At 42.6% G+C, this 288,358-nt stretch overlaps 9 protein-coding genes and 2 long non-coding RNA genes across 21 annotated transcripts; 1 reads left to right on the plus strand and 10 right to left on the minus strand.

Moving 5' to 3' along the window:
- Window positions 1–16,157: 16,157 nt before the first annotated feature.
- LOC122736158 lies at window positions 16,158–73,615 on the minus strand. 3 transcript variants are annotated; one of them, XR_006354171.1, is made up of 4 exons: window positions 73,402–73,615; window positions 65,880–65,918; window positions 62,422–62,541; window positions 16,158–16,932 (listed from the first exon to the last, which is right to left on the minus strand). It is a non-coding gene; the product is annotated as an uncharacterized LOC122736158 (long non-coding RNA). The 3 variants fall into 3 exon arrangements; XR_006354169.1 differs by lacking the exon at window positions 73,402–73,615 and adding an exon at window positions 73,307–73,362; XR_006354170.1 differs by lacking the exons at window positions 16,158–16,932; window positions 73,402–73,615 and adding exons at window positions 60,954–61,288; window positions 73,307–73,362.
- Window positions 39,878–148,368, plus strand: SRRM2 (serine/arginine repetitive matrix 2). Of its 7 annotated transcripts, none has more exons than XM_043978206.1 (15): window positions 39,878–39,905; window positions 133,833–134,103; window positions 134,846–134,953; window positions 135,314–135,478; window positions 135,689–135,766; window positions 136,252–136,314; window positions 136,406–136,438; window positions 136,959–137,009; window positions 137,218–137,310; window positions 138,007–138,229; window positions 138,621–145,567; window positions 146,477–146,770; window positions 147,025–147,138; window positions 147,289–147,399; window positions 147,765–148,368. In XM_043978206.1, the coding sequence occupies exons 1-15, from the start codon at window positions 39,893–39,895 to the stop codon at window positions 147,772–147,774; spliced, it is 8,574 nt and encodes a 2,857-aa protein (XP_043834141.1). In that variant the 5' UTR covers window positions 39,878–39,892; the 3' UTR covers window positions 147,775–148,368. The 7 variants fall into 7 exon arrangements, with proteins under 7 accessions (XP_043834141.1, XP_043834142.1, XP_043834143.1 ...); XM_043978207.1 differs by having other exon boundaries at window positions 147,292–147,399; XM_043978208.1 differs by having other exon boundaries at window positions 136,255–136,314.
- On the minus strand, window positions 96,117–99,821 carry LOC122736157. The gene is made up of 4 exons (XR_006354168.1): window positions 99,686–99,821; window positions 99,300–99,367; window positions 97,066–97,157; window positions 96,117–96,287 (listed from the first exon to the last, which is right to left on the minus strand). It is a non-coding gene; the product is annotated as an uncharacterized LOC122736157 (long non-coding RNA).
- Window positions 148,369–150,496: 2,128 nt separating the features above from the next.
- Window positions 150,497–154,031, minus strand: ELOB (elongin B). Its single transcript, XM_043978218.1, has 4 exons — window positions 153,912–154,031; window positions 153,515–153,649; window positions 152,126–152,231; window positions 150,497–150,680 (listed from the first exon to the last, which is right to left on the minus strand). Exons 1-4 carry the CDS (start codon window positions 153,912–153,914, stop codon window positions 150,568–150,570), a joined length of 357 nt encoding a protein of 118 aa, XP_043834153.1. The 5' UTR covers window positions 153,915–154,031; the 3' UTR covers window positions 150,497–150,567.
- A 1,363-nt stretch (window positions 154,032–155,394) lies between these two features.
- LOC122736154 (serine protease 33-like) lies at window positions 155,395–162,404 on the minus strand. Of its 3 annotated transcripts, none has more exons than XM_043978216.1 (6): window positions 162,155–162,404; window positions 161,291–161,317; window positions 160,943–161,117; window positions 159,470–159,744; window positions 157,247–157,398; window positions 155,395–156,300 (listed from the first exon to the last, which is right to left on the minus strand). In XM_043978216.1, the coding sequence occupies exons 1-6, from the start codon at window positions 162,219–162,221 to the stop codon at window positions 156,172–156,174; spliced, it is 825 nt and encodes a 274-aa protein (XP_043834151.1). In that variant the 5' UTR covers window positions 162,222–162,404; the 3' UTR covers window positions 155,395–156,171. The 3 variants fall into 3 exon arrangements, with proteins under 3 accessions (XP_043834151.1, XP_043834148.1, XP_043834149.1); XM_043978213.1 differs by having other exon boundaries at window positions 155,395–156,441; XM_043978214.1 differs by lacking the exon at window positions 161,291–161,317 and having other exon boundaries at window positions 155,395–156,441.
- A 15,087-nt stretch (window positions 162,405–177,491) lies between these two features.
- On the minus strand, window positions 177,492–181,600 carry LOC122752866 (serine protease 33-like). The gene is made up of 5 exons (XM_043999812.1): window positions 181,549–181,600; window positions 179,967–180,129; window positions 178,767–179,038; window positions 178,277–178,446; window positions 177,492–177,728 (listed from the first exon to the last, which is right to left on the minus strand). The coding sequence occupies exons 1-5, from the start codon at window positions 181,598–181,600 to the stop codon at window positions 177,492–177,494; spliced, it is 894 nt and encodes a 297-aa protein (XP_043855747.1).
- A 23,084-nt stretch (window positions 181,601–204,684) lies between these two features.
- On the minus strand, window positions 204,685–212,061 carry LOC122752873 (serine protease 27-like). Its single transcript, XM_043999821.1, is given in 10 exon segments — window positions 204,685–204,726; window positions 205,154–205,420; window positions 205,784–205,950; window positions 207,027–207,048; window positions 207,050–207,332; window positions 207,821–207,983; window positions 208,160–208,186; window positions 208,432–208,548; window positions 209,550–209,607; window positions 212,002–212,061. Coding segments are annotated over 10 exon segments (1,206 nt in total).
- A 5,981-nt stretch (window positions 212,062–218,042) lies between these two features.
- On the minus strand, window positions 218,043–225,036 carry LOC122736155 (testisin-like). Its single transcript, XM_043978217.1, has 5 exons — window positions 224,789–225,036; window positions 224,238–224,400; window positions 222,478–222,758; window positions 220,085–220,248; window positions 218,043–219,917 (listed from the first exon to the last, which is right to left on the minus strand). Exons 1-5 carry the CDS (start codon window positions 224,847–224,849, stop codon window positions 219,696–219,698), a joined length of 891 nt encoding a protein of 296 aa, XP_043834152.1. The 5' UTR covers window positions 224,850–225,036; the 3' UTR covers window positions 218,043–219,695.
- Window positions 225,037–229,945: 4,909 nt separating this feature from the next.
- Window positions 229,946–233,990, minus strand: LOC122752881 (testisin-like). Its single transcript, XM_043999836.1, is given in 7 exon segments — window positions 229,946–230,007; window positions 230,010–230,229; window positions 230,403–230,569; window positions 232,146–232,429; window positions 233,376–233,538; window positions 233,734–233,760; window positions 233,867–233,990. Coding segments are annotated over 7 exon segments (1,047 nt in total).
- An 8,102-nt stretch (window positions 233,991–242,092) lies between these two features.
- Window positions 242,093–246,427, minus strand: LOC122752886 (serine protease 41-like). The gene is given in 9 exon segments (XM_043999849.1): window positions 242,093–242,323; window positions 242,510–242,673; window positions 242,971–243,064; window positions 244,658–244,757; window positions 244,759–244,781; window positions 245,165–245,270; window positions 245,396–245,555; window positions 245,823–245,849; window positions 246,358–246,427. Coding segments are annotated over 9 exon segments (975 nt in total).
- A 16,827-nt stretch (window positions 246,428–263,254) lies between these two features.
- Window positions 263,255–273,338, minus strand: LOC122752895 (serine protease 33-like). The gene is made up of 5 exons (XM_043999861.1): window positions 273,209–273,338; window positions 272,832–272,994; window positions 269,768–270,045; window positions 263,807–263,973; window positions 263,255–263,518 (listed from the first exon to the last, which is right to left on the minus strand). The coding sequence occupies exons 1-5, from the start codon at window positions 273,336–273,338 to the stop codon at window positions 263,255–263,257; spliced, it is 1,002 nt and encodes a 333-aa protein (XP_043855796.1).
- Between the last annotated feature and the right edge of the window lie 15,020 nt (window positions 273,339–288,358).

A 288,358-nucleotide genomic window follows, 5' to 3' on the forward strand; every position in this document is an offset into this window, starting at 1 on the left:
CTCCCTCCCTCCCTGGGTGGGTCTCTCCCTCGCCCTGGGGTGGGGGTGGGGGAGGGAGGCTGGGAAGCCCCGCCTGAGAGGGTGAGGTACAGGCCCAGACACCTCCCCCTCTCCTCCACTCCTTTGCCTGCTCCTTCCCTCCCCCTTGATGTGAGTTACAACCTCCCCTTCTCTCCCCCCCTCCCCTCCCCATGAACCCAGGCATCCTCTTCTCAGTCTTAGCCGCCTGCTCTGAGATCCGTGAGTCCTGTCCCCTCCCAGCATTTCAGGGGCTGGGGGAGGGGGAATGGTACTGAGGCATCTGGAGCTGTCTGAGCAGGTCCCAGCCCCGGGGGGATTGGGGGGATTGAGGAGAGAGAACAGAGACTCAGAGACTAACAGAGACCCAGAGATATAAACACCAAGGCATGCGAAGGCATAGACGTGGTATAGAGTGGGAACATTCACAGACAGGCTGATACTCCCACAGGCATGATCACAGGCTTAGGAGCTCATAGACCGGCTCCCGTGCCAGCTTACAAACAGGGTCACACTTCAGCTCACACTCTCAGATGGCCTCTCATGCTTACATGGATTCACTGATTGAGAGTCGGAGCTCAGATCTAAGCATAAGGATTTAGGGTTAGGGGTGTTCTCAGAGGTTTTCCTCCCTGAGTCTCAGTTCCCCATGCCCTGTTTCCTCTGCACATGGATCATAAGGAGTGAAACCCACCTGATGTCTGACAGAATGAAGCAGTTATGCCCCCAGTGTCAAGCCCAGACCCTCTCCAGGGATCAAGTTTTCTTGACTCCCAGCCTCCCTTTCTTCCTAGGATCCAGGCAGGCTGACCCCTAGTCCTTGCATTTTCATACCCAGCCCTCACCCTTCGAAGGGGACCCTGGCATCTGGCCCCCTGACCCATTCTAGGCCCCAGATATGGAATTCCCCAATGCCCCCCACCTGGCTCTGGAGGGGGAGGGGGAGTTCAGGCCCAGACAGGTGTGGGGGGAAATTCCCAGCCCCCTCCCCAAGGGGCCCCTACTCCTCTGATCTCTGAGGCCCTCCTCACAACTCCTCCCTGCTCAGCTCAGCTGCCCTTGGGGCTTGGGACAAGGCCAGCACAGGTGTGTGGAGATGGGAGGAGAGTTGGATGTGGTGAAGGCTGGGGTCAAGACACCTGGGTCCTTGGAGGGAGTAAGATTTGGGGGTTAGGATACCTGGATCACTGGAAAGAGTGGAGTTGGGAAATTAGGACACCTAGATTCTGGGACAGAGTGGGGACTGGGCAGGGAGTCAATATGCCCAGGTGGAATAGGAACTGGAGGTCAGGATGCCTAAAAACTGGAAGACAGATTTCAAGTTGAGACTATTTGAGGGGTGGGGGAGGGACAAAGTCTCAGACTTTTGTCTTGTTTTGGTTTTTTTGTTTGTTTTGTGGAGCAATGAGGGTTAAGTGACTTGCCTAGGGTCACACAGCCAGTGTCAAGTGTCTGAGTCTGGATTTGAACTCAGGTCCTCCTGAATCCAAGGCCAGTGCTTTATCCACTGCGCCACCTAGCTGCCCCCAAGTCTCAGACTTTTAAGTCTCCTCTTTTTCCTTCTTAAATTTGAACTTCCCCCAAGGTCCACAGCCTGAGGCCCAAACTCAATTTGTCCTGAATGTCAAGCCTTTCCCTAGTCCTATGCCAAGGCCAACCTAAACCTGCTATCACCTTAGGTTATTCCTCCTGCCCCTATCTTGCCCCATCTTAAAAATGAGAACCCTAAATCTACAGTCTGGGCTCCCAAGGCATTCCAGGGAGGAACATGGGAGGTCATCTCCTGTACTTGGTTTCCTATGTCCTAGCAAACTCCTCTCCCCTTTTATCTTCCTTCTATCTTATCTCCTATCTTCCACCCAAAGCCTCATTTGCTCATTTTTGACCATTAACCCAACTCCCTATCCCCCAACTCTCTCACTAATGCCAACTCAAAATCATAGATCCTGGGACTCTCCAAATGTCAGAGTAGGAAAGGATTTCAGTGGTGATCTAGTTTATATCTTAACCCAAACAGAAATCTCTACTTATATCTATGACAGGTGAGAGTCATCTAGCCTCTGCCAGAAGCCCCCTAGTAATGGACAGCTTTCTTTTGGACAGCTCCCACTAGTAGGAAGATAAGGAACTAGGTGGAAGTCGATCTACTGGCCATTAGCTTTGGGCTTCTACCCACTGCAACTCAACCAATATTCCTGAAGTTCCTGTGTAGGGAAACTGTGGCCAGGGTGAGTTACCACGACATAGGAAACCAAGTACAGGAGAAGGCCTTTGTCTCCCTTTCTGCAACCCTTTGGGAGCCCAAACTGTAGATTTAGGGTCCTCATTTCTGAGGATAGGCAAAATGGGCTAGAGAGGGCTAGGAGGAGCAATCCAAGGCTATCACCAGTCTGCATTGGTGAAGAAAGATTAGTACTCAATACAAAGTGAGTTTGTGTCTCAGACTATGGTCCCTGGGGGAAATTCAAGTTTAGGGAGGAAAGTAAGGGGCTTAAGAGTCAGACCAGGGCATCATGCAATGGAATTATCACTTCCCCTCAATTTGGACATTACAATTTTATTAATGCAGATAGATTAGCTGTTTTCAGCTGCCATGTCACACTGTTGACTTAACTTAGACCCTTAAAACTGCAGACCCCTAAAACTCCCAGATTTTTTTCATAGGAATTATGGCCTAACCACACTTCCACCACCCTGAACTGGTACAACTGATTTCTTGAACCCAAGTGTAGGACTTGAAACTGAATAGGGATAAATGTAATCTTCTTTCTTTCTTCTTCTTTCTTTCTTTCTTTCTTTCTTTCTTTCTTTCTTTCTTTCTTTCTTTCTTCTTCTTTCTTTCTTTCTTTCTTTCTTTCTTCTTTCTTTCTTTCTTTCTTTCTTTCTTTCTTTCTTTCTTTCTTTCTTCCTTTCTTCCTTTCTTCCTTTCCTTCCTTTCTTCCTTTCCTTCCTTCCTTCCTTCCTTCCTTCCTTCCTTCCTTCCTTCCTTCCTTTCTTTTTTTGCTTTTGGGGCAATGAGGGTTAAGTGACTTTCACACAACTAGTGTCAAGTGTCTGAGGTCAGATTTGAACTCAGGTCCTCCTGAATCCAGAGCTGGTGCATTATCCACTGTGCCACCTAGCTGCCCCAATAAATGTAATCTTATTATATTTAGCCCATAGTTTTAATGTTCTCCTAGCACAGTGCACTGGAGAAAGCATTGGACCTGGAATCTAGAAGATCTGAGTTCTCAATTCACATCAGACACTTATTAGCCATCTGACCTTGGGCAAGTCACTTGTCTTTAGCTTCTCTGTGCTTGTTTTCTCACAAATAAAATCAAAATAATCATACTGGTAGTACCTACCTCACAGGATTCCTGTGAAGCTAAAATGAGATAATGTATACAAAATTTAAAGCAGCACATAAATGTCAGCTATTCTTATTAGCCCATCAAAATAATTTTGGATTCTCATTCTCTTGTTCTAACATGTTAGCTATCTCTCCTAGCTTCACACCATCAGCAGATTTGACAAGCATCAAGGCTTTCAGTCTAGTAACTGATTTAAAAAAATCCTGAACAGGACCAAGGACAGATCCTTGGGACCTTCCACTGGTGACCCCCATCCAGTTAACATTGATCTGTTAATGACTTCCCTTTGGTTTGGGATATTCAACCTTTTCTGCATCTACCTGACTGTACTATTGTCTAGCCCACATCTTTCCATCTTGTCAGTAAGGATATCATGAGAAATTTTGTTAAATATCTTCCTGAAATCCAGGCATGCTATGGGTTTTTTTTGGTGAGGCAATTGGAGTTAAGTGACTTGCACAGGGTCACACAGCTAGTAAGTGTCAAGTGTCTGAGGGCCAGATTTGAATTCAGGTACTCCTGAATTCAGGGCCGGTGCTCTATCCCTGAGCCATCTAGCTGCCCGGTATGCTATGTTGATAACATTATCCTACCAGTCTAGTATAAGTCCTGTTTATATTTTAATTATTTTTTTCTTTAAAAGGAGCAAGTTGTGTATAGGGGAGTTAAATAATTTATAGACAAGGAAAAAACTGCTCTAGAACCAACTTATTCATCATCATCATCATCATCTTTACCCTTCTCATCTTCATCTTCCTCATCTTCTCCATATTCCTTTTTCGACCACCACCCCCCTTGCTCTCCTCAGCTTTGAGAATCAGATTTGCCCTTAGTCCAGTATACAGAAAGACCAGGATGCTCCCTTTTGATTTTTGGACAATACTCAGAACAGAATAAGAAAAAAGCTTAAGGTGGTTTCTTATGTGCACTGGAATCATCATTTTTTTTCTTCTTCTCCTTCTTTTCTTTTTCTTTTTTCTTTTTTTTGTGAGGCAATTGGGGTTAAGTGACTTGCCCAGGGTCACACAGCTAGTAAGTGTTAAGTGTCCGAGGCCGGACCTGAACTCAGGTCCTCCTGAATCCAGGGCCCGTGCTCTATCCACTGCACCACCTAGCTGCCCCTCCTTCTCCTTTTCTTTCTCCTCCTCCTCTTCCTCCTTTTAGTGGCATGTAGAATTTAATTTCTTTTTCATGATAAACCTTATCGGCTTTTGCCATGTTCTCAAATTTTCCTTTTTCTTTAGCAGACATTATCTTCTACTTTTATGAGGTCTTTCTTCTTTCTTTTTTTTTTTTTTTGTGAGGCAATTGCGGTTAAGTGACTTGCCCAGCTAGTAAGTGTTAAGTGTCCGAGGCCGGACCTGAACTCAGGTACTCCTGACTCCAGGGCCGGTGCTCTATCCACTGTGCCACCTAGCTGCCCCTGAGTTTTTCTTTTAAAGAAAATTCTTAGGTCACAGAAGCATTTGGATGCTTCTTCTTGTATTCCTCTCAGCAGGTTTGTGGTTATTGTATGTCCTTCATTCTCATGACATCAAGTGTTATCATGACTTGCAGTGAATTGAATTTAAGTGAGGGAGGGCTGTACAAAGTCAGCAACCTCCCTCTGTCCTCCAGAGCCATCTGGGTCCATGGCAAGATATATATCAGGACAACTGGAGATGGCCCCAGATGTTTAAGGTAATTGGGGGTTAGTGACTTGCCTAGGGTCACACAGCTATTAAGTGTGTGAGGTGAGATTTGAACACTCAGGTCCTCTGGACTCCATTACGTCACCTAGCTGCCCCTGCAAGTTTGCACAAAGAAGGCATATGAAGACAGTTTACCTTTCAGCTTCTTGGGATCACTTTTACCCACTTTTAATTTTCTTTTCTTTCTACTTTTTGTGGGGCAATGAGGGCTAAGTGACTTGCCTAAGGTCACACAGCTAGTAAGTGCCAAGTGTCTGAGGTCGGATTTGAACTCAGGTCCTCCTGAATCCAGAGCTGGTGCTTTATCCACTGTGCCACCTAGCTACCCCACACTTTTACCCACTTTACTTCCCTCCAAGCCACACAGAGTAGCCTAGTACCTGTCTAGTTCTTATTTGCCCCTGTATGGTCTTTATGGAGTTCAATGTACTTCAGTGGCCATGAAAACATAAGCCAGACCTAAAAGTACTGTTGAAAAGGGAAATACAGTTAGTTCTTAATGAATCCATGCCAACAAGTGATCACCATTTCCTTTCAAAGTGCTTATAAACCATCATTTAAATAATACGTTCTTGAATTTTGCCAGGGATAAAAATCAGGCACATTGGTTTATAGTTTGAAGAATTCACTCTTTTCCCTTTCTGGGACTCAACATTTTGGGATACAACATCTGCCCCTTCTTACTAGCTGTGTGACCCTGGACAAGTCACTTAACCCCAATTGCCTCACCAAAACAAAACAAAACAAAATATCTGCCCCTCCCCAGTCCTGAAGAAACTCTCCAGTTCCCCATTTGTCTTTAAAATTATATCCACTGGCTCAGTAATCACAAAGATCCTTCCATACCAAGGGATATAGTTTATTCAGGCCTGGTGCCTTGAACTCATTGAAAGCAGTTAGGTGTTCTCTTTTTTTTGGGGGGGGGGCAGGGCAATGAGGATTAAGTGACTTGCCCAAGGTCACACAGCTAGTAAGTGTCAAGTGTCTGAGGCCAAATTTGAACTCAGGTCCTCCTGAATCCAGGGCCAGTGCTTTATCCACTGCACCACCTAGCTACCCCTGCAGTAGGTATTCTTGCACCATCTTTTCATTTATCTTGGGTTTGAACTCTCTTTTTATTATAAAAGTATTTTATTATTTTCCAGTTACATGTAAAGATAGTTTTCAACATTTGTTTTTATAAGATTTCTAGTTTCAAATTTTTTTCCCTCCCTCCCCTCCCCGGGTTTGAACTCTTAACCATTTTTTTAAAACTCTTAACCATTTTAATTCTTCTTGGTAGAAAAGCAGAATCAAAATAAGAGTCAAATGTTTTGGCCTTTTCTGTTTTCTGTCATTGTCATTCCATCTACCTGAGGAGCAGCAGTCCTATACATTCTTGGATTTTTCATTTGTTTCCAACAAAGATTGGCAAATGTCCTTTTTGGTGGTCCTTGCCATTTGTCACTGGCTTCCATTCATTTTGAAGTTTAGTGCTCCACACCATATATTACAGGACTATGCCATTTCTTTGTATTTATTTTCAGTTACTCCCCTTATTTCTATCCTGTATACATATACCTTAAAGATCTAAGTTTGTCCATATGTTCCCTGTGCATCCATATTGGTCTCTTTTAACAGCCTTCCCTTTCTTCCTCAGTAGAATCTTTTGTGGTTGTATAATCAAAATTTCATCTCCTTTTTTATGTCAACATCCTCTGTAAAACTTCAGAGCACAGGCTCTTTTCTCTCCTTTCTCTGAACTCTTTCAAATTTGCTCTTACTTTATCTAGGTTTCACATCAAACAAAAATCCATAATTTCCCCCATTTTCACAAACTGTAAGATGAGAGGGTCACTTAACTTCTTGGTTTCCCATCATTTTCAGCAACTGGATCCCTCCCAGAATCAGGTTCAGGTTCCTTTTCTGAAGAATTAATTTATCATGAAGGCCACTCAAGAATTTATCAGCTGCTCTGCTTTTATCAGAGAGAAAGCTCCAACAGACATCCTGGACAGTTGATGTTCCTCATTTTTATTGTCCTGACATTGGCCCTACTCGCTCATCCCTCTATCCTTCACACTGACTCCACTTCTCTCTGTTCAAATCCCAGACACTGAACCCAATTGTCCTGGTATCCCTAAACCAGAAACAGATTCCCTTCCCCATCTATTGACCTCCATCCTTGAATACCCTCTAACCTTAAAAATTTCTGTCAATTCCAACAGGAAGACTTTCCTAATGCTTTTAGTTGATAATTACCTCCCCCCCCTTCAGACCTAACATAATACGTTGCAGGTTTTCTAATGCACACATCAAATATTGTTTTACATTATCGTTAATTGTAATTGTATGTGTGTCGTATCTCTCTACTAGGCTGCAAAGCTTTTTCTTTTTTTAAAGTTTTTTCTTGGGGCAGCTAGGTAGCGCAATGGATAAGGCACTGGCCTTGGATTCAGGAGGACCTGAGGTTCAAACCCAGCCTTAGACACTTACTAGCTGTGTGACCCTGGGCAAGTCACTTAAACCCCATTGCCCTGCAAAAACAAAACAAAAACAACAAAAAAAAGTTTTTTCTCAGAGCAGCTAGGTGGCGCAGTGGATAGAGCACCGGCCCTGGATTCAGGAGGACCTGAGTTCAAATCTGACCTCAGACACTTAACACTTACTAGCTGTGTGATTCTGGGCAAGTCACTTAGCCCCAACTGCTTCACCCCCCCCCCCCCAAAAAAAAAGGTTTTTCTTTTTTTCCTTCCTTCCTGCTTTTTTTTTTTTTTTTTGAGGCAATGGGGATTAAGTAACTTGCCCAGGGTCACACAGCTAGTAAGTATCTGAGGACCGATTTGATCTCAGGTCCTTCTAACTCTATTCACTGCACCACCATGCTGCCCCTGTGAAACTTCTTGAAGTCAGGAACTGTATCTTTCCTCAATTTCTAATGCAGAGTAGATGAATGATAAATGCACTGAATTGCCGTAGAGTTGAAGATGTCCTCAGACTGGTAGTAGATAGCTCTCTGCTTTCACCTGGTGGACAAGATCAGAAGTGCAGCATTACTTCTGAAGAAGCTTGATGTGGCTATACTTAGCAACCTCCTATTCCCATCACCCCTGACTCCAATTCTCCCTGTCCTAGTCCCTGACATTCACCCCCAACTGCCTTGTTCTCCCGTAGCCAGACACAGACCCCTCCTTTCTCCATCTATTCTGGCGGGAATGTCGGCATGATGTGTATGCTCTGCCACTACTGTTCCCTCTCTTGCCAGTCCTCTGCTGACCAAGCAGTCATTGCAAATTGTAGCTCTCTCATCTTATGAACTGTTACCAGCTTCTGGCTTTGGCAAGAGTCCTCAGCAGAGGTATCACTTTTTCTTCATAAGAGGAAGAGGAGTGGGCTTTACCATATTTTCTTTGACCTAGAGCCAAGAGGCTTAAGTATCAGCTATTTTAGAAAGGCAGGGGTCTCCTACACCTAGTATTAGATTAGAGAAAAACCCTTAGCTGCTTCCCTTGCCATAGAAGAGTTTGTTGGTCCAAAGAGCTTTGGCTAGGCTGGGCTTTTCCTTTCTAATAAGAGAGCCTTGCTCCCAGGGGCCTAGCACAGAATAATCATTCTTCTATGAAGTGCCCAGAGGCAATAAGTCTATTTTTTAACCTCAAACAGTCTCTACCTGACTTAAACTTGTTAACTCCTTGTTAACTCATGCCAAACTGCACCCATTTAGAATAATTTTTAGAATTGCCTTTTCTTTTTAAAAATTGATTTGCTTCACTTTTGCTTAATTTAATTTTTTATAAGCATTTATTTTCTCTCCCTCCAGTTCCCTCCTCTCAGCCTAAACAAAATTTTTAAAAAGAATAAAAAAAACCCACCTTTATAACAAAGATGCATAGTCTAGCAAAACAAAATCCCACATTGGCCATGTCCAAAAACGTCTGCCTCATGCTGTATTTTAAATCCATCACCTCTTTGGCAGGAGACAAATAGCACGCTTCATCTTCAGTCTCCTGGAATTGTGGTTTGTTATTGCATTGATCAGCATTAGAAAGTCTTTCAAAGCTGTTTTCCCCTATAATGTTGCTGGCATCGTATATACATTGTTTTCCTGATTCTGCTGACTTCACTCTGTATCAGTTCATAGAGGTCTTCTCAGGTTCCTCTGAAACTAGGCCTGCCTTTTTAACAAAGTACCAGGAGTTATCCTGGCCTGAGGTCCCCCATTTTTCCAATCCCCCAATTTTTGGGGGGGGGTGGGGCAATGAGGGCTAAGTAACTTGCCCAGGGTCACACAGCTAGTGAGTGTCAAGTGTCTGAGGCTGGATTTGAACTCAGGTCCTCCTGAATCCAGGACAGGTGCTTTATCCACTGTGCCACCTAGCTGCCCTCCCCAAATTCCTTTTGATTCCACATGTAGATGAAGGCATCTAGGGGCAATAAAGCAAAAAGAACAAAAATCCCAACACATCTCTGCTTCAAGGAATTGCCTTCCTTCTCAATTCTTTGCTTCAAATCCTGGTATCTGTTATGTTTATGTGGCCAACATCAAGCTTCTTCAGGCTTTGAAATATGCCATAGGTGGTGGTATACGTTGTATTTGGCAGAATCTCTCTCTAACTCCTACCTTCACCTTCAACTATCAGCTCTTTGAAGGGAGAATCTGTCTTTTTAATCTTTGACTTCCAATCCCCTAGGATACTGCCTTGCATACAGTATGTATATACTTATCAATGCTGGTTGAATTTAATTTTGGTGGTAAGCAGACAGCAAATCCTCATATATCCTTTTTCTCTAGTGCAGTCACAATATTCTATGAAGATGGATAATGCCAGCATTATTACCTTAATTCTTTTTTTTTTTTGGTGAGGCAATTGGGGTTAAGTGACTTGCCCAGGATCACACAGCCAGTAAGTGTTAACTGTCTGAGGCCAGATTTGAACTCAGGTCCTTCTGACTCCAGGGCTGGTGCTCTATCCACTGCGACACCTAGCTGCCCTCATTACCCTAATTCTACGGGTGGAGAAATCAAGGCCTAGAGAATAGGAATGATTTACTTAAGGTCATATAGTTAATAAGTGGTAATCATGTGTTGGACCCAAGTGAGTAGAAAAAGAAATAGATTTGAAAACAAAAGCTCTAGGTCTGAAGCCTGGCTCTGCTCCCAGCTGTCTGGCTTTAGGAAAATCAACTCCTCACTTTGGGGGTTCAGTTTTCTTATCTGTAAAATGATTTAAGTTGCAAGAATCCTTTTATGCACAAGATTACCTGCCTTGCATGAGCACTAAGAAGTGAAAAGGCAGGTTGGTGGGCAGGATGAAACTACTCATTATGTAATCTCTACAAAAGCTGCCCTGAGACTCTCCAAGCTCTAGCTGCTCTAACCCCCAGTTCCCCTTCCCTAATCCTAATCTTTGTAGTGCAGGACCCTTCCTGGGTCCTCTCTGCCTGTCCCTATGGTTCCCAGTTTTCTGGTGCTTCAGAAATCACCTCAGGTTCTCTCTCTCTCTTTTTTTAAAATGTGAGGCAATTGGGGTTAAGTGACTTGCCCAGGGTCACACAACTAGTAAGTGTTAAGTGTCTGAGACCGAATTTGAACTCAGGTCCTCCTGCCTCCAGGGCTGGTGCTCTATCTACTGTGCCACCTAGCTGCCCCCGAGGTTCTATCTCATCTTGTTTAATCAAGGGTTGAAAATGTTAAGATTATTGTGATTGTGATACAGACTGGATGAACTTGATGGGTGACCCAGGGAACAATGGAGATCCTGCAGTAGCAAGAGCAGCCTATACCCGATTCTTGAATTCTATTTGTTTTTCTGCAAGTCTAGAGAAAGGAAGGCACTGGATAAATAAATTAACCAGTAAGATAGTCTAATATGTGAAATACATATTTATATATGTAATTGGGAGGGTATTTGGTTTTCACTTCTCCATTCCCCACCAACCAGCTGGTTGATGTAATCACAAAAGTAAGGGCCAGATAACCAAGATAATCAGGTATTGATATGCTAATGAAATGCAAAGACCTGTCAATTCTTGGCTATACCTTTAAAGAAATTCTCTGATTGAGATGGAAGGGCAAGTAGGCATTTATTGGGTGAAGTTTGGCCATGTCTTGGAAGACTTAAAAAAGCTAGGCCTGGGGGCTAGGTGGCGCAGTGGATAAAGCACCGGCCCTGGATTCAGGAGTACCTGAGTTCAAATCCGGTCTCAGACACTTGACACTTACTAGCTGTGTGACCCCTGGGCAAGTCACTTAACCCCCATTGCCCTGCAAAAAAAAAAAAAAAAAGCTAGGCCTGCTTGAGGCAGTCTAAACAGTTCAAGAGTTCATCAGTTTAAGGCAGTTACAATGCACCTACCAGGGAGATTAAGATGTTTATTCCCATGCATGCACGTGCATATATACGTATGTGTATATACATATCCTTGGCTACATATAGGTATATATCTGTGTAAGTATATATGTTATACTACCCAAGTATAATATAATATGAGTGGATTATATATGTTTATTATGTAATTAAATTGTTATTATTGTACATTTAGTTTCTAGCCAGACTTGGAGCATTTTGTATGAGACTCTCATAATTGGTGGAGAGAATGCTAACCTCAATACTCTGTGCCTATTTGAGTAGTGGACTATGTACAAGGAGCTTTGGAGAAGAGAAACTTTTCTTCTTCAAGAGAGGACATCTGAGGCAGCTAGATGGCGCAGTGGATAAAGCCGTGGTTTCAGGATTACCTGAGTTCAAATCCGGCCTCAGACACTTGATACTTGCTAGCTGTGTGACCCTGGGCAAGTCACTTACCCCAATTGCCTCACAAAAAAAAAAAAAAAAAGAGAGAGAGGACATCTGTTCCAGAATCTCTCTGAGGAGAGATATATGGAGAGGGGAATTTTGGACACGATAGACATGTAGGGGAAGCTGGCTCTTCAGCATGTCTCTGATTTCTAGCTGGCTTCCTAGAGATTTTTGAGAATATCTCCTTTAGTGAGATCTCATGGTTAAGGTGAGATCCCAAATCACTCCATCTGTATAACTTCTCCAATTTCTGTTTGCGGTTTTCTTGGAGAAATGGGTTTAATCCCTATTCACTATTTGTGATGGTATTTTGTGTAAGTAGCATTTAGTGGGAAGGAGTTAAGCCTGTGGGTGTAACAGGAGTTAAGCCTGTGGGTATAATTCATAGGAGTTAAGTCTGTGGCTCTACCTTGGGGTACCAATCAGGAAAGTGACTTTTTATTTGGGCCTATTAGACCCTTAGCCAACTATAGTTGGAGGGGGAAGTGCTATAGATATAATTTATAATCCTAGTCCAGTTTTCCTTGGAAAATGGAGAAAAGAGTGAACAACTTTTAGACTCATGGGGCTCAAGGGGCCCTTCCCTGTCTGCTATTATATTGGCTCTCTTCTTCCCATCAGAGGCAGCAGATCTTCAACTATATTTATCTATGCCTTCTTGCAAGCTAGGCATCTATACCTTTTAGACAAGTCACATAAACATTTGTATCTTACATAGAAATACATATCATACACATACACACAAAATTCATACATATACACATGCACACACAAAAATATATACACATATAATACTATAATTTATTTATGTCAAATATGTACACACACACATATACACACCCTCCATTTTTTAAACAAGGTTTCTCTAATTTTTACCAAAAAGATCCTTTCCCTTTCCAATACTACTCCATGGATATATGGGTTTATTTGCTCTTGGTTAGCCAGATTAAAATTTTCATCTAGAGAAAAAAGAAAATGGAATATCACTCTGAATTATGAAAATCACCAAAATCTCCATATGACTCACCCTTATACCATGCCTGTGGAAATTTTCATTGATCTGACCAACCCTCTATATTGACATTATACAGGTAATCCACATTATAGTTGCACATCTTTTATTGTACAAAAAAGAATGAAAAAATGTCTCTATCTCTGTTTCTTTCTGTTTCTTTCTCCTTTGGTGCCCAAACTGAATGAATGATTGACCAGAAGTTTCTTCAAGGACAAAAGAAGAATGTTGGGATCTTACACCTTATACTAAAATAAGGTCAAAATGGATACACGATTTAGACATAAGAGGTGATACCATAGGTAAATTAGGAGAGAAAGGAAGAGTCTACCTATCAGATCTTTGGAAAGGAAAACAGTTTTTGACCAAACAAGAGATAGAGTATATTATAAAATGCAAAATGGATGATTTTGATTATATTAAATTAAAAAATTTCTGTACAAACAGAAGCAATGCATCCAAAATTAGAAGGGAGGCAGAAAGCTGGGAAACAATTTTTGAGGCCAGTACTTCTAATAAAGGCCTCATCTCTAAAATATATAGGGAACAAAATCAAATTTATAAGAATCCAAGTCATTCCCCAATTGAGAAATGGTCAAAGGATATGAACAGGCAGTTTTCTGATGAAGAAACCAAAGCTATCTATTCCCATATGAAAAAATGCTCTAAATCTCTAATGATTAGAGAGATGCAAATTAAAACAACTCTGAGGTACCACCTGACACCTATCAGATTGGCTAAAATGACAAAAAAAGAAGATAATAAATGTTGGAGAAGCTGTGGGAAAATTGGAACACTAATTCATTGTTGGTGGAGCTGTGAACTGATCCAACCATTCTGGAGAGCAATTTGGAATTATGTCCAAAGGGCGATAAAGCTGTGCATACCCTTTGACCCAGCAGTTCCACTTTTAGGTCTTTTTCCCAAAGAAATCATGGAAGGGGGAAAGGGACCCACATGTACAAAAATATTTATGGCTGCTCTTTATGTGGTAGCAAGGAATTGGAAGTTGAGGGGGTGCCCATCAATTGGGGAATGGCTGGACAAGTTGTGGTATATGAATACAATGGAATACTATTGTGCTGTAAGAAATGATGAGGCAGGAGGAGTTCAGAGAAACCTGGAGGGTCTTGCGTGAGCTGATGATGAGTGAGATGAGCAGAACCAGAAGAACACTGTACACAGTATCGTCAACATTGAGTGTTGACCTACTGTGATGGACTATATTCTTCTCACCAATGCAATGGTACAGAAGAGTTCCAGGGAACTCATGATAGAAGAGGATCTCCAAATCCAAGGGAAAAAAAAAAAAGAACTGTGGAGTATAGATGCTGATTGAACCATACTCTTTCTTTTGTTTTGGGTGCTGTTGTTTTTTTTTTCTATTTTGAGGTTTTGCATCACTGCTCTGATTTCTTCTCTTATAACAGGATTAATGCAGAAATAGGATTAATGTTATTATGGGTATATATATGTGTGTGTGTGTATATATATATATATACATACACATCTATATGTATATGTATATATATATACATCTATATGTATATGTATATAGATATATAGATATAACCTATATCAGATTACCTGCTGTCTAGGGAAGGGGGGAGGGAGGGGGAGGGAGGGAGAAAAATCTGAAATTGTAAAGCTTGTATAAACAAAAGTTGAGAACTATCTTTACATGTAACGGAAAAAATAAAATACCTTATATGTAAAAAAAAAAAAAAGAAGAATGTTGGGGATTTAGGGATCTGAACACCTAAAGACATTTTCCTGCCTTCTTTAGGGGTTCATGGATTTGTTTACCTCCAGTGCACTTTGGGGAAAGGGAAGGAGTAGCATGCCATTTGTCTTTTTGCATTGGTATTTAGAATTTTATTTCCCAAATTACATGTAAAATACAAATTTTGACATCCATTTAAAAAAAAAAAACTTTGTGTTCAAATTCTCTTCTTCCCTCCCCTCCCCCCGCAAGAACTCAAGCAATTCAATATAAGCTATACATGAGCAGTCATGCAAAACATTTCCACATTAGCCAGGTTGTGAAAGAAAACAGAAAAAAAACAAAACTTCAGATAAAGGAACTAACAAAAAAAATTATGCTTCAATCTGTATTCAGATACCATCATTCTCTCTCTGTAGATGGACTGCATTTTTCATAAGACCTTCAGAGTTATCTTGGATCATTGCATTGCATTGCAGTAGCATGCCATTTGTGGTGATTAAAAATATGAGAGACATAGTTTGTCGGTATTTAATCTTTTTATTAATAGACTGGCAGGTTATTAATAAAAGGATGGTTGGGGCAGCTAGGTGGCACAGTGGATAAAGTACTGGCCCTGGATTCAGAAGGACCTGAGTTCAAATCCGACTTCAGACACTTGACACTAGCTGTGTGACCCTGGGCAAGTCACTTAACCCCAACTGCCTCACAAAAAAAAAAAAAAGAGATAAAATAAAATAAAAAGGATGATCTGCGGATATCTCTCTCAGACCAAAGACCTCTAAATGGTGGTGGGGGTCACAGTTTATATACCCTTCTAACTATAGGGAGGTCCATTACATAGCAATCAAATCTAATTGGTTGACATGATTTGGTGAAGTATGTTAAAATGAAGTGGGGTGGGCGTGGTGCAGCTAGGTAGCACAGTGGATAGAGCACTGGACCTGAATTCAGGAGGACCTGAGTTCAAATCCAGCCTCAGACACTTGACACTTACTAGTTGTATGACCCTGGGCAAGTCACTTAACCCTCACTGCCCAGCCAAAAAAAAAAAAGAAGGTCTGGGGATGAGTGACTTAGGACACTCAAATCTTGGTTAAAAAGAAGACCTCAAAGAAAGAATGAAAATCCCACCCAAGCTGAAGGGAGTGCAATGGTTTCCACTTGGGTGTGGTTTGGTACAGGCTAAATTTCATCAGTAAAGTCCTTTGGCCTTCTAGATAAATATTTCTGTCTCCACCCAAGACTCTTTAACCCAGATGAATCTAACTTTCAAGAAGAACTGGACCTTGGGGTGGGGAGGAGAAAAAGAAGGGGAGAGCACTAAGTCCCCAAGATATCAATTGTTGTTCTCTAGGAAGACCATGTCATGACTTGCAATGAATTAGATTTAAGTGAGGGGGGGCAACTAGGTGGTGCAGTGGATAGAGCACTGGCCCTGGAGTCAGGAGTACCTGAGTTCAAATCCGGCCTCAGACACTTAACACTTAACTAGCTGTGTGACCCTGGGCAAGTCACTTAACCCCAATTGCCTCACTAAAAAAAAAAAAAAAAAAGATTTAAGTGAGGGAGGACCTGATTATTAATAATTATCTCTCACACATTTACATGATCACAACTTTATTGGAGTGGTTCAGCCCCATTCCTATCAGATTCTTATTACCTTCCCAACCTTCTGTGATCTTAAGGGCCGTACATGATACATCAGAATACATTACTGAATGAAATTGAAAATAAAAGATACGTCATTAAAACTCCCGAGTGGATGTAAACCTGACACTGTCGGCAAGGTCTGAAATCCCAGCTCCCCAGTGGTTGCTGCCAGTTCCTGTTAAGATCAAAGTTTCATTTCACTTCTGCAGAGGAACAAGCCTACCAAAGGCCTTTTGCTGACAAGCACCTGCAGTAACCCAATAAGGAAACAGTCTTCCCATTTGCTGGGTGGTCATCACTTTCTTGACCCCCGGAGAGACAATGTTCATCTAGTTTCTTCTCATCGGGTGACATAAAGTCCTCGGGTCACGGACGGGTCTCTCTGATGGCTCAGACATCCACCCTGTGCAGATCCTGGTCCTGAGGCCCCATGACACAGCAATCCCACTACCCCTGTTGCCTCAGGAGGGCCTATTCCCAGGCCTCTTCTAGAGTGTTTGCTGTAAAGCAGACTCACATGTGTCTGTTTAAAATCTCTGTAATTACACAAAATTACATGACCTTTTTGGCAAATCCATGATTGTGGCTACACATGCCACACAGTCCTGTTTCCCTTGGTGCCTTCAGGGCAGAAGTACTGCAGGAGAATGCTAAGAAAATGTCAGGAGAAGAGCTACTCACAGTTGGTGTAGTCACAGAAGAGCTGCAATGTAATTACAAAGTGTAAAGTAGGTGTTATGGAGTTTTCCTACCAACCCTCCACTCCCCAAAAAGTGAAGCAGTTATTCAACTTGAGAGGATAATGGAGGCTTGGCTGTTGGAAAAATGCCAAGAAACATTTGTGATTGGCTGAAAGAATCAGTCATAGCCCTTAGGCCTGTATATTAAAGAAGCAGACATTTAGCTCTTAGAAGAATTTAAGTTCAAGTTTGAAAGTTGGAGGAAGTTGTAGGAGGCTCCTGGGCTTGTACCAGAGGGCAGTAAGGTGGGGGAGGGAATTGTCTCCCCTTTATTCCCCTTTCCCCTCTACTCCTGTTGGTTAGGTCACTGGGGGCTCCTGGACTGGTGGGAGATAATTGCATCCAGCAGGGAAAAGAAACACCCCTCCCCCCCCCCAAACACAAATTCAGAGATTGTCACCCAAGGGAAGAAGCAACTTCAAAATGTGGGACCTCTGGCAATCAAGAGTTAAGCTGAGGAGACCAACTGCAGAGATACTGTACTGTACTTAAGGATTCTATAAAGAGAAAAATAACTTCTACTAGGGCCTTGTGATACCAGGAAGTGTGAGTAGATGTATATCCTTCCTGCCTCCACACTCGTAGGTTGAGTCCTCATGGGGAGCCTGCTACTCCAGGTAACCCTATGATTGGTTACTATAGCTCATGAAACCCCCACAGATGTGCTTCTCATTACAATCAGCTAGTAGATTTAATTAGCTCTTAGCAAAGGCATTTTATTAAATGGTATAGTAAGAACTGTTGGTTTAAAACATTCTCCCCATAAACCTGGGGTGTACTCTTTCACAAATAGAGAGTGTCCATGGGAAGAATGGCTGAAATATATCATACATACATGTATCATGCTAGTGAGGCATATATGTAGGAGCCCAGAAAGCATAAGAGAAAGCCTAGTCTATCTGTCTTGGGATCAGACCTGTTTACCTGTATGAATTCACATTCATGCGTATTTGTTTTTTGTGGGTCATTGAGGGGTTGAGTGATTTGTCCAGGATCACACAGCTAGTAAGTGTCAAGTGTCTGAGGTCGGATTTGAAAATCAGGTCCTCCTGAATCCAGGGATGGTGCTTTATCCACTGTGCCACCTAGCTGTCCCACACATAAATGTGTATTAAGAAAAAAAGCTTCCTTATGACAGAATGTCCCCTGGACCACATGTCACATAAATATCACATAGAAAGCAATGAGAGGTACATAGTGGTCATGGTCAATGCTACAACATATAAAAAATATGGAACTTTGAGGAACTAGAATAAAGAAAAACAAGTGTCTGCTTGGGGGGAAAATGGACTGGTCACACAGCAAGAATGAGAGATAAAAAATTGACATCCCTAATATTTTACTAGTATCCTCTTGCCTCCTGATGTCAGGAGAAAGCAAGGAAGAGTTCAAGCATGTTGAGTAAATCTTCTGTGGTGACTTTATGGAAGCACATAAACAAGAATCACATAGGAAGAGCAGACGGGTTGCAATCTGCATTGTTGGAAAGATCTTCATATTGAAGAGATCGAATAGCCATTTGAGAATTTGAACATGCTCAGTATTACCCAACAATGTGTCACTGAAGCAAAAACAACAAAAAAAAAAAACTGAAGGGGTCACAGACTGCATTAAGAGAGGCATAACATTCAGTGTGAGGGAGGTGATGGTCATACTGTACTCTACCTTGGTCAGACAAACATCTGGATTATTATGTTCAGATCTTGTGGCACATTTTAGGAAATAACATAGATAAACATTAAGGATGTATGACCAGGATGATGGGAACTACCTCAGGAAGACTCTCATTGAACATCTTTAAGTAGAAATGAACAACTATTTGTTTCAGATGTTGAAGAGCAAAGAAAACTATTTAGATACATGTTGGATTAGATGGCTCATATTCTAGTGGCAAGATTTGGAATTCTGTGATCCTGTAGTTCATACAAGTGAGTAGCACTCAAAGTAAATGGGGATATTAAAAAATCCCAATTTGATGCCTCATTTTAGGGTTTCATGACACTGGGTTCTCAAAGCCTATGCTTACAGAACATAAGCTCTAGAAGGTTCTATCATTCCAGCAAAGCTTCTTTTCCCTTCCGCTTTGTGTGTGTGTGTGTGTGTGTGTGAGGCAATTGGGGTTAAGTGACTTGCCCAGGGTCACACTGCCAGTAAGTGTCTGAGGCTGGATTTGAACTCAGGTCCTCCTGACTCCAGGGCTGGTGTTCTATCCACTGTACCACCTAGCTGTCCCTAATTTTCTTTCTTTCTTTCTTTCTTTCTTTCTTTTTTTTCCATGGGGCCATGAGAGTTAAGTGACTTGCCCAGGGTCACACAGCTAGTAAGTGTCAAGTGTCTGAGGCTAGATTTGAACTCTGGTCCTCCTGAATCCAGGGCCAGTGCTTTATCCACTGTACCACCTAGGCGGCCCCTCCCCTTCCTCTTAACTCACCAGACTGGAAGTGTGGCAGCCACTCTTGGATCTCATCCCAAGTACTGATTAGTATGGAATCTTTAAACCTCCATTTTTCCATCCTTGGGCCAATTTGTTCCCCCACCTACCCCACCCCCAAAGATAGCCTGGTGGTCCTTTGCTCCCAGGGGCTAATACTGAGGGTGGATTTGTTGCGGACACCCAGTCAAAAACTCCTGAACTCAAGTGATCCATCAACCTTAGCCTCCACAGGGATCAGGGACTACAGGTATCCATCACTATGCCCATTTTTTTTTTAAAGTCACTTTTCTAGTGACATATATGAAGTCTAATATGTAAGAACCAAATCAAGCCTCATCAGCAATAGTAAGAGGTGATAAATAATTTGGACATGGCATCCACGAAAAAAAGAAAAATTAAAAATCCTGCCCTTAGTCCCGTGAGCCCTGTTTCACTTTCACAAATGCCTACTGGGGAGGAGTAACAGGAAAGAGGGAGAAGATGGTGCAAAGAATAGCTTTTAGGTGGTACATAAATAGTAATTTAGCTGAAAATGCTCTAAACATGATATTGTTGGCTAGTGCTTAGAAGTGTCTGGCACATAATAGGCACTAAATAAAAATTGATTGATTGATTGTTTATTGACTCATTGGTAGTGGTGAACAAATTGACATACCACTGGAACAACTGAATCATATGAATATTGAATATATTTTTTTGTGTGTGGGGGGGGGCAATTGGGGTTAAGTGACTTGCCCAGGATTACACAGCTAGTAAGTGTCAAGTGTCTCAGACCAGATTTGAACTGCCCCAAATATATTCTTGTGATAAGTGAAACCAGAATGCAAAGAAAGCTGGAAGTAATGGAAATTTGGTTAATAAGTTTTCCCTGGGGTGGGGGGGCAGCTAGGTAGGCAGTGGATAAAGCACCAGCCCTGGATTCAGGATGACCTGAGTTCAAATCTGGCCTCAGATACTTGACACTTACTAGCTGTGTGACCCTGGGCAAGTTACTTAACCCTCATTGCCCCATTAAAAAAAAAAACTGCAAGATCATCAATAAATTTTTTTTTTAAGTTTTCCCTGTGGAGAAGTAATTGGTGGGCCTGATCCAAGCTGATCTAAACTGCAAAGTTTAGATTGGAACAAAATGAGACACTATTAGGTCACTCAGCAGTTAACCAAAGGAGCTTTACTTAGCCCTAACAGTATATTCAGCTAGGATACTGCAGCACTTAGATTGGGGAGATGCAGTCCCCTCACTTGAAAATGGAAATATGGATTTGGTAGCAGGGCAGGGTATGGTGACTCTTAGGTCCTAGCATATTTGCCTAGTCTAAAGATCCTGACTCCATATGGATAGATCTTTTTATGCACTTAAACAACTAGGAAGCCATGTCCACATGCTCAGAGACTACAAGGAAGCTGCCCCAGGACAGTTTTGGTGCCTTTTTATTTTATTTTATTTTATTTTGTTTTGTTTTTTGCAGGGCAATGAGGGTTAAGTGACTTGCCAGGGTCACACAGCTAGTGAGTGTCAAGTGTCTGAGGCCGGATTTGAACTCAGGTACTCCTGAATCCAGGGCCGGTGCTTTACCACTGCGCCATCTAGCTGCCCGTTTTGGTGCCTTTTAATGGGGAAAAAAAACAAAACAAAACTAGCCTCACTCACGTGGTATGGAATGAGGAACCCTGGTACTTAGTGATGCTATCACAAGAAGGAAATGAAAGAGTTGGCTTCATCTAGTACCCAAAGGCAACAAGAAATAGAATTTTGTGGTTTGTTTAAGCATCTAATCTTACAATATTTTCACAAAAAGATCCAAATGAAGGTAATTGCAACATACATACCAACATATGCTGAAAAAGTTGAATAAGTAGAGAAATTCTATAAAGAACTTGACAAAAATGTCTAAGTGCAAAAAGGAGTTCTTAACCTATTTGTTATGGGCTACACAGGATAATGCTTTTAATTCATAAAAATAAGATATATAGGATTACAAAGGAAATAAATTATATTTAAACACAGTTATTATTTAAAAAAACCAAGTCTATGGTCCCTTGGTTAAGAACTGTTACTCTAAGCCAAGTCAATACACAATTACTTTAATGAGCATTATAGGTATGGGGCCCACAATTCTGGAAAATTCATGCCTATAGGCTTATTTATTAATGCCAGTTAGCTAACAGAAGATGAAGATTGAAGATTTTAGATAAACACTTTCAATTATAATTATAAACTAGAATTAGGATTGATGTGGGATTAGGAAATCTGAATACTCCCAATGCATGAATGCATTATGAGAAATGAACAGAAGACCTGAGCATTTGTACATATCCTGATATTTGGGTGGATTAAAAAATTCAAAAAATAATTGATCTTTTGCACCATATTCATCACAGAATCATTGTGTTGGCAGCATCACATTTTATGTCATGGTGCCACTGTCTTTTAATATATTCCAGTCTTTGTGTATTACATTTATTGCCAAAGGTGTGAAAAATGGTTTTCAGGGATAGTTACAATAACGAGTGCCATTGGAGGATAGGTATGCTGTATCTCCAAAAGGCATAGTATGAACAGAAAATAATGAAGAATTTATATTTATATCAGGTTTGGGTTATCTCTATTGCCCAAATATACATTCCTGCCAAAGAGCACCATTTTGTGACACTGGTATATAGGCTACATGTGACACTAAATGTGTTAATAACACCATCAGTCCATGACGTCTTCCTCAACCCTAGAGGACGGCAGGGATCTCACTATGTAATTATATATTGTTTTATTTTTCCCTTGTATCAAATATTCAGTCAAATAAAACAAATTCTCACAATGGCTATGTCTGAAAACATATCTGCTATTCTGCATCTGGGGGTCCATTACCTTTCTGTCAGAGGTAGACACATGCTTCTCACCAGTCCGTGGTGGTTGGTCATTGCCACTGATCAGAATTCTTAAGTTCTTCAAGTGTTTGTCTCTATTGTGTATTTGTATTTTATAACTGTTCTGGTTCTGCTCCCTTCACGCTGCATCAGTTCATACTAGTCTTCTTAGGTATCGCTCTCTTTTTCTTTATCATAAAGTATTTTATTATTATCTAGTTACTGTAGAGTTTTCAACATTTGTTTTTTATAAGATTTCTAGTTCCAAATTTTTCTCCCTCCCCCCTTCCTCCTCCCCAAGACCAGCAAGCAATCTGATATAGGTATATATGTACAATCACCAAATATTTTCTGCATTACTCCTGTTGTGAAGTTCTGAGGATCTCTAAAACCATCCTTTCCGTAATTTCTTATGGCACAACAGTATTCCATTACATGAATATCCCATAATTTCTCAACAAATGTTTTCTAGCTCTTTGTGATTACAGAAAAAAAGTTGCTATAAATATTTTGGTACATATGAGTCCTTTTCTTCTTTCTCTGATCTCTGGGGTTTAGGACTAATCAGTAGAGGTTCTCCAACTTTTTTGGTGTCTTGGACCCCCTCTGCAGTCCGGTAAAGCCTATGAATCCCTTCTCAGAATAATTGTTTAAAATGCATAAAATAGAATACATAGAATTACAAAAGAAGCCAACTATACTGAAGTACAGTTATCAAAATATTTTAAAAACCAAGTTCATGAACTTCAGGTTAAGAACTCCAGGATAAGTATCTCCTTAGTAACCAATGAGCAAGTGTAATATCTATTTTGCCCACCAGATGCTGCCCTACTCCAGCTCCCCCAAGTAATCTCAGCAGGAGGCCAACAAATGACAAAATAGAACACTGGTTTCTATAACAGTCTATTTTCATCCTCAGTGACCAGTGAGCCCCAACAGCTCAAGGCCCTAGTATGTCACACAAGGAAACTAAAATGGCACTTTGAAAAGAGGAAGCAGTCATGAAAATCGGCTGAACCAGACCTGATGTGTACTGAGGAAATCTGTACTGGAGGCAATCCAAAGAAGGCATCAGTGAATCATTTCGTAAGGCATCTCACCGAGAGAAGGATATCAAAAGATGGGGAGAAAACAATGGACAAGATCATTACTCTATCCTCACCCCAGAGAAATTAACAATAACTATGGACACGTGTCTAATTTCTCATCCTTAAAAGTTGGTCTCCGGGGCAGCTAGGTGGCGCAGTGGATAGAGCACCGCCCTAGAGTCAGGAGTACCAGAAGTTCAAATCCGTCCTCAGACACTTAATACTAGCTGTGTGACTCTGGCAAGTCACTTAACCCCAATTGCCTCACTAAAAAAATAAATAAATAAAATAAAATAAAAAAATAAAAGTTGGTCTGCTCATGTATCCCAGGATATCTTTGATAAAAACATGAGAAGGGAACAGAAGTCTTTTGAAAATAATTTTCCACAGAAGAATATCTTTTCTTATTAAATACTTTTTATAGATGTCTTGCTTTTTTTCTAAATCTAGATTGCACCCACATTCCTCCCCTCCCCCTCCACAAAGAACCATCTCCTACAACAAGAATTTTTTTTAAATGTAGCAATACAAGAGAACATTGCACCCAGTGACAGCAATATTGCAACAGTGATCAACTGTGAATGATTTAGCTATTCTTAGTAAAGAAATGATCTAAGAATTCCAAAGGCCTAATAATGAAAAAATGCTATTCACCTCCAGAGAAAGAACTGATGGAGTCTCAATGCAGATTGAAGCATAGTTTTGTTTTTAAATTTTTCTTTATTTTTCTTTCTTTTGGGGAGGTTGTCTATATTTTCTTTCACAATATGACTAATATGGAGATATGTTTGGGGTTGTTTTTTTTTTTGGTGAGGCATTGGGTTGTGACTTGCCCAGGGTCACACAGCTAGTAATGTGTAAGTTTCTGAGGCCAGATTTGACCCAGATCTCCTGATTCCAGGGTCAGTGCTCTATCCACTGCGCCACCTAGCTGCCCCGGAAATATGTTTTTAATGAGCGCATATGTATAACCTATATCAATTGATTGCTTTCTCGATGAGGGAGGAGGGGAGGCAGGGAGAGAATTTAGAATTCAGAATTTTAGAAAACAAATGGTAAAAAAATTACATGTAATTGGAAAAAGCAAACTGTTTGAAAAAAACGACCAAAAAAAATGTAGCAATAACTCAGAACTCACTCTCCTAGAGCAAAGCTGCCTATGTGTTTCCCTTCCTTGGGGGTCTTAGGGTACCCCTGAGAGATTGATATGTTTCTTCTCTAATACTATTTGCTTAAGTCCCCACTCTGGGATGTTTCCTCCATTGCTAGTTGCCAGTGATTAATAACCCAGCCAAATTTAATTTATTAACATTAATTAGTATTTATAAAGGGACATTTACTGCTAAAATAAAGTAAAAACAGAAGTTACAAACATTTCCCCACAATATCTGGGGATATAATCTCAGTCCCTGGAGAGAGTGGGCTCAGACCTAACTAACACTGTTTCTAGATAATAATCGGTTCCACCAAGTTCACTTTCAAATGCAAAATAACCACTGTATAAGTGTCAAACTCCATCACTCACTACCTCACTCTTCACCACCTAGCTTGCAGCAATATGGACTTTAGTTTCTGGACTTCTGGTGGCTTGCTCTCCTGACTTTTCAAAGCTCACAAGGTTGTAGCCATCTCTAATCTCCTTTTCCTAAATGCAGGAAAGAACAAACACAACAGAGATAGAAGCAATGGCAGGGCTGTAAGCTCATGGGCAACATTGTGGCCATTGATAGAGAAAAAAGAGAAAGAAGATACAAATTCAACAAAAGTAATCACTATGTTGAAAAAAAGCTGACAGTATCTACCAGAGAGGTGGTTACTGACAGTAAGGAAAGCTTCCATGTTGGAGAGAATTAATGGCCACCAACAAGAGAAGTAGCCACAGTCAAGAATCCAGAGTTGTTTGAATAGGACCTAACAGGTAAAATGTTAAATTGCCTACTTGATAAGACAACTGATAAGTTTCCCAACAGATGGTAATAGTAGTTGTAAATTAAGTTACTAAATCCTATTTTGTTAATATGTGCCTATGAGTCTTTTAAGTTTGGAATTTTTTTTGAGTGTAGGAATAAATTACCTGATTTATAAAGTTTATATATATATGTATATACAGAGTGAATCTTTTAATAAAAGAATGAAAGATTCATATATAAAATAATTATGAATATATTTCACATATAGGAATTTTTATTCCTCCTTTCGAGGGATACCTTAGACATGAACCACAAATAAACTCACTCCTGAAGGTACTTGAGTGGGGGCAGGAGTGTGTCGATTAATTTTTAATAACTAGCTTTCCATGGGAAAAAATATGTACACAGGACCTATTTAAAAAGTTTAATCTACATTACTAGCATATTTTCTATCATGTTTTAAGCCTAGATAATTAACACAACAATAAATCAAGTTATGATTTATAGTATTTGCTAATTTCTGAGGTATAAATGCTTACGCTGAAAATTTAATAATCAGTGCAAGCTAAACTGTTCAAACAGGCTCCAGCATACCACTAGAGTTGGGAGGGAAGGATTAACAAAGGAGCCCTTTAACCCCTCTCATCAGAGGCAGGACTGAACCTGTTCCAACCACATGCTTGGGGTGTAGGACAGGGAGAGTGAGCATAGTAGCTCCCAGCCCATGGTGGCCGATCAGTGGTTCCTTAATGATACTCATGTAACTTGTGGCTCAGAATTCCAGGGTTTAGAAGCATTGGATTAAATTGTTGGGATATACAAATCAAGTCTTTCTAAGAACCCCACCTAATGTTTTCACTGGTAACATCAGAATTTGGCTTATTCCTAGTTTCTAGAATAGGTGAAAAGGACCTAAGATTTCAATGAAAGTTCTCAAACTAACACACATAAAGTTTTATTTACTGGTAAAAGTTAAAAATCAAGACAAACACCAGATTCCATAAATGGTTCCCTTTCTGTTGAGCCCCATACTCTCCAAGGGACTGAGATAATCCTCTCTACTTGCATTTCTTACTACCTTGTGGTTGAAATCACCTTGACAGTGGAAAGCACTTGGGAACACTAGAGTTAACTTTTCCCCAGACCTGTGTAGGGCCACAGAACTCTCAGTAATAAGAAAGGGCAAAATCTGATTTTGTTTCTTCACATAGAAGCTCTGACTCTTTGCTGCTCTTTGTCTCTGATTCTTGCTTGGTCCTAGAATTCCTCTAGTTAGTTCAGAACTTAAGAATTATCCATGAAATTCTTTCATGGTCCTGAGAGTTTGATTCAGGAATTCTACAGCATTTGGAAGTCCTCTTATGTCCATGAGCCCAGGTCCAGAAATACTTCCATTGTTCCTTTGTCATCTATGGTTCCTCCTCTCCTGGGACCAGATGGTTTCCTGAATAGGCTACGGGGCCACACAGAGTTCCCTCTAGGTAACCTGTCTGTGTGTCTCTGTTCCCCTCTGTGTCCCTTTCAGCTCTGTGTTTCCCTTCCCTTCCCTTCCCTTTTCCCCCCTTGCCTTCTTCTACTGATGACTTTTGTTTTTACATCACATTCATTTCTGGATACCAATTCCTCCTGACCCCTGTTCTCCCCCAACTCCAGTGATCCTTCCCTTATAACAACAATAACAAAAACCACTTAACCAAGACCAGTTGACATATCAAGTTGTTAAAAGAAATCTATTTTCTGTCCCTCCCACCCCATCCCATAAAAAAAGAAAAACAATTTCTTTTAATAAATATGTATAGTCAAGCAAAACAAATTTCTGCTGGCATATGCAAAAGTATAGGTCTCATTCTATACCTTAAATAAATCACCTCTCTGTAATCAACAGTGTGTGGTTTCACCCATTTGTCCTCTGAAATCACAAGTGGTCATTATATCAATCACAGTTCTTACAGCTTTCGAAGTTGTTTATTTTTATAGTGGCTGACATTCTATACATTATTCTCCTGGATTTGTTTTGTACGACTTCATATTTGTGATGAGTTTTGTATTTCTTGCCTTCCTAATGGGTAGGAGAAGAGGTGGGGGAGAGAGACAATCTGGAACTGAAAATAAAATAGAATTGGATCTTAAAAATAAATTGTTATCCTGATTTTGCTCACTTCACTCTGCATCAGTTCATATAAGCCTTTCTCTGGCTTTTGGAAATCATCCATTTCCTCATTTCTCACTTGCACATGAGTACTCATTATATTATATACCACAACTGATTCAGACATTCCTTGACTGTTGGATACAAGAAGGGTAGGTGAGCTTTCATTGTGTGACTCAGGTGTATGACTAATCATTACTCAATAAATCATCCTCTACGATTTGGATTTCATGGACCAGTGAATAGCCCGGGAAATAGTGCCATCCTATCAAGGAAAAGTTATCAGGGCCACAACTGTCTCAAATGTGCTGTCAATGGGTGTATTTATACTTCTTTAGGGAAACATTTTCTTTTTTTTGTTTGTTTTTAGTGGGGCAATGAGGGTTAAGTCACTTGCCCAGGGTCACACAGCTAGTAAGTGTCAAGTGTCTGAGGCTGGATTGAACTCAGGTCCTCCTGAATCCAGGGCTGATGCTTTATCCACTGTGCTACCTAGCTGCCCTGGAAAACATTTTCAATGCAAGACAAAAGCTTCCTCCTTCAACATTGTCAACCCTGACCAGGCCTCCCCGGTTAAATACATTATTTACACATATTAAAATCATACAAAACTCCTTTGATATGCCCACTACAGAAATAATTCCATTCAACAATCCTCTGATTTTAACATCAGATTGATGTATACTTTCCAAAGGTGTTTGCCAGTGTCATGGAAAGATGTCTTGTGCCCCCCCCAAAAAAAAAAAGAAAAGAAAAAAGAAAGATGTTTTGTGTAAAGTCCAAATGGAGAAGGGGTCTTCTAGATGTTTAGGATTGTAGATGAAAATGAACAGAGTATTTCAAGCCCTGAATATTACAGGGCCTTCTCAATGAACCCCTGATTCTTTTTTTCTTTTCCTTTCTTTTTCTTCCTTCCTTCCTCTTTTTCTCTCTTTCTTTCTTTCTTTCTTTTTTGAGGCAATCTGGGGTTAAGTGACTTGTTGGGGGTCCACAGCTAATAAGTATCTGAGGCCAGATTTACACTAAGGTCCTCCTGATTCCAAGGTCAGTGGTCTATCCATGCACCACCTAGCTGCCCCAAACCCTGATTTTTTTAAATTTTTTTTTTTTTTGGTGAGGCAATGAGGATTAAGTGACTTGCACAGGGTCACACAGCTAATAAGTGTCAAGTGTTTGAGGTCACATTTGAATTCAGGTCCTCCTGAATCCAGGGCCGGTGCTTTATCCATGGCACCACTTAGCTGACCCAAGCCAAATTTTCTTAAAATAAATTGGGCTGGGGGCAGCTAGGTGGGCTGTGAATAAAGCACTGGCCCTGGATTCAGGAGGACCTGAGTTCAATCTGGCCTCAAACACTTGACACTTATTAGCTGTGTGGCCCTGGGCAAGTCACTCAACCCTCATTGCCCCACCCTACCCCCCCCAAAATAAACAAACAAATAAATAAATAAATAAATAGGGCTAACAGTCCATAGAAGGAAAAACAAATTGGTGAAAAACACTCATTGTTCAGGCATATTGTTTTATGGCCAGACCATTGATTTAATGCAGCAGTACATATATTGGGAAAAGAAACTATAGGCACACAATGAACTGGCCCAGAATTGAGTAGGAGGAACAGAGGAGGTTGGATCACATTTGAGAAAATGTGTGCTTTCAACAATTCTAATCTGCTCCCTAGTGCAGACTCGTCTTTTTAAAGGCAAATGTTCTCCAAGGGCTATTCTATTCTGAATATTAGAAAAAACACGATCTCAGAGGAATCAAAATTGTCAGTGACCCAAAGGACAAAGGAAATAGCCATGTTGGGCTGATGAACATCCTATTACATATTTCCAGCGATGACTCACAAGCAAGAAGTAGCATTACGGAAATCCTTGAGGAAACAGATGACCAGAAAGGAGGTGAGATGGTCATATGGTAAGAGAGAGGGATAACAGATGGCCAGTCATAGTGCTCCACTGGTACAGATGAAATATAAGAAGGACTTACAGGTTCTTGTCCCTTTTGTGTGTCATAGGACAATCGCTCTGGCAGTTTGAGAAGCTTGTGGACCCATTCTTGAAATCATGTTCTTAAATGCATAAAGAAAAATCCATCGGATTACAAAGGAAACCAGGTTATATTGAAATAGAATTATCAAAAAAATTTTTTTAAACCAAGTTCACAGATGTCATGTTAAGAATCCCTGACCTAAGGGCAGCTAGGTGGCGCAGTGGATAAAGCACCAGCCTTTGGATTCAGAAGGACCTGAGTTCAAATCCAGCCTCAGACACTTGACATTCACTAGCTGTGTGACCCTGGGCAAGTCACTTAACCCCCACTGCCTCACCAAAAAAAAAGAAAGAAAGAAATACTCTAGAACAGGGATTATTAACTCTTTTCCACTTGCAATCCTTTTCTCCTGAGAAATTTTTACACAACCCCAGGTATATATAATAGGTATACATGACATTTTACAGTTGCTAAATTTTTCTTGACCCCCACATTCACTTACAGGTCATGACCCACAGTTAAGAAGCTCTGCTCTAGAATATTCAGTGTTCCTTCTCTGGAGGGTAAGAACCAGGACAGGAATTGTACTAGATGAGAAAGCTTGGGGGCAGGGGGATTGGAATCTGCACCCATGGAGGGTGCAGTACTCACATCACTGAGACAGTTCTATGAAAGAAGCTAAGGAAAGGAACAGTTCTGGACACTCATCTTAATGTTCTTTCAACTATCCCAGGCCCCATGTACTTGCAAAAGGAAAATCTCTTAATCTGAGTATATGCTATGCCACCTTCAAATTGCGTCTGTGGGTTAAGAGGTGTTACCAAATTGGAGGGAAGGACAAAGGTAGATAAAGCATTATAAGGGTGTGGGTTGGGACAGGGGTGGAAGGTTGGGTTGAGGGGTTCTCATGTATTGCAAGGACCTTGGAATGTAAAGAATGTGCTGTGCTAGGAATTGCCTCGTTCCATGGAAGGCTAAATGCCCAGCAACAATGCCAAAGGTGTGCGTGGATGCAACTATGGCACGCTAACAATGTTCCATTATAGTCTTGTATCCTTGTTAAGTCTCTCTCTGGGTTCAAAAAGGCAGCCAGGGAAATGCCCTGGAAAATTATTAAAATTCCTGAAAACTCTCTTTCTAATCTGTTCATCACCCAGCCTAAACTGGGAAAATCTCTTCTCTCTTTAGGTTATCTTCTGCATCTCATATTTAATATATTAGTTAGATTTGCAGGAACTGTTTTTTCTTCCTTTTCTTTCTTAGTTGTAAGGGAGAGTTTTGTGGTAGGAATATAATGAAATCATGAAAAAAGGTGACATAAAAATAAAAACTATCAATACAAATGCATTTTCTAAAAGAATCAATGAACTAAATGTGAACTATATTATTACCTAGCACCTAGGGGAATATGAGTGTTCAGAGAAGACTAGCACCTCTAGTATGAGGGCTTGCTGACTCCTTTTTAGAGCTGCTCACCCACATTTTTTGTTTGGCTGTCACTAAACTCTCACTATGGCTCCAAGAAACTATAGCATGGTAGCAACCACACCCTGGTAAAACTGTCTCAATAGATGGGCTACACCAGGTTGAAGGTAACTGACAGGCCTCAAATCCATCAACGAGAGGAGGGCGTCTAGCCTAAGTATGTGTCTATCCCATGGGTGGGTGAGAGCAATTTGTTTTAATGGCCATGAAATCAACTGAAGCAGGTGCTGTGGAGTGCTTAGAGTTTGGTCAGACATCAAAGACGACAGGGTCATTCACTGCATCCTGGGCCATCACCGGTCATCTTGCCTTTTGTCTTGCCACTGGACTTTGATGACTCTGGAAGAGAGACTGAGGCTGATGACTTTGTGCAACTGCCTCACTTAAATCCAACTCATGCATGACTTAAGACATCATTCTGTGATGTCATTGGTCCTCTTCAGAACAAAGGACAAACAATAACAATACCAAGCACCTTCGGCAACCTGCTCTCACAAGTGGAGGTCTCTACAATAGCTGTTTCAACTTCAAGGTACTCTGTGTTCCACAAACCCTAAAGCTTATTAGCCCTCACTGATATGTTTACCCTTGCCTAGTCACCCAGAGAACACAATTAGTACAAAGCAAAAGGCATTGATGAAATAGGAGATTTCATAAAATAAGAAGATATGCAACAGAACATTCCCTTATAAGTGCAGGGCACACTGTTACCCAAATATATGTGCCATTAATAGAAAGGAGAATATATAAGGAATATGTGGAAATATGCATGGAAGGATAACTCACACCTCTGAAGCTGTAGACCCCTGATGTTTTTGTGGTAATTTTATTGCACTGTTTTCACTAGGCACCAGCATCTCTCTCGTCATGCTCATCTCTTCGAGGCCAGTTCAGACATAGCAGTTTCAGTTCTATAGGGCACAGCGATTAAAACTGTTAGCCCCCACTACCCAGCTAACAAAAGGCCAACTGTGGCTCCTACACTAAGGTCAGGTCTTTCCTTTATGATCCCTATGGATGAGCCAGAGATCAAATCTTCAATTACAGATAATTATCTAGTGTAGGGCTCATAAAATCTGATAGCAATCCTCAGATCCTCTCTGGCTTGGCTGTAATAAATCTGAGCCAGAAGAAAAGGTTGGTTAAGGAGGAAAGGTTAGTATTCACCCAGCTAGGCCAAATTCCTGTTTTTATTAAGTGTGTCTTTCAGCAGCAAAACCTGAGTACTCTGGTATTATTGGCTAGCAACAACTGTTTACTTATTATTGTTTACTGGCAGGGCCAGGCTAAAAACTTAAGTATCCTGATACACAGCTCAAGGCTCTATCAAACTTCCTTAACATTACATTTTCATTACACTTAAACATTATTCTTTCAAATATGTACTTTATAGAATTTATTCATATTTATAATTTTTCCTTATCTTTAAATTTATAATTTAAACTTTATTTATATTTACAGATTTTATATAAAATTTTATATAATTTATAAATTTATATGTAATCTCATACAAATTATAATATAAATATATTCTAATATAAATTTACACATAATTTATATTTTAAACTTGATGTTGAAAATTGATGTTTGAGGGGCAGCTAGATGGCGCAGTAGTTAAAGCACCGGCCCTGGATTCAGGAGTACCTGAGTTCCAATCTGGCCTCAGACACTTGACACTTACTAGCTGTGTGACCCTGGACAAGTCACTATACCCCCATTGCCTGCAAAAAACAAAAACAAACAACAAAAAAATTGAAGTTTGGCACCCATATTTATACTTTCTTTTTCTTTCTTATTTTTGCATGGCAATGAGAGTTAAAATGACTTGCCCAGGGTCACACAGCTAGTAAGTGTTTAAATGTCTGAGGTCGTGATTTGAACTCAGGTCTCCTGAATTCCAGGGCTGGTGGGTGCTCTATCCACTGCGCCACCTAGCTGCCCCTACCTCTGTCATCTTGTCTGCTCTAAGCTTACACTGACTTTTCCCTGACCTCTGTACATGCTTATGGGAGTGTGTCAAAGACTTTGGGGAGAGGAGATAATGTATTACAATTGTTCTTATTATCACTTTAGCGAACACCCCTTTCTAAAAGTGATTTAAATCTGATTGACTAAATTTAAATATCAACTAATAGTCAGGGATAAGCACCACTGTGTCTACAGCAATAGAAAAACACTCTCGCCATAGCTCTCACCCCCACCCCACCACTCCTTAGGGCTCTACCTAGAAACCCTAGGAAGACATTGCCATGGATTCATCTTGTCAATATGATTGGAAGTTGGATAAGAACCGCCAGAGTCTACATGACTACCTACATATGTGATGTCAGGCATAACACTTTCCCTTTCCAGGACGCACTTTTCTTCTCAGTAATAGAAAGGGGGGGGCAGCTAGGTGGCGCAGTGGATAGAGCACCAGCCATGGATTCAGGAGGACCTGAGTTCAAATATAGGGCCTCAGACACATTGACACTTACTAGCTGTGTGACCTGGGCAAGTCACTTAACCCCAATTGCCTCACACACAAAAAAATATTCCCAAATTATCAGTAATAGAAAGAGGTTGGACTAGATGACTTCCAATGTCCTTTTCAACTGAGATGTTCTGTGAGAGGTGCAGTAGAATTTCAGGCACTAGGAGTAAGAGGGCCAGAGATGCAGTTCAGACTCTCATGGTTTGAGCCAAAAATGTTAATGTTACCCTTTTGTTTCCATTGTGGTAAGGCATTTAAACATATGCCCAGTGAGTTCTTTGGTGGAGATACTGAGGAGAAATCTGGAAGATAAGGAATCTAAGAGGGTGAGAGTTATGAGTTTAAAAAAAATAACCCATTCCCCTAAATTTAATACATAGAGTCTAGGGGCACCAAGGAAGGACAGTCTCTTTCTGCACATGTGCAGTTGACATATGTACAATAAGATGGTAGCTCATGCTTCAAGTGCCACCTGTGGCAACATCCCACAGAGCTACTGAAGCCATAGCCCTGGTTCCTGCAATCCTGTCCCTGCATTTGTATGGAGGTAATGCATTTCAAGTAAAATGAAGGGGTTGGATAGCTTCTAAGGTCTCCTCCAGCTCTGATTCCAATCCAAATATAAACTCCTTGGAGGTAGGGACCAGGTCCTAGCTAACTATTGTATCTCTTGCAGTACTTGTTGAATTAATCTTGTGCAGAGGGATCTCCTTCAGTGACTTTCTGGGTGTTCCACACCCCCTCTTCCTATTGTAGGAATATCAGAGACAAGAAGGATCTTAGAAATCTACTTTATTGTTTATAGATGAAAAAAAACAAGGCCCAGTTCATCTTGGTGAAGTGATGAGAATTATATAGCAAGTTAGTCCTTGTCAGAGTCAGGATTCAAAGTCAGGTCTCCTGACTCAGGGTCCCTTCTGATTATAGACAAACTTCTTCTGTGGATAAATCCTATCCCTTCAAAGACACTGTGAATCCTTTGGGGTGAAGACTATATGTCCTCTGCTATCCCAGTCTAGTGTTAAGGATACAGTAATAACTCAATAAACTGAGAGGACCATAAGGCCAAACCTTGGCTAGCCCAGGAAGGGCAGGTTAGGGTGGTGGTGGGAGGTCCTGGGCAGACAAGAAGAATGCATCAGGGCACTGGAAGATGTGAGGGAGACATAATATGGAGAGGTAACAGTGACAGCAATGGAGTTACAGTTTTATGATATCATGTTTTGCCTTGGACCCTTCTTGTCTAAAGTCAAGAGCTGGCCAGAAGCTAAACACAGAGTCTAGGTCCAGGAAAACAGATATGGAACCAGGTCCAGATCTATTAGGTTAAGACACAGTGTTGTAGGTGAGAGACCCAGTTAGGTTCTTCAGGTTCAAAATTGGAATAAAATGAGACCCTTCTAGGCCATGCAAAGTTGACCAAAGGAAATTTTTTTTTTTTTTTAGTGAGGCAATTGAGGTTAAGTGACTGCCCAGGGTCACATAGCTAGTAAGTATTAAGTGTCTGAGGCCGGATTGAACTCAGGTACTCCTGACTCCAGGGCCAGTGCTCTATCCTCTGCGCCACCTAGCTGCCCCGACCAAAGGAGTTTACTTAGCCATGGCAAGACACAGCATTGATTCATTTGAGCACAATGTTCCCTGCCTTTGGGCTGGCCACGTTGCATTGGTCAAGCCTGAGAGAAAATAACTCCTGCCCTTCTTCATAGGCCATCTTTTGTGTCATGTATGGCCATGGCCCAAACCTTAGTCCCACTTAGCCAAATAACTCTCAAGGATGATTTCAATACTTCTTCTTCTTCTTTTTTTTTTTTTTGGCAGGGCAATGAGGGTTAAATGACTTGCCATGGTCACACAGCTAGTAAGTGTCAAGTGTCTGAGACCAGATTTGAACTCAGGTCCTCCTGAATCGAGAGCCAGTGCCTTATCCACTGCACCACCAAGCTGCCCCCAATACTCCTTTTTTTTTTTTAAATACTTCTTAATAAACCTAGCCTACATGGCAAATATTGCCCCTACCATACACAGAGACTATGGCTGGAACATAGACACTGATTTGAGGTTAAGTATTCCCCAACTGGAATACTGACAGAATGTTCAGGGTTTAGCACAGTGACTGGTACCTAGTAAGCGCATAATACACACTTGCTGACTGACTGACAGACAAGAACCCCAGCCCAGGGGTCATACATGGAGCCCAGGCCCGGTTACAAGATACAGGAACAGAGGTACAGACATAGGGCCCTCGCCCAGGGAAGCAGATACAGAACTCAGCTCCAGGGGGACAGACATAGATAGAGTCCAAGCTAATATAATGGAATTAGCATTTAAACACCTACTATGCATAGGGCACTGGTACCTGGGCCTAGGACATGAACATGGAGCCCAGGCCTGAGACAGACGTTGAACCCAGGTAGACCAACATGGGCCTAAAGCCTGGACCTAGACCTGGAGCCCAGACCCAGACCTAGACCTAGACACAGCTGAGGCCTGAGAGGGGACAGAGGGTAGCTGGGGCTGACTGATACAAGAAACACTCACTCCTGTCACCAGTATAGACGGAAGGAGGTCAATGACAAGAGAATGATGGGCAAGAGATGAAACCAGGGACAAGGAATCAGAAGGCAAAAATAGGTAGACAAAAGGCAAGGTGCAGACATCGCCTGTAGAATAGGGCACCGTCCAGGAAGGGCCACCACAGTAGAAGAGGCTTGACTGGAGGGGTGATAGATGAGAGTAGGAAAGACAAAACCCTATTCAAAGCTGACCTCATGCAGCATTGGTCTGGCATTTATCATTCATTTCCCCATTACTGCTTTTTAAGTTATTTCAGTGGATGAGTTTTCCCCCTTGCTAGATGGTGAACTTCCTCCCCAAGAACTGGAAGGGACTGGGCTTCCTGTTGCCTGGCATATAGTAAGTAGATGCTATAGACATGCTTATTCCCTTCTCCCTTCCCCTCTTTATCTTGGCAGACCACTGGTATATTGTATACAGTTCTGGATGATACAGTTTAGAAGCAATATTAAACAATCTGAACTGTGCCCAAGAGGAGATGAATCAAGACAGTAGGGGGATGAAGAGTACATCATACAAAGAATGAACTGACCATGTTTAAGACTTGGGGGAGGGCAGCTAGGTGGTGAAGTGGATAAAGCACCAGCCCTGGATTCAGGACGACTTGAGTTCAAATCCGGTCTCAGACACTTGACACGTTCTAGCTGTGTGACCCTGGGCAAGTCACTTAACCCTCATTGCCACACACACACACACACACACACACACACACAAGACTTGAGGGAAGGGAGAACTAAGAGAAGCAAAATGGTAAAAAGAATGCTGGATTTGGAACAAAAGGATGTGACTTGAAATTCTAGCTCCACTATTTATTACCTCACAGGGTTGCTGAGAATGAAATGAGATCATATTTGTAAAGCACTTAGCACAGTGCCTGACACATAGGTGTTGTTTAATAAATGCTTGTTCCCCACCCCACCCCAACCCCATCCTAGAACTAGGCTACATCTTCCCCCTTCAGGGTTCTTTCTAGGAGGAATTTTCAAAGGGTTAGGGTATCTTTCTCTACAGACATCAGCTCAGGCCTCCATTCTGGGTTAGCTGTCAATGATTAGCACCCCAGTTCTGGTTAACCTTTTTTTGATGTGATTGGGATTCTTTTGTTTTGTTTTGGTGAGGCAATTGGGGTTAAATGACTTGCCCAGGGTCACACAGCCAGTAAGTGTTAAGTGTCTGAGGTCAGATTTGAACTCAGGTCTTCCTGACTCCAGGGCCGGTGCTCTATCCACTGCACCATCTAGCTGCCCCTGGTTAGCCCTTTTTTTTTTTAGTGAGGCAATTGGGGTTAAGTGACTTGCCCGGGGTCACACAGCTAGTAAGTGTCAAGTGTCTGAGGCCGGATTTGAACTCAGGTACTCCTGACTCCAGGGCCGGTGCTCTTATCCACTGTGCCACCTAGCTGCCCCCTGGTTAGCCTTTTTTAAAAAGAAATTTTTATTATTTCAATCAACAAAAATCCACCTCTCCCTCCTAAACCCCTCTTTTCTCCAATTGAGGGAAAAAAAAGCAAAATCTGTTACAAATCTGTAGTCAAACAAAACAAATTCATTGGCATGTCCAAAAAAAAATTATGTCTCAATTTGTATCCTAAATCTATCACCTTTCCATCAGGAGGTAGATAGCATATCTCATCAGAAGTCCTCTAGAGGGGCAGCTAGATGGCGCAGTGGATAAGAGCACCGGCCCTGGAGTCAGGAGTACCTGAGTTCAAATCCGGCCTCAGACACTTGACACTTACTAGCTGTGTGACCCCGGGCAAGTCACTTAACCCCAATTGCCTCACTAAAAAAAAAAAGGGCTAACCAGGGGCAGCTAGATGGTGCAGTGGACATGTGAAGCACCGGCCCTGGAGTCAGGAAGACCTGAGTTTCAAATCTGACCTCAGACACTTAACACTTACTGGCTGTGTGACCCTGGGCAAGTCCTTAACCCCAATTGCCTTACTTTAAAAAAAAAAGAAAAAGAAGGCCTCTAGAACTGTGGTTGTCATGGCATTAATCAGTTTCTAAGTCTGTCAAGTTGTTTGTCTTTGCCATATTGTTGCTTACTGTGTACATCATTCTCCTGGTTCCGCTCACTCTGTATCAGTTCATACAAGTCTTCCTGAGTTTCTCCAAAAACCATCCCTTTCATCCTTTCTTTTTTGGGGGGGGCGGGCAATGGGGGGTTAAGTGACTTGCCCAGGGTCACACAGTAAGTGTTAAGATTGTCCTGAGGCCAGATTTTGAACTCAGGTCCACCTGAATCCAGGGCCGGGCTTCCTTTTATCCTTTCTTTCTGGGACAATGGTATTCCATCACATTTATATACCATAGCTGTCCAAACTACGATCCAATTGAAGGGCACCCCCTCATTTACATAAAAAAGAACTGCTACAAATATTTTTGCACATCTTATTGTTTTATTTTGCTTAAATGCGGAGGCAGGAGAGAACAGACCACAACAGGGTCAGAAGCAACAGCAGGGCCATGTGCCCGTGGTGTCAGGTCGCCCAGGTGGGGAGTAGGCCACTGGAGCCCTTTCATTCAGAGGTTCACAACAAGTAAATGATTCCTCCCTAGAAGGCAGATAGGCAAGGAATGAGAATAAGGTCAAGCCTTGAGGTCATTTGTATGGCTGCTTGGGTAAATGAAAACCATTCTTCATGTGGTAAGTTGACTGGAATAAAGCCACAGGATAAAATATACCATTGCTCTGAAATCTATGTCACGGATTGCCTCAGTTCCTGCATGCTGCATATGCTGGGCTTCCACTGATTAGTCCCTGTCTCAGTAGTGAGTTCCCTGTACATCCTCAAGTAGAGGCAAGATCATTGTATGTTGGGTATGTTTAGAGGTGATTCCTCTTCAGATGCAGATTGGGTTAGATGATCTTTTAGGTTCCTTTCCAACTATGAGATTTGTGTGATGCTATGAATTGAATTGGGGGACATTCCTGAGGACAATACCCAACTTTTTGAAACCCAGCCCACAAGCCTGTCTGTGGAATTGGCTTGAAGTCTCACACACCCCTCCTGCCTGCTCCATCTCTACCCAGCTCCCCTTCACCCCTTCTACCCCCCTCCCTGGATAACATCCACTTAGCCTCTCCCTCCCATCACAGGCCCTCCTTCACACTCCCTCATTAACATCCACCCTATTCACCCCGGGACCACCCCTCCCTCGGGCTGCTACCCTCCTCCTTGCCTAGAAGGAGATGTACCCTGCTCCCCAGACCACAGCCCTCCTTTCCCCTCTCCCTTGCAGGCTGGCCAGCTCCCCAGAGGAACGGGGGGGACCCAGGGCAGGTTGCAGAGAGAAGGGAAACAGCTGCGGGTGATTTTTTATGCCACAAGGTGGCAGCAGAGAGAAGAGGCTCCGTCACCAGTAGGGGGACCGGAAGTGGCCGAAGGTGGTGATGGGAGATTGGGGGGGGGGGTTGATTCGAGAAATCGGAGGGACCAAGAAGGCGACGGGGTCTTAAAGGGCAGAGCCCAGAAGGGCGTGCCAGGCATGCCTATGCCTGACGCTGGAGGGATTTCAGTAGAGATTTAATCTAATCCCCCTGCCCCGTGCATGAATCCCCTCTTCATCCACCCCAACACGTGACCATGTTCTCCTATCCCAACCCCCAAGCTTCATCGACGAGAGCCCCGGGAGTCATCCCCAGTTCCCGCCCCAGGGTTTTAGGACCAGAGAACAGTGTGTAACTGGGGGGGGAAGAACCTGATTGAGTGACCGACCTCTAGCCCCCTCCTCCCTGGTTCTCTCCCGCCCCTACCTCTAACTAGGTGAAATCCATTTGAAATGAGCACCCGGGGGCGCGCGCGCGCGCACAGACACAGACACACATACCGCCCCCCACCCCTCCCCCACTATACAAAAAAGGTGGGGCAGGGGGAAGGGAGATGCAGCCCCTAGCCAGAAAAGACACCTGGAGCCATCGCCTACCTATTGGCTATTTCGGACATGGGAGGACCTGGTGAGCGGCCTGAGGCTATCGCCTCATTTTGTTGGTCATTCTCGGGAATGGCGCTAACAGGTGGTCAGGAAACCTGGGTCCTAGTCTTGTTTTGTCCCTGTCTGTCTCTGTGTGACCTTGGGGCCTCTCGAGGGATTCCTCTGTCTCATTCCTCATTTGTAAAACAGGGATTAGAATGCCTGTTTTGCCTAGACTCAAATGATGACAGAAGAGACTCAATTTAATTCAGCTGCGTTGATTAACCCCTGCCAGGCGCAGATCACTGTGCTAGATTGGCGAGGGGGACCCAGTCTAGGGGACGGGGTGCTGGGTTTGGGAGTCACAAAGACCTGGGCTTCAATCCTGCCTCTGTTCTTACTGTCTAGTAACGACTCTGGAGAAATCATATAAACAGAGCCTTAGTTTTCTCATTATCCACCTCACAAGAGTCTTGATGATCAAATGAGATAAGGCATGTAAAGGACTTCGAGGTCTGCAATGTACCATATCAATGTCCATGATGTTTACTATAATTCTTGTGGAATGTCAATGTGTGGTGAGGCACCTTTTGGATGAACTGGGGACAAACATAACAAACCCTGCTGTGCTCCACTACTGGCTCATCTCTTATGAATTCTCTGACTCCCAACAGATCACAGAAAGAGGCAAAGTACCCATATATACAAAAATACCTAGACAAGCTCTTTTTGTGGTGACAAAGAACTGGAAAATAATTAAGGGGGTCTCCATCAAATGGAGAAGGGTTGGACAAATTATAGTATATGAATAGTGAATAACAGTAGAATACTATTGAGCTATAAGAAATGACAAAAAGGTTGGTTTCAGAGAAACATGGAAAGATTTGTATGAACCCATATGGAGGGAAGTGAATAGAAGCAGGAGAAAAATTTATACAATAATGTTATTAAATGTTCACTCTGAAAGACTTAACTCTGATCAATATAATAACCAGTCAAGATTCTAGGAGGCCAATAATGAAGCATGTGACCCAACTCCTGAAAGAGAGGGGACTGACTCAATATACAGAATGATACACATTTTAGACATGGCCAGTGTCAGAATTTGTTTTGTTTGACTACATGTTTGTGACAAGGATTTTGTTTGAATTTTCTTCCAGTGTGTGTGAGAAAATAAATGCTTGTAAACTGAAAAATATTAATAAAATAATTCTCACTTTGAGTGCAAAGATAGGTTAGTGGGTATGCACTGAGATGTTTTCAGAAATTACCAAATTTGCAAACTCTCTCTTTTCTTTTTGGCAGGACAATGAGGGTTAAGTGACTTGCCCAGGGTCACACAGCTAGTAAGTGTCAAGTGTCTGTGGCCAGGTTTGAACTCAGGTCCTCCTGAATCCAGGGTGGGTGCTTTATCCACTCTGCCACCCAGCTGCTCCCAAATTCTCTCTCTCTCTCAATCTCTACTCTGGAGTAAAACCAGGGAAATTTTCATCTCCTGTGGGATGGTTTTCTCTTTCAAGCTTGAACCACAAATTTATAGGCTCAGACAAAACAACCATTAATGGCTATATAATTCATTAGCACTATCAAGTAAAAGAAAAGCAGACAACAGTCCAACAAGGTAAATAAGATTGTGATGGGGCCCACAGTTCAGGTCACTTCTCCCCTCTCACAAGCAGTCTGAATGATGATGGTTAAGAACTGCACTGAGATTTAGATTCTGGGTAGGAATATGAGCTCTGAAAAATCCATGGAAAGTAAGAAGCTGTTGGCTGGATTTCACCCCCACCAAGTTGCCACAAATGCCAATTCAGTCTGGTCTCGGCGCCAGCATGTTTCTGCCCCAATATGTGCCTTCTCTCTTCTTGATCTCCTTTCCACAAACTGGTTTTTACTCAGGCCTCTCCATTTCCCCTACCTGGCACACCAAAACTTGGCTAAAAGTCCCTTCCTCAAGAACCCCAAACAGGGGCAGCTAGGTGGCGCAGTGGATAAAGCACCGGCCCTGGGGTCAGGAGCACCTGAGTTCAAATCCGGCCTCCAACACTTAACACTTACTAGCTGTGTGAACCTGGGCAAGTCACTTAACCCCAATTGCCTCTCCAAAAAAAAACAAAAAAAAATGAACCCAAACACCTGAACCTCCTCAAAACCTGTTAGGGGGGTCCCTGAAAAGGTCTTCTTGGCAACATAGGGCTATTTATTACCTGTACTCTGAAGGGGGATGTGGAACTTTGCAAAGTCAATTCTTATCACCCTTATTATCACAACTGGGCGGGGGACATAACCTCTCTTAGTGGGGCTAGTTTTCCAGCTAAGCATAGCTCTATTATGCTACAAGTCTCTACCCCACCTAAAGCTTGGACCTTATCCTATTGCCAGCAGGAAGCCACTGAGTATATTCAGGTAGGAAATGATCAGAATTGCACATTAGATCATCCTGGCTTCTTGTGCAGGATGCACTGAAGTAGAGAAAGTAAAAGTTTAAGAAGCCATTGCAATAGTCCAAGTGAAAGCTAGTGGGACCCTGAATTGGAATGGTGGCTACTAAATGCAGCTACTAAATCCCACTTCCTGCATGATATATGTTCTGACTGGCTCTAGGAGAACTGATATCCTGGGGATGAAGCAGCTAAGTGGCCCTTAAATCAGAAAGAACTGGGTTCAAATCCAAGCTCAGACATTTAGCTATAGGACAATGGGCAAGTCATGTAATCTCTGTCTGCCTCAGTTTCCTCAACTGTAAAATGAGAATAATAATAGCACTTACCTCTCAAGGTTGTTCTGAGGATCAGATAATATTTGTAAAGTCCTTAGTGTAGTGTTTGTTTCCTTTGGACCCTTAAAGGAAGCATGATTTAGTATAGGGATTCTTAACCATTTTTTGGCAGTCTGGTAAAGCCTTCTCAGAGTAATGTTTTAGGGGCAGCTAGGTGGCACAGTGGATAAAGCACCAGCCCTGGATGCAGGAGGACTTGAGTTCAAATTCGGCCTCAGACACTTGACACTTACTAGCTGTGTGACCCTGGGAAAGTCACATTGTCCCACGCAAAAAAAAAAAAAAAGAAAAGAATGGTTTATATTACCTATCTATATAGATATCGGTGTTTATGTGTATATATGTGTGTGTGTGTGACAATCCTGATAATCCTGATGTCCAGGATTGGGGGATACACACACACACACACACACACACACACACACACATACATACATGTGCATTTATTTATAATACATTACAATTGCATATAATTATTATAAATATATAAAATATTATAAATATAATTCTATTTAGATAACATAGAAATATTTATATATAGAGATATGTGTGTATAGGGACAGGTAGATGGCTCATTAGATAAGAGTGCTAGGCCTGGAGTGAGGAAGACCTGAGTTAAAAAATCTAGCCTTACATACACTTACTAGCTAGCTGTGTGACTTGGGCAAGTCATTTAACCTCTGTTTGCCTTAATCCACAGAAGAAGGAAATAGCAAACCACTACAGTGTCTTTGCCAAGAAAACCCCACAGACAGTATGGTCAGACAAGTCTAAACTATTGAACAACAACATACATATTATGTATGAATAGATAATATGTATATTATATTTCTACATATATTTATGCAACATGTTTCTACATAAAACATGTATTTATATATTTTACTATAATATAATTATTTTATATTACTAATATAATATATTGGCATATAACTGATATTTACATATGCAGTGTATTTATTTTTATATATGTGTATATAACAGGATTACAGAGGAAACCAATTATATTCAAATTAGAGATGTGATTTTTTTCCTATTCCAGTTCATAGACCCCCCCCCAAATATGTTCATGGACACTTTGGGGGGGGAGGGGGTCTGTGGACCCCTGGTCTAGTAGAACAAGCGCCAGACTAGGAGTCAGGACACACCTGGGGTCAAATCCTACTTCTGCTACTTAGTATTTATTTATGTGACTGTAGGCAAGTCAGTTAACTTCCCTGCCTCAGTTTCCTCATTTGTAAAATGGAATAGTAATAGCATCCACCTCAAACAGCTGTCGAAGAGATCAGACGAGACACTGCATGTAAAGTACTTTATAAATATCATTATTGCCCTCTCCTCACCACTGAAGTCCCTCCCCTGTGCACCATTCGACAATGACAGTTTCCTAAGCATCTATCCTAGGGAGGCCCCTGTGATCACTGCAGTGGGAAGACAAAGATGTTGAACTTTAGACCTCGGTTACCCTATCCATACAATGGGAGGGTTTTAGTTAGCAAGCTAGCCAGAGCTCTTGGGAAGCCCTTGCTATGAGCCAGGCAGTGTGCTAAGTGCTGGGGGCTTCACACACGAGCAAGCAAGCCAAGCCAAGCTCTCCAGGACACTACATTTGAGTCGGGGAAACCAGCCGTACATGGGACTAGAAAGGAGGGAGGGAGGGTCAAGCAAACAGTGGCCTGTGGAAATGGCCAAGAAGTGGTGTGGAAGTCTAGCTCTAGGCAACATAAAGGGAAAGTTCACCTATCAGAGTCCAGGGTCCCAGGGGACAGAGTCCAAGGTTCCAGTGAGGGGGCATGAAGATGATGGCCCAGTCTGGCAGCACAGTGTAGAGAAAAGGTTTCTCTTGTTTCCAAATCCTGTAACTAATATCTGCTTTCAAGGGGCTTATATTCTATGGAGGTTGAATGTGTGGGAAGAGGAGAAGGGGAACAATAAAGGGACCTTTTGGATCATCCAAACCCCCCATTTTACATGTCAATACATCGAGGCCCAGAGAGGAAGTTATTTGTTCAAGGTCACACAGCTAGCAAGTAGTGGAACTAGGATCTGAACTCCAAAAGATACAGAGGAATGTAACACAAAGCAGGATGTGGTATAAACTTAAAAGAGACAAGAACAATTATTTCAAAGACAGAGGGAGAGAGGCTGGGGGAAGGGTTAGATATTGTATTGACACTGGTGGCAGCTGCCTATTTGCTTGGGGGTCCTGCTGGTGCAGTCTCCATTGTCTTTCGAGCTTACCTTTTCAAGCCTACAGAAAGGCAGTGTATCCACTGTGAGTATCCAGTGAGGAAGTATCATTTCTGAATTGTCCACCATGTGGCACTATACCTACAATACCCACCAAGTGGTCTTATCACTCTGGTATGCAAATGTAATGGCAAAAGCTGGCCTCCTTCATGGCTAACCTGTGCAAGGGAGGGGGGGGGGGAGTCGCTAGGCTGGATGGGTTCTGAATTTAGACTAGGAGATGATGAAATGTCACTCAAAAAACAAAAATAGGAACTCCACAGTTTACACACAGCTGAGATCCTCACCCTGTATCTGGACCTTCCTTTCTCAGTTTGAATATCGTCCTCCCACCACCCACCTGCACTTTACAAAGACACAAGCATCAGACTAGCCTCACAGTTTATCTAACTAACATGTTGAAGATACAAGGAAAAAAAGGTTTTTGGCTCTCCTACTTGGAGCACCCTACCTTCTAAATGCCTCCTTGTTTTTGTCATCCCAGCTTTTCCTTTTGGGGTGCCAGGAGGAGGAATTCTGAAGCACTCCCAGAATCCCCCGATGCTGTGAAGATTCAAAGGGAAAGGGATGACTGAGGGTCTAATGACCCCAGGCTTTCTTGCTTGCTAATGAGGTTTACATATGCTGCTTTCCCTGGGCTTCAGTTCAGTTTCACCTCTAAGTGGTTTGCTTTGCCCACTGGATTCAGCACTCGGCCCTATTGCTGCTGGTAGAGACTTGGTGGGACAACTAACTAGGTGTTGAGGTGGACAGAGCACTAGCCTTGGAGTCAGGAGGCCCTGAGTTAAAACCCAGCCTCAGACACTAGCTGTGTGACCCTGGACAAATCACTTAACCCTGTTTGCCTCAGTTCCTAATCTCTAAAATGAGCTGCAGAAGAAAAAAAGAATGGCAAACCACTCCAGTATCTTTATTAAGGAAACCTCAGATGGGGTCACAGAGAGTCAGACACAACTGAAATGACATAATAACAGAGGCTTGGGACATGGCTGCAGGTAACAGAGGGGTCTGACCCCCAAGGTCTGTTGACTCCTGGAGGTGGTGAGCCTCAATTTCCCTGCAAGGGCTCCTTGCACCTCCAAAGGCTAACTGAAAGCCTGTCTTAAGGGCAAAGGGAAAAAAATGGAAGAAAACCAATCCTGGACACCAGCGTCCAGACCTTCTTTTCTTTCCTCCTATGGGGTGGCTTCCTGAGTGTGTCTGAGGCAGTATCACCTCCTCTCAAGTGGTTTCTTGCTTGTTGTTAAGTATTCCTTTCCTGAACTCAGTGAGGGGGAAGGGTATGGCAGTGGTCAACAACATTGCCTGCACTCTCTCTCAGTCCTCAGATTATCATCACCCAGGGCCCTGAGGTACATAATAATTCAGACAGAGAGACATTGCAGACGTGAATTTCTCCCTGTATACATGCCGAATACTGCCCCCTTAACATACTCTTTAAGGCCAGTGCAAGATCTGTCCTTGGCCACAGTTACCAAGGTTAACAATCATCCAAGCAGGTAAAGTGGGTCCCAGCACTGCCTTTTCCTCCTCCCTCCTCCCCTCTCAGAACAGTCTGGTGCCTCATTATTTATGCAGATAACTACCCATTTTCTCCTCCTAGCTCTGCATCTCCACACAAATGTTTCACCAGCATTTCAAACTCAAAACTTATTACATGCATTCAGCCCTTCCCCCACAAACAACAGCAGCAGCTGCAGCAGCAAAACCTGGCTTTGATCACAACTCTCCCAGACACTCAGGCTCTCAACCACAGTCACCTTTGCCTCGGACATGTCCTCTCATTTCTTCCTCTCCCCAGGCCCAGCCCTCATTCAGTCTTCAGCAATATCTTCCAGTTCAATCTTCTCTCCATTCAGAGGCCTATCACTCCAGTTCAGGCTCTTATTACCTCTTGGCCAGGCTTAACAGTTATAGCTTCCTAAACTAGTTCCACAGCCTCCGGTCTCTCTACCATTCTCCATTCCCTTCTTAAAATCCATGTCAAAGTAACCTTCTGTCAGATTGCTCTGATCACACCCTTCCTGTTCTCAAAAACCTTCTGTGGCTCCCCATTGTTGCTAAAGGGTCAAAATCTAAACCCCTTACACTGGCATTTATGGCTCCCCATAACCTCCAGTTCTAGTCTGCTCTCCTCTCTGAGTAACTTATACTGTAGTCGGAATGGATTGATCTTTCTGGTCTTCGATGAATTCATACAGTCTGCCGCCATACTTAAAATACTATCTTCAACTCCCCACTTCTTTCAACATCCTGCCCAGGTAGCTACCATGTCTTCCACAAAGTTTCCCAACCTCAGGTAATCCTTCTTTTCTCCCATCTCTTACCACTTTCTGTTTTGACCTCTCCTAAAGCACTTAAAACATCTTTGGCATACACTGTGTACACATCTTAACTTCCTACTAGATTGTCAATTTCTTTAGAACAGAGAGGCAATGTCTTTTCTTTCTTTTTTTTCTTTTTTTGTGGTGGGGCAATAAGGGTTGTAACTTGCCCAGGGTCACACAGCTAATAAGTGTCAAGTGTCTGAGGCCGAATTTGAACTCAGGTCCTCCTGAATCCAGGGCCAGTGCTTTATCCACTGTGCCACCTAGCTACCTCCGACAATGTCATTTTTCATCTCTGTATGTCCCCAAATGCCTAGAGGTCATTAATAAATATTCACTGAATTGAGCTTCATTATTCTCAATAGGTGGTCAACCAATTCTCACATGGGTATTAGCCAAAAATGGCTTAAGGTATTACCATCATCTGATATATGTGCATTGAAACTGCAAAGGAAAGCTTTCTTCCACAAGAAATGGATCGGGGCAGCTAGGTGGCGCAGTGGATAGAGCACCGGCCCTGGAGTCAGGAGTACCTGGGTTCAAAGCCAGCCTCAGACACTTAACACTTACTAGCTGTGTGACCCTGGGCAAGTCACTTAACCCCAATTGCCTCACTTAAAAAAAAAAAAGAAAAAATGGATCTACAATGGCTGGATTTCAGGCACTGTGAAGGTGAGCACATGGGTAGCAGGAAAGAGGGTCTCCCCATTTACTCCTGCTTCATTCTACCTCTTACTATGGGATAGTGGAAAAAAAAGTGAACTTGGGGTCAGAGGTCCAGATCTAAATAGGATAACCCAATGATTTCACCTCTGTGGGCCTCTGTTTCCTCGTCTATAAAGGATAAATCATTCTTGCACTTTGTTGTTAGAAAAGCACATTGTAAGCTACACACATTACATTTAATATGTGAGCCATTATCATTATTGTTATTTTTGTTACCCTGAGGTGATCCTGAGCAATATAAGGAGGTTACAAAAGCAGAGATCAAAGTTAAATAATGGCAGTGCCAGTCCCATAGACCAGATGCACAGAGGTGTAGGTTTTCATGCCCCATCATCACCAGGGAGATCAGCCCCAAACATTTGCCCAGGTATAGGCAGAGACTCAAGGGACTTCGTGGAACCTCCACTCCCTCCCTGACAAAGAACCAACACCAGTCCACTGGGGCAAGCAAGCCCTGTCCAGACTGAGATAAGAAAGTGGAATTTGGTAACATCAGTGATCAGACTAGAGGAAACCCTGTTGCTGTGCAATATCAACATGTCATCGAGTGAGTGTTAATAATAGAGGAACCCTGGCAACTTGGAGAGATTGGAGGTCTGTGAGGGAGTCTGAAACAGATCCTTCTTTGGCTTGAATCAGAGAGGGCAGGACCAGTTTGTGGTATCTGTGTCTCCTGCCTGGGGAGTGAAAGGACTAAGTCATCCTCTAGGACAGGACTTCTTAAACTTTTTCCATTCTCGACACCTTTTTGCCATGTTAAAATTTCTTGGGCAAAAAGGGGTCATGAGTGGAAAGTTTAAGAAGCCCTGCGCTAGGAAGAGGAATTAGGGAGCAGGTAAATCTTGCTAAATCTCTGGGAAATTCTCCCTCAAGGCCCAGCTCAAATACTGCCTCCTCCTCCAAGAAGCCTTCCTTGACCATCCCACACTGAGCTCTCCTTCCTCATAAGTCATTTTGGCATTTGTTTGTGTCACTCACGTGAAACACTTGTCTTTCATCAATAGTTGTTATTCAGTTGTTTTCAGTCTTGTCCAATTCTCTGTAACCCCATTTGGGGTTTTCTTGACAGAGATTAGAATGGTTTGCCATTTCCTGCTCCAGCTCATTTTACAGATAAGAAACTGAAGCAGACAGGGTTAGGTGACTTGCCCAGGGTCACACAGCCAGTCAGTGTCTGAGACCAGATCTGAACTCAGGAAGATGAGTCTTCCTTTTTTTTTTTTTTTTTAGTGAGGCAACTGGGGTTAAGTGACTTGCCCAGGGTCACACAGCTAGTAAGTGTTAAGTGTCTGAGGCCGGATTTGAATTCAGGTACTCCTGACTCCAGGGCCAGTGCTCTATCCACTGCGCCACCTAGCTGCCCCAAGATGAGTCTTCCTGACTCCAGGGCTGGCACTCTATCTATACCACCTAGCTGCCCCTTTCATCAATAATAGCTGACACATATAGCTCTAAGCTTAATTGAGCCCTTTACCTCATTTGATCTTCACAATACCTCAGTGAGACTAATGTGAACATTATTATTCCCATTTTATGGAAACTATGGTTCTTAGAGATTCAATAGTTTGCTTACAGCCACTTTTTGAGTTGGTTGACTGACTCCAGCTCAGGTTTTCTGATTGTCAATTGGGCCTCTTTTCACTGTGTTCTGTGTTCTAGCGTGCCTTTTCTTGTCTGTACATCTTGTCTTCCCAAAGCAGCTGGGGTAAAGCACATTTTGGATGGGGATTGAGATAAGCATTGAGTGAATAGCTTTTGTTCATAGCTCCCCTTAGTTAATGAAAATCCTTCCAAGCAATGATGGGAATAGTTTTTCAAAAGGAAACCCCATGTGCCTGGTAAATCAATCGCTTTTTCTCTCCTCCATTACTCTTCTTTTTTTGGACCAAAAAATCTTTTATCCTTTGTCAAGCCACTTGCTGCTCTTTATTAATACTTCAAATCTGGGCTTTCCTAAATAAAGTTTAACCAGTTCTTAATTTATTCTGGTGCTTTATGTTTAGTACAAAGAGAATTGTAAGTGGTTGGGGAAAATGACGTAACTATCTGAATACACAGATTTTTATAGGTTAAGGATTCTCATCTTTGGCTGAGATGATTAAAGGTCACTCTAGCCTGTGCCTCTGAGATTTTATGATCTTATTAATAATATATATTAATAAAGTCCTATGACATAGAAGGAAAATAGCAGTGGAAAAAAATGATCCCGAATGAATCCTGACAATAATCAGCAAGCATGGCTGGACGAAATTGACTGGCTCACTCTCACTCTTTTCTATCATCATCTCCTCTCTTCTGGAAAGGAGCAGGCTTAGTTCTTCCCACACTACACCTGTCTTCACCTACAGGGATTGGCTTAGAGTGCAGCCTCCCATTTTGCTACCACCTTCTCCTCCCTTTCATTCTTCCCCCACTTCCTAGGGTCAAGGAAAGGGGGAAGGCTTCAGCCTTAAACACCCAAGTTCAAAACAATCCTTTGCTTTGATAAAAAGATAAACTCACAGTTTCAGCCTGGGGCATTTTTTTTCTTTTGCCCACAGTCGGTGTGAGTTCTTTTCTCTGACATTTTCAGGAACTTATTAATGCAGACTGTTAACAAAATAATAGAAGGTCAGAGGCCCCAAACTAGAGTCACCAGGGCAGAGATAAGAATCTCTGTAAAAAACTACATATTGAAATGTTTTTTGCTATCCCCATTTACATTCTTTTTTTTGGGGGGGGGGAGGGCAATGAGGGTTAAGTGACTTGCCCAGGGTCACATAGCTAGTAAGTGCCAAGTGTCTGAGGCTGAATTTGAACTTTGTTCCTCCTGAATCCAGGGCCAGTGCTTTATCCACTGTGCAACCTAGCTCCCCCCACCCCCATTTACATTCTTTCTGTACAGAAGCTGACCAAAAAATAAATTAAGAATGGTTATAACTCCTTTATCAAGTAAACCCAGATCTGAAGTACTAATAAAACAAGGAATGATTTAACAAAGGAAACAGAGACTTATAATTTAAACCTCTACCCTTTGGGACAGAAAAGAGAAAGGAGATGATTCACTAGGTGCTTGGGTTTTCCTTGGGAAAAATCAGCCCTCTCCTTTTTTGGGGGGGGGCAGGGCAATAGGGGTTAAGTGACTTGCCCAGGGTCACACAGCTGGTAAGTGTCAAGTGTCTGAGACCAGATTTGAACTCAGGTACTCCTGAATCCTGGGCTGGTGCTTTATCCACTGCACCACCTAGCCACCCCTAGCCCTCTCCTTCTTTAGAAGGATTTTCATTAAATAAATAGAGCTGTGAGAATCAGCTTCTAGCTGCTCAAAGTCAGATCCCACTAAAAGTGTCTTTAACCTGGTAGCTACTTCTCTTTATTCCCACCCTAATCCTATTCCAAATTCCTGGGACAGAATGACTTCACCCAGTCTAGCCCCAAACTGCATGATAGATTTCATCTCTTGGGGGGTAGGGGTGGGAAAGGAAAGAGTGCCATTTCTTTGAAATGTTGAATTAAATTTCCCAGGGGCCACTCTCAATGGTTTATTATGCATTCCTTCAATATGCATGAGTCAGTGGTATATTAGGTGCCTGATATAAAAAACACAGCTAAACCCCCCTTGCTCTCAAGTAGTTTACTTATTTTCCTTTAGCTATGTAGGAGCAGCTGGGTGGCACAGTGGATAGAATCCCAGCCCTGAAGCCAGGAAGACCTGAGTTCAAATGTGACCTCAGATACTTTCTAGCTGTGTGACCCTGGGCAAGTCACTTAACTCTGCCTCAGTTCCTCATCTGTAAAATGAACTGGGAAAGGAAATGGCAAACTACTCCGGCATCTCTGCCAAGAAAACCCCAAATGGGGTCATAAGGATTTGGACATGACTGAAAATAACAGAACACCATTAGCAATATGGACTGAAGATTACATTCAAAAGTGCCTTTTATTTTTTACTTATTTATTTATGGGGCAATGAGGGCTAAATGATTTGCCCAGGGTCACACAACTAGTAAGTGTCAAGTGTCTGAGGTCAAATTTGAACTCAGATCCTTCTGAATCCAGGGCTGGTGCTTTATCCACTATACCACCTAGCTGCCCCCCAAAAGTGCATTCTTTTTTTTTTTTTTGGTGAGGCAATTGGGGTTAAGTGACTTGCCCAGAGTCACACAGCTAGTAAGTATTAAGTGTCTGAGGTCGGATTTGAACTCAGGTCCTCCTGAATCCAGGGCCGGTGCTTTATCCACTGCGCCACCTAGCTGCCCCAAGTGCATTCTTCTTAGCAGAATAGCCAGTCAGAGAAAAGATTCAGGTTTACTGAAGGCAGTGAAAGAAAATGGATATGAAGTGAATAGTGAAGAAAATTAGTGCAAGTGTTGGTTGGTTCACTTTAAAAATCAAGTTTAATCAAATAATGTTTTTGGTTTTTTGGTGAGGCAATTGGGGTTAAGTGACTTGCCCAGGGTCACACAGCTAGTAAGTGTCACATGTCTGATGTGGATTTGAACTCAGGTTCTCTTGACTCCAGGGCTGGTGCTCTATCCACTGTGTCACCTAGCTGTCCCCACTTACATTTCTTTTCTTTTCTTTTTTTTTGGGGGGGGAGGCTATTGGGGTTAAGTGACTTGCCCGGGGCCACACAACTAGTAAGTGTTAAGTGTCTGAGGCCAGATTTGAATTCAGGTCCTCCTGACTCTAGGGCCAGTGCTCTATCCACTGTGCCACCTAGCTGTCCCCCCCACTTACATTTCTAAGAAGGAAAAAACTCAACCTGGTTTTAAAGGGGTCCGCTCACACTTTTATTGGGAGGTAAAGGTGATGTGAGATGGAATTAGGGTCAAATTGATCGCAAGTAGTCCCAAAAGAATTACAAGACTCAGTGACTCAGTTTCCTAAGTTTTATTGCAATACTGTGAGTGACCACAGGGAGAGAACCAGAATAGTGGAAAGGTATCTCTCAAATAGTGAAAGGAAAGACAGTTATATTTATAGTATAGATAAATTGATTTATCAGTCTCATTATAATAATCTCCACCTTGGGGGAGGTACAGGGGAGGGCTTATCCTAATTTGGAGTTCCTGGGGTCCTAAGCCAACCCCAGAGGCGGGTACCCTTTTCAGTAGAGTTGTGTTTTGGGGGTTTACAGAGTCATAAGGTGAATCTGGGGACAAATTTGGCCTTTTCTGCGCATGTCTCTTTCTGGTTCCCATGGCTAGTTTCAAAATATATTCATTTTTCATTTATTTCTAGTCAAAGTTTCTATAGTCTTGTCAATTCCTTTATTGTTATATGACGTGACCCTTTATGGTCCCGTTATGCGTACTGATTTCTGTGGGTAAGAGAACCTAGCATCCTAACTTGTAAGTTATCCATTAACTGGGATCTGAATCCCTTTTGGAGTTAATATCTGAATTAAAGCTTGGGTTTTAGGTTTTTCTATTAACCCTTTTTTCACCTCCTATGTCAAAGGGATTTTAAATGAAAACCAATGCTTGTTTATTGGCTTAGAAATCCTTTCACCCTGAGAAACTACAAACCACTGATTGCTTCTAGTTTTTTGGTAGTCAAATAAAGCATGGGGAATTAAAGTTTTGGTTTTTTTCCTCCCAAAGCCTGATTCTCAAGTTATCTTAGCCTAGTTATGGGAAAATATCTGATTTTAGATAATGTGCCAGGTCATCCAGTTATACTTGATTCATGGTATGAGTATGAGCATAAAAATCTGTCTAAATGTAGATAAAGTTCTATGCATCTAACAATGCCTATATGTAAGATTTAAAGAAAAAGTAGAAAGTTCAATCTAAGCTCAAATATCTTAAAAGACAACAACAATGTTTTTGTCACTTTGTCATCTTAGGCTTATCTTTAGGTATATAATATTAAGTAATTTTTAAAGTTTTTGCTTTCCATAACTACTGTATTAATTCATAGTAAACTTGAATCAGAATTATAATTTTCTTATCCTTTGTTATATTACATTAACAAGTAAAAATTTTGTTTAAAAAATTTCACTGCATATTTCCATTGAGCTGTAACCTATTTCCAAATTTTACATATGAACTATAACTTCTTCCCCTCTCCACCCCCAGGTGGAGGTAATCAATTTATTAATTAGGCATGGAAATAATAAGTTGATTGTCAGCAGTCCCTTGGGAACCAAAGACAAAACCCTGGAGATCATCAGTGCTTAAATACTTTTGGAAAAGGACATACTCCAGAAAGGCAGAGATCAATCCTGATTAGTAAACAATTAGTGAGGGGGAAGAAACATATTAATGAGAAGGTGGGACAAAAGTCTTCAACTCCTCCTCCTTGAGAATGTGAGCTGATCATGAGACTGTTCCACCTCCAACAATCTGGACAAAAGGATCCACCTCTATCCAGATGGCTTTAGTTAGACAATGTGTGTGTGTAGTTCTAGGGCTTGAGCCTAATGCTTTTTGGGCTGGAATTCACATAGATTAGATTCTATTTACACTTGGATCAGAAATAAGCAATCTTAGTTAGGTAGGGTCCTGCCCAAGATGAGGATAATATTCCTAGAGAATTAGGGCAATCTCATCATCAACCCTGTCCTATATAAAATATAATTTCAAATAGTGTGAATTAAAATATTGCTACCACTTCAAAGGAGAATTATTCACACTAATACTTTAGGGGTATTTCACTCTAGAAAGTACATTTATAGATTCAGACATTTAGTATGTTGTTATCAAATATTTTTTAATAACAGAATTAAAATTCCCATGTCATTCATTCCTCTCTCTGGTTCAGACTCATAAACTGAAGGCATTCAAAGGAGTTGAGGTTTTCTTGTTGATAACCATTTAGCAAGATTTGAAGTTGTCCACAGTTCTCATCAGACTCTGCTGGTAAAAGTATGTTCTTCTGCTGCTTGGTGTTCAGTCCTGTACTGACTTGGATTTGAGCCAAGTTCTGCACACATTCCATGTGGGCTATCTATACAGTATATGTATATTTTGGCAGGGTCCAAACACAAAATGTGCATATATTTGTTAAAATTTTATCTAAGCCCTTTTTCATTCTTTCCCTTTATTATTGAGAGAGAACACAAATTCCCATTAATGTTATTGAGTTATGCTATGCCCTCTATCTCCCTCAAATTCTCATTCTGCCCCAGTGCCCTGGGTACATGGGATAGAGAAGAAAGAATAAGAGTACTGATGACAATCATCATACCCTCCTCCTCTCCCTCATCAGGAAAAATCAGTACAACACTGAACATATGCTCCGAACAGAACAAAGCCACCCAATAGGAGAACAGGCTCTCCCCTTCCTCCCTTTGTGCTTCGGAGGCTTATCAGTCATTCTTTTCAGAAACAAGGAACAGGGAGGTGGACAACTCCTATTGGCAGCAGTCTCTATTTGCTAATGTTATGACCTACACTGAAAGTGGAGATGGGAAAACGGAAACTGATCCCAGAGATCAGTGCTGCAGAGGCTGAGACCCTGGGGGTGTCGATGAGACTAAAGAAATGCCGAGGTGAGAACCTGGCTGGAAACCAGATCAACAGTCAAAGTGGAAACTAGAATGTGAGGTATCCCAAGCCCAGGAAGCAGCTTCTGAAAATCTCAGCACCGAGAGAGGCCAAAAGACCCATCCATCTCCCAGAACCCCTCTGTCTTTCCCTGGCTTCTCCTCTCTAAGACCTCGAGCTGGGTCCCAGAGAGCAGTGCCACCCCACAAGTTGTATTCCCTTTCCATGGAGGAGGGTTAGTGATACGGCCATGAAGAATATTTATATGGGCGTGCTGAAGTTGTTTTCCTTACGCTTTTGATAATGTTAAACTGGGCAGCTAGGTGGTGCAGTGGATAGAGCACCGGCTCTGGATTCAGGAGGACCTGAGTTCAAATTTGACCTCAGACAGCTGACACTTATTAGCTGTGAGACCCTGGACAAGTCACTTAACCCCCATTGCCTTACAAAATAAAATACAGATAATGTTAAACTACATGGCTACAGAAAGTTAAAGTACTATGTAATGAACACAGACTAAGGTAGAAGATTTCTAGTATGCAGCATGAGGGAAGAACCAAAGAGATCTTCTCATTTCTGTAGTTTTGAACAATGTTTTATATCAACCCCGAGGCTAAAATTCAGAACCTGCTCAGCTAGAATTTTTGGCCAATCATAAGGAGCTAAATGCTAGGAATTTTCCTAACTCTTGAGGGATTGGAATTGAACTCATAACTTTGTGTCTTATTTTAATTTCCTAAAGTGGAAGAAGACAAAAGCCACATAGACTTTCAGGATCATACTCCTCTTCAGGTTAAAATGAGCTACTTATGTTTGGATATAAGTTCTTTTATTCCTTCTAGTAGTTATCACTCAGTTCCCCAGGAGTATGTGTAGCCCTCTCCTGGGCCCTTGTAGAGTCATGAAGCTGCACATCTCTCTACCCCTAGAGAGGTCACTCCTGCTCCCTGCTCTAAAATATATATAGGCACAGAAGTGAGTCTAATTCTTTCAACTAGTCCTAATTTATATATGCATATATATATATATATATACATATACATATATATACATATACATACATACATATATATATATATATATATATATATATATAAATCAGGGGTTGTATATCACAAATTTCTCATAAGCCCCATGATTTCTGGGAAGATCCTCCTTCTGAGCTCTAGAAGATACATTCTTGAAGGAGGTGAGGAATGTCTGTCTGTCTGAACTTAGCTATGTTTCTGGATCTGGCAAATGAAATGAGGCAAGGCTCAAAAAAAAGAGGGAAATCCCAAGGGCAGGGGAAAGGTGGAAATTGGAAACTTCTCAATCAAGTGATCCTGTGATTTATTTAGGTCTTCTGGAAAGTTTGGACTGGGTTGCTCTGGGCAGGGGCTGAGGGCTGGGAGACTCAATTCATATTCATTCTCAAAGTCCTTGACTCAAATTGGGGAAGGACTCCACTACCTGAACTCCCTCTTCCCTCCATGCTTTCCCTGCTTCTTGCTTAGGGCTCCAGCCACTTCTTGGAGTGCAATGAGATTGTTGTGACAATGATAACAATTTGAAGTTAACTGATGTGCTTGTTCTTTCTCACTAAATTCTTATGAATTTAAGAGGCAGAGCAGAGCTGGAAACCAGTTTCTTTACTTTGATTTTTATCACCATCACTATGGTTCCTCACTGACAGCATTTAGCAAAACAAATAAGAAGCTTTCAGCAGGAATTTTTCAATCAATAAATACTCTTAAAGAACTGTCTTGACATTGCCCTCCAGACTTTTTTTTTTTAAATCGATTAGTTTCTTTTCTAATTTTTCTTCAAACATGGAGAAAGTTTTACTGGCTTCCTGCTTTCATTCTGACAAAATTCCTTCATAAATGACACAGTGCAATCTTGGCAAGATCTTCTGATCCAAGCTCACCAAACCAAATTTTTGAACAGTCTGTGTTATACTTCCCAACAAAAACGAATTTTTCTTTCCTAGCAATGAATTTCGCTTTATTTTTATTATCATGTACAAACTGTAAGTAATTAAATGTCCCTTAGTTTAAAATTCACCTTGTTTCAGTAGTATTTATGTAGAAACATTATGTAGAATAATGACAGAAAGGCTCCAAAATATTGTAAGGGGCTAAAATTCTAACTAGTCTAATATCTAATGAGTGGTCACCAATAAATTATAAGCTTTAGGAATAGTTTAGACTTTTAAGCATTTATTAAGGAAAATGAGAATTTTTTTTTGCTCCACTCTCAACCAGAGTCCTGACGAAAGAGAGCGAGAGAGCCAGCCTCACCCCTTCTTCCTCCCACAAGCAAATGTCACTTCCTGATGCCAAAGAAAAGCCACATGTCTTGCCCTCAGGTGCCTTCTCCTCATGGCAAAGCTTTCCTACAGTAAGTCTCCAGCAGGTGGCGTCATTCCATTCGTTACAATATTTATTAGCAGGATCTTTTGCATTAACAAAGAACTGGAAATAAAGTAGGTGACCATCAATTAGGGAATGGGCAAACACATTATGAATATAATGGAGAGAAGCATGTGGAAAGACTTAAATGAATGATGCCTTTTGTCTTTACATCATAGTCATTTCCCATCCCAACCTCTCAGATTAAATCCTCCCATGTGACAAAGAAAAACAATATAGTGTCTGATAATATATAAAATATTCTGTCCTAGAAGTTTCTCTGCCATGAAGAAGGAAGTTTATTCCATTCTCCTTTCCCCACAACCTTCACTGGTTTTTCCATTATTCAGGATTCAACTTCTTTTGGTGATCTCTTCATTTACAGTGTGGTAGCTACTGCAACTATTATTCTTTTGGTTTGGTTCTATTTCTCTCTGCATCTATTCATATAAACTATCCCATACTTCTCTGAATTCTTCATATCTGTCATTTGTTAATGCACAATTATACTCACATACCAGATTCTTTGCATCCACTCCACAATTGATGGACACCATTTTATTTCCAGTTCTTTGCTAACACAAGCAGTGCTATTAATATTTTGGTATATAGTGGACCTTTATTTCTGTCTTGCTTGACTTCCTTCCATCTAACCCCTCCCATATTTGTTTACTCTCTCAATTAGTAAAAGAGCCCTTTGAAAACAAGGACTGTCTTGCTTTTCTATTTGTATACTCAGTTCTTAATATAGTGCTTGGCACATGCTTAGGACTTAATAAATACTTTTTCATTAATTCATTAAGATATTTGGCCAGTAGTGGGATTGCTGGGTCAAAGGGGACAGACAAGTTGTCACTGTTTTTGCATAATTCCCAAATGAAATCCAGAACAGTCAGACTACTTTATAGCTCCACCAACAAGGCACCAATATGCCTGTTTTCCCTTCCAACATTTTTTGTTAACTTTGCCAATTTGAATATGAGATGGAACCTTGATCCCCATTCCTGATCCCTTTACTTGAAGCTAGGTGTCCTGTCACTGGCCTGATCTTATCATGACCCACCTCTTCCCCCAGACTGTGGACATTCTATTTCAAAGCTCCCTCCTTACATTTCTCTCCTTTACTCCACCCCCTCAATGCCCAGGTTTTGCCACTTTTTCCAAGCTGAGAATTCTGAGTCCCTGGGAGGGGGCTCACCGGAGAGTTATTTGTAGCAAACAAGAAAGAAATGAGTACCCGGATCAGCAGGAATGTGTACCAGATTAAAGAGTGGAAATGAAGTTTCATTTCTGTGCCCTGAACATAGCTTGCTATTGGTTCAGGTCCAAGAGTCTTCTTTTTATTCTTTATTTCATCAAGGTCTGTCCCTGTGTCTCTGGTACCACGGGGCTCACGATCATCTCATTAGCCCAGATTTCCAGCTCTCAGACAAGAGGAGAGAGACACCCACTCTACTCTACCCTGCCCTCTCTTCATCCAGTGGGTGGTCTCACTTCCTGTGAGGGTAAGGAACACTTTGCCTCCTCCTTCCCAGAATCCCAACAACCCTTCAACCCTTCCACCCCAAAGTGGCTTCTCATTGAACACCAGAACTACCACACTAGGGATTCGCCCCTATGTCTTACATTCCCAATCCCAGAATCTCAGAGCTGGGAGGGCCCTCAGAGGTCCTTTGTGTACCCAGACAGGAATCCCCTCTACAAAATCCCTGCCAGGTGATCACACAGCTCCTACCTGAAGACCACCAGTGACAGAGAGCTCTCTATCACCTGAGCAGGTTTTTCCACTTTGGGGCAAATCCTCTGGTTAAGACATTTTTCCTTACATCAAGCCTAAATCCTCCTTCTGCCCCTAGGGCCCAAGCAAAAGAAATCTAATGACTCTTCCACAGCTAGTCATCTCCTCCTAGGCCCGAAGCTTCTTTCATCCAGTTTAAACATTACTAGTTCCTTTGACCTAGCCTTTTTCTCTAGCACCCACCCTGTGCTAGCTGCCCTTCTCTGGATACAGCAGTTTTTCAAGTTCTTTCTAAAATATTACGGACCCCATACTGAACACAATATCCACGTATGGTCTGGCCAGGGCAGTTTGCAGTGATCATGTCCTCTACCATCCCACTGTTCTGACGGAATGAAGAGCTTCCCTCAGGACGGCTAGGAGGAACCACCCCCCACTACCTCCTCTCCCTTCCCACACCCCAAAGTGCCTCTAGTTCCTATATGTGCAGGTGTTGCCTGTCACTGCCCCAGCCCTGTATACTGCTGCCCTAGAACCAGACCTAGGGGACAACTGTGCGGCCACAGCAAGGAGAGGGCCTAGAAATTTACAAAGCATTTTCCTCACAACAGTGTTGTGATGCCTGCACTACGGGTCCATTATCTCTTCTGCAGCTGAGGAAATGAGGCCCAGAGAATCAAAAGAACTTGGCCAAGGCCCCACAGCTAGAGCTCGGAGGCCTGGGCTTTCCTACTATACTCCACGTGCCCTCTCCTGCCGTGGGTAGAGGCTCGGCTCTGGGGCCAGCAGGGAGTTTCTGTTTCTTTTGCATAGCCCTGGTCAAGTCATTTCTCTGCTCAAAGCTAATACTGGTACCCCTTTGACCCCCTGGCTGGCTCAACCTCCTCTCCTTGGTGCTCCAGGCTCCTCATCCCTTGGAACCACTCTGGCTTTCCAGCATTACATCATTTTACTTTGCTTCACCTTCAGCAAGCATTTAAGTGTCTACTCTGTTAATGGGCTGGGTTAGGAATGCAGAGCCAAGAAAAAAATCAAAACAAGCCCCACTCTCAAGAGGCATCCATTCTGTGCAGAAGAACAGAGGCAGAAGACATACCGTCTTGTACAGGCAAGTAGGCCAATCTGCCTAGAATGGAGAGTGGGTGAGGGAGCATAAAGTACATTTAATCGTATCAATTTGGAGAGACAGACTGGAGCCAGACTGTGAAGGGCTTGACATGATAAAAGAGTTTTTATTTTATCATAAAGGAGATAGGAAGGGGCATCTAGGTGGCACAGTGGATAGAGCATTGCAGTGGATAGAGCACCAGCTCTGGAGTCAGGAGGACCTGAGTTCAAATGTGACCTCAGACACTTGACACTTACTAACTGTGTGACCCCCGGGCAAGTCACTTAACCTCAATTGCCTCACCAAAAAAAAAAAAGAGAGAGATAGGGAGCCACTGAATCTTCTTGAGCAAGGGGAAGGAAATAATCCAAACTCTGCTTTAAGAAATCCAGTTTATAATATGGAAATATGCTTTGCACAACTGCACATGTATAAGCTATGGCAAATTGCTAGCCTTTTCAATGAGGAGGGAATAAAGGGAAGGAAAGAATTTGGAACTCAAAAGTTTTTTTTAAAGAATGTTAAAAAGTGGGCAGCTAGGTGGCACAGTGTATCCTGAGTTCAAATCCAGCCTCGGAAACTTGACACTTGCTAGCTGTGTGATCCTGGGCAAGTCACTTGACCCCCATTGCCCTACCAAAAAAAAAAAAAAGAATGTTAAAAATTGTCCTCCTCATCCACTGGTCCTCCAAGACCTCACCCTAGGTAGGCTGGGACTAACCCTGGGCTCCTGAAAGTTGTGCCAGTGGACCAATGATCAGACTGTCTATCTGTCATCCAAGGACCAACTTAGCTAAGGTCAGACTCCCCATCAGGTTGGCTTCAAGGTGATTAAGTTCTGGCCAAAGCATCATGAAGACGATTGTAATCTGTGCTGGTGAAGAAAGGACCCGTGTGATTCAAGTTGTATGTCTTAGAAGTACTAAAATAAACATCCTTATAACATCCCTGTTTTACAGAGGGAATAGCTTTTCCCAGAGGGGTGAAATTACTTGCGCAAGCTCATACTCAGTGTTGGCACCACTTGGCTTCCAGTTCAGTCTGCCATCCCCCAGAGCAGGCTGTGTTGACCCTTTCAGACCATGGCTTTTTTGTAAATTCACCATGACATACTTGGAGAGATGTGGTATAGTGGAGAGCTGGACTGAGAAGACAATCTTAGTCTTTGCCATTCATTTCTGTGCAAAATGAAGCAAGTCATTTCCTTTCTCTGGGCCTTGATTTCCTTATCTTTAAAATGGATGGGTTGGGTTACATAATCTGGAATATTCCTTCAAATTTGAACATTCTCTGATTGTGTAAATTGCCTTGCTTTAAAACACAAGGGAAAGAGAGGTTTCCTTTGAGTCCTAACAAAAGTCTGTTGTGAGGATGAGGAAAGCTGCATCAGGACTTAGTTCCTGTCCAAAGGGAGAGGAGACAGAGGGAAAGGAAAAAGGAATATGGAAGAGAAAAAGGAGGAAAGAGACCAAAGGGCCATGTCTACTAATCTGGGTCCCCCATTTTCAGTGCACTTGAGCTGGGGCTCCAATTCTGTGCTGTCATTAGCTAATGTAGCTTTATGGTCTTCCACAGTCCTAGAATCAGGCCCTAGGAGACAACCGTGAAACATTCCGTCACCTCTACCAGCTAAATTAACATGGAAACACTCCTGATTTCCCCAGAGAGGCATTCCTTGGGAGGCAGGGGAAGGAAGGAAAGAAAGGGGACAATCATGTTATGGCCAACAGGAACTATTTGTGTACTTTACTCAGGGAAAAAGTTACCTCACGGGTCTCCACCTTGGCATACTTGACAGGATGCTTTTCCAGGGACAGAGGCATGGCTGAGGCCCTTGTCCATTGGTCATTTCCCTCAGGGGATCTTGGTAAAGGCTTCGATGCAAGCTATTTGGGGAGACAACAAATTGTCAGTGCTCCTGAACAGATCCTCCACTCTCTCCTACAACTGTCTGGGTCTTTTTGTGGAACTGGTGATATTCTAGTGATTTTCTCCTGTTTGCTCCTGGCTGCCAAGGCCTCCGTGTCTGGAGAATGGCAATGTTCCCTCATCATACTCAGTACCTTTGGTCCTCTATGAGCCCTTGGCTCCTGCATCAACACTGGACAATTGGACATGCTTCTGAAACTTCTAGTAGTCCTAGTGCCCCACAGCTTTTTCCTTCTCATAGGAGTTGTGCCTGCCCCTCTAACAGGTCTTTGGGAATTTCTTAAATAGGGAAGTGTCTCAAGGGAATTTTAAGTAGCACACTTAGAACACAGGATGAACCCTCTGTCACACAGGAACTTTTTTTTTTTTTGGCTGGGCAACGTGGGTTAAGTGACTTGCCTAGGGTCACACAGCTAGTGTCAAGTGTCTGAGGCTGGATTTGAACTCAGGTCCTGCTGAATCCAGGGCCGGTGCTTTATCTATGGTACCACCTAGCTGCCCCCACACGGGAACTTTAAGCTAGACTGTGTATGTCAGAAGGGTCAAAACAGGGCACTCACTAACCCAGAAACCTGACCCAAATGTGGGTTGTGTCCTTGACCTTCGATTTATCCCCCATGACATTGCCATGAATCTTCATTAAGCATACATCTATTTAGGTCACTCCTCTGTTCAAACCGCCCCACACCCCCACTGGCTCTCCAGTGGGAGCCTGGTTTAAAAGTCAGCTTCTGAGGAACATTTTTCAGCTTGGCATCGAAGGTCCTACCCAATAGGATGACACCCTGCCATTTTGGCCTTGATTCATCTAACTCCCCTCAATAAACCCTATGATACGTATAAACTGTTCCCCATACACATCCTCCTTCCTTGCCTCTGGCCCTCTGTTTATATTGCTCTTTATGAATGGAATTCCCCTTCTACCTCTTCTTATCTCTTGAACTCCTATCCATATTTTAAAACCTAACTCAAATATCACTTGCGTCAGACTCTCTTCCCCACCCCCTGGTCTGTACCACCTATCCCCCAGCCACTTGGGACTTCTCTTGTATCCTTGTCTTGTATTATATTGTCTGGGCAGCCAGGTGGTGTAGTGAATAGAGCACCATGCTTAGAATCAGGAAGACTCCTCTTACTGAGTTCAAATCTGGCCTCACACATCTACGAGCTATGTGCTCCTAAGCAAGTCACTTAACCCAATGTGCCTCAATTCATCTGTAAAAATGAGCTGAAGAAGGAAATGGCAAACCACTTCAGTATCTCTGCCAAGAAATCCCCAAGTAGGGGGCAGCTAGCTAGCTAGGTGGTGCAGTGGATAAAGCACTGGCCCTGGATTCAGGAGGACCTGAGTTCAGATTGGTCTCAGACACTTGACACTTAACAGCTGTGTGACCCTGGGCAAGTCACTTAACCCTCATTGCCCCCAAAAAAAAAAAAGAAAGAAAAAAGAAAACCCCAAGTGGGGTCACAAAGAGTCAGACCCCACTGAAATGTCTGAATAACCAACAAAAAGTTATTTGTGTATGTGACCTCAATACATATATACACACTGTCCTTCTGAAGGCTGTGCCCATGTAATAGCTAAGCTTCAGATCTCATGCAACCCAGGTACAATGCACATAAGCACAGTTAGGGCTAATGAATATTCACTGAATTGAATGACTCTTTCCTTCTGAGAGCTAACCTGGCCCTGCAATAGTCCTGCTGTGAAACAGGAAGATTCTTGGTAAGAGTTTGAGGAGAGAGGCAGTCAAGTGTTTTGTAATGACCGTTACCTTTAACACACTATACAAGGGAAGGAGCTGATAACTAGAACAAGACTCAATCAACAATGACATTGAGCAGAAACAAACTCCTGCCCTCCTTCCTAACATTATAAGAGGAGGTAAAGAAAGGGACTGTGGCCCTCAGTCAGCTCACAAGCTCATGGCAGCTGGCCCTCAACAATTTCACTGCCACTCACTCCTAACTCTTTCCACCATTCCCACCAGAGTTCCCACCACTCCCACAGGCTCATGATGACCACCATCAGACCCCACAGATTCTTATTTCCATTTTAGCCCATCACAAGAACTCTGCCTTTCAGATCTCTGCTCAGGATGCTTATGTGACTGCACCGACTGTCCCCGATGGGGTACCTCCTGATTCAGGCTACTTCATCCTTTTACCCCCATCTTAAGAGTGGAAACCTTCCTGGACTTGGAGCCAAAAGGCTGGCCTAGATTATTACTTGTGTGGCCTCAGCAAAGTCCCTTTGCTTCTCCAAGCCTCAGTTTCCTCATTTGAAAAATGGAGGTATGGGGGCAGCTAGGTGGCCCAGTGGATAAAGCACCAGCCCTGGATTCAGGAGGACCCGAGTTAAAATCTGGCCTCCCTTGACACTTACTGTGTGACCCTGGGCAAGTCACTTAACCCTCACTGCTCTGTCCCCCCTCCCCCCAAAAATGGAGGTAACAAAACTTACACTACCTATATCACAAGTCATGAGGATCAAAGTTTGTAATCATAAAAGCTATAAACTATAAAAAAGGGCAGTAACAGAAAATATTACACTATTTAAAAGTACTTTCGGTCACTTTTCAATTTATATTATCATAGGAGGGCTAGAGCTGGAAGAGACCTTAGAGGTCACAGAATCCAAACCCCTCATATTACAGACAAGTAAACTGAGGCACAGAGGCAAAGTGACCTGCCTAGAGACACATAACCAGCAAAAGTATGAAGAAGGTATTTGAACTCAGGTCTTTGTGATTCTAAGGCCAGTGCTCTATTCCCATACCACCTAGCTGCCTGCATACAAGCAACTCAAGACTCCTACCTGAGCTATCTCCCAAAAAACGTCTTTGGGGAGGCAGAGTTTTACCACATGTTTTGGGGCTATACTTAAAGAGAAAGTACACTTGGCTGCCCCTACCTTGGTGTGCTTTTTCAGAGGCTGTCATTGACTTCCTTTGTCCTTGTCCTTTGACCCCCAGAAAGTCCTGCTACATGCTTCAGTCCTCATGGCCAGAGAGCTAAACATATGCTTTACATTGGTGAATGGATCCTTTGCTTTCTTCCAAGTATGCTGGTAACTGTCTCCCATTTCTAGTTGGATGCCAAGTCTTCCATGTTTGGAGGGTTGCAATGCCCCTTCATCAAAATTACCCTTATCCAGCAAAAAAAAAAAATTACCCTTGTCCTCCATGACCACTTGGCTCCTGCACCCACAGTAAGTATAGCCAGACACTTCTAGTGGACTCTGCCCCATGGATTCCTTTCTTACAGAGGACATAATCATACATGAGGAAGTTACCTTCATAAGAAGTCCTCAGGAACTCTAAACACATGGAAGCTGTAAGAGAGAAACAAATAATGTTAAGTCATGTACTGTAAACGTGTAAACTTGTGTTCAAATCCATGTCTGAGGAAGGGTGGAGTGGGTGGAGGATCCTACTACAGAAATGAATTGCTTTAAGGTGTTATGGCTACCCTGGGCACAGGCCAAAAAAGAGAGGAGGCCCAGTAAGGCTCAGTGCCCCTGATGCTATCCCAATTCACTGGGTATAAGATGTTTATAAGTACCAGGTTCACTGCTCATATGCCCCAAATCTAGATCCAAAGGTTATAGATTAGTTACACATGAATGGTCCATTAGTACTTCGATTTCCAAGGCTCTATTTCATCAGTAAAGTGTTTAAGGTTTGAAGAATTCCTTATACTATTCATTTATGCAACCAATATTTATTAGGCTATTGGATTAGTCTATTTCTGTATTTTTTGTCAGGTCAGAACCAAATCCTAGAACACAATCTCAATCTCAGTCCTTATCCTCTAAATCAAGATATAAATGGGTCCTTCCAAACTCTCATCTAACCCACATTCACAGCCGAAAAGCATACTGCCCAGAAGTTTCTGTCTTCAGACCAAATCTTCCCAGATAATTTCTACTTCTCTGAGAAGATTGATATCATACAAATGGGGCTCCCTCAACTCCCCTCCAAACTTCTTAGCACCATCACCCACTCTCCTTGCCTCTCTTCCCATCTCAGAATGAGACAGCTTTACTTCTCACTAAAGCTAATCACTCTACCCATATTCTTGATCTCACCCCTTCTCCCCCTCTTTTGTTTCAACAATCATCCCTATTGTCTCATGGGTTTTCAATTTCTTCCTTATCATTAACTTATTCCTAACTGCCTACAAACATGTGCAGGCAACTCATCCTAAAAATAAAAAAATTTTAAAAGCCTTTCCTTGACCCTCCCTCTTTCCCTTCACTGCCATACCTTTTTTTTGGGGGGGGGGGAGGGCAAGGCAATGATGGTTAAGTGACTTGCCCAGGGTCACACAGCTAGTTAAGTGTCAAGTGTCTGAGGCTGGATTTGAACTCAAGTCCTCCAGAATCTAAGGCCAATGTTTTATCCACTGCACCATTTAGCTGCCCCACTGCCATACCTTTTGACAAAGTTATCAACACCCAATGTCTACGTTGCCTAACAACTTACTCTCTCCTAAGATGCTTGCAGTTCTGTTTCATTCCTATCACTCTACTGAAACTGCTCTCTTCAAGGTCACCAATTACTTTTTCAGAACTATATATCCAATGACATTTCCCCCTTCTCCTCTTTCTCCTGGAATTCTGTACAATATATGGCACTGTTACCATCTGTGCCTCCTTTGTATTCTCTTTTCCCTTCTTCTGGGTGTCTTATCTCTAACCATTCCTGCTCTGGTTCCTTCACTATCTCCTTGACCTCTTCCAAACTTCTTAAAGGGAAGTTCCCCAAGGTTCTGCCCTTGGCACTCCTCTCTTCTCTGTCCCTTCACAATCATATCCACCCCCCAACATCAACTATCACTAACATGTGGGTGACTCCCAAGTTTCTTTCTCTGGCCTTAGTCTCTCCTTTCAAGCCCCAGAAAAGAAACTGTCAACAGGACATTTCTATCTGGGTGTTCTAGCAGCACATCAGACTTAACATATCTGAACCAAAGCTTATTACCTTTCCCCCGAACCTCTTTCCTTACTTCTGATTCTATTCACTGGCAGTACCATCCACTCAGTCTCCCATATTTTAAATTCTTGTATTATTATCTTTGGTTTGTTGGGGGGGGGTTGTTTTGTTTGTTTTTCTTTGCGGGGCAATTGGGGTTAAGTGACTTGCCCAAGGTCACACAGCTAGTAAGTGTTAAGTGTCTGAGGCCGGACTTGAACTCAGGTCCTCCTGAATCCAGGGCTGGTGCTCTATCTACTGCGCCACCTAGCTGCCCCTGTATTATTATCTTTGACTCTTCTCATTTCCAGTTGCTTATGTAGTCCTATGGATTCGACCTCAGCAATATATCTCACATCCTTTTCCTCTTCTTTGTTCCCACAGTCACCTGGTAAACTACTGCAACAGATATTACAGTCTTTACTCTTTTTCCTCTCCAATTCATTCTTTATACTGCTGTCACAATGCAAAGATTTGTTCGTATTGCTAAAGGATTCTCAATGGCTACTAAATACCAAGTATAATTCAGATTCTTCTGCCTGGTATTCTAGACATTATACAATCTTATGTCACCTGATGATTCTGGTCTTACCTCATCCTGTACTGCACTCTGCACTCCAGCCAACTGGCCCACTCTCTGTCCCCTGAACATGCCCTACACACTCATGCTCTTTCCTGGACATCAGTCCAAGATCCTGCTTAACATTTCTACCTGGCAAGAACCTACAGTTCTATGTCCAAAGGGCTATCAAATGGTGCATACCCACTGATCCAGCAATACCACTGCTAGGTTTATATCCTAAAGACATCCCCCCAAAAAGAGAAAAAAAGAGTATTTGTACAAAAATACTTATACAAGCTCTTTTTGTGGTGGCTGAAAATTGGAAATCAAAGGAATGCCCATCAATTGGGGAATGACTAAACAAGCTGTGATATATGATTGTGATATAATATTATTGTGCTATAAGAAATGACAAACAGGACGATTTCAGAAAGGCCTGGAAAGATTGATATGAACTGATATATAGTGAAGTGAGCAGAACCAGGAGAGCATTGTACACAGTGACAGTAATATTGTTTGATGAACTGTGAATGACGACTATTCTCAACAATGTAATGATCCAAGACGATCCTGAAGGGCTAATGATAAAGTATAACATCCACCTCCAAAGAAAGAACAGATATTGATTGAACACAGACTGAAGCATGCTATTTTTCACTCTTTCATTTTTTCAAGTTTTCTTATGCAAAATGACTAATATGGTAAAGTTTTGCATAATTGCACATGTATAACCTATATATCTGATTGCTTACCACCCCAGAAAGTGGGGAGGGGAGGGAGGGAAGGAGGGATAGAATTTGGAACTCAAAACTTTAAATGTTTGTTATTAAAAAAATAAAATTTTCTAAAAAGAACCTACAGTTCTGCTAACACCTGAAACTCAACATGTACTATATTCAACTCTTTACCTTGAATCCTTAGTACATCCCTTCCTTAACACTTTCCTATTTATGTGGAGGGTACCAATATTCTCCTAGGAACCTATGTTTGAACACTCAGTGATCATTGATTTTTTTTTTTTTTTTTGGTGAGGCAATTGGGGTTAAGTGACTTGCCCAGGATCACATGGCTAGTGTCAAGTGTCTGAGGCTGGATTTGAACTCAGGTCCTCCTGAATCCAGGGCCAGTGCTCTATCCACTGCGCCACCTAACTGCCTCTCATTGATTCTTTATTGTTTCTTGTCTCCCATTTCTAATCAGTTGCTGATATGTTGATATTACCTGTAAAATGTGTCTCCTTCTCTTCTCCCACAATGTTATTACCCTATTTCATATTCTCATCATCACTGACCAGGGTTATCGTAACAGCTTCTTAAGTGGTCTTCTTGCCTCCACTACCTCCCCTCTCCAATCTTTTCTTCACATAGTTGCCAAAATAATCTTCTTAAGAAATAGACCCTGGGCAAGTCACTTAACCCCAATTGCCTCACCAAAAACAAAACAAAACAAAACAAAAAAAGAAATAGATCTGACCATGTAATTCTCCTTCATCAGCTCCAAACTGGCTAAAGTACAACATTTTTAGTTTTATACTCCAAATTTTTCCAAATGTGGGTTCCAACTTACCTTCCAAGACTTATTTGCACATTCTTTACCCTCATACACTCTATGGTTGAGCAAAACCAGACCACTAGCTATTCCCTGGAATCAGCAGCCAGTTCCTTTGTTCTGTGCATGTGTGCAGGCCACCCTTCATGCCCTGAAACCCCTCCTTCCTTGTTTTCACCTTCTGGTATTCTCTTCTTTCCTCAAGGCTCAGCTCAGGTGCCACTTTCTCTGGGCAGGCTTCTCTGACCCCTTCAACTGAAAGTTCTCTCCTTCCTCAAATATTCCTAAAGGCCCTTATTTAGACTTCTCTGTATTGTCTATAATTCCCTACCTTTTATTTGTGTATATGTCCTAGAAACCCACTAGACTATATGCTCTTTGAGAACAGGACCCATTTTGTTTTTGTCTCTGTAATCCCAGTGCCCAGTTATAGTGTCTTGCACATAAATGTCTGCTGAACTGAAATGCTGAATTAGATTTTCTGAAGTGAGAAAGAAATGCATAACATCTTGGATGACTATATGAAGGCAGTAGATAGAATGTTGCATTTGGGTCCTGGCCAGCAGCTGCTAAATAAGGTTAGGCAGCAGGTTGAAGTCAAGTTACAGAGAATCTTAAATGACAAGGAGTTTTTGTATTATCCTAGTGGTATTAGGGAATCCCTTGAGGTTTTTCAACAAAGGAGTGTCGTAATCAGAAGTGTAGATTATTTTTCAGATGTACCAAGGACGAGTCAGAAAGACACAAGACCAGAGGCATGAAGACCATGACATGGGAAAAAGTTACAATAGTTAAGATGAGAGATGATGAGGTGGTAGCAGCATGAGATGAGAAGGTAACCTATACAAGAGATGTTGGAGAGTCAAATGACTGGATTTAGTGGCAATGGAGATAAAATAGGCAAAGATAATCCAGAGGTTTCAAGCCTAGGTGACTAGGAAGAAGGTGGTACTTTCAACAGAAATAGGAAATTTGGAGGGGAGGAAGATTTAGGAGGAAAAATGAGTTTCATTTTGGACACATTGAATTGGAGATTCTGCATCTAGGTAGACATATTAAACAGGCATTTGGAGATGCCGAACTGGTGATCAGGAGAAATATTAGGGCTAGAAATACAAAATTAGAATTTTTGTGTGTGGAGGTAATAATGAAACATGAGACCTAATAAGATCATTAAGTAAGAAAGAATTGAAGGACAGGAGAATATGGCCTAGGATGGAGACTTTGAGGACACTTATATCTGTCACGATAGGAGAAAATGATGATCAAGCAAAAGAGACTGAGGAGTGTGGACAGGTAGGAATATAATCAGAAGAGAATAGCGTCAGGGAAACCAAAGAAGAGGGGATAATTTTTGTGTCAAATACTACAGAAAGGTCAAGGAGGATGAACACAAGGGAAAGGTCATTAGATTTCATTTAAGACTTAGCTATTAGATCACTGGTAAACTTTGAGAGAACAATTTCAGTAGACTGAGGAGAACAGAAGCAAGACTTAAAGGGGTTGAGGAGTGAGTAGTCAGAAAAAAGAGCAAGAGTAAAGACTACTCTTAACAATTTATTGATGCAAAGGATGAATAATATGATAGTTTGAGTGAGAATTTCTTACCCTCATTCATTGATTAAAGACCAATGGGATCCATGGCTTGTGGCCAAAGTCAGGGAAAAGAAAAAGCTCACCTGTCTCCTTGATTACTTTTTCTTAACATTCCTGTAGGCCTTGGGAATTCAGCTGGACCCATTTGTACCTGCTTCTAGTCTGTATACTCTGGATGTTCCTAACCTTCAGGGCTAGGCATCTGTATGGATAAGTAATAGGTCAAAGACTATTGCAAAAAAAAAAAATCCTTCACCTCTAGCTACTAGCTGATTGTTCCCTTAGAACTCTGTTGGTGATCTTTTCCTGTTTTCTCCTGAGGTACATGGAAATGGCTCCTCATCCATCATGATAACTCTCTCTGACTTAGAGATCAGTCTGCTCCTGTAGGGATATTCTGCATGGCCTAGCATTTGCTGTATACTCCTCTCCTATGGATGTTTCATTCTTGTACAAAAAGGAATCACACACAAGAAAACTACTTCTATAACAAGTTCCAGAGGCACTATGTCTCCTGGAGGAACATGTAGATAGCAGTCAGTGAGGAAAACCTGGAACCCTAAAGATAGAATCAAAGAAATGTTGAATATTATGGCTGAAAGGCCAAGATAGGCTAGTATCTGGGGGAAGGGTAGGACTCTGAAGGAGGAAAGAACTAATATTTCCAAGGTCTTGCCCAAATGAAATGAATCTGATAGATGGGGTACATTCTGATTCCCTAGCCTATCTTGCTTATTCCATTTTCAAGACCCCCAAATACAGCCTAGGTACCAAACCTGTTAACTAGTTGCCAATTGATGAGTATCAAAGCTACTTAGTTACAGCTCCAGAAATTTGACCATGAGTTCCTCCTTGAATTTTTAGGTCTATGAAAGGAAGAAACACCATAAGCATAACTATGTCCAAGGCAGTCCCTATAGACTAAGAACCAAGGAGCCCAGGGCTTATATCATAATAATCATTGACACTACATATCCCTTTACAATTTGAAAATCGATTTTTAGCCTTGAATTCCTTTCTAGGGCTTTTCCCAATCTTTTGGTAACTGTCCCAGGATTTAAATTTTTACTGCTGGTAACAAATCTTCAACACAGTTACGTATAAACATAAAATCCCACAAACTTTTGAGTTCTGCATTTATGTTAAGTTTAAAAAGGAACTTAAACCCTGTTTCCATAAGAAAACGTAATCTATTTCATTTAAGTCGGTTTTCTGTATGCCTAAAGGTTCAGCTTCCAGTCTTAATAAATGTTTGTTTGTTGCCAGAGGCAGCAGAGGTTGGGCGGGCCGGAGTCAGGTATGTAGGCTTTAAGACTAGACAAAGGCTGCCCTGTAGGATACCAGACAGAGCTGGTTTGTGTTGCCCAGGAATAATTCCCAAGATTTCCTCCTTGTTAGAGTACCATAGGAGGGACAGAAGACCAGGGACTCTGGGCCGGGAGCCCTGGGTTGTCAGAGTCCTTGATTGGACCCTTGCCCAAGCGCCCTTGCCAGCATCTTCAGGGGCAATGACATTCAAGTTTCGAATGACTGCGCAGGCGCAATTAGGGGGAAACCGGTACCCCCGCCCCCATAGGTTTTCAGTCCCTGGGAGCTCACATGACCTTCCTCGACCCCTCCAACCCACCAAGCAAACACGTCGTGGAACACGCCTTTCTCAGATTCTGTCCTCGCATTCCCGAGGATCAAATCATTGGGAAAGGAAAAGAAAGCACAAGAGAAGTGAAACCGGCCCTCCGACGGCTAAGGCTAAGGAGAATCTGCCTAGTAACACATCACCTGACCCCCAGGGTGGCTGGGGATTGGCCGTCTCGGAAGGGAGGCGGCCTGCCTCCTGCCCCTCCTTTCTCCTCTTGCCTTCTCTCCTTCCCCCCTTCCCTAGCTCCCTACTCGGGCTTCACTGTAGGCACTCAGCAGCTCCCCGCTCATGTTGGGACACAGGATTTCCTCCGCGAGTCCTGGAGACACATTCATACTTCCCACTCCCACATCCTTACACCCCCCCCGCCCCCCCCACGACCCAGCTGCGAAGCACTCGACCTGAGCCTGAGTGGTAAGGAGCCCAAAGAGTTAAAACAGCCACGCGTCCGAGTCCCTCCTACTCTATGCTTGGCCCACTCTGGCTGGTCACTTACCACGCTGCTGATTGGTCCCTGAGGATGTCAGTAACTCGGTCACGGCCCCTTCCTGGGCTGTGCAGCTTCCCCACCCCCACCCCAATTCCATTTCACCGCCCTAAGTGTGGGTGTGTTTAAAGTGCCGCCGGCGTGTCTTGATATTCTCGGTGGCGGCGCGGCCAAGGCCCGGAGAGGGGCCTAGCTTCTACCTCCTGGGCCTGGCCATGCCTGGCTGCTCCGCTAACCTGAGCCCGAGGCGGCGCCCCTCCCTCTTCGCCCGCGTGCTGCCTGCCTCTCCTGTGCCCCTCCCCCACCCTTTCTCCTTTGCTTCCCAGGGTTAGACATTAAGTGTCGGCCAGGCTCACTCCCTTTTTTTTTTCCCTTTCCAGTTTTTAAAAAGATTATTTAAGGAGTTCATTTAGCACAATGCAGCTAAAAGAAAAATTACAATACCAGGAAGAAACATATAAGTCAAGTTCTCAGAAGTTCATGCAAACACCAAGCCTCAACATTTTCCATATTAACTTAAAAAAACCCAAAAGCTTGGATTACATGCTCCTAACGGGGCAGTAACCAAAATAAACTTAAACGCATAATATCGAACATCTTTCTTAAAACCGCAGATACACAAGGCTGCAGTATTTGTCTTTATTAAAAAAAAAACACCACCTCTCCTAAACATTAGTCTCAGGGTTTTGTGTAATGTAGTATAAGGGAAACATGGAATGTATCAAAAGTGAAACACCAAGTGCTTGAGCTCCACAGCTTTTACCCTGGCCCCTCCAACAGCTTGAATTGTGGGGTGAGTGAGCTTTGTGCCCCAAAGCCTGGTCCAAGATTCGGGGCAGTGTGCCTCTGGGCCTGTTCCAGATGCAAGGATCGAGTTTAGACACAGTTGTCAAATTAATCTCTTCCGATGCACAAAATTTCTGCTGGAGAATAACAGTACATCTTTCTTGCATTAACTGGTCCACATCTACTTCAAAAGGCCTGTGATTTCATAACTTCCTTCACTTCTATGGATTGCAAAACTTCCTATGCCCTAGTAGTCACTTAACCCCCACTGCCCTGCCAAAAAAAAAATACCCAAAACAAAAAACCAAAACAATAAAAAGGATTCCTTCTGATGTCTGGCAGGAAGGTGACCCTGGTTCATAACCTTGGCATTATCCTTGACAACTCACTCTTCCACTCCATTTAGCCAACTGCTTGCCAAATCTTGATATTTTTACTTCAACATTGCTTGAATCTGACTTTTATTTTCCTACTCAGCATCTTAAGTTCACATCCTCATGACCTCTTACTTAGATTTTTTTTTTTGCGGGGCAATAAGGGTTAAGTGACTTGCCCAGGGTCACACAGCTAGTAAGTCTCAAGTGTCTGAGGCTGGATTTGAACTCAGGTCCTCCGGAATCCAAGGCTAGTGCTTTATCCACTGCCTACCCTAGCTGTCCCTTCACCTAGATTTTTGCAATAGACCCTAATTGGTGTCCCTGACTCAATTTTCTTCTTGTTCCAGTTCATCCAACTCAAGGCTGACAAACTAAGTTTCCTTAAGTGTAGACCTGACCATGTCTCTTACCTACTAAATAAATTAAAATACAAACACCTCTCTGTAGCTTTTAAAGCCCTTCACAGCCTGGCTTCACCTTATATGTTCATTATATATTATCCCTAGATCTGTGATCCAAAAATTTAGGGTGCATATCAGATTATGCCTTGCTTTCCTCCTATCACAAACTACAAGATGTAGTGGCCACTTCCGGCCAAGATTCCTATCATTTCTACCCCAGCAACCAGTTCTTCCTTTTGATCAGTGTCCTGAGAATCGAAGTTCCCCTGGCAATTCCACCTTTTCAAAAATGAAATAATCAAAGCAAAATAAATTAACTATTCTGCTTTGGGAAGAGGGCAAGCTCCACCAGGTACCCATATAACTGAAGTCCCGCAGCACTATTCTATCCTTGCCTGTGTGCGAAGTTTGTGTTCTCCTTCCCAGATTCTTCATCTATTTCCTCTCACTGTCTAGGTAGACTATCCTGACAACATCAACCTTCTTTCTGCTTCTGGTGATCTTCCCCTAAATGCTCTTCAAAATGTTTTCTACTTCTGGTTCTTGGATTTCTTCATGTGAGCTTATCTTTTAAATATTAGTGATGGAGATCCCAGGAACAAGTAGAGAAGGAAGAGATTAGGGGGCTCTCTGGGTTGCTTGTCAAAACTCACATTGTTTGTGTCCTGATTGTCTTCCTTCCCCCTGAATTCTATGTATGTCCACATGTTTGATTAATGCAAAAAAAAAAAAAGTGGACTGCCACCTACCCCTGGTTGTGGGTTTAGAACTGGCACAGAAAAAGATTTAGGGAGGGGGTTTTAAGCTCTTTAAAGAGATGGGAGGGGGCAGCTAGGTGGTGTAGTAGATAGAGCACTGGCCCTGGAGTCAGGAGGACCTGAGTTCAAATCCAGCCTCAGACACTTAATACTTACTAGCTGTGTGACCCTGGGCAAGTCACTTAACCCCAATTGCCTCACCAAAAAAAAATTAAAAAAAAAAAGAGATAGGAGACATTATCCTCATCTGGATTTTTCTAGGCAAGAGTGATGTATTATAATCACGTCATCTAGGCAAAATCTTTTACCATATATAGAAGAGTGTATAAGCAGATACCATAATTTACATACCACTAGAACTAACATAGATAACTCCTTGAAGCAAATGGGATCCTGAGCATAGATAGCCTCATGAAGGGAGCATTCAAAGACAAACTCTCCCTTTGTCCAGCCTCATGTGGAATGACATTAGGGGCAACCTCACCTGGGGCCCCCTCCTCTTTCTTTCTTTCTTTTTTTAATTTAGTAAGGCAATGAGGGTTAAGTAACTTGCCCTCCCCACCCCGCCCAGACAAGGGATGTATATTACACAATCAAATAATAAATATTTATTAAGTGTCTTTGTATCAGAAACAATAATTGAACTCAGATCCTTTGACTCCAGAGCCTGTGTTCTTTCTGTTGTACTATGCTTTGCATGGAACACATCAGGTTTGAAAAGTGTTGTTGTTATCTGTAAATTATATGTAGGAGTAGAGTAGGGTTGAAAGCTAAGAGTACATAATACCACCCAAGAATAAAGGGTGGGGTGAGGTAGGGAAATCTTGAAGCTGATCATAAGATGAAAGAGGTTGTGGTACATGTGTGAGAGACACAGGCTGTGAAAGGAGATGATAGAAGGTGAGTGAAACAATGTAAGAAGGGAGTAAATAATGTTATATGAGTGGTGCTCTATGTATGTGTCAGTAACATGGTGTGTAGGTATGAAAATATCTGAAGATGCTTATGTGTGTAAGATCTGCATACTTTGTGTAACATACGGATGATATGTCCATGTATATCTACCTAGACTGTCTAAACATAAAGATGCAGTTCATTGGTGTACTGGCTGGATATCTCTGTAATCTGGCCCACATTCTCCAAGGGGGGGACTGTGATTTCCACCTTGAGGGGAACAGAAGGGCTGTGGCTGGGTGCTTGCTGACTTCCTCCCCTATTTCCAGAAGGGGTATTGGGCTAGAATTATATCTATCTACTCCCTCAAATATCAGTAATTTAGAGGTACAAGACTGGTTCAGAAGGAAAGCTGCTTCCTTGGTCCCTCTTAAAGGGGAAGGTAGCCCTTAGTTTAGACTTGCCATGTTAGTTGCTTCTCACCAAACACAAAAGACCTTCACAAATAATAAATCTATTTATGCAAATTAGGAAATACCAAAGAATCTGCAAGAGTGAATGAACTCTTTACTTGGAAGTGAGATGAGGTCTCAGCTCAAACCACAAGAGAAGGCCTGATCTCACCCAATGAGGGCCATTCTAACAGTTTTTAGGGACGTGCTAAGGAGCCAGATTCCCTTCCACGTCTGCAGCTTCTCTATTTGCACACATCTCTCCTGAAGAGTCTCTGCAACCACCTCTGTTTCTCTCCCAAGCAACTCCAGCACAAACTCAGTAAATCCTTTATACAGGTACATAGATTTATATCTGCATTCTCTCTGCCAGTCTGGAACCATGGTTTCTTTGTTTGTGTTTGTGTTCGTTTTGTTTTCGGAGGGCTTTTTGTAATATATAGGCACACTCAAAAATACCTTGGGTTTTGTTAGAAGCCTGGTTACATGTATGAGTCAGGCATAGGGTATGAGGAGGCATGGCAAAGGGTGAGGGGGGATGGGGATGTAGGTGATACCGGGTGTGTGTGTGTGGGTGGGGGGGGGGGACAGAGACAGATTGAGACAGAGAGGGACAGAAAAGAGACAGAGACAGAGATCTGAATGAAGACCTGGTATTTGTTTTTTGAGCAAAGGGAATAAATACTAGAGTTGTGGTGTTAAGGCTTGTGAGGAAAGAACTGTGATGAGCAGGAGTTATGCTCTCAAATCCAGGACAGAATGAGCAAAGCTCAGTGTGGCTAATTGGCCTTATTGTCTTCACACTGGTGGTCCTGGGGCCAATTGATTTGTTTGTTTTTAATTTCCAAGTCCTCCCTCCACTCCCACCCCTCGAACCACATAGTAGTATCAATATTTTCTCACAGAACACCTACTCACATTGTCCAGAGCACCATGGGCTGTCAAGAACAAAGATTTGGTATTCCTCCTGCCTTTAAGAAATTTAAAGAGCCAAGGAGACAAAAGGTCCACACTTCAAACCTCTAGAGGATGATCAGGTATTAGAACTTGAGTGTTCTTGACTAGTCACACTAGATAACTGCCGAGGTCTCTTCCAGCTCTGACATGCCATGATTTTCAGTGCAATTGAAAATCAGAGAAGGGAGCGATCCAGGAGGGCTGGAGAAATTGGAGATGGGTTCATGGAACAGGTAAAACAAGTGGGGCCTTGAGAGATGGAGGGCTTAGATAAGGGGAGAGGAAAAGGGTTATTTTAGGTTGAAAGATATAGTCTAAATGAGACTACATAAAGCAGGAATGCTAGAAGCTTAGGAAGGGACCAAAGAACAGGGACAGAGGGTAGTGTCTGACGAGTGGGGAACCGTGCCAGGCAGGGAGGATGAGGATCAATTGCAAAGGGTCTCAAAAGTTAAAGCGGGGGACAATTCCTGTAGTCTCTCTTGCTGAATAACCATAGCACATTAATGTTTCTTAAAAACCCGTTTTCATCATTATATTCTCATGCTATAAGCCTTCAGTGACTCTCTAATTACCTTGTTTAAAACCATCAATGAATGGCTCCCTAATTCCTGCCACATCAGTTCTAGATTTGGTTGACTTCCCACTTCTTCTGTAAAACCTACAGAAATCTCTGACTTTGAAATTGTTACATCTACAATATTTTGAATGTTAAAGCTGAAATGAACCTTGGAGATCATCTTATTGACTCATCCCACTTTACAGATGAAAAAACTGAGGCTCAGACAGGGGAAGGTGACTTCCCTGAGACGGCACAGCAAGTTTTTTTTTTAACAAAGCTGGGAACCAAAAGAGCCCTGGTCTTCTGCCTTCAAGCCTCTTCTCTTTGCACTCTGCTGAGTCTGTTTTATAGTTTAGCACTTAAGGTCAGAGTTTACCTGCTCTACCAAAACCCCAAACCAATTAACTCACAGAATGTCAGAGCTAATAAGACTTTAGACTACAGATCATCAAATGACAGAGTTAAAGAGAACTTACCGATTACCTCTGCCTATCTCCTCATTTTACATATGAGGAATCTGCACCGGAGACCTAGCTTCTCAACACACATAATGATGTCTGAAATTTTGCCTTTTTATAAAGTAGGTGGTGCTCCATAGGAGAAAGACAGCAAAATGGCAGTGGATAGAACACTGTGCCTGGAGTCAGGAGGACCTGAGTTCAGATCCAGCCTCACACATTTCCTAGCTGCATGACCATAGGAAGATCACTTAACTTCTGTTTGTCTCAGTTTCCTCAACTGTAAAATGGAGATAATAATCATCTACCTTCCAGGGTTGCCTCTACCTCCTCGTTTACCTCAGTTTCCTCATAGCTGTAAAATGAGCTGGACAAGGAAATGGCAAAACACTCCAGGATCTTTGCCAAGAAAACCCCAAATGGCACCACAACAATCACTAGCTCCATCACACTCATAGAAAAAATACTGTAAAGTTAGGCTGTTCATACTGTCCCTTTAAAAGCATTTGTGGGGCAGCTAGGTGGCACAGTGGATAGAACACCTGCCCTGGAGTCAGGAGGACCTGAGTTCAAATCCTACCTCAGATACATGACACTAGCTGTGTGACCCTGGGCAAGTCACTTAACCCCAATTGCCTCACCCAAAAAAAAAAAAAAAGCATTTGTAAGGGGGCAGTTAGGTGGCACAGTGGATAAAGCACCAGCCTTGGATTCAGGAGGACCTGAGTTCAAATCCTGCCTCAGATACATGACACTAGCTGTGTGACCCTGGGCAAGTCACTTAACCCTCATTGCCCCGCAAAAAAACTAATTAATTAAAAATAAATAAAAATAAAAGCATTTGTAGAAAGTAGGAGGATTTAAATCCACATTCCACATTTTAAGACAGCTTTAAATGGTCTCCACACCCCACAAGGGAGACAACTGTAGTCTAGTTCCATCCAAATGTCTTTCATTTAAACTATTTTGCTCTAGTAAATCAATGATTAAGGCTCTCCTCCTGTGGTACCACTTTCTCCCAGAGAATTTCTGTACAGTTATATTCCAGGCCAACTAAACTCACTCCTATCTGACATTTCCCCCTCCTTCACATTTCACTGACCCCAATATCCAATCAATTGGGGGAGAACAATAAGCACACATTTATTAAGCATAAAAAAACACCAAATGGGGTTACAAAGAGTCAGATATGGCTGGTATGACTGAACAACAACACCAAAAACTCCATAGGATACATGTAACTCTGTGATATGTCTTGGTTCCTTCTCAGTCGGCATTAGAGAACTGTTCTAAACACTGAGAAAAGGTTATCTGCCTCTGCACTATAGTAAGAGAACATGTGTGTTACCTTATGCCTATCTAGATACTGCTGACAGAGGGGAAACATGCCCACTGTGAGGTGTAAAGAGAGAAGGGCAGAACAAGAGGCAAGGAAGTGAGTCTTTTTTGCCTTCTCTTCCATCCACAGGACCACACATTTTTGTTTCTGTGTTCTTCCATTGCTACTTACTAGATTTCAAGTTATCTTTCCTCCCAGGCCCAATTTAAACCTTTGCTCCTCTGTAGGATTATCTGCAGTCCCCTACCCACCCCTCCCCCTAATCTGTACATACACCTACACTGTCACTCCTATTCATTCTTTCTCCTCAGAAGTATCAGTGACTTTTATATTTGCATAAAAGAAGTTCAGTTTCTCTTCCTCTCCAAGCCAGCTCCTTGACTGTCCCACTTGTTCAAGCCAGCTCCTTGACTGTCCCACATATTCTATCCTTGGAGTCTTGGGTCTGCTGAATAGTCCTCCCCATTTAGCTGTGCCAAAGACTAAATTCAGAAGGGTCAGGGAGTTGAGGGCATTATGGGATCTATAAATGTTGGCCTATATATAAATTTATATACAGGTGGAATAACTAGATATGATCTGAGGTCTGACCCACCTGTCAAAGTAGGAGGAAGTTGTGCTGGCACTCACGGTGTCCTAGCTGGAGGGAAGGGGCACATAGGATCCAGGAACACGAAGGCTGGACAGTCTCTCCTCTAGGGGAATCAGACTAGAATTATATGTATCTGCCAGTCCTCAAATATCTCTAGTTTAAGAAGAGTATGAGCCTGGGTTCAAAATGAAAGCCACTTCTCTGACTGCTCTCATAAGAGGAGGGTAGCCCTTAAAGGCTATCCAATTAAAATAGCAAACAAAAATCAAGGAAGTTACACAGATTAGAATATAACAAAGACTAGTTAAGAATAAATGAACTCGGGGCAACTAGGTGGCACAGTGGATAGAGCACTGGCCCTGGATTCAGAAGGACCTGAGTTCAAATCCGGCCTCAGACACTTAACACTTACTAGCTGTGTGACCCTGGGCAAGTCACTTAACCGCAATTGCCTCACCAAAAAAAAAAAGAATAAATAAACTCTCTCTGCAGCTAGGTGGTGCAGCGTATAGAGTACCGGACTTGAAGTCAGGAGGACCTGAATTCAAATGCGGCCTCAGACACTTGACACTTACTAGCTTTGTGACCCTGGGCAAGTCACTTACCCTGAATTGCCTCTCACACACGCACAGAGAAAATAAATGAACTCTTCATCTGGGATTGAGCTAAGATCTCAATTCTAATCAGGAGATAGAGACAAAGATCTCATCCAGGGATACAGCATTGCCAGCTCTGGAGGACAAAGGCCATGATGGAGCTGGCTTCTCATCCAGGTCCTTGGTCTGAGGCCTCCAGGCTGTTATCCAAAGCTTCATGTGAGCTCTCTCCCTCTCTCTTTGTGTCCTTCCTCTTTGGAAGCGTGTCTACAACCAACTTAAGTAAGTCATAACAAAGTTCCTTATGGCAGCTATGTAGTGTTACCCTCTGCATTCTCTCAATAAGGAATCATGTCTCCTTCCATCCAATATATTGCTTGCATAGTAAGACTGTCCTTCCTTTACCATCCCTATTTGGGAGTATTACAAGAATATGGTGACTGACTAGAATGGGGTGAATGATATTACCAACAGGGGCAGCTAGGTGGCACAGTGGATAGATCACCAGCCCTGGATTCAGGAGAACCTGAGTTCAAATCCAGCCTCAGACACTTGACACTTACTAGCTGTGTGACCGTGGGCAAATCACTTAACCCCAATTGCCTCACCAAAAAAAAAAAGAAAGATATCACCAACAACTTCATAATCTCTTTATTCAATAACCTTTTCTCGGTCCTTATCCAACTTGAATTCTTTCTGTGGCATCTGACAATTTTGTTTTTAAATAATATTTTATTTTTCCCAATTTTACACATAAAAAAATTTTTAACATTCATTTTTTAAAAATTAGAGTTCCACATTATACACAAGTAACAGCAACATTGTGCAGGGATCAACTGTGATAGACTTAGCTCTACTCAGCAATACAATGATCCAAGACAATTACAAAGGATTCATGATGGAAAATGCTCTCCACATCCAGAAAAAAAGAACCATGGGATATGAATGCAGATTGAACCATACTATTTCTACTTTTTTTTTGGTTTTCCCTTTTATTCTGATTCTTCTTTCACAACATGAGTAATGCAGAAATATGTTTAATATGTATCAAATTTTAATGTATCAAATTGCTTTCTGTCTTGGGGAGGGAGGAAGGGAGTGAGGGAGAAAAATTTGGAACTAAAAATCTTATAAAAATAATGTTGATAACTATCTTTACATGTAACTGGAAAATAATAAAATACTTTTATGATTAAAAAAAGTTTTGAGTTCCAAATTCTCTCCCTTCCTTCTTCCCCTTTTCCCTCCCTGAGACAGCAAGCAACTTGATATAGATTATATTTGTGCAATCATGCAAAAAATTTCCATATTAATCATGTTGTGAATGAAAACAGAACAACAAAATTAATAAAACAAAGTGGAAAATAGTATGTTTTGAACTACATTCAGATTCCATCACTTCTTTTTCTGGAGTTGGATAGCATTTTTCATCATGAGTCCTTTGGAATCACCTTGGATCATTGTATTGCTGAGAATAGCAAAGTCATTCACAGTTGATCATAGTATGATATTGTCATTTCTGTGTAGAATGTTCTCCTGGTTCTGCTCACTTCATTCTGCATCACTTTGTATAAGTCTTACCAAGTTTTTCTGAAATCATCCTGCTCATCATTTCCTATAGCACAATAATATTCCATAACAACCTTATACCACAATTTATTTAGCCATTTCCCAATTGATGGATATCACCTCAAATTCCAATTTTTTGCCACCATAAAAAGAGCAGCTATAAATATTTTTGTGTCAATAGGTCCTTTTCCCTTTTTTGTGATCTCTTTGGGATACAGATGTAGTGGTTGTATCGATGGGTCAAAGAGTCTGAGCGGTTTTATAGCCCTTTGGACATAGTTCTAAATTGCTCTCCAGAATGTTTAGATCCTTTCAAAACTCCACCAACAGTGCATTAATGTCCTAATTTTCTCACGTCCCTTCCAACATTTATAATTTTCCTTTTCTGTTATATTAGCCAATCTGATAGGTGGGAGGTGGTACCTCAGAGTTGTGTTCATTTTCATTTCTCTAATCCACTATTCTTATCACCATTTCCCTCAGTTTCCTTAATACTGCAGTCTCATGCTTCTCCTCTCATCCTTTTCTACCTTCTTCTGCCTCTGAACACTTCCTAAATGTAGTCCTTTCTCCAGGTTCCTCCCTTCAGCTGTATTCTCTTTTCTTCACAATTTTGTCCTTTGGCTATTTTGTGCCATGATTTCAGCTATTAGCTCTATACAGATTACTCCATGCTATGATGGAATTGTAGAATTTCAGAGTTGGAAGGGATTTCAGAGCTCGTCTTTGGGCTCTAGTCCTGGATCTTGCCATTCTGTGGCCTTTGATAAATATTTGAACTCTATGAACCTCAGTTTCCTCATATGGACTAAGTGATCCCTGACATCTTTATAATAATCCAGCACTGATTTCTGTTTTGAGCCCTAGATTCACATTGCAAACTTCATGCTGGACATACCCACCTAGATATCCCTCTAGTAGTTCATGCTAAACATATTCAAGATTGAACTCATAATTTTCTGCTCCCAAATTTCTCATTACCAGAATTGCCTTTTTATTTTAGTGGTATCACAATCTCATCTATTTTGACCCCTCCTAGGATCCTACATTCAGTCAACAAGTCATATCAATCCTACCTTTGAAACAACTTTCAAACATGTCTTCCCCTTTTCAATCCCACTGCCATTCATTTGCAAGCTCTCTCTCTCCCCCCTACACTATCCTGGTCTTGCCTTTGCTGTCTTTCCTCTTCAAACTATCCTGAATACCATGGCCACGTTAATCTTCCTAAAGTATAATTCTGATCTTGTCATTCCTCTTTTAAGAAAACTTTAAGGGGGGCAGCTAGGTGGTGCAGTGGATAAAGCACCGGCCCTGGATTCAGGAATAACTGAGTTCAAATCCGGCCTCAGACACTTGACACTTACTAGCTGTGTGACCCTGGGCAAGTCACTTAACCCCCATGGCCCCACAAAACAAAACAAACAAACAAAAAAGAAAACTTCAAGGGTCACCCTGTTGTCTATAGGATAAAGTCTTATCTTCTCAAAATCATACAATCTGAGTCCACTATAGCTTTCTGCACTATTCCCCATCATATACCCTGTGTTCTAGCCAAGTTTTCCTGATGGTTTGATTTTTCTCAGTCCTATTCTCTTATCCTGGAGTGTCTTCCCAACACACCCAGACTATTGACAACCTACCCATCCTTCAAGATACAGTTTAAATGCCTCCTCTTCCAGGTGGACTTCCTGATATGCAAAAGAAATATGCAAAAAAGTCTTTCCTTTGAAAAATCCCTGGGCAGCTAGGTGGCACAGTGGATGAAGCACCTGCCCTGGATTCAGGAGGACCTGAGTTTAAATCTAGCCTCAGACACTTGACACTTACTAGCTGTGTGACCCTGGGCAAGTCACTTAACGCTCACTGCACCCCCCCCCAAAAAAAAAGAAAGAAAGAAAAAGAAAAATCCCCTAGCACTTTATTGTTCTTCTCTCAAGGTGTCTATCTGCCTTATATTATAGTTATTTGTCTACAAGTCTATATCTCATAATAAACTATGAATTCCTTGAGGCCATGGAGCCCATCTCAGTCATTTTTGTGTCTTCCTCAGTACCCCCTAAACAAAGATTTTTTTACTTGCTTCTGGAGTTCAATAAATATTTTTTGGCTATTTTAAGTGATTAGTCTGTGAGACAGCTCTCCCCCTCACATGCTTCATTTTTAGCTTGGCCTCATCATCTCTGTTCCTTCCCATGGTACTAGTTCTTTAACAATCTCCTATTGTGATCCTTTTGTGATTTGCTTCTTTATGATTGTTAGTAGAACTTAAATGTCTTTCTCCATTTTTAAAAACCTGTCCCATTCTGGATTTGGCCAAATGTCTCATGTCTGTATATTGGTATTGTTTGGTATTGACATCAAGTGTCTTAGTTTTTTTGTTTTTTTTGTTTTTTGCGGGGGGCAATGGGGGTTAAGTGACTTGCCCAGGGTCACACAGCCAGTAAGTGTCAAGTGTCTGAGGCCAGATTTGAACTCAGGAACTCCTGAATCCAGGGCTGGTGCTTTATCTACTGCGCCACCTAGTTCCCCCCCATAGTGTCTTAGTTTTAAGAATTCACCTTAAAAATGTTTAAAAATAAAATATCTCCAAAAATACAAACTAATGAAATAAAACCATAAAATATGAATACATTTGATGGAATTTATATATATGCACACATATATATAGATATATACATACATGCACATATACATATATATATATACACAAATATATATGCATATTAAGTAGTAACATTAGATGCATTCCCAGAAGCATAGTGGGGGCATTGACAAGAGCTTGAGTAGCAATTGCTATAACAATGGCAGCAGTAATCACAGCAATGCTGCCATCATAAATCAGCAGGTGTGTGGGGGTTTTTTTTGGGGGGGGGGCGGCAGGGAGAGTGGGACAAAAAGGGAAAACTGAATTAAAACATGGAGTCCATGTCATAATACTACTTATAAAGGAAGACTTCCTTATAATGAAGAAGGTATAGACTGAAAAGTTCAATAAGAAATAAGTAGATGACTAAACTCAGTTCCCCTGTACTATCTTGAAACAGCAATAAATGTACCAAACAAAACAAAAAAGCATGCTAAAAGAGGAAAGGAAAAAGAAAGAAATGATTGCAGGAACAACCTCACAGAAAAACAAACAGAAAGAATAAAATGAATAAGCAGAAAAAAGACCCCAACACAATGAATAAAGATTATGGAATAAAAGAAAGTGGGGAAAAATCTTCAAAAAAGAAAGAACAATATTGTAACAACACTTTCACCAGTAGAAGAGAAAACAGGGCATATTGCAAGAACCTGCAGAAGTGACTGAGAAGCACAATATAAAAGAATTGTAATCTACAAGATTGTCAGCAAAAATGCTGATGGAAGAATTTAAGATGGACATGAGAACTGACAGTGCAGAAAAATGGTGGAAAATATAACTATTTTCAGGGACAATAATTAAATAAGCATAGCAATGGAAGAATAAATGACAGAACAAAAAACTGGGAGGGGGCAAAAATGGGAAAAGACTTCAGACCTCTAAAAACAAAAACAACAGAACTAGGTAACTGAACTTGATAAAGCAAAGAATTGGTGGAAACAGAAAGCCCAGTACAAATTTACAAAATTCATAGGAAAGCAACAAAGAAGGAAATTAAGTTTAATTCACTGAGAAATGTAGTAAAGTTTTAGAGTTTCAATATCAAAGAGAAAACCACACAAGCAGCCAGAAAGTGGCAAATTACATATCAAAAAGCACCTTTCTGGGGCAGCTAGATGGTACAGTGGATAGAGCACGGGCCCTGGAGTCAGGAGTACCTGAGTTCAAATCCGGCCTCAGACACTTAACACTTACTAGCTGTGTGACCCTGGGCAAGTCGCTTAACCCCAATTGCCTCACTAAAAAAAAAAACAAAACACAAAAAGCACCTTTCTTTATTCTCCAATTGACAAATGATCAAAGGATATGAACAGGCAAGTTTTTGATGAAGAAATCAAAACTATATGTCATGAAAAAATGCTCTAAATTATTATTGATTTGGAGAAATGCAAAATAAAACAACTCTGAGATATCTCACACCTCTCAGATTTGCTAAAATGATAGAAGGGGGTATGACAAATGTTGGAGGGAATATGGAAAAATGGGGACCTTAATTTACTGTTGCTGGATCTGTGAGCTGATGCAAACATTTCAGAGAGCAATCTGGATGTTTGTTTCCCAAGATGATGTAAAATATTTATAGCAGCTCTCTTTGTGGCAAAGAACTGGAAATTGAGGGGATGCCTGACAATTGGGGAACAATTTATGGTATATGATTGTGATGGGATACTACTGTGCAACAGAAGTGATGAAGTGGGGGCAGCTAGGTGGTACAGTGCATAAAGCACCAGTCCTGGATTCAGGAGGACCTGAGTTCAAATCTGACCTCAGACACTTGATGCTTACTAGCTGTGTGACCCTGGGCAAGTCACTTAATCATCACTGCCCTGCAAAAAAAAAAAAAAAAAGAAAGAAAAAAAGAAGTGATGAACCGGTTAATTTTATTGAAACATAGAAATAATGAAGAGTGAAATGAGCAGACCCAAGAGAATATTATATATAGTAACAGCAATATTGTTTGAAGGACAAATGTGAATGACTAAGTTATTTAGAGTATTAGAAATACTCAACTTGTGAAGGAAGAGTCTATCTGTCTCCACAGAAAGACCTGATAAATGGAAGTATGTATCTGTGTCAAATGGTGGCCTTCTCTATTGCAGGATGAGGGGAAAGGGGAAAAAAAAAGTGCACAGCAGAAAACGAAAGAAAACACAGATAGGAGCACAGAAAAAAGCAGGATAGTTTTGAAAAGAATAGTGTAGTATTTATCACATAGTTTTTTAAAAAAGTAAACTGAAATGGAGATTCATGGTTTCATAGTGAATTCTCTTTGTGTTGTGTTGTGTATATGGAAATGATTTTTTCTCTTTTTGTATTTCAGTTTAAAATTAAAAAAAATTAAAAAGCACTTTTCTGAATTATATAATACAACTCAGTGTGTACAAGTATTGAAAGAAGCTGAAATATGGTATCTTGTACAGTAAGGGAAATTGGCCTGTACCCCCAAAGTTATCTATTTAGAAAAACTGAGCATAATAAAGATAATGGGACAATACTGATATTAATATTAAAGTATTGAATGGTATAACAATATGACAGTAATTCTAAGGAATTTTAACATTCTTGGTCAGTTTGGCAAACCCAAGTAAAAGATAAATAAGAAAGAAATCACATGATTAAAATGTTTTTAAAAACTAAATTTGATAGACATATGGAAGTTTCTGAATGGGAACATTAAAGAATATGCATGTCTCTTCAGGTTCCTATTACATTAAAACTGATCAAGTGCTAGGGCCCAAGGAACTCCTCAGCAATTCCAGAAAAGCAAACATCTTATACATATTCATTATAGACCATAACACAGTAAAAACATGTAGTCAATAAATAAAATATGTGTAAAGTATGAAGACTTAAATGAAGACTAAGGAATGACATCCTAAATAAGATCTTAGAACTAATACAAAATTTATATTAATGACAATGATATAACATAACATTAAATAACATGAGATTAATATAAGACTAAAATAAGAGTAATGAATTCAGTATGGAATTCCTCCCCAAATCTCAAAATAAGCATAAAAAAAGATTTTTTTAAATTAAAGGCAAGATGAAAAATTAAAAATTAAAATTATACCAATAGACAAAATTATTTTTAAAAAGTAGATTAACAAAATAAATAAGCCAAAGCAAATTTGATCAAAAAAGAGAAAAACCAAATAATAAAAAAAGAGAGAATTCACAACAAATTGAGAAATCATAAGATTTATAAAAGCTACTATTTTGAGTTATCTGGGAAAATACTGAAAATTTAAATGAATGAATGTTTACAAAAATATGCAATATGAAAGTCAACAAAATAGGAAATAGGTAAGTTAAATAACATGATCTTAAACTGAAGAAGCCATAAATGAATTCCTATGGAAAAAGACTCAAGGTACTTATGAATATACAAGTAAATTATATGTAACATTTAGTGAACAAATAATCCACACTAAACAAACTGTTTTTAAAAATATGGAAGGGGCAGCTAGGTGGCTCAGTGGATAGAGCACTGGCCCTGGAGTCAGGAGTACCTGAGTTCAAATCCGACCTCAGACACTTAACACTTACTAGCTGTGTGACCCTGGGCAAGTCACTTAACCCCAATTGCCTCACTAAAAAAAAAAAAAAAACTAAAAAAAAAAATATGGAAAGAAGAAAATCTTTCTATGATACAAGCTTGGTTTTCATTCCCAAACTAGTGATAAAGAAAAAGAGCACTATGAACCAAAATCACTAATGAACATTGATGAAAAATTAAATAAAATACTGGCAAAAAGATTACAGCAATATACTCCAAAATATCTTCATTATGACCAATTTGGATCTATACCAAGACTTTAAGTGTGGTTCAACATTAGGAAAACAACTAGCATGTTAATTATTAAATTAAGCCACTCACTGCAGCAATTGGAATAAGAGCTTTCTGTGTTTGAGGAATTTAAAAATAAGAAAGGAGACTTGAATAGTTTCTTATCTATTTCAATTTCTTTATTTAGTGGCCAATGAATGCTTCTCCAGATGAATGATTATGTGATAACTAAGTGTCCATATTAAAAATTGGAAAACAAAATCTGTGCTCAATATTTAACAAATTCAAAAGAGATTTATTAGAGGATTTTAAAAAATGGCTTGATGGAGATGGGAATGGGATTCTTACAGTTTTCAAATCTGCATCCAAATTAGAATGATGTGATGGTATAGCAATTCTAAAGATGGTTTCCCAACTTCCTCTTTTTGTATAGGAAAAGTCTCATCTCTCACATGTGTTAGAGATGCACATTCCTTTTCAGGAGTTACAGGATGGTAATTGGTGGGGGGCAAGGTATTATCTGTCTCTTGACCTTTGATGGATATTCATCCAAGTTACATTTGTTAACGTTGGGTATCTCACAAGATTCTGTCCTACGCCCTCTTCCCTTCTTTGATACCATCTTATTAATTCTCATGGATTCAATTATCATCTCCATATTGATGATTCTCAGATCTGCCTATCCAGCCTAACCCTCCACTGACCTCTAATCTCACATTTCTAATTGCTTACTGGACACTTTGAACTAGATATCTTCTTTTTTTTTTTTGGGCAGAGCACTGAGGGTTAAGTGACTTGCCCAGGGTCACACAGCTAGTTAAGTGTCAAGTGTCTGAGGCTGGATTTGAACTCAGGTCCTCCTGAATCCAAGGCCAGTGCTTTATCCACTGCGCCACCTAGCTGCCCCCTAGATATCTTCTTAAAGATACCTTAAATTCAATGTGTAAAATTAAGTTATCTTTCTCCCGAAATCCTCCCTTCTTCCCTATTATTTTTATGTTATTAACATTATTATTATCATCATCATACTAGTCACCTAGGATCTCAATGTAGTTGTCACCCTTCACTCCTCACTTTTTTTTGCTTTTTTTTTTTTTTTGGCAGGGCAATGAGGGTTAAGTCACTTGCCCAGGGTCACACAGCTAGGGTCAAGTGTCTGAGACTAGATTTGAACTCAGGTCCTCCTGAATCCAGGGGTGGTACTTTATCTACTGTGCCACCTAGCTGCCCCCCCCACTCTCTTTTACTCATTGTTATCTAATCAGCTGCTAAATCCTACTAATTCTCCCTTTGTAACATCTTGGTGGGGGGGCCTCCCCATCTCAAGTCTCTTTCTCCATGCTAATCTATTCTCCATTCAGCTATCAAAGTAATCTTCCAGTGGTTCCCAGTTGCCTCAAAGATTAAGTACAAAATCCTCTGTTTGGTATTCAAAGCCCTTTGTAATCTACCCCCTTTCCTACCTTTCCACTCTTGTTATACCTTACTCCTCCCTTTCACATACTCTATGATCCAGGGACTCCAGTTCCCTTGCTATTGCTTGTACAGAGTTCCATCTCCGACTCCAAGCATTATTTTTTCTTGTTTTTGTTTTTGTTTTTTTTTGCGGAGCAGTGGGGGTGAAGTGACTTGCCCAGGGTCACACAGCTAGTAAGTGTCAAGTGTCTGAGGTCATATTTGAACTCAGGTCCTCCTGAATCCAGGTCCAGCGCTCTATCCACTGCGCCACCTAGCTGCCCCCGACTCCAAGCATTTTTACTGGTTGTGTCTTATGCCTGGAATGCTCTCCCTCCTCAGCTCTGCCTAGTAGATTCCTTGGATTCCTTCAAGTCTCAGTTAAAATCTCACCTTATGCAAGAAATCTCCTCCATTCTACCTTAATATTAAAACCTTCCCTTTGTGATCATCACCAATTTGTCCTGTATACACCTTGTTGGCACATAGTTGTTTGTATAGTGTTCCCCATTACACTGTGAGCTCCTTGATGGCTGAGACTCTCATTGCCTTTCTTTGTGTCTCTATTGCTTAGCACATGTAGTGGTCCATGGTTGGTACTCAACAAATGCTTATTGAACAATGACTAACCACATTTCCAAAGGACTCACGATGAAACATGCAATCCATCTCCAGAGGGAGAACTGAAAGACTCTGAGTGCAGATTGCAGTATGTTTTCTCTTCAGACATAGCTAATGTAGCAATTTGTTTTGCATGACTATACATGATTGGGGTGAGCTTTGTTTTTCTCACCTCTTCAATAGGCAGTAGGGGAAGAGGGCAATTTGGAACTGAAAATAAAATAAAATTCATTTAAAAAAAAATAAAGGGGCGGCTAGGTGGTGCAGTGGATAAAGCACTGGCCCTGGAGTCAGGAGTACCTGAGTTCAAATCCAGCCTCAAACACTTAACACTTACTAGCTGTGTGACCCTGGGCAAGTCACTTAACCCCAATTGCCTCACTAAAAAAAAAATAAATAAATAAAGTGTGTTGGCTTGACTGAAATTGTCCAGCCAGTGCTAGAAAAAGGCTACACCTAGCCTCTAGGGAGGAGGCTAGAGAGCTGGTACTGAGTTCTGGTTGAAACCAGTTTGGGATGGGAGTGGGAAGAGGAACTGCCATCACTTAATCAATGGACATGAGTACCCAAGTTTTTTCAGGGACTGAGAATGGAGGCAGAGATGAAGCATAACTAGAGAATATGCCATTTGCAGATCAAATACTCAGGTATTATCATAGTCCAGAAAAATCTCTGTTATTTTCAGGAGTAGTCTTTTTGGTGATAGGTTGTGTCTGATCTAAATGAACCTTTCTCCTCTTGCCTAAAACTTCATCCTGCCCCTTTTTTTGTGTGATGCAGGGATGATCCCTGATTCTAGGCCTTCAGGAAGACTCAGAGACAATCACACCACTCTCTACTCCACTTGAAAGCTTGTTCAAGTCTTAATGTTCTCTCTGGTTTCAAAGACAGTTTAACATATGATCTGAAATATATTAAATATATTAAAAATTATTCCCAAATGCAAACCTCTCTCTTTGACTTTGAGCATCTAGTTTTTTTATTTTCCCATGGGTTGGCATGCACTTTTATTCTCATACCCTAGGCTCATAGGATTAAACAAACTAATGTCAATGACCATGTAGCTTATTAGAAGTCCCAAAGATGCAGAGAGACATTCTAACAAGGCTGAGGAATGACTTGCAGTCAGAGTTCAATTTTTCCTTTCCTCCCCACCCCAGTCCTTCTTCCTACCATTCTGAGGGAGGACAGGAAGTAAAGAGATGGAGAAATGAAAGACAATTCCCTCACACTGAGGTCCAGGGAAGGAGAGGAGGACCGATAAGCTGTGGACTGGACTTTGTTCATTGCAAGAACTATATATAGGCTGCAGTTTGGGCTCAATATATTCTCCTTCCCTCTGGCTGGCCCCAATCTGCAAGTGGCAAGCTCAGTAAGGAAGTCTCAGCTCCTGCTTTCCTATATAGGGAGAGGGAAGGTGGTACATCCCCTGTTCTTTGCTGACTCAGCTGAAGTATGCCTCTAGACATTGCCACTTTTTTCTTTTTGATCACTGCCATGGGGCAGAGAAATTTCTCTTAAAACTGAAAACCCATAGGAAATCCGGGAAGTGGGTATGTGTTTACAAGCCCACATCCTAATCCACCGAAAGTCTCTTTGACCTTTGTTTGGTCCTCTACAGGCTCTGAAATTCCAAGGAGGTCCTCCTGAACTTTCCTGGGTATTTTGAAGTTTTATATAAAGAAACTGCCAGCTCCCTAGACAATTGCCACCTCCTGGCCAATTGAAAGGGGAAAACCAAATAGAATGGCCTAAGTGGGCTCCTGCTTCTCCCTGTCAAAAATACCTGGCCCTGTTCAGCTCGCTTGAGATGTACTGAGGCACAGGCTGAAGATAGATCTAGGAATGCCATCCATGGAACTCATGATAGGTGTAGAGATACCTTAAAAGCTGGGAGCTGCCTCTTGTAAAATGATCACAGACATTCTCCTTCTGTTATGTCTGGATGATTATCATGTCTAGAATTCTCTGGGAACATCCTCAATTGCCCCTGTCCCCCATCCACTTGCCTTCCCTCCTATGGAAGTGTGGGTCTGGGGCCCAGGGTTCGTTGTAGGAGGTAAGGAAGAGGTCAGTGTGCTGCCTTAATTTTGGAAATGTCAGTTTTTGTCCCAGTTTGGGGAGTGAATGCAGCCATAATCTCCTTTCTTTGTTACCCTTGCCACCCCCTCAGTGATCCATCCCTTGGATGTCTCCAGTTAAGTCACAAGGCCTTCCTTTAAATATGACATAAAAGAACCCATTCCTTTCAACACTGAATCATTGAATTACTTTTTAAAGCTCCTGTAAGTCCCAGAAACAGATCCCAACAGCCCTTTTTCTCTGCATCTCATAAGGAAAGGCAAGCTTAACCACTAGTTCATGGGGTGCTATAGAAATGGAGATTTGACTTTTTGGGTTTGGACTGAACAGAAAGCTGTCCCGAGACTCCTCAAAGACTTCCTGATTCCTCGTAGCCCAATCAGTCCTAGTGATGTGGGATAGCATTAGGGTCAAATTGATCGTGAGTCGTCCCAAAAGAGTTACAAGACTCAGTGACTCAGTTTACCAAGTTTTATTGCAATACTGTGAGTGAACACAGGGAGAGCACTATGGAGGTGTCTCTGGAATAGGGAAAGAAAAGACAGTTAATTTATAGTATGGATAAATTGATTATCAATCTCATTATAATAATCCCCACCTTAGGGACGTACAGGGGAGGACTTATCCTAATTTGGAGTTCCTGGGGGCTTAAACCAAACCCCAGGTGGGTACCTTTTCCGTGGAGGTGTGTTTTGGGGGTTTACATGTTTTAAGGTGAATCTGGGGACAAATTTGGCCTTTTCTGCACTGATCACTTTTTGATTCCCATGCCTAGTTTCAAAATATTTTCATTTATCAGTTTGAATTTCTATGCCCTGTCTTTGTATCATTGTTATAGTCAAGGTCTCTATGACCTGCCTCTTTATGTTCTTGTTATGGGTACTGATTAATGTGGATAACAAGAACTTAGGTCCTAACTTGTATTTTGTTTTTGTTTTTTGGTGAGGCAATTGGAGTTAAGTGACTTGCCCAGAGTCACACAGCTAGTAAGTGTCAAGTGTCTGAGGTCGGATTTGAACTCAGGTCCTCCTGAATCCAGGGCCAGTGCTTTATCCACTGCTACCTAGCCACCCGGCTAACTTGTATTAATGAAGACTCAAGTATTAAGTTATTCATTAACTGAGATCTGAATCCCTTTTAGAACTAATATCTAAATTAGAGTTTGAGTCTTAGGTTTTTCTGTTAACCCCTTTTTTGCCTCCTACATCACTAGGAAGGTCTCTGGGCCTTCCTGTTTCCTAGCAGGGCCCAGAATGCTCCCACAATCCCGAAATACCACCACCCCTAAAATTCCCAAGTAATCTGGCAGAAATTTTGGAGATGATGGAATTAATTTGGATTAATACAGCCTTTTTAAAAAACAGATAATTCTGGGAAGGTTAAGGGGACCCATATCTTAGTATGAATTTAGTCCAGTATTCTGTAAATCTAGGATTATAAAACATCAAAGGAAAGAAAATGAACAATTCAAGAAAATTTTTTTGGGAAAACTGGTGTTTAAAGTTCATTTTCCTGGGTGTTAATATTTAACAAAGGGCTTTTTTTTCTGTCTGAGGAAGCCACAGTGTAGGGAGACGCCCCGGAAGCCCGCATTCCGGTGCTTCAGCCTCAGTCCCGCAGCGTCGCTCAGAAGCTCTAGGCCAGGATTCGGAGCCCTCCCTAATGCGCCTGCGTGGAGGGAGAGCAGGAGGGGGAGGGGTACAAGCAATCTGGAGGGGGCGGGGCGGGAGCGGTTCAACTCCTAGTAGAGGGAGAGGGGGAGGAGGAGGAGGTGAAAGAGGCGTGGGACGGGGCAGAGTCGGGCCAAACGCGTGAAACCCCAGTCCCGCGCAGGCCTTGGGCAGGGCCCTCAGGGCACGTCAGTATCTGCTCCCTCTTTCCCCTGGTCCCGCAGCGCCAGTGTACTATAGTCTCCTGACTTCTTCCAGAACCCCAGGCTCCAGACTCCCCCTCTAGGCCCTTTTGCTGACCTGTCACCCATCTGTACAGGCCCAGAGAGGATGTGGAAAGATGCGAGTTGGCAGGGTGTAGGATCGCCAAAGGTCACAAGAGGAGGTTAAGGTTAAGCACCCCGACTTTAAAGGGAACATTCTGTCGAAAGGCGTGAAGTCCTTTTAGTGCTTCCTATTTAAGAAACACAGCTGGGGGGAGGGGCAGGGTGTAAGGTTTGAATAGAACCCTGGTATCTTCCGAGTTTATCATCCACCTGGGCAGGTGAGACAGACACATATGAAATAAATGTCTAGTCCATGTACTGTCAAATGAGTCAGAAAGACCCTGAGTGATAAAGGAGTTAAGAGATAGGAAAAATCCCTTTGAACCGACAAAGTTAGGGGAAAGCTTCCTGGGAGCTGGTGAAGAAGGAACAGAGACAGACCCCATGGGTGAGAATTAGGTGTGTGCATTAGTTTATTGGGTAAGTTAATAAGCAGAAATTAAACATTCCCACAACAAAGAGCACCCACTCTAATACTCCACACATTTTTCCCCCCTGGGTCTTTCCTTTGCTGTGATGCTGACTTTGTTATTCATAATGCATACTCTTTTTCTTTTTTTCTGAAAGAAAAAAAATGAGAACAAATGAGAAGATGGTCAGATCATTGTGGAATATAAAGATGAGAAAGCTGGAGAAGTAAGGGAGGAGTCATGTCAACAATTCAATTTTATATTAAGCACCTACTATGTACTGGAAAATGTGCTAAGCACTGGGGATACAAGAAATAGTCTTTACTCTGAAGGAGCCCACAATCTAATGGGGAAAGCAACAGGAAAACAACTAGGTACAAATAAAACAGGAAAATTGGAAATAATTAGCATCAGGAAGTCACTAGCATTAAGCAGAGTTGGGAAAAAACTTTTTGCAGAAGGGAGGGTGTTAGCTGGGACTTGAAGGAAGGCAGGAAAGGCAGGAGGCCAAAAGGAGGAGGGAAAGGATTCCAGAAGTGGAGGGACAGCCAATCCAGGAGATAGAATGTCTTGCCCAGGACTGGAGACCAGAGTCACTGGATCATATTGATCACAGGGAGAACAGAAGTACCAGATTGGGTATGGGTCTAGGACAACAAATGAGAATGGTGGGATTGGGGACAAACATTGTAACAAACCAGAAGATCAGAGCAGGATCTAAAGTTTTCATTCTAGGGCTCCAAACCCAAATGGGCAAAAGGAATCCTCAATGGAAAACACTCTCAATAGCTATCTCAAAAGCGAGTACAGATAGTATAGAAACAATGAACGTGAACTTGGACTGACATAAAAAGATAGGGTCCGATAGAAGGGCCTGGCGTGCAACAATCCCTGAGGACTACTGGGGTAGTCAACAACAACCTCTTACCTTCACACACAAAGAACAATCACAATTATTGTTATTGTTAGGAATGCTGGCCATCCAGATACCATAAAACTCCATTTTTTCTTTCCATTTCGCTAGAAAAAAAAAAAAAGATAGGAAAACCATGTACTGAGACACACAAACCCCACTACCTCCCCTCTATCTCCTCTGAGGAGGAAATCCATGGCCCAGAGTTTTGAGGTCAGAATAAGGATAAGGATCATAGAATGTTGGAACTAGAAGTTCTGGGATCTTAGAAATCACCCAGATAAGGGATTCTTACCTTGTGGTCCATAGATAGATTTCCACAGGGTGAGGGAGGGTCTATGAATTTTGATGCAGAAAATAGTTACAGCTTTATTTTTACTAATCCCTAACTGAAATTTAGCATTTCCTTCAATTATTTAGAAACATTATTCTGGGGCGGCTAGGTGGCACAGTGGATAGAGCACCGGCCCTGGAGTCAGGAGTATCTGAGTTCAAATCTGACTTCAGACACTTAACACTTACTAGCTGCATGACCCTGGGCAAGTCACTTAACCCCAATTGCCTCACTAAAAAACCAAAACAAAACAAAAAAACATTATTCTGAGGAGAGTCCTTTAGAACTAAAGGGGTCCATGACCCAAAAAGGTTAACTCTTGACCTAGTTCAACCTGCTCATTTTGCAAAGGAGGAAATCCAGGGTAGGAAGAAACCTGCTTGGCATTCCATAGTAAATAAAATGGAGACTTGGATTCTAGAATCCAGGTATCCTGTCTTCCAGACAAGGGATGTTTCCATAGCAGGGGTCCCAACCAGAAAATTTCAATCTATTAGGAGATTAAAGGCTAATATTATTAGCACAACCTCATTCACCAGGATTCCTAGGAGAAAGGAGGAATGCAACTTCTATTCTTTCCCTAGGTCCATCAGAGGACTTTACTATGATCCTTTTCTGTCTCTGCTGACCTCCAGGCCATCAAGAGAGAGACAGAGAGAGAGAGAGAGAGAGAGAGAAGTAAACTTCACACAAGGTTTGGGAAACCCTTATTATACCGTCCTAACTGAACTGAGCCCAGGTCCTGCTGCATATTCCCTTCTTTTTTTTCCTTTTTTTTTCTTTTTTCCTTTTCTTTTTTGCAGGGCAATGAGGGTTAAGTGACTTGCCCAGGTCACACAGCTAGTAAGTGTCAAGTGTCTGAGGCCAGATCATATTCCTTTCTTGTTAGAGGATAGACTTTGATAGGACATGTTTGGGGCAAACTGCCTCAGTTTACCCAAATAACTCAAGGAGACCACCAAGTCAAGCAGAGACAGATTTATTACATTCCCATGGGAATGGGCAAACTCAATAACTGAGTCGCGATAGCTAATACATGCCTTGACCTTTTATAGGAATGTTGGTCAGAGGGGAAGTCCCCACGCACACTAGGGCAAGCTCACAATCTAACATCCAATCCTGTCTCACCCAGGGTGCGTGTTTTGCTCGTGATCAATGTATGGAGACATGCATACATGTTCCAGGAACAAGGGGGAAAGGGGGGGGGGAACAAGGTCAAACCAAAGGAAGAGGGAACGGGGGAGTGACAGTCAGATGTTTCAGATCTCACAGTTCCCACTGACTCCCCTCTCCCAGCCCCTGTCTCTAAAGATATTCAACTTGAATAACGGGAAGAGTCATTCAGGTGTTTCAGCATTGTTTTGTAGTTGTGTTAATTTTAGAAGGATAAAAGGGTTAAAATTTATCTTCAGCTATGTTGGGAAATCAAAGAAATAGAATAAAGAATAAAAGAATAATCCATTGTTGGGACCCTAGGGTCAAGGGGATTCTGCTCTGAGAAAAAGAGACATGTCACTTAACATCTGGTCTCAACTTAATTGCTGCATCTTGTGCTGAGCCCTGTCCTTTCTTCTTGAGTCCCGAGTATTGAATTGGTGGGCAAACTTCCCGACCCACTCAACAGGGACTGGGGTTCTGACACATGATGGATTCCAGATAAAACTAAGATGTAGCTGACAAGTGGGGAGACTGAGCAGAAGTAAAAATACTGTTAATTGGCAATAAAACTTAAAGGAGACAGTGAGAATTTGACAAGCAATAAACTGTTAAACTAACTATACTGGGGCAGGGCTGGGTATCTTCCAGACCCCATCCTCAGAGTTTAATCTGACTCAAATCCATAATCATCTCATACAGACATAAGTCAGGCAGAGGTAGCCATATAATCTGTGGAGATAGAGGCAATCATACTCACATGTTTAAAATTTAAAAATGAATCTTGTGCTCCCATTCTTGTCTCTTGTTTCTGAGTAGGCAAATAGCCTGTAAGACAAAATAGATAATTAATTTCTCTGGTAGCCTACCCTTTGCTTCTAGAACCCACGCATCTCACTCCCTTACTGACTCTTTACTCAAATGTCCCTGTTGTCTCCTTGATCTCAGGAATCCTAACTTTTTGCCCTCCCAACCATCTTCCCCATCTAATAATCTCTTGTCCGCATTACCCTTCGAGAACACAGATTCAACTTTAAATTGCCTTTGGTGGGTCTATGTCCCTTCTCTCCTTGCATTGAGGTCTGTCTCCCCTCTTTTTTCTCTCTCCTTCCACAAACTTAATCTATTACTACTTTTTCTGAGTACCTTCTTTCAGACTTAGAACCTTTTTCTTTCTCTCCTTACTTGTGAATAAATGTCAAGGACTACAATTTGAGGGTAAAAGTTGACATTTAGAGGAAACGGAAAACAAATTCTATTTACGGAAGTTCTAACATCCTGGTCCTGCTAGGACTAGCTTGAGACTATGAGGAAGGAATGTGGTCTGAGGATAATTAACAATTTCAGAATCTTAGCCAAATTCAATTGAGCAGCTGTCATCAAATATTTCCTAATTACAGGTAAAAACATTTTAACAATCTTTTTTTTTTTTTTTAGTGAGGCAATTGGGGTTAAGTGACTTGCCCAGGGTCACACAGCTGGTAAGTGTGTGTTAAGTGTCTGAGGTCGGATTTGAACTCAGGTACTCCTGACTCCAGGGCCGGTGCTCTATCCACTGCGCCACCTAGCTGCCCCTTAACAATCATTTAAAAAAAATTTAGTTCTGAATTCTTTCCCTCCCTCTCCTTTCTCCACCTCCTTGAAAAGGCAAGCATAAATTTAATACTTTTTTTAAAATAGCATTTTATTTTATTTTTTCCAATTACATATAAAGATAGTTTTTGTGAGAAATGGGTAGTTGTCTCCTCTCAACGTGGATATAACAGTCAGTCATACTCCCCTGACCTTTTGTAGGACAAAGGTCTCAGATCCCCTCCTTCCCTCTCAGGTTAGCAAGGTCACATGGTTCAAGGAGCCCTGGTCTCAATTAGGTCCTCTCCAGAGTTCTGTCCATATAAGGAAGTATAAGGGTCCACTCCTGAGTTATGCCCATACAAAGAAGAGGGGTGGGAATACTGCGTTCCGATTAGCTAGTTTTTACAAGTAGATTGTAACCCCAACCAGTGATGAAAAAGGGGAAGGTCCATTCGAGTTAGGGACTAGGTTATAAAACAAGGCCTTCGAGCCCCCTTTCTGGGCACCCACTAGCTGCACACTAAGGTGCCTCCTTCTCATGAGAAGAAAATAAAGCTTTTGTCACCTCACTGCTGAGTTCCTGAGAATTATTGAGAAGAGGATGAATTTTTCCCTCACAGTTTTCAATATTCATTTTTGTAAGATTTTGAGTTCCAAAATTTTCTCTCTCTCTTCCTTCCTTCCTTCCTTCTCCCCTCCTCAAGATAGCAAGCAATCTGATGTAGGTTATACAATACAATCATGTTGAATATATTTCCACATTAGTCATGTTGTAAGAGAAGAAGCAGAACAAAAGGAAAAAAACACAAGAAAGAAGAAACAAAATAACAACAAAAAAGTGAAAATAGTATGTTTTGATCTTCATTCAGACTCCATGGTTCTTTTTTTTGGATGTGGAGAGAATTTTCCATCATGAGCCTTTTGGAATTGTCTTAGATTATTGTATTGCTGAGAAGAGCTTAGTCCATCACAACTGATCATCACATAATGTTGATGTTACTGTGTTCAATGTTGTCCTGGTTCTGCTCACTTCACTCAGCATCAGTTCACCTAAGTCTTTACAGGTTTTTCTGAAATCTGCCTGTTCATCATTTCTTATAGCACAATAATATTCCATTACAATCATATACCACAACTTGTTCAGCCATTCCCCAATTGATGGGCATCCCCTCAGTTTCCAATTCTTTGCCACTAATACTTTTAAAAATAAAGCAAACCCTACTTAATAGAAAATCACAGCTTCATATATAACTGTCTTTTTTCTGTTCTTTGTATATTCAATGTATATTGTCTAAACTGAGGCAGATGTTTTCTTTTTTTTTTTTTTTAAGTGAGGCAATTGGGGTTAAGTGACTTGGCCAGGTTCACACAGCTAGTAAGTGTTAAGTGTCTGAGGCCAGATTTGAACTCAGGTACTTCTGACTCCAGGGCCAGTGCTCTATCCACTGCGCCACCTAGCTGCCCCGGCAGATGTTCTCTTAATGGAATTTAGATCTCTCTTTCCCCAAAGGAAAAGACCTGAGAACACAAAGACCAGTTTTTGAGATTTAAATCCCATTCTTCCGAAAAGGGAAGGAAACCACCAGAGAAAGACAATGCCTGTGAAATTAAAGGTTTTACTAAGCAGGGAAGAATATTTAACATACTACATGGATACTATCCAGCCTATGCTGAATAGGACACCAGGTAACAGATTGAAGGAGTTTATTTACAATTTAAACAAAGGCAGGTAAGGAATATACCAGGCAACCCCCCCCCCCTTGAGCTATCAATTCAAATAATGTATATACCCTTTTCTTTTTTTGAATTTGAATAGAATTTTATTTTCTAAAATATATGTAAAAACAAAATTTTAACATCAATTTAAAAAAAACTTTGTATTCCAACTTATCTTACCCCCTCCATTCGCACCCCCCACCCACAAGAACTCAAGCAATTCAAAATAAGTTATACATGAGTAGTCATGGAAAAATTCCCATATTAGCTAGTTGTAAGAGAAAACAGTCAAAAAACCCAAAACTTCAGATTAAGGAATTTTCAAAGAAGAAAAGAAAAAAAAATTTTAAATGTGTTTCCATCTGTTTTCAGATACCATCAGTTCTTTTTCTGCAGATGGGCTGCAATCTTCATAAGTCTTTCAGGGTTATACTGGATCATTGCCCCAGTGGGTGGGCTAAGTGACCCCTGCCTGGAAAAAAGCCCTCCTATCTAGGCAACCAGATCTGTCTCTACCTAAGCTTGAGTAGAACATAATGAGTTTATCCACCCTAGGTTCCTTTCAAGTTTGGGAAGGGTTTGACCAAAGGGAGTTAATTTAATCTCATTGATGGTTATACAGATAACCTATCAATTGTAGCTAAAAGAAGTTAACAGATAACCTAAGACAAGATCAATAGTACCTAAAAGGGTTAACAGAAAAACTAAGGTTTGAGTTTTTTATCAACAGTGTAGTAACTCAGAGGTTTCAAGTCCTTATCAACCAATACTATCAACAGAAACTTAGACAGTAACCAGGGATCATTAAACATTAATAGCCATTAATATTCCTAGATGACTGGAAACAGTAACTGCAACTAGAAACCAGATCTTAAGTAAAGAAATATCATAAACATAGAGACCCTCTGGCTCTGACAAGTTTAAGCATGTCTTTATGAACATATGCAAAGAACACCAAATGTGTCCTTAGGTTCACCTTATGACGTTTAAATCCCAAAAATATACCACTAGGAAAAAAGGTACCCACCTTGGAGGACGTCTTAGGACCCCAGGAACTCCAAAATAGGATATGAACCTCCCTAAGGAGGAGATTAAAATAATGAGGAGATAACCTACTTTTCCCACTATAAATATAACCATTTTCATCCCCCTATTTCAGACACTTTTCTACTTGGTATCTCCCTGTGGTCATCACAGTCTGATAATAAAACTTGGGAAACTGAGTCACTGAGTCTTGTAATTTTGGGGGACACCTCATGATCAATTGGATCAATTAAATCCATCCCTACTACATCATCAAGGAGAAGTGGGAGAGGGAGGGGAGTCAGGACTTTCAAAGAAGGGGGGAAACTGAATCTCCCCAAGATATTAGTTATTAGATATCATTTATCACAATTGTATATTGAAATGTTCATGTTTATTAATGTCTGTTAAGTTCATAATAACTGAAATATGAGATTTAAAAAAGTCATGAACTGTAATTTTTTTCACTACTGGAGGGAATATTCAAGAAGAGAGATGGTTACAGAGAAAGGGTCTGAAAGGAGCATTGGGGAGCCCCTTCCTCCTGGTCTGTACCTCCCAGTGGATGAAAGGAGAAGCCAGCCTTTGGGAGGATAACAAGATTGTTTGCAGTTGTACAAAGTTAACTTAAGGGGCTCGATGGTTAAACCTTGCTTGACCTTTAGGTACTTGCTCATACAAGGAAGTGGTCTGGAAGTATGCTTGCTCATGTGTACTTAGAGGCAAAAACTGAATTGGCTTAAAGCCCATTTCCTTATGATATGAATACCATTGAGCACTTTTCCCCCTTATGTGGAAGTTACATGCTCCTGTCTATAAAAGCCCTGTACTGTTTGTCCCTGGGGCCTGCTGAACCCCAATTGCTCCCTCACTTGGTGTGTTTATAAACTACTTTTGCCTTATTTCCTGAGTTTGCCTTATTGACTAAGGGCAAAGCCCGAACCAAGAATTCCTTTAGACACAGTGAACACCAGAAGATAGAAGGAATCTGAGAGGAAGCAATACAGAAGCAAAGGATTGTAAATTTAGAAAGGGAAGAGGCATGGGGATGGGATTATCCAATTTAAGCCCCTCATTTTACAGGTAAAACTGAGGACCAGAGAGATTAAATGACTTGTTTCCAGTTATACAGGGAATAAGGACCAGAACCAGGCTTCTAACTCAGGTCCTTGGACTCTATTTTATTTAATTAATTTTTTTCCCCTTGGTTTTTTTGTTTGTTTGTTTTGGTGGGGCAATGGGAGTTACGTGATTTGCCCAGGGTCAGACAGCTAGTAAGTGTTAAGTGTCTGAGGCCTGATTTGAACTCAGGTCCTCCAGAATCCAGGGTTGGTGCTTTATCCATTGTACCACCTAGCTGCCCCTTTGGACTATAAATAGAGTGATCTTTGTGCCACATCATAACTGAGAAAAATTCTTAGAAGGTGTCATGGTAAAAGGGCAGTGCTGAGTTTACTAAGTCTGGGCTAAGTGCATAAAGGCAGTAGTGGGCAGGGGAGCTTTGGAGGCCCAATTGTGTGACCTCATGACCTTGGCCTTTCTGTACCTGTTTTCTCATTTGGGCAGTGGGGATGATCCTCCCTGTCCTCTTTGCCTTACAGATTTGACCAAATGAAATAGTGGATGTGAAAACATACATGTAAGAATTTTAAAATTGTACAGATTTAAAGGACTATTATAGATTATTCTTTATTACTACAAGATTAAGATTAAGTTGTTTAATATTAAGCTTACTGGAGGCAATTCCTATTATCACTTATCTCAGATATATTTAAAATATATACATATTATATGTGTATAAACACATAGTATATATACATATATATGTATGTATGTAAACACAAATGTTTTGTTTACTTATCTTTGGTATATATATCTATATTCCAGATTTCTTAATCTATCTCTACCATCTTCTTCTACAAGCAAAACTGTGACCTCCCAACCTATTCCATTCAAAGACTTCTGACTTGGAAATATAGACTCCCCTAGCCTTACTTCTCATTTTACAGAGGAAGAAACTAAGGTACATAGAGAGAAAGTGACTTGTCCAAAGTTAAACAGCAGGCTAGTTGGCAGGAACATTGCCCTCCTGGCTCCACTATTTTCTCAGAACTCAGATAATCTCTTCTCAGTTTCTAGTTCCCCCACTTTCATTCCCTTTTAATGAACGATTCAGTCATCTGGGTCCCTTAGCTAATAACCCCTCCAGCAGGTATTGTAGCCACTCTCAGACTCTTGATTCTTTCCCGACAGCTCTAGTCCAAGCCCTTCCTCTAAGGATTCTGAAGTGCCTGTCTTTGTCTCTCATTGACAACAACGGAACAAAGGAGAATGGATTGGGTTAGGACAGGGTTAAGTTTGGGGGCTGCTCCACTCTCTTCTGATGTAGCTAGCTGTCTGGGGAAAGGAGGGAACTTCTGTGAAATCATGTGACAGGAATTCTTATAAAGCCAAAGGAAGGAGGTAGTGGCAATGTTCCAGCCCCCGGGGTTACACACCCACACAAAAACAGCTAATTTGCTCTCCTTATCCCTTAATGTTCAAAACTAGGGTTAGGAATTCCTGCCCTAAAAAGCATGCTTAAATTCAGCAAGTTCTGTGCTTCCGAATCTAAACGGGGTAGGAGCAGCCAGATTTCTGAGATGTGATTCATCCTCACTGCCTCTTCCTCACTTCAGGCCTTCATTACCTCCCCCAATACATAGTACAGTTCCTGACACATAACAGGTGCTTAATAAACACCTATTGATTAGTTACTGCTAGCCTGACTTTTGTTATAACCTCTGAAATTACAGTAATACCTCCAATCCCTCCTCTGCTCCATCTTGAACGGTTTGCCAGGTTAATCTTTCTCATGTAAAGTGCCAACCTTCACTGGCTTCTCATTTTTATGGAGTATCTCTTACTGTGCTAAACAGCTCCACATCATAGGCATTAAATAAATGTTAGTTGAATGAATGAAATCTCTTATCCTGGCATTCAAAGCTCTACAGAATCAGGCATCAACCTACCTTTCCAGCTTCATCTCACATTCTACCCCTACATGCACTTTCATCATACTGGATTATTAATCAATCAAGTATTAATAAAACATCAGTTTTTGGCACTGAGTTAGGGGCTTTTGGATAACAAAGATCAGACAGTTCCTGCTCTTGAGGAGCTTCCATTCTATTCTAGAGGGAGAGGACATAAATTTGTAATAAAACTTTAGGGGTTCCATTTGTTTGTTTTAATCATAAAAGTATTTTATTATTTTCCAATTACATATAAAGATAGTTCTCAACATTTGTGCTTGTAAGATTTTTTTTTTTGGTGGGGCAATTGAGGTTAAGTGACTTGCCCAGGGTCACACAGCTAGTAAGTGTTAAGTGTCTGAGGCCAGATTTGAACTCAGGTCCTCCTGAATCCAGGGCCACTGTGCCACCTAGCTGCCCCCTGTAAGATTTTTAGTTCTGAATTTTTTTCCCTCCCTCCCTTCCCTCCCCCAAGACAAAAGCAATCTGATATAGGTTATATATGTACAATCACATTAAAATATTTCCACATTAGTCATGTTGTGAAAGAAGAATCAGAACAAAAGGGAGAAACCTCAAAAAATAAAAAAAGTAGAAACAGTATGGTTCAATCTGCATTCAGAACCCACAGTTAGTTTTTTCTGGATGTGGAGAGAATTTTCCATCATGAGTCTTTTGGAATTGTCTTGTATTATTGTATTGCTGAGAAGAGCTAAGTCCATCACAGCTGATCATCACATAATGTTGCTATTACTGTATACAGTGTTGTCTTGGTTCTGCTCACTTCACTCGGCATCAGTCCACTTAAGTCTTTCCAGGTTTTTCTTATAGCCCAATAGTATTCCATTACATTCATATACCACATGACCAATTGATGGGCATTTCCTCAATTTCCAATTCTTTGCCACCACAAAGAGAGCTGCTATAAAAAATTTTGTACATATGGGTTCTTTTCCCTTTTTTATGATCTCTTTGGGATACAGACCTAGCAGTGGTATTACTGGGTCAAAGGCTATGCACAGTCCCATAGCCCAAATTGCTCTCCAGAATCGTTAGATCAGTTCACAACTCCACCAACAATGCCTTAGTGTTCCAATTTTAGGGGTTCCATTTGGTTTTTTTTGTTTTTTGGCAGGGCAATGAGGGTTAAGTGACTTGCCCAGGGTCATACAGCTAGTAAGTGTCAAGTGTCTGAGGCCAGATTTGAACTCAGGTCCTCCTGAATCCAGGGCTGGTGCTCTATCCACTGCGCCACCTAGCTGCCCCAGGGGTTCCATTTGTAGTGAAGCTTCCATGGTTCATTTGTAGCAAAGAAGGTTGAGTTCCAGGGGCAGAAGAATCCAGGGACAGTTGGGTAGCATAATTCCTCTCCTGACTTCCTGTCTCTGTTTTTTGCTGATGGACTTTAATGTTGGGCTGGTGTTGTGTCTAGGGATGAATGCAGGTTTGATTATAAGCATTTGATCTGTCCTTTATCTCTCTTGTCTATCACTTTGGACTGGTTTAAAACTCAGTGGGGGATGCTGCTGGTGCTCTAGGCAGGAAAGCTCATTGTTCTTCCCCTACTTTAGTCCTAGGGGTTGTCTCCAACTGAGCACTGAGTAAATCTCTTATGTTAATTCTGGACCAAGTCTATCTCCTCTCAGCTCCAGTTCTACCCATAAATGATCATATAGCCAAAGCTAACATGCTAAGGGAAAAAAAAAAGTTCTATGCATCAGAGAAGATGAATTAGAACACAAAATGGCGGTGAGTTATATCAAATAGAATGCTAAATGGGAGAGTAGGAGTTAATCATAGTAGCTAATGTATAGATAGCAGCATCTGACACCAGAAGGGCTTTCTGCTTATATACTTCAGGGAGGCAGTTCATTGGTACCTTCCCCTCAGAGTGGCAGCTAAGGAGGGGATAATGTCAATGAGGAGTTATCTTACCCAACCGGAAAAAATTCATTATAACACAACTACATTGTCATCAGCGTTTCTGTCTTGGTTAGTTTTGCTGGGGACAAAACAAATTACTCCATATATTTCTCTTCCTCAAGGTAGAGAATGTATTACCTCCTCTCAAACTCTGGGCATCTCTCTTCTTCCCAAACTTCTAGACGAATCTATCCCAGTCATATACATCTATTCCTAGGCACATCTAATCCCTAGGCACCTTTCACAGCAATGCCTTGAAAGGCAAGTTATATTTAAGTATATGCAAATTCTTTAATTTAATAATTTAACAAAATAAATAAAAAGTAATTTTTGGAAGGAAGACACTAGTATGTGGGGAGGGGAAGAGGAGGATCAATAAAGTTGTCTTTAATATGCACATTCAGACCAAGCTTGACCCCAGAAAGAAATGAGATAGATGTACCTCCTTTTTTTCATTGAAGAGATGGGGAACTACAGATGCTGAATGTGGTATATGACCCTTAGATACAGTTGATGCATTAGTCTGCTTTGCTGAACTGCTTAAAAAAATTTTGTTTATAACAAGGAAATATTTGCTGAATAGGGGAGGTGGGTATATTTGGAAATGGGTGTGATGTAAAAACAAACAGGCATTAAAAAAACTTTTTTTTTTTCTGGGCAATGGGGGTTGTGACTTGCCCAGGGTCACACAGCTAGTAAGTGTGAAGTGTCTGAGACCAAATTTGAACTCAGGTCCTCCTGAATCCAGGACCGGTGCTTTATCCACTGCGCCACCTAGCTGCCCCCCATTAAAAAACTTAATAAAATAAAATGTATATATGTATTGTAAGGCCCTGAATCTTTAGGACATATGATATCTCAAGTTGGGGAATATTTGGGCTAGGTGGATGGGTAACAACTAAGGAGTGAAAGGCTATGGAGTTTTGTTTGAAAATGAAGGGACTAGGGGCAGCTAGGTGGCGCAGTGGATAGAGCACCGGCCCTGGAGTCAGGAGTACCTGGGTTCAAATCCGGCCTCAGACACTTAACACATACTAACTGTGTGACCCTGGGCAAGTCACTTAACCCCAATTGCCTCACTAAAAAAAAAAAAAGAAAGAAAGAAAATGAAGGGACTATATCAATTGGGGAAAGGCTAAACAAATAATGGCACTTGAGCATAACGTAATACTACTGTGCCATAAGAAATAATGAATAATAGGGGGCCATCTTCAGTCATCCTGCTCTATATCTTGCCACTAGACCCAGATGGCTCAGGAGGAGAGAGTGAGGTTCATTACTTTGCACAGCCCTGTCTCACTTAAATCCAATTCCCTGCAAGTCATGACATCACCTCCCAATGTCAAGAATGCAGGACAAACAAGGAACAATGTATATTATGAAAACAGAGAAAAAAGGGGAAAGAATGGCTATGTGATCATTTGGTGGTAGAATTGGGGGATATAATAATCTTAGAATAAAATTTTTTTTTTTGGGTTTTTTTTTAATTTATTTATTTTTTTTTATTTTAGTGAGGCAATTGGGGTTAAGTGACTTGCCCAGGGTCACACAGCTAGTAAGTGTTAAGTGTTTAAGGCCAGATTTGAACTCAGGTACTCCTGATTCCAGGGCCGGTGCTCTATCTACTGCGCCACCTAGCTGCCCCTTAGAATAAAATTTTTAAAGCTTCATTAGAACTATTTGAATATAGAGAAGCACTAGAAGACTTATAGGAACTGATACAATGTAAAGTAAATATAACCAGGAAAATAATAACCACAAATACTATGACAATGGAAATGGAAAGATCAACAATCAAAACTATAACTGAATGTTGAGAAATCACAATTACTAATCTTTACCCCAAAGAAGAGATATGAGAAGTCACATTCTATTACTATGTCGTACTTTCCTTCTTTTCAGAGATAGGGAAGGAGGGGAGGAACAATTTTGACTGTAGAACACTGCAGACTTTATCAATATGTTAGTTAGTTTTGCTGCAGCAACCCCCCCCCTCTTTAAAAATCTTTATGACTTTGGTATCAGGGGAGAAGAATACATTGGGAAATTCTCCTGACTTAAAAACAAAAGGTATACAAAGCTATCTATTCCCATATGAAAAAATGCTCTAAATCTCTAATAATTAGAGAGATGCAAATTAAAACAACTCTGAGGTACCACCTGACACCTATCAGATTGGATAAAATGACAAAAAAGGAAAATAATAAATGTTGGAGAAGCTGTGGGAAAATTGGAACACTAATTCATTGTTGGTGGAGCTGTGAACTGATCCAACCATTCTGGAGAGCAATTTGGAATTATGCCCAAAGGGCGATAAAGCTGTGCATACCCCTTGACCCAGCAATACCACTTTTAGGTCTTTTTCACAAAGAAATCATGGAAAGGGGAAAGGGACCCACATGTACAAAAATATTTATAGCTGCTCTTTATGTGGTAGCAAGGAATTGGAAGTTGAAGGGGTGCCCATCAATTGGGGAATGGCTGGACAAGTTGTGGTATATGAATACAATGGAATACTATTGTGCTGTAAGAAATGATGAGCAGGAAGAGTTCAGAGAAACCTGGAGGGTCTTGCGTGAGCTGATGATGAGTGAGATGAGCAGAACCAGAAGAACATTGTACACAGTATCATCAACATTGAGTGTTGATCTACTGTGGTGGACTATATTCTTCTCACCAATGCAATGGTACATAAGAGTTCCAGGGAACTCATGATAGAAGAGGATCTCCAAATCCAAAGGAAAAAAAAACACTGTGGAGTATAGATGCTGAATGAACCATACTATTTCTTTTGTTTTTGGTGCTGTTGTTTTTTTTTTCTATTTTGAGGTTTTTCATCATTGCTCTGATTTTTTCTCTTATAACAGGACTAATGCAGAAATAGGATTAATGTTATTATGTGTATATATATGTGTGTATATATATATATATATCTATATGTATATGTATATAGATATATAGATATAACCTATATCAGATTACCTGCTGTCTAGGGGAAGGGGGAGGGAGGGGAGGGAGGGAGAAAAATCTGAAATTGTAAAGCTTGTATAAACAAAAGTTGAGAACTATCTTTACATGTAACAGAAAAAATAAAATACCTTATATGTAAAAAAATAAAAGAATAAACACCCAGATTAAAAAAACAAAAACAAAACCCCAAAAGGTATAACTAAAATGTAATTTTAAAAATTAAGGGCATGATATGATAGATAGGAAAGGGGTGGAAAGGATACAGCTCACTGACAGAGAAATAGGAACAAGATGGAAAGAAGAGAATATTCTAAGTGCTTTAATACAGAGCTTGTGAACCCATTTGGTAGAGAAGAGCTATAGAACAGACAACCAAGAAACATTCTCCTCCAGACATCAGAAAGTGATAAAATGACAACTCAATTGGCCATTGAATAGTGGAATCAGGGGTGGAGTAGCCAGAAGAATTAGAATAAGTGTGGTCTGGTTGAAAGGACCCTAGGTTGGGAGTCAAGAGCCCTGGGATCTAGGCTATGCTAGTGGTATCAAACTTAAGTAGCCAGAGAGGTTGGGTGAGGTTGAAGGGGTGCTACATAAGGTGGCCTACATACATCCCTAAATAAGGATCCTTGAAGGCTGCATATTGATTTAATTTTAAACTGTAATATTATCTATTTTATGCATTTTAAAATTTATTTTGTTAAATATTTCCCAATTACATTTTAAACTAGTTTTGGCTACACTCAGAAGTATTGTGGGACACAATGACCAAATGACTTCTTTTCTCTGGGCCTTTGTTCTCCCATCTGTAAAATGAGAGGGTTAGAGTGGATAATCCTGGAGGCTACTTCTGGATATTCTATATCCTCCCAGCTCTAACATTCTAAAGTCCCTTCTAGCTTTGATTTTCTGGGTTCTGATATTTAATGTCCCTTTTCAGCTTGATCTATTAGTATGCATGGTTCAATGAATTTAAGCCCCAAGACGGGCAGCTAGGTGGCACAGTAGATAGAGCACTGGCCCTGGAGTCAGGAGTACCTGAGTTCAAATCCGGCCTCAGACACTTAACACTTACTAGCTGTGTGACCCTGGGCAAGTCACTTAACTCCAATTGCTTCACTAAAAAAAAAAAAAATTAAGCCCCAAGGGTCAGGGACAGTGTACTAAAGGTGCATGACAGTAAGGATTGTTTAGGACTTTAAACCTGTGACAATAGGATTGGATCCAGTGCTTTAATCCAGAGCCAAAGAGATTGATTGGTATATATTATCTTATAGGGAAATTCCCTCACATTGGAGTAAAGTAATAAATCCCAAACTTAGTCATCATCAATCTTTTTTTTAATACTAATTTTTTTTTGGTGAGGCAATTGGAGTTACAGCTAGTAAGTGTTAAGTGTCTAAGGCCGGATTTGAACTCAGGTCCTCCTGACTCCAGGGCCAGTGCTCTATCCACTGCGCCACCTAGATGCCTCATCATCAGCAACCTTTTAAGGGAGAATATATCCATTTGGGATAAAATCATCTTAGAATACAATTTTAAAAATTGCATTTTATATATATGTATTTTACATATACACATCTGTAAAATTTAACATATATAGATTATTTCAAATATATCTTTTAAAAACATAAAATGGACAGATTTTTGCATCAACCCCAAACCTAATGGTTTATATATTTTTATTATTTAATGCATATGCTGCTTTTCCAATAAAGTCCTATTCTGACATCTCATCCTGGTGTGGTAATGATCTTGGATTCTCAAATGCTATGCCAATAGAGTTCAAGCATTGGTAACTATTTATTTACCAAGCTGCCAAGTATTGACCTTGGAATGGACTGTGTGGTTTTTGTCTAAGAACCACCTTAGTAAGTTTAGAGAGGCTTGTTGCCACTATGTAATGGATTTTTTTGGCCATAGCCACGATGAAGGATTTATAATCTCTACCAACAGAGGGAATATTCACACAGATAAATTCACCGCTTGTTTGGAGTATTGAGATTAGGTAACACATTATAAATGATTAAAAATATTTTATTATTAACACACTTTCATTTTTCTTCTGAAGCATACTTAATGTTAGATATCTCTAACAGCAAGAAATACTTCCAAGTATTGTTTAAAGTAACTCATATTTGATTACTAAGATGAGTTTACACATGCTAAAACTAACTTGTTTATTTTACCTAAAATGAAGTCCTGAAGCCCTTGAGCCACAGGTTGTGGACTTCTCTCCTAATGCTTCTGGGTAGTAGAGAAACAAGAGAGTACAGGGAAAGTCCACAACAACAAAGAAATCACCTTCCTCCCCTTTTGACCTTGGGTAAATACAATAATGACTTTTTTTTTTTCAGTTTGCAAAGTCCTTTCCTTACAGCAATCCATTTTACCTATTTTAAGTCTGACTGTCACTTGTGTGAAAAAGGGGTGTATTGGAACCAGCTCTGAGAGTTGTGTAATTTAAAATTCTAAATGTGGGTTCTAATCTGTCCCCCCAGTTTTGGGGGGAAATTGACTAAAATAACTGATAAATGAGTTTAGGATTCTTAAGGGTTTATTGAAAGATAGTAAAAGAAAGAGAAAGATTGAGAACAGATTTCTTATAGCCTGAAATCCTTGCCTTCCTAAACTCCCCTGTGAAGTTCTCTGCCACCATGCCATGTCTCTCAGCCAAAGAGGCTGAGCTGTCTTGCCAGAATCCTCTTCCTCCTTCCTGTTTCCCTCCCAGACATGGGAGATTCTTCAAGCTGATTGGCTAGTGTCATTCAAATTCATTGGTTCACTGGGCCCAAAGGTGGTCAAAGTCCAAAGTTGTTAGCTTCTGAGAACAATTACTTTCTTAAGAACCCTTAAGTACCAGCCAGGGAAGTAAGCCAGTTATCCAGTCAGCAGTCCTTATCCAATTCAATCAGTTTAAATCAGTCTCCAGGTGGGCCCCTGAGTATCTGCTAAATCTCATCTATCACATTCCATTATTTTGACACATTTCCCCCTTTGTTTCTTCTAGGAACAGGGTATTCCTTGATGAAACACACCCTATGCTAACAAATAATATGTAAATAAGAATATAAGAAAAAAGAGAAAGAGGAAATTTTGTCCAGAGGGGCGGTCCCTTATGAACTGGTGCTTTGACACTGGCTTGCAGAGGGCGAGCCTCTGTAGACAATACATATTACAAATGTTGTATTTAATAACAGAAGGGAAAAAGAAAAACAACAAAATGAGACTGTTCATTCAAAGTCTTTGAGATCTTGTCTTCTTGGAGTGGTGGATGTCATCCGGAAAAACTGGACTCTGGTCTGGACTCCGGTTGTCTCTGGATTCACTTTTTTAGCTGCTAAACTTCTGGATTTTCACTAATTCTTACCAAAGCATTGTCAATGATCAAATTAAACAGTGAGAGTGCTTCACAATATAACTCCTACTCAAACTTTATATCTCTATCTCTATCTCTATATAATATTACATTCCTCCCTTTTGGAGGATTTATACCCATATCATACAGAGTTGAGGCAGTTATCCAATCTATAACACTTCTTACCACCATGTGTCTGGATCAAGGTCAAATTTTGTAATATGTCTATGATGACACCTGAAAATGTTATGGAAAGGTTACCATACCACATCTCATGGTTCTGAGACATCCAACAATTGTGCTAGGCCACAGGTGGATGGATTCTGACCATGCCATTGTGAGAGCAGTTCTTTGAGCAAGTAAACACATCATCTTATACATGAATTCTCTATCTAGTATGACAATAACAGATACTTAAAGTGATAATCAATTGTGTTAAGATAATGGATTTAGCAGATACTCAGGGGCCCACCTGGAGATTGATTTAAACTGATTTAATTTGACTTGACTGTTGACCGGATTAATGGTTGACTTCTAGTTAACTAAATTCTAAGCACATCTGGCTGGTACTTGAGAGTACTTAAGAAAGCATGATTCTCAGAAGCAAACAATTTTGAACTTTGACCACCTTCTGGCCCAGTCAACCAATCAGCTTGAAAAACCTCCCATTGCTGGGAGGGGACAGAAAGGAGGAAGCTGAGCCTGTGCAGGGACCTCGCTCTTTTTTGGTTCCTGACATTGTGGTGGCGGTAGGGGACTTCACAGAGGAGTTGAGGAAAGATAGGATTGCCAGGTTGTAGGAATTCTGTTCTCAATCTTTCTCTTTCTTTTACTATCTTTCAATAAACCCTTAAAAAACCCAAACTCATTTATCAGTGATTTTAGTCAGTTTCCCCCAAAGCTGGGGGGACAGATTAGAACCTACATTTAGAAATTTAAATTACACACAATTTATCAAAAAGAAATAAAACTTCAATCAGCAAGACTCAATATTCAATACGTTCATTGATAAATCAAGCAATAGGTTTCAATAACCCCCTTTTTTAAAAAAACATAATCCCATAAGCAAAACTCATTAAACCCATGGTTCTCTCAAAAAAAAGAATTGTGATAGCTTCTGAGGCCCAATGGCCTCACAACATATACTTAAAATGTCTTTGAAATTCGCTCAGTTTACAAGATTGAGTTAAAAAGAAAACAAAAGAAACAAAAGTCAAAGCAAAACAAAACCAAAACCCAAAACAAAAGCAAAAAAACAAAAGCAAAAGGTTTGCTAAGTATCCTTTTGTGCTCATGAGGAAACTTAAGTATGTGGTGAATTCCAGGCCTTCCAATGCCTTTCAAAAACAAAACAAAACAAAAAATTGTACAAAAAATATTTATAGCAACTCTTGGGAGAGGCTAAGACTTGAGAATCAAGGGAATGTCCATCAATTGAGGAATGATGGAAAAAGCTGTGCTATATGATTGTAGTGGAATGGTCTTATGCTACAGGAAATGACAAACAGGATGATCCCCGAAAAACCTGGAAAGACTAATGAACATCAATGTACAGTGAAGTGAGCAGAGCTGGGAGGACGTTGTGCATAGTGACAGCAGTATTGTTCAATGAGCAATTGTGAATGACTTAACTACTCTCAGCAATGCAATGATCCAAGACAATCCCAAGGAACTAATGAGGAAGCTTACTATGCACCTCCATAGAAAGAACTGATAAAAAGAACACTTGTGGATTATACATATATAACCTGGTTGCAATCTTGTGGAGGGGGGAGGAAAGGGAGGGAGGGAGGGAAAAAAATTTGGAACTCTAAATCTTATGAAAATGAATGTTGAAAACTACCCTTACATGTAATTGGAAAAAATAAAATAAATGTTTGCTGCTAAAAAGAAAGATAGTAAAAGAAAGAGAAAGATTGAGAACAGATTTCTTATAGCCTGAAATCCTTGCCTTCCTAAACTCCCATGTGAAGTTCTCTGCCACCATGCCATGTCTCTCAGCCAAAGAGGCTAAGCTCTCTTGCCAGAATCCTCTTCCTCCTTCCTGTTCCCCTCCCAGAAATGGGAGGTTCTTCAAACTGATTGGCTAGTGTCATTCAAATTCATTGGTTCACTGGGCCCAAAGGTGGTGAAAGTTGTTAGCTTCTGAGAACAATTACTTTCTTAAGTACCCTTAAGTACCAGCCAGGGAAGTAAACCAGTAATCCAGTCTGTAGTCTGTCACCTTATCTAATTCAATCAGTTTAAACCAGTCTCCAGCTGGGCCCCTGAGTATCTGCTAAATCTCATCTATCACATTCCATTATCTTGACACAGAGTTAATCATTAAATTTTTAATGTGAGCATTTCTGCTTAGAAATCTGTAACCTCTACAAATTAGGGCTTGATTTATTAGTTTTTTTTTTTGATCATTTAGACTTAAGAAAGTGTTACTAATGCAGATTAAATTTAATTGTGTGTTGTGAGAACTTTTTTCCCCCCAGGAGATATGTAGTTAAACTTTTACCAGTACACTCTTGTGGGAGAGAATTTTAAGTATTTTCATACTTCTTTATACTTTCATACTTTTTTGTGTATAGGAAATAAATATGTGTCATACATAATTCATATTCTACATTGAATACCTTTCAATACCCCACTTTTGGGAAAACCTTGCCCCTCTTACAGGAGGTAGGTGGTGTGTCCTCTAGAACAATGACTGGTCATTGCCTCCTTTCAAAATTGTGCCTGTTGCTATCATTGTATATATTTTTCTCCTGGTTCTTCTCACTTCACTATACTTCAGTTTATAGAAGTCTTCCCAGGTTTCTCTGAAACCATCTCCTTCATAATTTTTTTCTTTCTTTCTTTTTCTTTTTGGCAGGGTAATGAGGGTTAAGTGACTTGCCCAGGGTCACACAGCTACTAAGTGTCAAGTGTCTTAGGCAGGGTTTGAACTCAGGTCCTCCTGAATCCAGGGCCAGTGCTCTAACCACTGAGCCACCTGGCTGCCCCCATAATTTCTTTTTCTTCTTTTTTAAAAAAATTTTTATTTTTTGCAGGGCAATGAGGGTTAAGTGACTTGCCCAGGGTCACACAGCTAGTAAGTGTCAAGTGTCTGAGGCTGGATTTGAACTCAGGTACTCCTGAATCCTGGGCCGGTGCTTTAACCACTGCGCCTTCTATCTGCCCCCCCCCAATAATTTCTTAATAGTGTTCCATCATGTTCCTAAAACCTAGCTTGTTGGGCCTTGCATCATTTAATGGGTACCCCCTCAGTTTCCAATTCTTTGCCACTGTAAAAAAAAAAAGCTGCTATAAATATTTTTGCATATATTGGTCCTTTTCCTCTTTCTTTGATCTCTTTGGGATATAAACCTAGTAGTGGTGTTGCTGGGTCAAATGGTATGCATTGTATAATAACTTTTGGGACATGGCTCTAAATTGCTTTCCAGAATAGCTAGTCCACTTTATAACTCTACTGACAGTGCATTAGTGTCTGCTTTTCCATAGCCCCTCCAGCATTTGTCAGTTTCCTTTTTTTTTTTGCCTGCTTCTGAGGTTGAAACTTGTTTTTATTTGCATTTCCTAAGCCTAAACTTTAAATAATTTTTCCCCAGGTGCCAGGACAAGGAGTTTAATGAGCCAAAAAGAATGAGAAAAATGAGCCTATTCCACCTTTCATTAGAGTCCAGGCTCCTCAAGGAATGAACCTGGTACATACTGTATGCCTGAGTCCTAAGCAGATGAATTCCTTAATAAAGCAGGGAATGGTGCAATATTCCAGCCCCTTTAGGACCAGCAGAAATCCTTCAATTTTAGATGGGGGGATCTCATACAGTTTTTATGGGGCTCATTGTAAGGAATCCCAAGCATGCTTTGAACTAAACCTACTTATCCTATCATCAGATGAGTTAGGAATTCCATTTGGATTGTCTTATGCATTAACAGGGATACAGTGGGAAAATATAAGATTCTCTCTCTCTCTGTCTCTCTTTCTTTGTATATGTATAGGTATAGGTATATATATATATATATGTGTGTGTGTGTGTGTGTGTGTGTGTGTGTGTGTATACCCACACCTCCCCAACCCCCTCCCTCCCCCCACCCCCACCCCACGGATTCAGAGAAAAATTTCTGTCCAGATCTCTAGTGCTATCATCCTAGGTGTGCAGGGATCCCTGGAGAAACTTTTGTATACCTATTGTATTGAAGAGACCCTTGGAGACATTTTGTCTGCCTTTCAGTTGAATTACCCTATTGCTGAAATTAATCATGGGAGAGTTTTGACCAAGGACGGTTTGGTTTCTTATATGGGGGTAGGGGGGGTCACTTCCTGTTGACCTCAAGTCCTTAATTCCTCTAGACTGAACCCCATATGTTCTGGGAGTTCATTTGGGACTAGAGTTTCTCTCTTTGAAAAAGGAAGGTCTTTTTCCTTTTCCTTTTCTTGGTTTTTCATTGTTAGTTTTTTTATTGAAATTTTCGATTCCCCACTCACCCACCCCCAACCTTTTCTCTATTTTATTGGGTTGGGCACTTTTTAAGTACTAAGCAGGAAGTGACCTCTGATAAGCTTTGTACAATGGTTATTCCTTATTGAATTGTCATAACTCTTTATTCCATGGTGATTATGATCTCCTAGCCCATTGGCACAGTCCCTCTCAAAAGACTGATTAAAAATTATATTTCCAGGTCTGTTTGAGATTCTTTAATTCTAGACACTGGGAAGGTACTTGAAGGAACAATGGCTAAGCCTCCCTGTGCCAGGATTGGGAAAATGGACAAATATACTAAATGCACAATTAAAACAACAACTAAATGCACCTCAACAGATTTACTGAGGATAGCAAATATTTAACCATGGGAAGAATGTAGTGGAGATTGAATTGGTATAGAGGAGCCATTCCAGGCAGCATTTGCCCTGAGCCCTCATGAAAATACATGGGGACTTCTGAGACTTAGTGAGTCAGCACTTGGACCTTTTGGGGAATGATGAGTTTCTAGGCTGCATCTGGCTATGTGGTGACACAGAAATGAAAAGAATGTTGTGGGGGCAGCTAGATGGCACAGTGGATAAAGAACCGGCCCTGGATTCAGGAGGACCTGAGTTCAAATCCTGCCTCAGACATTTGACACTTACTAATTGTGTGACCCTGGGCAAGTCACTTAACCCTCATTGCCCCCCCCCCAAAAAAAAAAAAGAAAAGAAAAGAAAAAGAAAAGAGTGTTGTTTCGGTTTGATGAAGAAAATTCTGAGTCATCCTTTGGTCCTTCCCTATAGTGGTAGGAGAGTGAAATGCTGTGTTAGTTTTTTTTTGTTTTTTTTTTTTAAGTGAGGCAATTAGGGTTAAGTGACTTGCCCAGGGTCACACAGCTAGTAAGTGTTAAGTATCTGAGGCCGGATTTAACTCGGGTACTCCTGACTCCAGGGCTGGTGCTCTATCCACTGCGCCACCTAACTGTTAGTTAAACTGTTAGTTTAAAAGGAAAGAGCTCCTGGCCTGGCTCTCTTCCTTCAACACTCCATGCACCATCATGTAACTCTGAGGTTTCTACTGAGGGGTATAGAAAGGTCTGGCCCTTCTCTACCTAGCTTCACGGTGACCTTCCCCATATGGCCTCTAGGGAAGGAGGACTAGACTAAACTTGTGCTTGTGTCCCAGGTTGCCTTTTCTGCTTTTATTTGGTTTTTTTTTTTTCTGATTGTAGGTGATCAAGTATCCTTCACAAGGTGCATATGTCTAAGCTTAGAGCTGACCTTGTGAGTTTAAGAGGTCCAGAGGTTCAGACTCCAATAAATGGAGATGGCTGGAAACAGGGCTTCTTAAATTTTTTTCACTGTATACCCTTTTTTGCCTGAGAAAATTTTACATGACTCCCATAACTTTTTGTTTTTGTTTTTATGGGGAAATGAGGATTAAGTGACTTGCCCAGGGTCACACAACTAGTAAGTGTCAAGTGTCTGAGGCTGGATTTGAACTCAGGTCCTCCTGAATCCAGGTTCGGTACTTTATCCACTGCACCACCTAGCTGCCCCCTCATAATTTTTTACTGTTGCCAAATTTTCATGACCCCATATCCTTTGCAAAGGGGTGAATGAAGGTGCTCCTGAAAAGTTAAGACTGAAAACTCAATCTGGAACTTGGCATAGAAACTGTGAGGATATAGAAAGAGACTACAGACTTTCTCTGGGATTCTGAACTGGAAGTGGGCTAAACTAGTGGGTTGAGCAGGGTATTCAGAACCTAGGAATCTCTAAGAAGATCTTTGTGTAGACTTCATTCTTGTTGGTATAGAGTTCATGTCTTTAGAAATTCTCATGCCTAGAGTAGAATTATAGGGCTTAGGACTGAAAGGAACTTTGGTGGTCACCTAGTCCAACCCCTTCATTTTATTTTATTAATTTATTTAATTTCTAGGAGCAAGAGGTAGAAGTTGTTGGGAAGTGGGTATAGTCTTAAAGTAGTACTGCTGTAGAAGGTAATGAGTTACCTATCATTGAAGGTCTTAATGTGAAGGCTAAATGTTGTAGATATTGTAGAGAGAGGATTCCTCTTTAGTTATAGGTTGGCCTATGGATTGTTGACCCCACATAGATGAAGAACTAGAAGGGACCTTGAAGTTATTTAGTCCAACCCCTCAGCATATAGATATATAGGTTATAAATAAGGAAACTAAGGCCCCATATATTTACCTTGTGTATAATATAGGCACTTAATAAATTCGATTGATATGTTGAATATATATATTTGACATGTGTATAACACACATGTGTACACACACACATATGTGTGTGTGTGTGTATATATATATATATATATATATATTGCACATACAGAGGAGGTGGATCAGAGTAGTTCCTGACCCAACTGGAGAGGTTTCCTAATTAATTCTTTCATAGAACATAAAGGAATTTTCCAAACAACTTAATAGCATAATAGGGGGTTGGCCATTGGATGAGGGCAACTGACCAACAATGCTTTTGGGCCTTCAAAGAGCAAGTTGATTCATAACAGAATTGGCACAAACAAATTACATGAATCATGATTTTATAATAGGTATAGATAAGTATTTCTTGCATGCTGAATGACTGAGTTACTTAACTGAAAAGAATATTTGATAGTTTTGTGCTTGAGCAACTAAAAATCCAAATGTATTTTACAAGTATACTTAATAATTATCAAAACCCAAAAGGATGCCATTAGGTGAAAGCTTTTGTCTTTTGTTCTATGGTTCTCAGAGTTGAGAGCTAATAGCTTTTTCTTCTTGACATAAGAGGACAGCACACTTGAGCTATTGGTGCAATTTTGGTAGAATGCATTGTCTAGAACTCTGGTTCTTTATGTGTGCATAACTTATTTCAGGTTGAAATTACACATTTGGAGGCATTTATCAAGAAACCAGGTTTTTAATGTGTAAATTTTAGCTCTCACCTGACCAGGGTCGTAACTTAAGAAATAACTTTGGTCCATATTGGATCTCTTTTCCCCTCTCAATACTTTGTTCACACTGTCTTAAGATTCTGCAAGTTTCAGGTAGAATTCCTGAAATTGCTTTGAATAGACACAACTTTTTCTTCTTCTTTTTTCATCCTTTATCAATGATGAACTAGGGAAGAATTTGACTTTGAAAAGTCATACCTTATTAAAACTTAAAATTTGGGGGGAAAAAAAGAGCAAGTTGACCCCATTGAATCAGTCAACATGAATTGTGGGCTCAAGTTAGCTTGTAAAAGTTAGTTCTGGAGGAAGAAGTGAGTTCTTCAGGAAGTTCTAATTTTGAAGACTATCTCTTCACCTTTTCCCCTTGAAGCTCTTGAAGAATTGTGGTGAGGGGGATTTCTTCCTAATCATCTACCACTGGCAATGGCAGAAGTGCACAGAATGAAGCCTGAGAGGGGAATTCCAGTACAGTCTTCTGAACAGCAGCATCTTATAGAGAGGAAAGAGCATTCTGAATTCCCTGGATGGCATTTTCTTCAACTCAAGCCTTCTGGTCAGAAGAAGGGGGATAAGACAGAGGTAGCTGCTAGACTACAATATACAATATACTAAGTACATTACAGAGTTGTAGAAAAAAGTGCTATGTGAGGTCCCAGGTCCTTAACACTAGTATAACACTAACTCCCCCATCCCCTACTGCTTGAGGAAGCATTTATTGCATTTATTATTATTACAGGAGGTTATATCTCACTGATCCCCCAGGGTTTGAAGGACCCCTAAAGAGGTGTCCAGGCTCTCTATCATTGGCTTCAGCCCCTATAGATGGTGGTCCCCGAAGTGTAGGGGGTCCTCAGCCCCCCAATTTCATTTAACCACTAAAAGTATATTAACTTTTACAAAGGAACATTTACTTCCAAGCTGTGAAAACAAATATACTAACATACTCCATAACAGGAGGAAGACATAATCCTCTGCCCATACTGTCTTAGTCTATGAAGAGGGGAAGGAGATTAGATTCATAGCTTAGCTCTGTTCCAGTAGAGCTTTCAACTCCAAAATTCCCCTTGGGCTGGTGTCCCAGACACCCTGGCTTTTTGGGGCTTCCCTGCTGGGATGACTGGTTGAAACATCCTGACTGGAATCCTGGCTCCAAGATCACCACAGATCAAACTCCTGGTCCAGAGGGGATTACTTGCAGTACCTGAAACTGAGAAGGACAAAGGTAACAGAAGAAAACCAGAAACACTCTAGGCCCGTTTTTTTGGGGGGTGGGGTGGGGCTATAGGGTAAAAAGATAAAAAGGAAGAAGGTATCCCCATTCTAATTCAGTTCCCAGTGCAGGTGCTATGGGTGAACTATGTGTCATCTTTACCCTCAGGAAACAGCAGGAAAGCATTAGCCAGTAAAAAAGGAGAGATTGCCTCAATCTGGTAGTTTTAAAGACTGGCTATGCGATCAAGCAAAGGCTACTCCCACCTACATGGTATGGGAATGCAGAATAGCAGTGCTTCCGAGTTAGAAGATCTGGGCATGCACTAAGCAAGACCCCTTACTCATGTATTACAACTGGTAATACTAATGGCTCACCTTTTGGTAGCATTTTTCCTTTTCTCTGAACAACCATGAGAAATAGGTGGAACACATTTTATTATCCGTATTTTATGGATAATGAAGTTCACATCCATGGTTGTAAGGCCTATAAGTATTGAAGGAGCCAGGCCTCAATTGCATGTCTTCTGACCCCTAAGCCATCTGCTCTTTCTGCTATAAGTTCATATAGTCCTTGTTATGCCTACATGTATATATACCTTCAGTAATAATAAACTATGTTTCCCCAGGCAATTTGGCTGCTACCATTATAACAATATTGGTCCTGTGGACTATCACTTCTGGTTTTGGAATATTTGAAACCAAGAATCATGAAACTGGGAACTAGGAGGGTTTCCTGTCCCTCTTTGTATCTCCTCCCTAATGTGGAGGAACAATACAAGTTCCAGTAGAATCATATGTAAGCAGGGGGATAGAGTGCTGGACTTGGATTCGGGAAGACCTGAGTCCAAATTCTTGACTCAGTTACCATTTGTGTGACTTTGGGCAAGTTACTTAATCTCTCTCAGCCTCAGTTTTCCAATTCGTAAAATGGAATTAATAATAGGACTTACCTCACAAGGTTGTTGTGAAGATGAAACGAAACGATATGTATATTGCTTTGTAGACCATAAAGAGCTATATGAATGTTAGCAATTATTATTATTGAATCATGGATTTAGAGCTAGAAAAGATGTTAGAGACTAGCCCAACTTCCTCATTTTTCATATGAAGAAATAAATATTTGTTGATGATCTTACAGTTTGTTTGTTTTTTAATGGGGCAATGAGGGTTAAGTGACTTGTCCAGGGTCACATAGCTAGTAAGTGTCAAGTATCTGAGGTCAGATTTGAACTCAGGTCATCCTGAATCCAGGGCTGGTTCTTCTTCTTCTTTTTTTTTTTTTTTGGTGGGGCAATGGGGGTTAAGTGACTTGCCCAGGGTCACACAGCTAGTGTCAAGTATCCGAGGCCAGATTTGAACTCAGGTACTCCTGAATCCAGGGCTGGTTCTTTTTTTCTTTTTTTTTTTTTTGTGGGGCAATGGGGGTTAAGTGACTTGCCCAGGGTCACACAGCTAGTGTCAAGTGTCCGAGGCCAGATTTGAATTCAGGTACTCCTGAATCCAGGGCTGGTACTTTATCTACTGTGCTATCTAGCCGCCCCAAGAAGTGGAACTTTATTTATTTTTTTTGGATGAGGCAATGAGGGTTAAGTAACTTGCCCAGAGTCACACAGCTAGTAAGTGTCAAGTGTCTGAGGGTGGATTTGAACTCAGGTCCTCCTGAATCCAGGGCCGGTGTTTTATCCACTATGCCACCTAGCTGCCCCCAACTTTTTTTTTTTTTTTGGTGAGGCAATTGGGGTCAAGTGACTTGCCTTGGGTCACACAGCTAGTAAGTGTTAAGTATCTGAGGCCGGATTTGAACTCAGGTCCTCCTGAATCCAGGGCCAGTGCTCTATCTACTGCCCCCGATCTTACAGTTTTTAACCTATCAGGGTTAAATAGGGAGTTAACCACTTAGTAGAATCTGGTGGCAAAGGCACAGAAATATAAACATCCAAACTGACAATTATCTCTGCTTGTTTAAAAATAACAAACCACCTTCTCACTGAAAATACATATATACATACATACATACACACATTATACATATATCAGAGGAACACATCTTAAGCTTACATCACACTCACCTATCAGGTATTATAGGGTGTGTGATATCCAGGGGGTGTGATGAAATCACAAAAGTTTGGGGTTCTGTGAAACTGACAGAGAAATGGTTATTCTGGCTGATTGTAGGATGCCCAAAGGCTGATAAAAATATTTGATAACACACCTTGATGTACCCTGAGGACCTGCAGGCCTTCACATCCATCTTGCCTCCAAAACCCTTAGGATTTGCCTTTGCATGTTCCCTGTAGCTGAACCCTTCTTTGTGTGTTGTCTCCCCTAACCAGAAGTGAGTTCCTTAAGAGGGGAGGAAATGTTATTTTCTTTCTGTATCCCTAGCGCTAAGTACAGTGCTTGGCACATAGTGAATACTTAATGTTTTTCCCGTTAATTCATTAACAGGAAGCCCTTACTTCCTTTTAATAAACTCACTAATGATAACAAAAGACTCCCATTTTTGACCTCCTCCTTGTGGGATGTAACCAAATAATATAATGCCATTACATTATGTTAGGGTATTATGTGTCGTGATACAACTTTTTAGAGAGTTTCCAACGAAGTCTAGGTTTGCAGAAGTTGTTGATGTTCCACAGGGTATAAATGTCTGCTCTTCCTTACCTCTTTTTGAGGTGTAAGTTCTTCAGTTAAATATAGAATTAGAGGGCAGTTTGCCATTGGCTGGCCAAAGGATTGCCCCCTGGTGGCCCTTTAAAAAGCAAGCTATACTCTCTAGAGATTCAGTTGAGACCTAGACAGCTATCTGGAGTGTAATTTCTGGCAGTGGAGAAGAGAGGCGGGTTTAGAAGAAAAATAGCTCTTGATGGGGCAGCTAGGTGGCGCAGTGGATAGAGCACCAGCCCTGGATTCAGGACAACCTGAGTTCAAATATGGCCTCAGATACTTGACACTTACTAGCTGTGTGACCCTGGACAAGTCACTTAACCCTCATTGCCCCACCAAAACACAACGAAACAAAAAACAACAACAACAACAAAAAATAAAACAAAAACAGGCAACTAGGTGGTGCAGTGGATAGAGTGCTGGCCCTAGATTCAGGAGGACCTGAGTTCAAATCCAGCCTCAGACACTTGACACTTACTAGCTGTGTGACCCTGGGCAAGTCACTTAACCCCAATTGCCTCATCCAAAAAAAAAAAGAAAAGAAAAGAAAAAAAAGTAGCATTGGGGACAGCTAGGTGGTGCATGGATAAAGAATCGGCCCTGGAGTCAGGAGGACAGACACTTGACACTTAACCCTCATTGCCCCTCAAAAAACAAAAAAACAAAACCCCCCCCAAAAAACAGAAAAATATCTCTGGCTGAGGGGATTTCTCACATTGTCCCCCTCTACTGGCTATGGTGTCTTACATCAGAACTACATTTTTTTTTTTTTTAGTGAGGCAATTGGGGTTAAGTGACTTGCCCAGGGTCACACAGCTAGTAAGTGTTAAGTGTCTGAGGCCGGATTTGAACTCAGGTACTCCTGACTCCAGGGTCAGTGCTTTATCCACTGCACCACCTAGCTGCCCCCAGAACTATATTCTTAATAGGAAACACTAAACTCACCAGGGAGTAGGCCCAGACAGTCATGAAAGTAGACAACTTTGAGGAGTGCTATGCATTGATAAAGGAGTCACACACATACTTGTGGAAGGCTAAATCGTAGAGAGGGCCAGACCCAGAGAGCCAGATGAATGAATAACTTGCCCAGAAGAGATGCTGCATTCCAGGGGAACAGTAGGAAGACTTCAGAAGGGAAAGGTAGTATAAGTGGCCTGGGCCATGTGTGTTCCTTATGCATTTGCCTCTTTACTGAGGTACTCTATGTGAGCACACACTCTTCCCACTGACACTGTCGTTGTGGAAGACTGAGACCCTGGTTTATGGGGGAATATTTTGTTACAATTTCTCTTCAGATGCTCTTACAAGATATGCCTTTGCTTTGAGCTAAAGGAACCTATTGGCTGACCATTACAGGTAGGTGCACTGGTGGAGGATAGTGAGCTGTAGTTTTAGGAGTCCAGACTCTATTTCTCTGGAAACCCAACCTGAAAACATAGGATTTGAGGGGTAGCCCAGAGAAGGGTGATAAGCTAGTGTTAAGGATGAGGTGTAAGATGATCAATTACCCAAAGTTTAAACACCTAGAAAGTACTCCATCTACCCTTAATAGCTTGATTGCCCACTACTTCTTCTTCTTTTTTTTTTTTAAGTGAGGCAATTGGGGTTAAGTGACTTGCCCAGGGTCACACAGCTAGTAAGTGTTAAGTGTCTGAAGTCGGATTTGAACTCAGGTACTCCTGAATCCAGGGCTGGTGCTCTATCCACTGAGCCACTTAGCTGCCCGGACCACTACTTCTTAAGATTCTACAATTCAGCCAAAGCCTTTCTCACAGCTATCTGAATACATTCTGAACTTTCTCTTTCATGCAGTTCTCTTCCTCCAAAGCAAACATCTTGAGGGCAGGGATTGTTTTTCTTTTGTTTTTGAATCCTTAGCACTTGGCAGAGCAGTTGGTTAATCAATCGATTAATATTTATTAGGTACTTACTAAGTATCAGGCATTGTGCTAATAGCTGCCCCCTGAAATCACAATTCTTGAAGTATTATGAGGAAGTTATAACCTAAGTATGTGATAATACCAAGGTACAATAATGTAATAATGCTGCCTACTAAGTTTGTCTTTTGTGATAAATCCTTTGTGTGAAAAGGATTTCATGGGGTGTAATTAATTCAAGAATTAGGACCTTGGCAAGGTATTTTTGAGTGTATGGTTAGAATATATCCCTGATGACTTTCTCATTCCTGGTTGAACTTCTTTAGATTCAATAAACATTTATTAAGCCCTATCATGTAGAAGGTACAGTTATAAGTACAGGAGGTTCTACAGAGATAAATTTAAGATACAATTCTTGGTCACAAGGACACCATAGTCCAGAGAAGTTACTTTTTTCTAGTATACTCATACACAGGGTCAGAAGCCGTGGGTTTGCGTCAAGCTATTACTAGCCATGTGAATTTTGTTAGTCACTTAGGCCTTTGAGACTCAGATTCCTTATTTCTAAAATGGCGATAATCATACATGTATCAACTACCTCACAGGATTTTTTGTGAGGAAAGTGTGCTGTAAACATAAAAACACTGTGAAAATGAATTTTCAGAGGCTTTGTATTTACTATGATCAAGGTTCAAACTCATTTGCCTGAGATTCAAGGTCCTCTACAATCTGGTGACATTACCTTTTCAGTCTTATGTAGTGTGATAACATGGAAGTTGGATTTGCTGCTGGATTTGGAGTTAGGAAACTGTATAATAAAATTGTTCAAGAGAGCTTCTTTGTTCTGTTCTTTTTTAAAATTAAAAATACCCTCTAAATGTGTATAGATCAATTTCTAAAAGATTTCATAGAGATGGGAAAGTAATTTCATTTTTGTCCTTAAATCCTCAACAACTAGTGTAGGTTGTACTTTGCACATAGGCAGCTGAATAGTTGCTGATGTTTCTTTTTTTTAATGTTTTGATTCTTTTATTTTCAACATTCCTATACCCCTTAGAGAATTTTTTTTTGTGTAGGGCAATTGGGGTTAAGTGACTTGCCCAGGGTCACACAGCTAGTAAGTGTCAAGTGTCTGAGGACGGATATGAACTCAGGACCTCCTGAATCCAGGGCCAGTGTTCTATCCACTGAGCCCCCTAGCTGCCTCTGATGTTTCTTGATCATCTTTTCTGGTAATGATACCATCCCTGGTCTTTTCCATTCTTTCTCTCTTTGAGATATCTTTAAAAATTGACCCCTATGTAACTGTAATACTTACATTATGTTTTTCTTCTGTGTGAAATGATAACAATTCACATTTCTATGTCACTTTAAGATTTCTCTCCATGAGAAAAGCATGTAGTGTTTAATACTTGTTGATTAATGAATATCAAGCATTCTTAATTTTGTGTGGGGAGTAATTCTATTGAAACAAATCATAACCACTCATAAATTTAAGAAATGAATTTCCAGAATTCCTATAGACAAAAATTCCATCAACTTGCAGATGATAGGTGTTGGCAAAGGCAGCTGGGCTCGTCTGCAGACAACACATATACTTTACTGGAAGCTTTTATACCTTATTGGGACACGCCAGACTGTGCTCTTTGTGCCTTCCAGAACCCAGGGTAATGTTTGATGTGGCATAAAATAGGACTATTAGTGGAAGCCTGAAGGTATTTTCACTCTCATTTTAAATATTAGGAAATGAGGCTAACACTAGAAATGACTCTCCTAAGGTCACACAATGAATAAGAGGTAAAGTGAAGATTTTATGTACTGCTCTAGGCTGCCTGAATGATATACAAATAACTATTGGGGGTGAGCTGCTGTGTGCTGTGATTATCTCAGCTATATGGGCGAGTGGGACACTTATCTAATTATATGGATAGATGTAGAACATTATGTTTTAAGCCTGCCTGTTCTTTATTTTCATCAAGTACACCCTGCTATGTTTATAGACCATTCCCATAAACCTTTCACACAAGTGAATTATGGGTAAGGGTCGATAAGAGTCAGGCCATCGCCTCTCAAGATGGCGACAGGCAAAAATGGCAAGCCCATCCCCCCCCAGACCCCTGCTCCTGGGGTGATGCTAACACACAAGTTTCCTCTCCTCTCTGAAACTACGACTCCCAGAATTCTCCTAGGGATAGAGGAACTGTGGTTTAGTTCTTCTCAATGCCTTGTGGGCGTCCTATTGATGTGGCGTTAATACAATACTCCCTTTCCCCCCAGTGGCCAGCCTCCAGAATACATTTCCGCTGCTTTCCTTACTCTCCCCACCTCCCAATCCGTAGTGCACGACGGGAGTCGCAGTGAGTTCCTGGTGGTATTAAGTAGCCGTATATGCTCACGGGACTACACTTCCCTCAAGGCATCGCGATGCGAAAGTTTGCGGGCGTAGGGGTGTGTGGGGGTAAATAAAGAAAAGAGCCTGGAGGTTTGCGACTGCGCGGAGAACCAATATAAAGAGCGTGGGAAGAGTGCTTTCGACACTACGCTTCCCGGCGATCCCTGCGACGTGCGTGCGTGCTGACGTCCTCTGTTAGTCGTGCTGACGCGCAGCGCGGCCCAGGCGGGGTGCGAGTGGCGCAGTCGGAGCCCGCTGCGGCCCCCGAGGAAGCGAGGAGGCGGTGGCGGCGGCTGTGGCAAGGCAGAAGAGGAGGCAAGGCGAGGCGGTGACTCCAGGCCCCGAGGGACTCAGGACCCCGCAAAGCAGTCGCGGAAGAATCCCCCCCCCTCCCGACCCGGCGGGCGGAGGCGGAGGAGGAGTCGGCGGCGGCGGGTGAGCGGGTGAGAGAGAGCCGGGCGGTGGGGGGAGGGGCGGCCGCGCGGTGGCCCCGGCGCGAGGCCAGGCGCGCGGAGAACCGACCAGGCCGCACACGCGCACGCGCGTTTGCTGCCTCGCGCTCGCCCTTATTTCTTCCCTACTCTTTTTCCATACCTTTTATCTCCTTCCCACTTGCCCCTTTCCTCGTAGCTGACCCTGGCGCGCGTACTCCCCCCCCCACCCCCTCCCCTTCGGCTGCGGCGCGCGTCGCCAACCGAACGCGGTCTCGCGCGCGCGCGGGGGAGGGGATATGGGGGGGGGGTGACTGAGACTCGAGGGAAGGGTGCGCGCTTCAGTAACTACCCCCCCAACCCCCTCCCCCGTTCCACGTGCCAGTTGTGGAGAACTGTATGCTTGTGACTCGACCTGTGGCCAAACCCTTCCCTTCCAAAAGGAAAAAAAAAATTAGTTCTGCACCTTCCGGTGGGAGAGCCGGGTACTCTCTAGTAGGCCAACTCCGACGCTCCCCTCCCTGCTTATTTTTACTACTCAGCGCCATGAATGATAACACCCTTCGGCCTCCCCTTAGGCCCTTGATCCCCTCCCACTCTACGCACCGGCTTGGTGTCTTCCTTTTCCTCGTTAACTCTTAGTCTTTTTTATCTAGTTCCTCCGTTAGCTGGTTGCTTGCTCCTTTTTCTCCCCATTGTTTGTTACCGGTCCCTGATTTTATCCAATTCTAAACCCATTTTACCTCTTCATTTGTCATTTTAGGGGATTACTTCCCTTTCCCCACATGATTGCCATAAATTTGTTTAGGTAGCTTTTGGAGTCTGTCTATTGTACTGGGTACTCCAAAGATGTTTTAAAAATTTGAGCTGGAAAGCCTCTGCTTTAAACTGCCAAAAATGCAAAAAAGGAGGCAGACAAAAACAAGCAGTATAGCTTTGTGTGAAGATTATAGCTATTCCCTCCTTTTTTGCTGTTAGCTACTGTGTGCCAGGCAACGTGCTAAAGATAGGTCTACAAAGGAAGCAAGAGTCCCTGCCCTCAGGGAACTCACAATCTAATGTCTCCCTGAATCACCGTCTCCCTGAGAATAGGAATGACAAGAAAGACCACTGAGTGGGGGGAGTTGGGCAACCTGGGTTCCTGGGACCGACCAGTTCTGTGACCTTGGGCAAGTCATTTCTCTTTGCATCCGTTTTCCCCATCTGCAAAATGAGGGGGTGGATTAGATGAACTCACCTGCTCTAACATGATTTTTTGTGCATTCCCTTTCAGTACATGCTCAGTTATTCTCCCTAAGTTAATCTCCATTATAATCATTTAATGCCATTTTATAGCTCCATATTGCTGTTTTGATTAGTCAGAAATAAGAGACTTTTTCTAACTTGAACAGGTTTTCTCTAGCTTAAAGGTAATTATGTCCTTTTTCCAGGCCATCTTCATGTATTCTAGTAACATCTCATTTCCTCTGTTAGTCTTTTACTTGGAGATCCCTTTCACTTAGTCCTTATTATTTATTACCTTGTATTATTGCCTTCTAATTTTTTTCCTGTGGCTCCCTACAGTGACTCCTTCCTACCTTTTTCCATTAAAGGCCCTCCAGAATTCCTAAAGCCTTTAGATTCATAATAATGTTCTCTGTATGCCTCTCATCCCCCCCATACTCCCACTGGCCTTAACCCTTTAATTTTTTCTTAAACCCACCCTTTTCTGGGCACTGTTTTGCATGGCACCTCTCCCCCCCCCCGCCCCCCCTTTAAGGGTTTCCTTTTTTTAGTTTTCTCTTTCTCAGTGATTCTTCTCCACTATTTTCTGAAATGAATTCACTTGATTTTTCCCTCTCTGGGGAATGGAGGGGAGTTTGGGTGAAGTGGTATGGAAGTGTGGGTGAGTGAATAGGTTGAACAGTTTGAGAACAAAGCTCCAGGACTTTGGGAGGAAAGTGGAAATAAAAAAGAGAAGGTTTGGGATTTTGAGGAATGAGGAGAGACATGAGAAGATGACAGGATGGGATTCTGGACTACTGGGGAAACCCTTCACTTAAGGTTTTCCTTTTCCTTTCCCCATGTTTTCACTTGCCTTGCTTCTTGTCCCTTTTGGGGGGGGGGGGCTCTGGTTTTATCATCATCTACTTTTTGTTCTTTTCCATAAGGCCTATGGGGGCAAGAAAAACACAAGCTCTTTGTCGTTGCCCCTTTATTCAGAGCAAGTAGAGTTCCTTTGACAAGGCTTTTCCTCTTTGGATTCTCTTTTATACATACTATCCTTTACCTCTTACCTTTCCAGCTTTTCCCAGGATGCTATTCTAACATATTATCTATGGTTTTACTGGTTTAATTCCCTTGCACCTAGTTTTCTTTTCTTACTTTCTCCTCTCTACTTGGGGCTGTACCTTAGTTTCTACTTAGAATTTCTCTTTGACCCTTTCCCTCTTCAGGACATTTTGGAAAGGTGGGAGAAAGGAAAAGGGTATACAGGAAAACAATGGGGGCAGGGTATGTGACAGTTTTAGATAGGGAAATGTGGTAAGGGGAAGGTCATGCCAGGGAAAGAATAGTATGATAAATCAGAAGTTTGAGGGGAGAGTAAGTGGTAGAGGACAGTGATTTGAGTAGGTGATTATAAGATTAAAATATTCTTGGAAGTGAGGGACAGGAAAAACTGGGGATACGTTGAGGGAATGAATGTAGAGAAAAAGGACCTGCTGATTAAGAAAGATGACAGTAATAAAAGGTAGAAGAGAAATTAAGCTAATTGGTATTTTTGGGAAAATTTGTTTAACTATTTTTCTAAGTCATAGGCAGGATTTTATGTGAAGAAAGTTAAGAACATGAGTAAGAAATTGGTTTCAGAAATATGATTTTTAGGCAGGATTCTATGTGAAGAAAGTTAAGAACATAATTGCAAGTAAGAAATTGGTTTCAGAAATAAGAATCACACTGGGAGGCAATATAAAGCTAGGAATGTGAAAATGGTGGGTGGTAAGAGGGTGATCTTTCTTGAAAGAGCTGTACCTGTTCTAGTACTGTACTATGTTTCATACCAGTGTTGGCCTCTAGTTCTTGTCTGGGACTATAAAGAGTATTTCAGTTTATCCCAGCAATGGTTTAGTCTACTTGATCTTCCAGAACCATGAGCCTCTTACAAGATAACCTTACTCTGTTGTGAATCCCTGTTTAGGCCTCAGCTTACATTTTTGAAGGGCCCTTGGTGACTGGGGGTGGGAAATTTTGTGCCTCTGAAATTCATGCCTTGTGTGTGTGGTGCCCTCTTCTGGAGGCCACAGTTAGCTACCAAAGGTTTGGAGTTAATGTTGCTTGTGAGTACTGAGACCAGAGGCAGCTACAAGGACTGATAAGATTAGAAGAATGAATGAGTCCCTGTTGGCTTGTGGAGGAATAGGACAGAGCTGTGCAGTCTGAAAGGGATCAGTCAGCTCCATCAAGAACATAGGAGAATGGGGGCTGGGGGAGGCCGTCTCAGTATCATGGAACTTTGGGGAATAGTGATACAGTGCAAGAAGGGCAAAGGAAGAGCTATTTTGGAAAAGGCAAATGAGAGAAGTGGAAGTATAGAAACTTTGGAGATGGCAAAGGCCTTGTATGGATGTTATAGAGAAAGAAACAATAGGGATGAAAGAGAAACGGACTGTTTGTGGGTGGTGGTTAGTGTGGGGTCAGGGGCCTGACCCGTGTCTCCCCGCTCACCTTCAGGAGCGGTGGTGCCCCCTGGGCACGGGGCCATGTACAACGGCATCGGGCTGCCGACGCCCCGGGGCAGCGGCACCAACGGCTACGTCCAGCGCAACCTGTCCCTGGTGCGGGGTCGGAGGGGTGAGCGGCCTGACTACAAGGGCGAGGAAGAACTGCGGCGCCTGGAGGCTGCCCTGGTGAAGCGGCCTAACCCTGACATCCTGGACCACGAGCGCAAGCGGCGCGTCGAGCTGCGATGCCTCGAGCTGGAAGAGATGATGGAAGAGCAGGGGTGAGGGGAGGGCTGGGGAAGAGTTGAGGGCTGAGTGATTGAAGAGCAGGAGGGAGCTGGGAGTGAGATTGAAGTAGGATGCAGGAAAGTTTAGGATTGGTTTAAGGATGTAAAGAGGAGTTGGGGAAATAAGTAGAAAAGAGAACAAGGACTGGGAAGAGTTAAGTGACGAGTTGGGAATGTTGGGGAGATGATGGAATAGTTGGGGTATTATGGAGTATTGGGAGCAGAGGGAAGATAGAATGGGAAACTAAGTTTTTTAATTGATTAGTAGGAAGAGTGGGGGGACAAAATATAACAGGAGGAGAGGATAGGCAAGTGTTGCTTTAGATAAGGCAGTGTAGGAAGGTGGATAGGTGTAGGGGTAGGAATGGAACAAATCTTAGGATAGCTACAAAGGCAGGAGAGAGATGAGGAAAAGTAAAGTGGAGCACTGACAGGACAGGAGTGTCAAGGAAAGAGGGACAGAATAGATAGAATTTGGAACTGGGTGGTGAAAGGAAAATGTAGGCATTAAGGGTTAGAACATACAGATTGAGAAACTTAGAGGGGAGAGTATAGTTAGGTGGAAGATTGGGGAGCAGGGTCTTTTGGGTGGCAGAGTGAAAGATTTGTGTGTATGGAGAGGAAAGGTGTATGTATGAGGGGAACTCAGACCTTGTGTTGGAAGACAAAGGGAATATGGTATAGGACCCAGGGGGGGTGTCTTGTCAACCTTTAATCAGGGAAGTTTGTGCTGCAGGTACGAGGAACAACAGATCCAAGAGAAAGTGGCGACCTTCCGACTCATGTTGCTGGAAAAGGATGTGAACCCTGGGGGCAAGGAGGAGACCTCAGGGCAGAGGCCTGTGTGAGTGTTTTTGTCCCTCTTCTGGTCTCTTTAGCCATTATATTACTGTGCCTGCCTTCATCTCTATCTCCAAACTTGGCTTCTCTTGTACTCTACTCTCTCCTTCCAGAGTTTGCTTACTGGTCCTGCTTATACCTACTAAGCTCCTGCCTATGGTATTACCCATTGCATATATTATAAGAGTACCTTGCTTTTTCTTGTTTTCATTATGGTCTTTCTGTTACTGTGTTTTTTTCTAGATCCCCTTTGCTTATATTGTGGTGCTTTTTCTTTCTTTGCCCTTTGTTCCCAACCTCCGCAGGCTACCAGTCCCAGCTTTGCTTTAGTCCAACCTTTGACCCTGATTCTCTTTCTCTGCAGAGTAACTGAGACTCACCAACTGGCAGAGTTAAATGAGAAGAAGAATGAGCGGCTTCGTGCTGCCTTTGGTATCAGTGACTCCTACGTTGATGGTAGCTCCTTTGACCCTCAGCGTCGGGCTCGAGAGGCCAAGCAGCCAGCCCCAGAACCTCCTAAACCTTACAGGTACTTAACGAATACAGATGGCCATACATCAGACTCCATTTCTGTCTGTCTCTTTCTCTCTAAGTCCAGGTATTCTACCCTAGTTTTCCTTGAGAATGTTCTTTCTGAAATCCTTGCTTTTTGATCTAGGAGCCTATTTTTCTCATGGGATAGAAGTATCCCAGGCAACTGCCCTTGTTAACAATTTTATCTTCTTCCTCTATTTTCTAGTCTAGTTCGGGAGTCTAGTAGCTCACGATCTCCTACCCCAAAACAAAAGAAGAAGAAAAAGAAGAAAGACAGAGGCCGGTGAGTTATGTTGAAGAAGGTGAAGTTTTTAGGGATAGTCAGGGATAGCTGCTTCTTTTTTTCTGGAATTGGGTGTGGTTATCAGTGATCTTGAGCTCTAGAGGTATGAGATGTTTAGTGGTGCTGAGAGCATCAGTCAGTCCTGTTCTTTATAGGCTAAACTTGAAAGCAAAGTATTTGGATTTCTCCCATAAGAGACTGAAGTGTCTGTGGGGGGGTGTTTTTGTTTATGAATGGAGATCAAATTGTGGAGCTTTTTCCAGCTAGAGCTAATAGACAAGTTTTCAGGGACCTGTTTGTATTCATTGCCTGAAGAATTTATGGTTTCTTTTTTGTTTTTGTCTCTGACAATTAGAAGGTAAAAATAAAATGGGGATCATTGAAAAGGTGTCTTTTTGGGGGCAGTGTGAATGAGGAGGGTGGATCATGGCAGAATATTGAAGGTGTGACCCATCCAATGACTTTGCTTCTAAATACATCTTTAGCAGGTCAGAGAGTAGCTCTCCTCGAAGGGAGAGGAAAAAGAGTTCAAAGAAGAAGAAACACAGGTATGAGACCTTTGCATTTGACATGATTTGGGGGCCTTGAAAAATCCTTGGGAAACAAGATGTTAATTTTTATGTTTCTACTTACTTAAAGGTCAGAGTCTGAGTCCAAGAAACGGAAGCATAGGTGAGAGCTCTCCTTTTCTTGTAGGGGTAACTGGGTGGCATGGGCATGTCCAAGGCATTATTCTTTACCCTATATTCTTTAGGGTTTTTTTGGGGGGGCGGGGCAATGAGGGTTAAGTGACTTGCCCAGGGTCACACAGCTAGTACGTGTCAAGTGTCTGAGGCTGGATTTGAATTCAGGTCCTCCTGAATCCAGGTCTGGTGCTTTATCCACTGTGCCACCTAGCTTGCCCCTCTTTAGGTTTTCGGGTTTGGTTTTTTTTTGGTGGGGCAATGAGGGGTAAGTGACTTGCCCAGGATCACACAGCTTGTAAGTGTCAAGTGTCTGAGGCTGGATTTGAATTCAGGTCCTCCTGAATACAAGGCCAGTGCTTTATCCACTGCGCCACCTAGCTGCCCCCTAGGTATTTTTTAATGGAGTCCTTTAGCTCCTTTGAGTCTCCTTTCAGTAAACTGCTTCTAGATTGTATCTGTCTAGTATTTTTTCTTTCCTTTTAATTTCCTTGTTTGTGTATTCTCAGATCACCTACTCCAAAGAGCAAACGCAAATCCAAGGACAAGAAACGGAAACGGTGAGTTGAATATGATTAGAGGAAAAAGGGGAACTGTGGTTAAGATTATTTGTATGCTTGTGCTTGAAGGAAAAAAATAAGGACACCTGACTTGTGGCTAGTGGTATTGGTGAAAGGAGGAAACCTAATTTGAGAAGTCCAAAGCCAAGTTATCACATGTAGGAAACATCAGCATTTGTGGTCCTACTCATATCCCCTTCTTTTTTAGGTCTCGAAGTGCATCACCTGCTCCAAAGAGCCGCCGGGGTCATCGTTCAACCTCAGCTGACTCTGCCTCATCTTCTGACACCTCCCGCAGTCGGTAAGGGGTGGTCCAAGAGGAAGGGAGGGAATGGGTCTAATGGGTTAATTAATTTAATATTTATTGAGCGCCCACGGTGTGCTAGGCGCTGCACAGAGCATTCCGAAGACACGGTCCCTGCCCTCTAGGAGCTGACAGGCTAAAGCGACAGGATGGACAGACATATACATATCCCCTTCTCTTTTTGTTGTTTTTATTTTGTTATTTTTTTGTTTTGTTTTGTTCTGATGTATATGGACTGCCAGGCTAGGGGGGGTGGTGGTTTGTCAGCAGTTCCTTGGGGGAGGAAGGAATCCTTTCCCTGGCCTGCTTAAACAGGGAAGGCTTCCTGGAGGAGGTGGGCTCTGAGGTGAGTTATAAAATGAGTTGGGGGGTAGGGAGTGGAATGGGTGGAGGGTATGGGGAAACCATCCCCAGGTGGTGGGTATGGTCTGGGTGGGATAAAAAAAAAGGGTCCAAGGGAGGGATTTTATTGGGAAAAAAGGGAGTTAGTATAAGCCAGGGACAAATTGATTTCCAGTTTGAATATAGCTTGAATTTTTTAGTTAGAATAATGAAAAGATTAGGAGAAAGTTTTTAGAAAATAGGTTATATGGTCAAAGTATGGGTAGATAAAGAGGGAGATGGGGAGGGGGCCTTCTCTTCTCCCACTAGCTGATTCTCCATCTTCTCCCCTTCCCCAAATTCCTTACATAGGTCTAGAAGTGCTGCAGCTAAACCCCGTACAACCACCTTGACTCATCGTAGCTCCTCTCCTACCACACGTCGTCATGGAGAGGGAGATGCTCCACCCAGGGAATCTGCAGCCATCAGCACAGAGCGGACCCACAGCCCTGAGCTGCCTCCTCCTGCCCAGCGATCCAGCAGTCCTCATGAGGACAAAGATAAGGAAAAGGAAAAAGAAAAAGACAAGAGGGAGGTGAGTCCTTAAATGGAGTTACCATTGAAGTTCTAGGACTTAGGAAAAAATGGATATAGGAACAGTCACAAGAAGTGAGAGGCTTTGCATTCTTGGAGTTTGCTGTGAACATACAGGATGAAAATTATTAGAGGGCTCAGGATCTGATGGAATTGGGAGGTAGGGGTTAGTGAGTTAGGATTGAATAAAAGTAATACTTTAAAGTATAAAATTTTACGTACTTTGTTTTTTTCATATTCTATACAATTGTGAAGTTATAACTTAAAGGAAAGAAGTGACTAGTTAGGGGCACTTAGGACAGTAGGAAAAAAAGGTTTCTTCGGAAAGCATGCTTTGTTCTGAAATGGTGGTGTTTATGCATTCCCATTCCTACTTTTTCTTCCAATCCCAGAAATCTGCAACCCGAACTAGCCCCTCCCCGGAGAGGAGCAACACAGGCCTAGATCGACCTGCCCCTATCCCGCTCCTTGCTGAGCGAAATCGCAGTTCCCCGGAACCCCCTGCAGCAGCTCCCCAGAGTCAGGAGCCAGTGAAGCCCTCAGCTGAACCCTCCCCATCCCGGGGCCACTCACCCCCTAAGTCTCCTGAGAAACCTACCCGGTCCTCTTCCTCAGAAAGCTGCCCAGCATCTCCTCAACCAGCCAAAGCTCCCCGACATGGCAGTTCCTCACCTGAAAGTCCCCCCAAACCTGTACCAGCTCCTGCCCCTCGCCGGGAGCTTTCTCCTTCCCCCACAACCAAGAGCAGCCGTTCACGGGGACGTGCAAAACGGGACAAATCAAGATCTCACACCCCCACCCGTAGGGCGGGGAGGTCTCGCAGCCCTGCCACTACCCGAAGGGGACGATCACGGTCCCGGACACCTAACAAGAGGGGCCGTTCTCGATCCAGGACCCCACAATGGCGTAGGTCACGGTCTCCACAGCGATGGGGGAGATCTAGAAGTCCCCAGAGGCGTGGCCGTTCCAGGTCCCCTCAGCGACCTGGCTGGTCTAGAAGCAGAAATGCTCAGAGGAGAGGAAGATCTAGGTCAGCAGCAAGACGAGGCAGGTCACGCTCTAGATCCCCCGCTACCCGGGGAAGATCTCGATCTAGAACACCAGCCCGCAGGGGTAGATCTCGCTCCAGGACACCTGCCAGAAGGAGGTCTCGCTCCAGGACACCTGCCAGACGGAGGTCTCGCTCTAGAACTCCAGCTCGTCGTGGTAGGTCTCGTTCCAGAACACCTGCTAGACGAAGGTCTCGTACCAGATCACCAGTACGTAGGAGATCACGCACGAGGTCACCAGCCAGGCGAGGTGGAAGATCCCGTTCCAGAACACCAGCTAGACGAGGTGGAAGGTCTCGTTCGAGGACCCCAGCTAGACGGGGTGGCAGGTCCCGTTCCAGGACTCCTGCCAGGCGTGGTAGATCCCGTTCCAGGACCCCAGCAAGACGAGGGAGATCTCGTTCCAGGACCCCAGCCAGAAGAGGAAGATCTCGTACTAGAACCCCAGTCCGACGTGGAAGATCTCATTCTAGGACACCACAGAGAAGGGGCCGGTCTGGCTCATCATCAGAGCGGAAAAACAAATCAAGAGGATCCCAGAGAAGGAGCAGATCTAACTCCAGTCCAGAAATGAAAAAGTCTCGTGTTTCCTTGAGACGTAGCCGGTCTCTTTCTTCACCAAGGCCTAAAGCAAAATCTCACCTGTCTTTGAGGCGAAGCCGCTCTGGATCTTCTCCACGTCCTAAACTTAAATCTAGGACACCACCCAGAAGAAGCCGATCAGGATCATCTCCCCGCCCTAAAGCAAAGTCTAGAACTCCTCCTAGGCGAAGTAGGTCTGGTTCCTCTCCACGTCCTCAAGTTAAATCTAGAACCCCGTCTCGGCGAAGTAGATCTGGATCATCACCCCCAAAGCAGAAATCTAGAACTCCACGGCGAAGTCGTTCTGGGTCTTCTCCATGTCCAAAGAGGAAATCTAGAACGCCAAGACGAAGCCGATCAGGCTCTTCTCCACTCCCAAAAGGAAAATCTGGAACTTCACCCAAACAGAATTCTGGATCAAGCCCTGTGACAAATTCAAGATCTAGAACACCCCCAAGGCGAAGCAGATCGGGGTCTTCTCCACATGCCAAAGGGGAATCAAGAACTCCAAGACGTAGTCGCTCTGGTTCTTTTCCTGGACCTGAGGTAAAATCTAGGACTCCATCAAGACGTAGTCGTTCTGGTTCTTCTCCCCATCTGAAGGGTAAATCTAGAACGTCTCCAAGACGTAGTAGGTCTGGATCTTCCCCACGTCCCAGTGTGAAATCTAGAACTCCACCAAGGCGTAGCCATTCTGCATCTTCTTCTCCAAGCCCTAGTAGAGTGACTTCTAGAACACCACCAAGGCAAAGCAAATCAAGATCTCCCTGCTCCAAGGTGAAGTCTAGAACATCCCCAAGACAGAGCCATTCTCGGTCCTCTTCACCTGATACCAAAGTAAAATCTAAAACACCACCAAGAGAAAGTCACTCAGGGTCCACTTCACCGTGTCCCAAAGCAAAATCTAAAACACCAACAAGACAGAGCCATTCTCGGTCAAGTTCACCATGTCTACAGAGTAAATCTAAAACATCACCAAGTCTAAGTCACTCTGGATCTCACTCCCCGTGTCCCAAAGTGAAGTCTAGGACTTCACCAGGGAGGAGCAGATCAGGTTCTAACTCTCCACAACCAAAAGCAAAATCTCCAACTCCACCAGGTCATGAGTCAGATTCTTCTTCACCAAGTCCTGAAGAGATAGCTAGAACATCATTAAAGCCCAGCGGCTCTGAATCTTCTCCATCTTTGAAAAGGACATCCCAGACGCCCCCTAGAGGCAGCCGGTCTAGGTCCTCATCTCCCAGCCATGAAGTGGCATCCGTAACTCCATCAAGACAGAGAGCAGGATCTTCAAGTCCTAAGATGAAATCTGTAACACCACCTCCACAGCAGAGCAGTTCCAGGTCTGAGTTTTCGCCATGTTCCAGAATAGACTGTAAATCTCCAAGACTCAGTAGCTCTGGATCCTCTCCAGAACCAAAAGAGAAAGCTAGTTCACCCCCTAAGCAGATTCTCTCTGACACATCTCCAGGACCAAGGGATCAATCTAGACCTCCTTCAGTTCAAGATAGCCCTGAGTCCTCACCAGTGCACAAAGACATAACCAGGAGCCCTCCCATGGAAAGAAATGGCTCAGAGTCATCCCCAGAAGTCAAAGAAAGAGATATTGCACTACCCAGGCCACATCAGATGATTGAGGTATCTGCAGAAGGGGTAGAGAAATTTGAAATACAATTAAATGAAACCTTGCCTCATTTATCTCCAGAACTTAAAGACATAGCTGGAAGCATCTCTGAGTCATCTCCAGAAATAAAAGAAAACCTTGCTGTGCCTCTTGGACAAATGCTGCCACAAACTTGTTTAGATGTGGCAGACATTCCAGCAGTGACCCAAACCTGGACTGTGGTGTCACAGTCTCCAGAACTCAAAGAACTACATAATACTGCATTCAAACAGCACAGTTCTGGATCTCCTTCAGAACACAGAACAAACATTACAGAAATTAAACCTGCCTTATCCCCAGAAATCAATGAGGATTTAGCAATTGCTTCTCTAAGTCAACTTGGGTCAGGTCCATGTCTTGCCACAAATGAACAATCTAGAACACCTAGGCACAGCAGTTCTGAGTCATCTCCTGAAGTAGATAAATCCAGAATGTTTTCAATTCAGAGCATTACTCAGTCCCCTTGTGGATTTGATGGTGCACCAGATACACCCTTAAGAGGAAGAAGTTCTGGATCTTCTCCAGAACTCAAAGATATTCCTAGAACCCCATCAAGGAGGAGCAGGTCTGGGTCTTCTCCAGGACTGAAAGATGGGTCTGGGAGTCCCTCAAGACAGAGCCATTGTGGTTCTTCACCAGGAATCAAAGATATACCAAGAACACCTTCAAGGGGAAGGAGCGAATCAGATTCCTCCCCAGAATCAAAAATGCTTGATACACCAACTAGAAAAGGGAGTCATTCTGGATCATCCCCAGAACTGAACAACAAGTGTCTGACACCCCAAAGAGAAAGAAGTGGGTCAGAATCTTCAATAGAACACAAGGGTGTTCCTAGAACTCCACTTAGACAAAGCTCTGGCTCTTCTCCAGAACTTGATGTGAAACCCAGAACGCCTCCCCAGGGAAGAAGTGAGTCTGATTCTTCTCCAGAACCCAAAGGTACGACACAAACTCCAGTTAGGCAAAGGAGTCGCTCTGGATCGTCTCCAGAAGCTGACAGCAAATCTCGACTAGTTCCTAGACGCAGTAGGTCTGTTTCCTCTCCAGAAGTCAATGATAAGGCAAGAGCTTCACCCAGGGGCCAGAGTGGCTCAGAGTCCTCTCCTGAACCCAAAGCTGCTGCACCTCGGACTCTCCTTAGGCGAAGCCGATCAGGTTCATCCCCAGCAAGTAAAGGGAGAGGACCATCACCTGCAGGGAGCAGCAGTTCGGAGTCTTCTCCAGAGCATCAACCCAAATCCAGAACTCCTCGAAGAAGCTCTAGGTCCTCTCCAGAGCCTAAGGCAAAATCTCGTACACCACCTCGGCGTCGTAGTTCCCGGTCATCACCTGAGCTGACTAGGAAGGCCAGACTTTCACGTCGAAGTCGATCTGCTTCATCATCTCCAGCAGCCCGCTCTAGGACCCCTCCAAGACGCCACCGAAGCCCATCAGTTTCATCTCCAGAACCAGCTGAAAAGTCAAGGTCCTCACGTCGTCGACGGTCAGGCTCCTCCCCAAGGGCAAAGACAGTTTCAAGAAGAGGCCGTTCTCCATCACCAAAGCCTCGGGGACTCCAGCGTTCCCGTTCCCGCTCAAGAAGGGAAAAGACCAGAACAACCCGTCGTCGAGACAGATCTGGTTCATCTCAGTCAACTTCAAGGAGGAGGCAGCGGAGTCGTTCAAGGTCTCGTCTTACCCGTCGACGACGAGGAGGCTCTGGTTATCACTCCCGGTCACCCACCCGACAGGAGAGTTCTCGGACATCATCACGGCGTCGACGGGGACGTTCTCGAACACCCCCTACCAGTCGCAAGCGCTCTCGTTCTCGAACATCACCAGCTCCTTGGAATCGTTCTCGGTCACGAGCTTCTCCAGCTACTCATAGGCGGTCTAGGTCAAGGACACCCCCAGTCACCAGGAGGAGATCAAGATCTCGAACCTCTCCAGTTAGTCGTAGGAGGTCAAGGTCCAGGACATCCCCAGTTACTCGACGAAGGTCTAGGTCTAGGGCATCACCAGTCAATCGTAGAAGATCCCGTTCTAGAACGCCACCAGTAACTCGCCGCCGATCAAGATCCAGAACACCAGCAAATCGCAGGAGGTCACGATCTAGAACTCCACCAGTAACGCGTAGGAGATCCCGATCTAGAACTCCTCCTGTGACTAGAAGGCGGTCTCGAAGCAGAACTTCACCAATCACTCGCAGAAGATCAAGGTCCAGAACATCTCCAGTGGCTCGTAGAAGGTCTCGTTCACGTACTTCTCCAGTGACTCGAAGGAGGTCCCGTTCTCGAACCTCTCCAGTGACTCGAAGGAGGTCTCGATCTCGAACACCTCCAGTTATTCGACGCCGCTCTAGATCCAGGACACCTTTGTTAACCCGAAAACGTTCTCGAAGTCGTTCACCACCTGCTATCCGCCGACGTTCTAGATCCCGTACTCCACGGGGAGCTCGTGGCAAGCGTTCCCTAACCCGGTCTCCTCCAGCCATTCGGCGGCGCTCTGCATCTGGAAGTTCCTCTGATCGTTCTCGATCTGCCACTCCTCCAGCAACCCGTAATCATTCTGGCTCCAGGACTCCTCCTGTGGCTCTTAACAGCTCAAGAATGAGCTGCTTCAGTCGCCCTAGCATCTCTCCAACTCCTTTAGATCGCTGTAGGACTCCCCCTGGAATGCTTGAATGCTCTGGCATTTCTGGGGCCTTGGGGAGCTCTAGAACACCGTTATCTGTTCTGCAACAAGCTGGTGCCTCTATGCTTGATGGACCTGGTCCTAGAATTCCTGATCACCCTAGAACCCCCTCTGTGGCAGAAAACCATGCTCAATCCAGAATTGCCCTTGCCTTGACAGCCATTAGCCTTGGCACAGCTCGACCACCTCCCTCTATGTCAGCTGCAAGCCTGGCTGCCAGAATGGCTCAAGTTCCAGCCCCAGTACCCCTCATGAGCCTTAGAACGGCTCCAGCTGCAAATCTTGCTAGTAGAATACCTGCTGCTTCTGCAGCAGCCATGACCCTTGCCGGAGCTAGAACATCAGCTCTGCCACCAGCCGTGAACTTAGCTGAATCTAGAACACCTGCAGCTGCAGCAGCTATGAATCTAGCCAGCCCCAGAACACCTGTGGCACCCTCTGCTGTGAATCTTGCTGACCCCAGAACACCTGCCGCTACAGCAGCTGTGAACCTGGCTGGAGCTAGAACCCCTGCTGCTCTAGCAGCCTTGAGTCTTGCTGGCTCAGGCACTCCACCAACTGCTGCAAACTATGCAGGTTCCAGAACACCACAAGCCCCAGCATCTGCAGGCCTCGTGGGTCCTCGGACTGCTCATGCTCCAGCACCTGTGAACCTTACGAGCTCTAGAACACCGCCAGGTCTGGCACCTGCAAGCCTTGCTGGCTCTAGAATGCCACCGGCATTGTCAGGGGCAAACCTTACCCCTTCAAGGATGGCTCTCTCTGCCTATGACCGAGTCAGTGGCAGAACCTCACCACCCCATCTTGAGCGAGCCCGTTCTAGAACCCCACCTGGAATCCCAGGCTCTAGAACCCCACCCTCTGCCCCAAGCCAATCTAGAATGGCTTCTGAGCGTGCTGGCTCTCCTCCTCCTCCCCCCCTTACCTCTCGAATGGCCCTAGCTCCTTCTCAGTCTGTTCTCCCTCCACCTCAGGATCGGGCTAGGTCCCCCCTACCACCTGTTTCAGACCAACTCCATTCCTTGTCTACCCAGACCCATTCTCTAGGAGGGTCTCAGCCCCAACCCCCTACTACGGTGGCAAAGACCATGCCTCCTGCTGGTGATCATAACGGCACCCTCTCTGGTCCTGCTTCTGGGGGACCCTGCTCTGATGGTGCAGAACCAATTTCTGCAGCTGGCTCCCAGCTGCCTTCCTCCCCACTGGCCAGTTTGCAGCCTGCCAAGGAGCGGAGGAGCTCTTCTTCATCCTCATCGTCATCTAGCTCCTCATCCTCCTCCTCGTCCTCCTCATCCTCGTCATCCTCTGGATCTAGCTCCAGTGACTCAGAGGCCTCTAGCCTCCCATGTCAACCTGAGGTGGCACTGAAAAGGTGAGAAAAAGTTGGGCTTTAGGAAGGAAAGGGAAGGGGAGGGGGGTTCTTATTAAAAGCTTCATGTTCTCTTTCACGTATTGGATATGTAATGAATGGTTGAATTGAAAGTCTGGAAAAATGGGGAGGGCAAAAATCTTGGAGAGTGCTGGATTAGCCTGGGTTAAAATTTTGGGGCTCTACTATATTTACCTTTATGATTCTGGCCAAAGCAATTTATCTAGGCCTGTTTCCTCATTTAAAATTAAGTTGGACTAGATGACATTTTAAGGTCCTTTTCAGCTCTGAATTTCTGTTCTCCTTAAGTGGGGAGGGTAAGCTATGCAAGGGGAGGAGGGTCTTGGCTCTGTGGAGATGGGGGAAACTTGATCCTTAAGCCGGGGTGGTGGGGGTACACAAGTCTCCAAAGGTTTACTCTCTCGAGGGTAATGATAGTTTTCCATCTCTACAGAGGACAGAACTAGAGGAAATGGACTTAAATTTGCAGCAGGAGGGATGACAGTTAGACCTCAAGAGGAACTCCCTGGGCTGGAAGGATCTTCAGAGGTCATCCTATCCCTCTCCCTGCCTCTGGGCAGGCCAGCCCCTCCCCCAGCCCATACACACAGGGGCTTCCCTCTTTCCAAGGAAGGAGATAACCCATCCTTCCACACCTGAGCCAGGTTCTTGGATTCCTCTGTCAGGGAAATCTTGAGGTTTAACCTTTTCTCTGTTGTGCTGTGGTGCTCCAACTTTGTGCTTATGTTAGCAGAGGTTGGAGGATACCAGCTCACTATTCTTCAGAGAATAAACACTTGGGGAGACTGAAGTCCATTCAGTTACCCCTCCACTGCCATTCCTCTAGGCCAAATAAGGTAGGGTTGGGGTTGGCGCTGTTCTCCACCTGACAAAAAAATCTTTTTCTCACAGGGTCCCTAGCCCCTCCCCAGCCCCAAAGGAGGCTGTCCGAGAGGGGCGCCCCCTGGAGCCTACCCCAGCCAAGCGGAAACGGCGCTCTAGTAGCTCCAGCTCTAGCTCCTCATCTTCTTCCTCTTCCTCCTCCTCCTCTTCCTCTTCCTCCTCCTCCTCTTCCTCTTCCTCCTCCTCTTCTTCTTCTTCCTCTTCCTCTTCTTCCTCTTCTTCTCCCTCCCCTGCCAAGCCGCCTGGTCCCCAGGCATTGCCCAAACCTGCAAGTCCTAAGAAGCCGTCCCCTGGGGAGAGGAGGTGAGTACTGTTTAGGTTTTCAGGCCCCAACCTACCCTGGGATGCCAGCTCCCTGCTTAATCTGTGTTGGGGGTATGGGTGAGTGGGAACATTGGAATCAGGCTGCCCGGGTTTTTTATAAAGGCCATTAATATATTATATGAAGGATTTGGGAAATCAGATTCAGGGCTAGTGTCTGGTTGTGGTATTATAGGTGATTAGAGAAAAGAAGTGTTAGGGATGGGCCCTTGGATGATACCTCTGTTCCCCCTTAGATCCCGAAGCCCCAGGAAGCCCATAGATTCCCTTAGGGATTCCCGTTCCCTTAGCTACTCACCTGCTGAGCGCCGCCGCCCTTCACCACAACCCTCTCCGCGGGACCAGCATAGGTAGGAATTTGTGTTTTTTATTTATTGCCTCCCAACAGTGTGCCATTGCACTCCATTATTCCCCTTCCCCAGATCTCCAGGCTTGGGAGACTTAATATAATATAGGGACCAGTTGTGCCAAGCATAGCTATATCCTGTTTTGTGTTACAGTAGCAGTGAGCGGGGATCCCGACGGGGCCCACGTGGGGATAGCCGCTCCCCAGGCCACAAACGTAGGAGAGAGACACCCAGCCCTCGACCTGTCCGTCATCGCTCCTCCAGGTATGCACAAAAGGGGAATGTGGAAGGGTTCTCTTGAATCATAGATTATCAGAGTTGGAAGAAACCTTAGTCCAATTTTTTCACTTTATAGATTCAGAATGGGAAAGGAATTTGCTTAAGGGTCATAGAGTTTAGTTAGTGGTAGATTTGGGACCAGAGCCCTAATTTTTTGCCTCTTGACTCTGACCCAGCCCAGGGCTTTTTCTAATATACCTAGCTGCCTTTGTTCTTAGCCTCAGGGAATGTCTTCTCTGGTTCTAGTATATACCTATAACACTCTTTTCTTACCTTCTCCCCTGATAGTTTCATAGTAAATTTAAGTTGAAGTTAGGATTTGAACTCAGTATCTCTCATTTCTCTTACAGGTCTCCGTAGTTCCTTTTTGGGGGAATCACAGCGTACCCCAAGTCCTGGAGCCACAGGGAGCACCCTTCTCATCTCCCTAACAGAGCCGCAGGGGATGGGGACCCCCATCTGCCTCCCTCTCCTTTGAACTCTGGCAGCATCTTGGGGGGAGGTCCCCTTTCTTCCCCTCCCCCCTTTAATTTTTGTTTTTTTTTTTTCTTTGTTCCTGTGAAATGTTGATCTCTGTGAGTTTTTTCCTGGTTCACGTGTTTTGGGGGGTTTGGGGTGGGGAGGGTATGAGTAGGGAAAGGTACAGTTTTGGGGTTCCCCAACCTTGAGTTCATGATGACAGGAGGGAGCTGCCCTCTTACCCCTCTCAGACTCCTGAGTTTACCAGGGGCTGATGGTTTGGAACTTGGGTGGAGATGACTATAGGCAAGCTCCCCGGGGGGCAGGGTTAGATTGGAATGAGTTGGTTAGCTCCATGTGCCGCCCCCCCACCCAGATTGGCCATGGGCCCCTCCCCCCAACTTTTCTTCACGTTTCTTAAAGGCATTTTGGTTTTTTTTTAATCTGTACAGCGAGAGCGACTTTTTCTGTCGAATAAAAATGAGAAATGCAGGAGCTGGGTGTGGGAGTCTGTTTATTTGCTCTTGAAAAGTAAAGGTGAAAGGGTTGGATACCTGGGTTAACAGCAAGGTAGGATGATTTGGGGGAGAGAAGTCAGAATCTCTAGCCCTTGTATAGTTGACCGCCATCCCCACTATAAAGGATGTGCTGGTCTGAAGTGCTCTGGGTAGTTTGTACCCATCTGTCATCATCTCCCATCTCCCTCCTCTCCCCCAGAAAGAAATTACAAGCCTTTTGTTCATAGCTCTTGGCAGTTTCCCTTCTCTTTGCCTGCCTCTTTCCCTCTACCAGGGGCAGTTAATAACTACAAAGAAGATGCTAACAGGCCAGGCTGGATGACAGGATAAAAATTTATTGTCAGTAAATAGCTGTGAAAGACTGACATGTGGAAGAATTAAGACTGCTGTTCTAGGGTATAGAACTAAAACCCCCTAGGACCATGGCATAAAAGATTGGAGGAAGTTGGTTTGTAGTTTAAATGTAAGGACTTAGGAGCAGCTAGGTGGTGTAGTGGATAAAGCATTGGCCCTTGGATTCAGGAGGACCAGAGTTCAAATTTGATCTCAGAAACTTGACACTTAACTAGCTGTGTGACCTTGAACAAGTTGCTTAACCTTCATTGCCCCTCCCCCCCCCATGTATGGACTTCATAGGCAATTAAATAATTTAAGCTGCCTTGTTAACTTGTCACTGAAAGTCTATGGGGAGATAGCAAAAAAACCCCAAAACCTATGAGATGGTTGTGAAACATTCAAATATATTAGCTGATATTTGAATGAGAATCCAGCTGAAAGGTTACATATATGACTCCCTAGTTTATGTTAGTGCTATGATTTACTTGGCTCTCCTTTGCCCTTCCCACCACCCTTTTCAGAACTACTCTATCTAGAGCAGGGTTTCTTAAAGTTTTTCTACTTGAGACCCCTTTTCATTTGAGAAATTTTTATGTGATCCCGGGAATATAGATATATGGAATAGGTATACAAATCAAACATTTACTGCCAAATTTTTTGCAACCTGTACATCGTTATGTGATCCCACATGGGGTTACAACCCAGTTTAAAAAGCTTTGCTCCTACCCTCTAATCTTACACCCTTTGGGGTTATGCTGTACCACATCCTTCCAAAGGGTCAAATAAATGTTCTTCAGTTTGGGATTTTTGCTCTCAGAGAGGTATGAGAGGAACTAGAACTCTAAAATCTTGGTTCTAGATGAGCTTAAATAGGTTGTATTCCATCTATCCTTGCACAATGTTTTTTTGGGGGGGGGGGGCAGGCAGGGCAATGATTAAGTGACTTGCCCAGGCTCACAGCTAGTAAATGTGTCTGAGGTCACATTTAAACTCAGGTCCTCCTGAATCCAGGGACAGCACTCTATCCACTGCACCACCTAGCTGCCCTCCCTGCACAATGTTTTGGAAGCATCTTTGGTTTCCCTATTCACTGCTCAGCTCATGCATCACTTGGAACTCAATTCTAATTCACCTAGAACCAGCATGGGTGAGGCAAGCAGAGTATGTATGACCTATACTTCAGATTAGATTGCAGAGTTTCTTTTATGTCAGAGGCATTTGATTTGAGGCCAACAAAAGATCTAAGCAATAAAAAGGTGTTGATTTGTGATTTTGAGTCAATATGCAGCCCACAGGGATCCTTTCCTAGTTGTGTTTTGATACTACTGATTTAGATAGTAGCCAGATGACCAGAACCTCCTAGCCAGTTCAGTTCAGTTTCCCTAACCAAACTGTCAGTTCTGGAATCAGAAAATGATATCTTAGGGTCTTATATCCATCCTCTGCCAAGGGGTCCTCAGGTCTACTTCACTATAGCCATGGTAGCAGTATGCATTTGCCCAGATAATTATTTTAGTGACAAGTTAGAAAACAGGGCTGGGGGCACAAGTTTGGGTGTTTTTCAACTCTTGGAGCAGATGAGTACGGTATGTTTGATTATTACCAGGAAAAGGCTTGTGCTGGCAAAGAATTTAGAAAATACCTTGGGATAGAATAGGGATGGTTTGGAGACAAAATGAGAAAGAATCCAATATTCGATAAAGATATAGGGATATTGGGGAGGGAAGAGAGGCTGAAAGCAGAGTTAAGAACAGAGGCTTACAGGAAGATGGAGGCAACAGCCTGACACCAAAATTTTTTATTGTATTAGGTCACTATAAGGGGGTGGGGCCTCGGGCCCTTACTGCACAGCTTGCTCATTGGTGCCACTTCCAGAGTCTTGAGGCTTCATGACATCTGGCAGTTCTGGGGGGCTGGAGAAAGACTCAATGCGCAATGTCTCAAATACATCATCTGTGGAGTGGGAGAGAGAACCATTACCAGTTGGTCCCTTTGGTCCAGAGCAACTACCTATCTTGGTTATAGGAATTGTACCCGATTCATTTTATTCCCTTGAGGCTCCTAGAACCTTGAAGTTAAATCCTTTGCTTGGCTCCTATAGTTCAACACTTTTCTGGCTTTTTGCCAGCAAGCACCCTCAGCTTTAGCAAGGCTCACTTGGATATATGAACTACAACTAGTTTCAAATCCCACCTTTGTTAAACCTTTCCCGATTATTCCTTTCATGCCTTTCCCTCCTCTGAATGCCTATACATTATTTGCTGATTGTGCCACGATTTAGTACTTAAGTATAGGGTCTACCTATAATAATGAAATCAGATTCTAGATCCTACACCAGTACAGACAATTTATATTTGCTGTAACCAACAAATTAAATTCCTGTCAAATTCACTGATAAACCTACTAGCTAGGATAATCCTCACAATAGTCTTCAGCCCACAAACTTTGCAGTTTGACTTGTTAGAGCTCTGCTGGCACAGTTTACAAGAATTCAAAGTTATCTTCACACCACAAGGAGGCATCACTGTGGTAGGATTTTAATGGAGAAAGTTCTCAACACATATCATTTTTAGGAATAACAGTTTTGCCTTACTGACCGTCGAATCTCTGGCATTCACCCCCAGTCCAGCACAGTAGTATTGTTCAGTGTTTGTGGACTGATAACTATGGCTAAATGAACTCTGTTAGTGAGCAGATTTGGTACCTACATTCTGAACCCTTGTAGGATCCCATACTATCTCCAAAATGCATTATTGCAACCCCATCCTTCTAAGACCATGAAATGGTCTCAACCCTCAGTTGTGAGATAAGCACTTTGTAAATTTCAAATGGGTATTAATATAAACATCTCTTCAGACTACATCTCATGATCACATCACTACAGTTTGAGGTCAGGAATTGTTACCGTATTGCCTTCCCCCTGCAGGAAGGACAACCTAAAAGCTATTTTTCTGCAGCTCCTTGAAAAGACCTGATAGTAAAAATTAAAACATTAGCTTTTGGGGGGGTGGGGGTGAAGATAAGGATGAAGTCAAACCACAGAGAGGAAAGCCTTCAGACCCCTCAGGGCAATTTTATCAACACATACAAGAAAAATGCTGTTTATAGCCTCATGGCAGTATAATACAAGTCTGTCTTTTTTTTTTTTGTGGGGCAGTGGGAGTTAAGTGACTTGCCCAGGGTCACACAGCTAGTGTCAAGTATCTGAGGCCAGATTTGAACTCAGGTACTCCTGAATCCAGGGCTGGTGCTTTATCCACTGCGCCACCTAGCTGCCCCTAATACAAGTCTTAATGTTACAAAAGTGCCAATTCACATTCTACTTTCCAGGCAGAACTTTTCTAATTTAGGTTCTAATGATACTCAAACACCCATCCCCCCCCCTCCCCTTTCCTTACCAGCTCGAAAGGCCAGCCCCACAGTGGCTGGTGCTTGAGGTCTGGCTGTCTGACTTGTGAAGCCACATTCGCCCAGGGTCTTACTGTCATCCAGCAACTGGTCGTCCTGGGAAGAGAAAGGAGGTAGTGGTGAGATCTTAAGAGGAGATCAAGGACAGGGATAGGACTACTGGCAAAGACCATACAGCCCAGGAACATGTGTGGTCTTATGGCATCCCTTCCTGGAGGGAAATGGTTGGGATGACTTTAAAAAAGAACACTCCCGGCTAGAAGAGGCAGGCATTCTGGGGTGGCAGAAAAAAAGGATGCTACATATGGTTATCTTTGACAATGGATGACATTTATATAGTACTTTGATTTGCAAAGCGCTTTGCCTGCACGATCTCATTTGATCTTCATCATATGGTCCTATAATTACCCCTTTTTTATAGGCTAGGAAACAAGTTCATAGAAGTTAACTTGCCTAGGGTCTTAAGGCTAATGAGTAGCATCAATGAGATCTAATTCAGGTCTAATTATTCCAAGACTGCAATTCTTTCCAAATTACCATGCAGTCTCTTAATCAGGTGATGTCAATCAGCAGTGATGTTCAATGAGACAATGACCACGGGGTATGTATGAACATTAAGCAGACACAGCTGGCCTCAGGTTGGGGGGAGGAAGGAAGGACCAAAGTCAGTCTGGTAGAGAAGGGAAGAAAACTTAAATATAAAACAGCTGGCTCCTGGAGGGTATCCAGCATAACCTTTGGAAATTGGGCCCCTCCTTTACCTAGTGAAGGAGTGTCAGGGCTTGTGGTAGGAGTGTGGGATATTATATATATATATATATATATATATATATACATACACATATACACACATACATATATATTCAGTTGAAATAATCCTCCTGCCTTTTCTCCAAGAAAAAAGGTGTGGACATCTTGGTTCTAACGTTAGCTATATTCTCCCCTCGCCCCCCTTGTTAATAGGGATGATCCAGCCCCAAGAGGGATATTCAAATTCAGAACTGAAATTGGACCTTGGAGACCCCCTAGTCCAAGAATTCTTCAACTTTTTCCATTCGGAACCCCGGCTATATGAGTATATAAAATATGTATACATAACCTTTTATTGTTGCCAAATTTTCCGCAACCCCCCACCTTCAGTTCACTACCCACAGTTTAAGAAGCTCTGATCTAGTCAAATTCACACAGCCCCATCTTAAGATGAGGTAACTGAGTCCCAAAGAAGTTAAGTGACTGGTCCAAGATCACCTAAATAATACTCGTCAGAGGTGCAATTTGAACCTAGCTTCTCCGCTTCCAAATGGGGTGTACCACGCTGACACAAGTGTGGGTGGAGGGGGACAGAGGCGTGGGTATGGGGGCGGGGACTGACTACAAACCTTATAGAGCCGCTGCTCATCCGGGGGCCTCTTGAGGATACCTTCCACAATGCGCTTCAGCTCAAACACTGTACTCGACTCCTTAGCATCTGTGAAGATTGTTGTCTTGTGCCGCCGGATCATTAGGAACACGTCCTGGGGGCCGGGGGCAGAAGTGAGTCTTCTCCGACCCGGCGAGCTCTGGACGCGTCCGAGCCCCTCTCCCTCCAGCACTGCTCAGAGCAGGGCCTTCTCCATACATTCCTAGGCCCCCATTGCGATGCCCCATGCCCAGCCCGGGGCCTCGACTCGTCCCCAACCTCTTCGCCCCTCGCCCAGCCCGGGCCCCATAGTCTCCAAGTCCCCAGCCCGACCCCTCCCCTCCGGGCGCCCCTTGCTTCTCTTCCTCCTTACTTACCATCTCGGCGTCTAGCTTCCCTCCCCCCCAATCAACTGCCCGGCGCAGCCTCAGTCCGCCCCAGTCCCGGGATGCTTTGAGTACGCGTCGGCGGAAATTACTTGCCGGGAATTTACGTGCGCGTGCTCACACGTCCTCCCTTTTCCCCGCGTCTGTGCCGCCATCTTAGTAAAGGTTTGCAATATAAAGCGCGGTCTCTAGTTGGCCCATGCTGATGATATTGATAGATTGATTCATTTTATTGAAGAACCGAGAATCCGGGAAAGGGTAGCGGCTAGAGGAATATTGTTTCGAGAATACGAAGCGAGTGCCATCTTGGTAGAGGTAGACGTGAGGATGCCATGTTGGTAAGGTCAGGGGAAAAACAATGCGGCGACGACGCCATCTTACTGAGGTCGTAGCGGGTTGCATGTGGAGTGACCGAAATATAGCAGGACCAGTGGTAAAACCCCATTGGGGTGAAATAAACCGGTGATGTTCCCTTTTTGCTTTTGTGGGTGTGTGGGAATGTGGACACCTTATGTTGACAGATTTAAGAGGCAAAGTTAGGTTTGACATAAAGGAAAAAAAAAATCTAACAATAGACTGGGTCGTCCTGAAGTGCTGGGCCACCTCTCTTTAGAGATATTCGAACTGAGGCTGACTGACCACCTGATTAGCTGGTCGCAGAGGAAGGGATACTTTTGGTTCGGGTGTGGGTTGCACTACGTGGCTGCGGAGGGTCCTGCGGGAGCAACAGTAGGTACAAAACAAGGAAGCCTCTCAAAGGTGACCATATTGAGAAGGTCTGTCATAGGAGGGAACCTGCCCTCACAGTCGTAGTCAGAGGGTGCTTCCAGCCGCCATGTTGAGAAGGTCATTCAGGGACCTTTGCTGGCTTCCATCTTGGGATAGAGCCCCGTTGGTTAACTCATCCATCCCTTCCTTCCTGAATCGGAGAAGGCTTCCTGGAAGGGGTGTGGGGGACAGAAGAGGGAGGAGGAGGAAACCATCAAATCAGGCTTGCTTGATGGAAAGGGAAATAAATTCAATTTTAAATCTAACGGATTGAAGTCAGATAGATAAGAAGTAATTCCTGTTTGTGGGCGTGTAAGAACTAGAAATCTGAGCCAGGGCAATGACCTCAAACGTGTGACACCCCCTCCCCCCAATCTTTATCTCTGTATCTCAGTCTCTGGGCCTCTCTGACACTGATTCTTGTCCATTTCAATCATTTGGTTTTTCTGTCTCTATCCTCTTTCTGTCGATCTTTTCTGTCTCTTGAGCTAAGAAAGACCAAAAGGTCTTAATGCCTCTTGTCTCTTGTCTCTCTCAGTTCTTCTGTCTTTGTGTCTCTCTCTCTGCCCCCCACCCTCACCCCCATCCCCCTCTCAGGCATTGGATAGGGTTTTATTTCCTCAGTGTCCCTTGAAGAGCACCCCGTTCATCCTAGAGTCAATTCTAGTCCAAGACAAAGGGGCTGTGGCTCCTCCAGTGGCTCCTTTGAACTTTTCACCCTTACCTTCCCCAACAAGCCCAGGCTGCCTAATGAGGAAAGCCTCACTAATCTGCCCAGGAAGCAGAGACAGCAGTCCTCCCCTTGAGCATGAAAACAGACACTGATAACTTGAGGCATTCACTGTTTACTTTTCTCATTCAGTTCCCTGAAGGAGGCCTTAGCTTGACCCCTTGCAGACTCATAAGAGTTGGAGATGGGTGTGTCTTTGAATTTACTGGGTTACCATTTTACAGAGGAGAAAAATGAAGCCCAGGGAGGGAAAATGATTTGCCAGATGAGTCGATGGCAAAGTTAGAATTCAGACTGGGGTCTTTTGGCTCACAGTCCAGGGCTTGCATCCATGCCTCCTCCTTTTACTTAAGGGCTTCCCCTCTCCCCTTTGCTCTGCACTCTAGTGACAACTGCTCCCCCCTCTTCTGCAACACCCCTTTGGAAGAGAGACAACTGGTGGGATTTGTTCCTGGCTGGCGCCCAGTAGCCTTACTGTTAATCTTTCTCCTGGCATCTTTATTAGAGAGATGGAGGAGTTAGATACTGAAGTACTATCTCTATTCCAGCCCAGGTTGGGGAGGGAGGGTGTGTATGTGTGTGTGTCTACATAGGGGGGTACACTCAGTCTCAGAGGTGGGAGCATCAGCTGGCAAGGCTGAGTGCACTGAAGGCAGAGGAAAGGCTCTTTAGAAATGGAAAGTCCTAGAAATGGATTTGGAAAAGGAGAGATTTGGATGGGGGGGGGGGGTGCAGCAGTTGTTGACGAGGAATTCAGCAATGGTTGGCAAGGCCCCACAGGACCAGAAGGAGGCTGGTGAGATGGGGGCCATGAGTCTGTATGTCAGCAGCATTCCGGACTGTGATGTTATAGGAACCCAGCTTCACCTCTGGTGCATATCTCTGGATCCAGTTCCCATAGGCAGAGACAAGAGTGTAAACACCTGGTTTTTCGGGTTGGGCACAGCCAATGCCCCAGCTTACGATTCCCACTAGGAACCAGGAGCCCAGGTTGGGACATACCAAGGGACCCCCAGAATCACCCTGAGGTTAGGAAGAAAGGCTTATTAGCTTAATCTCGAGTAAGAGCATGGTTTTTCAGTCTTCCAACTTCCCTTCCTCCTCCCTCCCTAGATTCCAAGCCCACCTTCTCCAGGATACCCTCCCCACCCATGTCAGACAAGGGAGGTGGGAAGTAGTCTTTCAAGTCTCCCCACCACCCAGCCCACCCACCCAAAATATAGAATATGAGAACAGGAAGGGCCCTTGGTTGGAAACCACTGAGTCCTTTCACCTGAAAGGATGGAATTGAACCCCAGTTGACTTCCTGACTCAGGTTAGGGTTTTTTCTCATTCATAATCACTACCCTAAAATTATATGAATAGGATTTAGTCTGACAAAAAGAAAGAGCCCTGAACTTGGAGTTTGAAGATCTGGGTTTTAGGCCTCACTTATAACCTTCATTAGGCCTGTCTGTCGTTGTGCCTGTTTCTCTATTTGTAAAATGTGGGGGCTAGACTAGATTAGAGCTTTTTAATGTAGGCTCTGTAAACTTTAAAAAAACTGATCACTGCGGTTCAGTATGATTGGGTTTTGGATAATCCCATGTTTTATACATTTAAAGAGGGACCCATAGAGTCCTCCATATTGCAAAAGGGGTCCATGAGACAAAAAAAGTTAATAATTCCTGGACTAGAGATGATTTCCAATGTCCCTTCCAGTTCTGATACTGCATAATTTTAAAATAATTTCCTCCCAGGGTCTGTCCCTCAGTTCCTTCCTTCCCCAAAGAGGCAATAGTTGTAGGAGACCATAGTTATCCAACCCAACTGTCATCTGTGCCCTCACCTGACAGGAATCCACACCCCCTGTCCTGTAGCCGGCACAGACCATTTTATCAGTGACCTTGTGCTGATCGTTGTTCATGATCTTGTTACACTCCTTGGCATCGAGCAGTGGCAGCTTTGCTTCCTGCAGGGGGTATGGTGGGGACAGCTGGACTGGGGGATGGGAGAGAGCAGAGATATTCACTCATGGGAAGCGCTGACCCCTGGTCCCTCAGCTCTTTGTGGGAGGGCAGGAAGAGGATTCTGAACTCAGTTAGTTCTGGGGAGGGGACGGACAAACAGATCCAAACATCCTTGTGTGAACTGCTTTTCTGATGGTCAGTGAGTTCTGGGGTAAGTAAGTAAAGCTGAATTCACAGTAAACTCTCTGTGCTGGTTGTAGCATCATGTGACTAAGAAGCAAGACACCTGGATTCTAGACCTAGCTCTGCTACTTAAGCCTTTTCTTTGACCGTGGGCAAGTTACTCTCCCCGAGCCTCAGTTTCTCTATTTGTAAAATAGAGTCATATCTAGTGATTAGATTTCTTTTTTTTAGGCAATGGGGGTTAAGTGACTTGCCCAGGGTCACACAGCTAGTAAGTGTCAAGTGTCTGAGGCTGGATTTGAACTCAGGTACTCCTGAATCCAAGGCTGGTGCTTTAACCACTTTGCCATCTAGCTGCCCCGTGATTAGATTTCTAATCTAGGTTAAACTACAAATTATAAATTACTAATTAACTATGATTCCATACTCTATCCTCGAAATCATGGCCCCTTTCAATTTACCCCCCACCTAATTCTCCTACTTTATTTGTAATATAATAGATAAAATGCTAGACCTGGAGTCAGGAAGCTTGGGTTTAAATTCTACTCAGCTGTTCACCCATAGGTAAGTCACTAAACCTCTCTGAACCTCAGTCTTCTGTAAAATTGAAAAAAATAATACTTAAGATACCCAAGAGGCTTGTTGTGAGGATCAAATAAAATAACATTGGTAAAGCATCTTGCAAACCTTGAGTATTAAATGAATGTCACTATTCTTGTTCCCCAGCACAAATCCACTCTTGGGTGAGCATGCCAGGTATTTGTTCATTCTATTCCTTAACCTGGACTTCCATTTTTGGGGGGATGGTGCGGGGTGTGTGTGTGTTTTCAGGCCTTCCACTCCTGCTTCTCCCATTAGAGCCTCCCTTGAACACTCCCATCCCTTAGCCATCTCTACTTTCTTTGAATGTCTATAGATAGTATTAAAGAGGCAGCATCATTCACTTTAACATTGATTTAGATATCCTCTTCTATTGTTCAGTTTCCCTACTGGGAGTTTTGTATTCCAGATTGTGTTCTTTTTTTTTCTTTTCGTTTCTTGGTGAGGCAATTGGGGTTAAGTGACTTGCCCAGGGTCACACAGCTGGTAAGTGTTAAGTGTCTGAGCCTGGATTTGAACTCAGGTCCTCCTGATTCCAGGGCCAGTGCTTTATCTACTGCGCCACCTAGCGGCTCCCCAGATTATATTCTTTTGAGGATCAGGAGGACCGAGACTGGGACTGGGTCTCACTTTCCCCAGTAGCACCTAACACTGATCTGGGCTAAAACTTGGTGAATTGAACTGAAAATGTCCATTTTTATTTCTGGGTGATAAGACCGACCTCCTGTCCCCTAGACCCAAGGAAGAAGGCTTCAGCAGAAAGGGAGAATGTGGGGGTGTTTCTCCTTAACTTCCTGTTCTGTGCCATTCTGAGAGATGATGTTCTAGGTAAGGCCCCAACAGGGAGAAAGGGGAAAGGTGAAACAGGAGAACCGGGCTTTTCTGTTGGTTAAGGCTTTGAGGCCATTGGGCAAATCTCAGCTGACCTTCCTTGATGAAACACTGGGTAGCTAGAGGCAGGTCAGTTACCCTTTCTGAGCCTCCCTTTCCTCTCTTTACATTGGGAGAATGCCACTTGTACTACTTTTCTCACAAGGTTGTTGAAAGGAAAGTACTTTTGTACACCTTCAAAGTGTTAGTGAAACTTGACGTAAGGTACCATCATTAAATATTTGCAGCCCAGAGATTAGGGAGAAATCATTTAGGGATTATCCCCTCTGTGGAATTATCCAGGACCACCTCCACCCATTCCTTGGAGAACTGTTGGCTGCAATCCTGAACCTCCCATTGGAGGCTGGGCTGGAGAATTTCACCTGGGTCTGGGTCCCCTCTCCCACTATGAGACCCTCTCACTTTCTCCCCTCACTCCCAAGGCTCACCTCCCTCCTTCACGCTCCCCCATCCTGTCACTGAGCAGGTCGTATTAGTGTGAAAGGGGTTGTGGACTTCAGGGAGACAGGCAGGCAGAATCCAGGGGGTGAAGGAGACAGGCTGGGCCAGCTTCAAGAGGGCGATATCCCCCGTCGAGCCATCTGTCCCGGAGTAGTCTGGGTGCAGGATCACTTTACTCAGTGTCCTTGAGATAGACTGGCGTGGGATGGAAAAGAGCTGGAGTTCTCCGAGGACTACCTGGAACTGGGACATCGTGATGGGCCTGCAAAGGGGTGGGGATGGGGGCAGGGGGGAGATTGTTGGGAAAGGACTGGAAACGAGTTGGGGGAGGGCCACCTTAGGCCCCAGGATGGGGAGTAAGTTTTGCAGGAAATCCTATGGCATGAACCTGCCTGGTATTGTCTCTGAACGTTACCCCAAGTGCATTCAAGCTCCCTAGGGGCAGGGGCAGACTGTCTCAGCAAGGGGGGGAGGGTAGGAAGAACACATTGACTGTTTATATCTCGATCTGGTAGGAGGAAGTGATGACAGTGAAAGACGGTCTCAGAATGGGGTGACTGGCTCACTCCTCTGGAAATGTAGGTGGCACTGTGGGGAGACCCACCTGGTGGCAGGGAAGTTATAGTAGCTGCTGGGGCTGATGCTTTGGATGGTTGCCACCGCTACTATTGTATCTTCCCTGCAGAGCCACAACTAGAGCAGGACCACCAACGCTTGGCCCAGGGCAACGCAATTACAGGTAACACATTTCTGTGAGATTCTACCTTCCACCCCAAGCCTTGACTCAAGAAGGCTGGAGCTTTCCCAGTAGCAGCCTCACACAGATCTCTACCCATGGTGGATTTGAAAGGGCATTTAATGCCTCTTGCCCCAGGAGCTGTTTTGTGCTACTTGTCCTGGGTGCTACAGTCATTAGCTCTGCCTCCTCTTCCCCTCCAACCCCAGATCGCTGGAAGGATGGCTGAATATAACTAAACACAGCTGTAAAGACAGTATTTTCTATTTCTATAGAAACATCCAAAGCAGTCTAGATTACCCAGATGTTAAAATGTTCTCTACCTGTCACAGCCAGTGAGTTCTGGAACTGGGACCAATCACTGAGAACCTAAGCCAACATTTTACTCCTAGCCCAGGGGGCAACCAGCTTGGCCATAGAGCTATTTCTGGGGAGATGTAAACATCTCAGAGGAGGGAGGATGATAGTGAAAAGAGCAGTGGACTGGAAGTCAGGAAACCTGAGTTCTAGTTCCAGCTCTGTCAGTAATTGGCCATGAGACTATAGGTAGGACATTTTCCCCTTTTTTGGGTTTCAGTTTGGGTCACATTTGTGTCTGTGGACTGGATTAGAGGACTCTGGGAGATTAAGTTATTGGTGCAGCTGATTCTTGGATAGAGTCACAAGCCTGGGGTGGAGGGAGGAAGAGGTGATTGGTTGAACAGGAAGGGGCCTAATCACTCACGACTGAAAGCAGTGGGCAGCTGTCAGAACCCAGCTGTGGGAAATGAGAGTGGCCCCACAGATGTGGGCCTTATTCTTCCTTAGACTGGCCTGCCACGGCCAAGCCCCTTCACGAGCATTTTTGCCTCCAACGATGCGCTCCTTCAGCTGGCTCTTCAGGAATGTCTGACCACAGCCTAAACAGAGAAGGCTGACTTGGGACCAAGGACTGAATACCTTGGGGCTCTGCCTTGTCCCAGTTTGCCCAGTGCCCTGCCACAGCCTCTGCACCTTCCCCCAATTCCTCCCTAGTAACCCACATTCCTTTTTCTGTATTCCGCTTCCCCAATTCTTGCCTCCAGTGACCTACCCGAACTTATCCAATGATCTTCTTTACCTGGGAAAGGACAGGATGGTGAGCAGTGTGGAGCGAGCTCTTGAACTAGTCATGATTAATTAACTTGGCTGTCTATTAGGGGCTCTAGTCCTGCTGTTGGGCACCTCTCCTTTAAGTACTCTTTTAACCCCATTTCCTTTTCTGTCTCTCCTCTCCTCTCCTTTTCTACTTCCATCCTCACATTGCTCACTGTAAACCCCCCCCCTCAATTTAGAAGCCTCTGTATTCCCTCTAGATCCTCTGTTGTCACTCTGGACATCACTTTCACTTTCTCCCCCCTTCTCCCCTCAGCCCCATAGATCACTCAGTCCTTTTCCTTAGACTGATTTTTCAGTCATGTAGGGGACATAATTTTCAGTTACTGGTTTCTCAGATCCCTGTGCTGTGGAAATTGATCTCTGAACAGTTAGAAGTACAGGGCTCCAGGACCATGGATGGAAAGGAGCAGGGTGAGTCCCATTCTGTACACAGGAGAAGTGGGGTAGGACATATGGATATTGGGGCGATTTTAGGGTTGTCTGGTGTCAGCTAGGGCTCAGATGTACCATACCCCAGCCCTAGCTGACACCAGAGCCCTGGGGAAATGAGGTCTTGGGCAGAACCAGGACTAGAGGACAGGACATCTGGGTCCTGGTGAGAAGAGACTTGGAATATTACCCCTGAGTCCTGGGAGAAGGGTGAAGGTACCTGATCCTCTGGGGGCACTGGAGGCTAGGTTTGTTAGGAAGGACCCTGGGCTAGGCTAAAACCAAGGGCATTGAAGAGTGATCGGGAAGAGTGCTTGGGTCCTGTGGGTAGGGATACTTTGGGGCCAGGACTTCTATGTCGAGGACTTACCCGTGGTTGTGGGTGGCGGCAGCAGCAGTAGCAATGGCAAGAACCAGGCAGTCCCCAGTTGTTTCATTTCCCTTAGCGGGCCTTGGGGCAGTGGGCAGAACGCCAGGGCTCCACGGCTCCTGTCCTTTTGTCCCCAAGGCTTGGGGAAGGCAGAAGTAGGCAGGTCTGCGAATTATTGCCTCCACCCCCTTGGGGCTCATCTGTGCCAGCACCCCAGCTTGGCTGCTTCCTTGAACTTACATCTGGTGCCTCTGTGTGTGCGCGCGCACATACTCATATGTATATGTGTGTGGGCGTGTTCTCTTGTGACCTGTTCCCCTACTTGTCCAGGGGTACCAAGAACTTCCTGCTCTGCATGCCAGGAAAGTACCAGTCAAGTCAACAAATTGTGCTTTCAGTTTTTGATAGGACTGAAGTGGAGGAAGCCAGCCATCCTACTCCCAAGCCTGTTTGCCTGCCACTCAGCCCAGCCACCCCTAGGCAGAACATTTTGACCCAGGCATGTTTGCTTACCTATTTTAGACTTTATCTAGAGGGACTTCCAGGGTTAAAGTCTCAAGAGATTTATATATAGCTATATATATATATATAGTTTATAGCTATAGGGAAATAGATTATCTAAAGCTAGGAAATTTTGGCCTGTGACTCAGACATTTTTGAGGAGCAGGAAGGACAGGGAGACAACAGGGACAAGCATATTCAAATATGGTAGTGGAGTAGGAAATTGTCTCAATTGTTCATCCTGATTTTTCCCTTTCACAGTCAAACAGAATAAGTGCTCCATGTCCCTTGCCTCCCTTGTTCACCTACTCACTTCTTAGCCCCTTGACATATGGCTTCTGACCCCACTGATGGAGAAAGCCATTTCAGTCTAAGGCCACCAATCATGTCTTAATTGCCAAGCTTTCTAAGTCTTCACTCTTCTCCACCTCTTTACAGCATTTGAAACTGTTGACCATTCTCTTCTCTGTCTGTCTGCTCCTTCCCAGTATCCTTTGCAGGGTCAGTATCTATGTCCTGACCCTGGGCTATGTCCTATGTACTGTTTTCTTTCTGTAGTCTCTGTGGTTCCTAGTTATGATTCCCAAATCCAACCCTCATCTCTCTCCCGACTTGCAATGCCAATCCCTAATCAACAAGCATTTGTCAAGTGTCAAGTACCCACCACAGACCAAGATAAAAAAGGCAAAAATGAAAGTCCCTGCCTTCAAGGAGCTTGCATTCAGTCCCTAACTGCCTGCTGAGCATCTCCACCTGGATGTTCCAGATTCAATTCAATTCAATTTCACCAAGTACATCCAAAACATGGTGGGAAGGCCAGATTGGGTCCTGGGGCCTGGGTAGGGAGTTGTAGCCTCTTTTATCTTCTCCCCTAAATCTATTCCTCCTAACTTATCCTCATGCTATTGAGGGCCATAGCCAAAGTGATGTTTCTAAAGATCAGGTCTGACCCTGTTACTCCCTTGTTCAAGAAGCATCAATGGCTCCCTCTGGCTCTGGCCTAAAGATATAAAATACAAATTCCTCAAAGCTCTTCACAATCTGACTTCAACCTGTCTTCCAGATGGACTTATTTCATATTACTCCCCTTCGTGAACTTTGTGTTCCAGCCAAACTAGCTTATTTCTTGTTCCCCATTTAGGATATTTCATTTCTTGTCATTTTTCCTTTGCATCAACTATGCCTACCATACTCTTCCTTCTCACTTTTGTCTCTTCAGGCATCTGCTCAAGTACTGCCTCCTGCAAGAAGCCCTTTTCCCAACCCTGAGGTCGATAGGCCTTCCCTCGCAGGAAATTATTTCACATCTCTTTTGTACATGCCACCTGTTTGTGCTCCTGTTGTTTTCCCCCTATAGAATGTTAAGAGCCTCAAGGGCAGAGACCATTGTTTTGTCTTTGTTTCCTCAGAACCAAGAGTCTGGTAGGTCTGAGTCTGTGTCTGGTGCACAGGCTGGCTTGTTGAATTGTGTTGAATTGTAGATATAAACACAAAGACCTACACAAGTACAGGCATTTTATTGAGAATTTTACAAATTGATTTACTTTGGCATCACATTAATTTCTGAATTTATTACTTTCTTATCCCCTATAAAGTGGTCCATTCTTTGTTAGTAAATAAAAAGATAAAGAGAAAGAAGAGCAGTTCAGCATAATTAAGAAAAGCTCAGGGGTGGCTAGGTGGAGCAGTGGATAGAGCACTGGCTCTGGAGTCAGGAGTACCTGAGTTCAAATCCGGCCTCAGACACTTAACACTTATTAGCTGTGTGACCCTGGGCAAGTCACTTAACCCCAATTGCCTCACTTAAAAAAAAAAGCTCATTGTGACAGTATGCACAATATTATGTAAGTGTCCTATTCCGACATAGGTACACACTTATAGAGATACTCAGGCACACAGACGTAGACCCATGCATAGCTATACATGTTGACTCTGTAACGATTGGAATAACGCCACCTGCTGGATACTTACTGTAGAAGAGTTCTGCCCATGAAGGGAAGGTCTTTGAGGGCAAGACCAGGAGTCTTTTCTTCAGGAGTCAGGAAGTGACGCGGACTAGTGGGAGGAGGAAGGAAGAGACTGGCGCTCAGTCTCGCGCTCTTTCCTCTGGACTCTGGTGGAGAGCGGAGCTAGAAATGTGCTCTCCCTTTAATAGATAGGAATCTAGGCCTTTTTCTCTCTCTTTACCAAATTCTTATTCTCCTTAATAAATGCTTAAAAGTCTAACTCTTGCTAAAGCTTATAATTTATTGGCGACCACTCATTAGATATTTTAGACAGTTTAGCTAGAATTTTAACCCTTAACAGATGGCTGACCACGAAGAGGAAAGCTAACCCTTAGTCTTCTTCTGATCTTCTGGTTGGGTAAGAAATTTCCCCTCCCTCTCCCTTTAACTGCTAAGTACTGGTGTACTGGCTGTGTTTTTCCTTTGAATTTTTTCGAATGGACCTTTTAAACTCCCTAATTACCCTATTTTTTATTTTAGTCTGTTTAACCAGACAAATGGGAGATAAGATCATGTTAATGCTTTGTTTTTGTGGATTTTCTATTTTTCTTTTTCTTTTTGTTAAAAGAGCCAGCAACTTACTCACACAAGGAAATATCTCTCCCTCTCCCAACCATGCTTTTTCAGAGAAACCTGTAGAGATTCCCGCAGCTTTTCCCAGTTCTAACACTAATTGTTGCTCTAATTTTGCATGCCTGGAGGCAATGACCCACCCTCTAGAAGCTTTTAATCCCCTAGCACCTGGAGGCAAAGTGGGGGAAGAGGAATCCAGGCCTGAGTTCAAAATCAAGTCTGATTCAAATTGCTCTGGTCCCTCCCCTCCTCTCCAGACCCCACCCTCTACTCCTCCCATGGCCAAGCCCATTGCTTCCCCTGCCTGGGAAGTCCAGAGAACTGATGCGCATGCTCAACTTTCTCTAACTACATTTGCAGCTTCAGGCTCAGCCCTTCCCCAGCCTGGCTGTGCTTCTGAGACAACCTTAGAAAGCCCTTTAAATTCCAGATATACTCGTTTTGTTCATAATTTTGCTAACCTGCTTTTGTCTTTAATTAGTAATCTTATAAAGCATTTGTATGGTGAAAAGCCCGACAGACAATATAGAGGGGTTAAAGAAGAAAAACTTAAGCCGAATAAGAATGACAATCATCAACATAGTTCAAGACTCCGCTTCTTTTGCCATGGAAGGGTATATATTTTACAGAAATGTAGAAGTAAGCAGCAAGGTATTGATATGAGTATTGGGGATTTTAGATATCGGAATCAAAAGTGTTCTAAATTCACTCAGATTATTAATAGTATCAGTTCAGAAGTTACATAGGATTTCTATGCTATTACATATACATTTTGAAATTAATGGTATGGGTTTATTTTCATAGAGATTTTAATGCTTTTGAGATTGTGTCTTATACTTAGTTTCTAAAACAAGGAGAATATTTGTAAAAGCTTTTTATAGTCATGTGATCAAGTTTATATTTTATAATACTCTTATTGATATTAAGTTCATATTCATTTAGATTTCCTTAGTTTGAATTTCACTGTATTTTATTGTTCCATGTGTATTTTCTTCTATTCATTTGTCTATCTAATTTTGAAACATTGCAAGATGGTTTTGATTTTATTATACAATGTTAATTCTAGGAGTATTGTGCTCCCATATTCTGAGTTGTTTTTGTTATTTTTTCTCAACTGATTATTTGATCAAACTCTTTAAAGCATTTCCCTGGCAAATTGGTTGCCATGGCAAGTGTAAATTGATTCTAGAAGTATTATTTTTGATAAGCATATTCCCAAAAAAAAAAAAAAGAGGGGAACATTTGTAAAAGTTTTCTATTTTCAAAAAAAAAAGTTCTTTGAGATTCTGTTGTGCTTTAACTTGTATTTAAGTATGTTCTGATTTTTCACAAAAGTAATTGTATACTAAGTAAAAAAAAAAGGGGTATTATTTGAAATTGTTGCATAATTATATATTGTGTTCTGAGTCAAGATGTATTCACATTTTTTGCAATCATTTATTATCCTCAATTTTTAAATCCATATGAGACTTGGAATTATGGGAATTTATCATTTAAAACATTAATTGCCTTTATTCTGAGTTATCAGATGCCAGTTGGCCAAGATGCCATCCAATCACAAGAGGAATACATGCAAGAGCAGACACTGAACTGTCACATGAGGGGAGACATGCATGAAGTCAAGGTATGGCCGAGGGAACGGCTTTTGACTAATGTTGAGGTTGGATTCTCTTGGTTTAATATTTTATTTTATTTTTCCCCACAATATCGTACAGATGGCTGGAAGTATTGATCCCACCCATCTCACTTCTACACCTGGCTTCTATGCTCCCTCCTATATGCCTGATGCCATGGACCATCTCAATCCCATGCATCTGATTAAGTCTGACTCAGTTTCCTCCAATATGTTCGGTGGCATGGACGTATATTCCATCCACCTATTTTAAGCCTGGCATACTGTATGGGCAGTACATATTGCTCAAGTGTGGGAATGCTCATATCCCATCATTTCTCTGTTCTTTTATGGTAACCCCCATAATTATCTCAGGTGTCATGATAAATACAGTGTTGAATTTGGCCTTGACACCTGTTACCAATTATATTAGATTTTCTAATTTCTCATAATGGCATGAGGATAATTAGGCAGATGATGCAAAAAGTGATGAAACAAAGATAAAAATTATTTTTAAAAATTAATATCACAGCAATTGTCTTCTCAGTAATATTATAATTTTAAAGAATGTTTCAATTTTGTTTTATTATATGTTTCATGTGTAACAACTAAGATTCTGAATTCCCTTAGACATGTTTTTGAGAACTTTCATTGTTTGATTTGATTATTGATAAAGCTATTTTAAAGTTGTGTTAAGCTCAATTTTGTAGGAAATTTTCCTGGCTGATTACCAGCATCCATACCTCAACCCCTGAAAAGACTTCCATTCTACGACTACACCTAGAGGACATCTGAGAAAAGACTTTCAGAGACTTTAAATGAACAGTTTTGATTTGTTGTTTTTGTTGTTGTTTTTCTCTTTCTGTTATAATATACACCATCTGTAACATGTATTCTCTGCAGAGGCCCTCCCTTTGCAAGACTAATGTCAAAGCGTCGGTTCATGAGGACAAAAAAAAAAAAAATCGCCCCTCTGAACAAAACTTTCCTCTCTTCCTTTTCTATATTGTTGTTCACATATTATTAGTTAGCAATAGTTATTATATTCTTTTTACTGTTCCGTCAAGGAAACATTTTGTTTCTTGAGGAACAACAGGGGGGACTGTAACGATTGGAATAACGCCACCTGCTGGATACTTACTGTAGAAGAGTTCTGCCCATGAAGGGAAGGTCTTTGAGGGCAAGACCAGGAGTCTTTTCTTCAGGAGTCAGGAAGTGACGCGGACTAGTGGGAGGAGGAAGGAAGAGACTGGCGCTCAGTCTCGCGCTCTTTCCTCTGGACTCTGGTGGAGAGCGGAGCTAGAAATGTGCTCTCCCTTTAATAGATAGGAATCTAGGCCTTTTTCTCTCTCTTTACCAAATTCTTATTCTCCTTAATAAATGCTTAAAAGTCTAACTCTTGCTAAAGCTTATAATTTATTGGCGACCACTCATTAGATATTTTAGACAGTTTAGCTAGAATTTTAACCCTTAACAACTCACAGGTACACACATTGGAGATACCTAGATATATGTTCAGATACATGTACACAAAAATAAACACAGAAGCCTGTCACCTGAGAAAGGAGGAAACCTAAAAGGGAGAATGATGCAGACACATAAGGAAGTTGAAACAAAGATCTAAGGAGTGAGGGAGGGACAGATGATGTGGGTAGGGATAACAATCAATAAACAATGTTTTTTTGTTGTTGTTGTTGTTTTGGTGGGGCAATGAGGGTTAAGTGACTTGCCCAGGGTCACACAGCTAGTAAGTGTCAAGTGTCTGAGGCTGGATTTGAACTCAGGTCCTCCTCAATCCAGGGCTGGTGTTTTATCCACTGCACCACCTAGCTGCCCCTAAACAGTGTTTATCATGTACTCAGTACGGGCCAGGGGCTATGCTGGACACTGGGGATTAGAAGTCAAAAAGAAAAACAAAACAAACAGTCCCTGACTTTAAGGAGTTAACATTCCATATAGTGAAATGACACTTGCAACATGTACCACACAGGCGATATACCTTCTGATCTCCCTGCGGCTCCGTGATTCCACAAAAGAACAAATAGAAGGAGAAAAGAAGCAGGACAAGATCCAGGCCAGAGAGGTCTCTGGCAAATCCTTCCCTACCCTAGCACCTAAAGTCGGCCTTGTGGCCTGATGATGGAGCAGATGAAAAGTTAATTGCTACTGAATAAACAAACAGAATAAACAAACCTCTGGCCCTTTCAGAAGAGTCAGAGGATTCCAGGAAACAACAGTTTAAAGAACTTGGGGGAAGGAGGAAATTGTCATGGGGTGCAGAGCTCCCCAGAAGTTCTCTGGGGCACACCAAGGAATCTTCTCCTTGAGAAACTAAACCAGAGGACAGATAACGCCTAGAGAGATAAGCTGAACCAAACCGGACTGAGCTAGCTTCAGATTCCTACCCTTCATTCTGGTCTCCCTTACTCTGGGGAGATAAGTTTGGGTGTGGCTTCGGCCTTTGTGTTCTGAAGAGGGATCCGTAGCCACCCCTCACCCAATTCCCCCAGCTATCACCAGTGGGGTTTGGTCCTCTCTCACTAAAGGAACTTTTCACGGGCAGATGGTCCACCCCCATCAGTCCTCTATAAAAGTACCTTCCAGTCTCCTGTTCGAGGAGATTTGGTACCTCTGAGCCCTGTGTTTTGCCAAATCTCCCCATGAAAAGTCCAAGGATTTCTTTCATGGTTTCCCTCCCCCGACCCTTCCCTTCCCTTGCTCCTAAATAAACTATCACCTTATTGTAACTACGTTTTGTGTGCAAGAGGGTGTAATTCTTTAAAGAGAAATTCCTAAGAACCCCAACTCCTACCCCAACCCGTACCCCATTTTCCCACCATATCAAAATGAAGAGAGGGAGTAGGAGAGGGACAAGGGGAGGCAAGGAGGGCTGGGGAGACAGCCAGAAAGAGGATGAATTCAAGCAGGGAAAAGGATAGGAGAAAGAAAAAATCAGGACCAGGAAATGAAGCCAGATGAAGAGGTGGGGGAATAAAAAGGGTGCCAAACAAAGGCTCTTTAAGTCACATTCATCTCCTAAGTTGGCCTCTATTGTTGCTCTGGCTTGGGAAGGTTGAACTGGAGTAAATCAATTCTCTGACTAGGCCTCAAACTCTTTTTGTGGCCTTCAAGATCCCTGGCTTGAGGGTGAATTATTATGACTATGGAGGCAGTGAAAATATCACTGGGCTGGGAGTCAGAAGCTCTGGGTTTTAATTTTGACTGCTACAGACTGATTTGTGACCTTGGACAAGTCTCATCTCTCTGTCTCCTCATTTTCAAAATGAAGGAAATGGAATCACGAGATGGTTTCCAAGGTCCCTTTGAGTTTTACGTTTTTGATTGTGGTTTTTTTTTGTTTGTTTGTTTGGGTTTTTTTGTGGGGCAATGGGGGTTAAGTGACTTGCCCAGGGTCACACAGCTAGTAAGTGTCAAGTGTCTGAGGCCGGATTTGAACTCAGGTACTCCTGAATCCAGGGCTGGTGCTTTATCCACTGTGACACCTAGCCACCCCCTTTGATTTTGTGTTTTAACACTGAGAAACTGCTTCTGGGCTGGGGTGGGGGTGGGGGTGGGGTGGGGTGAGATACTGTCAATCCGTGTTCTGTTAAGGGCTGCTTCTCTTCTGGGACCCAAGCATGTGGTTTGCTCCTCCTGGGGCTATCTGCCCTCTACAGAATGATAGGGTCAGGTTCCCTGTTCTCACATGCTTTGGGAAAAGTTATTAAAAATCTTAGGTTATGACATATATCTAGGGTTTCTTCAAAAGGTAATAGAAAGGTGTTTATAATATCAATCAGATGCAGGTCAGGCATCTATTTCCTACACACAAAGAGAATGCTTAAACAGCACTTACAAGTATGCATTTAATACATACAAACTTTTCCCCCCCATTTTTTTCATTTATTTATTTTGGTGAGGCAATTGGGGTTAAGTGACTTGCCCAGGGTCACACACAGCTAGTAAGTGTCAAGTGTCTGAGGCTGGATTTGAACTCAGGTCCTCCTGACTCCAGGGCCAGTGCTTTATCCACTGTGACACCTAGCTGCCCCCATTTAGTTTTAAATTTGTTTTTTCTATTCTTAACTTAAGAAATAAAAAGCATTGCCATAAGAGAGTAGAATAGAAAAAACAGAGGATTGCACCTGAAATTGTTGATCTATTATGTACAACTTACTGTTCCTTTTAAATAGGCAACAGTTATCATGTAAATTTTTATCCCCACCCCCAACTTTGAGATGGCTACTATTAGACACAAATCTGTATGTGTGTGTATATATATACATGTGTATGTGTGTCAGCTTGTTTTCTTGATGCAAACCACATTTTCATAGGATGTGGTTAATTTGGGCATTTATAATAGAATGACTTGATTGCTCAGAGTTGTTCTCAAAACAATACCACTGTCACTATATACAATGTTTTTCTTGGTTCTGCTCATTTTGTTCTTCATTATTTTGTAGAGTTCTCTCCATGCTTTTCTAAAATCACTGAGCTCATCATTTCTTATAACAGAGTAATATTCCAAAATGACTACGTACCACAATTTATTTAGCCATTCCCCAACTGACAGGCACCCCTACAATTTCTAGTTCTTTGCCACCACAAAGAGAGCTGCTATAAATATAGGTTCTTTCCCTTTTCCCCAAATAATCTTGAGAAACAGACCAAATGGTAGTATTGCTGGCTCAAAGAGTATAGGCCGTTTAATAACTCTTTGGGCATAATTCCAAGTCTCCAAAATGGTTGGATTACTTCAGATCCACCAACAATGAATTAAGCTTCCAATTTTTCGATATTTCCTCCAACATTTGTCACTTTCCCCTTTTATCATTTTAGTCAAGATTGTTTTAATTTGTATTTTTCTAATCAATAATGATTTAGAGCATTTTTTCATATGACTATAAATTGTTTTGATTTCTTCATTGAAAAACTGCCTATTCATATCCTTTGACCATTTATCAGTTGCGTAATGATTTGCATTCTTATAGATTTTTTAAAGTCATAAAAGTATTTTATTATTTTCCAGTTACATGTAGGTAGAGTCGTTTTTGTTTTGTTTTTTGGGGGGGGGGGCAGGGCAATGGGGGTTAAGTGACTTGCCCAGGGTCACACAGCTAGTAAGTGTCAAGTGTCTGAGGGTGGATTTGAACTCAGGTCCTCCTGAATCCAGGGCAGGTGCTTTATCCACTGCACCACCTAGCTGCCCCTAGATATTGTTCTTTTTTGTTTGTTTGTTTGGTTTTTTTGCGGGGCCATGGGGGTTAAGTGACTTGCCCAGGGTCACATAGCTAGTAATTGTCAAGTGTCTGTGGTCGGATTTGAACTCAGGTCCTCCTGAATCCAGGGCCAGTGCTTTATCCACTGCGCTACCTAGCTGCCCCTAGATATAGTTTTTAACATTTGTTTTTATAAGATTTCTAGTTCTAAATTTTTCTCCCTCCTCCCCTCCCCCCTCCTCAAGACATCAAGCAATCTGATATAGGTTATATATGTACAATTACATTAAACATTTCTGTATTAGACATGTTGTGAAAGAAGAATCAGAACAGAAGGGAAAGAGGGCAGTTAGGTGGTGCAGTGGATAAAGCACCAGCCCTGGATTCAGGAGGACCTGAGTTTAAATCTGGCCTCAGACACTTGACACTTAATAGCTTTGTGACCCTGGGCAAGTCACTTAATCCTCAATGCCCTGCAAAAATAAATAAATAAAATGAAAAAATAAAATGAGATATATATTTTTTAAAAGAATAAAAGGGAAAAAAATTCAAAAAACAAAAGTAGAAACAGTATGGTTTAATCTGCATCCAGATTCCATAGTTCTTTTTTCTGGATATGGAGAACATTTTCCATCATGAATCCTTTGGAATTATCTTGGATCACATTCTTATTGATTTGACAAAGTTCTTTATATAGAGAGATATGAGACTTTCATCTGAGAAACTGTCTATAAACCTTTTCCCCTCAAGTTTTCTGTTTTGCTTCTAATCTTAGCTACATTTGTTTTATTTGTACAAAACTTTTAAAATTTAACGTAATCAAAATTTTTCATTTTACATCTCACAATACTATCTCATTTGTTCATAAATTGTTCACCCATCCATAAATCTAATAGGAAATGTTTCGTGTTCTTCAAATTTTCTGTCTTTATATCTAGGTCATGTATCCATTTTGACCATATCTTGGTAAATGGTATAAGATTTTGGTCTATGTCCAATTTCTGCCAGACTGTTTTCTAGTTTTCTCAACAATTTTTACTTCTTATCTTCCAAATTTAAATTTTACACTTGTTAAACAGTAGGTTACTATATTCATTTACTGCTGTAAATTGTATGTCTACTCTGTTCCCCTGTTCCACCTTTCTATTTCTTAGCCAGTAGCAGACAGTTTGGATAATTACTGTCATATAATATAGTTTAAGATCTGGTACTGCTAACCCACCTTCCTTTACGTGTTTTCCATTAGTTCCTTTGATATTCTTGACCTTTTGTTCTCTCAAATGAATTTTGTTATTTTTTTCTAGCTTAGTAAAATAATTTTTTGGTAATTTAATTGGGATGGAATCGAATATATAGATTAATTTTGGTAAAATTGTCATTTTTATTATATTGGCCCTGTTTACCCATGAACAATTAATATTTCTACATTTATTTAAATTTGATTTTACTTGTATACAGTTTTTTATGATTTTGTTCATATAGTTCCTGGATTTATTTTGGCAGGTATATTCCCAGGTATTTTATACTGTCTAGAGTTATTTTAAATGGGTTTCTTTTGTTATCTCTTCTTGCAGTGTCCCATTGGTGATATACAGGAATGCTGATGATTTATGTGGGTTTACTTTACATCCTGCTACTTTGCTGAAATTGTTCTTTCAATTAACTTTTAATTTAATTTAATTTTTTTTTTTTTAGTGAGGCAGTTGGGGTTAAGTGACTTGCCCAGGGTCACACAGCTAGTAAATGATAAGTGTCTGAGGCTGGATTTGAACTCAGGTACTCCTGACTCCAGGGCTGGTGCTCTATCCATCAATTAACTTTTTAGTTGAGTCTTTTTTTTTTTTTGGTGAGGCAATTGGGGTTAAGTGACTTGCCTAGGGTCACACAGCTAGTAAGTGTTAAGTGTCTGAGGCCAGATTTGAACTCAAGTCCTCCTGACTCCAGGGCCAGTGCTCTATCCACTGTGCCACCTAGCCGCCCCCTTTAGTTGAGTCTTTAGCATTGGCCAAGTATATCATATCATCTGCAAAAAGAGATAGTTTGATTATATCATTCCCTATTCTGCACTCGATCTTAGCCAAAAGGCCGAGAAGTGATCATCATTCCCTATTCTGATTCCTTCTATTAATTCTATTGCTAGTATTTCCAATACAATATATGTATTTTTAAAGTGAGGCAATTGGGGTTAAGTGACTTGCCCAGGGTCACACAGCTAGTAAGTGTTAAGTGTCTGAGGCCGGATTTGAACTCAGGTACTCTTGAATCCAGGGCCGGTGCTCTATCCACTGCGCCACCTAGCTGCCCCCTCCAATACAATATTGAATAACATTGGTGACATTGGGCATCCTTGTTTCATAACTCGTCTTACTGGGAAAGCTTCTTCTACCTTATCCCCATTACAAATAATGCTGATGGTTTTAGGTAAATGCTTTTTATCAATTTAAGGAAAAGTCCATTTATGCCTATGCTGTCAAGTGTTTTAGACATACAAACTTCAACATGTTAACTACAATTATACTTCCTGGAGAGACTGCGCTGTCTAAACCACTCCAGGTCACACGTCTGCTAGTAAAATGGCCAGCCTTCCGCCAGTCCTCTTTTGTTGGAGACATTTCCCCTGTCAGCTAGCTCTATTCCTTGGATGCAGGATGTGTGGACTTCTCAGACTACTAAGGTCTCTTCCAAACCATGTCCACACCAAAGCTAAGGGTTTCCTATTCAGGGAATCAGACACAGAACAGGAAAGGCAGCCAAAGGCCTAGGTGAAAACTCACCTGTTGAGTCAATGTGACTGGTAGAAGGGGGAAGCAACTAATCAAGATTTGCCATATTAAAACAAAAAACTGGGGGCAGCTAGGCGGCACAGGGGATAGAGCACTGGTCCTGGATTCAGGAGGACCTGAGTTCAAATCTGGCCTCAGGCACTTAACACTTACTATCTTTGTGACCCTGGGCAAGTCATTTAACCCCAGTTGCCTCACCAAAAAAAAAATATCACCCAAATCCCCTCCCCCCCCAACCAAGTACTTTTCGTGCTGGGTCAACACATGGCTAGAAGCAGGCCCCAGGCTCCTAGATAGTTGACTAAAACCAGGAAGGGAAACTCTTCCTAAAATATAGGTCCGGCCATGTCATTCACCTATTCAATAAATTCCACTGGTTCCTTATTGCCTACAGGATGGATCAGATATAAAATTGTTTGATTTCCAAACCTTTCATACCTTGTCTCCTTTCTACCTTTCCAGACTTCTTATACCATATAACATGCCACATCCTCTGATTCAGTCATTCTGACTTGCTGTTCCTTTCCTAGACACTCCATGTTTCTGCTTTGCATTTTCTTTTCTTTTTTTTTTTAAATGGGGCAATGGGGTTAAGTGACTTGCCCAGGGTCACACAGCTAGTAAGTGTCAAGTGTCTGAGGCTGGATTTGAACTCAGGAACTCCTGAATCCAGGGCCGGTGCTTTATCCACTGCACCACCTAGCTGTTCCCCTGCTTTGCATTTTCACTGGCTGTCCCTCATGCCTGGAATTCTCTCTCTCTTCATTTCTGTCTCTTCCCCCCCCCCCTTCCTTCAAGTCCCAGCTAAAATTCCCCCTTGTATAAAAAGTCTGAGCCTTCTTAATGTTTGTGGCTTTCCTCTGAGATCTCCAGATCATCCTGTAAGTATCTTGTTTGTACATAGTTTGAACGCTGTCTCCCCCATTAGGTTGGGAGCTCTTTGAGGGCAGAGACAGTTTTTGCCTTTCTTTGTATCCCCCCTTGCATCGTCTGGCAGGTAATAGATGCTTAATAAATGCTCATTAACTCAACTGTGGCTCTCCTTGTGCTATGATCTTCCTTAGCTCTGAGTCTGCAGTTCTAGGGAAGTTGGGTGGTGGGGGTGAGGGGAGTGGGGAGGGAGGAAGGGGGGTAGTTGTTGAGAATGAATGGTGGGCAAGGCTGTGTGTGTGTGTGTGTGTGTGTGTGTGTGTGTGTGTGTGGTATTTCTGTGGTCCTGTGATAACCCTGTTACCTCCAGGCAGAACAGCACGCTGAGTTCTCATTGGAAAAAAGTAGACCAGTCAAAGGCTACTAGAGTTTGAGGGGAACTTTTTTTAAAAATAGTATTTAATTATATTCCCCAATTACATGTAAAAACTATTTTCAACATTGTTTATTTTTAATTTTGAGTTCCAAATTCTCTCCCTCTTCCCTCTCTGAGATGGTAAGCATCTGATATGAGTTATACATGTGCAATCTAGTAAAACACATTCCTATATTAGTCATTTGTTGGAAAAGAACTCAAAACTACTATGCTTTGGTCTGTATTCAAACTCCATCAGTTCTTTCTCTGAAGGTGGATTGCATTTTTCAATATGAGTCCTTTGGGATTGTCTTGGATCATTGTATTGCTGAGAAGAGCTAAGCCATTCGTACAGTATTGCTGTGACTGCAAACAATGCTCTGGTTCTGCTCACTTCACTCTCCATCAGCTCATTTAAGTCCTAGCAGGTTTTTCTGAAATCATCCTGCTTATCATTTACCATTACAATCATGTACCACAACCAGCCATTCCCCAGTTGATGGGCATCCTTTGAGGAGAACTTTAAACATGAACTATAAGAACGAAAGAAACCTGAGAAGATTATCTAGCCCAGCCCCTTTTACAGATGGAGAAAATAAGGTCCAGAGAAAAGTGACTTGCTCAAAGGCACACAGTGGCAAAATTGGGATGAGAACTTCTTGTTTGTCCTTTGTTCTCTTGGGGTGATGTCATGACTTGCACTGAATTGGATTTAAGTGAGGGAGGACTGTGCAAGGTCACCAGCCTCACTCTCCTCTCCAAGAGCCATCTGGGTCCAGTGACAAGAACACAGGTCTGCTAAGTCCCAGTCTACATGTTACTCCTGACCATTTGCTTATATATAGGCTCTTGCCAAGTTCATGAAACAAAGGGCATTTTTTACTCCTTGCCATGGTCATACCATCCTTACCCTTTGCATGGCCCTGGTAGAGACATAATTGATTTTTGCTCTTGCTATTCTTGGCTTTTAGATGCTTTTTAAAAATTGTTAAATTTTTTTTTTTGAGGGAGGAAGTGAATGTGAAGGAAGGAAAGGGGAAATGAGTGGAAGAGTTCATGACACGCAAACCACAGTTCAGGAGTCTATTCAACTTTATTAGTCACCTTAGGTTAAAATTAGGAATCTCTCAGAGTCCCTCAGGGGCAGAACTAGGTAGGAGGAGCAATTCTAGAAGTAGGAGCAAGATCCTGGGATCAGGTGGCCCCTTGAAGTTGTCAGGAAGTTGGGGAGGGACCCAGACATTCGTCACTGTTTCTCCCTAAAAGAACCATCACCCAGTTTTCCCTGCAAATACTGAGTCTCTCCTCCCTCCCCATTCCACTTTCCCAATGCACGAACTGAGCAGAGTTGACCATTTTTAGAAACTAGGAAGCAATAATGGCAAGAGCTGATGGGATCGAGGATGACTGGGCTCTTGGTGGTGGGCCCGCAGGACTGGGGTGCCTAAGTGTTCCTGGATCCAGGACCAGTAGTGGGCCACACTAGTGTAGACACCTGGGCGGTTGGGCAAAGCACATCCCTTGCCCCAACTCACCACACCTTCTTGGACCCATCGACCAGACTGGATGCACACCAAGGGGCCCCCAGAGTCTCCCTGAGGGAAGACAACAGCTCAGCTCTCCTGCTATTCTCCACCCCTGATGCCCTTTTCAGAACCCAGGATGTTGCTATCCCAGCTTCCACTCCCCCAAACCTCAGCGTCCCTCTTCCCTTTCTAGCTTGGCAGCCCCTTCTTCCATCTTGGAACCGGAGTCGGGTCTTAGGGCTGCTACAGCAGAGGTCCCCACTGAATCCTGTTCACTTATGTATGAGGAATGGGAAAGGATCTGACTACTTGAGTCATTGTTCCTCCCCCCACTCTAATGTGAAGCCATTGGAATCAGTCAGTCCTGATGAAGAAGGCTCAGATATAACCTTCAAATGGTTCCCAGAATTCTTTGGCCCAGGTCTGGCTGATCTCCTAATCTCCTACCATCGTTTAGCGCCTGGCCACACCAGCCATACCTTTAGCAGGGCTTTAGTCTGTGAACACACCCTGACAGGGGTCCTCACAATGTCTGATGGGCCCAGTTCACATCCCCACTTTGAGGTGGGGAGGGGGAGGAGACTGGTACAGCTGGGACCCAGGGGATGGGGCCTCACCTGGCAGGCATCCTTGCTGCCTCTGGCATAGCCTGCACATAGGGTGCCAGGCAAGACTATGGGCTCGGTGAGGGGGATGTCGGAGTCCATGTGGTAGAGCCGGTCACAGACCTGTCTGTCTATCAGTGGGACCTGGACGCCCTGCAGGGGCCTGGAGCCAGGCAGTGGCACTGTGGGGACAGGACAGAACAGGGATGGGGCAGCCCTGGGGCATGGAGAGGAATAGCAGGCTCTCAGAAATAACTCTCTAGTAGGGATGGGGGGAAGGAGAGCAACAGAGATTTGCCAGAGGGGATAGGGGCACACCCAGATACCCCACGGTGGGAAAAGAAGACTTGGGGGTGTGATGGAGAGGAGAGGGAGCACTCCTGGGCTCAGTAGGGAGGAAATAGGTGTGCAATTTCCCTTCCACCTGGGGGGTGAGTGGGTGGGCTGGGATACAGAGTTCTCTGCAAAGTGAGGACTCCTTGGTTCCTCCCAGGTTGCTCACCTCCCGGCCGGAGGCTGCCCCAGCCAGTGACCCAGCACGGGGTGCCCGGGGGTGGCTGGGCTCTAGATCCAGGTAGGCAGACCGGCCGAACACGGGCACTGAGTGGGACTGGGCGGCGGAGCTGGACCAGCGCGATGTCTCCCTGGCCCCCATCTTCCGTGAAGTTGGCGTTAAGCACGATCCGCAGCAGCTGCGAGGAGAGAGCTTGGGGCGAGGGCCGGGCCAGGCGGAACTCCCCCAGGCGTATTCGGTACTCCGACAGCCTCACGGGTCTGGGGGCGAGAGAGAGCCGGGGAGAGGCTGGGGAGGAGTGGGACGAGGCGGGCCCGGGAGAGGAGGAGACACGTCCTTCGAGGATGCTCCGTCGCCTCTGCCTCCTTCGATCCGCTTGCTCTGGTTCTTTTCGGAGCCCGAGGGTGGTCCTAGCAGGAGCACGCCACATACCTGCCCGCGGACCCACCCTCTCCTGGCGCCCCCCACCCCAGCCTCCGCGTGGTGCAGGGCACCAGCCGCTGGCCTCCGCTCGGTGCCCTGCGGTCTTCGCGCCTCAGCCTTTCAGAGGAGTCAGGGGTCCTACTCCTGGAGAGGTCCGAGCGAAGACGTTATTTACCTTCCGAGGGTTTACTGCAGGAAGGATCTCAGGGGTCATGTTGCCCAACCCTCCCATTTTACAGATGGGCTTCTTAGCAGTAAACCCAGGTACTGAAGGTCATCCAGGTACTAAATACAAGAGCTGATACTTGAACCGAGGTGCTCAGGCCCCAAATCAGTGTTCCCAACACCGTGCACCCAGGCCAATTGGTCCGACTGCAAATCTTTCCTCCTGGGACTCAGGCGTCCTGTCCCTTTCTCTACCCAGGTGTCCTCTGCTTCTCTGTTGGCTTCCTTTTTGTGTCCTCTGAGCTCTTATCTTCCCAAACTCAGGTAACCCGCTCTCCCCCTCCCCCGGTTCTGAATGGGAGGGAAACAGGAGCCTAGGTGTCCTGTCGTTCCCTTGCTCCCTGTCCTCTCCTAGGGTCCAGTCTTTAGATTCCTAGGGCTCCCATTTCTTTCGAACCACTCAGGGATCCACTTCTGCCCAGGTTCTCTTTCTTTGTCACCCAGGCAGGCATTTACTTCCAGTCTCTGTCCTACCCAGATCCTTCTCTTTTGTTCCCTCCCATAACCCAAGGGCCCTGGAGGATTACGTTGTCGTCGAACCTCGGGAAGCAGTGAGCTGCAGTCAGCACCCATTGGCGAGAGATGAGCGAGGCCCCGCACACGTGGGACCGGCGGTACTGCAGGCTGGCTTGCCATGGCCACTCCCCCTCCCGGGCATCCCTCCCGCCCACGATGCGGCCAGACATCCGGGGCTGCCCACAGCCTGGTGAGACATGGGGCAGGCTGGGTGGAAAAGGGCACCTGAGTCTTGTGGAAGGGGGAATGAGAACTTGGGAGATGGGACATTTCCGGTTCTGGGAATGGGGTGATGACAGACTATGAGGTGAGATGCCTGAATTCTGTGAAGGGTGAAGTAGTAAGGGCAGGAGATAGGTCAGGCTAATGCTAAGTGGGTAGAAAGCCAGTTCTGGGGGCTTTGTACCTGGAAACATCTGTGTTTCTGCAGCCCCTGGAGAAAGAATAATAATTATAGCTGACTTTTCTAGAGCTCTGTAGTTGATTGTCGTCAAACTCACCAAAATAGGCAGGCATCATTCTCTCCATTTTACAGATGAGACAATGGAGACTGAGAAAGGCAGTGTTGTGTAATGAAATGACCACTGGAATTGGAGTCAGCAGACCCCATTAGGAATCCTAGCTCAGCTATTTACTTCTTGTGTTACCTTGGGCAATTTGTTTTCATTCCCCTGGGCCTCATTTTCCTCCTTTGTAAATTTAGGGTATTGGACTTGGTCTATAAGGTTCTTTCTAGCTCTAAGTCCTCTATAGGACTGAACTAAGGGATTTGTCTAAGTTCACACAGTTAAGTGTCAGAGACAGAATTCAGACCGAGGTTTCAATCTCACTACAGATGCTCCGCAGAGAACATAAAGAGATGGGACTGGATAATCTGGTTCTGGGTGTAAAATAATACTTGAGGAGGGGAGATAACACAGAGAAGGGCTTAGAGACAGTGGGAGTCTGACAAACTGAATTTGGAGGGGATAAGATTATGCTAATTCTCTTGTATCTCATAGAGTTGGAACAGAAAAGGGGAATATAAATCTAGAATGGGGGAGGAGGTGACAATATGAATAACAGAGAAAATGAGTAAGAATACATGGGATGGGGGCAGCTAGGTGGCGTGGTGGATAGAGCACCAGCCCTGGATTCAGGAGGACCTGAGTTCAAATCTAGCCTCAGACACTTTACACACTTTCTAGCTGTGTGACCCTGGGCAAGTCACTTAACCCCAATTGCCTCACCAAAAAAAAAAAAAAAAGAATACATGGGATGCCATGTGTATCTGTGGGTGCTTGGGGCCTGGGCCCCAATAATCAGGCCGTACTAATGGAAAGGTAGAAAGGAAAACGCCTGGAGTCTAGCCTGGGGAGCCAGGAGCTTTTTAGATGTCTGAGCTGAGGGTCTCAGAAGGGAAACCTCCTCTGACTCTTAGGAATGTAGAGATTTCAGAGCAGTGGGGATGAATAAAGCAGAGAGGAGGAAAGATGGAAAGGAGGAACAGGAATCTTGGGAGGGGAGAGAAATAGCTCAGTGTCCTAAGAATCAGTGTTCCTCAGTATCTGTTCTCTTCCCCACCTGTAGTCACTGCCCAGCCTTTCTACCCCCTCTCCTCACTTACCCAGCAATAGCAGTAGCAGCAGAGGACCCTGGCGGCATGAATGCGCCCTCATTGTTTCTCACTGGGTCCCGAGGGAAAGGGACAGAGCCAAGGAGATAGGAAGGACAACCCTAAAGAGGTATAGAGGGGAAGGTTGAGTGAACTCAGAAGCCTTGGCCCCCACACCTTGGTTGATAGCCCCCATTCCTTTTCACCTTGTGTCTTTGAGGGTCCCAGCTCTGCACCCTATCTGTTATTGTCTCCCAGAACCCAGGTGTCTGGATCCTTCAGTTCTTACAGCTTTTCTGGGACCTGGGAATGTGGCATCTCTCCCTTTTCACCCATTGGTCTGGACTCTTCTCGGTGACTTTATGGAAAACATTGAAGGGGGTGGTGCTGGTGGGGGAAGAGTTTAAAGTGCTCCAGAGGGGAGGAGGCTGGGAGAGAGGGGAGTAATTAAAGGGGCTGGGGTGGTACCCTCTGAGGCTAAAGAAACAAAGATGCTTTCAGAAGCTTATTTGTGTGTGGTGAGGTGGGGAACAGGACACCTGGGTTTTTGGAAAGGAGCTGCTTCTCCAGCTCAGGACTCCTGTGTTTAGGGAGGGTGTTGGCCTGGGAAGGGGTGGGGTGAGGGCTGGAGAGTCAGATATCCTGTGGTCTGAGAGGGCAGCAAGCCTGGGGGAATATGGGAGAATCCAGCAAAAAGGTGCCAAGTAGGCTGAAATCTTTGCTAGACTCCCGGAAGCCCCTAGGAGGATAATTAGCAGCTCATCCCTGAGGAGCCTGTCTCCATTCTGAATCCTGTCTCCACTCAGCTTCAGATTTCACCTTCTGAGCCACTATTGTTTTGTTCCTGACAGTTAGCACCACACATAGAAAAACTCTGTTCCACCACCCCACCCTGATCCCTCACCCTGACTCCAGACAGAACACCCCAATCCTGGCCCCAGCCCAATGTCCATCCCCCAACCTGAGACTGACTGCCCACTGACTCTAGCTCCAGTGTGATGTTTAACCCTGGCCTCCAGCATGACCTAGGATTACAGAATGTTGGAAAGGGTTTTAGAGATCCTTTATGCTCTCATTTTACAGAAAAAGGAGGTCCAGATGGATAAAGGGACTTACCTTAAGTTACACAAGTCACTGAGCTGAGGCTCAAACCCAGTTCTTCCAGTGTGGGCCCTCATAACCTCAACCTGGCCTATTCAAACAGCCAGAAAATGGCTATAAATATAATGCTATATTTTCTATAAATGGAAAATGGTTAGTCTCCTTGCTTCGAGTCTTTCCCAACTCTATTTTTCTCCACTCAGTTGCCAAAATGATCTTCCAAAATGAAGCTTTGACCATATTATCCACTCATTCCAATTCATCTAGCCCCCAGTAAACTGCAGTAGCTCCTTATTGTCACTAGAATGAAATATGGGGCAGCTAGGTGGTGCAGTAGATAAAGCACTGGCTCTGGAATCATGGAAGACCTGAATTCAAACCTCACTTCGGACACTAGCTGTGTGACCCTGGGCAATCCATTTAACTCCAATTGCCTTAAATATCCCGGTCAGTCTCTAGTTGTCCTGATCTATATCTTGCCATTGGACCCAGAGCTGGAAGAGAGAGTGATGTTGGTGACCTTGCATAGTCCTCTCTCACTTAAATCCAATTCACTGCAAGTTATGACATCACCCCAATATCATGGTCCTCTTCAAGAATGAAGGACAAACCAAGATAGTTTCAAAGGACTCATGATGGAAAATGCTCTCCAAATCCAGAAAAAAAGAACTATGGAATCTAGATGCAGATTGAACCTTATTATTTCTATTTTTTTGTTTTTCTCTTTTGAGGTTTTTCCTTTTTGCTCTGATTCTTCTTTCACAACATGACTAATACAGAAATATGTTTAATGTGATTGAACCTATATAACCTATATCAGATTGCTTGCTGTCTTGGGGAGGGGAAAGGGAAGGGAGGGAAAGAGGGACAAAAATTTGAAACCAGAAATCTTATAAAAACAAATGTTGAAAACTATCTCTACATGTAACTGGAAAATAATAAAATACTTTTATGAAAAAAAGAATGAAGGACAAACAACAGCAGAATAAAATATAAAATACTCTGGCATTTAAAACCTTTACAGCCTGGCCTCTTACAACTTAATTCCATTTACTCTTCACTTACCTACTTCCTTGCATCCAATATTCCAGCTTAAAATTAATTTTTATAAACATTTAATATCTCTCCTCACTGCCTCCCCCTTCTGTTGAATGGTAAAATGAAAAAAAAAAAAAAAGAAAAACGGTCATACCAAACATATATATGTATGTGTGTGTATATATACATATATATGTACACACACATACATTCCAGCAAAACAAATCCTACTCTAATTTCATCCAAAAATGTCTATCTCCTTCCTAATTTTAAGCCCCTCATCTCTGTTTGTTATTGTTTTGTTTTTTTTTTAGTGAGGCAATTGGGGTTAAGTGACTTGCCCAGGATCACACAGCTAGTAAGTGTTAAGTGTCTGAGGCTGGATTTGAACTCAGGTACTCCTGACTCCAGGGCCGGTGCTCTATCCACTGCGCCATCTAGCTGCCCGACCCCTCATCTCTTTGGCAGGAGGTGGGTAGCATGCTTTCTCTTTTCATTCCATTGATGAGAGTTCTAAAGTTTTATAAAGTTGTTTTTCTTTTTCATGTTGTTGCCATTGTCTACATTCTTCTCCTTGTTCTCATCACTTCTGCAGTGATAGAGGTCTCTGAGGTTTCCCTTTGAAACTGTACATTTCATTTTTTAAAGGTATAATAAGATCCCATTATATCGACTAGCCATAATTTTTTTTTTTTTTTTAGTGAGGCAGTTGGGGTTAAGTGACTTGCCCAGTGTCTGAGGCCGGATTTGAACTCAGGTACTCCTGACTCCAGGGCCGGTGCTCTATCCACTACGCCATCTAGCTGCCCCTTGACTAGCCATAATTTGTTTAGTTATTCTCTAACAGACAAGCACCCTCTTCATCTTATTGCATTTTGAGGGAGGTTTGGGATTCCAAAGTACAGTATGAGGAAAGACAACCATCTCTCTTATCTGTCCCTTTTATTGCCAAAGAAAAGTCAGGGGAACTTGGGGTGGGGGTGGGTCATAGGGTTAGGGGGTCCTAGTCATAATCCTGGTGTGTGGGGAGAAAGAGGGAGGCCTAACCATGGGGCACAAAATTTCTGATCCAACTCTTTCCATCTGTTCCTTACACCTAGATTTGGGAGGTAGAAGTGGCTTCCTGGAGAACCATTAGTCCCCAGCCTGGGCAATGACTGTTGCTTCTAAGGAGAAAACTGGTCTGGAACATCACGTGATGGAAGGGAGGAAGCAAGGAAGGCAAGCTTTTTTGAGCAGAAAAATGCACAAGATAAAGGGACGGTCAGGGAGGATAGACAGAGAATCGTATATTAGAGTTTTGTGTTGAATGAGGCATCTAAAACTGGAGAAGGGAGGCAGGTTTTTGTAGGGTTCTCATCTGGGTCAAGCAGCACCAAGCATTGGGGGTGGGGAGGGAGAGAAGAGTTTGGACCTGGGAACTAGTGCTGATTCAATGATAGGGGAAACACTTGGGGAACTGGCAGGCCAGTTGATATTCAAATGAGAAAAGGGGTTTTAGGCAATTCCTGACTTGTATGGGGTGACTGGGGATTTGAGGTTCCCTTGGATTTCTTCCATTAGCAGGATGGGGAGGCTGCTGAAATTCTTATACCCTTAGTTTCCAGTTTTGGACTGCTATGAAAAAAGCTGCTATATGTGTTTTTGTATATACCAGTCCTTTTCTTTCTTTGGATTATAGGCCTAGTGGTGGTATAGCTGGGTCAAAGGTGTGCACAATGTAGTGACTTTGGACCATAGTTATAGGGTGGCTAGGCTAATTCACAGCTCCACCAATGATGCATTAGTGTGCCTATTTTCCTATAGCCCATTTGATTTCATGAATTTTCACAGGTTATCCCACATACCTGTAATGATCTCCCCTTTTACATCTGCCTCCTCATTTCTTTGGCTTCCTTCAAAATTCAGCTCAAATACCATCTTTTCTAAGATACTGTTTCCAGTTCCCTTTCCCATTCCCCTCTTCCAATACCTTCCTTCTGAGATTATCTTCCATTTATATGACCTATGTCTTATATGCATATAGTTGCTTACATTATTGTCTCCTTTATTAGATTGTGAGCTCCTTGAAGGCAGGGACTGTTTTTGTCTTTCTTTGTATCTGTAGTGCTTAGCACAGTACTTGGTACTTAGTAAGCACTTAATAAATGTCTGCTGACTAATTGGCTGACTGACTCTTTCCTATATCATCCTTGCCTTCTGTTAAATCTGGCACGAGACTAAACCCAAAATTTGACTCCAGATTGACCCCTAAGATTTGTCCTATGTAGAGTCTCTAGCCTCATAGCTTCCTCATTCTTCATTTTGCTACTGGTTCTCTTGATGGCCAGTCTGGGAAATTTTCACCTGGAGATGTTTCTCTTCCTTACAAAACCATTAGCCACCATCCTGGAATGTGGTCTGCTTTTGCATACTATCAGTCAATGGTCAACAAGCATTTATTAGTCACACTATGTACTGAGCTTTGTGTTAAGCACTGGAGATTCAAAGAAAGGCAATACCAGTCCTTGTTCTCAGGGACTTCACAATTTAATGAGGAGGACAACAATGCAAAGAACCATGTACAAATTAATATATACAGTGTAAATGAAAGGTGTGTGTGTGGGGGAAGCATTCTAGTTGTGGAAGCCAGCCAATGAAAATGCATGGAGTCAGGGGGCAGCTAGGTGGTGCAGTAGATAGAGCACCAGCCCTAGATTTAGGAGGACCTGAGTTCAAATCCAGCCTCAGACACTTGACACTTACTAGCTGTGTGACCCTGGGCAAGTCACTTAACCCCAATTGCCTCAACAACAACAAAATTAAAATAAAATAAAATAAAATAAATTAAAAAAAATAAAATGCATGGAGTCAAGAGATGGAGTGTTGTATGTGAGGTCAATGTGCAATGTGTAAGGAGGCTAATATAGCAAGATCATAGAGTATGTGGATGAGAGTCAAGTGTAAGGAGCTTGGAAAGATAGCCAGAGGTCAGGCTACAGGGAACACAGAAGTTTATTGAGTAGGGGTGGCAAGGTTAGATCTGCACTTCAGGCAGTTGAGTGGAGGATGGAGTGCAAGAAGATCAACCAGCAGGCTATTTCAATAGACCAGGTGTGAGACTTGCACCAGAATGGTGATTGTAGGAGTACAGAGATGGGGACTTATATGAGAGATGTTGTAAAGGAAGAAATGACAAAACTTTGCCACAGATTTGATATGTGGAGTTGAGTAGGAAGAGGCATGACACAGAGGTATTGTGAGCCCTTGACAGTAACATGGAAGTTTGGAATAGGAGAGAGTTTTGGGGGAAAGAAAATGAGTTGAATTTCAACTTATTGGACCTCATTCTATGTTGAATTTCAGACATCTACAGGTCAAGATGTTCAAGAGGCAATTGGAGACTGGTGAGGGCTGGATAAAGAGGTCTGCAGATCATCTGCTTAGAGATGATAACGGAACTTATAGGAACTGATGAGACCACAAAGGGAAATACCATAGAGCAAAAAGGGAAGAGAGACCAGGACAAACCCTTGGAGGTCATCAACAGTTATTGAGATCAATCTGTAGGTAGACCAGCACAGAAGATCAGGAAGGGGCCCTCACAAAGTTTGGAGAAGACCCAAGCGTGTCATGAAAACCTAGAGAGAAGTTAGCATTCAGGAGATGAGAGGGATCAATTCTCTCAAAGGTTACAGAGAAGTCAAGAAGGATGAGGACTGAGAAAAGACCATTAGATCAGGCAATTAAGGGATCATTGGTAACTTTAGAGAGAGCAGTGTTGAATGAGGTCAAAATCTAGACTGCAGAGAGTTTAGCAGAAAAAGAGAGAAGTGGAGGCATCTGTTGTAGACTGCTGTCTCAAGGAGTTTAGCCACAGAAGAAGAGAGATATAGGTTAATCACTGGGGGTTCTGGGGGACCCAGAGAGCCTTGCCTGACCTTTCTTAAGGCCAGCCCAGAGTCAGGAGAATTTCAAAGGAAATGTAGATTGACCTTGCTGATTACCTAAAGGAAATTTAACTCACTTAAAACCATACCTACCTGAAAGCCTTTCCCCCTCAGAGGGTCTGTCCTCTGGACTCTGACCTGAGCACATACTGCTCATGGACCACCATCAAGTCCAATAAACCAATAGATTTGAATGATGCTAGTCAATTAACTTGAAACAGTGTGTAAGAGCTGCCTCTCCTCTGGATAGCAAAGAGCTTACACTCTCACGCTGGCTCTCCTTTCACCTGGGACTTGGAAGGGGCAGCCATGTGGTCCACTATCTCTCCCTTCTGAACTTTCTGAGCTACATGCTCCCTCTTTACTAATATTTAATATGCTTTAATAAATGTTTAATGCCCCAAACTGATGCTAAAGCCTCTAATTTATAAGTAGCAATACATTAGAAATCCCAGCTAAATTCCCTAAAACTTGGGACAGAGATAGGCAACCCCTATATAATTTCAAATGACACAGGGAAAAGGGGAAAAAGTGAAGGGAGAATAATTTAGATGGTAGAGCATGGAGGAGATTTTTCCATGAAGCACATCTTGTCAATTTTTTTAGCTGCTTATTTCAGAAGAAAATACAGTTTCCAAAAATATTGAAGCGTGTGACCTAAGGTAAGTCATTTCCCCTTTCTGGATCTTAGTTTCCTCGTCTGTAACATGAATTGGCTGTACTAGATACTTTCAGCTCCCACATTCTAGTTCTGCTCCCATCCAAAACGGAACCTGTGGTGGGGGCTCAGTTCTGGTGTTTATGAGCTATGTGGCCATGATCAGGTCACTTAATGTCCCTGAGCCTGAGTTTCCCGAACTTTAAAATTGGAATAACGTTTCTTGTACTATTTATACAAGAATGGTGCTGTTGTGAGGATCGTTTAAACTCGTGCACGTGAAAGCACTGTGTAACCAAGTGACCATCCAGTTTTTCCCTGAAGGCCTCCTTCCTTAGAAGGGAACCCCACTCCTGCCTGCTGGAGACAGCCTCATTCCATTCTCAGCTAGCTCTTGTTAGTCATTGTTCTTCCTTGTAATAAATCCTCATTTTCCTCTTTGTAATGGCCATATTTTGCTTCTGTTTCTTAGTATCTGAGGTCAGAGGTGAGCTCAGGTCATCCTGTCTCCAAGTTCAGCACTCTATTCATTATATCTCTATCTATCTATCTATCTATCTATCTATCTATCTATCTATCTATCTATCTATCTATCTATCTATCTATCAATCATATCTATCTATCTATCTATCTATCTATCATATATATATCTATCTATATATATATATATATATATCACCTAGCTGCTCAGCGCTCCCCCAACTCTTCTCAAGGCTAAATCGTCCCAGGTCCTTCAACTGCTTCTCATATAGCATGCACTTGGAGCTCTGCACTTTCCTGGGTGCTCTCCCTTCTAGAGGCTGTCCAGTTTATCAGTGTCCTTTCTAAAATGTGGTATATAGAAGTGAGCTAAACAATGCTGCAGATGCTCTGAACAAGGCAGACAACGGCAATACTTATTCCTCATTCCTGGAAACTCTGGCCTCTCAGTGCAGCCCAGGATCATGTTCAGGTTTTTTGGTTGGCCCTTTGCTATGTTGACATAATTCAGAGCTTGTAATCCACTAAACACCCCAGATCTTTTTTGGACAAACTGCTGTCTGATCATCCTCCTCCTGTCCCCCCTTCCCCCTGACAATTTTTAAACCTAAATAGAATACTTTCTATTTATCCCTATTAAATTTTATCTTCTTAGATCTGGCAATGTTATAGCCAAGATATTATTGGATCCTGACTCTGTCACCTCATGTTTGAGCTTGCTAGCCCTCCAGTCTTTGTATTACCTGCAAACTTCCCTAGGGTTGATGCCAAGTTGGCAGATAGCTGCTTCAGTGATCCTTATCGGGGAGCCAGCAACCACTACTAGTGTTTGCTGGACGATCTTTCACTCAATAGCGCCTGTGGATCTCTATCAGTATTCCTTTGAACACAAGCAGCCAATCTCTCATCTTCCCAAAGGGTCTTAAATCTCCCTTACTCAGTTCCAAGCATTCAGAGGTCCTTTCTCTTTCCTTTCTCCTCTGTCACATTTTCAAACCTTGAATAGGCATTTGCTGATTGTGAGTCTGACTGCTCTGCCTTTGAGGATGACTTGGTAAGGGCAGCTAGGTGGCGCAGTGGATAGAGCACTGGCCCTGGATTCAGGAGGACCTGAGTTCAAATTCGACCTCAGACACTTAACACTTACTAGCTGTGTGACCCTGGGCAAGTCACTTAACCTTCATTGCCCCGCAAAAAAAAAAAAAAAAGAGAAAGAAAAGAAAGAATGAGGATGACTTGGTAGGCTTGGTTTTCTTGTTTTTGTTTGTTTAGATTTGTAATTATATGACATGGATTACATCTTTGAGGAGGGAGCTAGCCTTCACTTTGATTTTTTTAAATTAAAAAAAATTTTTTTTGTGGGGCAATGAGGGTCACACAGCTAGTGTCAAGTGTCTGAGGCCGGATTTGAACTCAGGTCCTCCTGAATCCAGGGCTGGTGCTTTATCCACTGCGCCACCTAACTGCCCCCCCCCAGCCTTCACTTTGAGCATAGATAATAAATACTTGATTATACTAGAAAGATAAACATTGTGTTCCCCATGGGGATTTATAGACAGTTCTCACTGTTATCCATAGGTTTACAAACCAGATCTTGAGTTCTTTTTCATTTACCTTATGCAAATGTGAATTCTTATTATAATTATTAATATTAACATCACTACAACTAGTATTCTTCCACTAAGTCAAATAATGTTTTATAGCAGGTATTCTCTTTTTAAAAAAATTTTGGGGAGGGCAGTTGGGGTTAAGTGACTTGGCCAGGGTCACACAAGGTCACACAATCAGGTGTCTGAGGCTGAATTTGAATCCAGGTCCTCATGACTCCAAGGCTGATGTTCTAACTGCGCCACTTAGTTGCCCTTACAGCAAGTATTCTTTTTTTATGTCATGGAGAGTCCCATGAAGTCTGTGGACCCCTTCTCAGAATAATGTCTTTATTTTATTTATTTATTTATTTTTTGGTGAGGCAATTGGGGTTAAGTGACTTGCCCAGGGTCACACAGCTAGTAAGTGTTAAATGTCTGAAGCCGGATTTGAACTCAGGTCCTCCTGAATCCAGGGCCGGTGCTCTATCTATTGCACCACCTAACTGCCCCTAGAGTAATGTCTTTAAATGCATAAAATAAAATAGACAGGCTTCCCAAAAACCTCAATAATACTGAAATGTAATTATCAAAATATAAAAAACAAAACAAAACAAAAACAAGTTCATGGACCCTAGGTTAAGAGCCTCTGCTTTTACAGGTTCTCAGAGAGGCAAAGAAAGGAATTGAAAAAATTGGTTTTATTCATGTGTCTGAAAACAATTAGGGCCATTATTTGATAGGACACTTGATCAGCTTTAAGAGCTCCCAAGGAACTCAAGAGGGTAATTACAGATTATGAACCAACATCTGTACTCCTTTTGCTGATGCCGATAACAACCCTCTCCATACTTTAGAAGGTGGTTATATGGTATTCTATGGTTTAAAAAAAAAAGTTGCCCTTCGAGCCAACCTGGTGATGAACCTCTCCAAACTGAGGTCTGCTGGCTCTCTGACATAAAATCTATTGTTAGCCTGTCCTTGAAACATTTCCAGTTTGGCTGGACCTGTCAGAGCTTCTCTGTTTCATTCATGTAATCTTTAGGAGCCCAGAAGGATATTCCCCATTTTACCCTAAAGAATCTGAAAACGTTTTAGAGGGGCAGCATACCTAGAGGTCATCTAGTTCACTTTCCAATGACATGGGAACATTCCTACTTGAAGTAGCAACCTGTGGCCTCTTCAGGGAACCATGTGGCCACAGAGAAGGCAGTGGGCAGAGGTGGTGTCAGAGCAGAAGAGGAATTCCTAGACAAACAGGGAGATCGGTGTCCAAGTCTGGATTCACTTTGAATTCTTGGACTAAGCCTCCAGGTCATAGATTCCCAGACAGTGCTGAGTTCAGGGATCAAGTGGAGAATACTTGATTGTAGTTCTGGGGACAGAACTGTGATATGGAACAACAAAACTGACCCTGTCCTCCAGTAGGAGTTAGTTAGTTGGAGGTTGTCTCTCCAGTAGTCCCTCAGGTTTTCCCCCTTTGGAGGTGGGACCTCCACCTCAGGGTCATGCTATAAATCTGGAGAACTGTCTTAAGTCTGTGGGGGAGATAGATCTCAGTGGAAGATGAGAAATTAACTCGATGCTGACCCCAAGTGCTTTCTCATTTTGGGGGATCCTCAGCTGGTATCTTGGGTGAGGGCAAAATGAGTAAAATTCCGATATTCCCAGGGAAAGCCTTGGGTGAGGGTGTGAGCTGGCGAGGGCAATTTGTGAAAACGATAGAAACTAGTCCTTATAAATTCGAAGCTGGGGTTCTTGGTCATAGGTTATACTTCTACCGTTCTTTTAGGGTGAGTGAGATCAGGAAGGTGGGTGGGAGATAGGACAAGGTCAGGAGGGATGGCTCATGGTTTCTGTATCCCAGATAACTTCCTGCCATTCCAGGTGGCTGACTGAGGCTTCTGGAAGCCCAGTCTTGTGTAATGTTGGGTGAAGGAACCTTTTTCTTTTCCTTACTAGCTTTTTCTAGCCCCTGTTATTCAGTTTTTTTTTTAGCTCATCTCTCTCTTTTTCATGATGGTGCCTCTCTTCCCCCTGCCCCAATTCTCTACCTTTCCTAGGCACAAATCTATCATATGTTTTGTTGTTGTTGTTGTTTTTTGTTTTGTTGTGTTTTGTTTTTTGCAGGGCAATGAGGGTTAAGTGACTTGCCCAAGGTCACACAGCTAGTAAGTGTCAAGTATCTGAGGCTGGATTTGAACTCAGGTCCTCCTGAATCCAGGACCAGCACTTTATCCACTGCGCCACCTAGCTACCCTCTCCTGGGCACAAATCTGCCCATTCTGATTCCATAACCTTAAACTCAATTCGTGTCCTCTACCATCTTCCACTCCGATCCTTACACTCCAAGTTACATAGTTGGAGCATCTCAGTGAGAGGGGGCAACATTTTCATTATTTTATCTGAACTGAGATCCTCTTCTGATCTGTTTCTTCTGCTTGATGTTTCTGATTTCTGAGTTTACTCTGTGCTTGTCTTGAGTGGTTATGCAGCTTTTTCTTCCACGGGAGGAGGAATCTGAGCATTTGGAGTCTATTTTCTCTTTTAAATAATGATCTGAGTGGCTATTTTGGCTCTTTTTAACAATGGATCTCAGCAGTCTGTCCCTATCCATCACCCTTTGTAGGAGACCTTTCCCACTCCTTTTAGCTGCTGGTGCCTTTTACTCTAAGGTTACCTTTCATCTCCTTTATATGTACAAGTATGGACCTATTTCTGAACACATTGTCTCCTCCATTAGAATGTAGCTCTGGCAAAAAAAAAAAAAAAAAGTAAGTTCCTTGAGGGCCGGGACTGTTTTTTGCTTTTTCTTCATACCTCCAATGCCTTGTCCAATTCCTGGCACAGAGTCGGTTGATTGATTTGAATAAAACCAAACAATTTCTTCTAATTCCTTTCATTCTATTGGCTGCATCTCTATGTCCCTGAAAATAATCCTCTAGCAAAATTGCAAAGAAGCTTGGTGGAGCTATGGCAAGGAGATTCCTTTTGTAAAGGAAGTGGGTTGGTTGTTAGCGAACATATTCAACATGCCGATTCAATCTTCATGTGGAGGGGCAGCTAGGTGGCGCAGTGGATAGAGCACCGGCCCTGGATTTAGGAGGACCTGAGTTCAAATCCAGCTGCAGACGCTTACGCTTACAAGCTGTGTGACCTTGGGCAAGTCACTTAACCCCAATTGCTTCACCAAAAAACAAAAAAAAATCCCGAAACCAAAACAATCTTCATGTGGAAAAGGGCGAGGAAAGTGATTTGGGAAGGTGTGAGACCTGTAATGGAAGGGTCTTGCTCCCCCAGCTGAAGCATATGTAGATATTCTATATAACTGGTTCTGTTCTGCTAACCATTCACTAAAGAGAAAGATTATTGATTACCTACTGAGCCAGAACTGGGGTGTATTCAAAGGCATTTACTAGCCAAAGCAAGGCTCTGCCTTTTTCCTGTCTGACTGTGTCCAAGTGAGGACACAAGGGCTGCTGTAAGCCCCTCGGTAGGGAGAGGAGCTTCAGCTCTTTATTTTCCCAACAGGAAAAAGGTTGAGCTAGTAGAGGTTGGGCACCTGAACTTCATGCCCTATTTTGTGGCAAGTCTGGGTAGAGAGGAATGAAATATCTATATGACCTAGCAAATAGCTAAACAGGAACTGTAGCAATTAATCCATCATCCATGCTGAACTTGGAATTGAACTTTTGGGGCAAATGATATGTAGAAGCTGCCTTAAGTTTGAGTCCATTCTTTCTAGACACTGAGGTGATATTGAAAAGAATGCATTGAAAAAAAAAGAAAAGAATGTATTGAGGTAAGGGTATGTTTATACTTCAGTTTTTACTATGTCATCACAGCAAATATCCTTATGTAAGGGGTGATTGATATTAATTGGTTAAATTATACTGCAGCACCAATCACTGTTAATTCATATCGACAAGCCAGAATTGATGCTTGAGCCAATAGCATTAGAGAAAGATACCCTTGACTCCTCAGGGATACTTCTAAAATCCCGGGGGGAGGGGGCATAACCAAACTCAGTCTGGGAACCTATGCCTATGGGTTGGCATAAGTGCCTCAGAGTCTCACTACACTTTCAAACACCATGATACTTTTGATCACGTCTGAGTTCATGCAAATCACTTTGGGAGATGCCTGAAAGGGGCTGGTGAAGTTGGTAACCTTTACCCTCTCTTCCCTGAACCTTCCCGCCAAAATCTAGTCTCTATGATAGTTATTTGTATACACGTATGTTATTCTTGTTCTGCTCCCCTCTTTTCATTATTTATGCCAGGTATTTTTAGGGCTCTTATTTGGAGAGGCTCAGTAGTATTCCAAAGTTCAATGCAGTCAACATAGTAGCCATCACAAAGAGGATCATCAAGATCCTCTCTCTAGGAAATCTTTTGTGTGGGACATCTTCCTGATGTGTGTCTTGCCACAGTCAAATGGAGCTGTGATTTTATTGGGATAGGGAACTCTCAAGTGAGGAAATTCCTTTTACCAATACAGGTACAGGCAATTAATGTTTGTGGAACAGTTAAACTCAAATGAACAAACACCAATTGTGTCCACTCTGTGAAAAGCACTATGCTGGGACAGTTTACAGAGGTGAAAACTGATAGATCCTCCTTTTGAAGAAGTTATTAGCTAATAGAGGACAAATAGTATATCCATCAAACCCTTTGACACAAAGAGGAATGCAATAGGGTGGGGGGAAGAACAGTCTAGATACAGCGTTCTAGAAAAATTTGAGCAGGGAGCGAGCTGACAAATTTTTAAAAGTCCACTCATTAGGCATCCATTATGTGTCATTTATTATGCTAGACATTTAGGGAAACAGAGGGGAAAAATCCTAGTCCCTAGCTTCCTGGAATGCCCATTTAACTGAGGGAGATCAATCTTTTTTTTTTTTTTTTGCTTGTTTTGCAGGGCAATGAGGGACAAGTGACTTGTCACACAGCTAAGAAGTGTCAAGTGTCTGAGGCCGAATTTGAACTCAGGTCCTCCTGAATCCAGGGCTGGTGCTTTATCCACTGTGCCACCTAGCTGCCCCTCAATCAATCACTTTTAGTGGAAGGAAATGAGAGAAGTCTTCCTGGAAGAGTTGGCACCTGATCTGGGTTTTAAAGGCTGAGAAGGATGAGATCAGGGAAGAGTAAGTAATCCAGTTTGACCGTGCATAAATTTATTAAAGGAAGTTCTATGGAATGAGTATGGGATGAGTGTGGAAAACCACATTGAAACCAGATTGGTGAGGCCCTTAAATGCCAGACCGAGAAGCATTTCATTCTCTTGGTGATAGGAGGTTAATGAAGATTTTTGGCAGGGGGCCCTGGGTCATCCCTATGCATTAGAAAAATCATCATCATGGCAGCTTTGTGAAGGATAGTTCAAAGTCAGGGAGAGATTGGAGGCAGGGAGGCCAGTCAGGAGACTATTGCAATAGCCAAGGTAAGAGATGAGAAGATTCCAAACTAGGAAGGTGCCCATGAGAGCAGAGAAGAGGGCATGCATTGGAAGGATAATGTGTTAGATGCATTTGAATTTTTTGTTTGTTTGTTTGTTTTGAGGGCAATGAGGGTTAAGTGACTTGCCCAGGGTCACACAGCTAGTTAAGTGTCAAGTGTCTGAGGCTGGATTTGAACTCAGGTCCTCCTGAATCCAAGGCCAGTGCTTTATCCACTGCGCCACCTAGCTGCCCCAGATGCATTTGAATTTAATAACTCATCCTTTAAGACATGGTGGAAAGGTTACCTCTTCAGTGAGGCGTTGGAATCCTTCCAGTTGTAAATTACTTCTTTCTTTTTCAGAACTCTCATACAATCAGTGGTTCCCTCCGTTGGCACTTTTCATGGTCTATTTTCTATTAATGTGTGGTCCTAGCCTTAGACCTTGTCTGTTTCACAAAGGCTAACATGGCTAATTATGGAAGAGCTTATCATTAGTAGGCTGATCTTTTGGTGTTTGGACTTGGCAACCCATGACACAAAGATGCTTGAGTGCAGTGTATTTCCCCTTTTGCTTCTGCAGTTTTGGTGGCAGAAAAATGGATGGGTGTGTGGTGAGGCATAGGGTACTAAGGTTCAGTTTTTAGACTATAAACATTAGAATAACTGTCGGTATTACAAATGTATGAGTTTCTTGTCTCGTGACCAAGAAGCATACCTATGACTGGAAAAACTGAATCATATTGGTCTTGATACCGTCAGAAGAAACGAAGCCAGAAAACAAAAGGAAATTATAGTTAAATAGAAGGATGAATCATGGGTTCTTCCTTGAGAGGCAAATAAAGATTGATTTTATTGTGTATCAAAGGGGCAAAAAAACTTCCTGGGAAACTTGATGACCTCATCTTACAGACTTCCTAATCAACATTTGCACAAGAACTGCCATGAAAATACTCACAATTTATGTTCTAACATCTATTGCAGAGAAATCTGACAACTCTATGAGACTTTAAATTAATTCAACATAAATGATGACATTAATGAAAAATGGGGAGAAGGTAGATGAGGTTCTGGTAGGCTTTTTTTTTTTTTTTTTAGTGAGGCAATTGGGGTTAAGTGACTTGCCCAGGGTCACACAGCTAGTAAGTGTTAAGTGTCTGAGGCTGAATTTGAACTCAGGTCCTCCTGACTCCAGGGCCAGTGCTCTATCCACTGCGCCACCTAGCTGCCCCATCTGGTAGGCTTTTGTAGGACCCTGCACTTGCCTGTAGATCCACCTCATAAGTGAACAATATTCTTGAGTGATTGTTAACTGTTTTACTACATGAACATAGCCTGCTTTGGAGTCTGGGTATTGGTTTGGGAGCATTAAGAGTTAAGTAGGAAATTCAGGCCTTGCACATAGTGGTATCTTGATTCTTTATTTTGTGGCTATTTGCTTCTCTCAGATCTGAGAATATACAGATAAGAATGTTTTCCCCAACCCAAGGCCATGAGAACAGATCCCTGTTTCTATGAGGTGAATACTAAAAGTGCAAAGTCAGTTGTGGGATGAGCCAGAGTCATTCCTCCCTCTTTATTTTCTCCTTCTTTGACCCCATCAACCATTCTAATGTTCAACATTCTCAAGAAATAAATTTGGGAGGGGCAGCTAGGTGGTGCAGTTGATAAAGCACCAGCCCTGGATTCAGGAGGACCTGAATTCAAATCTGCCCTCAGACACTTGACACTTACTAGCTGTGTGACCCTGGGCAAGTCACTTAACCCCAAATGCCTCATCAATAAATAAACAAACAAACAAACAGATAGATAGATAGATAAATAAATAAGTTTGGGAACCAAAATAACAGATGATATCTGTGTTTCCTTACCAACCATTGACTCTAGAATAGAATTCCTGAGCCTGATGTCTGTGAACGTGTTTTAAAAAATATTTTGATAACTATTTCAATATAATTGGTTTCCTTTGTAATTCTATATATTTTGTTTTATGTATTTAAAAACTTTATTTTGAGAAGGGGTCTAAAGACTTCACTGGATCAACAAAGTTTTTGGTCTATTACACTAAAAAAGTTAAGAACCCCTATATTTAGACTCTCTTAGAAAGTGAGGTATCATCAAAACATGTCAGAGATGGGACTATACACACACACAGAGCATATATATATGTATATATCTGTATCTATATGGGCAGCCAGGTGGAGCACTAGATGGAGCACTGAGCCTGTAATCAGGAAGATGTGAGTTCAAATCTGGCCTCAGACACTTACTAGCTGTTTGACCCTGGGCAGGTCACTTAACCCTGTTTGCCTCAGTTTCCTCATCTATAAAATGAGCTGTAGAAGGAAATAGCAAAGCACTCCAGTATCTTTGCTAAGAAAACCCCGAATGATGGGGCAGCTAAGTGGCACAGTGGATAGAGCACTGGGCATGGAGTCAGGAAGATGTGAGTTCAAATCTAGCCTCAGACACTTGACACTTACTAGCTGTGTGACCCTGGACAAGTCACAACCCCAATTGCCTCACCAGAAAACAAAAACAAAAACAAAAAGAAAACAAAAAATAAAAACCCAAAAGAAAAAAAAAAAACTCCAAATGGGGTCATGAAGAGTTGGACATGACTGAAATGACTCAACAATAAGAAGAATCTATATACATATAAACATACATATATATACAAATGTATGTACATATATAAACCTATGTGTCAATATAGATGATATAATTAGTATGTATTGCTAATGAGATTATGTAAATATATATATGCCACTTTGCAAACCTCAACTACATAAATGTCAGCTATTAATATATAAGGGACAAGGTGGAGAGCCATTTTTGTGCTGTTTTCTTTTTCTCAAGAACTGACTTGGGGTTGCTAATGCTTCATAGAACAAATGATTGGTGTGAGACAATCTATAAGCCAGAAACAAGATACATATTTCCTAGAAATTCCTGGATAAACTCCCATAGTACCTGTGTCTTTGGACTTTGATCCTTTTTCCGAGACCTTGGTTGGCTATAATATATTCTTCAATAAATTTCACTAGGATACATACATTTTGTATGTTCACTGCCTTTCATTTCTCTGCTGTGCTAGCAGATGGATATACCACTTAGAAAACTTGTGCTACTAAATGGTGGAAGATAGATAAGAGAAATTTGATTACTTCTCTAATAGAAAAATAAATCCCTCCAACCTAATAAAGTTTAAAAAAACATTGAAAAAGATGTTGTAGCCCATGAAGAGCTGAGGTTCAAATGATGGGAATGTTGGGATGGTGAGAACTATAATGTGGTAGCAAAAATAACTTTTATTAAATGGGGATAAGCTCACATTTACAGAAGCAAGAGAAAATGCTGTATTCTGGGCTGGGCTTAATTTAGGCCAGTCTTCTGGTAGTTTAAGACTTATACCGGAATGAAACAAGATGTCTATAATCATTCAACTATTAATCAAGGGAGATTTATTTATCGATAGCCGAGGAAGGCTATTCAGCAGGGACCTACATTGAGGATACTTTGAGTCAATCCAGTTAAAGGAAACTTCTCTGCCTCTGAGTTGCCCATGGTATTCCAGCAGCATCAACAAGAAGTTAATTAAATCTTGAGGATGTTGCCAATAACTTTTGTTTTGTTTTGTTTTGTTTGTTTGTTTTGGTTTTTTGTTAGGCAATTGGGGTTAAGTGACTTGCCCAGGGCCACACAGCTAGTATTAAGTGTCTGAGGCCAGATTTGAACTCAGGTCCTCCTGACTCCAGGGCTGGTGCTCTATCCACTGCACCACCTAGCTGCCCCCACCAATAACTTTTAAGGAAAAACTAGCCTAACTTGTATGGGAGCAGGTGGTTAAAATATTGCTACCACCAACATTTATAATATTTTATGAATTTTTCAACCTTTACCACTAACCCTAACCCTTTACCACTTGGTAAAGTTTGAAAAATGTCTGGAGAAACTTACCACTGTCTTATACCTGTGGACTGCCCACTTCTGCAAAGGAGTTCCGTAGAAGGTGATTCTTCCATATCTCTTCTTTGGGATCATGCTTGGTCTTTATAATTTTTTCTTTTTTTTTACAGGGCAATGAAGGTTAAGTGACTTGCCCAGGGTCACACAGCTAGTATGTATCAACTGTCTGAGGGTGGAGTTGAACTCAGGTCCTCCTGAATCCAGGACTGATGCTTTATCCACTGAGCTACCTAGCTGCCCCTGTCTTCATAATTTTGAAAAATGCATTTTTGATTGTTTTGTGGTTGTCCGGTCTACTTGTATCGTTGAAGTCATTATGGCTCTTCATTCTGTATCAGTTCACTTTGTCTTTCCATGCTTTTTTTGTATTTATCATATCTGGCATTTCTTACAGCATAGTAATATTCCACTGACATTCATGTGCCACAGTCTGTTTAGCCTTTCCTTAGTCAATGGCCATCAACTTTGTTCCCAGCTCTTTGCAACTATGAAGGCGCTGCCATAATATATTGGTGTGAATGGGACCTTTCTCAATCAATGATCTCCTTGGGATACTTATATGTTGAGCTTATATTGACTGTAAGCATCCCCCTAAAAGAAAGACTCCTTTTTCTTCCAGTTATGTTGCAGTTATCTCTTGAGAATCAGAGTTGTGGAAGCACCCAAAAGGCAAAGAGGTGAAAATAGCTCCCCCTTTTCAAATTTATTTATTTATTGTTGTATACACTTAAGAACTAAAAAGATACTAATAAATGAAGCCAATCTGGAGCCAGTCTCCAAATAATCCAAACTATTCACATTTTGATGACAAAAAGCATAACACAGAGCAAGAGCAGTAACAACATATTCATTCTGCCCCTCTCTGAATAAGTCTGTGTACTTAATATTGAGATGTGCTGCCTTCGTGGTCATCGTCGTCGTTTCAAAAAATATATATTGTTTCAATCAATGCATGTGAATTGTCTTCTCAATCCATTGACCTTGCTTTGTATCACTTTGTCTTTCCATAGTTCTTGGTATTGTTCAAATTCCCCATTTATATAACATTCACAGAATTTGAAGGCTGGAAGTGGCTTGCAAGTCCAGCGCATCTGTGAAAGGAATGCTCACCCATAGCATACTTAACAAGTGCTTGAAGACCACGGAGGAGGGGCCCATCACTTTGACAAGCTGTCCATCCATCCCATCAAGCCTAAAGTGCTTTCTTTGCACCTTCTACTCATTGTTCCTGGCTCTGTCCTTTGGGGCCTAACAGAACAAAAGACAGTTCCCTTCCTCATTGAGTCTTCTCTTCTCCAGGATCAACATTCCCAGTTCTTTTTTTTTTTTTTTAATAAAGTATTTTTTTTCCAGTTACATGTAAAGATAGTTCACAACTTTTGTTTATACAAGCTTTCCAATTTCAGATTTTTCTCCCTCCCTCCCCTCCTTCCCCCCTCCCCTAGACAGCAGGTAATCTGATATATATATGTAACATTAAACATATTTCTGCATTAGTCATGTTATAAGAGAAAAATCAGAGCAATGAGGAAAAACCTCAAAATAGAAAAACAACAGCACCAAAAACAAAAGAAATAGTATGGTTCAATCAGCATCTATACTCCACAGTTTTTTTTTTCCCCCTGGATTTGGAGATCCTCTTCCATCATGAGTCCCCTGGAACTCTTCTGTACCATTGCATTGGTGAGAAGAATATAGTCCATCACAGTAGATCAACACACAATGTTGATAATACTGTGTGCAATGTTCTTCTGGTTCTGCTCATCTCACTCATCATCAGCCCATGCAAGACCCTCCAGGTTTCTCTGAACTCCTCCTGCTCATCGTTTCTTACAGAACAATAGTATTCCATTACATTCATATACCACAACTTGTTCAGCCATTCCCCAATTGATGGGCATCCCCTTAACTTCCAATTCCTTGCCACCACATAAAGAGCAGCTATAAATATTTTCATACATGTGGGTCCTTTTCCCTTTTCCATGATCTCTTTGGGAAAAAGACTCAAAAGTAGTATTGCTGGGGCAGCTAGGTGTCACAGTGGATAGAGCACCAGCCCTGGATTCAGGAGTACCTGAGTTCAAATCCGGCCTCAGACACTTAACACTTACTAGCTGTGTGACCCTGGGCAAGTCGCTTAACCCCAATTGCCTCACTAAAAAAAAAAAATTAAAAAAAAAAAGTAGTATTGCTGGGTCAAAGGGTATGCACAGCTTTATAGCCCTTTGGGCATAATTCCAAATTGCTCTCCAGAAGGGTTGGATCAGATCACATTTCCACCAACAATGCATTAGTGTTCCAATTTTTCCACAGCTTCTCCAACATTTATTATTTTCCTTTTTCTTCATTTTATCCAATCTGATAGGTGTCAGGTGGTACCTCAGAGTTGTTTTAATTTGCATCTCTCTAATCATTACTGATTTAGAGCATTTTTTCATATATTCCCAGTTCTTTTAATCTATCCTTACATGTCATGGACACAAGGCCTCTCACCATCCTGGTTATTCTCTTCTTTGTACTTGCCAATGCCATTCTTAAACTGTGGTGCTTAGAAGCATGAATATAATACTCAAAATGAAGTCTGTTGAAGGCAGAGTACACAGTATGGCTCTCATCTTCCTATTCCTGGAAGCTCTGCCTCTCTCAACACAATCCAAGATCAAATTAACTTTTAACTTGTAGGACACTAAATCACTCATATCTTTTTTCAGAATAACTGGTGTCTAACCAGCCATCCCTTTCCCCCATCTTCTACTTGAGAACCTGAATGGTTTTTTTTTTTTTTTTTTTTTGCAGGGCAATGGGGGTTAAGTGACTTGCCCAGGGTCACACAGCTATTGTCAAGTGTCTGAGGCCGGATTTGAACTCAGGTACTCCTGAATCCAGGGCCAATGCTTTATCCACTGCGCCACCTAGCTGCCCCCTCTGAATGGTTTTTGTATTCAAGTGTAAGACTTTACATTGACCCTATTATATTGTGTCTTATTAGATTTAGTCCAATGCTCTGAGAGCTCCCAATTTCTTTTGGATCCAAACCCTATCATACAGTGTGTTATCTTTCCTTTCCAGCTTTGTATCATTTGGAAATTTAATGGGTATACCATCTATATGTGTATCCAACTCATTGATTAAAAATGTTAAACAGTAGGGCCAAGCACAAATCCTTAAAGTACTCCACTGGAAGCCTGCCATGTTGACTTTGAAAACCATTAACTTATACTTTTTGAGACCAACCATCCAATCAGTTACTTATATGAGATAATATTTGTAAAGCACTTAGCACGGCACCTGGCACTTTTATAAATGCTTATCCTCTTCCCCTTCCCTATATCATTTATTCAATTCTTCTCTAAATGTTGAACATAAAGGTCATTTCAGTTTTTTTCTGCTAAGATGAGTAATGTAGCTATGAATGTTCTTGTGTAGAAGAGTCTTTTCCCCCCTTGAATTAATTTAGGATATAATCTCAGCAGTGGCCAAAAGGTGCAATCAGTTTTATGACTCATTTCATATTGCCACATGTACCATGCAAAAATTTTATGCCAACAATGTATGAGTGCCTAATTCCCCATAACTCAATCATCATTGACTTGGACCATTTCTATCTATTTTCATGCATTTGCTAGGTATGAGGTGCTCTCTAAAGGTTGTTTTGTTTTATTTATCTGATTATTTTTTAAAAACCCAAAGAGCTTTTTATGGTTATTAACTATCAATTTGTACTACTTTAACCACAGGTAGCATGGCTGGCTACTAACCCAGTCCTTGTCAGTAGAAAGGACGCTCTCATGCTCACCGTGGTTGCTATGGTGTTTTATCCTTCTAAGGGGCCATGCTGGGCAAATGCCATGTTCTGTGATTCACAGAGACTCTTCAACACATCCCCCACAAGTACTGCATCTCTCTGGGTGGCTGTGTTGATTTAAACTACTGCTGAGGTTCTGAACATTTTTTTTGTCATGGACATCTTTGGCAATCCTGTGAAACAAATGGATCTCTTCTCAGAATAACATTTAAATGCATAAAATAAAATATATAAGGTTATAAAGGGAACCAATTATATTGAAATATAGCTATCAAAATATTAAAAAACAAAACAAAAACAAGGACATGGACCCCAGGTTAAGAATCCCTTGCAGGGGTCTTGGGGTGGTGGTGTAGTTACTGTGGATTTTTTCAAACAGAATCAGATTCCCACCTAATTGTCATCCTGGAATTCAGTTCCTTGTCTGTAAAATGAAGGGTTTGAACTAGATGATTTCCGATATCCCAACTATCTCTAAAATCCTCCAATGGGGTTGAATTGTAAGATGTGAAACTGAAATTCCATCCTCTGAACCAAATCCAGCTTTCTGTCTTTCATACCTACTCGTATTAAACTGAATCCTTGTCTTTATCATGATCTCTGACACTTTGACTCATGCCAGTCCAGTTCCGCATCACCACCAGCTCTGTATCACTGTGTGAATTGCATTCTTTACTCCACTGTACTGGGTCAAAGTCCCAGAGATGAGGCCCCTGAGTAACTCAACTGGAACTACACCATCTTCTTCTAGTTAAGTAGTCCTTACTTAAATCCCCTAGCCCTATATCCCTTGAATTCTAGGCATCCCACCTTAAGCCATATTCCTCTTTTATGATTTTGGGAGCTTTCCCAGTCAATAGGCCCATTTCTTAGCCCTGTCTCAACCTACCCCTCAACATAAACCAGTAGCCAAGTGCTCTTTGAAAAGAGTGAGGAAACATGTCAGGATCTTTGAAAATGAACTCTTCAGTAGTGATTCAGAACAGGGGCAAGCAAAGGGTAATGAGATCGGGTCTTTAGCATATAAACAAGGGATGGAGGACATCTTTCCAATTATTTAAGCCTGTGATTTTGTGAATTGGAGCCCTCTCATCTTATACTATGCTTGAGACTATTTAGATTCTGGTTCGAAAGGTAATGAGGATCACAGCGACATAAGGAGAATGAGCCCCTCAAGCAATCTCAACTGTGAAGAGAGAAGGGAGCTGAGGGGTGACTGGGGGCCAGCGTTCTTGGGAAAACTAAAACATTTACCTTTACTGCTCTCTTCTGCCAAGCCACGATTGGGGACAGACCAACAGAGAAACCCTTTTAAAAGAAACCATATTGCCTTGAAAAAAAACCACCAAGCTTTATTGTTAAAGTCAATCCATGGTAAACAAAGAAAGGAGCTTTTAAGGGCACAAAGAATCTCAAAGTTTTTCTGACCCCCATCCCCAACTCTTCCTACAATTTAATTGCCTGTTCCTAATGTGCTACCCTCCTTAGGTGCATTGGGGTGGGGTTGGGGAGTGTCTTCAAATATCATTTTAATGGGACAAGTAAGGACTCTGACCTAATCTTTGCCACAGTGTCCAGCCCTGGGGAGAGTCCTTTTGCTTAGCCACGCTTACCAAACTTTGACTAGGATCCATAAGAAATGAACTAAAGAAGCCTAAGAAAATCCAAGGTAGCAGCAGTGGGAGAGTGCAGAAGATCCCTGAGGGATGGAGGCCAGGGGTACTCGAGTTGATGGTCTTTAGGATCCAGGGCGTGTAGATGCTGACGTTGGTATAGACACCAGGCAGGTTAGCACTGTCACAACCTAGTTCCCAGATCACAATCCCAGCCTGACGCCAGGTACCATTAACCTTACAGGACAAGGGCCCTCCGGAGTCACCCTGCAAGAAGAATGAGATAGATAAGGGGATGGGTATAATTTTTTTTTTTAAGTGAGGCAATTGGGGTTAAGTGACTTGCCCAGGGTCACACAGCTAGTAAGTGTTAAGTGTCTGAGGCCGGATTTGAACTCAGGTCCTCCTGAATCCAGGGCCGGTGCTCTATCCACTGCGCCACCTAGCTGCCCCCTGGGTATAATTTTTAAAAAAGGTTCATGGGTTTGAGCTGAGAGGGAAAAGGGCCTAGAATATGTGGCGGTGGTGGTTGGGTTGACAGGGGGACTCCTGGGTCCAATTTAGGAATCCCAGTGGGAATTTGGAGAGGTCAAACAGAGTCAAATTTTTAATCTAATTGTGACGCCTCACCTGGCAGGTGTCTCTCTTGCCACTTGAAAAGCCAGCACAGAACATGTCATCAAACCCTAGGCCCACCTGACTGGAAGTGCCTAATCTCTCCTGATAATAGATGTCACAGGTCTTTTGGTTGATGAGGGGCACTTCTATTTCCTGCAGGCCCCTTTGTCTCTTCAACCCTAATGATGTAGGAAAAGGAGGGAAAACCATGGTTGGAATTAGGTATGGAGAAGAGCAAATTCAAAGAATAACATGCAGAAGTGTCTGGCTCTATGGAGGGGAACCAAGAAATTAAGTGGCAAAACCTTGATCTTGAACATTTGCAAAAGGGTAGAGTTGAAGTAACATAAAACACTGTATAAATTAACTTTTTTTTTTTTTGGTGAGGCAATTGGGGGTTAAGTGACTTGCTCAGGGTCACACAGCTAGTAAGTGTTAAGTGTCTGAGGTTGGATTTGAATTCAGGTGCTTCTGAATCCAGGGCCAGTGCTCTATCTACTGCGCCACCTAGCTGCCCCATAACTTCTTTTTATAGTTTGTCCAGAGCAGAGGTTCTTAACTCTTTTTATCATGTTTTTAAATGTATCAAACAAAATACCAACATCCTTTTGAGGTGTCACCATCAATATCTAATAAGTTGTAAAAGTCTGCTCTAAAATCCTTACATTTAGGAGCACATGTCCAGTTCTGTGGGAGATGCCCCAATCCAGCAGACTAGGGGTTCCTCTTATCACCCCTACACCTTCCAACATATTTATACATCTCTAGTCTCCTAGGATGGCCACACCTTAGATTTTATCTTCATCCATACCTCCATGACTTTGAACTCCCGAATGTCTCTCTCTGATCACATTTTATCCCTCCTGTCCTTCCTCTTAAAGTGAGACTATTTTCAAGCTAACTTTTGGTCCCTCTGACCCTCCCTGTTCTCTCACTTACTGGCTTTAGGACTGGATAAAAACTGTGGAACGCCTCTGGGTCTCAATTTCTTAGGTTACTTACTGCAGGCTCAAATGAGAGAAAGGGCTGTGAAACTGCTCTTTAAAAGGAGCTGTAGAAACGCATGATTTTAGTCTTTTTTTGGGGGGCGGGGGGGTGAGGCAACTGGGGTTAAGTGACTCGCCCAGGTCACACAGCTAGTAAGTGTCAAGTGTCTGAGGCCAGATTTGAACTTAGGTCCTCCTGAATCCAGGGCCTGTGCTTTATCCACTGTGTCACCTAGCTGTCCCCACATGGTTTTATTCTTAATAACAACAGTCCCTCTTACTCATTCTCACATTGTCCCTCCAGCCTTCTTCCCCAGCCAGTCACCCAGCACGAGGTCACATTCTGAAACTCTCCCAAAGAAGTTGGGAGACAAATGGGCTGGATAGTCTTCCTGAAAGGTATCGGGGAGCTCATCTTTGCTAGAGCGATGTCCTTGGATGGTTGTCTTTTGTAGTAAGGGTATAGGACGATTTTTGACAAAGGTCGGTGGTAAAACTGGTTAGCATTTAGCTGATGGGGTCTGATTCTCTTGGATCCCAGCTGAACCTTCCAGAACTGGGGATTTTTTGTTTGACTGTAGAGAAGAAAGGCAAGAGAGGTTGTAATGACTTCAGAAGATGCTGAGTCTATGGAACTTTGTTACTGGGGCTGGGGAGGAGTCAGGGAGGAGTGAGTGTCCTTGAGGCTAGGAGAATGAATATTCCTGGGACTAAAAGGCCAAAGGAATGGTTCATTCTGGTCCTGTGGACTTTTTAGAGAATGTGAGGTCTTGTTATTATTCTTAGGGAGCCCGGGGGTTATCCTGAGTAGGGGGCAATTAATTAGTTCAGTTAAAATGTGCAGAGTTCCTAAGTATTGGAGACAGGGACTGGAGGAATAGAGTGAGTCAGGGATGGGCATCAGATCCAGAGACAAAGACGTTAATAGCCACCCTCTCTCTTTCCCTATCCTATCCCCCTCTCCCCACCATGTACCATAAGGGAGTAGAGGGGTCCAAAGGCTCTTATTCTCTGCTCACCTTGAGTGTGATCCTATGTCCCCTTGCCCAAAATGAACACTCACTTGCGGAAGCAGTGGGCAGCTGTTAGCACCCAGTTTGGTGAGATGAGGGTGGCCCCACACCAATAACTGGTCTTATAGACGAGCTTGGCCTGCCACGGCCACCTGAGCAGGGATGTGTCCAGGCCCTCAAGGATTCTCTCTGAGACGTGGGGTCGACCACAGACTTTGAGGAGAGGCAAAGGAGATTGGAGGGATTCATGCAATCTACCTATATATTACTATATTAGATTACTATATATATGGTATTACTATATATATTACTTCCACTCCAAGCTTGGCCTTAGGTGTCCCACCCATTTCTACCCTCCCCCTACCCAGCCAAAGGGATGAGTGGCTTACCTTCCTTCATATTTAACCCTTTAATATCTGAGGGAAGGAAACAGAGAGAAGATGAAACTCTGGGGAGAATGACTGGGAATAGGCATTTCTATAGGCTGACACCCAACACCCCTCCTCCTCCTCCTTCTCCTCTTACTCCTCTCACCCCCTCCACTTCAGCCTTGAGGATGTCAGCTCTAAGCACCCCCACCCGCTACCCCTACAGCTCCTGGGCTGTCCTCTCCCTCTTCAGACATTCCCCCCACCCCAGCCCCCAGTCCCCACGGCCTCACTGTATCCCAGGGCCCCCACTAGGAGGGGTAGCAGGAGGGCTAGGCTGGCCCAGCACATGGTCTTCCAGCTTGGGAAGGGGCGGTGAGGGCAGGGGGCAGGACTCTCAGCTTCGGCTCCTGTAGTTACAGTCTCTGCTCAGCCTGCTGGGGGCAGGTGACTGGAATCTTCCCCCACTGTTTCCTCTTCCTCCTCCCGCTACACAGTGGCTAGAGATTCTTAGAGAGGCTGGCAACCCTTGTAGATATTCGGAACTGTGCCTAGGCTGAATCAAGCTCCTTTCCTTTCTCCCCTCCTTCCTTGTGTCAAAGGTCCCTAGCCTAGCTCTGCTGCCTCCCTGCATGTTGTGAACCAGCCCAGCCCCTCTGGATCCCACCCCCCACCCCATTTAAACTTTTATTAGGAACTTCACAAACATTTCAGTGTTCAAGAATGAAAAAAAGAGAAGATTGCATGTGAACCCAAGAACTTGTGTTTATCCACTAGACATATATAAAAGATATTTAAAATATTAAATATTATATTTAGATGTATGTAGATTTATTTTAAAATACAGATATTTTATGTTTATCTAGGATAGGATATCTATTAATGTATTAAATATGTATCCACTATTACATATATATGCTTGATGATAATATATTATCATTTTATATATTATGCAATATATTGTTATCACTATTCTATAATAATATCATATGCATGTCTATAACTTATACATAATTATATATAATTATAAAGATCATTATAAGTAGATTTAACAAGGTAGTTAAAATCGCCCTTTCTGTGTGCTCTTCTGTGTATTTTTAAAAACATTTGGTTGGTCTTTTTTTTTTTTTTCTTCCTCCTCCACCTACCCTTACAGTTTAAGGAATTTATGTGTTACATTAACTGTACCTGTAAAGTTCTTGTGACATAATGTGACATTGGAAGGAGGGGGGTCCCTCCCCAGGGGACGATAAAACAACCTGACTTTGAACCCAGGGGAAAGTGGGTGGAGCTGGCCTGCTGGACTGGATGGGGTGAGAAATGTGGCTTGGACCCTGGGGCTGTCCCCCAGTAGCTAGTCCAGAGTATGTAAACCCTGATGGGAGGAGGGATAACAGAAGGCTGTCCCTGCCTGACTTGGGTGCGTAGAGAGACGTAGCCATGCCTGCCCGCACATCTAGGGTGTGAGCCTACAGAAAGGAAAGAAAACCTAGGAGAGGGATCATGGTTTGGGCTTCAGCTCTGAGCTCTGACCTCCTTGCTACTTGGGGCAAGTCACTTCTCCTCTGCTTGCCTCAGTTTCCTCAACTGTAAAATGGGAATGATGATAGCTCCCATCTCCCAGGGTTGCTGTGAGGATGACATGAGATAATGGTTGCAAAATTAGATCAGCACAGCTGTGTGACCCTGGGCAAGTCACTTAACCCCAGTTGCCTCACTAAAAAAAAAAAATTAGATCAGCATAGTGCCTGGCACGTAGTAAGCGCTATATAAATGTTGTTATTTTTATTTATATTCTCAGTTCTTTTCTCCTTTTTTAGTCCTGCAGGAGCTGCTTGTGAAATGGTTATCCTGCCCAAGCTCTCCCTTGCCCTAGGTTTGTATCTTCTGACGTCTTGGAGAAAACTTTGAATGAGAGTGACAAGACGCTGTTTGGAATTCTGGATCTCTCACTAGCTAGTTGTGTGACCTTGGACAAGTCACTTTTGGACCTCGATTTCCTCTTCTGTAAGATGAGAGTATTGCACTATTGCAGCTAGGTGTCGCAGTAGATTCTAGACACTTACTAGCTGTGTGACCCTAGGCAGGTCACTTAACCCTGTTTGCCTCAGTTTCCTCATCTGTAAAATGAGCTAGAGAAGGAAATGACAAACCACCGCAGTATCTTTGCCAAGAAAACCCCAAATGGGTTCACGAAGAGTCGGACACGACTGAAATGACTGAACACCAACAATTGGACTAGGTCAGGAGTTTTTAGGTGTTCAAGTGGAGAGAGCACTGGGCGTGGTCATGAAGACCTGAATTCAGCTTCAGTTACTTACTGGCTGTGTGATGCTAGACATGTCACTTAACTCTTGCTTGCCTCAGTTTCCTCATTTGCAAAATGAGAATAATAATAGCACCTCCTTCCCAGGGTTATTGTGAGGATCAAATGAGATAATATTTGTAAAATGCTCAGCACCATGTCTGGCATATAGTAGGTACTTAATAAATAATACTTGTTCCTCCTTAATAGTTAACACTTGTTCCCCTTCCTTTTCCCATTGTAGTCCTATGCATCTTATTGTATGCTTTTAAAAACATTATTCAGAGGAGTCCAGGGCTTCCTCGGATGCTTAAAGGGGTCGATGGTAGAAAAAGAGTTAAGATTTTTAAGGTTCCTTTAACAACCTTTAACCTTTAACAAGTCTTTCTCGGGGCGGCTAGGTGGCACAGTGGATAGAGCACTGGCCCTGGAGTCAGGAGTACCTGAGTTCAAATCCGGCCTCAGACACTTAACACTTACTAGCTGTGTGACCCTGGGCAAGTCACTTAACCCCAATTGCCTCACTAAAAAAACAAAAAACAAAAACAAAAAACAAAAAAACCCCAAGTCTTTCTCCTTCTGTCTTCCTCTTTGCTGGGGAGGGTCTTACAGACTGACTTAGATTTAATTTTTTTTTTTTCCGGGGCAATGGGGGTTAAGTGACTTGCCCAGGGTCACACAGCTAGTAAGTGTCAAGCGTCTGAGGCCGGATTTGAACTCAGGTACTCCTGAATCCAGGGCCGGTGCTTTATCCACTGCACAGCCCCTCAGATTTAAAATTCACCATGGTTAGTGAAGGGTGGGAGGGATAAGGGAAAAGGCCTGGGAAAGGCAGGGAGGAAGGCCTCTCTGTCAGAGGCTGATGAGGGACAGAGCTGAGGAGACGCACAACAGTGTCAGGCAAACTGATCAGACTGGATGAGAACAACCTCACCTAGTGAAGGCTCTCTTGTTTGAAGAAAGAAATCAGAGAAGGGTCAGAGCACAGCAGACCTTCTGGAAGGAACCCCAGGAGACCCTCTGGGTAGGGGGAGTTGGGGTGGTGGTGTTAGTGGTTGTTATTTTAATTTTATTTTATTTTGCGGGGCAATGAGAGTTAAATGACTTGCCCAGGGTCACACAACTAGTAAGTGTCAAGTGTCTGAGGCCGAATTTGAACTCAGGTCCTCCTGAATCCAGGGCCGGTGCTCTATCCACTGCGCCACCTAGCTGCCCCCAGTGCTTGTTATTTTTGAAAAGGACCAGTGACTTCATGGGGAGATGTCTTGGATTGTGTTTGAATTGGATTTCAGTGAAGCCGACTGGCTTGAAGTCATCAGCCTCACTCCGCTTTCTAGAGTCATTGAAGACCAGTGGCAAGACAAAGTCAGGATGAGTGGTGATGCCCTGGCATCTGATATCTCACCAAGCTCTAAGCTCTCCACAGAGCTTGCTTCAGCCACCTTCATGGTCATTAAAACAAATTGCTCTCATTCACCCATTCTGCTGGGGGAAGTCTTCACATGCTTGGGGTAGACATCCCCCTAAGTCACCGTTGATTTTGAGGCCTGTTGGTTACCGTTGACCTAGTTCTAGCCTCTCTGCCCAGACCCTTTACTGGGGCGTGGCCACTCGGCATGCTACAGCTTCTTGGACCCATAGGTGAGAGTTTAGTGCCAGGTAGTGTAACGATTGGAATGACGCCACCTGCTGGAGACTTACTGTAGAAAAGCTCTGCCATGAGGTAAAGGCCTCTGAGGGCAAGCCATGTGGTCAAGGTCCTTAGCGACAGGAAGTGACATTAGCTCGTGGGTACTGTCTATCAAGGCTACCAGCCAATCAACTTGAGGAGCCTCCCATTTCTGGGAGGGGGACATGAAGTAGGAAGCTGATGCTGGTAGAGGGGTTCTGTCTCTCTTTTTTGGTTCCTGACCTCGCCATGGTGGGTCAGAGGATGGGGTCTCTTAGAAATAGTTAGATTTTTACCTTTCTCTCTCATCCTAATGCTCTTTAATAAATACTAAAACATTTAAATACTCTTGCTAAAGCTTATAATTTATTGGCGACCACACATTAGATTTTAGATAGTTTAGCTAGAATTTTAGACCCTTACAGTAGACACCAGGGGTAGATGAGCAGTCCTGAAAAGGGCTCAGCTCGATCTCTCACCAGAGGGGCTAGTCCTTCCTGAACACCCTATACGCCTCTTCAAAAACAACCACTATCACCACCATCCCACCTCCTCCTGTCCAGGGGGGCTTCTCCTAGTGCTGGGGTAGTATAGGGTGGTAATGTCCTGAAGGGCTCAGGCTAACAAGGCCATGACTGGAAAGGACATGAATTAGAATAGATGACAAATACGCTTGTCAATTCCCAGCTTTATGATCTAATAACTTGGATTAAGGAAAAAAAGACATGGGTTTGGGAGACTTTGATTTGAACTCTAGCTCTGAAACCTGCTATCTGGGGAACTGAGGTTGAGACTCAGTTTTCTTATCTGTGAAATGGAGATAATCATACCCTGCCTTACCTGCCTCACAAGACTGTCCTAAGGGTGTTAATGGTGTATTAGAAGACTATGAAGGTTCCTATAGCAATCTATAAATCTAATTCTCTCCGACTTCTCCATTACCTTCTCTGTCAGGGCCTCTGGCTCTCTAGGTGAATTTGGGGAAGTTCCCTGAAGGTTAGTCCGGTGATGTGTATTCAAGATGGGATTTAGGATTGAGAAAGAGAAAACAAAGTGCAGAGGGAGAGAAGGCATGGACTTTGGGATTGTTTTTTTTTTTTTTTTTGTTTTGCTTTGTTTTTGATTTTGCAGGGCAATGAAGGTTAAGTGACTTGCCCAGGGTCACACAGCTAGTAAGTGTCAAGTGTCTTGAGGCCAGATTTGAACTCAGGTCCTCTTGACTCCAGGGCCAGTGCTTTATCCACTGCATCACCTAGCTGCCCCAGGCATGGACTTTGAATAGTGAACAGAAGACCTCCTCAGAGCCAGGGGCATGTGGCTAAAGTTGATACCCCAAAATGTCCCTTGATTCCCAGGGCATTGCTAAAAGGACTTCTCAGGGTGGGATTATTCTCTCCTTGTTTGAACTGCACAGTTGTAGGGACCCTTTATTCTTGTATAGTCTATCATCTAAATTAATTGGTGTGACTTCCCCCGATTTCTGTGGAACACAGGAGCTGTTTACAAAGGTATAATCACAAATAGACAAACTCCCCCAATTTGTAAGAGGCAGAATTCTCCTTTCCTGCACCACTTCAGTCTCTGGGGAGGGGAAGAGGATTGGGTTCAGAGTTTAGCTCCTATAGAGTACAATCCCAGGTTCAAGTCCCAAACTTCCCCTCAGGCTTGAAGTCCCAGGCATCCTGGTTTCTCAGGGTTAACGGGAGGGCTGGTCGTACCACCTCACCTGTAATCCTGGCTCCGAGGTCACCATGGCTCAGACGCCTGGTCCTGTGGGGATCACCTTTGACACCAAAAACGAAATACAAATCACCCAGGACAGAAAGAAACGTCACCAGACCCACTTCTTGAGCTGGGGTTAAAAGAGGGGGAGTCAAGAAAGGATGTTTTGTTCTTTCCCTTCTCAATGGTTAGGTTCATGGCATCCACAATGGGTGCAGTAGATCAGAGTTACCAAAAAGAACACAGCCTAAAAGATGATGGGAAAGAGGGTGAAAGGCAGCCAATCAAAGGAGGTTACCCCCATCCACGTGGTAGGAAGCAAAAACTGGAGATGCTCACAAAAGTCCCCTCAAAGGCATCTCCGTGTTAGAATGGTATATTCCCAGAGAAACCCAGCTTACAACTTTTTTTTTTTTTAAACTGCTTGTTTTATACATGCTTGCTTGCAGTCTGTGATTGTCTTTTTGTGTACCAAACATTTGGTGGGATGAGAGCTAAACTGGCCAAGATGAAGCTGTTACTGTTTCCAATCTGGAGCAACTAGGGAAAAAGGCTTTTGTTCTAAAGCCCCTAAAAGCATCATAACCCTGAATGCAAATATCTGGTGTGTAAAAGAGATATATTGATGGTAATGGAATATTATTGTGCTATAAGAAATGACAAGCAAGATGACTTCAGAAAGACTTGGAAAGACTTGTATGAACTGATGTATAGTGAAGTTAGCAGAACCAAGAGAACATTGTGCACAGAGACAGCAATGTTTTTATTTAAAAATTTTTTTTATTGCAGGGCAACTGGGGTTAAGTGACTTGCCCAAGGTCACATAGCTAGTAAGTGTCAAGTGTCTGAGGCCGGATTTGAACTCAGGTCCTCCTGAATCCAGGGCTGGTGCTCTATCCACTGCACCATCTAGCTGCCCCGACAGCAATATTTTTTGATGAAGAACTGTGAATGACTTGAGTATTCTCAACAATACAATGATCCAAGACAATCCCAAAGAACTATTGATGAAACATATTATCTACCTCCAAAGAAAGAACTGATATCAATGGAACAAACTGAAGCATGCTATTTTTCACTTTCTTTTAATCAAGTTTTCTTGTACAAAATGACAAATATGGTAATGTTTTACCTAATCATAATGTATAACACATATCTGATTGTTTGCTGCCTCAGGGAGGGAGAAGGAGAGGGGAGGGAAAAAGGGATAAAAATTGGAACCCCAAACTATAAATAAAAATGTTTATTATTTAAAAAATTGATATAATTTTAGGCCAGGGCCCCTCTTGAAGATAGGAGAGTGAAAGAAGTGCTGCCTCATCATGCCCATTGTCCTACTGTCCGCAAAGAAAACAAATTTCCCTGAGAGATGTGGAGTAGGTTGTTTCTGATCATATTCATCTGAACTTACACTTCAGTTGTTTGGTTCTTTATTACCTAGTCCAACCTGCTACACTGGTGAGTAATCCAAAGGGTACCCAAACACTAGTAAAGAATTCAAAGGGCACAAATGTGTAAGGTATACACGTGGCAAATGGGTATTTTCCATCTTCTGACCCCAGGGCTGCTTTTCTTCCTTTATGGAATTCTTGCCTCAGCTTTTCCTTAACTGTACTTTTCTAGGAGGCTCACAGGATCAGTGTCTTCTTAGAGTCCGTAGCAAACATCTTTTTCTGCTATTAGTTGTCACAATCTCTGAAGCTACTGCCATCCTCAGGGGACTGTGTTCCATCTCTGTCTGCAAGGGCTTTCTCTCTTGTCAGCTACTACACCTCCAATGAAGTCTGTGACTGATTCCAGCAGCCAGTGGCCAATGGATTTCCTAGTTGCCTGGATATTCCCCTTTCAGAGAGAAGGAAAGAGGGAGAGAGGAAAATGTGAGAGGAGAGAGAGAGACATAGAGAAAGAGGAAGAGAGAGCATGAGAGAGATACACAGAGATAAAAAGAGAGGAAGAAAAACATCTAGAAAGAGGGAGGAAAAAAGACAGGAGGAGAGAGGGAGGGAGAGTAAGACAGAAAAAGGCGAGACAGGAAGGGAGAGAGAGAAAGAGAGAAGGAAGAGAGAAGAGGAGAGAGAGAGAGAGAACAGGACGCTGATGATGATCCAATGATCCAATACAGGACATTGAGGAGTGGATGGACAGGTAAGAGCTGAATTAAGAGAGAGAAGTGTCATGAAACCCCAAGGGGAGAGGCATTCAGGGGATGAACACGCTTTGCCTAGGTATGAGAGAAATCTGAACCAGAGGTATGTGATAAACCTTATGAAAGGCTCCACTCCTTCCAGGAGACAGAGAGATTCCCCGCTGGAGTGTCAAGAATTTGTTGAAGGATCCTGGATGACTTTAAGGCAAAGGACTTAAGACAGAAGAGAAGATATTTGACAGCTCATAGCTTCAGGGTACTAAGTATTTTCTATTCATTTCACTTTTCAATTTCTTCCATAAGGGATGATGTATTGGGATAGGATGATTGAGACCTGAGACTTGAGAATTAAATGAGGTATGGGTAAAACAGAGAAATGGGGGGCAGGGGAATCTCTCTTTCTCCTTGGGTTGGGAAAAGGTACCCTTGTGGATGAGGCCTCGTTTTTGTAGCTCTTTTACTGTTTGAGAATGCTGCCCCATTTGATTGCTCTCTGAGAACATCTCAGGGTTCTCTTTAATGTCAGCAGGTTCATGAATTTCTTAAGGCTATTGCTATTAGACAGCATCCTTAGCCTAACCACAAACTGATTCTTCCTGGCAGAACTCCTAAGACTGGCCCCCACATGAGTCCTCACCTTCGTTTCAGACTGATTCCAAAACTTAACCTAAAACTAACCCCCAGTCCTGGGCATAGCACCTAATTCTGAGGATAGATTTAACAGTGAGTTCTGAACATCACACAGACTTCTTGCCCTTGCCCCAGAATGAGGTCAAATCTTAACCCCAGACTGATTCCTAATTTTGGCCAAAGTGTGACCTTTTAACTCAAAATAATTCCTTAGTCCTGATCACAAACTGAGATCTAAGCCTTCTAATACATTAAGCTTTTTTTTTTTTTTTTGAGGCAATTGAGGTTAAGTGATTTGCCCAAGGTCACACAGCTAGTAAGTGTCAACTGTCTGAGCCTGGTGCACTATCCACTGTACCACCTAGCTGCCCCTACATTAAGCTTTTATCCCTAGTTCTGAAGTGAGTCTTTAATCCTGGCCCTCAATTGACTTCCTAAATTGGCCACAGATGAATCTCTTAACCCCAGGCCAATACTGACCATTTTTTTTTTTTTTACCACAGATGAGTTTCCTAACCTTAGGCCACTACTGTCCACCTCATCTGGCTCTTAGATTTAATCCTTAATCCCCACTATAGGCTCATATTACAGTGTGGGCCAAAAGTCACAATGTTTTGATAACTTTTATAAAAATATTATTTTTTCACCATTTATGAGATTTTATTTTTCACATGGAATGTAAATTCATTTCCTATATATACTGTGTATGATGCTATGGTATTGTAAATTAAAAACAAAAAATAAGGGAGTTATTATTATTTAATACTATTTTATTTTATTTTTTCTAATTACATGTAAAGATAGTTTTCAACATTCATTGTTGTAAGATTTTGAGTTCCAAATTTTTCCCTCTCCCCTTCTTTCCCCTCTCCCAAAGCCAGAAAACAATCTGATATAGGTTATACATTATGATGATGTTAAACATATTTCCACATTAGTGATGTTGTAAGAGAAGAATCAGAACAAAAGGGGAAAAAAGGTAAGAAAGAAACAACAAAAAAAGCAACAACAAAAGTGAAAATAATATGTTTCAATCTGCATTCAGACTTCATTGTTCTTTTTCTGAATGTGGAGAGCATTTTCTACCATGAGTCTTTTGGCATTGTCTTGGATCATTGTATTGCTGAGAAGAGTTAAGTTTATCGCAGTTGATCATCACACAATGTTGATACTGTGTACAATGTTCTCTTGGTTCCACTCATTTCATTCAGCATCAATTCATGTAAGTCTCTCCAGATTTTTCTCAAATCTGTCTGCTCATCATTTCTTATAGCACAATAGTATTCCATTACATTCATATACCACAACTTGTTCAGCCATTCCCCAATTGATGGGCATCCCCTCAATTTCCAATTCTTTGCCACCACAAAAAGAGCAACTATAAATATTTTTGTACATGTGAGTCCTTTTCCCTTTTTTATGATCTCTTTGGGATATAGACCTAGTAGTGGTATTGCTGGGTCAAAGGGTATGCACAATTTTATAACCTTTTGGGCATGGTTCCAAATTGCTTTCCAGGATGGTTGGATCAGTTCACAACTCCAGAAACAATGCTTTAGAATTCCAATCTCCCCACATCTTCTCCAACATTTATCATTTTCTCTTTTTTTTTGGTCATATTATCCAATTGGACAGGTATGAGATGGTAACTCAGAGTAGTTTTAATTTCCATTTCTCTAATCAATAGTGATTGAGAACATTTTTTTCATATGGCTGTAGATAGCTTTAATTTCTTCATCTGAAAACTTCCCATTCATATCCTTTGACCATTTCCCAATTGGGGAATAAAGGAGTTATTAAAATCCCTTCATGATTTTTGGCCCACCCTGTACTTACCCTATTAAGGCCACATAGTTACACTGAGGTGACCACAGACTGAACTTTAACCACAACCCCATAGTGACCAACCCTGGCCCCAAACATAGTTTAACTTCTACCCTCAAACTGACCCTTAACCCCAGCTATGGAATAGTATTTAATCTTGGCTACAAACTCAACACCCAACCTTGTTTATACACTCACTATTCATCCCAGAAACCAGGCTTATGCTTGACTGAGCTATGGACTAATTCCTAACCCTGACTCCAGATACCATACAGGGATCCTCAAATTTCATGTTTTTACTTTATGCTTTGTCTAACCCATCTTCAACTCCTCCCCGCTTGCCCACTTTCTCTCTCACAAGCCATATATTTCCTTTTCCTACAAATATCCATATATCCTCCTTCAAATTCCATCATCTCTTTGTGCTTGCATCCTGTCTTCTGTAAATCTTTCAGCTTCTTTACTCAAAAGGCCCTCTTTTGTATCTGTCTTCTGAGGTCTTTCCCATAGCTAGGCACAGTTGAGTAGCCCACTTTCCTTAGAAGAGGGTGGGGAGAGGGTCTGATATTCTTGGAAACAACCCTCTGGACAGCTATTTAGAAGTGAGGGGAGAGGAATAAGGAACAAGGGTACAAACGTAGACATGCAAACGTTGAATCGACAGGGGACGGATGGTGGTCACCCATCTGCCTTAGGGAACCATTGAACATTCCGTCCTGCTTTAGACCTGATAGGTTTCTTATTCCAGAGGGTAGAGTGAGGGACAGGAACAGCCTGAGGGGGGGCACTCAATTCCTAAACTGGAGCTAGACCTAAGAAGCTAGAGTTTTGGTTCTAGAAATGAAGTTTTCATTCATCAACTCTACTTTTCAAAGGGCAAACTCTTGGTTATGATATCAGAGGCCTAACCCAAAGACATGAATTATTGGAAACATTATCATTGCCATGAAAAAAAACATAAACCCTTTATTGAAACAGTCAATCCTCATTAGACAGATTGGCAAGCACATGGAACTAGAGAGGAATGGACAGTCTCCCTGATTACACCCGGCACTTAGAACTCTAAGTTCTTGTCCATGGGGCGGAAAATCTTCAAATATCCTTTAAAGATCTTTTCAGTTGGAACAAGCAAGGTTCCTTGCTTAAGTGGCCAGCCATAGAGAACATCCTGGGATCCCCACTCCAGCTTTTAAGTCATGTCCTGGAGATACCTGTCTAAGCTTAAGCAGGACTCATGAGGAATGGTCTTGGGGAGGCAGGATTAATGCAGCAGGAGAGGAAGAAGGAGGAAGAGGAGGACACCAGCTGGAAACTGAGCAGAGCTTTTGGAATTAATTACATTTTGGATCCATTTGGTGTGTATACTGACATTGGTATAGACACCAGGAAGGCTGGGACGGCCACAACCCACTCCCCAGCTCACGATCCCCGCCTGGTGCCAGGTCCCATTGACTTTACATACCAAAGGTCCCCCGGAGTCGCCCTGGAGAAATACAGATGGAGTCATCCTATTAAGAGGATGGTTAGAAGCCTAGGGAGTAGAGGTCACAGGGAAGGGGCAACATAGGGGACTCCTGAGTCCAAAGGAGGGACTTGAAGGGGAAGCAAAGAATATCAATGTCCATCATGGGTCCTGGTTGGCTACTTTACCTGGCAGGTATCCTTCTTTCCGTATGAAAACCCAGCACATATCATGTCGTCAAATACCAAAGGAAATCTAATATAAGGCTTTGCCTTTTCGTAGTAGTTGTTACAGGTCTTTTGGTCAATGAGGGGTACTTGTACCTCCTGTAAGATCCATGGTTTCTTCAGTGCTGGGGATTTAGGAAAAAAAAAAAGGTTATATCTGAAGTGAGGGACAAAGAACAATAATAGCTCAATAGACTACATATAAAGACAGCCTGCTTTGGGTCAGTGAGCCCAGAAACTGTGTGTGTGGGGGTGTTAAACCTTAGATGTGGATGTTCACTGGAGGCTAATGTGGCCTATCAAGTTCAAAACAGTGGACAAACTAACCTTCATTTAGCTCTAGGGCTAGAATATATACTCTCCTCAATCCCCAGTCAGCCCTGGCTGCCTCCTCCCCTCCCCCTCAATGAGCCCTTCCTCAGGATTACACACTGGGTAATCACCACACATTGCTTGCTATTGCCATTTGAAATTTTCATGTGCCTGAGTCTTGGCTTCCCCAGTGAGATTGTGAGATCCCTGAGGTCAGAGACTGTCTCTTCCATGTCTTTATGTCCAACCCCCCTCCCCTCCTCCAAGTACCTTGCAAACTTAGAAATTTAACAAAATGAGTGGAATAACAAAATTTATATATTCCATTCATATTCAAAGGGCACTGGAAAGGTATCCCATTCCCCTTTTTATCTAGTCATCCAGATTCTCCAAATTTCCCTAGGTTCTGGGAAAGGAAGGCATTTCCTTCCAGATTCTTTATTGTGTGGTAACAACTTGAAGAGAACTGAACTCTTTCTCTTGAGTTTGTTGACTATGAAAATCTGTTCTTCCATTTACTGATGGAGTGTGGGACATTGGAAAGAAGACTGGGACTAGGGGTAAGAAGTCCTGGATTCTATACTGTTTCTACTTTTTGGGTTTTTTTTCCTTTATTGAGGTTTTTCCCTTGTGTTCTGCTTCTTCTTTCACAACATGACAAATGCAGAAATATGTTTAATGTGGTTGTACATATGTAACCTATATCAGATTGCTTTCTGTCTGGGGGAGGGGGGAGGAAAGGGAGGGAGGGAGAAAAAATTTGGAATTAAAAATCTTTTGTTGTTGTTTTTTGCTCAGGGAAATGAAGGTTAAGTGACTTGCCCAGGGTCACACAGCTAGTATGCATCAAGTGTCTGGGGCCAAATTTGAACTCAGGTCCTCCTGACTCTAGGACTGGTGCTCTATCCACTGCGCCACCTAGCTGCCCCTTAAAAATCTTATAAAAACAAATGTTGAAAACTATCTTTACATGTAACTGGAAGATAATAAAATACTTTTTTTAATATTTAATTTAATTTTTTAAAATTAATAAAGTATTTTATTTTTTTCCGTTACATGTAAAGATAGTTCTCAACTTTTGTTTATACAAGCTTTCCAATTTCAGATTTTTCTCCCTCCCTCCCCTCCCTCCCCCCTCCCCATGACAGCAGGTAATCTGATATAGGTTTTATATATGTATATATATATATACATATTATGTGTATATATATATATACACATAATAACATTAATCCTATTTCTGCATTAGTCATGCTATAAGAGAAAAAAATCAGAGCAACGATGAAAAACCTCAAAATAGAAAAAAACAACAGCATCAAAAACAAAAGAAATAGTATGGTTGATAATAAAATACTTTTATCATTAAAAAAAGAAGACCTAGATTCTAGCTTCAGTTATTGACACTTGCTAGCTTTGGAAGTTTGGGTGTTGTTTAGTTGTTTTCAATTGTGTCTGACTGTTTGTGATTCCTTTCTGGGGGGTTTTCTTGGCCAAGATACTGGAGTGGTTTGCCATTTCCTTTTCCAGCTCCTTTGCAGATGAGGAAACTTGAGACAAACAGGGTGAAGTGAGTTGCCCAGGGTCACAGAGCTAGCAAGTGTCTGAGGCCAAATTTGAACCCGGGTCTTTCTGACTCCAGCTCTGGTGCTCTATCCATTGCACCACCTAGCTGCCTGGAACCCTAGGTACAAGCTATTTAATGTCTCAGCCTCAGTTTGTTCATCTGTAAAATGAGGAAGATCATATCTGTCTCATCTACTTACTTCAAAAGAAATGAATGTCATGAAGACTGTAATATGTTGTATAAATGTGAGGCAATATTACTATTAGGAATGGGAGGAAATGGAATATCAGGCATATCAACAAAGGGCCAAAGAAGACAAAACAAAAGTTTGTGTCAATAAGAAATGAAACTCAGCATTTCCTTCATGGAGAATACAAAGTGGATGGTCTGCCTTGGGAGAGAGATGAGCTGATTCTGTTGCAGATTGGGGCTAGGCTCAGGGGTCACCCAATAAAATAACCTTTGCTACCATCCTCACTTATGTCTTCCTCTGTTTCTCCCCAGCCTGTCACCCAGCACATGGTCACATTCTCAAAGAACGTCCTGGAGGGTGGGAGGCAGATGGGCTGGATGTTCTCCTTGAAACGAACTGATGACTTCAGCTTTGCCAAGGCGATGTCCTTGGGTGGCATACCATAGTAGTGGGGATGAATGACAATTTTTGTCACAGAATAAATTCTGAACCGATTAAAGCTCAATAGTGATGGTATGAGACTTGTTGAGCCTAGAAGAATCTTCCAAAATCTGGCTTCTCTTCTCCTAACAGGGGAAACGGAGGAGAGTAGATATCATGATGGTCCCAGGGCCACTGGGTGTTGCGTACATAAACTCATACAATTAAGAACTGGAAGGGACATAGGAGATAACTTTGTGTCCCTGATTTTACCTTTGAGGGAACTGAAGGCCAGAGAAGTTAAATGATTTCTCTGAGGTAGCACAAGGAGCCTGGAGTCTTGGAGAGAGTTCTAAGAACTGATGCAGTGAGGACTGTCATGGCCATGAGTTATAGGTAAACTTTGGGCTCAGGGACCTTTTAATGTAAGAAGGGCTGGCCTTATGCTTTGGGAGAGCTGGTGACTCTGCACCTGTTAGTATTTGAAAGGTCCTTAGTAGGTTCCTACCCCAAATTTATTTCCTACATGCCTGTCATAGTGCCTGAAATTGTACCTAGTACAATGAAAAGCATGCTAAATATGAACTCAGATGATCTGAGTTGAAATCCCATCTCTGACATTTACTGGCTGTGTGACCTTGGGCAAGTCACTTAACTTTCCCCATCCTCTGTTTCCTCATCAGTGAAATGAAGGGTTTGGATTAGGTAATCTTTAAGGTCCCTTTCTGCTCAAAATCTACTTTGGGCCTGGAAGGGTTTGGCTCCTTGAATTCATTCAATAAGCATTGATTAAGTGCTTACTAGATGCAAGGCACTGTTCCCAAAGGACAGACAAATATCCCTTTGTGAGTGTTGGGAGGGAGTATGGAAGGGTGGAGGAAGGAGAATGATGGAGTGAGCAGAATAATGGAGGGAGGTTCAATAACCATAACTTTCTCAGCTAAGTGTTTTGTGGGGATAAGTTGACAACTAATTGAAAGCAGGGGATTATAGGAATTTGGAATGGGACAGTGATGGAAGGGGCTGGGTGGGGGATGGGGCAAGGGGTGCAGAAACTGGGGACTCCAAAGACTTCTTTTTCCATTTTTAATGGGCAGCTTTTTGGACACTACAGCTTTTTTTTTTTTTTTTTTAATAAGGGTCTTAGGGGCAGCTAGATGGCGCAGTGGATAGAGCACCAGCCCTGGATTCAGGAGTACCTGAGTTCAAATCCGACCTCAGACACTTAACACTTACTAGCTGTGTGACCCTGGGCAAGTCACTTAACCCCAGTTGCCTCACCAAAAAAAAAAAAGGGGGGGTGTCTTATTACTTAGTTGTCTATGTTTTCAGATGTCCTGAGCCCCTCAATTCCCTGCTAAATATGAAGCAGGGACTGGGGAATGAGCGATTAAGAAAGGACGGGAAAGGACATCAGGTCTAGGGATGGAAAAGCAAATTGTCTAATGTAAACCCTCCCCACCTTCCCACCCCGTGGTATCCTCAGGGAATGGGGTCCCGGCCCTTCCTGTAGCTTGCTTGTTCTACCCCTCCTCCCTCTCCAAGCCTGCCCCATCAACTCCTTGGTCTTGTCTGCGGACCGCCCTGCCCTGCCCCGCCAGACCGAGCTCAGAAGGGGGACTCACTTGTAGAGGCAATGAGCAGCCGTCAGCACCCATTTGGGGTGGACGAGGCTGCCCCCACATCGGGGGTAGTTCTTATATATTAGGCTTGCCTGCCACGGCCATCTCTTTATACTGCTGTCTTGGCCCCCGACGATTCGCCCCGAGTCCACCGGTTGCCCACAGACTTGGAAAAGCGGTAAGGGAGATTGGGGAAGATTCCGACGTCCCCCCCAACTCCCCCTCCTTCTCACCACGTCTGTTCCCCTCCCCCCAGCAGCCCCCCTCCACATGCTCCTCCCCTCTCCCTCCGTGTCCCCCCTCCTTCCTCCCACTCCCTTCTCAGTTTGGCCCAATCAGTTTTTTCCTGGGTCCCTGGGCCCTCTTCCTTCCCAGAGGTACACACCCCTCTTTTTCACATCAGGCTTTGCGGTCTGGGTTTCCACCGTATCTCTCTTTAATTTCAACCCCTGAAACCCTGGGGGAAGGAGGCAGGCCCGGGTGAGAGGGGAGCCGTCTGGCTCTGGGTCCCAAGGCCCTCTTCATCCCCTCTGCGGCCTGATCCCCTTCCCCACCTGGGTAGCCCTGGGGCCCCAGCAGCAGGGGCAGCAGCAGTGTGGGGCGGAGCCAGTTCATGGCCTCCCTGCCCCAGGCCGAGTCTCAACCCTCCAAGTCTGGGATGGCTCCCGGCCTCTCTTTGGGGCCGGCCGCTGTGACTCTTCCCGGGCTGGCGCCCCCTTGGAGCAGCCCTTTGAGGGTTCTCGCATTGGCCGATGTCCAAGATCACGGTTAGTCCCGCTCCCAGGACGTGGGTCAGGGATGGACCTGCTGCTGGACGAAGCAAAAGTCAGGAGAGGTCGCCGGGTGACCAGGATGACGCCGCCCCTCCCCCAACCCTCCACTCCCCAGTCACTGTGTATCTCTCTGTCTCTGTATGGCTCTCGCCTAGTGACTTCAGTGCGAAACCCCAAGCTCCCAGCCTGGGTCAGCCCTGTCCCACCTTAGGCCACTATCCCCATGGGGTCAGAGTGAAAAGTGTAAGTGATGCCTGTATCAAGTGCTTCTGAGGTCACCGACATTGTAAGATGAACCAGGATGTGTCCTGCCCCTCTGAGGCTGGGGGCAAAAGGTTTTCTCCCTCCCAGGGCAGTCAGCAGGGCACCAGGCTTGCCCACCCTGAAAATGGGCCCAGATCCAAAAGTCTGTGGAACTCCTCCTGAAGCAGGAACCTGATAAGAGCAAGGGAAGGGGAAAGGGGAAAGGAGTAAGCCTTTATAGAGTGCATACTATGTGCCAGGCACTGTACTAGGAGCTTTTACACAACAATCTTGGGAGGTAGGTGCTGTTATCATACCCATTTTATAGTTGAGGAAATGGAGGCAAACAGTGGATAAGTGATTTGCCCAGGGTCAAACAACTAGTAATATTTTTTGGTGGGGGCAGTGAGGGTTAAGTGACTTGCTCAGGGTCACACAGCTAGTGTCACGTGTCTGAGGTGGGATTTGAACTCAGGTCCTCATGAATCCAGGGTCAGGGCTTTATTCACTAGGCCACTTAGCTGCCCCAACTAGTAAGTGTTTGAGGCTGGGTTTCAATTTAGGTCTTTCTGATGCCAGGCACGAAGTCCAGATCTATCCCAGGAGGCCTGGGGGAGCTCTGAAACTGGACATGTTAAGACCTGATGATAGTGCTAAAGAAGGGGCTTGTCATCTTGGAAGGTCTGGAGGAGGGTATAGAGAAGGGCTGGTGTTTGTATTCTTAATTTTTGTTTTTTGTTTTTTTTAGTGAGGCAATTGGGGTTAAGTGACTTGCCCAAGGTCACACAGCTAGCAAGTGTTAAGTGTCTGAGGCTGGATTTGAACTCAGGTACTCCTGACTCCAGGGCCGGTGCTCTATCCACTGTGCCACCTAGCTGCCCCTGTATTCTTAATTTTAAAAATTTATACTTATTAGTTGTCAACAAAACAACCAATCAAATGTATTAAAATAAGAGGCAAATTCTTTTTTTTAAATCATAAAAGTATTTTATTATTTTCCGGTTACAGGTAGAGATAGTTTTCAATATTTGTTTTTATAAGATTTCTAGTTCCAAATTTTTCTCCCTCCTTCCCTCCCCCCTCCCCAACACAGCAGGCAATCTGATATAGGTTCTATATGTACAATCACATTAAACGTGTTTCTGCATTAGTCATATTGTGAAAGAAGAATCAGAACAAAAGGGAAAAACCTCAAAAAAGAAAAAAAACCACAAAAAAGTAGAACCTTATGGTTCAATCTGCATCCAGATTCCACAGTTCTTTTTTCTGGTTGTGGAGAGCATTTCCCCTCATGAGTCCTTTGGAATTATCTTAGAGCATTGTATTGCTGAGAAGAATTAAGTCTATCACAGTTGATCGTTACACAATGTTGCTCTTACTGTGTACGATGTTCTCCTGGTTCTGCTCATTTCGCTCAGCAACAATTCATGTAAGTCTTTCTGAAATCTGCCTGCTTATCATTTCTTACAGCACAATAATATTCCATTACATTAATATACCACAAACTCGTTTAGCCATTCCCCAATTGATAGGCATCCCCTCAATTTCCAATTCTTCGCCACCACAGAGAGAGCAGTTATAAATATTTTTGTACATGTGGGTCCTTTTCCCTTTTTTATGAACTCTTTGGCCACCACAAAAAAGCTGCTATATTTTTATACATGAATCTTTTTCCTTTTCCTTTGATCTCTTTGGGGGTGTAGGTGGTAGTGTTGCTGGGTCAAAGGGGATGCACAGGTTTTTTTTTTTTTCCTTTTGCGGGGCAATGAGGGTTAAGTGACTTGCCCAGGGTCACACAGCTAGTAAGTGTCAAGTGTCTCAGGCCACATTTGAACTCAGGTCCTCCTGACTCCAGGGCTGGTGCTTTATCCACTGCACAGTTTTTAATAGCTTTTTGGACACCAGGATAAAGCCATCTGCTTGGCCTTTAAAGCTCTTGAGAACCTGACCCCTTCCCCCATTTCCAGTATTCATTACAGTGACTCTCTATGAAGGCTAGGATTTGGCCACACTGGCCTTCTCTGGTTCCTTGAGTATGACATTCCATTGGCTATCCCTTTGCCTTTATTTTGGATATTCCCCATGCCTGAAATGCCAAGCGCTCTCCTCTGCCTTAGTTTTCCTGGCTTCCTTTCAGATTAATCTTAGTGGTAGCTAGGTGGCGCTAGTGGATAAAGCACTGGCCCTGGATTCAGAAGGACTTGACTTCAAATGTGGCTTCAGACACTTAACACTAGCTGTGTGACCCTGGGCAAGTCACTTAACCCGGATTGCCCCACCCAAATAAATAAATAAACAAATAAATTAAAAAAAAAAAGAACAAAAAGACTAAGCTTAAATCTCATCCCTGGCAGGAGGCCTTTCTCACATTCCCCAATTGCTAGTGGCTCCCCCCTCAGATGACTGCCCATACACTTTGTATGTATTGTGGATGTAGCTAGTAAGCATTAGAGAGCACTTTAATGTCCAAGAAGCTCTTTACATGTGTTATCTCTGTTTATCTTCATAATAACCCTTTGAGGTAGGTACTATTATTATTACCATTTTAAAGATGAGGAAACTGGGGCAGCTAGGTGGCACAGTGGATAAAGCACCAGCCCTGGGGTCAGGAGGACCTGAGTTCAAATGCAGCCTCAGACATGTGACACTTCCTAGCTGTGTCACCCTGGGCAAGTCACTTAACCCCAATTGCCTCACCAAAAAAAAAAAAAAGATGAAGAAACTGAGGCTGAGAGAGGTCATGTGATTTGTCCAGGATTACCATCCTGGTAAGTATCTGAAGGGAGATTCGAACTTAACTCTACCTGACTCCAGGACCAAGTAAGCCTACTTACTACAGTAGGCTGCTTCATCATCCTTGATTACAGACCACCAATGAGGGAAAATCTACCATCCCTCACACCCCTGGGAGACAGCTCATTTCAAGTTTGAAGAGCTCTTCTGTAGGAAATTTCTCCCACCTACATAATGTCAAAATTTGCTCGTCTGCACCTTTTACCCTTTGCTACATACTTGTGGGGGGAATGGCAAGCTGCCTGGGATTCATGGCTAGATTGCTATCTGTGTGACTTCAGACCAATCACTAAATATCTCTGGGCCTTAGTTTCCTTTTTAGTAAAATGAGGAGGTTAGATTAGATTAGATAGCCTCTAAGGTCTAACTTTAAGTCTTTAATACTATGATCCTCTTACTTGATCACATTACTTGAATTAAAAAATTCTATTTCATTGATAAACACAATTTGTTTGGGACACTAAAGTTGCTTCCAGGTTTTAGAATTGATATTAAATTAGCCAAAATCAATTTGGCTAATTTGAACAGATAACTCTTTTCTGTTGTTTGTTTTTGGTAACACTTTCAGGGTATCATTTGCAAAATGGATTTGGGTTGAAGGGTGTGATTATCTATGTTACTTTTACAGTATGTTGTTAGGTTTCTTTCCAAAAAATTCTATAAGTAAGCAAATACATAAATAATGAATAAGTGTATCTATTTTTCCACAGCCCTACCTGCATTTAATTTCATTGCTTTAAACTATTTTTGCAAAAAAAAATTCTATAAGTTAGCAAATACATGAGTAATGAATGAGTGTACCTGTTTCTCCATAATCCCACAAGCATTGAATTCCATTGTTTTTAATTATTTCTGCCAATTTCATTGAAGTGAAGTGGGCCCGCAAAGCTGTTTTAATTTGTATCGCTAATATTTCTTCAAGTGATTATTAACAATGTGGGGTAACTCTTTTGGAAACTGTCTATATACTTTAACCATTTATGAAACATAGAAACAGAACTGGAAGGAATCTCAGAGGTCTTTCAGTTCAGTCCCCTCATTTTACAGATAAGGAAACTGAGGCCCAGGAAGGTTAAATGAATTACCTGGCTATACAGGTAGTATCAGAGGCAGGATTTGAACCTGGGTCCCTCAGAATTATGATTGGTGGCTCCAGAGCCCAGTGATCTTTCCAATGCAATCATGTAGCCTCCACTTATCAAGAAATTGAGTCTTTTTTGGGGTTTGTTTTCTTTTAATGTAGTGATTGGCATTTTTCCTTATTTCTGACTCCACGTACCCTTCTGCAGTCAGGTTACCTCCACAGAAGACTCTTGGGCATACAAACCCAATCTCACGGGGAGTATAGACTCAGAGCTCAGAAGTTCCTACTGTGCTTGAGTTGGTTCCTAGCTCCAGGTGGCATTGGAAGCCAGAAAAAGATGGGGAGTGGGCACACTGTGTGTCAGAGGTCCCCATGGTGGAGGTAACAGAAACTATGTTGAGGCCTGGGGTGGACATCTCCAGGAACAGGCCAGTTTTCACCTCTCCATTTCATGTAGAATGGCCTTGTCTCCTGCCAAGGGTGTTGTCTTGGCCATGATTGGTGAAGACAGACTCAGGGATAGGACAACAGGGAAGTCACAGTAAGGATTGGTATCGTCATGATTTTTTTTTAATTAAAATAGTTAACCAACAGCAATTAGATAGAAAGACAAGCATATGAGTCAGAGAGGACACCGCAGTCTCCCTAACCCCATCACCACTTCTTCCTAGTCAGTGCTTTGTCCCTCGAATGAAATCACTCTCAACCCAGGACCTAGGGGCTTCAAACATCCATTCACTGGAGCAAACAAGAGACCTGAATTAATCTTTAGCAAAATGTCTTTGCCTGGGAGAGCCCCATCTTCCCCGCTTCAGGCCTTAGCTTAGGTGGTAGTCATACTTGTCAGACCTTAAGCAGATGACTTGGGAAATGGGCTCAGAGAGGCCTAGGGCAGTTGTAGTGTGAGGAGGAGGAAAAATCTGGAGGGTATTAAGCTAAAGGTGCTTGAGTTAATTGTGTTTAAGATCCAGTCAGTGTGCATACTGACATTGGTGAAGACACTAGGCCGGTAGGGTCGACCACAGCCATCTCCCCAGCTCACAATACCTGCTTGATGCCAAATACCATTGACCTTACATGCCAAGGGACCTCCAGAGTCACCCTGGGGAAAGAAAGAGAAAGTGAATCACTCTAGAAGGGTAGTAGTCATGGTGAAAGACATTTCCTAGAGTGGAGCAAAGAAGTGAAGGGAGGCAGAATGCGATGGTTGGTAGCTGGGGATTTAGGGATCCCAGGAGAAATGTAAAGTGAAGGGAAACCAATGGTCCATCTCACCTGACAGGCATCCTTCTGACCCTCTGCAAAACCAGCACATATCATATCGTCATATATCCTGGATATAAAAGGAGGAAGTTGTGTTCCCATGTGGTAGTACAGGTCACAGGTCTCTTGATCGATGAGAGGCAATTCTACCTCTTGTAGGTACCAGGGTTTCCTTAGGTCTGGAGATATGGGAACAGGAGAGGTCATAGTTAAGGTCAGAGACGAAGCCTGGCAATCTCGAGGCAGCCGACTCTCTGGTGGGGCACCCGGGATCTGGACAATAAAACCTTGATTGGCGCTAACAAAAAATTTTAGAGGACCGAATGATTCAAAACACTTGATCAACCAACCTTCATTTATAGGTAGATCTAGAATGTGTGTCTTTTTTATTTTTTAGAATGTGTGTCTTAATGTTCCCATTACAATGTGGGCTTTTTGGAAAGCCTGAGAATTCATGATACTTTGGACCAAAAAGCAAAGCGCTGAGCCTAGGATAGGACAGGATAAAGGCTAACCTCTTAGCATACCATTTAAGGCTCTTTCCAATACGGTCCAATACGGTACATCACCTTTCCATCCTTATCTCAGGCTACTGCTATTCCCCAACATGAAGTCACTACTTCAGGCCAATTTGTTTCCTTAGCTATCCCATGCTAAGCACATTTTCTCTCCTCAGACTTTGCTCCCCATGTTTCTCTGCCTGAAATCCTACCTCTCCTTAGGGGCCAGATCAAGTCTCATCTCTTCCAAGAGATTTCTTTGGCTTCTCCAGCCCACAATAACTTCTTTTCGGAGCCCTTCCTGGCTAGATCCCTCCCTTGGCACTTACCATAGCCTGTCTGGCATTGCTATTTAAAATTTCACATTGCTTATGCCTCCCTAATGAGATTGAGAGCTTTTTGAGGAAGAGTTTGTCTTACAAGTCTTTGTGTCTCTCAGTCCCTTGCACACTTTTGGACACTTTAGCAAATATTAGTTGAATGCCAAAAGAATGTAGTCTATTGTGAATCAAGGTCTTGCAAAGGGTCCCTATTCCCCTTCCTGACCTATAGTCCAGTGTACTCAGACTTCATCCTGAATGCTGGGGAGGGATGGCATCTTCTCTCAAAACTGTTTTGCAACAACCACCAGGGCAGAGTTTACTCCTTTCTCCTCCTTTTTGACCATCTCGTACCTTCCTTATGCCGAGCCCGGCAATGACATGTTTTGGTTATGCCAATCTGTCCTCCAGTTCCTGCTGGACTGCAGTGGTAGGGAGGCCACATCATGTAGTGACAAGAATGTTGGACTAAGGAAGGAATCAGAAGCCTTCTGTCTTAGTCCTGATTCTTACCCTTATAAGCTTTGGGATTCTGAAGCCTTGGTTTGTTCATCTGTAAAATAGCGATGGTCATACCTGTCTCTCTTACTTATTGCAGCCTCAGATGAGCTGAAGGCTACGTGAGCACTTTGTAAACTCTGTAAAAATACCATACAAATGGGGGCAGCTAGGTGGCGCAGTGGATAAAGCACCGGCCCTGGATTCAGGAGGACCTGAATTCAAATCTGGCCTCAGACACTTGACACTTACTAGCTGTGTGACCCTGGGCAAGTCACTTAACCCCAGTTGCCTCCCCCTCCCTTCCCCCCAAAATGCCCTGCAAATGTAAGGGACAAAAAGAAGCGGAATACATTGAGCTGAGGGCAGAAGGGAACAAACAAGCAATCACAACTAAGGTTTGATCAAAAGCTCATTGTCCTCTCACCCATCCTTACATTCGTGTTCTTTTATTCTTCCCCAACCTGTCACCCAGCACCTGGTCACATTTTCGAACTCTGTCAGGGAAGTTGGGAGACAGATGGGCAGGATATTCCTCTTGAAGCGGATTGGTGAGTGCAGCTTGACCAGGGCAATGTCCTTGGGAGGCCACCCGAAGTAGAAGGGATGCAAGATGATTTCCTTCACCCGTCGGGAATACAAGTAGCTAAAGCTTAATTTGTGTGGTCTAATGGTGCGTGAGCCCAGCTGAACCTTCCAAACTCTGGGATCCTGAGCCTGGCTGGGGAGAAGGAGTGGATGTTTTAATTGTCTCTCTGAGGCAGCTGGGTTTGGGGGTGTTAGGGTTGAACGTTTCTGCTATCTTAGTGTATAATCCTGAGCCTCCTGGGGATTTTCTTAGTGTGGGTGAGAATGGATGACCTTATGTTTAGGAAGAATTGCCTGTTGTCATTTGAGATACTTGGCAGATTCCTACACTGAATTTTCCCCTTACTTGTATGCCACGATGCCTAAAAATCTCATAATTAAAGATTCATTCCTTTGCATCTAAAATTTTCTGGCTCTTCAGTGGTTCCAAATGGAAATGCAAATCTGTGTATGTTGGGGGAATGACTTAACTTTCCTGGGGATTGGGGGATAACCACCTGAGAGTAAGTTTCTTCAGGAAGTTGACCCAGTCCTGTAATGGACAGGGTCCAGGAAGGTGACCGAAGGAAATTAGAGGGATTCAGATTCCTAAGACAGCTCCTTCCCCATTTGTGAAGGTAGTCTTGATTCTGTAACAGTTTCTCCAGGGTCTTTCATTACTTAGTTGGTGTTTTCAGGTGTCCAGAATCCCTTAGGTCCTTTCTACGGACTGAGAAAAGATTGGGGAACATGGGGTTTGAGCCAGGGGCAGAGATTAGGTCCAGAGAGGGGAAGGTAAATGGCCAGGGATGGGGCTCTAATGTTGACCCTGCCTCCTTGTCCAACCATCCCCTTAAGAATGAGGAGTCCTGGGACAACTAGGTGGCACAGTGGATAAAGCACCTGGATTCAGGAAGACCTGAATTCAAATCCAGCCTCAGACACTTGACACTTACTAGCTGTGTGACCCTGGGCAAGTCACTTAACCCTCATTGCTTCGGGAAAAAAAAAAAAAAGAACGAAAGGTCCAAGGACTCCCTGATAGCTCCCTTTTTACTTTGGGTCCTTTCCCACCCTCCAGACTAGAATTGGGCACTCACTTTTGGAAGCAATGAGCAGCTGTCATCACCCAACTTGAGTGGATGAGGGTGGCCCCGCACCAGTGGTGGGTCTTATACTTCAGGCTTGCCTGCCATGGCCACCGTGTTAGGGTAGTTTCCTGGCCCCCAAGGATTCGTCCTCCAGTCACAGTTTGTCCACAGACTAGAATGAAAAGGAAAGAGATTGTGCAAAGGGACTGAGGGTCCTGGATGTAATTGCTCCAGGTTCCCTCCCCCTCCCCCTCCATTTTCAGAACCAAGTTGCCCTCAGGCCCCTTATGCTTCCTTTCCTCCCCCTCCCCCCCTTTCCTCCACCTCAGAGAACTTGGGCTTCTGCTCCCTGGTCTGGATGTCTTACCTTTTTTCTGGTCAGATCCTTGCACACCTGCGGGGAGAGTATAGGGAGGACCGAGCTCTTGGATTTGGGTATTGCTATGCCTTGCTTCCCAACGGCCTGGCCCGGACCCCGTCCCTGTCCTCCCATATATAACCTGCCCCTCCACACCCAGGGCCCGTGCCCTTCCCATCCCTGCCCCAGACCCCCAGTTCCGCCTCACTCTGTTCCAGGACCCTCAGAACGAGGGGCAGCAGGAGGAGTAAGCTGACCCGGCCCATGCTCTTCCAGCTTTGGGGCTCCTGCCCTCAGGAGGCTCCTAGTCTCTGCCCAAGCTGGGACGCTGCTGGGGACGGCTCAGTCTGTGCTTCTTGTCTCCGCCTCCTCTTGTCTTCTCTCCACTGCGGGGCCCAGGGGGCAGACTGGAGGAGGCTAGCGCCTCCCTGGGGTTGGGCATAGGGACTGTGGGAGGAGGGCTGGGGGAGAGCAGCGCCTTCACCCAAGCCCCAGCCTCTTTCCCCTCCTCCCTCCTGGGGGGGCCATTGAGCCCCCTGATGGCCTTTGTCTGGTGTGGTGGCCAGGGCTAGAGGGGCCCACTGAGGCAGGGGCGTCGTGAGCCTGAGACAGCAGAATCTGGGACAGTATTCAGAAAGGTCATATCTCAGCAGAAGCTCCTTAGAGAGGAAGGGGGGAGAGACAGAGGGAGGGACAGAGAGAGACAGAGAGATCTATAGAGAGACATGGGGCGGGGGAAGAGAGAGACAGAGAGATAGAGAGACACAGAAGTCGGGGAGAGAGACAGAGAGACGGGGGAGAGAGACAGAGGGTGAGACAGAGAGACAGAGGAAGAGACAGAGAAGTAGAGACAGAGAGATGGAGAGACACGGGGCAGAGAGAGACAGAGATAGAGACACAGAGGGAGAGAGACAGGGATATATATTTATATATATATATATATATATATATATACACACACACATATATATACATACACACACACACACACACACACACACACACACACACACACACACACACACACATATATATATATAAAGTGGGAAAGGAGTCAGCTGGAGAACCTCTCCCTATAACCAAGATTTGGTCTCTGGTTAATTCCCTCTGGGGGACAATAGGATGGCAGAGCAGGAGTGTGTGTGGGGGCGTGGGGGGTGCTGGGCTTGGGTCAGGCCATTGCCAGCCTCAACCATCATACTCCAAACCTCCCCCACCCCTTCTTCCCTCCCTCTGAAACAGGCCCTTTCAAGCCTAGTTCGGAAAAGACACCCCGCCCCCCTTCTGCCCACTGCTCCTCTCAGGATGGGAGGACAAGACCCTTCCTTTACTGTTCATTTTGACCTTGTAAATATCATAAGATGGGCTTGGGGCAAGTGACCTGGAATTTGAGCACAATCCTTGAGGGAAGCTAGGGAATCTAGGCTATGGAGCTGAGCAAGCTGATTTTAGGTATGACACAAGGCCAGTATAAGGGCAGAGGGGGCAGGAGAGGGAAACCTGAGCTGGGGCAACAGCAAAGAAGCCAGTTTGGCTGGAATGCAGAGCATGTGAAGGGCAGTAATATCAAACAACTGGTTTGGAGCAAGATTGGGAAGGTCTTTACATGCCAAGCTGAGGAGCTGGTATTTGATCCCATTGGCATTAGGGGACCAGTAACCTTGGATCCACAGACAGATTCCAGGGAATCTGAAAACTTGCATTAAAAAGAGATTATAAGGGGCAGCTAGGTGGCGCAGTGGATAAAGCACTGGCCTTGGATTCAGGAGGACCTGAATTCAAATCCAGCCTCAGACACTTGACACTTACTAGCTGTGTGACCCTGGGCAAGTCACTTAACCCCCACTGCCTCACCAAAAAAAAAAAGAAAGCGAGAGAGAGAGAGAGAGAGAGAGAGAGAGAGAGAGAGAGAGATTATAACTATATTTCAGTGGAATTGATTTCCTTTGTAATTCTATTTATTATCCTGAAAAAGGAGTCCAGGATACACACACACACACACACACACACACACACACACACACACACACGGCTGCCCTAAAGCTACTTGAGCACTATGGGGGTGACGATATAAGAAGCCTTCTTCGAATTTTTTTTCCCCAAATTACATGTAAAAACAAATTTTAACACCAATTTTTAAAACTTTGTGTTCCAAATTCTCTTCTTCCCTCCCCACTCCCTCTTAAGAATTTAAGCAATTCCATATAAGTTATACATATGTAGTCATGCAAAACATTTCCACATTAGTCAGGTTATGAAAGAAGACAGACTAAAAAAAAACTTTAGGAAAAGGAACTAACAAAAAAAAATTATGCTTCAATCTGTATTCAGATACCATCAGTTCTTTCTCTGTAGATGGATTGAAAAACCCTTCTTTGGAAAGATCACTTTGGCAGGTATGTGAAGGATGGTTTGGAGTGATGAGGGCCTGGAAGCCAGTAGTACAGTTAGGACGCTGTCCCAATCACCCAGGCAAGTGGGGATAAAGTCCTGAAATGGACAGGCGGTCCTGTGAGTGTAGAGAAGGGGCTAGAAGTGAAAGAAGTCGAAGGATCGCAATGGAACCACACAAATAACCACAACTTTAGCTGCTCTGTGCCTATCCCCAAGCTGCTGGCATGGATGAGAGCTGGTCCAGGGAGATAAGGCTACTTGCTACACATTCAGAAGAGTCAGAGAGCAGAAACTGCCTGCCTTTTATAAATGTCTCAGTGCCCCACCCTGCTGCTGCTGTGATGGGGCATAGCAGGAAGGACAGAGGGCCCAAGGGATCACTCAGGGTTTGTAGCTTTATCTGGAAGTACCAATCCCTTCTGTGTTGAGCCACGAATGTCCCTGGAAGTTGGCAGGTTCATTCCCTCTCCCCTACCCTCTGGGCATACTCCATGGGATGACTCCAACACCCTACGCAGTGGGGTCAGCACTGAGAGAGACCTCAGAGAGCATCTAGTCCAACCCTTTTATTTTGTAGATAAAGAAACTGAGACCCAAAGAGTTGAAATGATTTGCCCAAGGTCACACTGAGAGTAAATAGCAAAGTGAAGATTTAAACCCAGTCAGAAGAGTTATTTCATTGACTATATGAAGGTTAGGAGAGAGGAAAGAGTTGAGGTTTTCAATCAGGGTGACTAGAAGGATGGTGGAACCCTCAACAGAAATCTCGAATTTTATCTCTTTATTTAAATTGTTTTAAATGCCTTTTGTTTTTGCATTAATTCCACTTAATATATCCTTTCTCCCTTCCTCTCCCAGAGAATTATCCTTTATAACAAGAATGATGCTATTAGACCTTTTATTGTCCCTGGTGAAAACAGTTCATCATTTAATTTAATTTTGTTTTTTAAACATATTTCCACATTAGTCATGTTGTGAGAGAAGAATCAGAGCAAAAGGGAAAAATGCAAGAAAGAAGAAACAACAACAAAAAAGCAACAACAAAAGTGAAAATAGTATACTTCAATCTGCATTCAGACTCTATTGTTCTTTTTCTGAATGTGCAGAACACTTTCCATCATGAGTCTTTTGGCATTTTCTTGGATCATTGTATTTCTGAGGAGGATTAAGTTTATCACAGTTGATCATCACACAATGTTGATACTGTGAACAATGTTCTCTTGGTTCTGCTCATTTCATTCAGCATCAATTTATGTAAGTCTTTCTGAAATCCATCTGCTTATCATTTCTTTTTTTTTCTTTCTTTTCCCTTTTTTTTTGTGGGGCAATGAGGGTTAAGTGACTTGCCCAGGCTCACACAGCTAGTTAAGTGTCAAGTGTCTGAGGTCAGATTTGAACCCAGGTTCTCCTGAATCCAGGGCTGGTGCTTTATTCACTGTGCACCTAGCTGCCCCCTGCTTATCATTTCTTATAGCACAATTCCATTTCATTCATATACCACAACTTGTTTAGCCATTCCCCAGTTGATGGGCATACCCTCAACTTCCAATTTTTTGCCACCACAAAAAGAGCAGCTATAAATATTTTTGTACATGTATGAGTCCTTACCCCCCCCCCTTTTTTTACAATTCATCATTTTAATAGCAAAAGTTTCTTTTTAAAAAAGTAATAAAATTTTGTCTTTATCCTTTCCCCATCTATCTCTCTCCCTTCCACTCCCAGATAACCAACACATATAACAAATAATATATATATACATATATATTAAAAAGAATAAAGAAAAAGAGGAAAAGACCCCAGTAAAATGCATCATAAAAATCCAACAATGTATGCAATGTTCTGCACATCTGAAAAAGTGATAATTTTGTTTCTTCTTTGCCTATGTTTCTTTCCTCAATTTCCTTTTCATACTCTTGTTACAATTAACATTTTTAACGCCATCCCAAATAGTACTGGTGACAAGGGCATCCATGATTCACCACTATGATCTTATTGTGAAGACCTCTATTTTATCTCCATGACAGATAATACGTTCTGTGTTTGTTCTTCCTGACCCCCCATCCCTTCTCCGAAGGCACTCAGTGTCCTGACTTGGTCCTTTTTCTTCTGGCAGTATCCAGTCTGATGGTTCTTTGCCCCACCCCCAATCCCATCCAATCTGTTCTCAGATAAAGTTTAACTAAGCAATCCAACAAGAATTTTAACAGATTACCTAATGAATGTATTATTTACTGCTGCAGCGTCCCACTCACTGAGTGGCATCTGGATTCCTGAATCTTTAGGGGCCCAAGAAGACTCAAAAGTTCTGGGCTGTAGCCCTAGGGTCAAGTCTATGGTAAAGGGAGTTGGGTCCCTGATGATAGTCTGTGATTTGCAAACTTTTTAAAGAAGGCAGAGGCAAAACTTTGTGTCTTCTGGTTTTCCAGGGTTTGAGTGGAAAAGTCATTGAGAGGGGATCTGGCCAGAGGATCTTTGGGCTTCCCAGCACCGACCCATCAAGGTAGACTAAATTAACTTTGCCAAAGTTGACTGCTTTGGAGGAAGTCTTAGCTCCTTATCTGGGCTATGACCACACTCACCACATACCCAATGAGACCACTTCCAGGAAGGAGTCAATGGGGCAGCAGGAGAGAAGAGAAGAAGAGGATCCCAAAGGGGCCCATGACAGGGGTGCTTGAATCATTGTCTTTAATGTGTTTTTGGACCCTTCCAACAGATCAAGCTTTTTTTGTTTGTTTTTGTTTTTTGGTGAGGCAATGATGGTTAAATGATTTGCCCAGGGTCACACAGCTAGTAAGTGTCAAGTATCTGAGGTCACATTTGAACTCAGGTCCTCCTGAATCTGGGGCCAGTGCTTTATCTACTGCGCCACCTAGCTTCGCTCCCCAACAGATCAATTAATCCAATATTGTCAGGGTAGAGACTTGGCCATTTGGGAATCATATCCCAACTTGTAATCTTATCATGGAGCCAGATATCCTTGACCTTATACTCTAAGATCTCTCCCTACCTCTACCTCAGTGTGGGGTGTGGGCAGATGGGAATGCCTCTCCCCTCCAGCTACCTCTTACACGAATGATCCTATTTCCAGTAAGAGCAATGTGATTGCTTTATTATTGTTGAAAATCCTTGTGTAACCTTATGATAAAATAATAGGTGGCAAGAGAAGTGAGAGAATGAATGAAAGCACTTCTGTAAATACTTCTGAGTTGTGGTGGTATTCTAACTCTTCCTTTAGGATATCTATTTTTTTCTCATCCATTTATTTATTTATCTATTTATCTATCTATCTATCTATCTATCTATCTATCTATCTATCTATCTATCTATCTATCTATCTATCTATTTATTTATCTGTTTGTCTGTTTATTTATTCAACCATCCACTTATTTGCTCATTTGTTTATTTATTTGTGTGAATGTGTTTATTTATTTATTTGTTCAGTTATTTATTGGTTCATATCTTTTTTTTTTTTTTTTGCGGGGCAGTTGGGGTTAAGTGACTTGCCCAGGGTCACACAGCTAGTAAGTGTTAAATGTCTGAGGCTGGATTTGAACTCAGGTCCTCCTGAATCCAGGGCCCATGCTCTATCCACTGTGCCATCTAGCTGCCCCTATTGGTTCATTTCTTTATGTATTATTTGCTCATTTTTATTTATTGTTTTGTTCATTCATTTATTCGTTCATCCATTTATTTATTTATTTACCTAGCTGTTTATTTCTTTATTTAATTCTTTTCAATCACATATAAAGATATTTTTTGAGTTCCAAATGTTTCTCCCATCCTCTTTTCCCTCCCTACTCCTGAGGCCAGTAAGCAATCTGATATAGGTTATACATTGCAATCATGTTTAACATATTTCCACATTATAGGATATTTATTTTGGAAACCATAGATGACATATGGTGATTGACCATCTGACATACAGACCAGGTAAGGGAATTAGTATCAGTCCATATATTAAGTGTCACTAAAGCTTAATTTCTTTCTTCTGTCAAACTCAGCCCAGCCCATACTAGAGCTGGATGGGAACTCCTGCTTCAAATGTCCCCAACTGCTTCCATTCAGCCTATATTAGTCCTTGCTCCCTCTGGGGAGAGGGAGACAGGAAGTAGATTGTGACTGTCATCAACAACATAGAATATCCTTTGTCAGAGAACAATTTTGAGGGGAGGAGGGGAAAGTTTTAGGCTCATATTTTCTTTCCCCACTCCCATTCTGCATGGTACAGTGGAAAAAGCTCTCTCTGACTTTGGAATCAAAGGACCTGGATTAAAATTCAGGAGTTTTATACATAATAGGTACATAATAAATGATCGGTGAATGAAACTTAACCGGAACAAGGGTAGCCAGAGACAAGAGTGGTGTCATAAATGTGGCAGGTAATTAGGGCCTGGAGTGCAGCAGATCTCTGAATCCAAGATACTTAGCTGGCCTAGGAATCACATGATCAGAAAAGAGAATGCCAGATTATAATAAAGTGGAAGCTGTCACTCAGAAGGAGGCATTAGTTTAAGTTGGTACAGACTGAGTCGAATACTTTACTGGAGATCCTTGGCTCCTGTATGTCAGGCTGCGCTAGTTCGTCCACTGATTATCTGAGATTATCAGTAGGATCTGGCCTAGGGGAATCCTTTACAGTGCTCCCTATACTTCTTATCTCAGTCAAGTCTATCTTCTCACGGTCTTTGGCACCTGCATGCATCCTGGCATCTCCATGTTTTCACCTCTGCCCACTTTGTCCCCTCACTAACTCTTTATCCTGGGAGTTCCTGCTTACATTTAATCTCTCCCATATTGCCTTGTCCTACAGCACTGTCCATAGTCATCTTCCTTGCCATTTCCAGCTCCCCAACTTTGCTCTCTAAAAGGAGGGTTGGGGCGGGGGCGGAGGGGTAGCTAGGTGGCGCAGTGGATAAAGCACTGGCCTTGGATTCAGGAGTACCTGAGTTTAAACCTGGCCTCAGACACTTGAAACTTACTAGCTGTGTGACTTTGGGCAATTCACTTAACCCTCATTGCCTTGAAATTTTTTTTTTTTTAATTAAAAGGAGGGTTGGGTCACAGCAGGTGGGCTATGTCCAGAGAAAGGTGAGAATAAAGTGGATGGAGGAAGGAAAAGAAGTTTAGTCCTTACCAAACTTCGGTCCTGCCATGGTGGAAAGGGAAGAAGGACCAAGGTTCCCCCTCACTCCCTCACTTTCTCCCTCATTACTGCTCCCACCTCCCCTAAGCCACACCTGTGATTTGCCACGTGTATCTTCAAACTCCATTGCCAAAAGCTCATATGGGGGTTCTAATCTTTGCAGTTAGGTCAATTCTCCTGCCTCTAGCACAAGGCCCATTTGAAACTTTTTTTTTTTTACGGTGCAATGAGGGTTAAGTGACTTGCCCAGGGTCACACAGCTAGTAAGTGTCAAGTGTCTGAGGCTGGATCTGAACTCAGGTTCTTCTGAATCCATGGCAGGTGCTTTATCCACTGTGACACCTAGCTGCCCCTGAAATTATTTTTGAAGGAAACTATTTCCCTAAAAGAATCCCGAGTCATCTAGCAAAAGTCCCCAAGTTCCAAGATTCTCACTTGGTCATCACACAGCCTTGCCTTAGACTCCCCTCCCCAAATTCTCACCACTGACACCTTGCCTTCTCCTCAGACTTGGGAACTCCCCCAAGTTCTGTCCCTATACCCCCTACCAGGAAATTATCACCAGTCATAATCAATATTGAAATCAATAACATTTTATTGCCATTGTAAGCCACTCTCCAAAAAGACCTTCTGGCAGATAGACAGATAGTCCTGACAATCTCCCCATCCCCACCCTCAATTTTACCACTTATTTCTCTGAACCCGGTACATGTTTCCCCTTCCCAGGAACCAGGGACTCATCTATTCTTTCTAGTGAGTCAAGGAGCTAAGAGCCCTGGACGTGGCTGTACTTAGCCAAGCCTTAAGGAGGGCAAACTAAAAATGGGCTCAGAAGGACTCTAGAATAGCCCGAGGTAGGAGCCAGACAAAGAGGATGAACTTGAATGGACTCAGGGTGCTGCTGCTGTTGACCACTTTCTCAACCCAGGCACTGTAGAGGGCAACACTGGTGAAAGTTCTGGTCTTGATTCCTGGCATACAACCATAGTCCCAGTTCATGATCCCAAACTGGTAATAGATATCCTGAATCCGACATATGAGGGGGCCACCTCGGTCACCCTGGGGAAAGAAGAAAGGCCAGTGAGGAAGTGGTGAGACTTCCACATGGGGTCTAGGTCTATGAATTAGGGAAGCTTAGATCCAGTGTGAATTCTTGGGTTTGGTGTATGATACTGGGTATACTTGGGTTTCTTTGGAGTCATTAGGGAAAGAGGGGTGGCTGAGTAGTATTGGTTTGTCTCTTACCATACATCTTTCAGCTGGATAATAAGGCATGAGCACACAAAGCACATCATTCTGGTAGCTTTCAGAGTTAATGGGACGCCCCGAGGAGCCTGGAACGTTTTCACACCTGTCTAAGTCAGTGATTTTCACTCTTCCCTCCCGAAGTGCCAGGGAACCTTGTAGAGCTAAAGAAGCGTGACAGAGAGCCATCAGTCTTGAAATGAGTGAGGGACATTGAGAAGTAACAAACAGGCTGTTGTCGACTCTTGTGTGGCTTAATAGTTTCATCATAGGGGCAGCTAGGTGGCACAGTGGATAGAGCACCAGCTCTATCAGGAGGACCTGAGTTCAAATCCATCCTCAGACACTTGACACTTACTAGCTGTGTGACCCTGGGCAAGTCACTTAACCCCAATTGCCTCACTTAAAAAAAAAAAGTTCCATCATAACGCAGGAGTCCAGAGTGGCCTAGCTAGCCACACCTCCTGGCCTCTGCACAGCTACTCCTGTGGTGCCCACTCGGCCTCCTGGCCTCCTCTTTATGCTGGGATTCCTATCTTCTTCCATGTTGCCTTCCTCTAGCAGGGCTTATTAAACTTTTTCCACTCATGAGCCCTTTTCACCTGAGACATTTTTACACGACCCTGGGTATATAGTTATATAAAATAGGCATACACAACCTTTTACTGTTGTGACCCCACATTCAGTTATGTGACCCCGTATGGGGTCGTGACCCACAGTTTAAGAAGCTTTGCTCTAGGGGTGGCTAGGTGGCGCAGTGGATAAAGCACTGGCCCTGGATTCAGGAGTACCTGAGTTCAAATCCGGCCTCAGACACTTGACACTTAGTAGCTGTGTGACCCTGGGCAAGTCACTTAACCCCCATTGGCCCCCCCCCCCCAAAAAGAAGCTTTGCTCTATAGACTTCCCCACAACCCAAGGGAAAAAAAAACCAGGTGTGTTCCTTTGAAGCTCTGGAGTACTTCTGTCTTTCATGGATGGGAGTTTGCCTGAGGTTCTGGGAATCAGAATCCCACCAACAAAACAGTGAAATCACATGATGCCACAGCCTGGCATGCAAGACCCTTCTCAGCCAGCTCCCATTCCATCTTTTCATCCTTGCCCTCCAATATGGACATTCTTCTTTCCCTGGTCAGCCTCACTGCCTCTAGAGATGTTTCTGCGCCGCCCTCCCTTCCCCCCACTCCCCCTTGCTTATGCTGCGCCTACTTTGTCACCTCTCCATCTCTCTACCTTGAGAATTACATCTTCCGTCCAACTCCTTCCATAACTCTGTGTTCTCTCTTCTTGGAATTTACTGCCTATATCACTTATATTCTAAACCATTTTTGGATTGGAATCCTATCTAATATTGCTACCAAATGTTTCATGTCTAGTTTGCTCAGTGAAAAGGAAACTCAGTAGTGGCAAGTCTTGCATCTTATGCCTCTTTGTACCAAGTGCCTTGAACAGTGCTGGCAAGGTGGCATCCTTTCTAGATAATAATCACAGATGTCATTTTCAACTTTGCAGAGGGCTTTCTATACTTTATAAAGAACTGTCCTGGTGTAATGCCAAAGAACTTGACTGAATCCGGAAGAAAAGGATCAGATCTTGCCTTTGACACTTCTGATTGTAAATTTAGAGTTGGAAGGGAACTTAGAGGTAACTGAGCACCCCGCCCCCCATTTTACAAATGAGGAAACCAAGGCCCTGAGAAGTTAAGTGACTTGTCCAGGATCACATAGTTAGTAAGTGGAAAAGACAGGATTGGAAAATAGGTCTTCCTGACTTTAAGTCCAGCATTCTCCCTACAACACCATGTTGTCACTTATTTGCTATGTGACTCTGGGCAAATCACTTCATCTCTGCCTGAGCCTCAGTTACCTCATCTGTAAAAGGGGGTAATAATAGCACCTACCTCACAGGGCTTGTTGTAAGGATCGAATGAAATAATTTATATGACGATCTTTACAAACCTTAAAACAGGATATGAACATGAACTCTTATTATCTCACTTGAGCATCATCACACCACACAGTTACTGCTGGTGTTATTATGCGGTGGGTACTTCAGGAATAATTATCTCCATTTTACAGAAGAGGTGGCAATGTTTTCCTTCCATGAGACACTATACCACTCTCTCCAATGTACTGCTTCTCTTCCCACCAGTTTGCAAAACACCAGTTTGAACTGAACTGACTTTCTTCTCAGAAGTTCCTGATGGGTTTCCTGGGATGGGGATGATGCTTTGAGATTCTGTTGCAATTTCTGTGAGGGTCTGGGAAATAAACTAAAGGGTAAAAGAAATAAATGGGATCTCTCATCCAAACAATGTTGGGAAGAAGGGAGGGGATGGCTGCTGGAAATCCAAGGCCCTCCCAGATTGATGGCAGTGGGCTTGGCCTGCCTAGTGAGGGAGGTGGCTGACCTTTTAATGGTGTCACCTAAACAAAATAGTCCTAGTACCCTGGGATAAGACTTACCTTGAGTTTCTCCTAATTTTCCCCATCCTGTTATCCAGCACTGTCTGATTGTTTTCAATTCCCAGGGTCCTAGTGGGATGCAGATGGGTGAAATATGTCTTCGGTATGGGATTTTTTGGCTCATCTTTACTAAGGCAATGTCCCCAAACTCATAAGGCATATAGTCAGACCTAATGACGATTTTAATCACCCTGGGGAAATATTCTTGGCTCTGTAGAAATGTGGCCATGAAGCGGGTGGTTGGGTAGGCATAGATGGAACCAATCATCACGCTGTAATCCCATGTTTTATTGGACCTGGTAGGAAAGAGAGTAGATACCTGATGGCTTTAAAGAGAGTCAAAGCCCAGAGGCCCTTCATTGTGGACCTCCTCGGGTCTGTCCTGACTTTTCTCTAGCCCCACCCCTAAGTAAGCACTTACAATCGGAAGCAACTGGCTGCTGTTATTATCCACTCTGGCTGGATGAGGGAGGCACCACACCAGTGCTTGCCTTTATATCGAAGGCTAGCTTGCCATGGCCAACGCCCACGCCGCGGTTCAATAGCAAAATCCCGGGCTCTGAGCTTGGGACGTCCACATACTGTGGGGGGAAATAAAGATCTCCTCAGAAGGGGCTTCCTGGCCTGCCCCACCCCCTTCCAATTTCTAGCCAACTCCATCTGAGGAGCTGAATATGCTGTCTTTCTGTTTTTAGTTAGCAGGTCATGCCTATCTCAAGGACTAGGCCTCTCTTTCTTCTGAGATCCCAGGCATCCCACTCCTCCGTTCCACTTCCTAACATCTCTTAAATGATGCCCGTTCCATTGCCAGGATACATGCTCCTCTACTCTCCTGCCAAAAGTCTTACCTTCATAAATATCTTTATCTCGTTCATCTGGCAGAGGGGTCAAAGGAGAGAAGAGAAAGTTGTTATTGGACACAGACTTTTCTCAGTGACAAAGTGTGTGTGTGTGTGTGTGTGTGTGTGTGATTTACATTGGGACTTGGGTTCTTTTCTACTCAAACCTTGTGGAGTGGGGTGGGTACTGCTGCCTTCAGCTCTGCCCCCTATATATATTTTTTGTTTACTGCTGCCCTCAGCCCTGCCCCCTATATCTTTGGGGGGGGATTACTGCTGCCCTCAGCCCTGCCCCCTATATCTTTGGGGGGTTACTGCTGCCCTCAGCCCTGCCCCCTATATCTTTGGGGGGTAACTGCTGCCCTCAGCCCTGTCTCCTATATTTTTTTTGGGGGGATTACTGCTGCCCTCAGCCCTGCCCCCTATATCTTTGGGGGGTTACTGCTGCCCTCAGCCCTGCCCCCTGTATCTTTGGGGGAGGTTACTGCCGTCCCAGCCCTGCCCCTGGCCGGGGCCTGGGGTTCAGGGGGCTGTCCCTGCTCACAGGCGTGGTCTGGTTGTAGCAGCAGGGACAGCAGGAAGGCCAGGTAGGCCCAGCCCAAGGTCATCCTCATCCTGAGCTCCCCAGCCCTTCCCTCAGCTCTGGGTCAGGGCCTCCCCTTCCCCTCACAGGGCCCTTCTCTGCACTCCAGCGCCTCCTGTAGGCGTGGTGGGCTGGTGGCGCCTGCAGCCTGGGTCCCAGCCAGGAGCAGGAGCCTCCCTCCTGACTTGGGGCCCTGCTGAGCACGTATCTCTGCCTGTGGGCAAAGGCTCCTTCCCAGCCCAGCTGACCCCCTCCCGAGCTCTAGGCCAAGACAATTATTTATATAAATTGATATGTATTTGTTATTTATAAAACAGTTATTTAAGGAATTAAAATACTAAGTTATATGTATTAGAATATATCTAGGTATATCTAAATATAATAATGTAAAAAATTTACATTATTTGTGTCATATATGTGAAAAAAAAAGGTCAAATTTTCTATTCAGCTTAGGTCTTTTTATCACCAATGCCTGAAAGTCCTCTCTTTCATTGAATTCCCATTCCACCCCCCCCGAAAGATTATACACAGTTTTGCGGGGTAGGTGATTCTTGGTTCTAATCCCAGTTCCTTTGTCCCCTGGAATATCCTATTCCAAGCCCTCTGATTTATTTATTTATTTATTTTTGTGGGGCACTGAGGGTTAAGTGACTTGTTCAGGGTCACACAGTTAGTAAGTGTCAAGTGTCTGAGGTTGGATTTGAACTCAGGTCCTCCTGAATCCAGGGCAGGTGCTTTATCCACTGTGCTACCTAGTTTCCCCCTGCCATCTTTTAATGTAGAAGTTTCTAGATCTTGTGTTATCCTGACTGTGGCTCCACCATACTTGAATTGCTTCTTTCTAGCTGCTTGCAAAATTTTCTCCTTGACCTGGGAGTTCTGGAATTTGGCTATGATTTTCCTGGAAGTTTTAATTTTGGGATCTCTTTCAGGAGGTGATCAGTGGATTCTTTCAATTTATATTTTACCTTTTTAGCAAAATCTTGAATCAGAGTGTTGAGAAGGGGGTACTTTTCAGGTATCTTCTCAAGTGCTTTGGGCATGTTACACTTAAAACAGAAAGGACTCATCAGAATGCATTAACAAACACTTAAGTTGTAAGACATTACCTATTGTACTCTCCCAGGAGATTGAAACAATTTCATGTGATTGAAGAACAGGTATTTCACATTCACCTCAGATCTGCTCTATGGGAGCAGCTCATGAAATCTCAATCTCCTGGTGAGCCAGGCATGGTTCTTTTCTTTTTTTTTAAATTAAATTAAATTTTTTTGGAGGGGCAATGAGGGTTAAGTCACACAGCTATTAAGTGTCAAGTGTCTGAGTCCAGATTTGAACTCAGGTCTTCCTGAATCCATGGCCAGTGCTCTATCCACTGCTCCACCTAGCTGCCCCTGGCATGGTTCTCTTTAAGACTTCCAGGTTCAGTATAAGTATAAGATGACCCTACAGATAGTCATCTCTCTCCAAAAGTGGCAGAGTTTCTGGAAGCGTCATCTGCTGGTCAGCCGTAACTGATTTAGGAATTCCACCCTTTTGAACTTATAAGATTACCTTTTGGGAAAGAAACTCAGAACAGAAGAGGCAGCTAGGCACTTTAGTTCAGTCTCAGACTTTACCAAGCACATTATTTTCTATTCCAGGTACTCTAGGTATAGATACCATGGTTGCTAGGCCTCTAAGAGAGGAGAAAAATCTTCTCCCTCCTCTTCCTTTCCTCCTTCCCAATATTTTTTCCATAAGAATTCATCCCCTCTGGTGCTGAATGTCCCCTTTTGACACAAGCCTCAGGCATAGGGATACCTAAAGACCAGTTGGGGATCATTGTGTTATCTCAGCAAAGTGAAACACCTGCCTATCAGAAGAGGCCAGTACGTATCTCCTTGGAACCAGAGCATGTGTCCAGTTCCATGGGATTACCCTCCTCTAGCAGATTAAAGGATTCCCCTATTTCCCCCACTACCCATAAACCTCCCAGTCTTTTTTTTTTTTTTCTTCAGGGCAATGGGGTTTAAATGACTTGCCCAGGGTCACACAGCTAGTAAGTGTCAAGTGTCTGAGACCGGATTTGAACTCAGGTACTCCTGAATCCAGGGACAGTGCTTTATCCACTGGGCCACCTAGCTGCCCAACCTCCCAGTCTTAATTGGTAAAGGCTAGATTATAAATCAGCTAGTGGTTATTTGCCTCATAAATACTAAATAACTCTGGGGTCTTAGGTTCCCCAGTTTTTCAATCCTAAGCCTCTTTTGTTCTCTCATGTAGATGATGGGCTGGGGAAAAGCAAGTGGAAACCAAGGGGGAAAAGTCATTATCTTCTCATTTTTTCAAACCACATTCTTGGGCTTTCCATACCAGATTATAGCCAGCCAAAGTCTCAGAAGGGATTGAGGCTCTTTTTTTTTTTTTACATAGAAATCCTATGTGTATTCAGTTACCTCCCAGATATTTCGTGCATTTTAAAGTTATTTTGCATTGGAAAAATGTGCATTTTTATCTAGCCAGCAATATGGAGGTACCAAAGATACTTGAACAGGGAATTATTTTGATCTGATTTGTGCATTAGGAAGATTAATTTGGTAGCAGTGTGCCGGTTGTATATAGAGAAAGCAGAGATTGAAGGCAGGGAGACCAGATAGAAAACTATTTTAATACTCTAGGCTAGAGGTTTACATTTTTTCCATTTTATTTATTTATGAACTTGACAAACATGAACATTTTCCCATACAAAGAACAGAAAAAGAGAATTGCTTATAAAACTGTGACTTTCCAAGAAACATAGTGGGGTGTGTGTGTGTGTGTGTGTGTGTGTGTGTGTGTGTGTGTGTGTGAAGGAGCATTCAATGAGGCACGCTTGAACCTGGGCCCCTGGGTTATTTTTTCTACTTTGAGTTTCTTTTTCTGAGTAGGTGACAGAACCATCAACCTCTTGGACTTGTCCAGGCTTTGAGGTGACTTTGCTGATATGATGAGATCTTGGGTGATGTTCAGAGAAGGGACATAAACATCCAAGGATCACAAGCTGGGCATTTTATAACACAAAGGCATGTGAATGTGTGGCTCCTCAGCGCTTAAGTTCCATAGACAAACACAGGTGGCTGCACAGGTATATGGTGGTATATGTGCCTCCCCCAAGAGCACAGAGCTCTGAATTTGGGTACTTTTATCTGATTGTTGTTGCTGGTGTGATAAAATAATGGGATTTGGCAGACCCCCCAGGGGCCCCGCCTGAAGATTGATTTAGAATTGATTGAATTGGGTGAGACTGAGAGACTGACTGAGAACCTACTTAAGGTTGATTAAATTGAGACCACACCTGGCTGGCCCTGAGTGGGGTGTTGTTCTCAGAGACTATGGACTACAACATCAACAGGAGACCACCCTCAACCAATCAGCTTGAAGAACCTCCCCTTTCGGGGAGGGAGACAGGAAGTAGGAAGGTGAGGCTCGCTTGCTGGATCTTCCTCTTTTCATTTGGGAACCGGCTTGTGGTGGCAGAACTTCACCCATTCTTTTTGGAAGTGTGGGCTGCTAGGTAAAGGCAAGTGTTAAGGGCTAAAATTCTAGCTAAACTGTCTAAAATATCTAATGAGTGGTCGCCAATAAATTATAAGCTTTAGCAAGAGTTAGACTTTTAAGCATTTATTAAGGAGAATAAGAATTTGGTAAAGAGAGAGAAAGGCCTAGATTCCTATCTATTAAAGGGAGAGCACATTTCTAGCTCCGCTCTCCACCAGAGTCCAAAGGAAAGAGCGCCTGAGACCGAGCGCCAGTCTCTTCCTTCCTCCTCCCACTAGCCTGCGTCACTTCCTGACGCCAAAGAAAAGACTCCTGGTCTTGCCCTCAAAGATCTTCACTTCATGGGCGGAACTCTTCTACAGTAAGTCTCCAGTAGGTGGCGTTATTCTAATCGTTACACAAGGTTTTCACTCTGTCTATCCTGTATAGATATAAACTAGGGTTTTCCATTCTATAAGAGATCTGTTTTCACCCTCTCTCTCTTCACTAACTTCTTTATTTTATTTTTATTTTTTTGGTGAGGCAATTGGGGTTAAGTGACTTGCCCAGGGTCACACAGCTAGTAAGTGTTAAGCGTCTAAGGCCGGATTTGAACTCAGGTACTCCTGACTCCAGGGCCGGTGCTTTATCCACTGCGCCACCTAGCTGCCCCTCTTCACTAACTTCTAATACACTTTAATAAATACTTAAAAGCCTAAACTCTTAAAAAACCCCCCAAAAACCAAAAAAAACGCTAAACTCTTGCTGAATTTATCAGCAATATTAGCCAGTTTCCCCGTCCCCCCAAAATGGGGGGGGCAGGTAAGGACCCACATTAGATTTTAAACATCACACTGGGCAGATTTACAGGGACTGGGTAGGAGGGGTCGCCTTAGGGGCAGTTAATCAGGGAGTAGCAGCTCAGACCAGGATTACCCTTACTGATCACATTGCTGTTGTTGTTTTTCACTCATTTCAGTCATGTCTGACTCTTCATGACCCCATTTGGGGTCTTCTTGGTAAAGATATTGAAGGGGTTTTCCATTTCCTTCTCCAGCTTATTTTACAGATGAGGAAACTGAGTTAAACAGGGTTAAGCGACTTGCCCAGGTTCACACAGCTACTAAGTGTCTGAGGCCAGATTTGAATTCAGGAAGATGAGTCTTCTTGACTCCATGCCTGGCACTCTATCCACTGTATCACCTAGTTGCCCTTTTATGGATCACAGGAGCACTGCAATTAGCAAAGTTTGCTAACATTGCATGCATGCATTGGGTGAAGTCTGATCAACTGCTTATGATCAGGATAGCAAAGCATTCATTGCCTAAATGGAGCTAACTCAGCTTGTTATAAGGTCTGTAGCAACATTGGTGGATCAAATATGGACTCACTTCTGTCAGCTAGGGCCTAGCAATAGGCCAGTCCTCATAGTGGGTTTGAGAGAAAATATCAGGGCTCATTACCTGGCCACATCTGAAGACTTTTCAAGTGCCAAAGACTTTTCTAGGATTGAATGACTTCCACTGGAGATTGGGAGAGAGGTAGGCCTTCCCTTCAGAGATTCTTAAAGCCTTGTGGGCATGAGGCTGAGAGGCACCAAAAGCAGAAAGGCAGAAATAGACAATTTTCTCTGAATCTTCTGAACCCTCATTTGAAGATTGTTGGAATAAGAAATGGGAGCAGGGTTTTCTTAAGTGCTTTATAAATGAACAGTGTTGGTGTCTGCAGATCTAAGAGAGTCTCTCATGCTACACTGAAGCATGCCCAGAGGGATTAGTAAGAGTTTTTATATTAAGAAAGTGATGGCCAGAGGCAGCTAGGTGGCGCAGTGGATAGAGCACTGGCCCTAGAGTCAGGAGGACCTGAGTTCAATTCTGGCCTCAGACACTTAACACTAACTAGCCATGTGACCCTAGGCAAGTCACTTAACCCCAATTGCCTCACCAAAAAAAAAAGAAAGTGATGGCCATCAGAAGTATCTGATGGTAGAGGAATCATTGATCATAAAAGTATCCCATCTACAAATTGGAATTCTTCCTTTTGAAGTCACTAATAAATTCTGAGACTGCACATAGAGTTTAGAGGCAGCTCAATGGATAGAGCACTGTACCTGGAGTCAAGAAGTGTTCTTGTTTTGAGTTCAAATCCCGCCTCAGATACTTTCCTAGCTGTGTGACCCTCGGTGAGTCACTTAACCTTTGATTGCATAGGAAAATGGATCCTCTAGAGAAGGAAATGGCAAACCACTCCAATATCTTTGCCAAGAAAACGCCAAAGTGGGTCATGAAGGGTTGGACATGACTGAAACAACTGAATGTACCTTGAGGTGTCGGGGGGAAATGATTGTAACTTTTGTTCTTGATATATCTTGTCAGTAAATATTCCTTCATGAAAGGTGTGTGTGGGTGTGTGAGAGAGAGACAGAGACAAAGACAGAGACAGAGACAGAGAAAAAGACAGAGACAGAGAGGTGACAGAGGCCAAGAAAAGAAGATGTGATCCTCAAGGATATAACCTTTCTTCCCCAGAAGGCTCCTTGTTGTTATGAGAGTGAACAGTGCTATATAATAATCATCCTTCAAGTATAACTGAGCCAGCATAAATACAAGAAGCCAACTGATACTACCAAAGGCCTGTTGTGACATAGCCATTATGGCTGATGGTTGGGGAAATTTGCCAACACTTCTCCCACTCCTGACACACCCCTCCCCCCACCCCAAAATGAGGGGGACTTTTGCCCATATGAGATCTGAACTTCCTGTGTCATAAAGGAGCAATGGAAGATATAAATAGTTCTTTATAGTTTCTTTGCATTCACTCCCAGTTTTTGGGAGTATAGCTAGCAAATGATCTTCTCAAAGCCTCACAGCCTTTAGGAAGTGCAAATGCTACCACTCCAAGTCTGAAAGGGATACTTCGTTGTGTCTGCTACTTGCTCCTTTATATTCTGGAATTTCATCAGTTAAACTGGGGGATGGGGGTGGAGGGAGACTCGAATGATGAAAGGTCTCTTGATATCAACCCTGCCTTCCCCATCTGCCTCCTCCGTGGTTAGTAATATTATGGATACAAAGTCCTCTTGTTCTAATTATTTTGCAATTTGAATCTCTGTGAGCTACAACATCCTTATCTTATTCTGGAGTCCTTGAAGGCTGTGTATTACTGCTATTGTCTTCCCATGACCAATGCATCTTGATTTGTTTTCCCTATCTGTTAAATGAACAACGTGCTCTTGAATTACACTTATAATGTAAGATTGTAAGTAATTGTAGTTAACTGCTTGGAATTCTCTATGATACCCCTGGAAAGGTACATGAACTATTAGATTTCCATTTTAAGTTGGAATCCATGGCTTGGTAAAGGAGAATCCCTGCTGGTCAATCATCCACTAAATAATTTTGGGATAAATGAATACATTTGTGTTTTGAATAGATCTAACTTCCTAAAAAACAATGTAAAAATGGCTCCATTTATTTCATTGAACTATGAGTCTGTTGTATCAGGTTCCCCACGTAGGTTGGGCTAATTTTTCTCCTGAAAGGTGACAAAGCTGTCCCTGGAGTTTGTTTAGCCCAAGGAACTAAGGCCCAAGTTGTGCCTCCCTTAATGGCAGCTTTCCAGTGGTCCTTTGCCCTACTGATGTTTCCTTCTGCTTGTCTGTGGAATGGGGACCTTCTAACTTGGCGAATGTTCTAAGGTTGCCAGATCACCCCTTTCTTCTCCACTGATTAGATTTGTTTCTGTGTGGAGCTGAGGGGAGCTATGTGTTTGCTCATGCTAAATGCTGCTGCCTCCTTATTGAATAGCCTTTTTATGCTGTGGCTAAGTAAACGTTCTGGCTAACTGGTGAATGATCTGTGAGTCTCTCAATTAGGTCCAATATCAAACCTAAACTAATGAGTAGGGCCAGAGGCAGAACCACCAATTACAGGGGTCTTCTCAAATATGATTCTCAACACTAGTGCAGGGGATCATCTTTTCAAGTTCTTCTCTCACCCCAAGCTAGGGATGTGGAAGAAGGAAGAGAGAACATTTTGCTAGCCTATATCTTGAGGAATAAACCACCAGAGGCATTTTTCATTCCAAGGAGAACTTTTTATTAAGGAGAACTTCCAGTGTTGACTGGCAGTCCTTTCCCCTAGGGTTCTGAGAAAGAGAGGGAGGGAACGGAGGGAGGGAAGGAGAGAGAGAGAAGGAGAGAGAGAGAAGGAGAGAGAGAAGGAAAGAGAGAGAGAGAGAGAGAGAGAGAGAGAGAGAGAGAGAAGGAGAGAGGAGAGAAGAAGAAGAAGAGACAGAGACAGAGACAGAGAGACAGGGAGACAGATTATAGCTCAGAATTGTAAGGGATCTCAAAGGACATCTAGTTTAATCCCTACTTGGAATGAGGAGAACAGAGTTCATATCCTGCCTCATTACCTACTAGTTGTGTGATCTTGGGGAAGTCACTAACTGCTCTGTGCCTAAATTTCCTCATTTAAATGGGAAATAATAATAATAATAATAATAATATAAAATGAGGGTAAAATGTAGATAATAATAGCACCTGCCTCAAGGGTTGTTATGAGGATCTAATTACTTAACACACATAAAGGGTTTTGTAATACTATGTAAATGCTAGCTATTGTTATTATCAAGTAATAATAATAATAGCTAGCATTTACATAGTATTATAAATCCTTTTCCATTTCCTTCACTTTTCATGTCTATTCATTCTCATCATTGTGTATTTATTTCATCTCTCTCTGTCTCTCACTGTTTCTGTTTGTCTTTCTGTCTATCTCCGTCTCATCTTCTCTCTTCCCCCTATGCTATCTATGAACATATTGCATCCCCTTAGTAGAATGAAAACTTCTTGAGGTCAGTGCAGGAGTTGTCTCACTTTTGTATTTGTCTATTTTATAGTAGTAGAGGCTTCATAAATAATTGGTGTTTCATCGAATGATTCTCAGCTCCCCTGCTCTCCCCACCCCATATACGTTCCTCAACTAGTGGTCATTGAGTTCCAGCATGAAGACCCCCACGGATAGGGAAGGTGCAATTCCCCAAGGCAGCCAATTTCACTTGTAAATAGCTCTAATTGGGACATCTTGGTGGCACAGAGGATAGAGTGTTGGACCTGGAGTCAAGAAGACCTCTATTCACAAAGACCCTAACTCAGACACATACTAGCTATATGACCCTTGTAACGATTGGAATGATGTCACCTGCTGGAGACTTACTGTAGAAGAGTTCTGCCCATGAAGCGAAGGTCTTTGAGGGCAAGACCAGGAGTCTTTTCTTTGGTGTCAGGAAGGGACGCGGCCTAGTGGGAGGAGGAAGGAAGAGACTGTCATTTGGTCTTGCGCTCTTTCCTCTGGACTCTGGTGGAGAAGGGAGCTAGAAATGTGCTCTCCCTTTAATAGATAGGAATCTAGGCCTTTCTCTCTCTTTACCAAATTCTTATTCTCCTTAATAAATGCTTAAAAGTCTAACTCTTGCTAAAGCTTATCATTTATTGGCGACCACTCATTAGATATTTTAGACAGACAAGTTAGAATTTTAGCCCTTAACACCCTGGGTGACTTGTTTAATCTCCCTCAGTCTCAGTTGCTTCTTCCTTATTGTTTTGTTTTTTTTTCTGGGAGGCAATTGGGGTTAAGTGACTTGCCCAAGATCACACAGCTAGTAAGTGTCTGAGACCAGATTTGAACTCAGGACCTCCTGATTCCAGGGTCATACTCTATCTACTGTGTGACCTAGCTGCCCCTCCTCATCCTTATAATAGAAGTAACACTAATAGCACCTACTTCACAGGGTTATAAGGATCAAATGAGATGATGTGTAAAGTGCTTTGCAAACTTAAAGCATTAGGTTATCATTTATTATTGTTGTTGTTGTTACTGTTATTTTTCCTCCTTGTAACTTCCATCTGTTTGTTCCTAGTTCAGGTAAACTGAACTCAAGTTGCATTAAATGCTTATTATTTTCAGGGTGACTGTGATAAGCATTGGAAATACAAAGACAAAAATGAAATAGGTCCTAACTCCAAATTCTGTCCTTTTGGGAACAAATCTTATCCCTCTTCCATATGACAGCCCTTGAGATACTCTAAGCAGCTATTCATGTCTTCAGCTGAGTTTTCTTTCCCCTAGGATGAACCTCTTCAGCTTAATTTAATTTGACTGATCTTCAATCAGTATGGTGTTTCCCACCATCCTCTCCTTCCTCTTTTGAGTAGCTAGGTGGTGCCATAGTGCATAGAGTGCTGGACCTGGAGTCAGGAAGACCTGAGTTCAAATCCTGCTTCAAACACTTATTAACTGTGTGACCTTGGGCAAGTCACTCATCCTCTGTTTGCTTTGGTTTCCTCAACTGTGAAATGGAGATAATAATACTTATCTCACAGGGTTGTTTTAAGGATCAAATGATATCATTGTAAAATGCTTGACACAGTGCCTGGTACCTTGTAGAAGCTGTATAAATGCTTATTCCCTTCCCTTTCAGGATGTGCTCTAGCACTGAACACAATATTTTATGTGTGGTCTAACCAGAGGAGGAGACAGGCTAACTATCACCTTCCTTGTTATGGCCCCTGTACCTCCCTTAATTCAGTCTATGACATCTTCCATCTCTACCCTTTTGTATAGGCTGATTCCCATATCTGTATCTCCCTCTTCACCTTGACCTCTTAAAATCCTTTCAAGGCTTAGATCAGGCACTCACTTCCACACAAAGCCTTGCCCATCCATTTCCCCTCCCCACCCCTGACCTGGTTAGTGTTTTTTATCTCTTCCTCACATTATCATGTATATATTTCTGTGTACATGTTATATTGCTCTATTAGGATATAAGCTACTTAGAGGCTGTTATGATTTTTGTCTTGATATCTCTAGTACCTAGCCCACCACTGGTGCTTAATAAAATTTTAATTGAACTGATGCACTTTGAGCTAGCAACCCACTAAAACCATCAGATTATTTTTATTTTTTACTTTGTTGATTTTATTTTTCTTCTTTTTAATCAGATTGGTTAAAGGTTTATCAATTTTATTGATCTTTTCAAAGAATTAGCTTTTAGTTTTACTTCTCACTTCTATAATCTTTTTGGTTTTCAGTTTATTCATTTCTCTTCTAATTTTTAATATTTTCTCTTTCATGCTGATTTTAGGTTTTCTTTTTTGCTTATTAATTTAAAAAATCATAGTCAATTAATGAATCCTTTTTCAATTTTATTAATCTATATTTATAGGGATTTATATTTATTTACCCTTGAGAACTATTTTAGTTGCATGTCAGAAATTTTAGCATGTTTTTTCATCATTATCATTTTCTTTCACATGATTATTATTTGCTTCTATGATTTGTTCATTAACCCACTTATTATTTAGGATTTCATTGTTAAGGCTCTATTTGGGTTTTTTGTTTGTGGTCTTTGAACTTATTACTATTTTTATGGTGTTATGACCTGTAAAGGCTGTATTTACTATTTCTGCCTTTATACATTTGTTTGCAATATCTCTGTGCCCTAATATATGGTCAATTTTTATAAAAGTTGCATATGGTACTAATAAATATGTATATTTGTTAGTAGGCCCATTTAGAAGATGCTAAAAGTTTCTTTTAGCTCTAGTCTCTCCAGTAGTTTGTTCAGTTCTATATTTTCCCTTCTATTTACCTTTCAACAGTTAGACTTATTTAAAGCTGAGAGAGAGACATTGGAATCTCCTGCCTTTATGAATTTAGATGCTAAGGAATTTGGAACATATAAATTTAATGTTGATGTTGGTTTGTTGTCTATAGTTCCTTTCAGCATAATGTAGATTCCTTGTTTATGCCTTTTTATGCTTCAAATCTTTGATTTTGTTTTATCTGATAGCATGATTATAACTCCTGCTTTTTGGGATTTACCTGATTTCCCAGGATTATTTTGATATGAACTGCTGTCTAGCTATGCTTCTCCTATCTGTACTTGTAAAGTTAATTTTTTAATTCAAGTGTAGAACTTTACATTTATCCTTATTTTAATATCATTTTTGTTAGTTTTGCTCTATCATTCTAGCCTATTAATATCTTTTTTTTTTTTTTTTTTTGCGGACCAATGGGGGTTAAGTGACCTGCCCAGGGTCACACAGCTGGTAAGTGTCAAGTGTCTGAGGTTGGATTTGAACTCAGGTACTCCTGAATCCAGGGCCGGTGCTTTATCCACTGCGCCACCTAGCCACCCCCCCCATTAATATCTTTTAAAATTTTTGACTCTGCTAGCTGTCTTTCCCAGTTTTATGCCATGTGCAAATTTGATAAGATAAAAATATTGAGCAGTACAAGGCCAAGAGGCTCTTGAGACACTCTGCTACAAATGTCCATTTGAATTGACATCACATTATTTTTGTTGTTATTGACAAAACACTATTAATGATTATTCTTTGGATCTAATAATTAATAAAGATCCATATTCATTACGTTGTATGTGTTATCCTCTTTACTCTATATCTCTCCATCATGTCCACAGGACTAGTACTAGGATTTTTATCAAATGATCTGCTAAAAAGTTTAGGGTTAGATCTTCCAGAATGGGACTATGTCTTGGATGTAGCAAATATGTATTCCTACTCTGTCCCTTCCCTAGTATTTACCTTTGTTCACTTGCCCACCATTTCAGGCAGAATATTTAGCTAGTAATCCGAGCCAATCCCAAAGGACTAATGATGAAGCATAAAATCCACCTCCAAAGAAAGAACTGATATTGATTGAACACAGACTGAAGCATGCTATTTTTCACTTTTGAAAATTTTTTTCTTTTATTCAAGTTTTCTTACACAAAATGGCTAATATGCTACATAATTGTACACGTATAACCTGTATCTGATTGTTTACTAACTCAAGGAAGGCTGAGGGGAAGAAGGGAAGGAAGGATAAAATTTGGAACTCAAGACTTTAAATAAAAATGTTTATTATTATTATTTTTTTTGTTGTAACAAACATTTATTTTTTCTAGTTGCATGTAAGGGTAGTTTTCAACATTCATTTTCATAAGATGTAGGGTTCCAAATTTTTCTCCCTTCCTCCCTTTCCTACCCCCTCCACAAGACAGCAACCAATCTGGTATAGGTTATATATGTTCAATCCACAAGTGCTCTTTTTATCAGTTTTTTCTGTGGGAGTAGATAGTAGGCTTCATCATTAGTCCCTTGGGATTGTCTTGGATCATTGTATTGCTGAGAGTAGTTTTCATTCACAATTGCTCATTGAACAATACTATTGTCACTATGCACAATGTCTTCCTAGTTCTGCTCATTTCACTATACATCAGTTCATATGAGACTTTCCAGGTTTTTCTGGGATCATCCTGTTTGTCATTTCCTATAGCACAATACCATTCCATTACAATCATATACCACCACAGATTCTTCAGTCATTCCTCATTTGATGGACATTCCCTTGATTCCTAATTCTTAGCCACCACAAAGAGTTGCTATAAATATTTTTTGTACAATTCCCGCCCCCTTTTCTTTTTCATGATTACTATTGTTACTGTTTTCCTCCATCCTATTCCCTTCACCATGATATTTACTCTGTTATCCATCTTCTTTCACCCTATCCCTCTTCAAAAGGTATTTGCTTCTGTCTGTCCCCTCCCCCAATCTGCCCTCCCTTCTTTTGCCCCTCTTTCTTTATCTCCTTCCCCTCCTATTTTCCTATAGGGTTAGATAGATTACTCCACCCAACTGAGTGTGTATGTTATTCCCTTCTTGAGCCAATTCTGATGAGATTAAGGTCTTTGAGCCTATTCTGTTGAGTGTAAAGTTCATTTACTGCCCTGCTCCTCCCCCATCTCTTCCCCTACTCCATAAGCCCTTTCCTGTTTCTTTCATGTGGGATTTCACCCTATGCTACCTCTGCCCTTCCCCCTCCCCCAGTGCATTCCTCTCACCCCTCAATTTTACCCTAAAGATGTCATCATGGGGCAGCTAGGTGACACAGTGGACAAAGCATCCACCCTGGACCCAGGGGGACCCCAGAGAAAACCTGGCCTCAGATACAAGACAGTCACCCACTGCATGACCCCAGGTATGTCCCCCAACTCCAATTTTTTATGGTCTTATATATATATCTTTCTAGGGTCTTATATTTGAAAGTCAAATTTCCCATTCAGTTCAGGTCTTTTCATCACCAATACCTGAAAGTCCTCTTTTACATTGAAATCCCATTTTTCCTCTGAAAGATTATACTCAGTTTTGCTGGATACATGATTCTTGGTTGTGATCCCAATTCCTTTGCCCTCTGGATTATCATATTCCATGCCTTCCAGTCCTTTAATGTAGAAGCTGCTAGATCTTGTGCTATCCTGACTGGGGCTCCACAGTACTTGAATTCTTTCTTTTTGGCAGTTTGCAATATTTACTCCTTGACCTGGGAGCTCTGGAATTTGGCTATAATATTCCTGGGAGTTTTCCTTTTGGGATCTCTTTCAGGAGGTGATCAGTGGATTCTTTCAATTTCTACTTTACTTTCTGCTTCTAGAATATCAGGGCAGTTTTCTCAGACAATTTCTTGGAAGATGATGTCTAAGCTCTTTCCTTTCAGGTGGACCAATAATTTTCAAATTATCTCCCCTGGCTCTATTTTCCAGGTCAGCAGTAAAAATCTTTATTATTAAAAAAAATTAGCTAGATTTTGACTTATATTCTCAACACCCTACCCTATCTTAACATTTCCTTCCTCCCACTCCTAGCCCCCACAGCTTCTTAGATTCTGGGAACAATCCAGTTCCAAGGAAGAGAATTTGGAGTTAGAGAGCTTAGTTTATCCTCAGGGAACTTTATGAAAAGAGTTCTGAGTTTGAAGTCCAAATAAACGGGTTCAAATTTCAGAAGTGACCCAGCTATGTGACTATGGACAAGTCACTGAGCCTCTTTGAATCTGTTTCCCCTATTACAAGATGGAGAAAGAGGTTAGTGCCTTTGAGTAATTGAGCCTGAGCCAGGTTCTAGTCTTCTCTCACCCCTTGCAATCTGTTGTCCATGCTTCTGTCATCAGAGCATTTGAAAAGTCCCAAGGAAATCTTTTTTTTTTTTTTTTTTGCGGGGCAATGGGGGTTAAGCGACTTGCCCAGGGTCACACAGCCAGCAAGTGTCAAGTGTATGAGGCCGGATCTGAACTCAGGTACTCCTGAATCCAGGGCTGGTGCTCTATCCACTTTGCCACCTAGCTGCCCCCCAAGGAAATCTTTTAAAGAACTTTGGTGGGCATGCTCTTTTATCTTGTCAATGCAATGAATCAGAAAGCCTTTATTGAATGCCTCCAATCATTTAGTGCCCCATTCTTTTTACCCAAATGAATTAGGTTATCTTTGAGCTACATAGGAAATAATTTAAAGGGAGATTTAATCATATTTTTCTCTTCCTATTTTCCCCTCTATATTTAGTAGCAATTATTCTCTGAATGATTTTGTGCTAAATTGTCATATCCAGGGAGTAAAGCAACTAGCATTTGCTTACAACAGAAGGATTTATTGAAAGATATTTTGTACACAGGAAAGGTCTCAGGAGGGCTGGGAATGGGACAGGATTGCTAAGATTCTTCTAAGACTAGGTGTTAAAGTGAGCTTTTACCATCTTTCTGGGTAGCACAAAGGCCAGAGGGGTCAGATCAAATTGTGTGTGTTAGAAAGGTTGTCACACCAAAGGTTATGTGGCAGCATTGCAGACAGAGACCCTGGCACTGAATATATCTCAAGCATCATTCTTACTTTATCCTGGAAAGGTCTCATCTTTGACCCACACCAGTGATGTTTTAATTTTTCGGCTCCCAGGTGCTCTCAGGCAGTGATTGGCTGGGAGGGATGGTGAGTGATGGACCAGAATGCTTTGGGGTTACAGTATAGTCCTAGAAACTAGGGTGTTATAAAATGAAAAGAAAACAAATGGAAATGACTTCCCTCAGGCCTAGAGGAGCATTATCTTAGCTTTTGGAAATAGTGAAAGATTTCAGCGGTTCTCATCAGTAAAGCAAACTATCACAGGCAATAAATTGCCAACATAAGCAGAGTGCAAAAAAAAAAATTAGTAGGAAATGAGCTAACTATCTTAATATGTCTATAAATCTAAATGGCTTCAATCATTGCCAAGGGGAATGACCTCGAGGCATATTCTTTGAAAAGATAATAAGGCTTTTGTTTTTAAAGAGTTACACCCTTCTCTGGATAAAGTTTTAGCAAGTCTGGGGATACATTGGTGTGTGTGTGTGTGTGTGTGTGTGTGTGTGTATGTGTATAATAACAAGAAAGAAGAAAAAAGTCCAGGCAAAAATGAGCTTGGTATGTAAAGAAGACAATAGAGACCAACATAAGTGATTTAGAGGTCACTTAAGACAACGGCACACCCAGTGGAGGTCTAGTTTATATGCACACTTCTAGCCATTGGCTGCTTCCTTCCTTCCTTCCTTCCTTCCTTCCTTCCTTCCTTCCTTCCTTCCTTCCTTCCTTCCTTCCTTCCTTCCTTCCTTCCTTCCTTCCTTCCTTCCTTCCTTCCTTTCTTTCTTTCTTTCTTTCTTTCTTTCTTTCTTTCTTTCTTTCTTTCCCATTTCTTTCCCATTTCTTTCCCATTTCTTTCCCATTTCTTTCCCATTTCTTATAAGGTAGCTCATTCCATCACTGGACGTCTTGCAATGAACTTCCTATTCTCTTTGGTGTTCTAAGTCAAAACCGGCTTCCTTGTAAATTGCACTGGTTGACCCCAGTTCTTCCTGAGGGGCCAAGCAGAACAAATCCAATTCATTTTCCAAATACTAGCCGGAGACATGTTGGGAGACATGATAGCCGGAATCATGTCTCCCAACCCCATCCCAAACTTGACTAGGCTAGGCATTCCAGTTAGTTCTGTTCACTCACCATCTTAGTCACCATCCTCTGTACCCTCTGGTTTATCAGTATTCCTTTTTTTTTTTCCTGAGGCAATTGGGGTTAAGTGACTTGCCCAGGGTCACACAGCTAGTAAGTGTCAAGTGTCTGAGGTCAGATTTGAACTCAGGTCCTCCTGAATCCAGGGCCAGTGTTTTATCCACTGTGCCACCTAGCTGCCCCATCAGTATTCCTTTTAAAGTGAAGTGCCCAGAATTGAACACGGTTTTCCAGATGTAATCTGATAAGGGTAAAAGTCAGCAAAAGATTCTGGACACTGTATTTCTTTAATGCAGTTTAAGAGCGCATAGTTTTTTAGGCTGCCACATCATCCTTGTTAATCCAACCATCTCTCTTCACCCTAATTAGGTCTTTTTCCACATCAAAAAAGCTGCTTTTCAGGTTTATTTTTTTCAGCCTCTCTGGAGGGGAGAATGTATGATGAGATGTAGGGCTGGGAGTAGGTGGAAGACTGACCACACTTTTAGCACATCTCCAAGGCAAGGGAGGGCCTGCCCAATAAAGTTAGAGCTGGGAGCAGCAGAATAGGGAGGAACAGTCTGGTAGGTTCAGCAGCATTAATGATCTCAGCTTCTGGAACTAAATTTAGGATCCAGCTTTTGTAGACATTGACATTGGTGTAGACTCCAGGCCTGTAGGGAAGGGCACAGCCGTCTCCCCAGCTTACAACGCCAGCTTGGAACCAGACTCCATTGAGATTGCATACCAATGGTCCTCCAGAGTCTCCCTGGAGAAGTGAGGGGAATGGTTAATCTGGAGCATGGCTAAACCTGGTGAGGACAGAGATCAGCAGAGGACCCCAGGGCTTTTCAGGGCTGAGCTGGGATACCTAGGGAGGGAGTACGAGGCACTGAGTGGGTGTGGGAGGGAGGGATGCTATGTTAAATTGGCTAGTTGCAGCAGAGCAGAAGATGTGGATGACTGACTCCCAAGCCAGATAATAGAGAAATAGGTACATCTGGAATATTGGGCATGGAAGAAGATGCCTGGAAGGGGTCCCAGTGAGCCATCTTACCAGGCAGGAATCCTTCTGGCCATCAGGGAAGCCAGCACAAATCATATCAGACAGGATGATGGACTCAGAGGCAGAGGTAGCTGAGTTTTTGTGGTAGTAGGAGTCACAGACTTGGGTGCTGATGATGGGCACCTCCAATTCTTGCAGGGTGTAAGGTGCAAGGAGGTCTGTGGAGATGAGAGAGGGAGGAAATGTTACAGACAAGCCAAGAAGTGGCTGACTCTGAGATGGGAGTAGATAATACCTAAATAAAAGTAATATTGTGCTTACGCTTTTACAGAGATGGGTTCAAATCCTGACTGCCATTTAATACTTGTGTGACCTGGGACAAATCACTTAATTTTGGTAGGACTTATTTTCCTCATTTGTAAAATAAGAGGATTAGACTAGATGACCTCTGAGGTTCCTTTTAGCTCTAAATCTCACAATAGGTTTTTTTTTTTATGTAGGTAGTATAAGTTTTTATCTTTACTTTACAAATGAGGAAACTGATGATTTACCCAAGGTCGTACAGGGGAAGAGCTAGAAGCTGTGATTATTAGCCCTGAGGCCAGGGCTCCTGCCACTATACTACACTGAATAGAAGCTTGCAGTCACCCATACAATTTCTGTATGCTTTTCCATGTGTTTTTACCCTAGGCAGCAGATAGAGTGCTGGGTTTAAAATATGGAAGATACCTAGCTGTGTAACCCTGGGCAGTCAGAGTTTCTCATCTGTAAACTGGGGATGACTATATCAAATGAGATAATATTTGTAAATATTAGCATGTAGCATAGACTCTTCTTAATAAATGCTTAATAAATGCCTATTTCTCTCCTCTTCACCTTCCTGTTTTCTAGGTTTGTTTGAAGACAGCAAGAAAAAAATCTATGTAAAGTGCAATATAAATGCCAGCTATGATTGTTATTACCCTAATCCTTGAATATAAATGTATTTAAAATTCCAGGAATCATATAACAAGTGCTTTCTATTTTCATTGTACTCCCTTATCTACAGTTTCAATTATCTTGGTGTGGGGAAAACACTCCTGCTCAATAATTCTTTGGAACGCAGCAGTGGTGACGTGTCAAAGGCTCATTTATTGTCATTCTCACAAGAATGGGCAACCCAGTGTGCAGCTGGTGGCTGCCAAGAATGGGGGCTCACAGGCCCCATTTTAAACCCTAGTCCCTAACTCGAATGGACCTTCCCCTTTTTCATCACCGGTCTGATTACTCAAGGGTTACAATCTATGTGAAAAAACTAGCTAACCAGAACAAAGTATTCCTAACCCTAATTTCCATAATGATTCTTTGGGTTCTTAGCCAATGGGGGAGGTGATACAGGGACAATTCTTTGGTCCTTCCTTATATGGACATAGCTCAGGAGCAGATCTAATTGAGACCAGCTCAGGGCTTCCCTGAATCATGCGATTTTGTTTGGGGGGGTGGGGAGGAGAAGGAAACCTTTTTCCTCAAACAGGTCTGGAGGAGTGTAATTTGAATGGTGACTATTATATTCTTATTGAGAGGAGACCATTCCCCATTTCCTCACACCTGAGATAAGGGATCCATAGTGGGTAGGGTATTATTCCCATCCTCCTCTGTGTAAGGTTGAAAATTCTAGCTGTGATGTCTAAAATCTAATGAGTGGTCAACTTAAATTAGAAGCTTTAGCAAGAGTTTACCTTTTAAGTATTTATTAAAGTGTATTTATTAATGAAGAGAGTGAGAGAGGAAAACAGATTCCTAATAGCATGGAAAATCCTAGCTTAGATCTATTTGGTATATTCAGAGAGGAAAAAAACAACAACAACCTTCTTTTTCTAGTAGCCCACATGAAGTCCCCCACCACGCCAAAGTCCAGAACCTGAAAAGATGTCGCCTCTCTCAGAAGCCCCCTGTCAAACTGGAAGTAGGGCCATTCACACACACAGCTCCAAGCTAATTAGCTGGTAGCACTAATTGACACGACCCACAGGTGGTAGACACAACTTCCTGACGCTGATCTGACCTTCGAAACCTCAGAAAGGTCACTTCTGCTGCTAAGTCACATGCTTTCTTTTCAGGCCAGAACTCACAATGTCCCTCCCAGCAGGGGGTGTCATTCCAATTCTCACATCCAACACTCTCCTTTTCCTAACTTTTCTATTTTAGTTCATGGTACTGTCATCTTCCCAGTCACCCAGGTTCAAAATCTATCTATCATCTTTGACTCCTCACTTACCCTTCACCCTTCCATTTTTCCAAATCAGCTACCAAGTCTTTTCCATTTTTCCTCTTTAATATCTCTCATATTCACCCCCTTATTTCCATTCAAAGGACCATCATCCTAGTTTAGGCTTGATCACCTATCACCTGAATTATTGCAAAAGCCTCCTAATTGTTCTCTATCTCAAGTCTCCCCCCTCCTCCAATCCATCTGACAGATAGCTGCTAAAGTGACATTCCTGAAGCACAGATCTGACTATATCATGGTTTTTTTAATTCAAGAAATGTCTGTGATTTTCTGTTACCTCCAGGATAAAATATGAAAATTCCCTGGTTTGACATTTTAAGCTCTTCATGATCTGGCTATATAACCTATCATTTAAAAATGGATTTTTTTTGCTTTTTGGATCACATTAATTTTTTTTTTTTTTTTAGTGAGGCAATTGGGGTTAAGTGACTTGCCCAGGGTCACACAGCTAGTGAGTGTTAAGTGTCTGAGACTGGATTTGAACTCAGGTACTCCTGACTCCAGGGCCAGTGCTCTATCCACTGCGCCACCTAGCTGCCCCCACATTAATTTCTTAATATAAACTTCTTCTTTCCTGGCCACAGTGAGCCTTCCCTAGTAACAAAGATTAAAACTGGAAGAAAAAAAAAAGTGGTTTAGTAAAACAAACAAATACAGCCAAACACATCTGACAATGTACATACTATTTCACACCCAAAGTACCCCACTTTTGTAATAAGGAAGGAAGGCACCTCCCTTTTTTTGTAACTCTTCCCCAAGTTCAAGCTTATTCATGTTTTATTGTCCTTTTTGTTTATATTGCTGTAGTCATTATGCTTATTGTTTCCCTGTTTCTACTTCACAGCAACAATTCATACAAATCTTATATTTCTCCAAATCCTTCACATGAATGCTTTTCACAGTATAATAGCATTTGTGTACCATAAAATGTTTGGCCATTATTCAATCTTTGCCGGCTCACTTTATTTTTAGTTCTTTATTACCACAAAAAGAGATGCTATGAATGTTTTGGTATATATGGAACCCTTCTGTCTCTGACCTGCTTAGTATATATGGCTATTAGTGGGATCTCTGGTTCAAAGGCTATGGATATTTTGGTCAGTTTTTGTCATCTTAATTCCAAATTGCTTTCCAGAATGGTCCAACCTATCTTGCTAGACTGATTTCATGTTTGTACATGGTATATATTATTATTTTTTTAATTAAAAAAAAGTTTAAAAATGTATTAAATTTTTTTGTGTGTGTGGTATATAGTCTTCTTTATATATTCTTTATGAAGGTTTATATCCCAGCCATACTGGTCTACTTACAGTTCTCAGTCTACCACATTATTTCTTTAACCTCTCTATGTGTAGTCTTTCAGTCATGCTTGGAGCCCTTTCCATCTCACCTTCTCACCTTGGGCTCCATTCAAGGCTCAACTCACAGACCACATTCTACAGAACAACTGAAGTGATTTTTTTCTAGTTCATGCTCCCAGTGATTCCACTCCCAGACCCCCCATCCCCACCCCATTTAGCTCACATATATCTTATACTGACTTATCAGAATACACCCTGAGGTCAAGGGCTATTTCACAGGTTTGTCTCATACTGTGTCTGGCAACAGGAGATACTTAATATATTTTATTTAAATGAATTGAATCCCTGAGTTATAATGGAAAAGGGAGTCATGTGAAATGTCTTAAAAAGTAGGCCAGAGGGCAGCTAGGTGGCACAGTGGATAGAGCACCAGTCCTGGATGACCTGAGTTCAAATCCGGCCTCAGGCACTTAACACTTACTAGCTGTGTGACTCTGGCCAAGTCACTTAACCCCAATTGCCTCACCAAAATAAAAAAAGTAGGCCGGAGTCTCATTGTGAATGCCATTGAATGAAATGCCATACAGAGGCACTCATATTTTATCCTAGGGGTGATGGGGAACCACTGAAGCCCCTGAAGGGTATGGTTAGAACAGCACTTGAAGAATATCAATTCAGCAGCTGTGTAGAAGATAAATTAGAGAGGGAAGAGACTGGAGATGGGAAGACAATTGAGGAAGCTACTGTAGTGGTCCAGGCAAAAGGTGATGGAGGCCTGAACTAGGGTGACTGGAGAAAAAGGGAGGGATACAGGAGAAATTTTAGAGACGGAATCTACAAGCTTTAGCTTGTAGGGGAGGATGTAGGTATGTTTCTAGGCAACAGATAAGAAACCAGTGTAGAAAGACAGGTGCCATTTAGGGAAAGAGAGAGTGAATGATCAAAGTCAGAAAGCTACCAGACATGGGTGAGATCAAACACTCAGGTGGAAGAGATGTCAAGGAGAGGGCCATCTCATCTTTCATCCCTACATGGGTTGGTGCTGTTCCCTGCTTCCAGGCCTATCTCTACAGCTAACTTGTAAAGTGAAGAAGTTGGATCAGAAGATCACTAAGGTCTCTTTCACCTTGGACATGCTTTGCTTTTAAGGGCTTTGGTTGTAAAGAACTTCCTTTTTAATTCCCGTTGGACTCTAGGGTACACTTAGAGTGAACAGAAATAAATTTTTTTTTTTTTGGTGGGGCAATGAGGGTTAAGTGACTTGTCCAGGGTCACACAGCTAGTAAGTGTCAAGTGTCTGAGGCCGGATTTGAACTCAGGTCCTCTTGAATCCAGGGCTGGTGCTTTATCCACTGCACCACCTAGCTGCCGCGAATAGAAATAATTTTAACATGACTTTGTAGAATTATAGGACTTAAGCGTCCAAAGGGACCTTATAGAACAGAGGTCCAAAACTTATTGCCATAGGCTGCAAGCAGTTGGCAAAACTGGGTGAACCAAATTAAAATGTAATTGGGAAATGTTTCATAAAATATACAGTGCAACATAGATAATGTTAATTTGTAGTTTTCTGAGTCAATATTCATCCTATTTGAGTTCGATGCCTCTGGCCAGGTAATCCAATTTAAGTCGGAGAGTGTGAGGAAGATTTCCCACAGATGAACCCATATGTGAATGACTCTTTGTGGTTCACCTGCTTTAGCTGGTTTCTGCTGACACTGTGTGTTTTGATTGTGGGTGTCTATTCTAATTTTGGGATGAGAGGAACACTGTGTTCATATTTTCTCATCTTCTCTTTGGAGAAGCAGTCCAGTATAGTGGGAAGAACATTGGGTCTCAGAGTCAGAAGTTTTGGGCTCTGGTCCTGACTGACATTTATCAGTTATGTGATCTTGGGTAAGTCACCTCCCTCCTCTGAACCTCATTTTCCTCATCTGTATGCTGGGCATAGTAGCTTGTATGACTTATCTCATGGGGTTGTTCAGAGGAAAGTCCTCTGTAATACAGGGCTATAAGAAGGTAATTTTTAGTGGTGCATTACTTCACAATTTATATATTCTTTTCCCCCGTAAAAAAACAAAAACAAACAACAACAACAACAACAACAACAAAACCTCTTAAAAATAAATTATAGGGGGCAGTTAGGTGGCACAGTGGATAAAGCACAGGCCCTGGATTCAGCAGGACCTGAGTTCAAATCCAGCCTCAGACACTTGACACTAGCTGTGTGACCCTGAGTAAGTCACTTAACCCTCATTGCCCCTGGGGGGTGGGGGGAAGGACCTGGATTCCCCTGGAAGCTGCCCGAGTTCTATGAGGCCTAAGGTCCTTGGCTTTATCTTTCACCTGGATAGATAATGTCAGTGCTGCCTGAAGGACCATGAACCTGGGGAAGTAGAAAGATTATTTTTCCGCAGACCCATCTCCCCTGGCCACTCTTACTTTGATTTTCTCCAGTTTGTCCCCAGCCAGTCACCCAGCACAGATTTCCATCCACTAGTTGGTCTGCACTCTCTGGGAGGCAGATGGGGAGCACGAAGTTGTTGAAGTTGACAGGTGAGTCCATTTGAACCAAAGCAATGTCACCAGGCCCATATTCTTTTTGGTAGTCGGGGTGTCGGATTACCTGGACCACAGTTTGAATCTGTGCATTATCATCGAAGTATGGGTAGGATGAGATGGAGCCCAGTACTACTGAGTAATCTGAAGGAGCCAGGGAGCTAGGGGAAGAAAAGAGGGAAAGAAAGGATAGTTTTGGTGGCTTGAGAGAGAATGTGTCTGCATGTTTGTGCATGTGTGGTGGAGTTGGTGGGGGAAGCATCATAGGCAAACCTAATCTTGGAAAAAATTTGAAGGCTTAGGTCATATGTGAATTCCTCAGGGCTGGGCTGAGGGCATGGTCAGTGTGGAGTAAATGTCTGGGCTGAGAAACGTGGCATAGTAGAACTTTGGACCGGGAAGCTTTTTCATATGGATAAGAATTTGTCCAGAGAACAATTTATCCAATAGAAATGATGTGATAAAGACAAATAACTGAAAGAATGAATAACTCTGACCAGTATAAAGTGTCATCTAAATGTTATTTACTAGTATTATTACTGTTTTGGTAGCACTATAACAACTAACTTTATATAATACCTTAAGCACAAAGTAGACCACTACTATTTTCTTTATGGAGCACTATAATAGCTAACATTTATGTAGCACTTTAAGAATTTGCAAATTGCTTTACGTGTATTATCTCATTTGATCCTCACAACAACTCTGGGAAATAAGTGTTATTATTACCCCCATTTTAGAGATGAGGAAAGTGACTTACCCAAGGTCACACAGCTAGTAAGTGTCAAGTGTCTGAGGCTGAATTTGAACTCAGGTCCTCCTGAATCCAGGGCCGGTGCGCCACCTAGCTTGCCCTGTAAGTATTTTTCAATCGCCATTTTTACAAATAAGGAGACTGAAATGCTGGAAAATTAAATGACTTCAGGATCATAGACCTGGGAGGTCTTTCTGACATCAAGTCTGTCAATAAGTATTTATTAGGGGCTTACTATATGTCAGTTACTGGGCCAAGACCTAGGAATACAAAGAATGGCAAAATACAGTCCTTCCTCTCAAGGAGCTAACAGCCTACTTTGGGGAGACACCATGGAAACAAATATTTGTCAGACAAAATATACAGGAGAAAATTTGGAGATAACCAAGAGAAGGAAGGCAGTAGCATTAAGGGAGACCCTCTACAGCAAGCTGCCTCATAAATACTGACGAAAACTCCTAAAGAGCGACTGTAATATGGAGATGCTTTACTTTACAAAGCTAGGTAACAATAGGAGAAAAAACCAAATAGTATATAAGGTTAGGAGGGTACCATTCTTCCCCCAAAAGCAATAGCATGGAAACAAGGAATGAAATTGCCATGAGAGAGAAATGGGATGATTGTATAGCTTAGTTGTTTTTTTTTTTAAAGAGTCCAGCTATTGTTTGTTGCCTCCAACCTTTCTTTAACTAGGTAAGCACACACCTGAATTAATCAGAGGGAACCTGTTGCTAGAATTCACCATGCTGATTTCCTCTAGGAATTCTCTGCAGGCTCATCTCTGTTTCTGGAAATGCTCCTGTCACCAGGGAAAGGTGGGGGTCCTTAGGTATTCCTCAATAAAGAATTACACTCTCAGGGGGCAGCTAGGTGGTGCAGTAGATAAAGCACTGGCCTTGGATTCAGGAGGATCTGAGTTCAAATCCAGCCTCAGACACTTAACATTTAACTAGCTGTGTGACCCTGGTGTGGTAAAAAAATATGAAAGGTTTTTAACAGTCGGTTAGGATAACTGAAAGACGCCAGTTTTTGAAGGACCACCCTTTTGGGGAGGAGACGAACAGACCGTCTGTGCAGTGCCTTCAGGAGACCAGCCAAGCAGGAAAAAGCTTCACTTCCGTTCTCTCCACCCTGGAAGTCAAGTGCCCGCAGGCAGTCTGACGTGCGCAGCAGGCGGACTGTTCGTCTCCTCCCCAAAAGGGTGGTTATCACTTGTGCTCTTAGAGGGGGTTGCTTTGGCAAGGAGTAGGGCCACTCCATGTGAGGAGGAGATAGTGTCAAGAAAGCAACAAGGTGATTGATGTGAGGTGAGGAAAAGAGGTAGCTTTTGGAAAATGGCCCCAGTTTTCTTAGTAAAATTTGAAGAAAGTTTCTCAGCTGGGATGGTAGGAAGAGGGAGAACCACGGGAGGTTTGAGGAAGACTACTTGACTAAACAAGCATCTTTCCATTTGGACCCTTCTCCTCAAGCCCCACACTTTGTCATGAAGGGATAGCCATGGAGTTTAAGCATTGGTCACTAGAGGTGTATACCTTTAACATGGAAGCTTTTTCTTTTTTGCCTTCCTTGTTCATACTATCTAGACTTGTAGGACCATGTACTACAAGTTGAACCATGGGGAGGAAAAGAGGTCAGAGGAAAGAAATAGAAAAATCATGGTCTAATTGATTCCCGCGCCCCCCGCCCCCCATCTAGTTTCAGGCAACTGAAGTGCTGGGGCAGGAGCAGGAGACTTCCTCAGGTTGGGAAGGAGAAGACAGGGTAGTTATTGAGGAAGTACTGCTGAGAGGATTTGCATGAGGATTGTAGAGGGGTAAGGGAGGGGTAACCACGTTACTAGACTGGCCTCCTTTTTTTTCAAACAAGAACCTTCCAGAAGAAGCAGAGGGGAAGGGAATGGGAAGAGGAAGACGGAAGAGTAACAGGTCCCCAGAGACTGGGAAAGCTCCCCCCCCTCAACCTCACACTTGAAGGGCTCTAGATCCTGGATAGCCCCCCTGTAAAGAGGGCTCCTTCCTGGCTATCCTTGACACATCCATACATAGGATACATATAGAAGTAGATCTCAGCGTCCTAAGCCCAGGACTGTCCTCGCTCTGAATATGGGGAGAAGTAGCTAAGGTCCTCTTTATCTTAGTTCTCAATGCCCAACATAGGGTACGGCTCCTTCTCCAGCCCAGCTTGGATACTCACCTATCCAAACAGTGGGCAGCTGTTAGCACCCAATTTGGAGAAATGAGTGAGCCACCACACACATGCGCACCATTCTCATGAAGACTGACTTGCCAAGGCCATTCTCCTGACTGGGCGTTCTGTCCTCCAACAATTCTATTTGTGCCTTGGGGGAGTCCACATACTGCAGGAAGAGAATAGACAGGACCATCAAATCTGGTTGGCTTCAGCTCTCCCTCTTCTTTGAGCACCCAGGCAGCCTGCCCATCAGTCCCTGGATTCTGATGTCTCACCCTCTCTTCCACTTTCAGAGCCCAGGTATCCGGTACCTCCCCCCAACCCCCCTCCAGTTTACTCTCCTCCTCCCCCCAGGCTTCCCACTCAGATACGTGTCCTACCTGATGTCGTGGTTCTCTCAATAGCACGGGGAAAAGAGGAAGAAGAGGTGAGGTTGCTCCCTTTGATAGATTCACTCAGCACCCCCAGCAAGAGGGGTAGCAGCAAGAGAGCTTGACTGGATACACCCATTATCTTTTCTTTGGTGTTAACACTTGCTTATGTTAGAGTTCAGAGTTCCTGTACTACTAGGCTCCCAGGAAAGAGATTAGGGAAATGACACCTGTTGGCTTTTTCCACCTTTATTGGATCAGGGTGGGGCTAAGTAGAGAGAGGGTGGATTCTTTTCCCTTCTGTACTCCTATAAAACCATAAGACCTAAGGCAGAGACCAATGTTTGTTGAAGGAAGAAAAAAATAGATATTTAACTTAAAAGTTTCCAGTTATTTAAAAAATGTGTTCTATTTGGTAATCATCAATAAAACATTTAAATACACAAATGTAACAGTGTTTTGGGTAAACATCCCTCTCCTCCAACATGCGTAGGCTATGTGAGGTCATCACCCTTCTTTCTGTTTGCTACTGGCTTATTTTTCCTTATTCACTCTTATCTCAGGTTCAAAGACTGTCAGGGTGTCATGTTCTGATATTTCTTCATTCATACTAAAACTGTACCATCTTTTATTAAATAATCAGTTAGCTCTAAGCCCCCACCCCAGTTTATTACACATTATTTCTTAAACTGAAGAAACCTCCTTTTTCCATAAGCAACTGCTCCTTTCTCTCTCTTTTTCTCTTACACTCTTCCTTAAATCTCATAATCTCCTAGGTTTAAATAAACATCAAGGTTACTGGCTATATCTATATATCTATGTATGTATACACACATGTATGAGTGGGTATATACACATACATATATGTATATACACATAATATATCAACAATGTAACAATCAATAAAATAAAGACATAAGTAATTATTTATGAGAAAGATCACAGCAAGAGTCACAACTAACAATTATTATTATTGCTGACATCATTCCATTCTGCATCTGTCTCTTAAGAATCTTTTTCATGAAGTTCTTTCACAAGATAACATTTAGAACAGTTCTTTTAGTTCTTTCCCTCTGACCCACCACAGTTTCATTCCAAGACATTAGTGGAAACCCTGGGGTGTGTGGGGTGTTCAGGGAGAACTAGCACCTTTGGTGTGAGGGCTTGCTGTACCTTTTTCTTGGCTGCTCATCCACCTTTGGTGACCACCATCGCCCAACTCTCACCTCCAAGAAGCTGTAGCATGTGCAGGAGCCATACCCTGGTAAAACTATCTCAGCAGATGGGACAAACCAGGTTGAGGGTAACCAACAGGAGTCAAACCTGTTGGTGAATTCAGGAGATATAAACCCCAAGATGTGAAAACTTCACCTGAAGGAATGGGTAAATGAGAACAATTTGTTCCAGTGGCCATGAAGGTGGCTGAATCAGGTACTGTGGAGTGCTTAGAGCTTGGTCAGACATCAAAGACACTGCATCCCAGGCCCTTACCAGCTGTCCTGACTTTTGTTTTGCCACTGGACTTCAAAGAGAGATGGAGGCTGATGATTTTGTGTAATTCTATTTCACTAAAATCCAACTGATACATCCTGTGATATCATTTGGTTCTCTGTGAAAACAAAGGATGAAGAATAACAGTGGCAACTTTACAGAATAACAGTTCAACTGTTATTTCCCAAAAGTTCATTGCCTCCTAAAGATACATCCATGGACTGTGGGAAAGGTTAGTGAAACTAGTTTTATGTAAACATAAGAAGATGGGACTCATTAGAAAAGACCCTGATGTTGGGAAAGATTAAAGGGAAAAGAAAAAGGGGAAGGCAAAGGATGAGATGGATAGATAATATCATGGAAATAATGGACATGAACTTGGACAGACTTTGAGAGATAGTGGAGGTTAGAAGGACCCGCTATGCTATGGTCCATGGGATCACAGAGAGTTGGACAGGACTGAATGACACAACAACAACAACAACAACAACAACAACAGCAACAATTACGGTGGCAACAACAAGAAGAAAAATGACAACATAAATACCTATATCTTATTTGCTTAGAATATTGACTTCTATGTGTGACCACATAGGTGAAAAGCCAGTCAAGGTGTTTGAATGAATACATAATGCAATATTTGAGTTAACCACCAGGTGATGCTATCCTCAAGGTCTCCTCCATGAGGCTAGCCATTCTTTCCTTTTTCCTTTTAGCCACTAGAGGGAACTAAAGCCTTACAAACCACCAGTTCATCCCTAGGGATCCGGACAGCAGGCACTTTGCTCTTGTGATGCAGAAGTGTTTTAACCCTTTGCTCTTCTGAGTCTCTGGCCTAGGAGGTGAAATATGAAATAATTTACATACAATATTCCATAAATTTATCAAAGTTGGCTTGTATTTTTCCTCATTTTCCATTAAGATTCATAGATTCTTCCCAACTACATAAAATCCAAAGGGAAACACACTCTCATAGATTTGAACACATTTACTGCATAATTGGAATTTTTTTTTTTCCAGGGCAATGGGGGTTAAGTGACTTGCCCAGGGTCACACAGCTAGTAAGTGTCAAGTGTCTGAGGCCGGATTTGAACTCAGGGAGTCCTGAATCCAGGGCCGGTGCTTTATCCACTGCGCCACCTAGCCGCCCCCCAATTTTTTTTTTTTTTTAAAGTGAGGCAATTGGGGTTAAGTGACTTGCCCAGGGTCACACAGCTAGTAAGTGTTAAGTGTCTGAGGCCGGATTTGAACTCAGGTACTCCTGAATCCAGGGCTGGTGCTTTATCCACTGCACCACCTAGCCGCCCCCATAATTGGAATTTACAACATGTAGTATTTTAACTTGGAGTGACTGAAAATTGCTCTTCCCAAGGCGCATAGAACTCTGAGAGAAATGATTATTCATAACCAATGATTTGAGGGGATCCACAGTTTCCCCTTTTTCTATAGTCCTTATTTCAAAGGTCAGCCTCTTGAAGGACATTACTGATTATGAAATTGAATTAAATCTTCTGGATCTTGGTCAGACCCCACCCAATGGTCTACTCAGGTTTGGGTGGGGATAAATTCTTTGAATAGATTGCCCAAGGCTGGATAATTTAAAAGGAAATGACATAATCAAAGTTCATTAGACTAGGCCCAGCCCCTCATTGTAATATTCACTCTCTTATTAATTGTTAACCAATTAGAGATGACTGTCACCCTCAGGAATACCCCTTTTCCAAGGGCATATAAGGGGAACATACTGCCATGATTGTTTTTGGCATTTGAGAGTGCCACTGACCTCTTTTACTAAAATGCTGGCATTATTATTTTTTTATGATTTAGAATTTTATTTTTCCCAAATTACATGTAAAAATAAATTTTAACATTGATTTTTAAAACTTTGTGTTCCAAATTCTTTTCCTCCCTCCCTCCCTAACCCCCCCTTTAGAACTCAAGCAATTCAATATAAGTTATACATGTGTAGTTATGCAAAACATTTCCACATTAGGTTGTGAAAGAAAACAGACAAAAAAAAACTTTAGAAAAAGGAACTAACAAAAAAAATTATGCTTCAATCTGTATTCAGATACCATCAGTTCTTTCTCTGGAGATGGATTGCGTTTTTTATAAGTCCCTCAGAGTTGTCTTGGATCATTGTATTGCTGAAAATAACCAAGTCATTCGCAGCAGATCATCTTAAAATATTGCTGTTATTTTGTATACAGTACATTTCACTTTGCATCAGCTCATGTAAGTCTTTCCAGGCTGACATTATTAATAAAATGACTAATTATCCAAAAATTATGTTCACAACTTCACTTTCACCAAAGAAACGCTATTTCCTGAGGCTGCTTGCATAGGAGAGTTATTGAGCATCCTTTACCCTTCAACTCTCAAACACTATGGTTGTAAAGTAGGGATTTAATAGAACCTCATCATGCAGTAGTAGATGGTGCTTCTAGTTCTGATTCCTTAAGAGGCAACATTTCCTGGTCAATTGTTGAACAAACTGAAGCATCACAGGGGAGTAACTTCAAAGCAATGGAGGAGGCTTAAAGGGGTTAACAGATAAATTGAGGCTTGAGTCCTTATTAATAGTACCTAAAAGGATTAACAGAGAAACTAAGGTTTGTGTTCTTACAGTAACAAAGAGGGTTTGTCCCTATCAACCCTCACCATCAAGAGAGACTGTAACTAGGGACCATTTACCATTAATCGCCATTAATATTCCTAGATGACAAGACACCTAGAAACCAAATCTTTTTTTTTTTTTTTTTTAGTGAGGCAATTGGGGTTAAGTGACTTGCCCAGGGTCACACACAGCTATTAAGTGTTAAGTGTCTGAGGTCGGATTTGAACTCAGGTACTCCTGACTCCAGGGCCAGTGCTCTATCCACTGTGGCACCTAGCTGCCCCTTAGAAACCTAATCTTAAGAGATATCATAAACACAGAGACCCTCTGGGTCTGACAAGTTTAAGCATGTCTTTAGGAACATGTGCAGAGAAGGCCAAAATGTCCTTAGGTTCACCTTATGATTTGTAAACCCCCAAAACACACCTCCACAGAAAAAGATACCTGCCTTGGGGGTTGTCTTAGGACCCCAGGAAGTCCAAATTAGGATAAGACCTCCCATGAACCTCCCACAAGGAGGAGACTAAGATAATGAGGAGATAAACCTCTTTTTCTTACTATAAAAATAACCATTTTCATCCCCCTATTTGAGACACCTCCCTGGTGGTCTCCCTGTGGTCACTCACAGTATTGCAATAAAACTTGGGAAACTGAGTCATTGAGTCTTATAATTCTTTGGGATGCCTCATGATCAGTTTGATTAATTAAACCCACAACAAAAGGACTTAAACATTACTGTGAACTATTTCCCCTCTCCATCCCCCCACTTCTCTGTGACCTGGACTTCCTAAAACTCATGCCCCAATTCTTCTGTTCATACTGTGTCTCAGGTAGGTCTTTCCTGTGTTCACTTTGGGCTTCTGACTGGTTCTAGGTTGCTACAGCCTTTCCAGCAGTTCATAGGCTCTGACTCATTGTTAACTGAGAGAGAGAGAAGAGATGGAGACAATGTGACCTCCATCCAGGATGTTGTGAGCTCACTGTCTCTGCAATCTCTCTCTTGAATATCCCTCTTCGGGGGTTACCTGGCATGGTGTTCTGACACAACTGTCATAAAGCAAGTAGAATCCCTTGGTTTTAAATACCCTGCTCAGAGGGACAACAAGCAACACCCCTCCCTTTTTAAAACAAGCAACCTTTTAACCATTCCCTTTACATGAATAGTTTGGAGTAATTCACTCCGATCCCTTTCATTTTTTTTGTCTCCATCTGCTGTCATTTGAGTAGATACCACAGGAGAATGGGAAGGAAAGGGGAAGCTTGCTAAAGGAAGGATTACATTAAAAATCTCCCTTTAGATGCCCAAGAGTCTGATGTGCTGCTATCAGGGAGCAAGAGGAAGGAAGAAGCTCTTTTGCCTTCCCACCACTACCTAAAAGATCTCAGAAGAGTCAGGAAAGGTTGTGGAAACAAAATTACTTGGGACAGTTAGTCAAGAAACATTTTTTCATCATCTGTCACATGCTAGGCGCTGTGCTATGTATTATGGATACCAAGGAAGGCAACAACAATCCCCGATCTTGAGGTCCTCCCAGTTTAGTGGAGGATGCTACGTGCAGCCAACTATGTACACACAAGCTTTATATGGGATAAATTGGAGGTAATTAGTGGAGGTAAGGCACTAGTTTGGGAAAGATTTCTTGTAGAAGGTGGGATTTTACCTGACACTTGATGAAAACCAGGAAGCAGAAAGGAGGAGCGAGACCACTCAAAGAATGGGGCATTTCAAGGACAGTGAAAATGCCTGGGGTCAGGAGATAGGGTATCTTGTACAAGGAGCAGCAAGGAGGCCGGTGGGTGTCGCTGGACTGCAGAGGGAACAGGAAGTAGGGTGTAAGAATTCTGGAAAGGTAGCAGGAGCACAGGTTGTGAAGGGCTTCAAATGCCAAACTTAGGATTTTATATTTGATCCCGGAGGTAATAGGGAGTCACTGGAGTTATTGAATGTGTGTATGTGACATTGCCAGAACTCTGCTTTAGGAAGATTAATTTGATGGCTGAGTAGAAGATGGCGATGGGGGGCAGAGGGGAGTAGGACTTGAGGCAGGGAAACCAACCCGCAGGAAATTACAATAGTCAAATGTGAGGTGAAGAGTACCTGCCCCAGGGAGGTGTCAGTGCTGGAAGAGAGATGGGGACATATATGAAAGATGTTATGAAGGTAAAATTGACAGGGCTTGGCACCAGATTGGATATAGAATATGAAAGGAAGTAAGAACTCCAGGATGAACATCTGGGTTGCTAGCATGGGTGACTGGGAGAATATTGGTACATTTGACAATAATAGGGAAATTCAGAAATTTGATATTTGATATCAGTGTCATGAAGCTGGAAGGCTGGGGATTCTGGTGATTGTGAAATCATCAGGTCATAGGAACATAATTTTTTTTTGTGTGTGGTTTTTTTTTTTGGGGGGGGTGAGGCAATTGGGGTTAAGTGACTTGCCTAGGGTCACATAGCTAGTAATTGTTAAGTGCCTGAGGTCAGATTTGAACTCAGGTCCTCCTGATTCCAGGGCCAGTGCTCTATCCACTGCACCACCTAGCTGCCCCAGAACATAGTTTTAAGGTAGAAAGGACTTGAGAGGCTATCCAGTCTATGACCTTCATTTTACAGATGAGGAAACTGAGGCCTTAAGAGGTGAAGTTACTTAACTTGCTCCAGATCACACAGCTGGCAGAGCCTGGACCTTCTGAGCTCAGATCCCGCAAGCTTTCCATTGCACTGCTGGAAAGAACTCTGGCTTTGGAGTTAGAAAACCTGGTTTTGAATCCTTAATACTTATTACCTGTGTGGCTCTGGGCAAGTCACTTGGGTCAACCGGATCTCTGTTTCCTAATTTGTAAAATGAAGGCATTAAATGAGATGATTTCCAAGATTGCTGCCATCTCCTAAGTCATCTGATTCTAAGGCAATAAATCTTGGATACTAAGGCCCCTACATTCTCTGGGCATAGGATCGGTGGCCTCCTGGGCTTCATTGTCTTTCTCTGACTTCCAGACTGGGTTTTAAGGGGAAGGGAGAACTAGGATGATGGGATCATGGGGCTCTAGGGGTTGGAGTCCTAGGACATGGGGAAGGTGGAGGAGAGGCCCTCTCCAGAAATGTATCCATGTTGGTGACCATTGCTTCTCCCCCTAGTCAGAAAGATCAGAGGCTGGCCTCTCCTTCCAGGTACAGCCTCATTCCTAGGTAGGTCCATTGTCCAATTCCTTTATTCATGAAAGTTACAACGGCTACTACCACCTCGTGGTAAGATGGAAAATGAACAGGGGTATGCTAGGGTTAGACACTGAAAATTAAACTTTCAGTGTAAGTGAACAGCAAATCGCAAATACTACAAATTGGGGCTTGATTGCTTTTATTGACTGTCTAGACTTAAGGAGGGGAAGCTAGGTGGTGGAGGGGAAGCTAGGTGGTAGAGTGGATAGAGTGCTAGGCCTGGAGTCAGGAAGGCTCCTCTTCTTGAGTTCAAATCTGGCTTCAGACACTTACTGTATGACCCTGGGCAAGTCACTTAACCCTGTGTGCCTCAGTTTCCTCATCTGTAAAATGAACTGGAGAAGGAAATCGAAAACTACTCAAGTATCTTTGCCAAGAAAACCCCAAATGGGGTTACAAAAAGTTGGACATGACTGAAACAACAACAACAACAACTTGACTTAAAGAAATGATGTAGAAAATGTTAAATAATGCAGATTAAATGTCAAAGTGTGTAAAACATACAGATTTCCCCCCACCCCAGAGAGATGGTCTTTAGATATTTACCATCGATACCACTAAGAGTGAACATCTCAACTCTGGGACCATCCAAGGAATTAGGAAGTTCCCAGCTGGTCTCCTGACCCCAGGAGCGATTATGGCAATGAGGTTGGAAACCCTAATGGGGCAAGGGGAACCAAGACCATATGGAGGAACTTACATATTATACCAAACACTGGATTGGTATATAGTGTCAGGATCCAGGGCTCAATGCATAAACTGGTTCCCCCCACCCCTCGCACCCCTCTTCTCTGGCCCCCAGCCTAACATCTGGAGGACAAGAGAATCTTAAAGCTGGAAGGAACCTCCAGGTGTCCTCTAGCCCAGCTTCAAGCTCCTTCTTCCTTGCCCCAGACCTCGGATTCTCTTCAATATCTCTAACACCTGAATATCTCCAATATTGAGGCAGCTGGTTATGTTGTTGGGAAGTTCTAATTATTCTTTATTTCTTTTTTTTTTTTTTGCAGGGCAATGAGGGTTAAGTGTCTGAGCTAATAAGTGTCAAGTGTCTGAGGCTGGATTTGAACTCAGGTCCTCCTGAATCCAGGGCTGGTGCTTTATCCACTGTGCCACCTAGCTGCCCCTGGAAGTTCTAATTATTAAAATATACTTATATTGAACTGAAATCTGCCTTCTTGTAACTTTAACCAATTAGTTTAGGTTCTCCCCTCAGGAGAGAATTGGATTTGGAGTCAGAGGAATTAAGTTTAAATACTCAATCTATTACAGACTAGCTATGTGAACTTGGGCAAATCTCTTAGCTTCTCTCTCTCTCTCTCTTTTTGGTGGGGCAATGAAGGTTAAGTGACTTGCCCAGGGTCACACAGCTAGTAAGTATCAAGTGTCTGAGGTCGGATTTGAACTCAGTTCCTCCTGAATCCAAGGCCAGTGCTTTATCCACTGTGCCACTTAGCTGTCCCTGCTTCTCTGGTTTTACATTTTCATCTGTAAAGTGAAAAGGTTGTCCTCAGGGGTGTACTGGTAAATATTTAACAATCTGCTCTTGGAGAAAAAGGTATGCATGACATATTTTAAATTTAATCTGTGTTATTCTCATTTTCTCCATAACGTTCTTAAGTCTAGACAATCAATAAAACAAGAAACTGATCCTTGATTTGTAGTATTTGCCAATTTCTGAGGTGTAAATGCTCACACTGAATATTTAACAACTGGCTCCTCTGTGCAGTTTGAGCCGACTCCAACATCCATTTGTTTGTACTTTTTTGTTGTTTCAGTCATGTCTGATTCTTTGTGACCTGATTTGGGGTTTTCTTGGCAAAGATATTGGAGTAGTTTGTCATTTCCTGCTCCAACTTATTTTACAGATGAGAAAACTGACTTGTCCAGGGTCACACAGCTATTAAGTGTCTGAGGCTGGATTTGAACTCAATTTCTAAGGTCTCTTCCATTTTCAAATACTGATATCTTTCATATGAAGGAATTTGAATACAAGAATCATGTCCTTTGCCAAGTCTTCTCTTATCCAGGTTAAATACCCTCATATATTATATATAACATATATTTTATCTATCTATCTATCTATCTATCTATCTATCTATCTATCTATCTATCTATCTATCATCTATCTATCTATCTATCTATCTATCTATCTATCTATCTATCTATCTATCTATCTATCTATCTATCATCTATCTATCTATCTATCATCTATCTATCTATCTATCTATCTATCTATCTATCTATCTATCTATCTATCTATCTATCTATCTATCTATCTATCTATCTATCTATCTATAACAGTTGTTCCTTATATCATATGGTTTTAAGACCTCTTTCCATCCTGGTTGTGTGCCTTTGACCTGCTTGACCCAACCCTTATTCTGATTTCTTCCAATATCTCTTCATTCCTCACCTGGCTGAACTTCTCTGGACTTTGCCCATCAAGCCCCAGAACCTTATCATCCTGCAAGATCACTTGAACTCTGGAACCCACTGCTCATCAGTACCCTCTGCCACTGGGGTGTCTCACTCTCACTGGAGAAGGTGGAGATGGAGAGCTCCTCCAATAACTTCCTCTTGTTCCTTACTAGCTATATAAACTTGGACACCCAGTCCAGCTTTCTCTTCATTTCTATCTCCTCCACCTCCCACCCTTCAGTTTTCCTTTGTGCATTGTCTTTTCTTATTAGATTGTAAGCTCTTTGAGGGCAGGGATTGTCCTTTGTTTTAATTTCTTTTTCTTTCTTTCTTTCTTTCTTTCTTTCTTTCCTTCTTTCTTTCTTTCTTTCCTTCTTTCTTTCTTTCTTTCCTTCTTTCTTTCTTTCTTTCTTTCTTTCTTTCTTTCTTTCTTTCTTTCTTTCTTTCTTTCTTCCTTCCTTCCTTCCTTCCTTTCTTCCTTCCTTCCTTTCTTCCTTCCTTTCTTTCTTTCTTTCTTTCTTTCTTTCTTTCTTTCTTTCTTTCTTTCTTTCTTTCTTTCTTTCTTTCTTTCTTTCTTTCTTTCTTTCTTTCTTTTTGGTGGGGCAGTGAGGGTTAAGTGACTTGGCCAGGGTCACACAGCTAGTAGGTATCAAGTGTCTGAGGTTGGATTTGAATTCAGGTCCTCCTGAAATCCAGGGCTGGTGCTTTATCCATTGCACCACCTAGCTGTCCCCTTGTTTTCATTTCTTTTTTTTCCCCCCCAGGGCAATGAGGGTTAGGTGACTTGCCCAGAGTCACACAGCTAGTAAGTGTCAAGTGTCTGAGGCCAGATTTGAACTCAGGTACTCCTGAATCCAGGGCCAGTGCTTTATCCACTGTGCCATCTAGATGCCCTTGTTTTCATTTCTTTTCTTTTCTTTCTTTCTTCTTCTTCTTTTTTTTAGTGAGGCAATTGTGGTTAAGTGACTTGCCCAGGGTCACACAGCTAGTAAGTGTTAAGTGTCTGAGGCCAGATTTGAACTCAGGTACTCCTGACTCCAGGGCCAGTGCTTTATCCACTGTGCCATCTAGATGCCCTTGTTTTCATTTCTTTTCTTTTCTTTCTTTCTTCTTCTTTTTTTTTAGTGAGGCAATTGTGGTTAAGTGACTTGCCCAGGGTCACACAGCTAGTAAGTGTTAAGTGTCTGAGGCCAGATTTGAACTCAGGTACTCCTGACTCCAGGGCCGGTACTTTATCCACTGTGCCACCTAGTTGCCCTTGTTTTCATTTCTTAAAAAATCCCCAGTGCCTGGAACATAGTAAACACCTAATAAATATTTATTGACTGACATCTCTGACTCCTCTTCTACCTTTCATTTTCTAAATGATTATATATTTAATGTCATAATAGTTTTATATTTAAACATTTTTATTTTTAATAACAATCTAATGTTAAATTTATACAAATGTGTACATACATATAGGTTATACGTTTAACATATCATGTATATTATACAACATGAATTTAACACATTAAATGTATACAACATATTTCTCATGGGTTATTAGAGCTGAAAGGGATTGAAGAGATCATACAGTTCAACACCTTCATCTCATAGATGATGAAATTGAATTATGAAAAGTTAAATAAATTAATTGCCTAAGTTCCCCCCTCTAGTTACTGGCATAGCAGAGAAAACAGCTTAGATGTCCTAACTTAATAGTTTGCCAGTTTTTTTCCTGTGACATCATACTCATTCAACCATTCATTACTCAAATAAATTTGTGATCACATCAACTCAGGAGTTCTCTCCCATGATGCAGATTGCAGCCCATCTATGCCTGCCCATACTGTACTGTGTGACTTTAGTTCATATCCTCCCTAATGTTCACCAAAGAGGTCCATCCAACATGTCAGAGGCCTTCCTCAATTTACTTAACATCTTGAGGTTATCAGTGGAGAACTCTGGTTGAATACCTGTTGCCTCTCACTTGCCATATTATAAATCCATCTTCTCTTGATGTCATATAATTCTTTTATGACATCATTTACTCCTTTTCTTTTTTGAGTTCCTGGTTGGTTATATGTTGCAGTCTACTTGCACCTATCACGAACCTTCCTGTTGTCTTCTGTGTGATATTTATTTTTATTTTTTAAATTAAATTTTATTTCTCTTAGTGAAGAAAAATCCACTTCTCTTCTTTCCAACCCCACCAACAAGGGAAGAAAAACAATATCCTTGTAACAAAATACTCATAGTCAAGAAAGTTAGTTGAGTAACTCCACTGGCCATGCTCCCAAAATATGTCTTAATCTGCTCTTTGAGTCCACCTTTCTGTCAGGAGGTGGGTAGCAAGGATGTTTATCTTTAGTTCTTTGGTGTTCTTGGTACCATTGTCCTCAGCAACACCAATATAATATATTGAAAAGATGGGCTTTCTGTTATGGGAAAGCTTGGAGTAAGTACAAGTGCTTTAGAATTTTCTGAAAATAAGCCAACTCATTCTCTTGTTCATTTTAAACTCTGGGCCTAGATAATTGTCCATCTGTATTTTCTGTCTCAGCTATATGTATATATAACGATACTAATATAGCAAGATCTATATCTATCTACTGGATAAGGGCTTCTTAATTTTTTTTGTGTGTGTGTCATGGATTCCTTTGGAAATATGGGAAGCCTAGGGACCATCTCAGAATCAATTTTTAAATGCACAAAATAAAATAAATAGGACTATGAAGAAAACAGATTTAATGAAATATAGAGCTTTTTCTGGTTCCTTGTTACAGCAATTAATTTGCTTTGGTTTAACTTACAAAATTATTATAGTTGGTTTTGATGTTATTTCTTTTCTCTCTCTCTTTTTTTTTCTGTGGGGCAATGAGGGTTAAGTGACTTGCCCAGGGTCACACAGCTAGTAAGCGTCAAGTGTCTGAGGCCGGATTTGAACTCAGGTCCTCCTGAATCCAGGGCTGTGTATGATTGGAATGATGCCACCTACTGGAGACTTACTATAGGAAAGCTCCACCATGAGGAGAATGCCTCAGAGGGCAAGGCCATGTGGCTTTTCCTTGGCGTCAGGAAGTGACATTTGCTCATGGGTGCTGTCTATCAAGGCTACCAGAAAATCAACTTGAGGAGCCTCCTATTTTCTGGGAGGGGACAGGAAGGAGGAAAGAGGGCCTGCACAGAGAGCTCTGTCTCTTTTTGGTTCCTGACTTGATGGTGGTGGTGACAGCAGAGGACTTTACAGGAAATTTGAGGAAATATAGGAATGCCAGGCTGTTGGAATTCTGTTCTCAATCTTTCTCTTAAAAACCTAAACTCGTTTTATCAGTGATTTTAGTCAGTTTCCCCCAAAACTGGGGGAACAGATTAGAACTCACATTTAGAATCTTAAATTACACAGCTGGTATTCTATCCACTGCACCACCTAGCTGCCCCTGATATTATTTCTATACTCCATTTCCTAACTTTTATTTTTAAATAGCTTGTTTAAATAATTCATGTTCAATAAGTACATGCCATAAATTTTTTTCACTGCTATTCTTTCTTCTTGTTGAATATAAATTCTGATCTTAGCTTTGGTTTGACTGTGCACAAATAGCTAACTGAAAGATCACCCCCATGTCCATAATAAGTCTTTTCTTGTCTGCAAAAATGTAGTCAATTTCATTCTTCATGCTATTATTGTTTGCTATGTTCAGAGCCTACTGATTTTTCTTTTAAAGGAAAGTATTTGGGGCAGCTAGGTAGTGCAGTGGATAAAGCATCAGCTCTGGAGTCAGGAGGACCTGAGTTCAAATCTGGCCTCAGACACTTAACACTTACTAGCTGTGTGACCCTGGGCAAGTCACTTAACCCTCATTGCCCCCCCCCAAAGGACAGTATTCATGAAATAGAGGTGTGAAGATTGTCTATATCTTAAAATTTTTGGCTTCTCTCATTTCTTTCTCTTGAACCATACTTTCTTATATATTTCTTCTTATCTTTATCTTTTCCCATATTTTCACTGAACTCACCAAATATCACAGGGTATATTGTTTTGATTTGGAGGGTCCTAATCAAACTCAGCTTAGAATTTCTCTAAAACTTTGCTTTCATTGATGTGCATGTGTAAGCTGCAATTATTTTCACAGTCGTCTTTCTGCAAATGATTTTATCATTAGTATTGAAAGATGTGATGACCAAATAGCCCATGAAATAATATTTTTTCATAGCTTTTGATTGTGTAATAAAACCCACTTCATCAACCCCTTTCTTTAACTTTAAGAAGTACCCAAGTCTCCTTTTCATTAACCTTCAACTTCTTTCTTTTGCTTTTGCTTATAGAAAATCAAGATTAATATGATTTGGCTCCTCTAGGAAGATCTCAAAGATCTCACATTTAGAGTACCAGTGGTCAAGTCAAAGTTTATTAACGGTCTAAAAAACTATTTGACCCATAGCACTCTCTGTCCCCCATTCTGCCCTTCTGCCACTGTCACTGTAGAAATTGAAGGGGGTTCAAACAGAACCAAGGGCCATTTAAAATTTTTCCGTTTCATGGTTTTTCATGATAAGAAAAGTTTTTTCACCAGGTGGCCAGCCTAGTGGTGATGGGCCTCTCTGTAATTAGCAAGGTTGGTCTTAGAAAATAGACCTGGTCATTTACCTGGGGCTATACTTGAGGTTTTTCCATCCTGTTACAACCCACTTACATTATGCTGGCATAGCTACTGAGAGCTCCGAGTGACTTCCACACCACAACGAGGCATCTGGGTGGGACTTTTGTAGATATAATTCAACAAACACTTACTAAATTCAACTAGATAGATAGAACACTTATTAAATGCTCACTATTAGGCCAGGCTCTGTACAATGGATACAAATAAAAACAATTAAGTCTGACTTCAAGGAGCTTATTTTTTTAAATTCAATTTTATCTTTATTTTCAGTTCCAAAGTTTTTCCCTTCCTTTACCCCTCCCTCACCCATTGAGGAGATAGAAATATAATATTCATTGTATATATGAAGTTAGACAAAACATATTTCTACATTAGCACCATTCTGAAAAAAAGAAAAAGAAAGGAAGAGAAAATATGCTTTAATTTGTACTCTGAGCCTATCAGTTTTCTATGTGAAAGTGGAGAGCATGTTTCATCATGAGTCCTTTGGAATTGTGGCAGATCAGAGTTACTAAATCTTTCACACTTGCTATTGCTAAATTGTTACTGTTCTGGTTCTGCTCATTTCACTTTGCATCAGTTTATACAAGTCTTCCCAGGTTTTTCTGAACCACCCCCCGCCTTAATCATTTCTTTTAGCACAATGATATTCCATCACAATCAAATACTATAACTTTTTATTTTTTATTTTTTTTGGGTGGGGCAATGAGGGTTAAGTGACTTGCCCAGGGTCACACAGCTAGGAAGTGTCTGAGTGTCAAGTGT

This window comes from Dromiciops gliroides, chromosome 1, assembly GCF_019393635.1.
Source record: "Dromiciops gliroides isolate mDroGli1 chromosome 1, mDroGli1.pri, whole genome shotgun sequence".
Classification (NCBI taxonomy): Eukaryota; Metazoa; Chordata; class Mammalia; order Microbiotheria; family Microbiotheriidae; genus Dromiciops; species Dromiciops gliroides.

Excerpts from the sequence above, each read along its gene's own strand:
- LOC122752866 (XM_043999812.1), bottom strand. The coding sequence starts at position 181,600 with ATGAGGGCGCATTCATGCCGCCAGGGTCCTCTGCTGCTACTGCTATTG. Across the intron at positions 178,447-178,766 it reads GGGCAGCCTCCGGCCGGGAG|TGCCACTGCCTGGCTCCAGG; the intron begins GTGAGCAACCTG and ends CTGTCCCCACAG. Across the intron at positions 177,729-178,276 it reads GCAGCAAGGATGCCTGCCAG|GGAGACTCTGGGGGCCCCTT; the intron begins GTGAGGCCCCAT and ends GTCTTCCCTCAG.
- SRRM2 (XM_043978206.1), top strand. Across the intron at positions 137,311-138,006 it reads TCTGACACCTCCCGCAGTCG|GTCTAGAAGTGCTGCAGCTA; the intron begins GTAAGGGGTGGT and ends TTCCTTACATAG. Across the intron at positions 147,139-147,288 it reads TCTCCGCGGGACCAGCATAG|TAGCAGTGAGCGGGGATCCC; the intron begins GTAGGAATTTGT and ends TTTGTGTTACAG.
- LOC122736154 (XM_043978213.1), bottom strand. The coding sequence starts at position 162,221 with ATGAAACAACTGGGGACTGCCTGGTTCTTGCCATTGCTACTGCTGCTG. Across the intron at positions 161,318-162,154 it reads GCCGCCACCCACAACCACGG|GTAAAGAAGATCATTGGATA; the intron begins GTAAGTCCTCGA and ends GTCCTTTCCCAG. Across the intron at positions 159,745-160,942 it reads GCTGCCCACTGCTTTCAGTC|GCCCATCACGATGTCCCAGT; the intron begins GTGAGTGATTAG and ends ACCCCTTTGCAG.
- LOC122752895 (XM_043999861.1), bottom strand. The coding sequence starts at position 273,338 with ATGGGTGTATCCAGTCAAGCTCTCTTGCTGCTACCCCTCTTGCTGGGG. Across the intron at positions 270,046-272,831 it reads GCTGCCCACTGTTTGGATAG|CTCCCTGGCTCCTTCAGATT; the intron begins GTGAGTATCCAA and ends TTCTTCCCCTAG. Across the intron at positions 263,974-269,767 it reads ACAAACTGGAGAAAATCAAA|ACCTCCTTGCACCTTACACC; the intron begins GTAAGAGTGGCC and ends TCATCTCCACAG.
- LOC122736155 (XM_043978217.1), bottom strand. The coding sequence starts at position 224,849 with ATGAACTGGCTCCGCCCCACACTGCTGCTGCCCCTGCTGCTGGGGCCC. Across the intron at positions 222,759-224,237 it reads GCTGCTCATTGCCTCTACAA|GAGAAGAGAAGCCAGATTTT; the intron begins GTGAGTCCCCCT and ends TTCCCCTGTTAG. Across the intron at positions 220,249-222,477 it reads AGAAACAGAGGAAGACATAA|CACTGAAGAAACCATGGATC; the intron begins GTGAGGATGGTA and ends CTAAATCCCCAG.
- ELOB (XM_043978218.1), bottom strand. Across the intron at positions 152,232-153,514 it reads ATGAGCAGCGGCTCTATAAG|GACGACCAGTTGCTGGATGA; the intron begins GTTTGTAGTCAG and ends TTCTCTTCCCAG. Across the intron at positions 150,681-152,125 it reads GGGGCTGGCCTTTCGAGCTG|ATGATGTATTTGAGACATTG; the intron begins GTAAGGAAAGGG and ends CCCACTCCACAG.